General features: G+C 36.0%; 20 protein-coding genes and 5 pseudogenes across 25 annotated transcripts; 11 read left to right on the forward strand and 14 right to left on the reverse strand.

Moving 5' to 3' along the window:
- Positions 1-5,411: 5,411 nt before the first annotated feature.
- Positions 5,412-6,396, forward strand: LOC143539794 (GEM-like protein 7). Its single transcript, XM_077033008.1, has 3 exons — positions 5,412-5,642; positions 5,737-6,011; positions 6,099-6,396. Exons 1-3 carry the CDS (start codon positions 5,477-5,479, stop codon positions 6,282-6,284), a joined length of 627 nt encoding a protein of 208 aa, XP_076889123.1. The 5' UTR covers positions 5,412-5,476; the 3' UTR covers positions 6,285-6,396.
- A 7,678-nt stretch (positions 6,397-14,074) lies between these two features.
- On the reverse strand, positions 14,075-15,763 carry LOC143541176 (uncharacterized). The gene has a single exon (XM_077034066.1). It carries the CDS (start codon positions 15,761-15,763, stop codon positions 14,075-14,077), a length of 1,689 nt encoding a protein of 562 aa, XP_076890181.1.
- Positions 15,764-17,344: 1,581 nt separating this feature from the next.
- On the reverse strand, positions 17,345-18,597 carry LOC143542338 (GEM-like protein 7; annotated as a pseudogene). Its single transcript, XR_013136884.1, has 3 exons — positions 18,091-18,597; positions 17,729-18,002; positions 17,345-17,640 (listed from the first exon to the last, which is right to left on the reverse strand). The product of XR_013136884.1 is annotated as a GEM-like protein 7 (transcript).
- Positions 18,598-21,022: 2,425 nt separating this feature from the next.
- LOC143542347 (putative GEM-like protein 8) lies at positions 21,023-22,476 on the reverse strand (annotated as a pseudogene). The gene is made up of 3 exons (XR_013136885.1): positions 21,789-22,476; positions 21,426-21,700; positions 21,023-21,331 (listed from the first exon to the last, which is right to left on the reverse strand). The product of XR_013136885.1 is annotated as a putative GEM-like protein 8 (transcript).
- A 10,462-nt stretch (positions 22,477-32,938) lies between these two features.
- Positions 32,939-33,777, reverse strand: LOC143542327 (putative GEM-like protein 8). Its single transcript, XM_077034942.1, has 3 exons — positions 33,587-33,777; positions 33,229-33,503; positions 32,939-33,147 (listed from the first exon to the last, which is right to left on the reverse strand). The coding sequence occupies exons 1-3, from the start codon at positions 33,744-33,746 to the stop codon at positions 32,965-32,967; spliced, it is 618 nt and encodes a 205-aa protein (XP_076891057.1). The 5' UTR covers positions 33,747-33,777; the 3' UTR covers positions 32,939-32,964.
- A 3,372-nt stretch (positions 33,778-37,149) lies between these two features.
- On the reverse strand, positions 37,150-38,470 carry LOC143542316 (GEM-like protein 7). Its single transcript, XM_077034935.1, has 3 exons — positions 37,798-38,470; positions 37,430-37,704; positions 37,150-37,337 (listed from the first exon to the last, which is right to left on the reverse strand). The coding sequence occupies exons 1-3, from the start codon at positions 37,952-37,954 to the stop codon at positions 37,152-37,154; spliced, it is 618 nt and encodes a 205-aa protein (XP_076891050.1). The 5' UTR covers positions 37,955-38,470; the 3' UTR covers positions 37,150-37,151.
- A 1,167-nt stretch (positions 38,471-39,637) lies between these two features.
- LOC143542186 (uncharacterized) lies at positions 39,638-46,697 on the reverse strand. 2 transcript variants are annotated; one of them, XM_077034842.1, is made up of 4 exons: positions 46,322-46,697; positions 40,172-41,022; positions 40,028-40,056; positions 39,638-39,858 (listed from the first exon to the last, which is right to left on the reverse strand). In XM_077034842.1, exons 1-4 carry the CDS (start codon positions 46,677-46,679, stop codon positions 39,828-39,830), a joined length of 1,269 nt encoding a protein of 422 aa, XP_076890957.1. In that variant the 5' UTR covers positions 46,680-46,697; the 3' UTR covers positions 39,638-39,827. The 2 variants fall into 2 exon arrangements, with proteins under 2 accessions (XP_076890957.1, XP_076890951.1); XM_077034836.1 differs by having other exon boundaries at positions 39,638-39,861.
- A 28,942-nt stretch (positions 46,698-75,639) lies between these two features.
- Positions 75,640-80,996, reverse strand: LOC143541187 (wee1-like protein kinase; annotated as a pseudogene).
- A 936-nt stretch (positions 80,997-81,932) lies between these two features.
- LOC143539804 (uncharacterized) lies at positions 81,933-86,325 on the reverse strand (annotated as a pseudogene). The gene is made up of 5 exons (XR_013136498.1): positions 86,248-86,325; positions 82,977-83,856; positions 82,792-82,897; positions 82,545-82,715; positions 81,933-82,476 (listed from the first exon to the last, which is right to left on the reverse strand). The product of XR_013136498.1 is annotated as an uncharacterized LOC143539804 (transcript).
- A 1,131-nt stretch (positions 86,326-87,456) lies between these two features.
- Positions 87,457-100,534, reverse strand: LOC143542204 (guanine nucleotide exchange factor SPIKE 1-like). Its single transcript, XM_077034849.1, has 30 exons — positions 100,300-100,534; positions 97,952-98,036; positions 97,629-97,791; positions 97,379-97,467; positions 97,178-97,290; positions 97,022-97,077; positions 96,837-96,934; positions 96,605-96,742; positions 96,202-96,513; positions 95,443-95,676; positions 95,062-95,229; positions 94,736-94,971; positions 94,558-94,627; positions 94,318-94,479; positions 93,164-93,271; positions 92,975-93,012; positions 92,747-92,891; positions 92,534-92,660; positions 92,255-92,448; positions 92,013-92,143; positions 91,862-91,937; positions 91,659-91,769; positions 91,336-91,503; positions 91,057-91,200; positions 90,168-90,341; positions 89,732-90,079; positions 89,319-89,651; positions 89,051-89,236; positions 87,995-88,969; positions 87,457-87,900 (listed from the first exon to the last, which is right to left on the reverse strand). The coding sequence occupies exons 2-30, from the start codon at positions 98,024-98,026 to the stop codon at positions 87,646-87,648; spliced, it is 5,427 nt and encodes a 1,808-aa protein (XP_076890964.1). The 5' UTR covers positions 98,027-98,036; positions 100,300-100,534; the 3' UTR covers positions 87,457-87,645.
- Positions 100,535-103,115: 2,581 nt separating this feature from the next.
- Positions 103,116-107,725, reverse strand: LOC143542306 (uncharacterized). Its single transcript, XM_077034923.1, has 11 exons — positions 107,634-107,725; positions 104,911-104,993; positions 104,758-104,833; positions 104,628-104,695; positions 104,455-104,545; positions 104,195-104,307; positions 103,993-104,076; positions 103,778-103,924; positions 103,590-103,698; positions 103,383-103,502; positions 103,116-103,278 (listed from the first exon to the last, which is right to left on the reverse strand). The coding sequence occupies exons 1-11, from the start codon at positions 107,719-107,721 to the stop codon at positions 103,205-103,207; spliced, it is 1,053 nt and encodes a 350-aa protein (XP_076891038.1). The 5' UTR covers positions 107,722-107,725; the 3' UTR covers positions 103,116-103,204.
- Positions 107,726-124,111: 16,386 nt separating this feature from the next.
- On the forward strand, positions 124,112-128,958 carry LOC143541206 (uncharacterized). Its single transcript, XM_077034090.1, has 7 exons — positions 124,112-125,203; positions 125,259-126,196; positions 126,233-126,679; positions 126,780-128,121; positions 128,198-128,431; positions 128,504-128,608; positions 128,698-128,958. Exons 1-7 carry the CDS (start codon positions 124,112-124,114, stop codon positions 128,956-128,958), a joined length of 4,419 nt encoding a protein of 1,472 aa, XP_076890205.1.
- Positions 128,959-142,621: 13,663 nt separating this feature from the next.
- On the forward strand, positions 142,622-143,638 carry LOC143541216 (uncharacterized). The gene is made up of 5 exons (XM_077034099.1): positions 142,622-142,807; positions 142,888-142,919; positions 143,032-143,113; positions 143,201-143,429; positions 143,510-143,638. The coding sequence occupies exons 1-5, from the start codon at positions 142,785-142,787 to the stop codon at positions 143,636-143,638; spliced, it is 495 nt and encodes a 164-aa protein (XP_076890214.1). The 5' UTR covers positions 142,622-142,784.
- A 4-nt stretch (positions 143,639-143,642) lies between these two features.
- Positions 143,643-144,649, forward strand: LOC143542234 (uncharacterized). Its single transcript, XM_077034872.1, has 3 exons — positions 143,643-143,691; positions 143,770-144,062; positions 144,164-144,649. The coding sequence occupies exons 1-3, from the start codon at positions 143,686-143,688 to the stop codon at positions 144,480-144,482; spliced, it is 618 nt and encodes a 205-aa protein (XP_076890987.1). The 5' UTR covers positions 143,643-143,685; the 3' UTR covers positions 144,483-144,649.
- An 87-nt stretch (positions 144,650-144,736) lies between these two features.
- Positions 144,737-147,853, reverse strand: LOC143542216 (putative receptor-like protein kinase At2g42960). Of its 2 annotated transcripts, none has more exons than XM_077034855.1 (8): positions 147,720-147,853; positions 146,466-147,150; positions 146,278-146,382; positions 146,060-146,182; positions 145,792-145,962; positions 145,560-145,689; positions 145,221-145,427; positions 144,737-145,120 (listed from the first exon to the last, which is right to left on the reverse strand). In XM_077034855.1, exons 2-8 carry the CDS (start codon positions 147,092-147,094, stop codon positions 145,022-145,024), a joined length of 1,464 nt encoding a protein of 487 aa, XP_076890970.1. In that variant the 5' UTR covers positions 147,095-147,150; positions 147,720-147,853; the 3' UTR covers positions 144,737-145,021. The 2 variants fall into 2 exon arrangements, with proteins under 2 accessions (XP_076890970.1, XP_076890978.1); XM_077034863.1 differs by lacking the exon at positions 147,720-147,853 and adding an exon at positions 147,435-147,477.
- Positions 147,854-148,273: 420 nt separating this feature from the next.
- LOC143541227 (cysteine-rich receptor-like protein kinase 26) lies at positions 148,274-162,082 on the forward strand (annotated as a pseudogene).
- Positions 162,083-163,714: 1,632 nt separating this feature from the next.
- Positions 163,715-164,335, forward strand: LOC143541239 (cysteine-rich repeat secretory protein 38-like). The gene has a single exon (XM_077034118.1). It carries the CDS (start codon positions 163,715-163,717, stop codon positions 164,333-164,335), a length of 621 nt encoding a protein of 206 aa, XP_076890233.1.
- A 5,104-nt stretch (positions 164,336-169,439) lies between these two features.
- Positions 169,440-172,670, forward strand: LOC143541248 (cysteine-rich receptor-like protein kinase 44). The gene is made up of 6 exons (XM_077034128.1): positions 169,440-169,740; positions 170,619-170,777; positions 170,869-170,993; positions 171,060-171,270; positions 172,015-172,252; positions 172,373-172,670. The coding sequence occupies exons 1-6, from the start codon at positions 169,440-169,442 to the stop codon at positions 172,599-172,601; spliced, it is 1,263 nt and encodes a 420-aa protein (XP_076890243.1). The 3' UTR covers positions 172,602-172,670.
- A 2,543-nt stretch (positions 172,671-175,213) lies between these two features.
- LOC143542244 (oxygen-evolving enhancer protein 2, chloroplastic) lies at positions 175,214-177,540 on the forward strand. Its single transcript, XM_077034881.1, has 4 exons — positions 175,214-175,528; positions 176,556-176,785; positions 176,871-176,921; positions 177,130-177,540. Exons 1-4 carry the CDS (start codon positions 175,270-175,272, stop codon positions 177,388-177,390), a joined length of 801 nt encoding a protein of 266 aa, XP_076890996.1. The 5' UTR covers positions 175,214-175,269; the 3' UTR covers positions 177,391-177,540.
- A 1,954-nt stretch (positions 177,541-179,494) lies between these two features.
- LOC143539814 (uncharacterized) lies at positions 179,495-182,438 on the forward strand. Its single transcript, XM_077033022.1, has 7 exons — positions 179,495-179,963; positions 180,862-180,960; positions 181,121-181,298; positions 181,391-181,488; positions 181,564-181,625; positions 181,813-182,121; positions 182,403-182,438. The coding sequence occupies exons 1-6, from the start codon at positions 179,520-179,522 to the stop codon at positions 181,940-181,942; spliced, it is 1,011 nt and encodes a 336-aa protein (XP_076889137.1). The 5' UTR covers positions 179,495-179,519; the 3' UTR covers positions 181,943-182,121; positions 182,403-182,438.
- Positions 182,439-185,135: 2,697 nt separating this feature from the next.
- LOC143539825 (uncharacterized) lies at positions 185,136-188,191 on the forward strand. Its single transcript, XM_077033030.1, has 6 exons — positions 185,136-185,745; positions 187,071-187,173; positions 187,250-187,315; positions 187,394-187,567; positions 187,683-187,779; positions 187,882-188,191. The coding sequence occupies exons 1-6, from the start codon at positions 185,154-185,156 to the stop codon at positions 188,005-188,007; spliced, it is 1,158 nt and encodes a 385-aa protein (XP_076889145.1). The 5' UTR covers positions 185,136-185,153; the 3' UTR covers positions 188,008-188,191.
- A 1,413-nt stretch (positions 188,192-189,604) lies between these two features.
- On the reverse strand, positions 189,605-201,308 carry LOC143542254 (protein PAT1 homolog 2-like). The gene is made up of 5 exons (XM_077034890.1): positions 201,094-201,308; positions 200,518-200,663; positions 200,357-200,413; positions 200,192-200,270; positions 189,605-191,897 (listed from the first exon to the last, which is right to left on the reverse strand). The coding sequence occupies exons 1-5, from the start codon at positions 201,146-201,148 to the stop codon at positions 189,997-189,999; spliced, it is 2,238 nt and encodes a 745-aa protein (XP_076891005.1). The 5' UTR covers positions 201,149-201,308; the 3' UTR covers positions 189,605-189,996.
- A 3,436-nt stretch (positions 201,309-204,744) lies between these two features.
- On the reverse strand, positions 204,745-206,566 carry LOC143542265 (aspartyl protease family protein 2-like). The gene has a single exon (XM_077034900.1). The coding sequence runs from the start codon at positions 206,536-206,538 to the stop codon at positions 204,967-204,969; it is 1,572 nt and encodes a 523-aa protein (XP_076891015.1). The 5' UTR covers positions 206,539-206,566; the 3' UTR covers positions 204,745-204,966.
- A 1,404-nt stretch (positions 206,567-207,970) lies between these two features.
- Positions 207,971-208,811, reverse strand: LOC143541258 (uncharacterized). Its single transcript, XM_077034137.1, has 2 exons — positions 208,607-208,811; positions 207,971-208,104 (listed from the first exon to the last, which is right to left on the reverse strand). Exons 1-2 carry the CDS (start codon positions 208,809-208,811, stop codon positions 207,971-207,973), a joined length of 339 nt encoding a protein of 112 aa, XP_076890252.1.
- A 38,800-nt stretch (positions 208,812-247,611) lies between these two features.
- On the forward strand, positions 247,612-252,635 carry LOC143542276 (ATP-dependent Clp protease proteolytic subunit 2, mitochondrial-like). The gene is made up of 3 exons (XM_077034907.1): positions 247,612-247,960; positions 251,706-252,132; positions 252,225-252,635. The coding sequence occupies exons 1-2, from the start codon at positions 247,657-247,659 to the stop codon at positions 252,122-252,124; spliced, it is 723 nt and encodes a 240-aa protein (XP_076891022.1). The 5' UTR covers positions 247,612-247,656; the 3' UTR covers positions 252,125-252,132; positions 252,225-252,635.
- The last annotated feature ends 35,723 nt before the right edge of the window (positions 252,636-288,358 follow it).

The raw sequence follows: 288,358 nt of genomic DNA on the forward strand, positions 1-288,358 counted from the left end.
TCGAGTGGCTGAAGCTGAAGCAGCTACTTTCGAAGTAACAGAAAGAAAAGAAACGACTGGAGTGGGAGAGTTAGAGTCTAACCCTAGTTCGCTAAGGGTAACTAGCGAATTAGAAGTAATTCGCTAAGCTGATTCGTCTGTGGGAATGTAACGAATTAGCTTCAGTTCGTTAAGGGAAAAGATAGCGAATCACCCTTGATTCGCTATAGTTAAAAGATAACGAATTAGCCCCAATTCGTTATAGTCATTCGTTAAAGGAGATAACGAATCAGAAGGTCCAGTTTGCTACCTGGACTGGTTCGCTATATGGACTGGTTCGTTAGAGGGTCCAGTTCGTTACCATGACCAGTTCGCTAGGATAATCCAATTCGCTATGAACCAGTAACGAATTAGAAGTTTAACTGAATGACAGAATGGTCCCTGGACTTAGAAAAGAATAATTTAATTACAAAGAAGCCTTTGGACTTTTAAGTGGCAAATTAATTAATGATTTAAAATGCTAATGGAAAATGTGATAAGACAGTTAATAGAAATAAAATTTTTCCAAGCTGACCAGGTCAGCTCAACCCCAGCCAGGGGCTCTGCCCCTTGGACCCTGCTAGGGGCTGCCGCCCCTAGAACCCCGCTGCCAGGGGCGCTGCCCCCGGACCCCCGTTCGTCGAGGGTAATAATTAAACTAGAAAGACGATATGTGTAGTGATAGTTATTGATACGTATAATTATTATACAGTTAGTCGCGCACATCTAAAGAAGGGGATAACCGTAAACGGTGAACGCAACCGCCTTGAGGTGAGTTTCTAGCCCCACTTCCTTGTTATGTTTTCGGGGCTGTGTGCATACTCGATGTGATAGTTAATACACTTACCTTAAGTGGTAAGTGTATGCCTTGTATGAATTATGTATGATGATTGCTTGACGGTGTGTGAACGATCTTTGGATATTGCATGTACCTTCAGGTGGTAGTTAAAGATATGATTGATAAGTATGATGAAAGATATGATGTATGCATAATGTATGTATGTTATGTTGATGGTACGTGAACGCTCATCGGAGATTGCACGTATTGTCAAAGAAAGTATGTATGAACAGGTACGGTACAGTTGCAGGAAACAAAGGGACCAGACCCTAATAATATCTGTGATGGTAGGGACCAGACCCTAATAATATCTGTGATGTTGGGGACCAGACCCTTTATAATATCTGTGATGTTAGGGACCAGACCCTTATAATATCTGTGAGGTTATAGAGCGGAATGCTCTTTAAATAGGATGGATAGTTACGTATGAAAAGTAAGTATGAATAATGTACACCCCTTCGGGCACGTGTGCAAGTATGTGAACAGATTGTATGTTGTATGATTAACTAGAACTCACTCAGCGTAGCTGACTTTTAGTATGCACGCAGGTGAGTAGAATAAGGCAACTTGCTTGAGGGGAAGCACATGGCATGGAATTGAAGACACTGACATCTCAATGAAGTGTTATGTTATGATGATTAAAAGACAATGTTTTATGTTTTAAATAATTTGAATGCCCGTTAAAACAACAAAGTATGGTTTTGTAAGATGATGGTTTGAATGTTTTAATATTCCGCGAATGTTTTTATTAACTCTGATATTATGAACTGTGTTTATGAGTAAATCCAACGTCCAAATGTGAGGCACCGGTATGTTGGGTCAATTGTTGTTTGGCCCAAGTGTAAGGCCCAACACAAGAATTAGGTTTTATTATATTTAGTCATGTCTTGGCTAACAAGTTAGGGTTAGTCTATATAAACCGAGTTATGGTTAGACATTAGAGATTGTGGGTTTGGTGTAACCGAGTTAGGGTTCATCAAGAGTCAAACCGAGTTAGGGTTTGAGGGTTTGTAATCAGTTTTTAGAGTGATATTTTCTGATTAATATAAACGAGAGTTATTCGTTTAGTTTGTGTGTTGATTATCGATACGGGACTTGAATTGGTATCAGAGCCAAGTTCAAGAAATCGATAATTGGTCGGGGTGACCGGTGGCTTGAGGAGAAGCTATCATTCACGTATATCGGAACCGAGTAGGGTTTCCGGATCCGTGGTGTCGGTTCTGAAAAGTTGTCCGGGATTGATTGGTTTGTATCTGTTCCAACGTAGTGGAGCAAGAGTGTTTGACACCGTCAATGGCAGGTGACAAAGAAGATCCGATAATCCAACCCACAGCGAGTGGGGGGATATCGTTGCATGTTCCAAAGCTGAATGGAACTAATTACATCACATGGGCGATTGTGGTGGAGGCGATCTTGGATGATCAAGAGTTATGGAAAGTTGTTCAACCGAATGAGGGTGCGGTTATTGATGCGAAGAAAAATAAAACGACAAGGTCGTTTTTGTTCCAAGTTATGGAAGGTAATATTCTTCTTCAGGTTTCTCAATACAAGAATGCTCGAGAAATATGGGCGGCTTTGAAGGCACAGTTTGTTGGGGCCGAGCGAGTTCAAAAGGCTCGACTACTGACGTTGAAAAGTGAATTTGAGAAACTCAAGATGGTGGAAGACGAGACTGTTGATCAGTTTGCGGGAAAAATAACCAGTATTGTTTCAAAGGCAACGGGTCTTGGTCACGTATTCGAGCAAGATGTATTGGTGAAAAAGTTACTTGACACGGTTCCAGACAAATACTTCAACTTGGTAGCCTCAGTCGAGCAAACAGTTGATCTTGATAGTATGAGGTTTGAAGATGCTGTTGGAAGACTTAAGGCGTTTGAGGAACGTCTACGAGGGAGAGAACGCGCTTCAAATTCACAAGGTCAGTTACTTTTCAATCGCTCGGAAGGTAATTACAAAGGCAAGTCGTATGATCAGTTCGGTAGCCGAGGTAAGGGTTGGCCGAGTTCACAGGGTCGTGGAAAAGGCCGGGAAACCAGAGGTCAAGACCGAGAGGATGAGGATCAAGATGGTTGTGAAAACCGAGATGGTCAACATCGTGGGTCAAGGTATACGGGTCAAAGAAAGGATCATCAATGGAGAAGAAAGGATATGTCACAGGTTCAGTGTTTCCGTTGTGATGAGTTCGGTCACTTTGCGTCTTCGTGTCTGGAATGTATGAAGAAAAAGGAAGAATCTAATTTGAACAAAATTGATGATTTTGATCCAAGTTTATTTATGATAAAAGGTGATTAGAAAACGGTTTTTCTGAATGAAGATGGTGTGATTTCAAAGCGTTTCGAAACCGAGCCGATGGAGAAAGATGTTTGGTATCTCGACAACGGAGCATCTAATCACATGACGGGTAATAAATCGTATTTCTATGAATTGAATGAACGAGTCACCGGAACGGTGAAGTTCGGAGATGAATCTTGTATTGATATTCGGGGAAAAGGGTCGGTCTTAATTGAAGGAAAAACGGGGGAGCAACGTTTGTTGACCGATGTCTACTACATTCCGAGCCTACAGTGCAATATCATAAGTCTTGGTCAAGCAACGGAAGGTGGATGCGAGATTCACATGAAGCATGATTTGCTAACCATGAAAGATGATACAAGTAAGCTTTTGATGAAGGTGACAAGGACCAAGAATCGATTGTACAAGATTAGTCTCAAGATAACAAGTCTCGATAAACGAGCTATCATTGGAATGAAGAATTTTGCAGGTAGGGATCTTCAAAGTATTGGACTGAAAGAAGGCAAGCCGATTATGAGTCAGATTCCAATCAAAGATCCAAGTTCCAAAATTCAAAGCCCAAAGAAGAGTGTTCAAGAAACTAAACGTGTGGTCAAGAAAGTGATTCAAGCCCAAGGGAAGGCGTCTAATGATCAAACGAAGCAAGTGTGTCTTCTAGCCAAGTGGAGCCGAAAGATCATTACAAGAGATCATGAAAATCCTGGGGAGAATCAAGAGAACGATGACAAACGTGAAGTTGAAGACCTGCCAATTTCGAGTCGGAAATTAGGGGGTGAGTCAGGTGACTCGGGTACAACAATTGAGGGGGTGATTATTGGGTCAATTGTTGTTTGGCCCAAGTGTAAGGCCCAACATAAGAATTAGGTTTTATTATATTTAGTAATGTATTGACTAACAAGTTAGGGTTAGTCTATATAAACCGAGTTATGGTTAGAAATTAGAGATTGTGGGTTTGGTGTAACCGAGTTAGGGTTCATCAAGAGTCAAACCGAGTTAGGGTTTGAGGGTTTGTAATCAGTTTTTAGAGTGATATTTTCTGATTAATATAAACGAGAGTTATTCGTTTAGTTTGTGTGTTGATTATCGATACGGGGCTTGACGGTAACGGGGCCTTACAAAAGGGGTATTACTCTCAACCCTAAGGTTGTGTTGTGGGTTCTACTCTCTTTTGAGGCATGTTTAATCATATTTTTAAACAAAAGTTTTTTACACAACCCAGTTATTACCAAGTAACCCATATAAAAATTAATTGTTTAAACCTAACAAAATACTCCTTTTACTTAAGGCCAAAACAAAAATTTCGCCTTCAGCCCAAAATTTTTTTTGCTTTCTCGGAGCCGGCCCTGACTGTGGTTAACCTCCACCTATACAATTTAAATAATAACTTACATACCTGTATTAATAAAAACCTACCTACATAAATTGGAAGTGGCTCAATGGTAGAGCACTCACTTTACTAGTGAGATGTAGGGGGTTCAAACATCACTATCACCAATTTATATGAGAGATATGAGGGATGAACCTGGCTTGCCAGGATTCGAGTCCTGATCTCACCTAGTTTTACCGGCTCCTCGCTGTCGTGCCATTTGGCGGGCGTGGGGGTCGGGTTTTATCCGGTGAATCCCTCAATAGGTGGACCGCTAGGGGCTCCGTCCTTCCGGACTAGTAGCCGGATCGGGCTACTTTTAGCCAATGAGGGCCGCGTACGAAGTACCCGGCGTTACTTAGTTGGTCGTTAAAACAAATTAATTTATGAAACATAAAACAATCTCCACATGCAAAAATGGAAAGTGAAAGCACACATTACATCATGATGTGTGTCATGTCTCATTTCTTTTGATCACCTTGTCATGCATGGCCTATCTGGGATTCCTCAAACAGTAGAAAAAGTTTCTAAAGATAATATGAAAACGTGTAATAGAAATCAAAAGATAATAATATTAAAGGGTCCCTAATACTTTACAGCTCAACATGATTAATAAATAAAAAAAAGCTCACCAATCTGATCATCCACCACTTCTACGCAAGGTTCCTTAGCCTGGTCACCTAATATTATTATCATTATGAGTTCATTACCAAACCTATTAAAGCTGGACCGTTAATGTTTCATCTCATGTCAATTCATAGACAGAATTTGTGTTATCTTACTTTATTCTGTGTGTCATGTCTAACCACTAGTAATCATGCATGAGACTTTGATGACTCATACAGCTTAAAGTTTTTATGTTTGACAATCTTTATATGACTCTCTCTCTCTATATATATATCATTATCATTCAATACACATTATAGGAACAACTCAATTAGCATTTAGCAATCTGTCAAAACATGGATCCCAGATGCTTAAAACATGTTACTGGAATTCCGATCACATCGTCGAAGGGGCTACTGTTGTCTAAACCATATCAACCTCATTACGCTCTTTCTACCGCAGCTTCCAAGATCAATGGGTTAGAAAGGGAAAATAGTTTTGCAGTCTGGATTAAAAATTATGGTAATTAGTCATACAAAAGTTACATATAGGCTATATAGCTAGTGTTTTTTAACATATATATATCTGATGTTGTTATTATTTTTGTGATATGCAGTGAGTCTAGGACCTAAACTGATAGAAATCATGAAACTTAAGTTGAGTTATGGTGCAAAAATCATTCAATTTGGAAGTCAAGATAAAATATTCAGGAAAAACTTTAGTACCAAAGACAAAGAGAAAGTGTTGCAGGCTTCTCAATGTTACTTATATACTACAGCAGGTGCAATTGCAGGATTTCTTTTTGTGTCTACAGAAAGGGTTGCATTCTGCAGTCAAAAGCCCATCAAAACATATTCCACAACAGGCAAACTGCTAAAGTTCCAATACAAGGTAAGGGGCTTGAAAAGTTGAAAATATATATCCTTATTTAGCGCGTGCGCGTGTGAGATATGCTAATTGATCTAATTTAATGTGTAGGTTTCAATCCCGTTAGAAAAGATTGATGGAGTAAATAAGAGTCGGAACATGAAGAGACCATCGAATAACTACATGGAGTTAGTGACGGTGGATGACTTCAACTTCTGGTTTATGGGGTTTATAAATTATAAGAAAACATTGAGAAACCTTCATCATGCAATCACTCATGTCTGCGTAAACAGTTGATGATGAATGTTGCTCATTTGGTCAGATGTTAAGGTGTTATTTAAATGTAAAAAGTCTTATAAAAGCCATAACTTATGTTTTTTTCTTGGAAAGAATTGAGATTACATTGATTACGGACTACAAGAGGATCTACAACACTAGATAGCTGTTCCAATACCGAGTCGATATGAACACAAATGATAACACGCACACAATTTACTAGATAGTTTCCAATATTATTAATCAGGAAAATATAACTCAAGAAACATCGATTACAATTCTCATACGTACATAATCCTAGACTTGATCAAGTATTTATAACGCTAATGCAACTTAGCTAACAAGTAATTTCATTAACCATAGCTTAGTTATTAAGAAAACCGCTTAAGCCCACAACCAACTACTACCGGCCCACCCCCTTGTGTACCGATTCAAGAATTTTGACAACAATCACCCCCTAATATATGAATCAAATTTGGTGGGTGTTCAACTCCAAGCTTGCAACTTTGTCTTGGTTCTCTTTAGGCTCTTCTTGATCTCTTGTAGTATACTTTGGGCTCTACTTAGCTTGAATAAACACATGCTTCTTGCGATCATTACACGTCCTTCCTTGGGCTTGAATCCCTTGCTTGACCTCTCCTGAATGAATTCTTGAACATTCTTCTTTGGACTTTAAATTTTGGATTTAATAGTTGAACTTGGATCTTTGAGCCGATTCTGGCTCGCACTTGGCTTATTTTTGTCAATCTAACTCTATGTAGATCCCAACCTGCAAAATTCTTAATTCCAATCATGATTGCTTGTGGATCGGGACTTGCTATCTTGAAGCTAATATAGTACATTTGGCTCTTGGTCTTTACCACCTTCATCATAAGCTTACCTACATCATAATGAATGGTGTGTTTCATGTAAATGACGCATCCATCTTCCGTTGCTTGACCAAAACTTATGATGTTGCTTTGTAGATTTAGCATGTAGTAAACGTTGGTCATTGTGTTATCCCCCCGTTTTTCTTCAAGTAAAGACCCCTTTCCTCACATGTCAATACAAGTTCCAGCTCCGAACTTCTCCGTTCCCATGATCAGTTCATTAAGTTCAAAGAAATACTTTTAATTACTTGTTATTTGCAATTCGATGCTCCGTTGTCAAGATACCAAATTCCTTTTTCCATTGACTCGGTTTCGAAACGTTTTGGAATCACCCATTCTTCATTAAGTAAAACAATTTCCTAATCTCATCTCATCATGACTAATCCACGTGATCATCTGTTTATGCTAAGTTAGCTTATTCTTGTTTCTTCATACGTTCCAGTCACATCAACACAAAGTGACTGAATTTATCACAACGATGACATTGAATCTGTGATATATCCTTCTTTCCCCTTCGGTGTCCATTGGTTCTCCTTTGAGGCTTTGACCCATGATCTTGACCAACTCGGTTTTGACCTCCAACTTTGTCCCAACCTCACCCCTTGTACACATTACAATAGTACTATCTACTTTTAGAAAAGGGCTTGTTTTTAGTAAAAATTAGGTTACCTTAGTTATCATCATTAGTTTCTTTATCCGTTATTCGTGTTCTTTTAGATACCCCAAACATCTTCAAACCCAATAATTTTAGACACGGCAAATCCACCTTGTGTGACTGAACAAGGAGATAAAAGATTGGAGTGACCAAAGGGCTTATAGCCCAACGATATCAAGTTGCAAAAATAAGTTGTTCCCAAAGGTGAGGGTTCAACTCTCATATAGGCAAAGAGTGTTAAAAGGAATAGGGTTACGCGTCTCATATCTACCATTAGACTAAAAATAAAAGACATTTTCGAACATACAAACTTAGCTTTTGATTTTTTTCCCCTCTAACAAATTAAGCCCAATAACCACACACATTTACCCATTTCTCTTCATCCAATATCCATGCCTTTTCTTCTCTTTTTCTTTATTTAGTTTTTTAAACACTTTAAAATTCAAATTACTTTATTATTCTGTAATTAGCTATATTTCTTAAGTTTGTTAATGCACCACTTTAGATTAGCTATTAACTTTATCGATCAACTTTCATGCATGATACAAATTGAAATCACCTTAAAAGACTCGTATTAAGTTACAAACCAAATAAAAAGCACTAGATTTGCATTTAAAAACATAGAATATTTTGGTAACATGACAATAAACATTTTTAACAGACGTACAAGCAAACATCGATAAATTTTGATCAGTTGAAAAAAGTGTTCGGGTTTCTCATCAATGTGATACTCACTTTCATTAATATATACACCTTTCATCTTGCGCTCTCGATGTGTATCTCCAAGATACAACAGCAAGTATCAATAACATGACCGGATTATATATGTAGGCGAACAAAATAGTGTCTTTACTGTAGCTATCAATATTATTAGCCGAAGACACAATTTTGATGTAACTTATAAATTGTGTGCGTTGAACTACTTTACCTTCACAATATAGACATTAAATGACATATTGTTCTTTAATATCCAAAAAGCAATAAAGATAAAATGATCAACACTTTCGGTTGATATCAAAAGTTGGAATAGAAAACAATATCAAGAGCTAAGGAAGATAATATATAAAATGGATTCTTTGTGACACATAGGGAGCAAATCTTACATGATGTGTATCATGTCTTTTCAAAAGGGGTGGCGGCGCAACTTGTTGCCCGCTTACCTGCCTCTTTATTGTAATTGGATCATTTTCTCTTTTATTTTTACAAATCATGACATGGCAATATGGGATTCTATGAACAGTTGAAAAGGTTTCATAAGATCTAATGACATGTAAAGCTTCCTTTACCACTAGTTGAGAGTCCAATCTGATTAATCAAGATATCATCACTTTTATTTCAGGTTCCTTAGCTTGGTTAGCTCATTTCCATGTACTATCATAGTCCCATCTAGCGCTTTAGTTAATTCGATTGACCTTGTATGTGACTTGAACCTATACCTTGAAGTCCATTGTTCATGAGTTTTGATATCTAGAAATTGATAAAGATGGCATACGTTAACGAGTTTTTGCTGGACGAGTCATCTATGTGTCATCTTTAGTGGAGGTTTGAACGCTGGGGCATAAAGTAAAGCCTGATTGAATTGATTAACTTGCCTACATTAGTTTACAGGTTAGCACAATTGAGAAGGTTAGTATTTTACTTTTGTACTTGGCCACTTTTCCATTAGTTATAAATATTGGTCCAATGGTCCTTCAGATAAGGTCTATAAATTTGAATATTTTTAAGTCATGCTGTCTATATATTCCTTTCATAGCTGGTTGTGGGTAGAATTAGGATAAAAGCATATTGTAATCGACATGGAAACAAATCACATGCAATGACATGGGCAAAAAAAAAAAAAAAAAAAAAACAAAAATGAAAGTGGTGGCACCCTTTATATCTCTTCATCAGATTTTCACGTGTACACAATATTTCCCCAAATTATTAGTTGGTTTCAAAAGAGAACGAGTTTGAGATATCTATTTCGACGCTGAGCAGAAATGAAACTTTGCTGAGTTCTACATATATGTATTTACCTATAGACTAAACTATTAAACTGCAAGTTTTTGACACCCTCTTATGACATTTTTAGATTTTCCTAAAATGTAGAAGAACCAACTTCCTTAAGAAAAAAGTTTTGGTAAAATAATAGTCTTATAATGTAACAGAACCCAGTTTCTTTTACCATGGAAACGAACTCTTATTACCCCTGATGATACATTGATACTGACACGCGTGTAGTAGTGTCCAATATGATTGTAGTTTGCACACTACTGCCAGAGTGCCAGGTGGTCGGTGCCACTTGGAACTCCCACTTGATATTGAATTCATGGAGGTTTCTAGGTACTTTACACCTCCTAGCTTGTGAATTCTCATTTTGTTTACAAGTAAATCCAGCTTACCTAAATAATATGATAACACTAAAATCACCATACAAATAGCACATGGTGATTTTCAAATAGGCCTAGAAGTGATAAAGTAAAGCATCGGGTTCTGCCAAAGAAATCGTTCCTGTTACATTTTGTTTTCAAGTCCTGAATCGGTAGTACAAGAAACATGAATTGGCCAAATCTTCACAATAACCTAAAAATATAACTCAGAAAAATTGATTGCAATGTTAAACCATGACTTGGTGTGTGTGTGGTTGCATATATATATATATATATAGACTAACTTATAGGCTCGTTAGACTATGATTATAGCAAGAAACTAGGACTCCTTATAACCAACTTGCTTGGACTCCAAGTACTTGACACCAGCTTGTGGTAAAAGTAATTGCTAATTAATATAAACTAGTAAAATTACCCGCGCAATGCAGCGGGCTCAAAGATGACTTCTTTTAAGAGATTAAGATACCATACATATATAATTTGCTGTCTCCATTATCTAATTGCTTTTCTCCTTTACATGCTTAAAAGTAAAAGTAACAAAAAAAATAGTTAGAAACAACACAAACTTAGTGAAAGGACACTTTTCTTGTGTCACTTACTAACCGCACAATTATTAATACATAAAAGACCACTCCATGTATCAGTCTGGACATGATAATCCTTTGGTGGGTGTCCCAAATCCCAATCCAAATCTTAGTGAAAAACAACCTGCATAAACACCATATAAATAAAGTTACCCAAATACATAGCATTAATTAGTCAAGAAGAAACATCAAAGTTACCCAAATCAAGCTCTGTGATCAACTATTGATGCAAAAACAAATCAACAAAAACCCCCCAATTGATGATTACACAGGAATAGCATACAACTAACCAAGAGGAGCTGTATACTAACCGATTGAGAAGCAAAGTCAAGAAAACGACTTCGGAAAAAGCAAAAAAGCTAACATGAATATTGTATATAGTAAGAAATAATGTTAGATCGTATAACATAAATATTGCTCTTCCTCATGATTAAAGAAACTGTGGCAAATCTTTTAACAACTTAAGATGACGACTTAATTGATAAAGTTAGTGTCTGAATGTGGGCCTAAGTAATTAATTGAATCTAGTCGACAATAATCGTAGGAAAAATCTTCAATTAAAAAAATTGATTCAAAAAACCTGAACATTACCTTAACCACCGTGGAATCCAAATGTTAGGGTTAGAGAAGACTTTAGGAGAAGAAGACTAATAATAATTTCTGGATGGTTCATTCATACGTAAGGTTAGGGTTATATAGTCCCATAACCATAAATAGTTCCATACATAAAAGGAAATAACAATCAATTCAAATATTAAATAAAAATAATAATACGAAACGTATCAAGACTCTCTCCTTAGCCACTTTTGCCCTCAAGAAGTGGGTCCAAGTCTGGAAAACACAGCTTAAGATCTTCTAAGAACTCCCATGTTGCATCTTGGGTTGCCTGACCGTGCCAATGTACCAACACTTTCATAGCAGCCCTGTGACCCCTCTTAACCAATTTTCGATCCAACACCGCCTGCGGTTTTAGTATGAAATGAGCATCCGTCGGAAAGGGAATAATTTTAGTAGGCGGCCCAACCGGTCCTTTGAGCAACGAGACATGGAAGACCGGATGGATGTGTGATTCCTCTGGCAAGTCTAACTTATACGCGACCTGACCCACCTTTTCGATGATTAAAAATGGCCCAAAATATTTCGGAGTAAGCTTCGAGTGTTTGTGAACCTGTAACGAGTTTTGCATATATGGCTGAAGCTTAAGGTAGACCCACGAACCTGGTTCAAAACTCCTTTCCGAACGGTGTTTATCCGCTTGCTGTTTCATGCGGTTTTGAGCTTTCACGAGTGATTGCTTCAACACCTTCAGTGCACCTTCTCGATCCTTCATCATTTCATCAACATCTTTATTCACCACATCCTTAGGAATATAAGGGATGTGCAAGGGAAGGCGGTCCTGTAAAGAGCCTCAAATGGAGATCGCTCCAAAGAAGAATGGAATGTGGTATTATACCACCATTCAGCTAACGCCACCCACTTGACCCATGTGTGCGGCCTTTCCATTACCATACACCGTAAGTACCCCTCCAAACACCGATTCACTACATCCGTTTGGCCGTCGATTTGAGGGTGGTAAGCCGTAGACAAGTTAGCTTCCACTCCTTGAAGGTGTAAGAACTCGGTCCAAAAAGAGCTTAGAAACCCCGGGTCCCGGTCCGAGATGATCGAATTTGGGCACCCATGCAGCTTATATACGTTGTCTAAAAAAACTTGAGCGACATCCTTAGCAGAAAACGGATGTCCCAAAGTCATAAAGTGACCATATTTTGTGAGCCGATCGACCACTACAAAGATGGTATCCTTTCCTTTAACCTTCGGTAGCCCACCAATAAAATCCATTGATATATCAGAAAAAACCATATCCGGAATCGGTAACGGTTGTAGCAACCCCGGTGATGCTACGTTTTCGTGTTTGGCACGCATACACACATCGCACTCCCTCAATACCCGTCGCACCACCTTTGTGATTCCCTTCCAATAAAACAAACCTTTAACCCGCTGGGTAGTAGCTCGAACCCCCGAATGACCCAAATAGGAGATTCGTGACATAGTTTCACTATCTCTTCACGTAACTTTAGGACGTTACCTACCACAATGCAATTTTCCTTAGATAACCATTTCCCATTCCAAGTAAATTTGGTTACCCCACCTCCTGTAGTAACTTCCCTCACAATATGTTGTACATCTATGTCAGCTTGTTGGCTTTCCACCACCTTTTGCAAGAGTAAAGGTTCAACTTGTGAAACTGCTGTAACAAATAGGTCTACTCCCGTCACTCGGGATAGGGCATCCGCAGCCAAGTTTTCCCTCCCTTTCTTATATTCAATACAATAATCATACCCCATTAACTTGGCGAGCCACTTATGTTGCAACGGAGTAGTCAATTTTTGCGCTAGGAGGTTCTTGAGGCTACATCGATCGGTGCGGATAAGGAAGGGACCTGTGATAACGTAATAGTGCCACTGCTTAACTGCCATCATGATTGCCAACAACTCTTTTTCATAGACCGAAAGTGCATTTTGCCTTGGTGATAAAGCTCGGCTCAAAAAAGAAACCGGGTGGCGTTCTTGCATTAACACCGCCCCCACTCCTCCCGGAGAAGCATCCGTCTCGATCACGAATTGTTTGGTTGGGTCTGGTAATGCTAAAACCGGGGCCGAAGAGAGTGCCCTCTTGAGTCGCTCAAATGCAGCTCAAATGCATCTTGGGCCTCGGGACTCCACCCAAATGCGTCCTTTTTCAACAGATCCGTTAGAGGTTTTGCAATCATTCCAAAGGACCGAATAAACCGTAGGTAGTACTCGGTCAGCCCCAAAAACCCCGTAGCTGTTTAATTGTTTTAGAACTTGGCCACTGTTGTACCACTTCGACCTTTCCCGGGTCTGTCTTCACCCCTTCTTTTGAAATAATATGGCCCAAATACTCCACTGCCCAGCCCCCAAACACGCATTTAGATTCTTTAGCAAACAACTTGTTCTCTTGCATTATGGAAAGGACTCGTTCCAAGTGTTGAATGTGATCTTGTCGAGTGCGACTGTATACGAGAATGTCATCAAAAAATACCAATACTCCTTTCCTCAACATAGGTTTAAAAACATGGTTCATGAGAGCTTGAAAGGTAGCCAACGCATTGGTGAGCCCAAACGGCATGACAAGGAACTCGTAGTGACCCTCGTGGGTTCGGAACGCCGTTTTATGCACATCTTCGGTCGCCATTCGGACTTGGTGGTAACCGGATCTTAAGTCCAGTTTAGAGAAAAAATATGCACCGCCCAATTCATCCAAGAGTTCCTCAATCAACGGAATCGGAAACTTATCTTTTAACGTTGCTTCATTAAGACGCCGGTAATCCATACACATCCGCCGGTAATCCATACACATCCGCGAACGAACTTTGGCTATTTCGGATGATACCTGATTCTAGCAATTCCCGGGTGGTTTTTTCTATTACATCTTTTTGCACGGCCGGGTAACGATAGGGTCTTTGGCTGATGGGTTTCGTTCCCTCCTTTAGCACAATTTTATGATCAAAAGGCCGCTCTGGCAGAAGACCCGAAGGTACCTGAAAAACACCCTGAAACTGCGCGATTAGTGACTTCCATGATAGCGAGTCATGTGGTTTATCTGGAATATCAACCACTCTAGATTGGTAATTATTTCCTGCTTCCGTGTTAGATAAGTGCAAACTAAACAATTGCACGTCCCCCTCCTTCAAGTGTTTGTTCACATACTCCACCATTTTCTCAACTGAGAATAAGTTGTTTTGGAGACCTTTAAGCTCATATTGTTTTCCCTTTATTGCGAATTTCATTGTCATCCTCTGGAAATTCCACAGGATGTCATGCAAGGGTAGGAGCCATTGCACTCCCAATATCATGTCGTAACTCTCAAGCGGTAATAAAAGTACGTCCGTTTTGAACCAATTACCTTGCATATTCCACTGGAAATCGTGACATGCCTCGGTACTTGTGAGTCTTTTACCATCAGCAACACCCACATTGAGTGGTGTTATTGGCTGTATATCACACTGCAATTTCTTTGCTACTTTAATCTTAAGGAAATTGTGGGTTGACCCGGAATCAACGAGTATGTGAAGTTGCCAATTACCTACGGATCCGAGGACTCGCATGGTTGAATACGATGGAATACCTGTCAATGCATGAATTGATATCTGGGGATCTTCCTCCTCGTCTTCAATCACCCCTTCTGGCCCCTCCCCATCATCTTCCTCCGCTTCAATGATGTACAACTGTTTGCGAGGGCGTGCACACGTGTGGCCCAGTACAAATTTCTCCGTGCACCAAAAACATTCGCCCTTCGCGCGCTTTTGTTCCAACTCCTTACTTGTAAGGTGACGGGGACCGTTCACCGGTTTCGTCGCTAGGCCGGCTGGTCGGTTGGGTGTGGGTAAAAGTGGTAGTTTGGTGGCATTGGTGGGTGGTGTGATACGCGAATTGTTGTTGATCTTCGTGTTTCCTGCATTCCACTTTCCTTTATTAAGTTGTTCCTCCAAATTTTCGTTGTTTAATGCTTGGGTCTTAGCCAACCTATATGCCTCATGCAACGTGCGTGGTTTAAACATCTTAACCGGTCCCTCAATTTCTGTTTTTAGAGCCTTAAGATAGAGACTCACGGCTTGTGTTTCACTCAACGTAACCTTGTTCAATAATGAATCAAAAGCAGTGTTGAGATCCTGTAACGAACCCGTTTGATTGAGGGAAGCTATTTCTTCCAATGGATCCTCAAACAAGGCGGAGGAAAAACGAGCTGAAATAGATCTTACATAATCGTCCCATGGAACTTCAGAGACAGTAGCATTCCGTGTTTTCAGGAAGGCCCTGTGCCATTGGAGTGCATCCCCCTCTAAGTGGACAGCCGCACACCTGAGTTTAGTCTCATCCGGAGTTTCATCCAACGCGAAAAAGTGCTCGCAACGGTAGACCCAACCCTCCACGTCTTCACCTGAGAACTTAGGAAATTCGACCTTTCCGATTCGCAAGGGCTTGGCACCCCGTGATTCCATTCCACCACCCGGAAACGACGAACTGAATGTAGACCCGCCGCCACTTGACTGCCCGAGTTATCCCGTACCGCCTTTAAGATTTCCTCTTGTTGTTTGGATGATTGTTCCTGTTGCTTCATTAGGGCTGATAAGGTCACTTGGATGTCGGTGATTGCTTTCTCATGAGTCTTGAGAGTGTTGTCAATATCTTGGTTGCGTGTGTTTGTCATGATAGTGAGGTATTCCGACAGGAGATCGGAACGGCTCTGATACCCTTGTTAGGGTTAGAGAAAACTTTAGGAGAAGAAGACTAATAATAATTTCTGGATGGTTCATTCATACGTAAGGTTAGGGTTATATAGTCCCATAACCATAAATAGTTCCATACATAAAAGGAAATAACAATCAATTCAAATATTAAATAAAAATAATAAATACGAAACGTATCACCAAAACTCGAGTTGTCCATCACTTGAGGGATGCCAGTAAAGCCATTTACAGCCGACCAAACCCTAACCTGAAATACCATCCTCCCCTTTGAATCAGAGGAGAACATACAATCGACTAAAATTAAAGATAAAAAGGAGGTTAAAAGTATACGAAATCGCATAGGGACACTGGATTTTTCAGATCACATATTTGATGTGTGGTTGGGTGAAGGAAGGTCAATGCGTGAAAGAACGGGTTTGCTGACGAAGTCTCCACGCCATCAAACCATGGAAAGCGTCGTTTCCGTCGAGCACCGCCGCCGCTATCATCGCCATCGATTGCAATGAAAGTGAATAGCAAGGTCCATAATAATATCAAACAAAAAAGTAAAAAAAGCAAGGTGCAGGAAATTGAAGGGTTGTTTATGTGAATGAACTAAATTATGGTAACTGTCAATGTTGGAAGTCGTGTGAGGATGCAACGTGTAAAATGATAAGTGGATGATGTTATGAATAGTTAAATTTTGTGTGATAACCGCAATCTGTCTTTTAATATATATATAATAACCAACAATTGTTATAGTCTAACTAAAACATGTAGTTAACCAACTATGACCGACTTGTCAACTTTGGTTCTTTCACATTCACCGATTTGTGAATACGGTACCTATTACCAACTTTGATAAGGTGACGTGGTGAAAACAGATGAAAAGATCAAACATAGAAAAAGATTTGCTTCAGTACAACAACAATGGTTAAACAGTGGGATGAGTGGTTGACTGATGATGCGTATGCATTGTTGATATTTAAGCCTTCAATGGTATACACCACTTGTTTGTTGGAGCTGTTGGGAATTCCTTAGTTGATTGTGGCTAGAAGCATGGAGCGGCTAGGACACTTGATTGCTTGGTGTGCAAGTAATTAATCAATAAACAATAATAATTAATTAGTTTGTGGATAATTATCTTAGAATCCTAATCGAGTTATCTAGGATATGTGTTAGATAATTATTGTGGAATTAGTTAATTAAGTCCTAGTTACAGTAAAACGTTTACAATTAAGTTTGCTATATATACCTTGTTTTGGGTAGGAGTAGCCTAATAAAGTTTTATTTAGACTCATATTTCATGATTAATAAACGAGTTTGGGTGTTAGCCAAATACGAGTATACCAATTCTTAACGTGAGGAGCTTGAATTCACAAGTCATAATGGTTTCTTGATCCCACTATGACATATTCTTGTATAGATGAAAATTTACATGGATTTGACTAGTACTAATATACCACACTAATTTACATATTGTGACTGATTCTCTGAAGCAGAAATCTTAAAGTTTTCTTAAAATTAGGAAATCCCAAAAACCAGAAGCTGAAATCGTCCACTGTCACAAGCTCGGCATACTTGCTCGATGGCCTCTTCGTGTTCACACTCTCTCCTACTCCTTTAATCTTTTCTAACGGGATCGACACCTACACATTTAACAGTTGTGCATTCAACACACTATTGTAGAGAAGAAAAAAAAGATATGCAAATATGCATTAAACACCATTGATTTACCTTGTATTGGAACTTTAGCACCTCTCCTGCTGCAGTATATGTTTTGAAAGACTTATCACTACAGAATCCAACCCTTTCTGCACTGATGAAGAGGACACCTGAAATTGCACCAGCTGTAGTGTATATGGAACATCGGGTCGCATGCAACAAATCTCAGTGTCTCGGGTACTGAAATTTTTACCCAAGATTCTTCCTGGACGGCCGAGTGGTAGGATTTTGGCACCATATCTCAACTTCTGCCTCACAGTTTCTAGTAGTTTGTGTCCTAATCTCCCTGCAGTTCAAAAATAAACACGATATTGAATTGAAAGATGATATAGCTAGAACAGTTTAATCATTAATGTATCCAAGTGAACACTTACCATGACTTTGATTGGAGATTGCAAGACTATCTTTTGTTTCCATGCTATTGATTTTTGAAGAAGATGAAAGAGTGTAAAGGGTTTGACAAGATTTAGACAAAAGTAGTCCCCTTGATACAATAGGGGCAGCCATCGCCCTGCTCGAGAGTCCGTTATCCATATTTTGATCTTCGATCGTTGAATCTGGCTGTGCTTAATCTTGAACTTGTTGGCTAATGTCATCTGAATCATGATATATATATACAAGGTGATAAAGTTGTCATAAACTACCAACTTGCAGTTGGATGAGCCATCTATGTGTCATGCTTGTTGGTGGTTAGCATGTGAGAGCTTGAAAAGCCTGATTAATTGGGTTGAATATATATTCACCCCTTTTGACTTGTGAGCTCAATTTGTAATACCGGTACCTTATTTCGTTTAATCAGACTGACATGTAAAGTTGTCAAAATAATTTAGGTTTTAATTCTAGAATCCTAGTTCATGGTTATAAATTATTTACATGGGATCCTCTTGAGGTTTAGCACACAAAATATACCATGTATGCCATGTCATGATGATTCTGCATATACCCTTTTGGTCCTATAAAGAAAAGGAGAAGATAAAAACAATATCAAAATTTTAATGGTCTAAAAAAAGGTGTACTATTGGACCACAATAAGAATTAATACAGATGATTTCATGTAACAATGTACTAAATTTTTTAGGGAGCAAGTCTAACATCATGATGTGTATCATATATGTCTCTCTCATTTTTATCTTTTCAAATCATGACATGTGGCAATATGGGATTCTATGAACAGTTGAAAAAGTTTCATAAGATTTGATGACTTGTAAAGCTTCCTTTACCACTAGTTTAGAGCCCAATCTGATTAATCAAGATAAAGCCAACATCATTACTTTTCTTTCAGGTTCCTTAGCCTGGTTAGCTAGCTTCCATTTGAGTTGTTGCCATGTAGACTATTAAAGTCCGGTATAGTGCCTTAATTAATTTGATCGACCTCGTATGTCACTTGAGACCAGCTACGTATTTGTTGTATAAATGGTAAACCTTGTGTGAAGGAACTCATACCTTGATATCCAAAGGTTGATAAAGATGGCATAAGTTAACGAGTTTTGGACGAGTCATCTATGTGTCATCATTTGGTGGTCGGTTTGAATGTTGGGATATCAAGAAAAGCCTGATATGATTAACTTGCCTGCATATTTTGACTGGTTAGCAGGCTGGCTCAACGTATTTGGAGGCCTAGAACTAACTAAAATGTTAAGTTACGATCAAAGAATTATGAAATATGATGATATGCAGCGATAATGGACATGAAGCTTTCCAGCTTAGCTTGGGGTCCATTAGCGAGTTACGATTTCTAAAAAAAAAACTGACTTTCAAATATCCATAATACATAACCCCTATTTTAGACAGAGGTAAACTAAAGCCTTGGTCTGATTTAGCTTACCCAAGAGCCGGCCCTGCTGGTTGGCACAATTGAGAAGGTTGGTATTTTACTTTTGTTCTTGGCCACTTTTCCTTTAGTTATATCTATTGGTCCAATGGTCCATCAGATAAGGTCTATACATTTGAATTTTAAGTCATGCTGACTACATAAATATGCCTTTGATAGTTGGTAGTGGGTAGAATTAGGATAAAAGCATATTGTAATCGACATGGGAACAAGTCACATGCAGATGACATGGGCAAAAAAGCAAACAGAAGTGGAAGTGGTGACACCCTTTATTTTTCTTCATCAGATTCACGTGTACACAATTTTCCCAAACTTTTTAACTATAATTCGACGCCAAGCGAACAAATTATACTTTGCTGAGTTCTATATATAACTAACTATAAAATAAACTAAAAAAATGCAATAGTGTATGAAGTTATCTATAATATAACCATACTAATACTGAAGTAGTGTGCAAATTAGATAGCCTTTTTATCTTAGCGTTCTTAGTTAACTTATGTACACGATGCATGCGGCATGTCATTAGTTTAGAAGTTTTAGATTTCATCTATAACAGGGTATTCATTTCTAAATAAGAAGTATTTTGCGTATCACGAAATCAATAATTAAAAGGATAAGACAAAAAGTTAAAGAACGGGTAGTTATGATATAAGAATTTGTAAGTATAAATTAGATCAAAGTGTTTCCTTTATATAGGTGTCGAGTCGAAACAAAGTTTTGATAAAAGGTTGCAACCGTCTAGAGGCAGCTATAGCTGTTAAGCGGTTGTCTTTGGTATGATCAGAAACTAAGACACTCAGAAAGTGGACTTTGGTAGCAGACATAGCAACAAGCGAAGTTCCCTGGCTTCTACCGACCTTCAGCTTCACTACCGAAGTTCAAAGTCACTTCCGAACTTTTAAGTCACTGCCGAATGACAATATCTTTTCAAACAACTTTTTGCAACCATCACGTCCATGCTAAGGCGCTATCCCTTAGAACCCAGTATAATATTAGTACCAAAGCCACAATAGTCGTGGGACAAGTTTGTAGTCTACATGACCTTCTGGCTTGTACCAATATATATTGTGAATTCTCATTTGGTCATACAAGTAAGTCCCGATTAACTAGACCTAGAAGTGCATAAATTAAGTTTTAAGTATCGAGATAGACCAAAGTAATTGCTCCTGTTACATTTTGTTCTATTGATCAGGCGAAGTGGTGAAAACAGATGAAAAGATCAAATACAGAAATATATTTGTTTTTTTTTTTCGAACGGTGACTTTCACAGTTAAGCTAGCACTGCGCGACCAAGTCGTGCCCCACCACCCCACTCATGCCAGCTATGTTGACATGATCGGGATCCACGCTGGCGTCCAAGTTTGGCTTGGCGTTCCCGGTAAAACCCAGTTTGCTCACCCCGCCCGAAGGCACGACAGGTTTTTAATGCTCTGGAAAAATCCGGTTGGAATCATGTTGATGTTTAAACTTTCAATGGTATACACTAATGGTTTATTGAAGCTTGAATTCATAAATCATGATAATGGTTTCTTCCTACCATAAAACACATATTCTTGTATAGATTAAAATTTACATGGGTTTGACTAGTACTAATAATCTACATTAATTTACATATTGTGACCGATTCTCTGTAGGAGAAATCTTAAAGTTTTCTTATAATTTGGAAATCCCAAAAACCAGAAGCTGAAATCATCCACGGTCACAAGCTCGGCATACTTGTTCGATGGCCTCTTTGTGTTCACGCTCTCTCCTACTCCTTTAATCTTTTCTAATGGGATAGACACCTACACATTTAACAATTATGCAATCAACACACAATTTAAAAAAAGAAAAAGAAAAAGGATATAAGCAAATATGCATCAAAGCCATTTATATTACCTTATATTGGAACTTTAACAACTCTCCTGCTGCAGAATATGTTTTAAAAGACTTATTACTACAGAATCCAACCCTTTCGGTAGTGATGAAGAGGACTCATGCGATTGCACCAGCTGTAGTGTATAGGGAGCATCGGGTCGCATGAACCAACTTCTCAGCGTCCGGGGTGCTGAAATTTTTTCCCAAGATTCTCTTTTCACGTCCGAGTGGTAGGATTTTGGCACCGTAGCTCAACTTCTGCCTCACAATTTCTAGTAGTTTGGGTCCTAACTTCACTGCAGTTAAAAGTTAAACAAACTGTTAAATTGAAAGAATGAAATAGAACAAGTTTAATCATTACTATGATTAGAGATAAATATTTACCAATACGGTTATCTTTTGTTTCTGTGCCATTAAATTTGGAAGAAGATGGAAGAGTGTAAAGGGTTTGACAAGATTTAGACAAAAGTAGCCCCCTTGATGCAATCGGTAAAGCCATCGCCCTGCTCGAGAGTCTGCTATCCATATTTTGATCTTCGATCGTTGTTATCTTGCTGAGTTGCTGTACTTAATGTTGAAGTTGTTGGTTAATGTCATCTGGATCATGCTATTTATAAGGTGATAAAGATGTCACAAAATACCAACTTGTAGTTGGATGAGTCATCTATGTGTCAATACTTGGTGGTTAGCATGTGAGATCTTGAAAAGCCTGATTGAATTAAATGTATTCACCCCTTTTGACTCAGTAGCTCAATTTTGAATATTGGTACTTTATTTTGCTAAATCAGACTGACATGTAAAGTTGTAGAAATTTAGACTTTAATTCTAGAATCCTAGTTCATGGTTATAGATTGTTTACATGGGATCCTTAATTTTGATGTTTTTTCTTCTTTTAGCACACAAAATATACCATGTATGCAATGTCATGAGTGTAGCACAAAAACAGCATATGTCATGCATGATGATTCTGCATATACCCTTTTGTCCCATAAAGAAAAAGAGAGGATAAAAAACAATATCAAAATTTTAATGGTCTAAAAAAGGTGTAATATTGGACCACAATAAGAATTAATACTAATACAGATGTTCTCATGTAAGATAAGGTTTGTATATTTAATTTTCATTGTCATGCTGACTATTCCATTCATAGATATACATCCATCAGCTGGCCGGTATGCTGAAGTTGTATAAAGTTAGCATAATATTGTAATCGACATGGAAACATGTCACATGCAGATGACATAGGAAAAAAAGCAAACAGAAATGTAAGTGGTGACAGACTTTTATTTTTCTTCATCGGATTCACGTGTACATGACTATATTTCCTCAAAATATAACTATAAAACCCTGTTTAGTAAGAAACTGAATTCTATACATAACCAAACATACTGTAGGTCCCGAAACCGGATCAAACAACACAACAAACTAAGTACTAGTCGTTCTTGGATCAACCTCACAACTAGTTGGCGGAAACAACTAGTTGGACCGAGATCTCGGATCTTGTGTGTGTTTAAAGGGAGCCGAAACTTGAAGGTGGGGTGAAGGGTTAGAGAGAGTTTTGGTTACTTGGAGAGAATACTTGGATGGAATGAAAATGCAAAGGCTGGTTTGGTGCATTCCATACACCCACTATATATAGTGAGTATGTTATACACCTTCTCATTAATAAAAGCCCAATGGACTTCAAGTACAAGAGGCCTCGGGCCCAATACATATAGACGTAAACGAACAAAAACGTAAACTAATATGAGTTACAAATACGAAAGACTTAATCACAAAACCGGGCCTTACAATCTCCCTCTAGTCTTTTGTATTGCCTTATATCCTTCTCACCACTCGCATTCGGACTCGTAATCAAATACACCATCTGGATCTTCTTCAAAATGTTGCTTTTCAACAAGTAAATAGACAAAATTGTTGAATTCTCCAACGATGGCGTCCGTGTAGTCATGACGGACATCTTCGACTGTACATAGTCGCGACTCAACTAGCTTCCTGAGGTCGGGGAGTCCAAATCCAGTCAATTTGTGCTCATCAAAGAACGTGAGCTCGTGACTGCGAGTGCAATGCATGATGACGTCACGAATTTGTTGTCGAATTCCCATGCAATGAAGTTGTGAAGAAACTTCGACCTCGTTCACATGCTTCCCATCCTGCTCACGCTGTAGAATTTGGTTCCTTTTCTTGAGTTTCTTCAAGTAGGTGCAACAACATGAGTGACAACATGTTTATAAACGGCTGGCTCAACATTCTCCCTAACTGGTGTGTCGGGATCGGGAGAATAATTGATGCCATCATCACTTTCATCATTATTTTCATCCACGGCTTTCTTGAACAGAAGGAATGGTTCCTGCAAAAGAACAAACATTTAGTAAAGAGGCGAGCTCAGCCTCCACCGCAGCCTCTGATTCCCTCGTTTTCTCAGCCTCCTTTGACGGCTTAGCATCAACCATCTTATCTCCGGTAGACTCACCGCTACCAATTTCACTACCACCACCATCACCACGAGTATCATCATAGCTATCATACTCATATTCGTCATCTCTCTTCTGACTCATCATCGTCTCAATCTAAGCATTTTTCAAGATATATTTTATCGGGTCAATACTTAACAAACAATGCAATGAGGACCTTGTTGTAAACAAAAACCCATTTTGACAAAATACTTAAAAATTTAAATAAAAATTTTTTAAAATAAAATAAAATAAAATAAATTAAAATTTTAAAATGAATTTAAAGTAAAATAAAATTTTAAAGGATTAAATTAAAATAAAACAGAAAATGAAACTTTTTAGACAAAAATGAAATTTATACAAAATTTAAAAGAAGTTTTAAAATAATTACAAAGATGAAAACAAAAGTAAAATAACTTAAGAAGTAAGAATAAAATAAGATAAAATCAAATAAGTTAGAAGTAAAGATAAAATTTAAAAATCAAGTTAAAATAAAAGTTGAAAGTAAAAAAATTAAAATCAAATGTTAAATGAAATAAGATAAAATAAAATTAAAATAAATACAAGTTAAACTAATTTTAACATGTAAAATAAAATAAAATAAAAACTTAAAAATGAACTAAAATTTAAAAACAAAATAAGAAGAAAATTAATATTATATTAGATATATTAATTAATTTACAAAATTTCATTGATACTTGTTTTTGGTGAGAAAGATCACAACATGGAATCATATTGTCTATAGCGTCCTAGATCACACTTCTATTTGGATATTATTATGCCAAGAACCCAAAGTCGATTGTAGATATGCTAGTCCACTATAAACTTAACAAGTATTTTGAATTCACATAGATACGTTAAGGTATAGTTAGGCACAATACTTGTGTGGTCCCCTGTTAATTCAACATGTTACATACTCCATCATACCTCGGGCATACTTTGTGTTCATCAGTATCACCCCGAATTGACTCCGACCCCCTAATGATTGATCAAAACATTTTGAGCTTCATAGACTTTTTGCAAACTTTTCTTTCAAACAATATGTAAAGGTTGAACCATGGACTTACTAGTCTTGTTGACTTATGCCTTCATATAAAGTGTTTAGGACTTACTTGTTTGCCCCACGTTACGTGGTTCTAATATACCCCTTTTTGTTTGATAAAATTATAAACATTTTTGTTGTTGTTTTTGAATGCTTTTTGAGTATTTTGCATTTTTTCTATTTTTTCAATAATTTTTGATATTTTTTTAATATTAGAAGGTAAAGCAAGAAATAATTTTCATTGTGACCAATCACTAACGGGCTCGTGTACGACTGACTATTAGGATTTTTGCCTTCATAAATAGACTTAACTGGAGTCGGCAACCTCTTCATAAGAGTGTAACCACTAGTATAGGTAGATATTTAAGTTTATATCATTATAATACTTACTCATTTGTTAAGCCTATCTACACATCAAGCGATGATCTTGTTGGCTTTTGATATACTCTTTTCATGTGCTAGGTTCACCTAAGACAATTTTATATCATTTTCCAAAGGTCGGATCAATTTATCAAAATTTAATGATATTTTAATATTATCCGACTCCCTCTAAACAGGAGCTCCCTCTAAACGAGTGAATATACTTTTAAGACTTTTTCAGATTTTCTTAAAATAAAATAATTATATAAAATATTTTTGGAAAGTCAAGTGACTTAATTTTTGTTTTTCTTAACAAAGGTAAAATCTTTTTGGTGAGTTAAAGTTAACTCATTTTGGAAAGTCAAGTGACTTAATTTTTGTTTTTCTTAACAAATGTAAAATCTTTTTGATGAGTTAAAGTTAACTCATTTTCTCCCTCTAAAATTGAGACATATTCGAAAAATATTTACAATTTTATATACAAAAAGATAAAAGAAATATGAAATAAAATGAAATGAAAATTAAAAACAAAATAAAAATAAAACAAACGTTTCAAATTTTAAAATTTAAAAAATAATTTTGAAAATAAAAGCTTAAAATTTAAAATAAAAGAAACTTTTAAGCTAAATTAGAAAGGAAACTAAATTAAAAAGAACTTAGATAAAATAAACTTTTAAGAAACAAATAAAAATAAAATTAAAATGACTTTAAAATAAAAATAAAGAAAGATAAAACAAAAAAATAAAACTTAGTTTTGTATAAAAGAGATCATGCCAAGTAACTCAACGAGAAACAAAAATCTGGCACGATCAAGGCTTTAGTAAACAGGTCTGCATAGTTGTCATCAGTATCGACCCGTTCTATTGTGACAAGCTTTCAGTTCAAATTTGAGAGACGCTAAGCAAGTTGTGGTTCAGGGGTTCCACCAGATTGACGTCGTCAAACGTCAGAACTCCATTTAACACTCTACCCTGTTTAGTGAAAATTTCCCCCATATCTCCAGCAAAAGAAACGTATCCGCCATCAAACAGTTTAATGTCAAACAACAAGGATTCGTCTCTGTCATGTGTCGAGTACAGCCACTATCCAAATACCAAATACCAAATACTATTTACATAACGTCTTGGCTGACCCTGCACATTAGCAGTTTAATTAGATACAAGTTTAGTTGTCTCGGGAGGGTCAACCACAAGGTTGTCAAATGTCATTTTCTCATCTTTATTATGAAGTTATAGGATGTGTCAGAATCGGATGAGCAATCTCTAGGACTCCATGCACTTGCAGGTTTCCTGTTTTGAAAAGATTTTCGAGACTGTCTTCTCCTTGGTTTCAAAACGAAATCCTCGGATTTTCAATCTTTGGATTTCCTCTCTACTTTCTTTTTAATGAATCCTTAGACTTTTCAGTCTTCGAATTCCTTTTTGCTCTCTCCTTTTTGGTTATCCAAAAAGGAGGTTTATCATTCATTTTATTTTTGGATCTCACATCCATTTCGCTGGCAGAACTGTCGGGTTGGTCATTTCTTCTTCTTGAGCTTGGTTTAGCTCTTGAACGGAATTGATTAAACATACTGTTTGTTTCTCTTTTCATCTTATGCCAGCTCTTGCAATGTCTTGCAAGGTGAGAGGGGTTACCACACACAAAACAAAGTTTTCTTCTATCTTCCCTATAGAAACCGTCAGAATGATAATACATGGGTTGAGTCGAATAAGGAGATGGTTGTACGGGAACAAACAAGCTGTAAGATCTATGACCCCGATCATCAAAAACATTTGTATAGAAAGAGTTAACATAATCTTGTGGATAGTAACCATAGTAGCTATTATCAAATTGATTGTATAGTTGAGGTTGATAATATTGATTTGTGGATTGATATAAATTGTTTCCATGAGGTGGCAGATATTTACCGGATGTACTTGCCTTTTCCTTTTCAAAACGATTTTCATTAATTTTAGTCTCCTCAACTTTATAATCTTTTGACGAGCAGCTGGGTAGGTTAGTATTCACGGAAACCGTTTCATGCACAGTTCTATCAACAATGGTTTCATCAAAAATAGTTTCACATTCACTATCAGAAATGGAAACATCATTTTAATTTTCAAGAGTCGTGCCAACATGAACACTCTCATCAAATACATCATTGTTCAAAATGTTTTTGGAATCAATATTATTACAGACAGGGTTGACAATAGATGAATCAAAAAGTAAGTTTTTATCTCCACAACCCTTGTTTGTTTCCACACACCCCTTTTCTTCTACACAACCCGCTAAAGAAGATGAATCACTATTAGGATTAACTGAAGAATTAGCTGAAGTAACAGTCTTGGGAGCAGCAGGAACAAATGTCTTTGATAAGGGCACATGACCAATACCATAGACCATTTCTTCCTCAGGAGGAGAATTAAAATCAAAGTGAGGAAGGCTAGTATAGTTATTATTAAATGGTGGAGGTACAGCAGAACTATCATAGCCTAAACCAGTCTTTAATCGTAATTCCATTTGTGACCCAATTAGTTTGTTCAGCTTTTCGGTGGCTAACTCAAAGTTTTCTATGGCAATCTTCTTTTGGGTTAACTCAATTTCTAATTTAACAATTTTAGCGTTTAGTTCAACTACTTGATTTTCATGACGTTTTGCTAAATTTCTAGCAATTGAAACTTGTTCCCTAAGATCAGCCATATCATTACCATGAGTGTTAATTCTAATAGTGTAAATCTTTGCAGCCTTTTTAAGATCATCATTTTGAACTCTAATGCTATCAATTTGTTCAAGAATTTTAGCATTATGGTTTCTATAGTGAAGAACTTTATCAATACATTCTTGAGAGCAGAGTTTGTGTACCTCGGGAATGAGAGAGGCAGGTGTGGGAATTCCGTCGGTGGAGCTTGACGAGGTGTTTGCTTGACTACTTCCACTTGCAGCACACTCGGGGATGATAGGACTTGCTTGACTCCTCACACCCGCATCACTTGTCTCAGCTTTATTTTCTTTTGACTGATTGTATATTCGAAGGTTGGCATCCATCGATTTAAAAGACTTGATGGTAGAAGCCAACTCTAAGAGTGTTAAGGTATCCAGGTTCGTCGTTCTCTTGATGATAATCACACTGGTGTTCCATGCGTAAGGCAGTGAATCCAACAACTTCATGTTGATCTCAGACAACTTAGTTGTGATACCGGCACATCTTAATTTAGTAACGAGTGACTCAAATCTGTTGATGAGAGAGGCAACCGATTCTCCTTGAGTATGTTTAAACATGTTGAATTCATCTTTTAACATGTTCTTTTGGCATTCTCTCATATTGAGACTCCTTTCAAGCTTAGAATTGCAAGACATTTTTTTAATGGAAGACTAAGTAAAAAAATAAAAAAGTTTTTTTTTGGTCAACTGGTCAAAGTCAACGGTCAACAGGGTCAAAGTCAACGGTCAACAGGTCAAAAGTCAACGGTCAACAAGTCAAAGTCAACAGTAAACGGGTCAAAAGTCAACAGTCAACGGGTCAACCCTTTTCTCAAAGATCAAACACTCCTGAAACAAAAACTGTTTGAAAAACACAAGTCCAATGTATTCAAATGACCAATGTATTCAAATGACCAATTGTATTCAAATGAATAAATGTATTCAAATAACAATTGTATTCAAATGAACAATTGTATTCAAATGAAAAATTGTATTCAATTGACAATGGTATTCAAATAACAATTGTATTCAAATGAACAATTGTATTCAAATGATGCAGGATTTGAATACAATTTTCTTATGAACAATTGTATTTGAACAATTTTATTCAACTAACAATTGTATTCAAATGGACAATTGTATTCAAATGATGAAGGATTTGAATACAATTTACTTAGATCAATTGTATTCAAATAATGAAGGATTTGAATACAATTTATTTGGATCAATGTATTCAAATAATGAAGGATTTGAATACAATTTACTTAGAACTCGGAAGCTTAGATTTGAATACAATTTACTTAGACCAATTGTATTTAAATAATGAAGGATTTGAATACAAGAACTTGTAAACTTGGATTTGAATACAATTTACTTAGACCAATTGTATTCAAATAATGAAGGATTTGAATACAATTTACTTAGAACTCGTAAGCTTGGATTTGAATACAATTTACTTAGAGCAATTGTACTCAAATAACAATTGTATTCAAATAAACAATTTTATTCAAATGATAAAGGATTTGAATACAATTTACTTGAATACATTGTATTCAAGTGACAAAAGAATTCTAAGTGAAAGTATTAGAATTCCTCTTTTAGAATGTCACCAACTCACTTTCTTATCACCTTTCTCAAACCAACCCAAATACATACATAACACTACAAACACAATTATTTTGAGATTCACACACCAAAACCAACCACTTTAATAACTTTAAACCATCTTGTTGAACATGAACAACTTAAATATTTTAAGAACTTCAAGAATACAAGAACCCAAAACACACTTATTTTCTCAAAAAATCCGTCTTTTCACACACAAGACCAAAATCCAAGGTTGTGACACAAGATCTACAACTAGTAGAGCTTGAAAGCTCTGATACCAATTGTAGGTCCCAAAACGACCACCGAACGGATTTTGCACTTGATAAACGTGTCGAGACGGGTGCGGTAAATTAAACGACCGAACAAATAATATAAAGATAATATTGAACGACTCCGTAATCAGTAATAATATAAGATTCATAACATTAATCTAACCGATCCCACCCAAGGTGAGATCCCCTTGGGTGGTTGTTTACATCTTACAAACACACACTAAAATAGAAATACAAGTCCCTATTTATAGCATAATACAAGTAAACTACAAGATCTCTCACCGTTGAAGCTAAATGTGTGTATCGAAGCTCTCGTTTGGTGTCCAGTTTTCTCGTCGGCTTTAATTATTTTCTTGACCATAATATAATTAACGGTTTTCGTAATTTGATATCGCAAGCCACACTTTTTGGCCTTACAATCACCCCCTTGGCTTGTGATATCAAAACATCGTCGAACCGTGTCTTGCATCTTCACGAATCAACCCGATAAAGCTGAAGCCTCTTCAATCACCCCCCTAAAGGTATGATCCACCTAATTTATTCATTAAGGACTTATCGCTTCTTTATCCATCTTGGATATTCAAGCACTATAGGTTCAGAAGAACTACCGGGGATCACGATCAAATTAACAAAGCTTGTTTCTTTAAGTCCATATTCGTATCCAATTTGTTCAAAGTTCACCAACTTCTCGAACGTCTTGAAAATAGTATAGAAATAACATGCTTTGAACATGGTCCAACAATGACGAAAACCCGAACAAAATTGACTCTCTATATCTTGGTCAACCCCGAACGACAATTATTCCGTGACAAAAAAATTCAGCAGCCAAAGAAAATGGACTAGCTTGTTTCTTGATTAGTTTGGGCAGCCCATTGTATTAACAGCCCAACACAAAGATATTGCCCAGTTGCAGCCCAAGCCAAACCCATTTCTCATGATATGTTAGATTAGGGCACAAAACCAAAAACATATTTTGGTGATGAAAGAAATCTGCCATCAGCAGCCAGCCGCCACCCAACCACTGGCGCCGGAAAACCGATTCCGGCGACCGGCCGCCGGATTTTGTTTTTTTTTAAAACCATCAAACCATAACTTCCTTCATGTTCGCGCCATGTTCACCACCAGATCCGGTCACCACCGCCGTTCACAACCAACAATAACCACCATTTACTGCCGCCCTCATCAGCCACAGCCGGAAAGACGGGTTCTGGCCGCTGCCGCCGTCTTCCATCATCATACACCACCCGGCTGCGGCCATGTTCCGTTTTCCACGGCCACCTTCTACGCCCCACCACCGGTCACCACTCCATCATCATCAATCTGCCAACAATTATTACGTCCGCCGGAAAAACATTCATTGCCGGAAAAACGAATTCCGGCACAACCAAATATCAACTGAAAACACAAACACTCTTCGCCGGAAAATCGTTCCAGATCTGCACCTACTGTAACCCGAGGCTTGCCGGAATTTTGACGGGCGACTGAACGGTCCCGAAACGCCCAGATCGGGCACATGTAGATCCTGAACATCCGGATTTACAAGGAGAATGCTTCAAACACACTTATTTCCCACTTTATTTTCAAGATCTTCAAACTTTATTTTCAAAACATCAACGGGTTTTAACGTCTCGGTTCGGGTAATAGCGGAAATAGAACCCGAATATCAAGAGCAAAGTTGAATTAGATTCGACCCGCTCTGATACCAATTGTAGGTCCCGAAACCAGATCAAACAACACAATAAACTAAGTACTAGTTATTCTTGAATCAACCTCACAACTAGTTGGCGGAAACAACTAGTTGGACCGAGATCTCGGATCTTGTGTGTGTATAAAGGGAGCCGAAACTTGAAGGTGGGGTGAAGGGTTAGAGAGAGTTTTGGTTATTTGGAGAGAATACTTGGATGGAATGAAAATGCAAAGGTTGGTTTGGTGTATTCCATACACCCACTATATATAGTGAGTATGTTATACACATTCTCGTTAATAAAAGCCCAATGGACTTCAAGTACAAGAGGCCTTGGGCCCAATACATATAGACGTAAACAAACAAAAACGTAAACTAATATGAGTTACAAATATGAAACTTAATCACAAAACCGGGCCTTACACATACCAAAAGTATATATTAGTTTTTCGCATGCTCTATTAAATTTTAGATTTTTCTAAGATGTAAAGAACCAACTTGCTTAGGAAAAGAGTGATCTTGGAGTTTTAGTATAATATTAAATGTAACAAACGCCCTGAAATATTTGAAAGTATATAGCGTACGGTTTTCGGGTTCTATTACCCCATTATGGCATCCATTAAATTTGTAAGACCTTAAAAATACCATGCTGTTAACCAACTCCGACTCTAATATTTACAATTGCTTTGCAGATATTTTTTCTCCAGGTATTTGTGTATTTACAATTGTTATTCAAAAGGGGGTTGCGGCGCAACTTGTTGCTCATTTATCTGCCACTTTATTTTAATCGTTTTGAATTTAATGGTAAAAATTACAACATATATATCTTGATTAATTCCTAGTACTTGTATTACCAGTTTTGTTAATATATATTCTTGTGCATATATCTCCAAACATTAGTATTGTGGCAAGTATATTTGATCTTATAGAGTTATGATGATTGATAATTGTTCTTTATGTTTATCAGGTTATCAAACCAGTAACTATTAGATCATATCACTAATTTAACCAACTAATTTATCCGTGCATAGTAGTGTGTAAATTAGATAGCTTTCTTATCTTAAAAGCGTTCCTAGTTAATTTACGGGTTGTAGTAAATGAGATTTTTTTAAATTTTATTTTGGTTTAGATAAATAAAAATATTATAAATCCCATAAATTATACTCGTAATAAAATATAATGTTTACATGATCAAGACAGAATATACATAATCCAAGAAGTAAGAGCTAAATATTTTTCATATTATCACTTCCTGTTATACATATTTGTTCTACTCAATTAAAAGATTTGCTTCAGTAAGAGGATGACTAATGATGTGCATGTCATGTTGATGTTTAAATGTTCAATGGTCCACAACAACGGATTGTACGTCGATCAAGTTTGAATTCATATACAACATATTGTTGTAGAATATTAATAATTTACAATACAGAACTGAGTGCTAATGCTCTACATTAACTGGTTAAGCAGTTGTGACCGACTCGACTCTCTGAAGGAGAAATCTTAAAGTTTTCTTATAATTAGGAAATCCCAAAAACCAGAAGCTGAAATCGTCCACTGTCACAAGCTCGGCATACTTGTTCGATGGCCTCTTCGTGTTCACCCTCTCTTCTACTCCTTCAATCTTTCCTAATGGAATCGACACCTATACGGACAGTTATACAGTCAAGACACTAAAAAAATGATATAAGCATATATGCAAATACATCAAAGTCTATCAATTTACTTTATATTGGAACTTGAACACCTCTCCTGCTGCAGAATATGTCTTGATAGATCTATCACTACAAAATCCAACCCTTTCGGTAGTGATGAAAAGGACGCCCGCAATTGGGCCAGCTGTAGTGTATATAGAACATCGGGTGGCATGAAACAACTTCTCAGTGTCCCGGATACTGAAACTTTTAGTGAAGATTCTTCCTTCACGGCCGAGTGGTAAGATTTTGGCACCATAACTCAACTTGTGCTTCAAAATTTCTAACAGTTTGGGTCTTAAGCTAACTGTAGTTAAAAGATAAAAATGTTAAACTGAAAGAGTAAATAGAACAGTTTTGATCATTAATGTATCCAAGTGAAACACTTACCATGATGTTGATTGGAGACTGCACGGCTGTCTTTTGTTTCGATGCCATTGATCATGGAAGAAGATGGAAGACTGTAAAGTGTTTGACGAGATTTAGACGAAAGTAGTCCCCTTGATATAATCCGGGAGGCCATGGCGCTGGTAGAGAGTCTGTTATCCATATTTTGAACTCGGGTCGTTGTGATCTGGTTGTGCTTATTAATGGCTAATGCTGAGTTGCTGGATTAAGTCTTCTGAATCATGGTATTTATAAGGTGATAAAGATGCCATAAACTACCAACTTGCAGTTGGATGAGTCATCTGTGTGTCATGTTTGTTGCAAGTGGTTAGCAAGTGAGATCCCTTTTGACTTGTAAGCTCAGTTTAGAATATTGGTATCTTATTTTGCTTAATCAGTGTGACATGTGAAGTTGTAGAAACTTATAGATTGTTTACATGGGATCTTTTTGAGGTTTTTTTCTCCTTTGTAGCACATAAAACATACCATGTGTATGCCATGTCAATTGTCATGAGTGCAAACAGCACATGGCATGCATGTTGATTCTGCATATACTCTTTGCTTTCCAATATTACAAAAGGATATGATAAAAAATGATATCAAAAGTTTAATTGTCTGAAAAAAGTGTACCATTGGCCCACAATTAGAACTAATTAATCCAGCCGATTTCATGTAATATGTCCTCAGTTTCTTCTTGAAATTGGACCCATATGGGTTGTGCAATATATAGAACTGAATATTTCAGTACGTCCATCCAACCTAAGGGACTATATATATGGAGTTCAAGAACAACATGTGCATTGTGAAAGTATAAAAGTATGGAATTCAATGACATGTCTGAAACAATTAAAAACAAATCCATTTCTAAGAACTTTAAGATTTTAGTAGAAGCAGCCAGTGCTGGATTACCCCTAAACACCCTGCAATAACTATGGATTAAAATTCTTTGCAAGCTCTTCTATCTATTGATAATTCATAATTCAACATCTCGTTTTTCCTTTTGGGATTCTGAAATATAAAAATTCTTCGTCCTGCTTGCGGTGCGCGCATATAATGTATATATGTGTGAACCCTCGGGTGGGCAAAAGTGAAATTGCACTAATTTTGACGTTATTTTACTAATCTCGTGAAAATAACGTTAAAAGTGACGGAAGGTTGATCAGGCATCATGTGGTGGCGCTGATAGCCGAAAGACAAGGGAACAAGCACTAATCGGCGGTGTCCCGATGGTTGAGTGTTATGTGCCTTATGTCCAAGGCTTGATGCAAAACTACTATCGAGTCGGGGGTCTCACCGGAAGCAGTCTCTCAATTCCTAAAGGGTAGAGGTAAGGCTGTCTACATCTTACCCTCCTCAGACCATACCATAACTTTGCTATTGGTTGGATATACTGAATACGATGATGATGATGATGATGATGATGATGATGATGATGAAATATCAAAATTCTTTTCAAGCTCTTCTAATTGTTCCCAGTGGATTCAAAATTATAATGTCACGCTTTAGTTGATATATGTATACTGGTTTCAAAAATATGTACCACTACTTAATTATAGCATAAACATTCTTTTCGGAAGGCATTGATCAATTGGCTAGGTATATGCCTAGATTATGGGGGAACCCGGGTTCAAGACCTGGTGATCTTCCTACTAAAGCACCTCCACCTTTATGAAACTAAAACTTGAACTAATCTAAACCAATTTGTGCACGGTCGTTTTCAGTTTAGATCTGATTTAGTTGAATATGAACTAAATACATATTTGATCTATCTGACAGTGGTATCTTTTTTTCTTTATGTAGCATCATAGCTCATAGTTTTGTTGGTTTTACCGGACCTATTCAAAAGTCGGTGAATATTGACGAACCAAAATTGACAAGTTGGCTAAGTATCCAAATTTTACTTAGAACAACTATTTTATTTTATTTTATTTTTTTACTTTTGGCTTTGAAAATACTCCGATTTCAGCAACTAATTTCATTTATGATCCACCTCCTCTTCCTTCCGGTAAGTTATACTGCTTATAAATTGTTTAATACTGTAAACGAACCGAACAAACACAAACTAGATATGTTCGTGTTTGTTAGTCTAATTTTAACCAAAAAACAAATGATAGTATAGATGAGCACGAACATAAACGTTTAGACTTATTTGAACATAGATGAACGAACATAACCAAGCAAACACCAATTAAATGTAAACGTCGGTATGTTGGGTTTTAAAATGTAATAAAATTAGATTAAATTGTAACAGGCCTTTATGTTTAAAATGATTATATAGACGAACCTAAATAAACAAAACTGAACTAATTTATCTTTTATCTTTTTCACAACCCAGACATTGCTTGTAGCTTAGTGGCATTAAGGTGTGTGTATATAGACACGTACAAACTAGTTCGGATTGAAAACCGGTTTGGGTTGGTCAAGGCAAGGTCAGAACCGATATGGAGGCAACAAGGTTCAGCCCGATCAAACTGGTTTGATTCTGTTTGAAACCAGCTTGGGACAAAAAAAACCTTGTAAAAAAACCTTGAAACCAGTTTGTGAGTAAGTCGATGACTCATGGAAATCAGTCAAGCAAGTAAGAATATGCCACTTTTGTTTGAATCCAACCTACTTGTTCAACCCAAATAAAATATCTAGCAATAGTACTATTAACCAACTTATTTAATAACAAAGAACTGTAACTATTTGAACCAAGAAGAAAGGTAAATAAAACACCTTTTTTACTTTTCCTTCTTGAACTCCACGTGGACCAATGAAAAACAAACAAGATCAAATCTCTTTTCCTTATATTTTAAACGCAAGTGACGAAGAAACAAACAAAACCCTTTTTTCCTTTATTAAATCCTTGGTGCTCCACCGATTTCTAACTTGAAATAAAACCACATCCGTCAATCGTCAACAACCGCAAATTAACACCAAATCGTCCAGTCACCAAAACTATTTCGATCCAACTTGACCGTTTTTTTATCGATTTCTTGAACTTGGCTCTGATACCGATTCAAGTCCCAGATCATTAATCAAACACCAACTAAAACGAATAACTCTCGTTTATATTAATCAGAAAATATAACTCTAAAAACTGATTACAATTCACTCAAACCCTAACTCGGTTTGACTCTTGATGAACCCTAATTCAGTTACACCAACCTCACCTTCTCTAATGTCTAAACATAACTCGGTTTATATAGATTAACCTAACTTGCTAGCCAAGACATTACCAAATATAATAAAATTAATTCTTGGGTTGGGCCTTACACTTGGCCCAAACAACAATTGACCCAACAAAGTTGGCTAAGTATCCAAGTTTTACTTAGAACAACTATTTTTTATTTTTTATTTTTACCTTTGGCTTTGTAAATATGTAGCACCCAATGTGCTTCATGCATGTATCATGAAATGTAATTCTTGTCATAAGTCATAACTAGCTCATCCTGTTGTAACAGATGATAGATCAAATATAGAAAAAATATTACTCAAGTACAAGGATGCCTGATGATGCTTCTACACAACAAATTGTTGTACAAATTTAAATATACAATATAGAGTTGACAACTAAAGTTCTACATCAACTGCTTAAGCAGTTGTGACCGACTCTCTGCAGGAGAAATCTTAATGTCTTCTTATAATTAGGAAATCCCAAAAACCAGAAGCTGAAATCATCCACGGTCACAAGCTCCGCATACTTGTTAGATGGCCTCTTCGTGTTAACTCTCTCTGTTACTCCTTTAATCTTTCCTAACGGAATCGACACCTACACAAACAGTTATGCAGTCAAAATACTATTTCAAAAAAATAATTTAAGCAGATATGTAAAATGTAAATACATTACATTATATTATTTACCTTATATTGGAACTTTAACACCTCGCCTGCTGCAGAATATGTCTTGACAGACCTATCACTACAAAATCCAACCCTTTCGGAAGTGATGAAGAGGACGCCTGAGATTGCGCCAGCTGTAGTATATATGGAACATCGAGTCGCATGCAACAACTTCTCAGAGTCTCGGGTACTGAAATTTTTACCGAAGATTCTTCTTTCCCGGCCGAGTGGTAGGATTTTGGCACCGTATCTCAACTTCTGTCTTACAATTTCTAGAAGTTTGTGTCCTAATCTCCCTACGGTTCAAAGTTAAACACACTGTTAATTTGAAATAGTGATCAAATAGAACAGTTTTATTATTATTATCGTATTCAGAGTGAAATACTTACCATGATTTTGTATAGAGACTGAAAGATTATCTTTTCTTTCCATGCCATTGATTTTGGAAGATGAAAGAGTGCAAAGGGTTTGACAAGATTTAGACAAAACCAATCCCCTTGATACAATCGTGACGGTCGTGGCGCTGGTTGAGAGTCTACTATCCATATTGTGACCTCGGATCGTTGTGGTCTGGTTGTTCTTGATGCTGAAGTTGATGGATTATGTCTTCTGGATCATGATATTTATAAGGTGATAAAGATGTCATAAACTACCAACTTGCAGTTGGATGAGTCACCTGTGTGTCATGCTTGTTTCAGGTGGTTTGCATGTGAGAGTTTGAAAAGCTTGATTGAATTGAATATATTAATTCACCCCTTTTGACTTTGCTTAATCAGACTGACATGTAAAGTACTAAAGTTGTGGTAACTTAAGTTTGTTATCCTATTAAGCTATAGTCCTAGGTTCATGTTCATGGTTATAAAATGTTTATATGGGATCTTTTTGAGGTTTTCTTCTACTTTGTAGCACACAAAACATACCATGTGTATGCCATGTAATGACTACTGAGTACAGTTACACCACATGTCATGCATGATGTTATATATCCTTTTTCTGCCAAATATAACAAAAGAAAAGAAGAGGATAAAGAACAATATCAATGTTTAATGGTCTGAAAAAAGGTGTAGTATGCAAAGAGTAGATCATGTTACATTTTCATGTTGTTCCACCCTCTTTCAAGGGGTAACTGTACATTCAAATTATCATTTTAAATAAAAGAGTAAAATTGACCATAATAAACAAGTCAAGATTATCATTTTTTGTAACAGAATCAAATTATAACCGGGTCAATTTAGTAAATTACCATTTTTGTATAGGGGTGAAATTACTGTTTTTGTGGATTAGTCAATATTACCCCTTTACTCTTAGTAAATGTGTAAGGTTATCATTTTTAGTAAACAAGCCAAGAGTTCAAAGATATCATTTTTAGTAAGCGAGTCAAGGTTTACCAACTTCAATAAGGCTGGTTGTGAAAATGATAGTTAAAGCGCTATGTCATTGTCGCGCAAACAGTGAGGCTTTAACTTTACCTACCCAGTAACTCACACGCGGTGGTTTAACTAGACACTGAATAAAAGAAAAAAACAAAAAGAAAAAGTGTGCTTGGCTATTTAGGGGCGGCCCCTCCATTTTCTTGTTACAGCCCAATTACCATTCTAACTAAAGTGCAAAAAATCCGGGCCATAAGCCTCGGCGTGGTGTTCTATATTAAAGTTAAACAAAATATTAGTTGTATTATAAACGTTAAGGGTCTGTTTGTTATTAGTTTAAAGTATGTTTAGGTTAATAGTGTCATTGTAAATATATTAGGGGTCAGTCATGTAATTATGATGAAACGGTTGCGTCGCTTGGTAGGGTTTATATACCCACACCATCGACCAATTTGTTGTATCAGACAAAATCGTTATTCAATATATTATTCAGTTTGTATATCAATCTTGTTCTTATTCATATTTAGATATTCAATTGATCTGTTTGATCACTAATATTTACCAACATTCTAAGGCCGGGCCACATCACATTTGGCGCCCCACAAGTGGCCTAAACGAGTTAGAATGAGCTACTTTAATAAACGGGTCAAAATCATCATTTTTAGTAAATTGAGTCGAAAACACCATTTTTAGTGAAGGGGTAAAAAATTCTAACTTTACTAAACAGGTCAAAGTTTCTAGTGTACATTTTGGTTTAAGTTTCAATTTTATTGTTTCAGCAATTACATTTTCATTTTGTTTCAGGACTTGTCGCATTCGTGTAGAGCTCTCTTTCATTATCAAGAAAAGGTAAAAGTTATTACATACATTAAACTACCGGACCACCAGACGAGTATACTACTAGTTATTTAAATGTTTGAGAAAAACAGACCGAAATTGTCCAAAAACAACCACCAACACCAATTTTAACCAACATTCAAAACCGCTCAATCCGATCTATTTTTTGACCTGTTATCCAACCCGTACAATATTCGACACATTCGGAAAATCTAATGTCTGTACATGAAGAAACCTGCTAACCTGCTGTTGATGAAAGTTATAGAATAAGACACTTAACAAAACAAAACAAGTATTACATTCTCTTGAAAGAGCAAAGCATTACAACTATAGTTACGATGTTCCGTCCGCGCCACCAAAATAATTATTTACAAACAAGAATCTTTTGAAAAAAATCTAAGAAATAACACACCTGTTGTCGTTTTGATCTTGAATCCGAATCTGAAACCAAAAATAAACAACCGAAAGAAATTTAAACAACAAATTATAAAGAATCATAATCACTATACTATGCAGAAATTAGCACACAAAACATAGCACATTAGCATGCATTCACCTTACAAGATTCAGGAAACTTCAATCCAGCTTCATCACAACCGGCTTTCGTAACACGAGGGCAAGACCGCACATCAAGTTGTTCTAACGACCTACACGCCTTTGAAACCATGCTTATTCCCAACACGGTAATCTTCGGACAATTAGAAATATTCAAAACCTTCAAACCCAAACCGATCCCCTTGTTCACATTCCCTAATCCCTGAAACGCAGCATCCGTCACCTCCTCACAGCATCCAATATCAAGAACCTCTAAACAAGTGCATTTCGAAAGTATGGAGTTCAACGAAATGTCCGAAACATTTAAACAAAAATCCATTTTTAAAATCTTAAGGTTCAGAGTAGAAGCAGCCAGTGATCTTATCGAGTTGCTGGATAAATCCCAACACCCTGCGATAATTAACGTTTCAAGATTTTTACAAAAGTGGGCCACAGTGAATATGGATTTGTCTCCAAGTTTATAACAGTCCAGTAACTTTAATGTCTTTAGAGAAGTTGAGTAGGCTTCTGCAATGGTGGAGATTCCTAAATCGCCAACGTTACGACACCTATTTACATCTAGATGCTTTATGCGTTTACAACCGTTGACTAAAGCAGTGAGCCCAGTGTCTGTGATGTTGCTGCAACCATGCAAACATAGTTCTTCTAACTTATGACAGTTTCTGGAGAGAGATTCTAGAAGTTTGTCGGTAACGAGGCGGCAACCTTGAAGAAGTAAGATCTTTAGGTCATGGCAGCCCTCTGTGATAGCCGATAGTCCCTTATCAGTTAGCTTCCGACAGAATGAAACATCTAATGACTGTAGAGAAGTAAGACCGGACCCAACGGCGGACATTCCAGCATTGGTAATACCTACAAAACCATGATTTCTATCATTTGTCAATAAACTAATTAACAACTGTTTTATAAATCCACAACTAGCAATAGCCCTTTTTCCTTATGTTTACCGGTATTTTCTAAGGCGTTAAGTTTTAATTCATAGTGTTAGGATCTCGGTTAAGAAAACACACACAATCAAACTGCAAAAGGTTAAACGAATGCAAGACGCTAAGACATAAGGATTTTTGTGGTCCGGTTTAAGTTGACCTACGTCCACGGCCGCAACCAGGAATTTATTATTGCTTTATGCTCTAAACACTCGTGATGAGTAATTAGGGTATGCGTAGTGGGCGGTAAAACAAGGCGACAAAGGGGCAATTTTGGACCCCCCCCCCCCCCCCCCGCGGGGCTACAAAAGGGGCGAAATGTGTGTGTGTGGGGGGGGCGACAAATTCTTGTCTGGCTTATGTTATATATATATATATAATGGGCTACAACACCACAACACCCCTAAAACAAAAACTCACAATTTGCTGGCTGGCGACACATGACGCAAGTCACTCATTTTGTAGCCCCTCCCCTACACATATCCTTTGAAGTACAAGGAGACAATAAATAAAGATAGTGTAAGAAACTCGATTATAACTTTACATGCACATACCTATTTTTAGTAATAATTGATTAAACTATTCTAGCAAGTAGCAACTAAAAACAAAGTTTCATGAAATCTTATCACCTGTCCATACCCCATAGGACAAGTTGCCTTACTAATAATTTTTTAGTATAAATCTTCAAATAGATAGACTAGCGTTTCTAGCTTAGAGACAAGAAAACATAAACCGCCCATAATAAAATATATCGAGTCAGTCCAAAAACCTCTCATCTCTTCAATCTCATTAAATCCAATAAAACACGTCTCCCCAAACCCGAGGCCCTTGCCTCCACAACCCCAACACACAGGGCCGGCCATTAGGTAGGGCAGGGTGGTCGACGGATGGCGGCGTTGCCGGGGAGCTAGTGCGCTTAGTGTTGCGTTACTTGTTTGATTAAAAATAAAAGAAAAAAATAAAAAATATATATATTTAAAAAAAACAATAATTTTTTTTATTTCGTTTTGTTTAAGTTGGTATTACGTGTGGTATTCTTGTCTTTGCTTGTGCAGAAACTTATTATCGTGTTGGCAGCGCACGTGTAGTTCGGTTATGAGTTATTACAGTAATCAAAGTCCACCAGGTAGCCCATTGTACCCACCATTCTCACAAAAACAACAATTTTCAAACTTTGACCTGCCACATCCCCAAACCCAAAACCAATATGAATATGATGAGTTTGATGAGATTGTGCCTTCAGTGCCACCATTTAATCAAAGAGATCAGAATCGGGTCAAGTTCGGTCTGCAAAGGTATAATGGTGATCAACAAAATGATTATGGAGGACATCACGGTCAAGATGAGTATATGGATGGAGTGCCTAGGGCGAATCATAGAGCCCCAGTTAAAGGAGTTGCCAGTCATTTTGTGCCTTTTGTGCCTATAATACCAACAAACGCCTCACTGTTCGAGCCACCACATCAGAATGCAAGATCTTTTGAGACACCAATTCAGAATTGCTATGAAGGAAGTCAAAGCAACTTGCATAATCAAGGGATTAGGCAAACGGGTCAGCATGGGTCGGATGATAACTCCATCAATGAAAAATTGGATACAATTATTGAGTTAATGATGGATATTCAAAAAGGCAACGGATCAGAGATAAGGAAATCAAGGCATTGTCACAGCAGGTTGGACAGTTAACTGAAGAAGTGGCAGTCATCAGAAGAGATCAAGGTAAGCTTTGTAGTGATACTCATATATGTCCAGCTCACAAATCATCTACCACAACGAGTGTCCACATAAATGAGGTAAGTACTCGTCCTCTTTCTGAAATTTATATTGTTGAAACTCATTCACTACAATGTGTTGAGGGTGGAGTGAATGATATAACCGTGTCTAAGGGTGATAGTGAACATGATCAGGAAGTTAAAAGTTTTACAAAGTCTGAAAGTGATTCAAATAACATATTTTCTGAAATTAGTAATTTGAATGTGAAAGTTCCATTTCCAATGGCTTTACTTGCACCAAAAAATTTAAGTAAACGGGAACAACCTAAGAGTGAAAAGTGGGAAAATTTTGAAAAAGCGAAAATAAATAAACCGTTGCTTGAACAAATTATAGCGAGTCCTGATCATGTTGAGTGTTTAGAAGAGTTAAGTACCCACAAGCGACGTCACAAGTTTCCTAAACAACTTGATTTAACTGCTAGTGTGAACGCCGTTTTGATGGGTACCCTTCCCCCGAAACTTCAAGATCCAGGAACACCTATTATTTCAATACAAATAGGTGATTTTAAATTAGACGGGGATTTGTTGGATCTTGGAGCTTGTGTAAGTATTTTACCGGGGAGTTTATATGATCAGTATGATTTTGGGCCATTACAAAAAGTTAAAACAACAGTGGTGTTGGCTGATCAAACTCTTAAGTGTCCTAGGGGGGTTGTAAAGGATGTGATTGTAAAAGTTGGTGAATTATATTATCCTGTGGATTTCCTCGTGCTTGATTGTGTAAAGAATACACAACCGACTGTTATCATGGTAGACCGTTTTTAGCTACAACAAAGGCTATTATTAATTGTGTCGAGGGAACGATTAGAACGATGTTTTGGGGGAGTTCGACGGCACAGGAGGCGACAAAAGAGAGTAGCCCTTGGCTGTTTTGGCTGTGCACACTAATCGAGACGAAGAAGGTTATTGTTACATCCCAAGATAATAAAACAATCATCGTGACGCAAGGCTAATCTCATGGTAACTTTCTTCGGGTGAACGGTTCATTTGGGTTTAACACTTTTCTTAAGTTTATTCATGTTTGGATTTGTTCTTGACATTGACAACGTTGTATGAACAATATTGATGTGTTGGTTTATTTAAACTATTTACATGTGTTAGTAATCCTTACTTTACAACTTGTTTTGGTTTATGACAAAACCTAGTTGCTTGTTAGGTGACATAGAGTAGGTCGATTCACACTAACGAATAGGGTAATTGAATTATAAAAGATCCGATGACAAATATCTATTTTTGATTACCACCTAAATTAACCGACTTTCCAACTCCATGACCATGTGGTGTCCAGTTAATGAAACGAGTTTTATGTGAAACCTAGAACCTGAAACCTGGAGGAGGTTGCTTTTTACTTAAATTGTTTTTAAAATCAAACTTATAATTTTCGCTTGACATCTTTTGTCTATCTTAGTTAGTTAATTTTATATTAAAAATCAAACAAACTTTTTAATACTGACCACACACTCCTCGTGGATACGATACCTTACTTACTCTAACTATTTAGTTTAATTGGGTTTTTGCATGACTCGAACGCCGGTCATCAACGGACTCGGCCCGATCACTCGGCAGGCCCGAAAAATTAAAAAAATTATATATATTTTAGAAAATTTGTATTTAAACGTTAACATCACCCGTGACCAGCAAGAAATAATTGAGAAATGAAAAGTTGAACAAAGCATTATGAAAAAAAATTCCCGATGGTTGGAGACTTTATGAACTGGTTCTCTCTATTTTTTTAGAAGGATGAAGTAATATATGTCTTTCACTTTATTATTTATTAATATGAAGTGGGCTTTTAGCCACTCAAGGCCTATAACCTATGATTTACTACACACACTGTTTCATATCAATAAATTATTTAATTTTTTACATAGGTCAAACTATTTATTTTACTTTTCTTGTTATAAACTGAGTAAGTTATATATCCTTTGATTTTTGCTCGAAAGTTTATTTATTTATTAGGTTCTTTTGTTTCATGTTTGATTTTATTAACTTTATTTGAATTTTTTTTAAACTACCTTATTAATAATCTTTTTTTGAACGATTAAATTTTTACATTTTATGGTGTTTAAACCTATAACCTCTTATTCACACCTTAACGATCTTACTATCCCACTAAAATAGAAATAAATAATTAAAAAAGCAATATACATGATTAATAAATAATTTTTAGTATATATGTTAGATTTATTAAATATATTTGAATTTTTATAGTTTTATTTCTATCCTTTTAACAAAACATACGACTTAAGGGGTTTTTTTTTTGTTAATTAGGGGCATATTATTGGGGATATTACTATAAAAACAATTCAAGCTGAGCCTTTGTTGAAAATATTAAGATCATTAGCTAACGATATGTCGCTATAGATTGAGTTACAGTATAAAAAAAACGTTTATGTTATGACCCTCTAATTGAAATGTTCTGGTTTCGTGACCGACAATAATTACTTTAATTGTTTAATGTTTATTGTTTTGTTAAGTTTTTATAATTACTTTAATAGTAAATAACTAATAAAGATTATCAAGAATTGATTGAGAGTTTTGCTTAAAAAAAATGTTAGGAGAGCGTCATGCCTCGTTTAAGTATTTAAATTACATTATTTTGCTACAATATCAATGTTTTGTTATTGAAATCATAATTATCATCGTATCATTAAATTTTAATAAATGAGATATCAAATTTATATTTTACTTAAAAGCCCATATTTATATCCACCTTCGGCCCAAATTTTTATATTGATTTTCGGAGACGACCATACCAACACATAGCATCACACCTTAAAGGATCTTAGGGCTGTCGGGTTAGTGGAGTGTTGAGTTGGGCTCGGTTTAGTGAAGATAAGGCGACACGCTTAATGGAAATCGGTAGGAAAGTTTTAGGCCAGTCCTAAACCTTTTATTTAGGCTTATTTATCTTGTCTTGTGCACTAAGTTATTGACCCTAATGTATCATGTATAATGATCTTGTAGACTTGTACTTTGTTATTCCTCTTGAGTGAGACAAAGCCATAAAAGAATTACCCTAGTTTTGCAACCCGTATATGTAGGTAGGCCATCTCCGAGATTTCAAGTGTCAAAGACGAGTATAAAAAAGTTGACCTTATATGAATATTACCAGATATTTTGTCTCAATTAAATATAAACTAATTACCAGGGAATTTTCTCAGATTTCGAGCGCCCAAAACGAGTATAAAAAAATTAACTTCCCAGACTAATTGCTAGCTAAATTACCAGGCCATATTTTCAGAGGATTTTTGGACCCAATTAAATATATAAAGACTAATTGCTAAATACTCGTGTTCATTTATTACTTTCGTGAGTTGGTTTCGGATTTGTGTGTGTTATACCAAACAAGGGCCAAGACATAATCTTGAAATAAAGACTCCACAATATGACTTGAGTTACTTCAACATTAAGAAACAATATCAAAGCCTTATATATAGAAACTAATAATACCTTTGCAATTTTCCAGTTTAAGTACCCGCAAAGCCGTAAAGTCGGTACCAACAACAGCTAGATCCGCATCAGTAACTCCAAGATAAAACGAACGAGACGCCGACTGCGAAAGATCAAGATCGAAAATTCGAGGAAACCGTTGAGCCATTTTACGAAGTATATGCGGTCCAGCACGAACACAAAGCTTCCTCCGCTCTGTACTCTGAATAAACAACCATCTCTTGCACACAAGACCGAACACATCTTTGTCTTTGTGGGTGTCGAGTTTAACCAACACTGATAAAAGCTCATCGTCTCGTAATCTGTCGTTGATGCAAATTTTGTGGTCTAGTAATTGTTGTTGTTGTTTTGGTTCCATAATAATAATAATAATAATAATAATAATAATAATAATATTGTGAAGTTGTTTGTGGGAAGTGAATACAGGACATAAAGAAGGAAGTTTGGATTTGGATCATGCGCCGATAGATACTGACAACGATTGAGGAATAAGGATACCACGTGTGATGTACTTTTGTAATGTTGTCAACAGTACAGGTCTTTGTTAACTTTAGTAATTATACACCTAGGACAAGGTATTGTCTCATAAATAATAATAATAATAATAATAATAATAATGATTATAATAATAATAATAAAATTAATAATAAATTATACTTTCAACTATGTGATTTGATTATGATAATAGTAAGGTTTAGATTTTAAATATTATAGGTTGGGTAATATGATTTTAATTAGATCAGTCTTTTAACATTTTCTTAAAATAATAAAAATAATAAAATGGGTACTAAGGTTTAAAAGTTACATATATTGATACTAAGGTTTTATTTTTATAATAATATTAGGTACTAACTTTAGCTTCCGTTAAAAGCTAACTGAATTTGGGTCAACTTGATGTCGTAACGCTCAGGGTTATTGTCATTACACCAATAAATTATCTGGTATATTTGTGTTTAGGAATTTTTTAGAATTTCGCGTTCTAATTAGTATGACAGCTATTGATTATTCGTGCGTTACGCGACAAATTCGGTAGGTAAAACTCACGTGCTGCAGTTGTGAGTCGACGTGTATGTATTGACTATGCTCATTACGAAAGCGAAAACTAAACCTAAAAAAATTCATCATACTAGGATACTTAAAAAAATTTATCAACGCTCTTATAGCGTATTTCTTTTAAATTACCATATTTAAAAAAAATATTTATTCAACCCGTAAAACCTGGCATTGTGTTACAACAGCAAGTTGACGCATATTCGGTGGGTATTGGTTACGTTAGTAAAGGTACTTTAATAAAACCCAAAATATAAATTTGTTGAATTAACATTTAAAAAATTAACATACAAAAAAAATTTAAAACGATGTTTATTCGGTCGGTAAAAATCGAGTGCTGGAAACCTTGGCATTGGTAAACCTGAGAGTTACGATGACGAGTTGATGCAAATTCCGATAAATTTTAACGGAAGTTAAACTTAGTACCTAACATTGTTACAAAACTAAAACCTTAATATTCATACCTGTAACTTTTAAACCTTAGTACCCAATTTTGTTGTTTTAGGAAAACGTCAATGAATATCTTCGTAATTGTGTTTTCTAATTATATAACAATTTTAGAAGCTACGTTAAATATTTTTATAGTTTAATAACTCAATAATTTAAAGAAATGAGAATTTTCCTATATATCTAATCTAACTATCTATATAGTTGATTACCATAAAATCTTACATGTCACTCTCTCCACCCATTCTTAAACAACCAGATTATTTTATTCCTAAACTAGGTTATAAACCCGTGTATTACACGGGTTAGAAAATTAAATCTCATTGATTATCTAATTATATGATTTTGGTTATTTAAGTTTCAATAATCATATATAAAAAACACATCAAAACTCTTGAAAAATCACAAGAGCTGAAAAATGTAAACAAGCTGCTTCTAAGTATTTTGCTAGTTTCAACATATAAATAGTTAGATTAGATATATAGTAAACAAACCGCTCTTGAAAACTCTTGTTGTGTTAGTTTCAACATATTTTGCTACAGAACTAACAACTGTAACAGTTTAAATAGGTAAAAAAAATTAACAAATGATTTCAATAGAGGGTTTAATGATATTATATTATTAACCATCCATAACTAACAAAAAACTCGTGTGACTTACTTCATGTTTTTTTTTTTCTAATTCATGTTTTTCAGGTTATAAAATTAAAAGGAAGGGAAACTGCATATTTGGTAATATTGGCAAAGAAAGCGTAATACTAATAAAGTTATAGGCATTTTAACACATTTTTTTTGTATGTTTCAAACATGTCATCTTACTAAACTTTTAAATTTTAGATGATCTTGACACATTTTACTCAACTCCAACATACAAGAAACTAAACAGTTTTAGTGAGTTTTATATATGTGTGTTAAAAGTAAAAACAAAAAGTGTAAAGAAAACATGTTTTGATTAAACGTAATATATATATATATATATATATATATATGGTTTGGATCAAATACAAATGAAATTAACGTGCTAAACGTGAGAATCAAGTAGAGTAATTATGTAATTACTCTATGGTAATTACTCTATTATGTAATTACATAATTACTCTACTTGTATATATAAGTACTCTACTTGATTCTCACGTTTAGCACGTTAATTTCATTTGTACGTTAACATTCCCATATATATATATATATATATATATATATATATAGGGGATGGTTCTTGAGAGAAATGATTTTATATTGAGAAATGCGAGAAGTGGATCTTGGCCATTGATCATGTATAATCAATGGCCTATAAAAAAATGGCACTATTGTAATTAGTAGAACCTAATTAATACATGTTTATAATTGAAAAGGGTATTTGTGTCTTTGATGTGTTGAGCAGATTAAATGTATATATAACCGGTTTCCCTTTTTCATGCCCTGTTATTAAAAAGTTATGGTTATCATTACACACATTCAATATCATATCAATGTATTTACGTATTGATTAGAATTAATTTTTTTAATATTCATACATGACATGTTAAGTAGATAAATAATTGTGGCTGTTGGTATGAATAATTCTAGGCACAACAAAGACTATGAACTAATAGGATAGTGTATTATTTAATAATATTTATTTATTCATGTAAATGTAATAGTTTTAACAAAATAAAAGTTTTTATTTTATCTATGTAATTAAAAACAATGTTGTGTAGGCATATTTAATATGTTTCTCCAAATACATATATATTGTGTATGTTATTAAAAGTTTGTGTAGGTATATGTCAATTCGGTTATTCAAATGCGTATAACCTGTGTAGTTACTTAAAAGTTTGTGTTTGTATATCTTAATCTCCTTTTCCAAGTACATACAATTTGTGTAGGCTTTAAGAAAAAGACACAGATATATGTAGGTTGTGTAGTGAGCTGTATTGTGTAGGGATACGCTGGTTGTGTAGGGACATATAATTTAATAATCGAAAAACATCGAAATTCCCAAATACATATAAATCGTGTTGGTTGTTATAAATCTTGTGTAGGTATATATCAATCTGGTTATCCAAATGCATATAACATGTGTAAGCATTTAAGAGTCTGTGTATGTATATATTAATCTTATTCTCCATGTAGATATATTTCAATTGTGTAGTGACATATTAAACACATCTAGCATGTTGGTTGTGTTTGCGTATGATTGTGTAGATATATGTTGGTTGTGTAGGGAGATGTAATATAATAACCGCCAAAATCGTATTGTGTGTATAAAAAAGATGTAATTTAATAATGTGTTGCATATAAACTGTGTAGGTTATTAAAAGTTTGTGTAGGAAATGTGTTTTCCTAGGTTATATGTACACAAGTGTAAGTTATGTAGTTCCTACACGGCTACATATATACATATAACCTACACAAAAATATATAAACTACAATTGAATTTTTGCATAAAGGATATATATATATATATATATATATATATAACTTTCACAAATATATTTTGTTGTTTAATAAACTTGCTTGATGTGTAGTGTGTGTGTGTATATATATATATATTTTATGTGTAGGACATTTCATTAATTCAAAATTTTGTGTTCTTGTGTTGTATATAATTTTGAATTTGTAGTACTTTATATTCGTTACTGGGTGTCATAATATGTGAAAGTGTAATTATATATAAGCATCATCATCAATTGTCGTTGTCTCAAAAAGAAAATTTATATTATTATTTGAAAGAAACTCTTGTTTGAAACCCCCTCCAATTACTAGTTACCAAATTTATACATTTGTGGAGATTACAAACATACCCTTCTATATAAATTAAAGATAAAATTAAAAGAAAATTATGATTGGTTAAAATGACTTTTCGCACTTCTCGCAATAAGAAACACTTCTGAAATGAACCAAATCCTATATATATAGGGGTGGGTTATAATAAAAAGAAATAGTTTCCTATGAAGACTAAAAATAAATCATAGCCATTGGATCATATCAATCAATGGTTGAGATTTAAAATTACCAAAAAACCATCATAGTTTCCTATAATTACTCTTTAACCATTATAACCGACATAGTTTCCTAGAATTATTCTTTCACCATAGGTTTTAATGTCAAATGTCAAAATTCTATTGGTTCTTACCATTCCTAGGAAACAACTTCTTTTTATTTGAACCCTTATATATATATATATACACACACACATATATATAGGGGTGGGTTATTGTACAATAACCAATTATCATACATTAGGTACCCGAGCTTTATAAACGTCGATTTAATGTTTACGCGGTGGCAAAATCGTAAATAACCTAAATCTAATTCTACGATCTAATTCATCAATTGATTCATCGGGCGTCCATCCATATCAATATAATTAAATCGTCGATCCATATCAAACTAATCTACAAATTGACATCAAACTAGATTGAGTTATCTAAACCTAAAAATGTTTGTTACCTGCGAATAAACTTCTAACACAATCGGTCAATTTTTTTTAGAATTAAACAAACAATTGTTGTTTGTTCTTCAATTTTTCACCTAATCATAATAATTTGAGCCTTCAATTTTACAATTGCAACTTATTTTGGATGTTAAACAAAATTGAAGACACTGTACATTTAAACGTTCTGATAAAAACGAACACCTTTAAACGTTCAACCACGTTCAATACCACAACCTTAGAAGTTCCAACAAAAAGGTTTAGAAGTTCTAACAAAAGGTTTAGAAGTTCAAGCTAAATTCACCCTTTAAACGTTCAGTCAAAATAACTTAAAAGTTTAGGCAAAAAAACTTTAAACGTTCAAGCCAACTTCCCATCTTTAAACGTTCAGCCACGTTCAGGCTTAAAACTTTTAACGTTCAGTTAAAACCCATCACTCAAAACTCAAAATTGATCAATTGAAACTTCAAATTGATGATTAATTATACCAATTACAAAGTTTAATTGATCAATTAGTTCAACAATTTCAGTTGCAATTGGTAAATTTTATCAACTGACCTGTGTGACAGATTTCCATCTTTAAACGTTCAGCCACGTTCAGGCTTAAAACTTTAAACGTTCTGTTAAAACCCATCACTCAAAACTCAAAATTGATCAATTGAAACTTCAAATTGATGATTAATTGGACCAATTACAAAGTTTAATTGATCAATTAGTTCAACAATTGCAGTTTCAATTGATCAACTGACCTGTGTGACGGAGGAAGATGGTGTACGGTGGAGAGAATCATTAGATGGTGGAAGGTGGACAGAATCGTTGGATGGTGGTGGATTGCTGAACGATCATGGTGAAGGTGGACAAAATCGATGGGAGCAGCGGTGGACGAAAACCGGCTCGCCGTTGTTGTTGCTCGCTACTCTGATCGGAGAACCCTAGATCGCTAATTGTAATCTAACGTTCTATAGCCTCGTGTATGTAATGTACAATAATCAATTTTTGTATTTTATCCTTTATCTATATATATATATGGGTGTGATCTAGAGAGAACTCCTTTTAAAAAGAGAACTAGAGAACTCCTCTTTACACTATTGATTTTAACTAATCAAGGGTTAAAACACAAGGAATGGAAAAACAAAAAAACGGTGAGTGGTTTTAGTGAATGAAGGGTAAAATTGGGATTAAGAAAAAAGACTATCAGATAGCGTCTCATTTGTTTTCCCTCTTCTCCTTCCTCTACAACATGAACAAAGATCTAAGGTTTTCAAAAATCGAACAATCGGTTGTAAAATCAAGCACGAATCAGAAGAACATAAGCAGGTAAACTATCATAACGGCCTATTCTCCTTACTCGCTCTGCAATGGTCTCCGGACGAACAAAGATCTAGGGTTTTAAAAAATCGTGCAATAGGTTATATAATTAAGCTCAATCAGAAGAATATTAGCAGGTAAATGAGCATAATGTATATTTCACATATTATTAATATTGATTAGGTGTATTTAGCAGTGACTCTGTTTTTTATGCATATTTTTTTTAGTTATATTACACATATGTAGTATTAAACATCATGTAATGCATCTAAAAAATTGCAATGAGAATGTTAGTCCATTTGTGTAGTTATAATACACGTATGCAATAAATATAAGGATTTATGTCCATTTGTGATGATAATAAAAGGAGATGTGTATGTTACCCTATATTAACATTTAGAATAGTATACAAGAATGATGTATGTTACTGCAATTTTTAGTTATATCATACAATTGTACTGTTCAACATCATGTAATGCATCTGAAAAATGTGATGAGAATGTTAGATCATTTGTGTAGTGTTGATGCATTACCTATATGCAATGATGTTATAATCCGCGTATATGCAACATTGATGCATTACATATATGCAATAATGATGTATTACATTTATGTAATGCATAAATGATGTATTTTACTGCATATTTTAGTTGTATTGCAGAAATGTAGCGGTGAAAGTAGTAGTGTTAATGTAAATGTTATTTTCTAATGCATTACTTTTGTTTAAAATAGAAAAATGTCATCTTCACATATTGTGATGTGCTTTCTATGAGGCACATGGAACATTTAAAGGATAAGAATGAAGTTTTTTTATTGTAGTTCCATCAATGTCGATATTTTCTAATGCATTACTTTCGTGAGTATTTTGCTTCAGATGCTGGCATATGAGAACAACTGGTTAACAGAAGATGCAAGAAAAAACATTAATGGAAGATCGGGGCTAGTCCAAATGGTGTCTTTTAGTAGTTTGATCTTGTTATTGTACGTGTATGATGTGATTTGTGTATCATTTGTTAGACACATGATTTGATTTTGAATATGAATGTTAATAATATATTTATGTGGTGGTTTATGTATGAAATTTGTAGCCGAATGTTACGGTTAAAACTCGTATTCATGTGTGTACAAATGTACGTAATACATATATGTAATACAAACATACATATAATGTTAAACGAATCATGTGTATTAGAAGTGCACGTACATAGTGTTTAAAATGCAAGTAAAACAACCAACAAACACATACAATATAAACATAGAACACATTTATGCAATACGAACATAATGTCTAAAGCATTAATACTCGATGAATCATTCTAGTACAAATACTGAAACAAAAAAATGTAGTCCACGCCGACAAATCAACCACGTCTACTTCTCGTTTAAATCGTCATGTTAATATGCTTTCTCCAACACTTGATTTCTATGTATGTTTATCAAAAAGAGTTATTTGTAAGGTACTTATAATTAACTAATTAATTAATATGTATCATATTTTTACTGCAAAGAGGAAAGAAGCTTACAAATGTTCACATCCTAAGTGGCAGCTTACTTAAGTTGGTCTCCAAGCATTGTAAAATGGCATCATCAGCGACCACTATGGCATGAAAACGAAAGAAACATGGAAGTTAAATCAAGCCCATAGACAATACTTTGGAGGTTAAGAAACAGGATGAAGAATAAAAGGCATTACTTAAATCACCTAGAACAAGAGCACCAGCTCGAACTATATTCTGGCCCGCGAGTTGAAAACTAACATTACTGGTTGACGGTCTCTCCTTAGGTGGTCAAAAATAACCTGCCATGAAAAAACCGATTAGTCAACAAACTAAAATCATTTCCAACAGATATGTAGCAGCCAAACAAATTTGTAGCGGCCCCAATCAGTACCTGATTCAACGAACCACTTTAAGGCATAAATTTAAACTACAAACACAATTTAGATAGTGGAAATAAACCATAAGAAATGCAAGGTAACCGATTGTAATAACATTTTAGTGTAATATAGGTTAGTGAATAGAATATCACATCTTATCTGCACAATTGTGGTACAAACAACCAAGGTGTGGATATTAAAATTGCAAAATTCTAGAAATACCACTGTTTGTTAACAATTTGCAGTTGCCACTTAAACCATACTAGATTTCGCTATCTAGTAACACCTTTTAAGCAAACTCACAACTAATATGTTGACATGTAACATTCAAAACAAGAATGCATAATCTGATCTGATCATACACTTAGAACCAAACAGGTGATAGAATGAAAATTTTGAGATACCCTTCGTTTCATGAATAATAAAGAGAATGTGTGCAGACAAACGTAATATTGAACTAATTTCATACTAACAGGGGTAATTATCCCTTATTACAGATTTCAAACTAACAAAAAAAACTAATTCCAAACTGACAGGCGACAAACTAATTGTAAACTAATTCCATTATTCCAACAAATAGTAGTGAAACCTTCAAACATATGTAATTCTAAAACAAATGGTAATTAAAAGCCCGTAAGAAAACTACTTTATATATTGATATTAATAGAAGACAAAGGCAACTACAGAGAGCTCAGGTCAATATCATGGCTAGCAAACAATGCTATCAAAACATAGAAAATATAATATCTAAAAGTTAAAATTATTCAAAAACATTTTTTGTATATAACATAATATGCAATAATAACAATATTACATACATGCAATACTCGATATTACATATATGCAATACTAAATACTCGGTATGAGACATATGCAATACTCATTATTACACATATTTTGTTATATCTAAAAGTTAAAATTATTCAAAAACATTTTTTGTATATAACATAATATGCAATAATAACAGTATTACATACATGTAATACTCGATATTACATATATGCAATACTAAATACTCGGTATGAGACATATGCAATACTCATTATTACACATATAAAAAATGGAATACTGCATATCATGATATTTCTCTTACTATTACATATATGTAATACTGTTAGTATTACTATTACATATATGTATTACGCAATTTTTATCCATTTGTAATACTATACATCTAATAATGTATTGACATATGAGTAATCAGTTAAACCATCAAATCAATACATGAATCAAACAAATTAGGGGTTTTCCTTGTGTAGTGGCGTTTTTTTATCAGAAATCACCTAATTTGGGCCGATTTTGACCGATAATCACCCAATTATGGTGGTTTTTGACCTAGAAACCCCAAATTTTATAATTACAGAGTCATTATTACTTGTAGAATGTGCACATGGAGTAATATATAATCAGTATAATAGGAAAATGAAGAAAATTAGTAAAAAACACTCATGATTAAGGAAGATAAAAGTTTGAATTCCAAAATACCTTAAGATGTAGTGTTTAATTGCTAAAATCAACGATTAAGAGACGATTAACGACTGTATATGCACAACTACGCATGAACAGTGGATTGATATCCAATGTATTTGATGATTTAGGGTCCTAATCTTCAAGTTGTAACGACTCATGATCTGTAGGCGTACCGATTCACAATTTTTAGAACTTTTGGGAGAGTTTATCGCATAGAGGAAGGTCGTACTGGAGAATGACGTACACGAAAAGCCAAGATGTATTTGGGGGTATTTTACAGAACTAACCCTATACTTAATAGTTCTCTATTTCTATCCTTAATAATTAGTTCTCTCTTGATCCTTTCCTATATATATATATAGGATTGAGTTCATTCGAGAAGTGTTTTTAGTGCGAGAAGACATTTAAACCAATCAAAAAATTTCTTTTTATTTATTCTTTAAAATATGTACAAGGGTATATTGGTAACATCTCCAAGCATTTTATTTGATAACTATTAAATGATGGAAGTTTCAAATCATATTATTTTTTCATTTGTTTATAATTCAATTAAATAAATGTTATTGTCAAGAATGTCTAATTCGGTTATCATTCAATTCAAACCAAGATCCCAATTATTTGAAAATTTATATTATTTTCTCCAAAATCAGGTTTATTTAATCGAGAAGGTTAAATTAAAACAACTCATTGTTCGTATTGCACTGACAAGTGATGACTTTTATTATCAAGACATTTGATTTTAAAATATGTAAAACCATAAACACATACTCAACATATATGTATAAAATCAAGGAAGGATTATAAGTAATAATGTTTAAACAATCGTTTAACCATCAAAATAATGCTATATGGATTTTATAATCATTAAATAAAAAACGAATAATATTAAAAAAAAACTAAAACGATTGATAATTTTCACCGTGGAATGTGAATAACTATTAATCAATTTCATTGCCCTTCCATGTTCGTATCTTTGCTTTTTTAACCAAAGCCAAGCCTCTACTTCCTTTGAAATCGTTTAATGCCAAATGTCTCGAACTCTATACAAAACAAAATTTAAAGAAATCAAAACATAATAAATAATAAAATTGAAAACATTCACATCTAAGTCATGTAGTATTAAAAATAATGTATACTTACCCAAGCCAAAGACACAATCAACAATAACATAACTAATATACACATTTTAATAATATAACCTTACATACAACAATTTCAAATAGAGTAAAAATCAATCATATCGACATTATTATTATTATTATTAAATATTGCATTGGCATCAATTGTTGCTACCTACATACAATAGTATTTACCCTACAAAAACAATAATATTAAGTTACATAAATAGTTGCACTATATTTATTCATACACTGCGTAATTTATACATTCTCTACAAAGTCTACATGATTAGTACATTATCCAATAACATGCCTACACAAATTGCAAATAAAACCTACACAGTCTACCTACACGACATAGACAACTTGCAAATGAACCTTACACAACCTACACAAAACATAAGTATACTCAAGTTAACACATACACAATTTTAAGATAAACCATACATAGCATAGACAATTTGCAAATAAACCTTACACCACCTACACATAACATAATGTATACTCAAATTAACACCTACACAATTTATAAATCAACCCTACACAGCATACTTTGCAGATAAACTACACAACCTACAGATAACATAAAGTATACTCAAATTAACACCTATACAATTTGCAGATAAACCCTACACGGCTTACCTACACAATATACATAATTAGAAAACCTTACACAACCTACACATAACATAATGTATACTTAAGTTAACACCTACACAGTCTACACAATTTGCATATAAAACATACACAACCTACTTACGCAGCATACACAATTTGTAGATAAACCTTACACAGCCTACACATAACAGAATGTATACTCAAATTAACACATACAAAACCTACACAATTTGTATATAAACCCTACACATATAAACATACGTACCATTATAACCAATAATTGTTTACTATTTAGATAATCTTACACATGTTGAACATATACACAGTGGTCATTACACTAACCGAATAGCAGTGTATAGCTTTATACTAAAAAATATCTTAAACAATTTTTCATAAAAATAATTATCAAAATTAAAATCAAAGAAATCAGTAAATGATTACATTTAGTAGTGTAGTTTTAGATGAAAAACTAGGAATTTTCCCAAACTATTTTTATTTATAAAAGTCGTAGTTTTCCCCTAACTCAATATATGTATCAACGAATTTCATGTTCAAATCACGAATATAGTATATTGATTCCTACCAACCGAGTTGTATTGTGTTAATACAAAAAAATAAAAAATATATATATACGATACTAACCTTAGTATATATAACCAACCAGAGTGTATTGAAGATAGAGATTATGAAAATCGATCGGTGGATTAGAGATTGAAGATTGTTGAATTTCATTATGGGCGTAAAAAGAAGGAACTTCTATGGAAAATTATAACGACGGTGGGTGTAGATTATAATGATTAGGGCATGAGAAAGGGAAACTGATGCTAGTAATGTACGTTAGAACTAATTAGCCCTACATTCAAAAGACTATTGTACCTTTTTTTCTCAAACAAGCATGTTATCATAGTCTTCTTAATTACAACCATGCCACTATTAATCCATACCATTGATTGCATATAATCAAAGGTCTAGATTTATTTCTCGCACTTCTCGCTGTAATATCACTTCTCGCATGAACCATTCCCTATATATATATATATATATATATATATATATATATATATAGGGAATGGTTCAAGAGAGAAGTCAAGTTATTGCGAGAAGTGTGAGAAATGAATTATGACCATTAATTAAATTGATCAAGGGCCTACATTAGTTATGGCAGATTCGTAAATATTAGTAACTAGTTTTAATGACTTTTAATTAAAAAGGTTAGTCTTGTAATTTTGTTGTTATGTTAAATTAAGAAACATGAGTGACCATATTATGTTTATGTTTGGCATGTACGTTATTGCCTTTTTAATAACAAAACTTGTCTTGTCCACCAACTTATATAATTGAAAAAACATGAGTGACCATAAATAAATAACTTTTTAATTTTTAATACAGATTCATAAATTCTTCCTACACGACATCAAGTTGTTCCTACATCTCTGCAATTACTTCCGTCTCATTTATAAATTGTTCCTACACGACTTCAAGTTTTTCCTACACTTCTTCAAATTCTTCCTACACATCTGTACATTTTTCCTACATACTGTAATTACTTCCTACTCATTTATAAATTGTTCCTACATGACTTCAAGTTTTTCCTACACTTTTTCAAATTCTTCCTACACATCTGTTCATTTTTCCTACAACTGTGATTTATTCCCGCACAACTTCTATTTCTTCATATACAGCTACAATATTATGATACTATGATTTTATATAATAATATAATATTCAACGATGTGGATTGAATTGCAAGACATCGATATTATGATACTATGGTTTCACCTTAATGTATGGATTGCGGGATCTATTATTTAAATTTCATATAATAATAAAATATAAATTATTTAAACAAACAAATATAAATTTCTAAAACAAATATAAGATATTAAATATTAATATAGCTAGGGTGAATAATTTAGAAATGTTAGTTCATTTAGTTGCAATAAAATAATAAAAAATTAATTCATGTTTATATGAAACTTTGAGTCAATCATGAAACTTGTGTCAGTTGAAGAAACTGGTTGTATGCATCACAGTATCACAAGGCAATTAAGTAACTGCCATAAACATAATATAGTCAATCAAGAAACAGTTAATATAAAATCTCATGAATAAGACACCTTAGTCGACCAATGAATATTTCCTTATAAAAAACTTATTGGATGTTACCATCCTACCCCTCCATTTAAATAAAAAGAAAAAAGAATATGAAATTTCTTATTGGCTGGATCCACTTCTCGCATTTCTCGCAATAAATCGATTTCTCTCATGAACTTAAACATATATATATATATATATTTGATGAGTTTATATTATAAGTAGAAGGTTCAAAATTTGTCTCACACGAGACCTAAATTTTTTTATTTTTCTTGGAGACGTGTGTAGGTCCAACTTTGTTTGGTTCTCTAATTTCATAACTAGCAACCATCAACCACCGTCAATTGTCAGAATAAAATAAGTCAGCACTTTTCCCGCTTTCCAGTAAACCGTCAACCTACACCAATATCTTCTCCATGCAAAACACTTGTACTACAATATCAAAACTGCATGCATGTATCTTATCCAAAACTACATGCATATGTTTAAGTCTCAAGGGTGGATCAATGCATCATCCTGCTTCCTCTCCATGTGCTTCCCATGCAAATACATTTATAAACAAGACAAAACAGGCACATATATATTAATCCACTTGTTTCATTCTTCATCACATGTGTTTCCCATGCAAACTCACTTCTTGTAGTATAAATCAGCCTCCTAAGCTTCACCACTTGCAACCGTCAACCACCACCAAGTATTATTACAACAGTGACAGCCTTGACAACAAGAACAACATCAGGTGGATCCGTGACAGCCTTGACAACAAGAACAACGTTACGTCCATCAACAACAGGCAAAACTGATGAAGTTAATTAGAAGACAAGTCCTAAAGTGTAGGAGAAGATTGGCTTGCTTCAAGTGTTTGTTTTAGTCTTTGTTTGGTTGGTTGTTTTAAGTGTGGATGAAATAAAGGTAGTGGTGGGATGCCACACTACATGTTCTTAGTTATTTCATTTTTGTTTGTGTTTGTAGTCATAAGTAGGATTAATGTTTGTTTTGAGAAATAATATCATAAAATTGTTCTGCTACTTCTCTCTAAATTTCATACTTTTTTTCTTTTTTTCTTGAATACCCATCACCGATCCACAGTAGCTAGTAAACGGTGCTAATCTATGTGTTGGGAAATTAATTTTCAAACTAGAGTTTCGACCCTCTGCGTTGCGAGATGCTGTAAAACCATAACTGAAAATGAAAGTATAATTCATAGTTTACGATTGCTTGTTTCACATTGCTTGCACAAAATTTCTATGTAGCTTAGCTTAATTGTATAGAGCATAATACAGAAAGTAAACTTACAAAATTCAACTTTAACCGGACAACTTTAAATTCCACATGACTACTTGTAGTTATTATTATTAAAATACATATTTATTCAAACTGGTAAAACTATACAGCTACAAAATATAAATAATAAATATTAGCTTAAAAATATATAATTATTATTATTAAAATAAAAAAAGAAAGAAAAACATTACCTGATACACATGGGGCTTGTCCACCAAACATTGTAAGTAAGTCCATCCATCGTGAGGCTCAACATAAGCTTGTCCACCCAACATTGCAAGCAATATCGAATTGAAAATTTTACTTTAGTTCTATGTTATCTATATAGGATTAAAATTGTTACCATGTCATCTTTAATCTTATAAATAGTAGGTTCGTGAAGAAACACTAATCGGCCCCGGGCAGATTACGGATAATCTGGGGGTTAAATAGATGTTTCCTACGAGGGGTTAGATCCGGCAAAGATGGTTCTTCTGATAACCTGCAAAACAGACACCGTGAGCTCGTCACTGAGAAGGGGGGGTTCCTCCTTGTGACCACCCTCCGGCGTGAGAATCAGACTAGATTGCTCTTGAATATAAGTATATATTAAGAGATTGCTAGAGCAGATATCAGGTATAAGATATAAGATACAAGATAAGATTAGATGATCATACCATTTGGGGTATTTATAGCCGAAGGTAGGTTTCCAAGAAGGTATAGCCGGCTGAATAGTATTCCTGTTCTACCAACTGTGGCCTACGCACGTGCCATGCTGGTAGTTGGTGGGTAGGCAGCGGCTGACAGTGGCCAGGCCTGCTGTGTACCATTCCTTTTCCACCAACTACAGGCTATGCACGTGGTATGACAGGAGTTGGTGAGTAGGTAGCGGCTAATAGTGACATACAGTACAAGAGCATGCTGCTCGCCATACTGTTGTCAATGAGCTGTCGTATCTTTGGTCAGATCTTTTGCCCATACCTCGTCAGGTACAGTACAAAAGATTTTCCAGTATCGTACGGACTGGCTCATTTGGGCGGGAGTATTCCCGGCTTGCTCATTCCTTCTTCAGGTGACTACTGAATTATTATGAGAGTTAAGCCTTGTGCGTGTAGCCTTGCTGCGCGGGTAGCCTTCCCTGATGGCTGGTATCCGTAACTGCGGGAACAGGCGGAGTACTTGGAAACCATTGGGAGGCGTTTCCTGCGGGAACAGCTAGCGTACTGCGCGTAAGGACGTCACGTCTCTGAGCATGGTGGGTCCTGCGGATCCAGTTGGTCTCTGCGCAGGCGGGTTCAACCGCGCAGACGTCCGTTAAGGAGTCTTGCGGGTTCAACTGCGCAGACGTCCCTTTTTCAAGGTGAGTCTTGCGGGTCCAACTGGGCTCTGCTGGGACCTACCTCTTCAGTTCGTCATTCTTGCCAACTTTGTTCTGTCTAACATTCACAGCCTGTAAGCATCAAATATTGAGAATATATTTTACTTAGTTTACAATGAAGTAGAATACGTAAAATGGAACTTAAATATTAGTATATTATAATTATAATAATACCTTTAAATGGCCTCTTTCATGGAAGATCCGTTTATTAAGCTCACAACTTGACAGGAACAATATTTGTACACCCAAATGCAAACTCGTTGCTAAAGATAGATAAAAAGCCTAAAATCCTGACTCAAGCTTGCATTATTTCAAGCCTTCAATATACAAAACAAAAACCAAAATATCCTCGTTCACAAACATAACTATCATATTTCCAAACCAATCCGAGTCAAAGACTAAAAAGTACATTGAACATCATCATGGCCATAAGCATCATCACATACCATAAACGAATATTAAATTGTCAACTTAAAGGCTCAGGCTCAGGTCGGATCATGGCTGCAACATACACTGCCACGTCTAAAACCGAGCTTCATTGATGGTGAATCGTAATCAAGAACACGTATAACACGAGCAATCAAATTAAGCCCCAATATCATTGATGTTTACAGGTGAAAACCCCTCACTAAACCAATGATCAACTCTACTCTCAATCTCACAACATAAACCTTATATCTACTATCAAGTTAGTTTAGTATAATTAGTAGTGCTTGGGTTTGCTTATTTGTTTAAGTCTTAAGTGTTTAATAAATAATCTGATAAATTTATATTATTTCTTTGTATTTTAGTCTTAAGTGTAATTCTATTATAAACCTTCACTTTCACAACCATCGTAGCGTTTTAGTGTCCTCCTATGGAACCACCATCGTACGTCACCACTAGCATTTTTAACCATGGGCGTTTATATGACCAAATTTCAGTAACATGTCTATAAATTTTAATCAACATATTTATATAAGTGTATTTATGTGAAAATATAATTAAAATGAGTAGGTTCACTACTAGAAAATGGGTATTTTTGCTACAAATATTTTCTACAATTTTCCCATAACTCAAATTTTCCTACAAATTTTCCACAACTTTTCACCAAAAATCAAAAGTATAAAAAGTCTTAAAATTTTACACAAGTTTCCTACAACGTAGCCGCGTAAAGCAGTGTTGTCACAATTTTGTCGAAAACATAAATCCATTTTGTAGGTGTTTATTTTTGCTCATATTTGCTAAGACTTTTACCCACTCTTTTTAAAGGTATGATTTGCATATATAACTTGTGATTGACAGTATTTGTTGTTTGTTTACAGTATTTGTGTATCGTATACAACTCCAACATTCTTTAAAATTTTAATTATAAGAGCCCATTTTGTTATGTATATGTGTTAATATGTGAAGAATATCTTTTGGTTCATATGTGTTAATTATGCATCTTTTGACAAATTTTAGCTTCAAAAGGTTCAAGTGGAGCTAAAGAAAGAACAAGAGTCCTGACAAAACATAGGAACCCGTTATGAACAATTTGAATATGAACGGGTTGTACATAAACAAGAGTATGCTCAACAATTAGATTGGCCATAAAACAGATGGAAGAAATAATGTCCGCGGATAAGTAAAACAACTTTCATTATGTATTAATACATGTTAAATTTTAACTATTTAGATATGGCAAGTGTTGTGTAGTTTTGTAAAAAAATGTGTGTTCTTTTAGGATTTTTTTTTATTTTTATTTCATATTGTATATAGTATTTTTTGGTAATTTTTAGAAATTTTCTGCATTTTTGTGCGGTAAATATATACTTTTTTTTAAATCTTTTTTTAGCAATTGTCGCAATTTTGTCATAAATGTTTTCAAGCTTTTGTAGCAAGTTTGTGACAAATTATATAGTTTATCAAAATTATTATTAATGTTTTGTGGCAAGTTTGTCAGAGTTTTTGCTGAGGTTTTGTGGCAACATTGTCGAAAACTTTATTAAGGTTTTTTAGCAAATGGCTATTTTTGTGGCAAGTTTGTAGCAAGCATTATTTACATTTGTGGCAAGTTTGTAGTAATTTTTTAAAGGTTTTGTGGCAAGTTTGCAGCAAGTTTTATTAACATTTTGTGGCAATTTTGTCTGAAATTAAATTTTAGTATTTGTCATTACTGAATAGTTAATTTTGTTAATGTCATTATTATTACTAATAATTTAAACAAAACAATGACAAATTTGTCGTTAGCTTGTAGGAAACACTATTGTGGCAAAATTGTGGCACCATTAGCAATAATGTAAGGCCCCGAACCCGGTAGCCCTACTTTAGCGTCGGATTTACTCATAAACACAGTTCTTACAAATCAGAGTTCATTAAAACTTTCGCGGAATATAAAAACTTTCATGAAACGTTACAGCAATCCAAAACTTGCCTTAATTAAACATTCTTGTCTTTCAAAATAAACGTCAATTACATTAAAACATCTTGAGTCTTCAGATGCCAGTCTCCTATTCGCCCACCATGTGCCCGCTCAAGCTAGTTGTCTCAATTTAATCACCTGCGTGCATACTAAAAGTCAGCTACGCTGAGTGAGTTCTAGTTAATCGGACGCCATACAATACATACACATACATACATATCCGAAGATACATATCCATACCTAACTAGTTACCCTTCTGTTCTACATACATACTTACTACCATACATACATACATATCTACAATCACTAACCTCAGTCTACCGAGAGTACGTTCATAGTCCGCCGTCTATACCTGTACTCAAGGTCGTGAACACGTAAAAGGTCCACAGTCCTTACCTATGTTCACCATTTATGGTACGTGCAAGGTCCGCAGTCCTTCCCTATACCATCCTACATCCACAACACGTACAAGGTCCACAGTCCTTCCCTATGTTGCAACCTAAACCATAGCACGTACGAGGTCCGCAGTCCTCCCCTATGCTACCATAATACAAATACAGCACGTATAAGGTCCACAGTCCTTTCCTATGCCATCCTACATCCACAACACGTACAAGGTCCACAGTCCTTCTCTATGTTGCAACCTAAACCATAGCACGTACGAGGTCCGCAGTCCTCCCCTATGCTACCACAATACAAATACAGCACGTATAAGGTCCACAGTCCTTTCCTATGCTAATGCCTATCTATAATACGTATAAGGTCCGCAGTCCTTAACTACGTTGTCGTCTATTATCTGTAACACGTATAAGGCCCACCGTCCCTATCTACGTTTACATCTATCATCTACTTTACGTATAAGGCCCGCAGTCCTTAACTACGTTGTCGTCTATTATCTGTAACACGTATAAGGCCCACCGTCCCTATCTACGTTTACATCTATCATCTACATTACGTATAAGGCCCGCAGTCCTTAACTACGCCATCACCAGCCGAGTCTATGTCCGACAAAAGCTAGAGGGATTTGCCATCCTAATTTACTATGTCGAACGTAGAACTCACATACCATTCGTGTACCTGTATACACATACTTCACATATATAATAATTACATTATAGCATAAGAACACTCTAGGCGTTCTTTACATCATTCATTTAACAACCATACCCCTTGTCGATACGTGCAATATCCGAAGATTGTTCACGCCCCGACAAGTATTCATTTGTAATGTTCATACATCTTCGATATATAATATTCGTACCTTTATTTTTAACCTGACAGTACGCGCAATATCCGAAGATCGTTCGCGTACCGACAAGCAATCATTCATATCCATCACATATATCACATATGGCATACACTTATCACTTAGGATAAATGTATTAACAACACATCGAGTATGCACACAGCCCCGAAAACATAACAAGGAATGGGGCTAGAAACTCACCTGAATCCTGTTACGCTCTCCGTTAATCGTTATTCCCTTCTTGAGCTGTGCACGGCTAACTGTATAATATTTACATGTATTAATTAACTACTACTACTCATGTTGTATTTCTATCTTTATACAACCCACAACGAACGGGGGTCCGGGGGCAGCGCCCCTGGCAGCGGGGTCTAGGGGCGGCAGCCCCTAGCAGGGTCCAGGGGCAGAGCCCCTGGCTGGGGTCGAGCTGCCAGGTCAGCTTGGAAAAATTTTATTTACATTAACTGTCTTAACACATTTTCCATTAGGTTTTTAATTTATTTTCTAATCGAACTTGACTTTTAGGCGAAGTTAAACCTTAGGCGAACTTAGCTTTAGGCGAAGTTAAACCTTAGGCGAACTTAGCTTTAGGCGAAGTTGTCATCAGGCGAACTTAGCTTTAGGCGAAGTTGTCATCAGGCGAACTTAGCTTTTAGCCGAAGTTATCATCAGGCGAACTTAGCTTTTAGGCGAAGTTGTCATCAGGCGAACTTAGCTTTTAGGCGAAGTTGTCATCAGGCAAACTTAGCTTTGCAGGCGAAGTTCATCAGGCGAACTTAGCTTGCAGGCGAAGTTGTCGGCTGCAGCTACTGTTCGTCCTTAATCATCTTCGTTTCTTAACCAAATAACTCGATTTAGGTATCCACGGAATCGTCTGACCAGCGCCTACAAACCCCAACCATCAAATCGGCCTAACATCGATGTTTAAGGGGTGCGATTTAGGCATATAGGTTACGGGTTCTTTTATCAATCGATTAACCCATCAAATCATATCCATTTTCAGTAAGTTTAGCTTTGTAGGATTCGTTTTTACCATACAAACACCGATCTATCATTTCTATACTAATCCAAACCTAAACGAACATGTTCTCGATATAAACGTACCGTAAATGAGTCGAACTACGAACACGAGCTGGTCTTGTTGCTTTGGTTCGTCACGACGATCTAGCACCAACGAGCTCGGGTCCTCGCCTTTGGATCTTGGTTCGGGTTGTGTGTGTTTTGGAGTGTGTAGAGATTAGGATGGATAAATGGATGGAATGGAAAGGATTGGGGTTTAAGAGGGTATTTATGCTCCCTTAAGCCCATGGACCGAAGGCCCATATTTCCTTTTGGTCCATATCTAATCCCATCTAATTATCCTACTAAGTCTTCATATTTTGCTATTATTATTATCGTTCCACTAACTCGTTTATTTCACCCGACAAAATAATATAATAAATATTACTTTAGAAATTTCGGGATGTTACAAATAACTAATATTTGTCGTAAATCAGCAGCAAAAATTGTAGCAAAATTGCCAGAAACTAGATTTGCCACGGCTTTTTTTCTCTCAAAACATGTTTTGTCGAAAAATTGTGGCAATGGGCTGTTTGCCACAATTTTGCTACAAAAACTGCTGTGGCAAATTAACATGTTTTCTAGTAGTGAATATGTTGACCCTGCAACAAGATGCATGCTAAAACAAATAGCACGTATATTCATGCATGCAACTATTTCTTTTTTTGCGTCACGAGCAACAATCAACCTCTACACATGCTCACCATATGCAAATCATTAATAAATTTAATCACCACAATTTAAACGAAGCTCATATAAAATAATATATAACTTAAGATAACATAATTATTATCCAAATTAATATAAGTGAACAGATAATTAAGATTAGTAGGTATGTTGTTCACCCAACAAGGTACTTGTATGCCAAAACAAAAATGCGGTACCTATATCCAAATCCATTTCTTGTACTATAAAGCAACCTACTAAGAGCACCCACAAGCATTAAGATTAGTAGGTATGTTGTCCACCCAACAAGGTACTTGTATGCCAAAACAAAAATGTGGTACCTATATCCCATTTCTTGTACTATAAAGCAACCTACTAAGAGCACCCACAAGTAGGGGTGTTCATCGGGTCAACCCGATCGGGTTTCGGGTTAATCGGGTCGGGTTAGTCGGGTTTTTCTTAAAAAATATCTAACCCGAAACCCGACCCTATTAAGGTTCGGGTTAGTCGGGTTCGGGTTAGTCGGGTCAGGTAGTCGGGTTAATCGGGTTGACCATGTTACTTTATAAATTAAAGTTGATTTTTAGGTTTGTAACTCGTGGATTGCAAAATTTCTCATTCCACTCAATTTTTAATTTATTTCACAAGTAATTATCTTATAATTACATACATATAGGCATGTAAATGAACCGAACGGACAAGAACAAAGGCACGCGTGTGTTTGTTCGTTTAACTTTAAACGAATATGATCACGAACACTTAATCAAACAAATATTTGTGTTCATGTTCTTTTGTTAAAAAATGAGCATGCTCGTGTTTTTTTATGATTGTTCATTTACAATCTAAACGAACAGTTCACGAACATAAATGAACACAATTAAACAAAGATAAACGAAGTTGAAGAAACATGTACATACATTAACAAACGCAAACATACACAAACGAACATTAATGAACGCATTTAAATGAACACAAATATAAACATATTATGGTGATATAATTTCTAAATGCAAATAATATTAAATTATTTTCTATTAATATGTGAACGAAGAGGAAAGAACGTAAACAAACTTAAATGAATGATCATAACCGAGTGTTCACGAACATAGATGAACGAGTGAAACATTTGTTCATGTTCGTTCATTTATTTTAAAATAACTTCTAGTCTAACGGTTCATGAACAAGTAGAAGGATAATTAACTCCTCTATAAAACTTTCAGTATTAAATTTTTAGTGCTTATTTATTCATTATTGTATTTGAGGTAAAGTATCATCACTAATCGGGTTATTCGGGTTAACCCGAAACCCGATTATTTTCCAATAATAAACCCGAAACCCGACCCTATTAACAATTCGGGTTATTCGGGTCAACCCGAATAACCCGATTAATACTTTTTAACCCTATTTAACTCGACCTTAATTAGCTTATTCGGGTTCGGGTCAGGTCGGGCTAGTCGGGTTCGGGTATTTTGGACACCCCTACCCACAAGCTATGTTTGTGGGTGTCATCTGGCTTAGGTGGCACAACAGAGATGAGGAGGCGAAGGACGGGACGTGTTGTGTACGTAAACTGGTTCTACGGTGGGGGTTTATTGATGCAAATGTTTGGGCGGACACAATGGTGGGGGCCACCTTCTCCCTCCCTCAGCACGCGCACGCGCACGCGCACACATATATATATATAAACTTACACGACTAACATAACTTTATTTACTTTTCAACTAGATACCCTCACGAGTCACGACTGTATATCTGGATTAAATTTTCAGTTTTAACTACAACTTCAGGAATTTAGCATTTTGATTAATTTAATTTAAATTTACCATTCATAAACTTAGCATTAGTCCAGTTCATTTATTAAATGTTAATCATTAAACTTTTCAGTTTTTAAGAATATAACTCACACACCTTTTAATAATTATACTCCTAAATTATTCTTAAACTTTTATATATATATATATATATATATATATATATATATATATATATTACATTCAATGGACTCGAAAACTAACCGAATATGAAAAAGTAAATTAGCCTTATCAGACATTGTCAACATCCTTGGGTTGTTACTCAAATAATTAGCAACGTGATTTGTAAGATTTTTTGAATGTAGGTTTTAAAAGGAGAAGATGAAGCGATGTAACTTGTTAGAAACTTAAATGATCTAATAATTACTTTTGAGGGAAGCTGAAGAGACATGACACTCTTATAAATTACTGGTTTCTCTATTTGTAAACACAAGCAATCATGCCTTCTGGTCCTAAAAAGAGACGAGCCGCAGCAAAGAAGATAAATGACACATTTAGCAAAACTTTAACGAACCCTGCAGGTGAATCATGTTGATTAAGGTTTTTCATTTTTGGCTAACTGATTCAACATACATTTTGTTGCTTGTATTCAGAAGATCTAGTAATAATATTCTTACTAGAGGTGTAATGAATAAAAGTATTCAAATGATGAATCAAAAAATAATATCTATAACATATAATATATAAACAAACTCGGATTGTAAAAGGAAAAGTGGTTTGCATGATCATCTACTAGTAATGGTTATTTAATTATCGTTTGAATCTTTTTTCACATGTATCTTAGAAGTTAGTGATGTTTCTAATCTTTTGTCAGCGATAACGGTTAAGCCGGTTGAGTCAGTTTCTAAGGAGAATCTCGACATACCGACTAAGGAAGACGATAGTTTTTTGAAGGAGCCACTGAAAAGTGACACTAAAGACCCGTCAACATCCGTAGACGTGTCTTGATCAAAATGAGAAGGTTCGACAAAAAAATATGACGATGTTGATGGAACAGCTGCTCCTTAATTCTAACGAAATAAGTTGTACCGCTGAAAAACAGTTGACTTTTTCCATTAAACTGAGTCAACTTTTGGAAGAGCTTAAAGGTCGCAAGGGTATGTGAAGATGATCTCAGGAGCCACTTAAAAATGGATCAACTTTTATATTATGTCAAAAGAATAATCTTCTAAAGTCTATTCCATGTTTGTTTGCATGAGTTGCCGTTATCATTTTCAAATTAAATAACACTGATTTATCTTTTTTCTGATCATCATCTATATATAGTAATGCATTTGGATAATGATTTTGTATTTTTTGGTTTTGTATGTTTATTATAGACTATTGCTTGATGTTATATACCCACTCCAAAATTCAAATCGGTATCCCAGTAAATCCATTTAAGTCTTTTCTCTTATTGTTCCATTCAAATCCAAATTGTAACAAGACAAGAACTCAGTAGAAGGTGACATGGAGGAGGCCTCTTGGACAACTAAATTAGTGATATAAATAATTGACGTGTGTCAATAATGAATCCAAGGAAGAATAGTATAAATATAATATTACACAATTTCTCTATGCACTTGCAAGTCATATGGTAATTCCCCCCATCATTTTTAAACTTTTTCATTTGATATTCTTTTTAAAATATAATTCACTATAAAAACAAGCGTTTTTTTATCTTTAATATGTGTTTGATTTTTTTGTATATAAATAAAAAACAATTTACATCATTGTGTCTTTTTTCGTCAATGTGATTTTCTGTTTGTCAATGTATTTTTTCACCATTGTATCTTTCAACTGATCATTATGTTTTTTTTCATACTAATGACACCGTTGTGTAATAATATGTAAATATGATAAAAAAACGCAACAAAATATCTAAACATAAAACACAATGATGAATACATATTATACAATAACCTGAAACGTAAAACACAATATCTAATACATATAACACAATGGCTTGAAACGTAAGACATAATGGTACATAAATATAACATAATGACCTGAAACGTAAAATACAATAGAATTTACATATTACACAATGACTTGAACGTAATACACAATAAACATAATTTTATTTTTCTCAACTTAAGATGTTACACAATGACTTGAATGTAATACACAATGAACATAATACTATTTTTCACAACTTAAGTGAATGTTGAGCACAATGACCAAAACACAATGATAAGTAGAAAGACAACTGTTCAGCATAAAGACACAATGACGAACAAAAAGACACAATGATGTGATCTTTGTTTTAATTTGTATCTTTAATATGAGTACCAACTAAAAAACACAATGACCAAAATCTATAACACAATGCATTAAAAAACACAACGGACAACCAAATAATACAATATAAAACCACTAGATTTAATATATATATATATATATATATATATATATGCGTGTGTGCGCACGCACGGTTTAGTGAGGCTAATACCCGTGATTCGGGTCAAATGCATGAGAAACATCTATTTACAAATAAAACAATATGATGACTTAAGAGAATGTAGGGAGTAACCAGAACGTTTTTAAATGTTTCGTTTATATATATTCAAGATTATTCATAACAACCAGTTGTGTCGGTTATTTTTAGGTGGTTTTTTTTTGGTAAAACTAAATAACTCGCAAGGGGGGACTGCGAGTTTAACCAAAAATTATAAACTCGCAATGGGGGGGGCAGCGAGTTTAAAAAGAATCTGACAAAAGTTTTAAACTCGCACGGGGGGCGAGGTTTGAATGCTTTTTATTCCCTCCATAGTTTATATATCAAATCATTCTCCACGTTGGTGTTGAATGAATATAGGTCCGGTTAAGAAAAACATAGTCAGTGGCAGAGCCATATAGTTCCCACCGGGTTCCGTCGTCGTTTTGATTTTATATATAACATATTGTATGGAATTAACGAGTGAAACTAGTATCATTTTAAAAAGATATTCGAACACATTAATTATTAAAAAAAATAGTAATCAATATTTTTTTATAAAATCTAAAAAGTTTTAAAATAACTATAAAATTACTAATAAACATTACAAATGAACCAGTAATACCTCATATATGGATTATAAATAAAACCTAAAATTATTCATAAATGGACCAATAATAACCAGTTAACATTCTATCTGACCGACCCATCCGGGTCCGAAAATTTGGCGTCAGAAAAAATAGAGCACCAAAAAATCCTAAACCCATAGGAAAAAAAATTCTAGCTCCGACAGTAGGTGTAGTGATATATTAGAAACATGCTACGGATTTTGGTGTGCTTATAAATAATAAAAGAGGAAACCAAAGATGTTATTTTTATTTTTGTAAAAGTTACACATAAAAGCTTTTGGAGAACCCGTGACCACATCTTGTTTTTTTTTCCAATAATATCATCATGAGAATCCTTGTTGAGAAAGATCTAATATATCAAGCATATGCAGGGATAAAAACATGGGTAAAATTTGATGTATTCAAACCTTGCTGCCCCCTTGCGAGTTTAAATTTTTTTTCAGATTCTCTTTAAACTCATTGCCCCCCATCTCTTGGCCAAATTTTATCAAATAATAATCATGTTTTTAGACGCCTCTTCATGAAAATTGTGTCATTTTCAAACATTCAAATAGCTCACCACGCTACAAACAGAATGGCTCCCACCCTCTCTTTTTTTGGCCAAACTTAACATTGAATCATCAAGCCAAACGCCCATACCATAAGATCCGTGGTAGAGAGAGGACCCCTTGAACCCCCCCCCCCCCCCCCTCAACACACACACCAAAAAAAATCTGGTCATGCATGAGGGGACCATCTTGAGCACTCTCGTTCTCACACTTCACCCACCTGACTGTTGCCTAACGGTCTGATTTTATAAGAAATTAATTAATTTAATATATATATATATATATATACTAGTCTATATGCCCGTGTGATACACGGGTTGAAAGGTGGATTATTATCGGCAAATACACAAAAGGTTAGAACGTTGTCATGCATTTCTAAAGGTACGACTATTATCAGCCAATACACAAAAGGTTGGAATGTTGTCATGGATTTCTAAATGTTTGATTATTTCTAAAGGTATGATTATTATCAGCCAATACACAAATAATTATTATCGACAATACTAACGGTGGGATTATTTATTCCAATTTGCCTCAAAATGAAAGAAGACCAAAAATTTGGGGCCGAAGTGGTCAAAATAACTATTGATAAGTAGTTATAAAATACAACCTATTGATAAATGTTATAAGCTATTACTAACTAAAAGGTATTAAAAATTATAAATGTACACACATATGAGTTTAAATACAATTCTTAAACTTTGCCAATCTAACAAATTCAACCATACCAAAGTAACCAAACTGATAGAACTAAAAAGAGTGTCAATCTAACAAATTTAAGCAATTAACAGTAAGAAAACCTCAAAAGTTTAATACATTATTTAAAACACATATTTCTGGGTTGTTTAGGCCAAGGCTGGCCAGTATGGAAGAAGAGCTTTAAAAAACCATGTTTGATTCAGCTTCAATTAAATATGTTCAAACACAGATAAGACAAAATTATTAGTGACCTTTCACACACACACATATATTTGTTCAAAAGAAGCCAAAACTTCTTATAAAATCTTAGTGCAAAAGAGAAAATAACCGGCAAATACGAATGTCATGTTCGGTACATGTGTATGATATCCAAGTGACACAAATCGTTTTTAATAAGGTTTCGGGTAAAATTTTTGGGTTCGTGTTAGCTGGACCTACCAACCCACGGACACGAGTACACAAACCGTTAAACAACATTTTTTATAAAGTAGAAAAAAAAAAAGAAATCCATGTGATACCTTGGTGCCGGCTGTGCTTTAGGAACCGTAATACCTCTTACGCAGCTATTGAACACCTCGAATCGCCCGAAATAAATTGGTCCCGAAACTGGGCCTGTGGTGAAAGTAATACTCTTTTAACACTTATCAAACTTGAATATATATATATATATATAAAAACAAAGCAGCTTGTCAAAGTATACACATATGTTAACATGTCTGCCAGAAAAATGTGTAATTTGACTTTTGGGGTCAAACAATATATTTTCCATCTTCAAAATTGACATGAAGATATAAAAAATTCTAAGAAAAAATGTCACATTCATGGAAACATTGATAACAAATATATTAAAAACGACCGTGCCGAAGCCTCCGCCTTTTTACAGAATCCGGTGACCTAATTTTCTTATAATAAAGCTCACTTTCCTAGTACATTTTGAATTTGAGAGGATTGTAAAAGTGATGGAGGTTTCAAATAACGAAACTTTCTTGACAAGATTGTAAAAGTGGGCCCTGCATCACACATGATCTCTAAAAGTGTCAAAACCTATCCTCTTTTATTATACAGTGAGACTAAATTATAACCCGTGTGTACTGGGTACGGAACATTTTGAAATTAAGAATATTTTTCTATAATTAAATACAAATTATATCTTTAACAATGTTTCATTTACAATTACATACTAATTTCATTTGAGTAGAGAGACATGTCTCTTATATTTCTGAACAACCATTCAAATTCTACAAACTAATTTCACTATACTCATTCAAGATCACCTGAAAGTAGTAGTTATTTACAACACATGTATGTTAAAGTAGTAGTTATTTCTCGTGTATCATAAGAGATGTTAATAAAATAAATACAACAATATGGATATGGTTGTTTGTATTTATAAAAAGATTTCACATGATTAAAATAGATTTAAATTATTATTTTGAAAGTTTTTTTTTTTCTGATAAGAGGTTAATAGTGAAACTGAGTTTTTTATTTGGGTTTAAACCTATTGACTTTTATGCTCATATTTCAATCCAAACACATCAAACAACTAAAATCATTTTCAATCTCAATCCATCATTCCAAAACTCATTAAACGATAACCCTATAGGATTCAAAAAAAAGTTGCAAAGAAGGTAACAATGCTAATAATGCAATGACCAGAGCACAAAATTTATTTTTACAAAGAAAGGGGGGAAGTATAAGCACTGTTATAATACATAATGTGGTGCAAATAAGTTTTACGGCTTTTGTACTTCGTGTTCTCCAATGCAGAAATTGAGTTTATTTGGTTTTAACGGTTCTGTGAGGCTGCTGAAAATTGAGTTGCCTACTAATTCTTAAGCAAACGGACACCAAGAGAATCCACGTCATACATTGCCTGCAACAACATATTGATGAATAGATGGTTAATAAAAATATACCATCAACAATAAAACATACAAATAATAGCCACTTTTACATATAAATCCATAAATTAGTAGTACCTTAAGTATATTCTAAAACTGCACCGTGTGACCAGGAAAAAAAGGAAGTTTTCCTTCTCTAAGATTTTGAAAACAGGGTCCAGAATCTGGCAATATTAAACCCCTTATTATTTCATAAACAGTAGCTCCAAGAGAGAAGATATCAACTGTCTAAGTTGTTAGGATCGACAACACCTGTTTAACACGAATTGCGGAATACACACGAACAACTGAACACTCGGACCACACACACTCTCTCTCTCTGCCACTCAAGAACACAAGGTGAACACAAAGATTTAACGTGGTTCGGTCGCTACACTGCAACCTACGTCCACCGGGTAACTAGGAGATTTTATTACTTGTGGTGATGCTACAAGATTTACAAATACAAAGATATCTTATATAGAGATTGAGAAAAAACAAGAACCATGGAACATGCCGTAAACCATCGAACGAGGCTTGAATTTAGAGGAGTCACAAATGTGTTTGTTCTCTGCTGCCTACTTTCTGCCACAATCTTTAACAAATCTCAAAGTGGCTTCATACTCAACAATCTCCCACTTGAAGCCACGGAACAATCTTCACCTGTGCTTCAACTGTGTATCCGTATTTCGGTAAGAAACTTCTGATCTTAGTACCTTCCTAGTTACCCCGACCTTCTCTTCAATTAACCTGAAAGCCCGTTGAAGCTCTCACTGAGCTTCAACCCATCAATCATGACTGAAACTGTCATTGACCCATTTTCTGTCCCTATCGGCTCCCACTGGCACGAACTGCCCGATCCTGGAACATCCTGAGAATAAACACTCTCCGAATAAAGCAGATAATCAACTGGAGAGACTTTGACAGCTAGAATACTGGTTCTCTTAACCCACTGTCGTCTGGTAACTCTGACTGAAGCACATCCCGTGCTCCCACTGCCACGAATGCCTCTGACTGGTTTCCCTGAACCTTTCCTAGCACGTTCAACCTGAATCTGACCTGTGACTCTGGGTTTGCCATCTGCAAAGCAAACCTTTTTCTGCCCACGAGATTCCGTGAACCGGATCTTGGTATTCTTCTGAAATGGGACGGTTACTCCCTCAGACGGTAAACTGACCATATACAACGAACCTCGTTTCTTTCCTCGAGCTACGACTAGATTTTCCTTTAGAACCTTCCACTGCCCGTTCCTGAACTTAACCTCGTGCCCCTGTTCATCCAATTGTCCAACAAAAATCAACTGTTTCTTCAGACTTGGAATTACCCGAACATCCTTCAAAGTCAATGAACCGACTGGAGTCTTCAGATCTAAGTCACCCATGCTCGTCACCTCAAGAACCTCATTGTTCGCTAGTCTTACCTTACCAAAATCACCTTCTTTCAGATTTCGCAGTGCTTCACTGCTGTGGGTAGCGTGAAATGAAGCACTCGAATCCATAACCCAGGAATCTACACTGCTCTCCACACTACAGATCAAAACATCGTCATCTAAGTGGTCTACTGCAGCGTTAACTTCTTTCTTCTCATTTGGACATTGATTCCTAAAATGCCCAGCCTCTTTACAGTTCCAACAGGTCACATCATTTCGAGTCCTCGACTGACTCCTTTTCCTGTTCCCGCTCCCACTACCTCTGTTATTTCTTCTTCCTCTGCCAACATGCAATAGTCCACTAGAAGACTCACCTGAATTTCCGCCTGATGTCTTCACCCAGAATGAGATCCCGAATCCCATCAAAAGTGAACTTGCTGGTGGAACTAGTAATCGCTGTAACAGTTCCCGACCAGCAATCAGACAAGGATGATAACAGTAGTAGAGCCTGAACCTCATCCTCAAATTTTATACCAACTGACCCAAGTCTGGACAAAATCGAGTTCATATTGTTGATGTGTACAGTTACTGAACTTCCTTCTTTTAACCTTGTGTTAATTAACTCACGAATCAAGAAAACTTTATTTGCTGCCGAAGGCTTCTCGTACATATTAGAAAGCGCATCCATAATCCCACGCGCCGTGGTCTCCTTCAGAATGTTGAACTCAACATCCTTCGTCAGCGATAATATAATAACTGCCTTGGCCTTTTTATCCAAAGTTTTCCATTCGTCTTCTACCACCTTCTCTGGTCTATCACCCAAGACCACGTCCAAATCCTTTTGAACGAGCAAATCCTCCATTTGCATTTTCCACCAACCAAAATCTTTACCATCAAACTTCTTAATCCGAAGTTTACTGCTTTCTGTCATTTATCAAACTTGAGGGGTCTCTTGCGTCAAATGACTAAATTGGTGGACTTGACCGGCTCGTTCTTTGCAAACAAAATATATGAATTTTATCCAAATAAGTGTTTGCTGTCTAAAGTGCTAGACCCACTTAAAAGTTGAACAATCTGGATAAAACTTGATGGTCAATAAAATAATATTGTTCTTCCTTATCTTTTCCTAGAGTGGCGTGAATCTCAAGAAAAATAATACAGGCCCTTCTTTTCTTCTATGTCAAACGCCACTAGCAGAAACAAAAGGAAAAAATTGGGATTGAATAATACGATGCTACTGTATCGTGAAACCCTAATCACGACAACGGGATCGCAACCTGCAATCCTCCTAAGCGGCGGCGGCGGTGAACAGCGGCGTCGGAACGAGCGGCAGCGGCGGCGGTTCTGGTCGGAACCCTGGTTCCGGTTTCACAGGTTCGTATCTTCTCTGTGCCTAACCACCAAAGCTCTGATACCAGTTGTTAGGATCGACAACACCTGTTGAACACGAATTGCGGAATACACACGAACAACTGAACACTCGGACCACACACACTCTCTCTCTCTGCCACTCAAGAACACAAGGTGAACACAAAGATTTAACGTGGTTCGGTCGCTACACTGCAACCTACGTCCACCGGGTAACTAGGAGATTTTATTACTTGTGGTGATGCTACAAGATTTACAAATACAAAGATATCTTATATAGAGATTGAGAAAAAACAAGAATCATGGAACATGCCCTAAACCATGGAACGAGGCTTGAATTTAGAGGAGTCACAAATGTGTTTGTTCTCTCCTGCCTACTTTTTGTCACAATCTTTGACAAATCTCAAAGTGGCTTCACACTCAACATAAGTGATCGTAGCTGTCATTCAAGATTTCTTCTGGCATGTATCTTGCATCACCTTAATCGATTGGTAAACTCCCATCAATAAGACCTGCACAACCAAAATCACCAAGCTTGTAAACATCATTATTCACATATATATTTTCACGTTTCACATCTAAGTGAACTATCCCTTTTTCGTGTATAAATTGCAATGCCTTGGCGATCTATAACCAACACCATAATTGTTATAATTGACCTTAGGGACTTTATGTAATAAAACTTAACATACGAGTGGTATAAACTATAAAGCATATTAAATTGATGCATTGTTTCCAGCAACTTCACCCTCTGGACATATTTTAGAGGAATAGTTGATAAGTATATTGCGATCACAGAGTTTCATTTGAATATACAATTGCTCATTTTTAAACAGGGAAGTATTATATCCAACAATGTTTTAATGATATCCTGTAATTCATTTTAGACTTATTTTTTTCGCTATAAAAGTAAATTAAGAAAATGAACAACTATCTAAATGTTTTTAAAGTACTTACCTAATGCAGCTTAAGCTTGAACTTCTATTAAAGCTTTTTGTCTGTAAAACCGCCCCATATTAGCAATATAAAAAGAGTGTGTGATGTACAGACTATATGCATACATACACCAGCATTGATGAATATAGCTATATTGAAGAAACCTAGTCCTAGAGTAAGAAAAATGAAATTCCTTTTGGTTTCGTTATATAATTTTCTGGTACTCCATTTGACAATATACATGCAACCATCAATTCTCTTCAAGACTTTGAATACACGACTGAAGTTTCTGGTACCAATTTTCTGGAAGGGGAAAAATAGTTTTAAAAACTATAGGTGCCATGCTTTAGAAAGATAGTAAGAAGATGGAAATATCCTTTTTAACTCTATTTCATGAAAATCATTGTTCGATAGCGAAAATTACCCATCCTAACCCATACCCATCAGGACCCAAACCCATCCTGTCCCATCATCCAATCCAATCCAACCCATTCATATTGCCACCTCTATACATATATCCACACGTATATATATGTGTTCTTATAATCAAGCATCTTTAATGTAGGGGTTGTTAATACAAGGTGAAGGCATTACATGACAACGTAATGCTACAGCAAACTGGGAAACATAACCCTGCTTGTTGATGTTAGGTTCAGTTATTGCTTGGTTATCAGTTTCAGTTTCTTTTGGTATATTATCATTTATCTCCTAGTTCCAAAAGTGTTGCTGCAATTTAAAAACAGTTAGGATAATAAATCACAAGAATAAAAGAATTTATAAGATTGAGAAAAGTAGAAAAAACAAGTGAACAATGCACACATTCCTAGCATAATAATGTAATATTACATATGCAGCAATGATAAAAACTCAAGAAAAGACAGTTAAAACTTGAAGAAATACATATGAGAATTCCTGAGCTATTTATTAAAATTGCTAATATAACTAACTAACCCTCTCTTTGCCTTTTGCTTCTAACATACTTCATCTTTTCTTGTGATTTTGGACATGGCAATTCATCCAGCTAAATGAAATGGAAAAACAAAAAAAAAATTGCAAAATAAAAAACTCTGAACTTAAATGGCTTGTATGCAACCTCTGTAAGAAAGTGAGGTTTTAAACTAATCACCCAAATCTCTTTGAATAAACTTGCACGATTATTGCTTTCTAGATCTGATTTTTATACTCTGTTTAGGCTTCATTTTAGATTATTCAATCATTTTTCAGAAATTAATATTGTATATTAAGTTCATTTATACATTCAGTTAGAAAATGTCTAGACCCACTACAATTAAGTCTAGTTTTATTATATTATCTAGGCCTCACGGATTGATGTTCATGCTTAATTTTAATTGGTGTTCACTCGGTTATATTTTCTCATATATGTTCAGATATGTGAGTGAACAGTTCGTTTATAGCATTAAAAAAGGGTCAGCATCAAAAAACCTAAATTATGATTAAAAGATGAAATTTTACTTTATAGTTAAAAAAACCATTATGAATATGGTCTGGTCAGCAGTGCTCTATTAACATTAACGCATTCGCGAGAAGGAAGTGATTAGCATGAGAGAATCAAATAAATTTGGGTTATAAACTTACTTTGGAATGCAGGATTCCATTGGAGCAACCCATGCATGGCAGCAGCAACCAAAGGATTAATTTTGTGAATGCCCAATTTACCCATTAATAATTCGATTAACAGCCGGTCCGTCTTCTTTGTTTTCTTCAATATAACTGACGCAACGGTGATGGAGGTGTGAGATCGATTTAGGGTTCTGATTGTGAAGAATAGGGATTATACTGATATTGAAAATTGGAAACGTGAATGATGAAGGTGGAAAACGGCAGGTATGGTATGGTGGTTGAGTCATTGAGATTACCGGAGGTGAGAAAACAAAAACCTCCTTCACCAACTGCTTGTAACTTCTCCTAAATTGCCGTTCTGGATTCTGGTGAATACAGGTGTCATGATAATAGGAAGTGAAAAATAAAGGGGTAGGGTTGTCGTTCGTGTGAACGACAGGTGTCTCGTAAAAGCCTGTTTTATTATAATAGTAGATGAGATATTGTATTAAATAAAAAAAATCGAAAATGGAGAATGGTTTGAGCCTTTGAGGGGTGATGTTGAATTATTGGGGGAAATTGACGTGACGAGGGAGGGAATTGGTGTTGAGGGGGTACCCCTTAGCCTAATGAACTACGATTCCCGGTTATAGGAAGGAATTTAATTATCATGTAACTAAATTTTTTATAAAACTACAAATTTACATGGTTTTAATAATCTAGTCTTAGATTTGCCATGCTGAGATGTTAACTCATTTAACACGCTTAGTTAATATCTTATACGTGTCATAAACGGGTTGAACCAGTTTACTGGTTCCCAGCATGTCAACCCATTGTACAGGTTCCCAACATGTCAATAATGTATCGACCCGCTAAACTTATGACCCCAAACCCGTTTTAACTTAAACTCTAACCCGTTTACGCTTACTTGCTTAATGTTGAAATGCGATACAAGATATCAAGTATCGGCATTGCATCATACATTGCAATAAAACATGGTTTGGTCCAAGTTCCAACTACTTTATTGGTCTTGTCTGAATATGTATCAGTGTTTGTACATTTTGCATGATACCAGACCGTAATAACATCAGAATTCCATATATTTTGAGTAACCAAATAACATAAAGAATTTGATGAGAAGAAGGCATGTCTTCAAAACATGAAACCTATCCCCCTTGTGTATATTCAACCCGAAAAAATTTAGTCAAACCGTCATCAATGTAAGAATGTAGAATAAAAGAATCAGTGTTGTTGTCAAACCGCCATATCTTTTATGCGATTTCAATCGCACCTGGAAGAATCAAACACGCAGTCGTTGAGAAACTGCGAGAGATGAGTAGTGTACAACTCAGGCTCATGTCTAAAATGGTCAACATGTGGTGTTGACTTAAAGTTGCACGACCTAACCACACGGCCCATTCTCTGCTGCACCTCTATAAAAGACTCCACAGATCCTGCGGGAATCACTTTATCTGCACTGCTATAAAAGTATAACTGTGGACAGCTCGGTTGTCCTGATTTTAGTTGTACTAGTACATTAGAAAGCCGCCTGAAAAAACAAACCGCTGTTATTTAATATTAATTTCTTAAATAATTTATAAGATTCAGTAGACTTACTTGTCAATTGCAGGCAGATTTAATACCACATGAAAGAACTTCTCCAACACCACCAGCAAAGCCGCTTACTGAAAATGTCGGTTTGGCAGCAATATCATCTTTATTTCTGTATCCTGTTGCTGCAATACTGTTTTTCTTTAAAAAAGCAGCAGAGAATCCCGAAGCCCAAACCTATATTGCGTGTTCACGGTTTATAACTATTGTTTCAAAATTATATAACTAAAGTTTATTTTGTATAAAATGTTACCTGTGGGTCTGAGGCTGCAACGGGTGCAGAATCCACAATACATCCCTTAATCCGTTCCATTAGAGTATGATCTTGACTCTGAAACTTCTCCAACATCGCTCCATATCTGAATCGAAACACGCGTTAAAAAACGAAAATAAAAGAAATTGGATAAAGGAAAATAATACAAGAAGAAAAGGGCTTACACTAGCCAACCCGTGTTGCTAAACGTGTGAAAAACCAAATTGTGTTTACACTCTTCTTCAAGCCATTCTGAAAGATGTGTCACGAGCGAATCTATATGTTGTTCAGTTTTCCCTCCAACTTGATAACTTAAGATCTCAGACATCGGGAACGTGAAGGTGATTACATGAAACCCTTTTGAAGTATACCAATCTGCATACTTTTTTAGATGCTTCTGTTTAGCACCTAACCATCCGAGCAAAACCACTACCATTTTGGATTTTTTAGATGAATCAATGGCATTAGACTGCGGTAAATGCCACACGTAAACAACATCTTTAGACGTTGCAGGCACACTAGAAGAATAATCAATCGGTCTGGGAGCTTTTGCCAGCTCAGCTGACTGATATACATTGAGAAAATGCTCTAAAGATGGAACATATCCTAAATTTTTCATTGGATGTTTAACATTGGGTATAGGTAGCACGGCTTTTGTTGCGAAAGATTCACAGGAACCAATATCAGATACCCATTTCGTTTCGCTTATCAAACTCGGTGTACATCCACTTGACTGTTCTGATGAATGACAAGTGTCCAATGGTTTAGACGGCCAGATTTGGTCACGAAGCTCAGTAGAAACAGAAGCTAATGCAACAGCAGAGGCTGCAACGACTGGTCTTTGAAAAATACCAGACAACGATCCCATAATCTTGGAATATCTGACACACAAATAACCAATTTTAAAATATAATAAAGTTAATTGCTTGATTAATACATTATACAACTTATTACCTGTAACGGATTTCTGTTGAAGTATATCTTTGGACTTTGGGCTGCCAATAAGCGTGCGTATTGACAGCCCACGTGAAGTCTTTATATATACACGGTCAGCCAAGTTTCGTCCTGCTTACAACAATATTATTAAGAAACGTTATATCAACAAAATTGTGGCACTAAGTCTGATAGCATTTGCATATAAATATAACTTAAACTAGGGGCGCGCATAAATCCAAAAAAAAATCGAAACCGAAAAAAAACAAGCTTAATAACATAATTGAATGCTTGAAACAAAACCAAAGGTTTGTTTTATGTTTCCATGAAAACCATTCGATTTGGTTTCGGTTTTGCATGTAACTAAGACTGAAAACCCCAAACTGAACCTAACATATTGTTTTTTTAGGAATGAGCTTTTTTCCCCGAATACCGATACCGCACCGGTCCCGTACCGACCGATTGTAAGTGGTACCGGTATCGGTGTTCGTTTTTCTTAAATTCGGTATCAGTAAAAGGCGGCATTGGTACCGGTACTTTGCAGTAAAAATCGGTATTGGTACCGAATTTATATAATTATAGATTATTAGGGATCCTAATTCAATTTTCTAAATATATAACAGATCGTGTTTACCTATTTATGCTAATTTGATGGTAATTTTATATTGCAATCGTAATTAATTAATTACCAATTTAACTTTCCTGCTTTTTCTTGAAAACCGACAAACCTAATCCTCAATTCTTCCTTTAATATTTCAAAACACCATCTCTAGCAGAGAACAATATGAATTCAGAAGGTATGAAACTATGGTAAAAAAAGTTCAATAAATCAATGGTAGTCAATAATATGTAATAATTTGAAGTTATGCCCAATTAAACGCTAGTTTGGACTAATAAAAGGTAAAACGTTAAAGTGGTAAATTACCGAAATACCAGTATGGTACCAGTACCGAACCGATATATTCGGTACGGCATTCGGTATCTATTTTTCCTCAAATTAGGTATCGGTACCGATCTCATCCCTAGTTTTTCTTGTTTAAGTAACTTATAATAGTTTAATATTTAATACATAGTTTAACCCTTTAACCGAAATATCTCAGCCCAAATGTATAGTAATCAACTGACGGGTGCCCGCGTGACGCAGCGGGAAACACATACATTAGTAATCATGTGATAGATTTATGGGTGTGTATTGTTTATTTAAAATCGTGAAACCGTTTGTTGGTATATTTGGATTAATCATTCTTATTTAAACTCAAATTGTTATCAAAGTACAAACCAAATCGGAACCAAATCGTTGATAATGATTCGATTTGGTTGGTTTCAATTTTCAACGTTTGGGTTTCAGTTTTCGACGACAAAATACAATTACTAATGATTTGGCTCACGGTTTAATTCAAAACGATCAAAATTGGACCACAAAAAATGTCATTTTTATAACTCAAATTAAAGAGAATAAAACGCTCATTTTTATAGTGCAATTTAAAAATATATATATATATTACATACGAAAAAGTTATGACCATTGAAAATCGTGGGGGAAGTTGGGTTAAAAGTGAAATTAAAAAGAGTAAATAAGCAAAAGATAGAGGTTAAATTTGTAATTGTTCTCTAAAATTACAAAAACTTGAATAAAGTTGAGAGACTAAGATTGTAACTATCATAGAGAAAGATGTAAAACATGTGATATTTAAGTATTCAATTACCACTTTGTCCTTCTTTATAGTTGTACCATGTGCTTAAGCAATTGTAAATTCCTTAAAATCTACCGTCTTAATTTGCCCTAGTTTGGTGTATTATATTTATATATAGTAATCAATTAAATCATTAACAACAAAAACAGTAGGCCCAAATTCATTATTTTTGGCCAAATTTTTTTCCAGCCAATATAAACGAGAAAACCAAAACCAAACTATTTTCAAAAACCCCCCATTTCGATTTTTGGTTCGGTTTTAGGCAGAAACAAACGAAAACGAGAAAACCGAACCACATAGGGGCCTAATTCTTTTTATGGTCCAATTGCATTTGCTTCACACATAATAATAATACAATTGTAAAGTGAAATTATTGGCCCACTGCCCATCCCTATCAATAATACCCAAAATATGTTAACTCACAAATTAGGTTACCATTTTTTAAAAAATTAAAACTTTACGCCAAAATTTGCTTGTCGTGTTCATCTGAATAACAACATAATATTATTATACCTACCTATTTATGTTATAACCCTTTTCCCTAAATTTTAAACTTAAAACAATATTCAAAAGTCACGCATTAATGTTTGACGCGTGAAAGCAAAATATGAACAAATCCAAAAAGCTTTAAACACGCGTTACAAAACGTGATAACACCGACAAGCAATGTAGGTTTTGAATCCACCGATTCCGGTTAATTTGCAGATTAATGAATATTATTATTATTATTATTATTATTCACATACATTTATATTTATAAAAACCCTAAATTGGTATAAAAATGAATGAATAAAAGAGAAGGCGTAAATTGAATGAGAATATTAATTACCTTTGGAATGAAGGAGTCCGGCGTTGAGAGGAAAAGGAAAAGAAAGTTGAAGCCGTTGCCGGAATCGTTGGAGACCAAAGAAACCAGGAACAGGAATATTATTATTATTTTCATTCTTAGTCTTATATAGGATGCCCATTCACAACCTATAATTTTATTTATTTATTTATTTATTTTTATATATTTGTTAAATTTAGTTAAAACCTTGTTTCCAAGGAATGTATTTTTGGTAGCGTTTTTAATTTTATTTTTTTTCCTAAAATGTTTTTTAATAGAATTTGTATCATGTTACAAATGTCACATGTCTCGAAAAAGGAAATATATTAAATACACATTTGTACACGATAAAATCTCACTTATAACGAATTATCGATAAACTATGTGGATAGTGTGGTGTAAATACATGTTAAGATGTAAATATATATTATTCGTATAAAGTAGAGAGTCTGCTCCCGTTTAAACCCTTGTTTTTAAAAAAATGGCATGTCAACTGTAAAAGTATAATATTCATATGAAATAAAAGTATGGCATAAGGAATCAAAACTATAAGTGTACTCAATTGCTAGCAACAAACAAGTGACGTGATGGAAAAAACATAGTAGTAACAAGTAAAAAGCAAATACACGTGAATAACGGAGTAAAAGTCTTTAAATCTTTTAAAGTACATACATGCTCCCCTAAAAAATCTATGCATCAAGACCACGTTTAAACAAAACTAAAGTTAAGGCAACCAAAAGTGTAGAAAAAGCATATATTATTTTCCGTTGGATATTTCTTGATTCATGTATTCTCTTTGAATATTTTTATGTTAGTTTGGTTAGTTAGTTATTTTGTTAATGTGGATAATGAAGATGGTATGATGGTGATCCTTTTTTTTGTTTGAACTGTTAACTTATATTAAAAAACAAAAACAAAATATTATGGTGATACTGATGGTGACAACTCTTATTTGGCTAATTTTAAATGTTTGTGTTTATGTTGTAATAAAAAGAATATGAAATTTTTCATTTTTACAAATAGATAATCACACATCATTTTCTTTATGAAAGTATATTTACGCTTCATATAATTGTGTTCAATAACTTAAAAATGTATATAATCCCTAGCATGTTTGGTTTGGGTAACATGTGGAATATCCAGTTCCTCGTGTATTGTAATAAAAAACAAAAGCCAAGCTAACACCTATTATAATACGATCGAAACCAGCAATAAAACCAAATATATTCTTCGGAAAACTAAACACACAAATGAGGCAAGCCAAGTTTGTAAGCGAAAAAATTATACAATTACAAAATATTCTATCTAACAAAATCCATGAAACCTAGAAATCACACATTATCATTTATCAATCATGATATACGAACAAACGAACTAAAAATGCTCACACATACAATACAATCAAAGCTCTGATAAAATTGCAGGGATGTAATGTGACAACTCAGCAGTAAGCGACTGAAAACCATTGACCAGTTGTGTGTGAAAATCTTGATCTTCCTCACCAATAAGCCTAAAATGCACTCGTATCGCACGCTTACAGACAGCCATGAATTCAAGTAAAGCAGCAATCAGTTGCTGCAATTCTTGTGACCTAAGTCGCGTTGCAGGCTCCCCTGATAAGAAAGCTGTGCACACACTAAGTACTCCACTGTTAACCTACACACACATAAATTAGTAGTTAATTAGCATTAGCTACAGGTGGCAATTTTGAATGGGTCAAGTAGGTTAGATGAGCTGAAAGTAGACTCACTTGAACTGCAACCGAACCCTGAAGTATCCTTTGTAAACTCTGGAGACGCGGAAGCTGATCACCATCCGAGCTACGTGGCTCTTCGAGTTCATTTCTTAATGCAGCAGTTCGGGTTTCAATCATACCAATAGCATTCTCCACAGGTGAAAACTCAAGTGATTCAGTTTTAATTACCAAAAGCCGGTTGACTAAAGCAGGAAATGAACCCTCTGTTTGAACCACGGTTCGTCTTTTCCATTGGTCTTCCAACCCACCTTGAGTTTTTCCATTTTTGGTAAAAGGAGTATCAAACAAGAACCGATCGAAAACACGGGCCTGAACCGAACCAGTAGAAAGAGAGAATATCCTCTCCCTTCTACTTCCAAGATCCTCATCTTCCATTACCGGATCAACGGCTGTGATTTGCAGATAGCAGACACCAGGTTGTAACTCTTCAGCTTTTACTTGTCGGGAGTCGGGAATTATATGTAACGTGTGATTACCGTCCTTTCTTAATTCATATATATGACTTAGTTTTTCCATTATGTCACCTAATCTTACATCACGAGGCTCTCGGTATACATATTCCTTTTTATCGAGTTTTCCAAACTTTTCACCGTAAAATCCAACACGATAATATGTGGCGTCTATGAATGGAATCGGGCTTGATTCTTGTTCCAAGATTGACTCATAAACGTTGGTTAGCATACTGTGGCATTTAGCTAGTAGTCCATAAGATCTTCTGCTTTTGTAAACTGGAATCACGAGTTCTAAAATGGACCCACAAAAATGATGTAACTCGGCTTGAGAGAACAGCTTATTTGTCAGCTGTAAATATTTTACAGCTGAATCAACGGTCAGTTTTGAAGCACCGTATCCTTCAACTTCTGCTGCTGAGGTTTCAGATGTGATCTCAGTGCTGACCATAGGACATATCTTGCGCAGTGCGGTTACATGACTATTGCTCCAGACTCCATCATTTCTGCTCACAAGAGCCTGCAAAAGAAAGATTTATACTAAATAACTTACTTAAAAAGATACGATATTAGCTTTTTTACTTTTTTGGGTGCTATTGACCTGCATTACAACACCAGCAACAGCAACAGCACACTGTGCAGCTTCAGCCCATGATTGCATCTCTTGATGTGCATCACATAAATGAAGTAACCACATTATATGAAGATCTGGCACTGGAGCAAACGCCATTGCAAGTTTATAAAAACTTTCTGCTGCAGCGTATCTATCTGTGTTCGTAAGTGATCCCTGCATAATCAACCAAGTAATAAGAAATGTATCTTGAATCGACTTGTTTGTAAGAAATAATGTTTAGAATCTTGAGAATTACCAAAAGTGCATGTTCCAGGCTGGCATTAAGAGCCAGAAGAAGACTATTGGATAAAAATTTGACTTCTGGCCATGACCAATGACTTTCTGTTGACCCTTCTGGAATGTCAACGAGTGTAGTTTCTGGAAGGCCGCATTCCTTTAATAAATTTTGACTTTTGCTTTCGTCGGCCATTTCTTCTAGTGATTTTCTAAGACGACGTGCTTCGCCACTCTCTTCAAGCGTTCCGTCTGACTTCATTTGAGTTACTTGGACATCTGACATAAGTTCTGATAATGTAATTGTAAGCATGGCCCTTAATCTTGCTGTTTGTGTAGAGTGAGAGAACGAGCTCTGCCAAAAGAAAGCATGAAATAAAGATTAAATAACAATTAATGATTAATAAAGTAACAAAACAAACAGTGTATGCATACCCTAACAAGGATCTGCAAACCAACCACAGCCCTTTTCCTGATATTTTCATTACGAAAAACAGCAAGTCTAAGAAGATGGAAAGCAATTTGCTTTAAGAAACGGTCATTTTCCCTTGCCATTAATGTTGACCCGTGAAGCTGAAACACACTGTTGAATACTGGAAATAGTGATTTCCAGAATGCCAATGATTGACTGCGTGAGAATATACTGGTAAATATGGATGTAATGCAATCCAATTTCCCATAATCGGTTGCGATATCATGTGATGCAGAAGCTTTAGAAAACTTCTCGGTTATTTCCAGGATTTGAAGACTGATAGCAGCACTAAGGTTTTCTTCCCAAAGTTCCTGAAACAAAATAATACCATTATTTATCACCTATAAATGACATAAGTTTTATCATAATTCCAGAATAAGTGAAGTTAAGATAACATACAAGTTTTTGCCTTAAAACTGGATGTAGAGATTCCCTGAGTGCTAGGCTTGAAGCTCCAATTCTAGAAGATTGTGCTTGAGCAAGAGCTTCTCTTAAGGAAAATGGTTGGCTAGGGGAGCTTAGCTGGGAGTTTGCCCTCTGCCATAAGTACCCATTCTCAGAGGCACCTTGCGGCTGAGTTAATGTCAACAATTAAAAACATAATAACCACAATGATCAATACTATATTACGACTATTTATTGCAACATTAAATCTCAATAACCAGATTTAAAGGTCAAAAAGTCCATATTTGATAAGTCAGTCTCATACGTGGCTACAATAAGAGTGATTACTTAAAGGTCAAATAAATTAACTGCTTTTGACAATTTAAAGGTCAAATACTCAAGTTTGATCATACTGTCTTATTAATTTTTGGGGATAATTTAAAGGTTAGTCTCATACATTTTATAAAAATGCTCGATTTGGAAATTTTACCTATTAATTTATGGGAATAATGCATGTAGAAGCCACCCAAGCATTCAACTTTTTTCATGAACTCCACCCAATAGATTAAAACTATTTCATAGGCCACCAAAGTATGTAATCTTGGTTTCATTTATACCAAATCAGGTCAAAAACATGCTCAAATATTGTAAAATGACAAAAAAAAAAAAAAAAAAAAAACTCCCAAGGCTTTTTACATCAAATTGCGCTTCTTGATGATTAAAAACAGGGGACTTGTCTCTTTCCATAACTTTTAAAAGCTTTTTCGCCGTTAGGCATGTTCTTGACTTAATTTGGTATATGTGGCCATGTGGGTGGCCATCACATACATTATTGATAAACGAGAATTTACCAAGCACTCAAAAAATGATTATACAAATATAAAAACAATATAACAATATATACCCGAACTTCCTGACGAGATGCCTCAGATAGATACTGATTAATGGCAGGAGAAAGCCTGTCGGAGTACTTGGGAGACATAGGTGCATCAGCAACTGGGCTCCTAGAACTGGCGCCTATAAGCATGCTATCAACACTTTTTTTGTGCTGCATTTGTGTGACAAAATTCCTTTAGAAAAGTAACAAACAACAAGACACAGTATAACATATCTCAAAAGTATAAATATCAATCAATAAAATACAACTATTCCCCTTAGATAAGTTTTGGTAGTGAAGACTAACCTCAAAAAGAACTAAGCAGTCCTCAAGTAGCTTGAAAAACAGTCTTGTACGAGCAACATTCTGCTGCCAAGCCTCATCCAAATTTCTTAATATTTGCAAAACTACAATCAACACTTCACGTTTTTCAACAGCGCTCAGATTATAAAATACTGGCATTTCATCAAGTATCTGCACATGAGAGGAAATAAAATTGCTTAATAAATCTTCACGACTTCACCTTATGCATCTCGCTTACACTTTAGCTTATGAAGCGACAAGACATTAATGACATATATGCACGCATGCTATTTAATTTGCCATAAAAAAAGAATTATATTAATTACCTGGCCCACAAGTGGAAAATATAATTGAGCAATATACAATTTATCCTCTGGCTTCTGGTAACGGGAATCAAATTCATGCTTGCATAAGAGGACTACCAAAATCCTAGCTGCCTAGAAACAGAAAAACGCAAAACAATGAGGGACAACACTGGTTTATTGGAAAGGATATGTTTATAAAAAGATTTGACTATTATTATACTCACTTTTGCTCGTTGAGATAAATCATCATGATCCCAAGTAAGAAAAAGTTCTTGAATTAACACAGATGAAAGGTAGTTCCTGTAATGGAAAGCAAATGTTATGTCCCATTGGAACAGAGATATTTTACAATATCAACAAAAATTATATATATACCGATCAGAAGGATCCCGTCCAGGCATTTCAACAAATAGATCATGATCACAGATTATTTGTAAAAAGGTAAGCTTGCAATCATGCAACACTGATTGACAAACACCAGAGAACTTATCCAAGTACAAGGATACCTGCAATGAGAAAACTCAATATATATACTTAATTGTTTAAATTGTAATAAACTTATAATATAACAACAGATACTTAAACTATGGCTAATTAAGATGTATGAAGGTACTAACCAATTCAAAAACTTGGCGAGGCTCAATGGTTGACAAAAGATCATAACAAAAGAAAGCCAAACTGCTGTTTAAACGTTTTGCTAAACTTAACCCTCGTTTACATCGTTCATGCACTTCTGTTAAAAGGCAGTCATATAATTGCATGATGCACCTAAATACACTCTCTTTCAACTGCATTGGTGGGATATCTTCACCTGCAGCACACATCAATGAGAGTATGTTTCAACTGATTATGGAGCCGATTTTCATATTAGCATTTTATTTTTTATAGAATATTACCAAGAGGCAGATTTTGATACATCAGTCGGGTCTGCTCTAGGGCCATTGACTTTACAATTAATTCAAGGAAAAACCAAGCCATGGACAATACATCATCATATACTGGTCCAACCCGGTAGCCTTTGGCCTGCAATGTAAATAGATACATATATAAATAAAAGATCCTTGGCTCCAAAAAACCCATGATAATCAATAAACAAACACGATATTTACCTTGCTACGAGCCAGACTTCCCCACACAGTTGACAAACCAGGATATACTGGAGCTTGTCGACCACCAAAATCATTAAAAGCATAATCCACATAGTTTACCAGAAAGATATTTCTTTCAGCTTCATCAACCGACTCTTGCTGTACTCTACAAAAAACAAGATATGCAGCATTTTAAGTTAATAAAAGACAAAACATCACAATCATGTAAGATAATTCAGAATTACATACCGTGTCAAAATATTAACCATTGCTCTGAAAGCAGCAACCTGTGAGAATACAAATAATAGACCTAGATCAAATACCGACGGTAAACATGATTTCACTCTGTTATGATGATTATATATGCAAAGGAGAAACCAAGAGCCAGAAATTGGTGATGAATTCATTAATATATTAGGAAAAAGTAAATTGGCTAACCTGAAGAGTTTCTCCACCATTGCCAATAAGATGGAGAAGCATATTTAATATTGGGTGAAGAAACTGCAGCAGAGCAGTTGAATCAACATTTTTCAAACTGTTGATTGCCTGAAAAAGAGTTACAAATTTACAATGGATGTTAGATTTTAAATAGTCAACTTACAATAGAATACTGCAACATACAAAATCTCATTTAGCATGCATACACATAGAAGAATTAACATTCTTTCAACACAAAACATGTTTTACTTTTTAACACAGCTTACTGTTGATTTTACTAAACATTATTTGATCAAGAAAACTAAAGAGTTGTATTAAGGTTACAAATTTTAATTGTACAATAACCACTATGGACTTACAGTAAAGTAAGTAACAGACATGATAACTTTACAGCTAACCATCTGACCAATTACGTTACCGACAGCTGAACTGGTAAGTAATGAAAACACTTAGAAGAGGAAAACTACTATAACTAACTCAACATCCAATATTTTCAACATTTACATGACAGTTCATGTTCCGAACATAAATCTACAGAGAAAGTTTCAAGCCCAAAGGGAACACAAATGTTCTGCATTTCATTTTTCACTTAATTTTATGTTGAAACACTGAATCAGCTTTTACTCTAATGATACCAATTGATGTCATTTTATCGTACATAAAAGTTAAGAATGAGAGCATAATTAATCAGATTGCTTGCACTTTTGTAGGTATTCCCTAGATTGAGGTATTCCCTAGATTGTTTTGATAGTAAACTGGTATATCCATAGAAGAAGAATTCTTTCTTCTGCGGTCTGAATGATGAAATAGATGTAATAATGAACAAAAAAATAATACATTTATATTGGACTAATAATCTAATAAAGGCCCTTGATTATACACACAGGATTAGAAGTGGCAGTTTCAACCGATTTACTTGTGACAGGGTCGATTTGGGCTATTCGCTTTTATCTCTTAGGCCCAACGAGTAAATCATATGAAAACAGCAGGTCAAATGAGTCAAATGCTGCCTAAGGTGTGCTTTTATTGCATAAATACAGATAAGTCAAGGTTTAAAACTCCTTGATGTAATATTACCTTATTTCAGTTGGTAGCAAGAACAGAAATACATAATTGATATATTATATTAAAAAATAAAAAAGAATAAAGACTACCTCAAGGAGTTCAGAACCCCAAGGTGGGCTTGTACGAAGAGTGTGTCTGTCATATTCAAGAAAAAAATCTCTAATGCGCTCGTTGATAGGGTACAATGATGAACAAAGTCGTAAACGTAAGCGGAAAACACTTTTCCCATCTTCCAAGTAATCCAGCCTCTCCTATAAAAGGTAGAGGATAAACTCTAAATAATAATGATAAAAAAATGTACAAAATATTACATACAGAAGGTAGTCTACCTTGCTACTGTCTTGAAGATAGTGTGGAACTAGCTCTTTCATGATTGGTAGAGTAATGTCAGATCTTAACCTAGGCAAAAAAGTAAGTATGGTCAAGTTGCCTTAAAGTTTTACAAGTAATAGGATAAATAATCTTGTTACTGTAATAACATAAAATTATAAACAACGAAACACGTACTGAGCATGTGTTGATAATGGAAGAGCTGCATATCCAATAACTACTGGTTTAGGAGCTTCCAACTTTGTTTGAAGGTCTATATGGAAAAAGGTGAACAGAAGGTGATGTTGTGGGGTCCAGATAGGAGGAAGTGAAACTTTCATTTCATCATGGTAGCAAGCCACTCTACTTCCAGGGGCAACTTGTGTGTGGGCCCATTTTTGTAGGGATGCACCTGGCTCCCTTGAATACATTGCCTGATTAAAGTAAACCAAATTTCAATTTTGTTTACAATATTTAAAGAAAAAATAGTTATAATTTGTAAAATATGCTAAAATACCACCAACCTCTAGTGGCTGTTTTCTGATATCAGCATCATCCTTTCTGAGTTCAGTTCTTATAAATAAATTCCTTTTTCGGCTTAAACTGACAGTCAATGGGTAGACATAAAGAAAATGGAAAAGCTGTAAAAAGGGCTCGTTTCTTATCATTGTGCGGAAGTCAAAAGCTTGAACCTGTAAACCCAAACAAAATTCAATTATAAACTCGTGTAGAACAAAAACGTTTGTGGTACAATAAACTAAAAACGCAGCATTAAAAATCGCCATGCGATGAAAGGTTCCTGTTAGTGAGTCTCGTAAAGTAAAGGACTGAATGGTACAGTGATAAACATAAAACAACATAACTGAATGAAATCGTGTTTACACAAAAAAATAAATCAAACTTACATCATTAATACTCCCATCTGCAGCTGATCCGTTTAAAGGCTGTTCTTTATGCCTATTTGAGTGAATATTTCTCCACTCACCGATGGTGGAATCAGTCAGTTGATCCCCATGGTCATGTTCATTGGTTATACTGCCATCTGAGGCATTGTCATATTCAGTGTTAGCAGCTTGAATCTTCTCTATTTCCAACCGTAACACACCTTTCACAGGCTTATGAACCTTCCGTTTGGGGTCCTGAAAAGAATCAGTTATGAAGATGTATTTTTATAAACCAAATTGTTGCACAGCACATTGGCCATATGTATCCTTAAAGTAATTTATAAAAACAATGTTTTACATAGTTCTGGATGTCCCGATCGCTAAACCCTCCAAGTAAATAATAAAAGAACATTGAAAATCATTCAAAATTAGAAGTTTACAAACAAAAACAATTTTAGAAACTATGCACGCTAATAACGGGGATTCACATTTTACTAATAACGGCAAGTAACAGTAAACTTGTAAGTTAATTGGTTTTCAGATGTCATCTCAGTGTCACGTCAGAAAACGTGAACATAGTCAACTACACACACGTCAACTACCACACGACCAGGTAATCAGGTCAGATTACCCTAAATCAAATTTGGAAAGTTTCTTACATCAATTAGAAAAATAAAGTATGTTGCCTCTCATTTCTGATCTGGAAATCCGTTTAATTTGCTCTAGTATCAAACATAAAAGTAAAAGTTTTTAATTTCACATAAATTATGTCAAGTGTACCTGAAGTGAATCTTCGGTATAGCTCTCTTTGACTTTATTTAGATTTGACACTTCAACCACAATAGAATTTCCACTTGAGTAACCCATTTGTCCATCTAATGAGACCTTTGAAATTGGCTCAGAAACACCCTCCTGCAAACTAGCTCCTGATAAACTATGAGCAAGTGGGCTGCTAGGGGAAGCAGAACCACCAGTAACTGAACTAATGTTGGTTTCAAATAATGGAATAACCGCCCAAGAAAACGACTCTCTGTAAGGCATCATCCTAGACCAAACTTGTAGTTTCTGCTTTTCTCTCTCAGTCAAATGAACCTATTTTATAATTGTAATATCAGTAGCAGTTTTAATTATGTTTATCAATCATAAGACATGGCTATTAATGTTGTTAATAGTTAATACATACCGGTTCTTTGCGTGAATAAACAGATGGAGTTACTCCACCTTCTTCAGTGGCACACTTTTCCAATTGTATAAGCAGGCAAACAGATGATGATGGGGCGTCTAAATGAAAAACTCCACGGGATTCAGATGAACTGCCAGCCTGGAAAGGTTGTTAAAACAATAGCAAATATTTCAGTTCTTGGTATGATTGTCAGCTATAAGCATATATAAACTAAAATGCTATTGGTGCTTACATCCTGCATTTCAGATGGAAGAATACGAAAAATGAAGTCCTCTGACAGCTTTTCTCTTTTATCTTTATTATACAACGATATGGTACCATAAAACGGCTCTGCAAGAGAGAATTTGCTGATATCAGATTTTACAATGAAATACAAATTGGAAGAATCGGTGATGAATATGATGGTTATGATCTCACCAACTAATCCAGCTTGAAATGTCAGGGAAAGAACTTTTACAGAAATCTTCAACCCACTACAGATATGAAATACAAATTAAGGAAAAGATAAACAAACAAACAACAGGAGGAATAATAAAACTTCAATTTGGGTACGTAATTAGAAAAATGTTAAACCTTGGAGACTGGGGCATATTAGATTCTGGAATTCTTTGTCCAAATATCATTGACCTCTCATTTTCCCAGTCAAATACAGGTTCATAAGCAGGCAGAGGGGATTCTCCAAAGTGCTGCATAAAAAATAAAAAATCAATCAGCAAAGTTATCCTAATTTCTAAATATGCATGCAGTTATAAATTAAAAAAATGGGAAAATAACCTCTGTAAGTTGTCGACCAGAGGTACTAGGTAGATCATCATCACTGTTGTCATCAATCTTATCTTGCCTAGCATTAGCAAGATGCATTTCTGCAGAGTTCAAAAGCAAGAATTAGGTAGACATGGATTATAAAAACAATATTTCCTTTGCATTACATATTATACTCTATTCATACGCTTTTTTAACAATTTTAAAACAAAAGTAATTTCAAGTTTAAATGAATAGTTTTTTTCATATTTTAATGCATTACCTGTTTCGATATCAGTATCAGGCCCTTCAAATATTTGGTTCTTAAAGGATATACTGCCAACACTTTCATAGTGCCCATACTTGTTTTCATCCTTTATCCAATCACTTTGGTAGCACTGAACAAGTTCATTTAGATGTGGCAACTGCTCTAGATTTTCATCAAGCTGCAAATAATCATGTTTTCTATGAATTTTTCCATTATGAAGTGCAGGGCTTTGTATGGCATGGTAACAAATTTTAATTGTTGAGCTTCACTTAGAAACACAAGTCACCTTAACATCCTTCAGTATGAATATATACACAAGATTCATAACCACATCTTACCAGTGAGTCAATATTCAAATTTGCAGCAACAGGCTGGCGAGGTTTTCTTCTAAAACAATGGCCATTAGAAGACATGTTCTCTGGCCTGAAATGAGAACATACTCACAAAAAAATATATATAGTTAAAAAAATCACACGGTTATTCTTATTTGTTATGATTTTGCACTGAAAAAAACAAAAATTTAATAAAACTTAGAAAAGCACAAAATTCCCATGACAAACTCCACATAATGGATGCATAACATGATAATGAAAGCAAAAAATTGTACAAGGGGAGAGAGGGGGTGCGTATCTCCATAACAGTTCTCTCACCAAAACAGAGTTTAAACACATAATTAGAAATTACTATTATATCAAATATAATGAGGAACTACATCTATATACAGTACTTCAAAGCCAAAACCTACCAAACAAAAACGCTATCTCACTTAAATTCTACCAATCGAGACATCATTATATAAGAAAACAGAAATGATTTCCTGCAAGATGCAGTTTCCATGTTTTTATTTCTTATATGTACTCTATTAATAACACCATAGCTGTAATCATACTTCATTTTCGGTATAGTTGGTCTAGAATTAAAGCCATAAGCATAGTTAGACTCAGTAGGCACCAACAATATCCATGAACACCATTTTAAACAAGTTCAAGAATCTGAGCATCTATTCTCCAGTGAATTGCACCTCATTCAATAAAACTATGAAAGTGATACATATATTCATCAATTTCAGAGTAATTCAACAAAGGTAACAAGTCGCTGTACTTAACTACTTATACATGTCTAAATCCTTCAGCCATCCAAAACCCTAAACCGCATAAAACATAATCTCAACTTAATCAACTACTTAGTGATCACCTAAACAACAAATTAGTTAACAAATCATCAATATCCCCAACCAAATTCACAGTAAACCTAATGAATCCATCCAGGTTAAAAAAAATCATTTAACCACAACAAGCAGCAGAAACTAGGTCAAGTATCAGTCTAACACCGTCAATTACATCACCATTTCAAGTTTTCAACCCCTTCCATTCAAATTCTTCCCTAAAAAACGCATAAAACCTAATCTCAACTTAATGCAACTACTTAATCATCACCTAAACAACAAATTAGTTAACAAATCATCAATATCCCCAATCAAATTAACACTAAACCTAACAAACCCATCCAGATTAGAAAAACATTCATTTAACCACAACAAGCAGAAACTCGGTCAAGTATCAGTCTAACACCGTCAATTACATCACCATTTCATGTTTTCAACCCCTTCCATTCAAATTCTTCCCTAAAAAACGCATAAAACCTTAATCTCAATTTAATGCAACTACTTAATTATCACATAAACAAAAAACTAGTTAACTAATCATCAATATCCCTAATCAAATTACACAATTCATCCAGAAAATTCACAGTAAACCTAACAAAGGCATCCAGATTAGAAAAAAATTCATTTAACCACAACAAGCAGCAGAAACTAGCTCAAATATCAGTCTAACACCGTCAATTACACCAAATACACACCAATTCCACCTCAGCATTCAAATTCTTCACAAATTAGGTAACAAGCAGTTGCACTAATACATATCTAAATCCATCAGCCATCTAAAACCCTAAAAACCGCACAAAACCTAATCTCAAGTCTCAACTTAAAAAACTAAAATGGTTGGATATTAACTGATAACAGTTACAATTGATTTTCAGTTTCAGTCTCAACTTAATGCAACTACTTATTCATCACCTAAACAACAAACTAGTTACCAAATCATCAATAGCTAGCCCCAATCAAATTCACCTCAAACCTAACGAATCCATCCAGATTAGACACATACAATTAACCACAACAAGCAGCGAAAACAAGGTCAAATATCAGTCAATTACACCCAATACACACCATTTCCACCCTCAGCATTCAAATTCTTCACAAATTAGGCAACAAGCAGATGTACTTATACATATCTAATTCCTTCAGCCATCCAAAACCCTAAAAACCACATAAAACCTAATCTCAACTCAATGCAACCACTAATCCATCACCTAAACAACAAATTACTTAACAAACCATCAATATCCCCAATCAAATTACAGTATTCATCCAACAAATTCACAGTAAACCTAACAAATCCATCCAGACTACAAACACATTCAATTAACCACAACAAGCAGCAAAAACTAGGTCAAGTATCAGTCAATTGCATCGAATACACACCATTTCATTCAAATTCATCACAAATTAGGGTTTCAACGTGACACTGGATCTGACTAGCTGAGCTTCATTCAATTAATGCTAAATGCAGCTATCGTATACTGTATTATGAATCATAAAGATATGAAAGTAGAGCTTACTAACCTGATAACAGGCACACAGCTTCTGCAAATCGAAGCGTGTGTTCCAAGTGTTCAGATCTAGAAAGCAGAAAGCAGTTGAAAGTGTATTATTAATTAATAAAAGGTAGTAAAATAGTATGAGCAAGAGGAGTAGAGATTAATGGCAGGTGGAAAGTAGACGGAGGGAGGATGCTTAAAGCTTCATCATGCCATGGTTGTCATTGAGAGTGGAGTTAGGTAACTAATGTGTATATCTAATCTGTTAATCTGTATCTATATGTATCTATCTATCTATCGTATTCACTTCACCTATTGTAGACTTGTTTGTTTGTTTCAGGTGTCAAAACGCTGTCGTCTTGGTCAGAATTGACTAATTGGGAACAAATATTTCCTTTCCTTTCATTTCTTTTGGATAAAAGTGGTGGTGCTTTTTATTTGTGGTTGTTGGATTAAAAAGATTAATATTATTATTAAATCATTAAATTAAGAAATATTGAATTTTAATATAACCATATGTTTTTGTAGTGGGCTGATAATAATCTTATATGATAATATTTTTGCTGCTAGTCTTAGCTTTTACACTGTTTTTCATCGTTGGACCTCCTTTAAGAAAACTTAACGGACTCCGTTAAGTTTTATCTGAATTTCAAACTGATGTTTTAGGGTTTTTGATCGGAAGCATGATACGAGTCGATTGATGTAAACTTAACTTGAAACGGTGCTCCAAACGATGATCGGTTTGATTAGTTGAAAAAGATGTATCACATAACTATCTTAATTGCTTGTTGGAGAATTTGGGAAGTGATAAACGAAAAGGTGTTTGATGAAAAAGTGGTTAAAGTGAAAGATATTATTGGAGATAAAAAAAACACTAAGTTTCCTATGATTCAAGAATAGGTCTAAGTATAGATCAATAGCTTGGTCGAATTGATGTAATTTTGTTTTCATGTTATTTGTTTTTGAGTAAAGTGTCATTTTCGTCATTGTGGTTTGGTATAATGCGAATTTAGTCTAAAAAGTTTATTTTTTGCATATTGACCCTCCACGTTTCTTATTTCTTGCCAATTACATCCAAATCACTAACTCCGTTGAATTTAATCGTTAAGTCAGGGGTAGACATGTCTTTTCACCATTTCTTTATTATAATACTTATTTTAGTTAACTGCGGTTTGTCCCTCTACTTTGTCCAAATCTGCAGTTTTAGTCCGGTAGTTTCAAATTTGCAATTTATTCCCTATGGTTTCATTTCACTTGCAATTAAACCCGAATTCCCTAATATTGTTAAGTCTGGTCATTAAACCCATCAGTATGCCCTTCACGTGAGGGGCAGTTTTGTTCCTTGTTTTCCCTTTTTTTCCCCAAATACACCACAGCCCGTCACATGAGGGGCTTGCGAATTAGGATTGTAGTTTATTTAGTAAGGGAAACGACAAAACCGGTCGTCATGTGAGAGTCGCAAATGGATTAACGACCAAAATTAACGAGGTTAGTAAATTCGGGTTTAGTTGCAAGTGAAATGAAACTACAAGTACGCAAATTGCAAACTCGAAACTATTGGACTAAAACCGCAGATTTGGACAAACCACAATGACGAAAATCGCAGTTCACTAAAATAAGTATTATAATAAAGAAATAGTGAAAATACATGTCTACCCCTGACTTAACAATTAAATTTAACGGAGTTAGTGATTTGGATGTAATTGGCAAGAACTGGGAAATGTGGAGGGTCCTTATGCAAAAAATAAACTTTTTGAACTAAATTCGCATTATTTGCTAAACCACAAGGACGAAAATAGTACTTTACTCTTTGTTTTTCTAGTGACCGCTCTCTGAGTTGTGGAGGTAGCTTATTTTGGTGTTTTGTTGGCGTTTTTTATTTATAAAAGTTTATAATCGGGGGGAGGGGGGAATAACAAACAACCCTTGTTCTTTAATATTGTATTTTTTTTTTCTTTTATAACTGCTCAAAGCAATTACTTCATTCAATATGCTTTTAACCAAACTTAAGATAATCACAAGTGATCTATAAAAGTACTTTTTATATAAGTGACAATGTTGAATATATGAATCATGAATGGTTTTGGTGTGAGTGGTTGAAGAAAATATATTAATACTAATCACATAGTAATGATGTAGATTGCTGAATATACGAATGATATGGTAAATTTGTGCTATAATTTATAAACCTTTTACCTGATCTCACAACTTCAACTAGAGTATTGATCAAGTTATACTTATTGCCGGTTTGAATTACCTCTTAATAATTTATGTGCAATTTTTATTTTTTAAGCATATGTGCAGGCATTAGAGTTCTCAAATGGTTAGGTTGGGACGCTTACGATCATGCAAAATGAGTTCAAGTTAAAACCATTTCAAAAACTTGTTAAAGAGGAGTCGGTGGTTCAGCTGACGTGCTAATTCCTTTTTAGTTTCATAAACCAAAATTACAAGAGAAAAATTGCATACACATGTAATAGTGTAGAAGATGGTTCAATACAAAACCATTTTAAGCATTGGTTATAGTATATTGCCCTACTATACAATTTTATGATTATAAAATATAACTTATTAATAGAAATAATAAGTTATAGCATTAGAACTAGTAAAAGCAAATATAGAACAGTCAACCATGCATGAACCTGCAAAACCAACACACATAGAAACATTGTGATTATGTTAGGTATAACTTTGACCAACATTACATAGAAATGCACAATATTAAGACCACAATTCCGTCACTCATGCATTATTTTCATCAATTTATGATGAATTTGACTTGACTTTTCTTATTAACTTAACCAGCATTACATAGAAAACATTATTTCGCATTGAAAAAAACTGTCGGTTTTGTTAAACCAACGTATATGTAAATTGTAAATTACATTTTCTGTGATATGGAACTTACTTCATCAAGTTTGTGACAAATTTTACCGCATTGAACGCCTAGTGTCAGGTTTTGTCACCGCTTCCAGGATTCTAAACATCCATCGGTCAAGCATTCCTGTCAAAATAATACCAAGAATAATAATTACTGTCTTAAAAAAATTTAACATTTTTTTTATTTTGGTTTATAAATAAAAACCTAGCAAAAGAATTAAGACAAACCTGTTAAAGCAAATGTACCACCTAACACTGCGCATAACCGAGTTATGAAGTGAAGAAAACTTCGTCGTTCTTCTCTGATGGTAACAGTAATTGGCGAAAGATCATATAAAAAGTAAACCGCTGAATCATATTAAAAAAAATATTACTTAGTACATACCTCACATAATTTTAGCATGAAGCAAGCAATAATATATTTAAGACACAAACCTGGCCATGTTCTGTCATATTCGTTCATCGGGGAAAAATACTCAGTAACTGAAAACTGATTGGTAGGTAAGACTTCTTTCGATAAGTATTTATACTCGGTTGGAACAATCTACAATAACCGTAAAAGAATAGAATGTTATGAGAGTTTACTTTCACAGTTTCACTTTTAACTGTCAAATGATTAAAACCTTTATGTAATATTTGAATGTTCCACTGGCAGTATGAAGAATTCGGTCAGTTCCATCAAGAGGATTATGAAGCCCGGGATACTTAGGGCCAAAAGATAAATCATGAATAGTATGACTGACATTAACATGTGTAGCTCCTTCAAAAATCTGCAAAAAAAAAGGTAAATAACTAAATAATGATTTGTAAAGTAGACGAAATGTCACGTTTTACTTACCATTTGTGCGATAAAAATGTTCAAACCGTGAACCGAAACATGAAAGTTTCCAGCAACTCTTTGAACATCCAACACACCATAAACCTAAATCAGTTAAGGATAAAACAATGACTATCCGATAATTATTCAAAATACCATGTTTTTACATTTTACCATAAGAATTTTTGTATCAATAATGATTATGAAAGTGTATATTACATACCCGACACCCTTCTCCATCAGTTAATGCTTGCTTGACAGTCTTAACCATATTTTCCGCCTTGTCATCGTATGCATCCTTAAGCGTTTGGTGTGGATCGTGATGCGTCTCGTTATCTGGTCAAACTAACATGTAAGAACCGAACCATGCGTATGCGCATCATATATATTCCACAAGCATATGCATATTATGATAATGATATTAAAAGCCATGAAATAAAATAAGTATCGCATATTCACAGTTAAACAAGCAGTAATAATTACCATGCCCGTGACTATGAGATGTATGCCCGCTTTCTACTAGATCAGATAGATACTCGGTCCCAATGATCACCCCGTCACTACTTAACCGAAGCTGCAGTAACTCTTATAACCGTTAAAGGAACAATAATGCATCAAAAACATGTTAAACTGTAACAACATAACATACTCCATACCTTCCATATATTAGTATCTAAATCCACTTCATGCTTGCCAGACATATCAATAGCATCTACACTTAAAACTGACCAAACAACGGAATTATAACTATTTGAAACGAAACATAATGACTGCATATTTGACTACCTGGACAGGGTAAAGATGGGAATGATATATTTATATGGATTGGTAGTGTTTCGCCTCGTTTCAGGTCAACGGACATCTGCCAACATGTTAATGTTTAAAATTCATAAAGCACATGCTCTAATGAATTCAAACTTGTGACGACAAAGTACAAACCTCGTGAACTTCGTATGTAGAAATGTAGTATGTTAACTCATGCAAGAATAATGTTGCCATTATGATCAAACCTATAATTGAAACTAGACCAAAAAAGAGGGTAAGAGATTAACAAATACTCCAGATAATGTACACTGTAGGGGCGTTCATAAAACCGAAAACATCAAACCGAAACAAAAACTGATGGATTGGTTTTATGTTTTTATAAAAACCGAACTTACGGTTCGATTATTATTTTGCATGTTATAAAAACCGAACCAAACTTATAAATTTTCATTTTTTTTTATTTTAAGTGATTTAAAAGAAATTAATAAATACTTTAGCTCAAATGTATAATAATCAGTTTAACATAGGGATGACGACGGGTACCGATCCCGATTCTCTTAAAAACTTGGTACAGGTACCGTAGACAAAAACTCGGTAAATACCAGTACCATTTGCTCATCCCTTTAACAAAATGATTTAGGCCCAAATCCATTATTTTGGGCCAAATTTCTTTTCGGCCCAAAATGTTCAAGCTTAAATGGCAAGACCAAAAAAAACCGAAAGGTTTTACCAAATTCAAAAACCAAAGTTTCAGTTTTTGGTTCGGCTCTAGCCCCAAACCGACCCAAACCAAACGATGCACACCCTTAGGGCAAGTGTAATGGGCGATATTTCAAGGCGAAAGGGGCGATTTTGTGATGGAACACCGCTCCCCCCCCCCCGGACACACGCACACACACACATATATATGTGTGTAACACCGCGTCTTTCACCCTGTAAGTTTAAAGCCTAAATATACTAACTTAGAAAGTATAGGGACCAAAAGTGTAAATTCTGAAAATCTTCTCCCACCGCGGTACGCGACGGGGTAACAATCAACCCATCGCGTAGCGAGATGGGCTTGCTGAGTCAGTGGACACGTGTCCAACAACGTGTCAACATGTGGCACAATATGACAGGCCACGTGTCACCACCGCATAAGGCGGCGTAATATTGTGGCGCCGCGGTACGCGACGGGTCCCAAGGAACCCATCGCGTACCGCGATGGGGTCCTGAATTCGCCTATAAAAGGGGGTGACGGGCATGAGCTCCATTCATCCCAAACACACCTTCATTTACACACACTTAGCCTCGAAAGGCGTGCCCCGTTGCCGTAACAAGCCGACGTGTTGTTTTCTCGTATTTCGTGCAAGAAACGAAGTTATAATCAAGTAGCAATCACTTAAGCGAGTAGATCAAGATCCTGCCTTTTTCTTATTATCAATCTAACCATCCGAATTAAGGTAGGAGTTATGTTTAAGTTATTTGAATTATAGTTTCGACTATCAATCGAGGCTATGGTCTTTAACCTTGATCGTATTTTACAAACAAACATTCACAATCATGTTTTCATAAACGTTACTTCATGATGAAGTAATACTAAACGAAAGATATATTTTGACGGGCATGTAGTAACTGGAAGGGGGATATCGCTAGTAGTAAGTTTATTGCCTAAGGAAAAGTAATTCGTATAAATCCGAATCAACCGAGGGACCCGTTTACTTACCTGGAGAAACTTACCAACGTGATAGAACCTATTAGGCCAAAGCATGCTATATCAAACGTCACATAAAACCAGTGTTTTCATTCACAATCAAAGATAAACGATTTCAATGTTAAGCTTACAATCATAGCTTAACATCATTCAAAACATTCATACAAACCTATTTATGTATAGGTTAATATCATTCACAATCAATCAATCGATCAGTCAAGGTTTTCAACACCGACGGTACAGGTGAATACGTCAACCTTTTCAATCAGTCAAAACACATTTATACTCAACGAGACGAACGGGTGTTTGTCTTAACGAGTCAATCAATGTCTATATGAGATCATGCAATCTCTAAAACGTTATAATACAAAGCAGAGAATAAAATAAACTCAGACCGAATACGCATGTGTCTGGATCCAAACATAACTGTTAAAGCTCAATCAATCAATCAATCAAAGGCAATGAAGCCGCGAGCTTAAACGGTCATGACCAGTTCTCAGTTTAGGGCCGTTTGGCTCGGGGAATACCGTTGTGTGTGTAGGGCAGTGGTACATATACCGGAAGTAGAAATGCTTTCGCTGAGATTGTCAAGAAAACTACATTTGTATTGTAATTGTCATTCAAAACGTTTTATTGAGTCATAAGTGTTCACCAGCATATAGCTGACGTATTTTTCCAACCCATTGCAGGTAATTAAGCATAAGTAGCATTAACAAGTATTGGAGTCTCAATGAAGATAGAAGCGCGTACAAGATGGCTCCGTTTTTTATAATTAAAAACCCTTGTAATATGAAACATATATTTTGTAAACTAATAATCGGGTGTTTAATTCCCGAGTAAATTTTCAATGTAAATTAATATTCAAACCTAAAGTCTTCCGCTTAAATCAACCCATAAACTCTGATATATTTACAAAACAGGTACCAACTTGTGGTCACACGCCTAGGCCCTAAGTCGGGGTGTGACAATGTGTGTGTGTATAAGGCTACAACACCACTACACCCCTAAAACAAAAACTCATCATTTGCTGACTGGGCGCCACATCGCTCAATTTTGTAGCCCTCCACTACACATAGTCGGCCTTGGCGAGTGATCAAGAGAATATTGTTCATGCAAATTTGACAACATTCTTTACAATTACACCTCTCACTAATACAAATTCATATACAGATCAAGAGAATATTATTGTAAAAAAAAAACATACCAACAGCACCAGATTGTGTTTTCTGTAACAAATGATCTTCTGCACGTGGGAACGCATCCAGATTCCTTATAACTTGTTTCACTCCCATAATGTATTTATTCTTTTACAAACTAAATCACCTGCATTTTTCAAAACAATTTATGAAACAATTTTTTTTATTTTTATTTAATTAAATTGAAAACAGAATGTATCAATTAAGTTTAAAGGGCGTTGCTATTATGGACGTAATCGTGACGTATAATTATTTATTTAATATTATTATTATAAATATAATCAAACCGTACAGTGATTCGTAAGAGGACGATGAGTTGTGAGATGCGTCATTGGTTTGGCTATAAAGTACAACCACCGTGGGTCGTGGGTCGGGTTAAAAGAGAGTTTACCATTTCATTAACGGGTAACGGGTATTGGATTTTAATAATTCGAACTTTCACTTGTTAGTCATGAAGAATTTGGCTCAAAGGGTTTTTCATTAAAAAGCAAATCGTATAATATAAAAAATGGAGGAATAAAAAAGCAAAGGTACATCAATATGGAAAACCCATTAAACTAGGAACTAATTGTGAATCTCGTGTTTTACGTGACGAAGAGTAAAAAAGGAAACAAAATCATGCAATCCAATACTCCCCCTCAAGATGGAGCATGTAAATTTCGCATGCCCATCTTGACGAGTAAAGGTTCAAGTTGTCGGGATCCCAAAGCTTTGGTGAAGAGGTCGGCTATCTGCATCTTCGTGCTAATGCAAAGGGGTTCTATTTCTTGAGATTCGACCCGTTTTTTGACGAAGTAACAGTCCATCTCTACATGATTTGTTCGCTCATGGAAAACCGGGTTATTCGCGATGTGTCGTGCCGCTTGGTTGTCGCAATAAAGTGGTGTCGGTCCAATTTGTTCAGCATCGAGACCCTTTAGGAGCCACCGCATCCATAAAATCTCACTAGTAGTGGTTGCCATGGCCCGGTATTCAGCTTCGGCTGAGGACCGAGAAACAACAGATTGTTTCTTGGATTTCCAAGAAACGGGAGCTCCCCCAATAGTAGAAGGTATCCTGTTCGTGATCTTCTTGTGAAGGGGCACCCTAACCCGTCGGCATCACAATACGTGACCAAGTTCCCCCCCCCCCCCCCCCCGTCTTTAGGAAAGAAAACCCCTTGCCCCGGTGTTGCCTTTAAATAACGTAGTACCCTCATGACGGCATCCAAATGGCTTTGGTGAGGGTCAGACACAAATTGGCTTAGGACGTTTACCGGGTACGTGATATCCGGTCTCGTGGCTTGGAGATAAAGCAACCTCCCTACTAACCGTCTATACATGTTGGCATCCACACGAACATCTTCATCATCAACTTTAAGTTTTAGATTTTGTTCCATCGGGAACAAGCTCGGTTTACACCCTAGCATCCCGCTATCTTCCAGAATGTCTAGAGTGTATTTTCGCTGGCTGAGTACTAACCCGTCTTTCGTTCGAGAAGCCTCGATTCCGAGAAAGTATTTAAGGGGGGCAAGGTCTTTAATGTTGAATCTCCTATCAAGATGGATTTTTGTCTCTTGTATTTTCTCTTTGTTGTTTCCTACTATGATAACATCATCGACGTATATGAGAGCACCAACAAACACATTCCCTCTCTTGTAAGTGAAAAGTGAGTGATCAGCAAAAGATTGTTTAAAACCAAGTTCGGGCAAAACTGATGTAAATTTTTGGTACCAATTTCTCGAAGCTTGCTTTAAACCATATAACGACTTCCTTAACCTACACACTTTCGTTCGTCCCCCTTTATCAAAACCCTGTGGGATTTTCATATAAACTTCTTCATGTAAGTCCCCATGCAAGAATGCATTATTCACATCTAGTTGATGAATAATCCACTCTTTCTTAACGGCAATAGCAAGTAGACTTCTAACTATGACCAATTTAGCCACTGGTGCAAACGTGTCATGATAATCGACACCTTCCATTTGTGTGAATCTGATGTGGTCTAAAGTATACATATTATTATATAAATATTTCCTACACTTTTAATATTTTTGAGCCAGTTTTATTTAATATTACTCATATTTTTCTCATATTTAAAGTTTAAAGTTTTCAAGAGACAACGAGTTAAATTGAAGTATTTTTCTAGACTCGAGAGAAATAAAAAAATTATACATATATATAATAGTTATATTATTGTTCACCGATTATGAACTTAAAAATTCACATTTTGAAAGTATGTATTGTTAAGTGAATTGGTGATTTGTAATTTTTTTTTATAATAAAATATAATATATATTCCAACGTATGTTTTAATATGTACAGTAACTTCTTGAAGATTTTGATGGTAATTGTTGGGCCCACAAGAATCTAAAGAAAATATGGTCAATTAAGCCCGCTTTATGGGTCAAGAAGCCGATTCTACCCTTGTTGGATTGAGGCCTTTTTGAATTAATTCTTTTTAGAGGAACCCTATTATTATATATTGTTAAAGACAAAACAACAAGGGGGATCTGCCCACTATTGGGGTTGGCGGCAATGTTGGGACAAAACAGAAAATAAGAAAAATAAAATTGAAGCTAGTTGGCGAGCACGTCTCAAATCTCACGGAAGGAATTAAAAAGCAGGCAAGAAGACAGGTGAATTAATTTAAGCTCACAGGCTAGTAGCTCAATCATATTTAATTCTTTTTACGATGAACCGCAATATATATTTTATGTTTGCTTCATTCGTAATTATGATTTGGTAAACTTTATACTGTCTGAGTTTGGATGAATACTTTTTAGACTCGTTTTATTTTTAGTCTTGGATTATTATTGATTGGTTCATGTTTTGGTAAAGTTTTTATTGTATTTGGTTGTGATGCATATGCGTATTTAGTATTAATTTATTATCAATTTTTGTTCCATATGCGTCTTTGTGAATGTCTTTCATGTATGGATGCATATTAGGTTGTTTACCGTGTGTTTACAACTAGTTTATGGTAATCAATAGGAGCGGTAATTGAAAGTTTAGAGATACCTTTTATTCTGTCACTTGAGAGACCGAGAGGTAATTAAGTGTCGTCTGTTTTGGTCTTTTGCGGGTTTGGGTAGTGATTGCACGGGAGTGAGTTACCCTAGATTCCTTTAGATTCTTACAGATCCGAATTATAACCGAATTTAATAAGAATACCTCTTTACGCCTTAGGGTGTTTTGTGATTAGAGAGACCGGGAGGTGATCCGAACCTTTAAACCGTTGAGTTTACATGATATTTAGGGTTCTTAGGTATTGTTGGTGAGACCGGGAGGTGATCTAGCGTACTTTAGTTATTCCTTATGTGTCATATTTTTAGAATACGGTACCAATCATAAATCCAATTACGAGAGTTTACGAGTTGACTAGTAGGATTCATTACCTAGGTAGTTGTTTGCCCTATTTGAGTTTTACCCCTATTTGTTCGTGTCTAGTTTTAGAGTAAGTTTTATTTACTTTATATTTAATAATTAAAAAACACAAAAATCAATTAAATCAATTTATTTAAGTAATTAGTCATAGTCTAGTTTAAGTGTCACCAGTGTCCTTTGGGTTCGATATCCGGACTTCATTAGGCTTTACTACAGTTGATAGGTACACTTGCCTGTCTAGTGGTCTAGCATTAGGATAGTCTAGATTTATAAATTTAAAACTAGAGTGTCTAAGTTAGGTTAGTATTTTTACAGACCGCGTTTTACACACCAGAATCCCTTCACCACAAGCCTTGCTTTGTACCTCTCTATTTCACCATTTGGTTTGTATTTTATCTTATTGAGCCATTTTGAGTCTGTGGTTCTTTTTCCATCCGGCAAATCTTCTATAGTCCAAGTGCCATTTCTTCAAGTGCGTTTATCTCCATTTGCATTGCATCCCTCCAATTTTGAACTTGCACGGCTTCCTTAAAATTTTTTGGCTCGTCATTGGAAGTGATGGCCACTAAAAAGGCTTTGTGTGAATCCGAAAATTTTTCATAAGAAACAAAATTCGATAAGGGATATACCGTTGAGGATTATTGATCGGAAGAAGGTAAAGCATGATCAATGGATGGAGGAAGGTTGACAATGAAATCGTTCAATCGCTTAGGCTGAGTTCTGACCCTTTGCAGTTTGTCTAATTGCGGCCCAACATTGCTTTCTTCTTCTTGTATAGAGTGCTCAGTTTGATTGGTTTGTTGTGGGTGACCATCAGGCCCATCATCTAGTGTAGCAGCCTCATTATCTTGGGCCCCATTTTCATTATCAAGTTGAATGTTACCTTCTAGATCTTTTAGGATAGGCCTATTTGTACACACATCCTCTGTGTTAGGACCATCTGTTTGGTTTGGTGTGGCTTTATCATTTCCCTCATAATACCAAGGTGGGAAATCAAAGAGCCTTTTATTTTCTTGTTTATCAATGGTGTCCAAGTTTCGATAGGGAAAATTGCTTTCCACAGATCTCACGTCTCTTGACACCACCATTTTGTTATGAACCACATCATATAATTTGTATCCCTTTGTCCCCGGTGGGTAGCCCAAAAACACACTGGGTTTCCCCCTCCATTCGAACTTGTCTCCTTTTGTGTCGGTGTTTCGAAAGTAGGCAAGGCACCCAAAAACTTTCATATGTTCATACTCAGGTTTTTGTTCAAAAGGAATCTCAAAAGGGGTTTTATTGTCAATAGTTTTTGATGGGAGACGGTTGATTATATAGGCAGCTGTCATGACGCATTTGCCCCAAAACCTTTTTGGCAAGTTTGCCTCAAATCTAAGGGCGCGTGCAGTCTCGAGTAGGTGCCTGTGCTTGCGTTCCACAATGCCATTTTGTTGTGGCGTGTGGGGGCAGGTAGTCTCAAGGATTATGCCTTGCTCGGCATAGAAATCATTCATCCGGTTTGAAACAAATTCTCCCCCGTTGTCGCATCGGATTCTTTTTATCATTTTTCCAAATTGCGTCTTGACCAGTTTGTGAAAATACATTAGGCGCTCGCCCGCCTCAGACTTGTGCTTTAGGAGAAAAACCCAAACGGATCGACTATAGTCGTCCACGATTGTCAAAAAATAGTTTGCCCCGGAGAACGAGGGCGTTATGTACCTTCCCCATATGTCGCAATGCAACAAATCAAAACACTCTTTACTTCTAATAGAACTTATTGGAAAAGGTAATCGAGTGTGTTTGGCCTTTGCACATGAATCACAGTTTATGGTTTTAAAAGAAGCATTCTCAACAAAATCAAAACAAGATAGCTTATCATTAGAAGTATGGCCTAACCTCTTGTGCCATACCTCCACTGAAGCCATCGTAGCTCTTCTTTTATTTTCCACCATCTCAATCCAATATAGGCCACGTTTGCACTTACCCATTCCAATTAATTCCCTTGAATGTAAGTCCTGCATGAAGCAAAATTTGGGAAGAAAGTCACCGAACATTGATGATCTTTTGATAAGCGACTTACGGATAAAAGATTGCACCTAAACTTTGGAACATGCAAAACTCCTTTAATAGTGGTTCCGTTGGGCAGATGACAATTTCCTTTACCTACGACAGGTATGGAATCACCATTTGGTATCATGACAGAAGGTTCATAAGTTGATACCATTTTGTTTTCAAGCCATTCGGCTCGACGTGTTATGTGTTCGGTACAACCGGAATCCATTATCCAGCCATTATCCTCTCTATCCTTACACGCCATGCTGGCTTCTGGAAGTGCCTCGTCCTTTGACGAGCTTTTCTTTGCAATCCAGTCTAAGAGAGTACAATATTGTTCAGAATTCAAACCTGATATAGGGATTGATTTTGGGTCGATATCACCGTATACGGAAGCGTGAATGCAGCATGAAGAGTTGGTGTCAGCACAGCTTTCTTCGATCTTCTTTATGGATGATCGTTCATCTCCCATGACTGCCAATCAGAGTGGGATGGTCGGTTCTAGGGTTTTTTTTTGTCGAGCGGTTTAGAGACCCGCTCTGATACCATGAAGAATTTGGCTCAGAGGGTTTTTCATTAAAAAGCAAATCGTATAATACAAAAAATGGAGGAATAAAAAAGCAAAAGTACATCAATATGGAAAACCCATTAAACTGGGAACTAATTGTGGATCTCGTGTTTTACGTGACGTAGAGTAAAAAAGGAAACAAAATCATGCAATCCAATAAGTCAGAATTCCAACTCGGGAAATGAATATGGATAGTCTTTTGATGACGTGAAAATACGTATGTAATTGTCGGGGGGAAATGCGTTCACGATTGAGATTAATGTCGGACAATAAGTGAAAGTTGAAATTGTTTAACTTCAATAACCCGATTGTTAAGTCTTTTAAATTTATCCTAAAATTTATGTTTGAGTTTTATTAATTTTTTCTTACGTCCATGCTTGATGTATTGAGATACCGTTTTTAAAATTTTGAAGGTATGAACAACGCTGTGGCATAATCTTTTTTTTTAGATACAGAGATGGAGATTTATATGAAAATGAAAAAGTATAAGAAAATCTCAAGAAATTTGGAAACGAAGACTCTGATCATGGCGTGAGCCGCACAAGGCTCAAATCCAAAAGGGGCCCATATTTACACAACAGCAGTTGATAATTCAGATAAAAAAACATATATAAGGCCTGACCCAAAGAAGTTGAAACTAATAAAATAAGTTCATATAAAACCGATGGAGATCCGATTCATAAAGAAAATCAAATCTCAAAATTGTCCATGTAGTCACACGTTATATTGAAGTTTGTTTCATTTTATATGTTTTATTTTAGTTTCTTTGTTTTAAATTTCATCCACGTTTAATTCCTTTATTGTATTAGTTAACTTAATGGGAGTTATGGGTAGTTTATTATTTGAAATGGAAACAAGATTTTTTTTTTCTTATTATCCTTTGAAATCGAAGCAAACTTTGATTTCGTGAAAGACCGATTACCATGTATTGTTTTGAAGGATGAACTTATTTGATTATGTTTATCTACTTAAATTAAAGGTTTAAGTGTTTAACAATACCTCTTAATCGGCCTTGTGTGTAACTATTTACAACATATCATTATGCTCTTACAATTATTTAAGTTCACCTGGAGTTAGTGAAAAATCATTTCATGCACTAATAACAGATATTCCAACAAACCATGTGTCTTTTGTATGTTTTGCATAGATAGATGGTACTAACATGTCAACTTTACCGATCATGTGTGAGACACATGATAGAGTTGCACTTTAAATCCACATTATGGAATTTCTAAAAAGCTTTTAATGAAAGGTAATAATTAAAAGACCAAATATATATATGGCTTTAGCATAGAACATGGATGGTCTTTGTAGCATCTGAACGATGATGTCTTATGAGATAAAACAAACATGTGTGGTTCTTAAATACGAGTTGGACTCCTTTATTCACTTTTTACTATTTACTATTACTATTTTATATAAAAATGAATTGTTACACATGGCATGATAAATTGATACCGATCTATTATAATACTTTACTCTAAAATTTATGATAAATAAAGTTTAATTATTACAACTTACCAAAGTTTTATGTGTTTAGCCTCTAGACTAGTCAAAAACACTACAAAAGTTGAGCAAACCATGATTTAGAATCAAAAGGGGTTGTTAAATACAAGTGGTCAACTAGGAGCTTAATTAAACTCATTAAAAATACAACTAAAACATGTTTTGTTCTATACTTTTGATATAATATTCAGTCTTAGAGACTGGATTGGACACAGAAGCAAAACAGGGGTTCCTCCCCATAGAAATATAAAGACCAAAATATTTTTTTTAAAGTGTATGATGTTTTGGACTTTTGGTGTTAACGGTTATATTGCATCTAGCTAGCCCCAGTGTAACTAGACTCGTAAACAAGTTGAGTTGAGACATGTTGGGTTTGGAATCGAAAAACACCGCCCTCTTTAGTCAAACCCATCAACCATCTCAACATGTTTTTTGCTTTAGCATTGAAGTGGAATCCCTAGTATTTTGCTCGGGGTATTCTTTAACGTTCTCTTGGTATGTCTATACGATATCCTTTTAAGACTGACAACTCCACAAGACAAAGAGATGAAACCACAAGCAAAACCATGCACGGCACACAAAGTTTCGGTTTGGATTCAACGATTTTTGAAATATTAGCTAGCCTTGTTACATGGCATGCATAGGCACATCCAATTTGTATTTGAGTAATTTTACATCGATCCTCTTATTTCATATGCTAACAAAGATGCAAGATAATAAAGAAATTATAAATATTAAGTATTTTGGCTTTATGAAAGATTATATGTTTTTATTTATTTTATTGAAAGATCAATATATATATTAAGAAAAAATAGAAAAAAATAACTCATAAGAAGGAAAAAGCCCGAAAATACAAGGAAAATAAAATTAAAACAACAAATGCCTTATAAATGAAAATTTACACAATTTCTTCTATTCCAAACCCGATCTTTTGCTCCTGTGATAAACCCATAAGAATGAAGCGGCTTTAATGTCATTCACCAATTTTGTAGTTGAAAAAGGTTTGTTGTTGAAAATCATATCGTTCTTGAACTGTTCTCCAAATTATCCAACAAGTTACTATCGAGATTGCTTGAATCACCTCGCATTCTTATTAATTATTTATGCTTATTTGGATACTCCAATAACCCACCATGAACTCTTTAACCATGCATGAATGATATATACCAAACCCATTTTACATCCCAACAATTAACCATAAGATGTAATGAAGATAATAAGTTAGTTTTCTTCTAACATTGCACAATAAAGGAAGGTAGATCGGAAAGCATATAGGACTATATGTCTCTTTCGGTCAAGACATTATCCCGTCACCTTTATCATACTCGAATTTTAGGACGGTTTGGTCGGTCAGTTGGTTTGGCCCACTTTTTTGTCTTGAAAGGCTTATATCACCTCAATGCCAAATTTGCCCTTGTAAAGTCTTCAAAATTATTTCATTGTACTTTCTCCTAAAACGTGAATATGGTAAAACCGTCTTTTAAGAAAAAACCAAGCTCCATTTTAGCTACTCTAGTGTAAATCTTTTGATGACTTTAATTAACTATAATTTTAATTTTTAGGCAAGGATAGATCCTTTAATCTTTGTATATAACTAGTAGAGCTGTGCACAAAACCGAAAAGACCGAAAAAACTAAAAAAATTGAACTGAAAAAACCAAACCGAATTAGAAATCGGCGGTTCGGTTTTAAACTTTAGAAAAAACCAAAGTATTGGTTTTGGTTTGGTTTTGTATTTTGTAAAGAGCTGAAAAAACCGAACCGAACCGAAATAACAAAAATTGAAATAACCATAATATCTTAACCGTAACCATTAAGTCAAAATTTGTCAATGACTATTTGTTTAGTTTTAACATATGGTTAATAACACATATATTAGTTTTTGCATATGGTTAATAACTAATAATATTGGTACTTTTAGTTTTGATTTTAAAATTTGATTTTAAATGTATCTTTTATTAGCTTTTAATATTTTAGGTCCAAATATTCAAAATTCTATTAATTATTAGTTTAAAGAAAAAAATGTCATGCCCAGTTACAATATCTTTGGTCAAGTTTTTTTTTGCCCAAAAAGTTTTGGCTTGATAAGCAAAATCGAAAAAACTGCATCCAAAACCGAACCGAACCCAAAAAACCATAAACCGAAAAAACCGAAACACGACGGTTTTGTAAAATTTTCCAGAAATTTTACCCTTCGGATATTATAGTTTAACTTCTAATAAAGCATATTATAGTTATTATAGTTTTTGTATAGGTGAAATGACCTATATATGTAAGGATACCTCTTAAATACCATTTGAAGGCTCTATAGCTTACAACACGTTCTGCACGTCCACTTAAATTCATTGCATTATTAAAATGATCACAAATATAGTAACCACAACCAACATCATTTACACAGGTCATAGTCATACTACTTTGATTTGGCCAAGGCCTCCTTCTCATGTTTGCCATATGAGTGAGAAAAATGTGATTTTGTTTTCTTTAACCGACTCAACATGATTCACATGAGATGATCCTACTCTTAAGTAATAGATACATAATTAAATGACTAACTATTGAAATCGATTATGTTGAAACATGGGTGACAATTTACAACATAAGCGAACGTGATATGAAAATAATAAGGCTTTGGATTGTCTTAATTTATCCGCTTAATCGGGATGTTTAACTTGTTTCTTTAAACATACCCATCAACTCATTTTTTTAAAACATTTACAACTTGAAGACAACTCATTTTCACCATGCCAGCCCACTGATTCGTTTAGATAAATGATTTAAATGAGTTATGTGCATATAACATGACTTTAAGTATGTCCAAATTACGATATTTTGATATAAAAAATGATACTTGTGGTACTCGTATTCATGGTTGCAAAAGTCGCTAAGCGGCCGACTGGGGGGTTGGGAGTACTCGGACATGGTAAATATAAGGAAAATTAGTTTTTGGATATTATATATATGTCGAATATCACAAATTTACTAATATTTATAACAAAATAGTTAAAGATTAATATAAATAAGAGAAATACACTTTTAAATAATAAATTATTCTAAAAATTGTTAGTCATTAAGTTAAAAAATGATATTTATTCTTTAATTTTAAGGAAATACGAGTTATGTTTTATTTTTTTAAGTCAAAGTCGGCTCAAGTTCACCGACTAGTCGCGATTATGACTAAGGTTGACCACCTTTAGTCAATTCTTAGTAACTAGACGGAATTAAAGAAACTCGCATCGACAACATATCTTGTAGCGAATACTCGGGGAATACTCGGTCTTGGAAACCTACTTTTACAACATCGCTCGTGTTCAACAATCCAACCCGTCAAGTCAAAATCTGTAAACCGTCAATCCAACACGATTTACACCAGAATGGTTGGTGAGATGAGAAAGTGTATTATTGTAAAATCATGACCAATCTAGGGGCAAATGTGTAAAGTCAAGGAGTCATAGTGGTGGAAAGGACACCATTTCCTATTTGTTAAATGTCCTGATTGGCTGGCTATGACTGTAGTAGGACCCACCTCGAGTCACCACACCTCATTCCATTTAAAGTCTAAAACCATTGCTACTAATACCATAATAATATACACCCTGATTCTCTTCGTCACACCCTCTCTTTGTGTTGCTAAAGGAACAAAACAGGACAAAGCTTCAATAAAAGGTGACACAAACGTTCAACCGATATAAGGTTAGTCCATTCATGATTCATCAACTGTTATTTCCGAGACTATCTTTGTGAATCCAGCTTTTGATTACTTAGAATTTCGAATATATTCATTGATTTTGGCATCCAGAAGTTCGAATTCGAAGTTTGAATATTCGAATAAAACTTAGGTAAGGCCCTTAATTGTTGTATTAAGTTTAGAATTTATGTATGATGCCTTTACTGCTCGATTTTATAGTTGATCTTAAGAGTACAGATCATTTGCTAGTAATTTTTGTAGATATATTAAGATCGATCATTGATGTTCTCGGGTTATGTTCATGATTTGATTGTATCCTTTTGAATCACGAACACAATAACATTGAGTTATTATGATAAGGAGGATTTAAAATGACACAATTGATTGATTTGAAATCAATGTTATTAGTTATTAGTTATGTAGTTTCTCCATGGTATCACGTAATTTATGATTATTAATTATTTGCTATTACACGTTATCAGTGAGAAACTGCATAACAACTAGTAGAATTACATAATTACCCTAAAAACTTTTAACCTGTGGATCGGCATTCGGTTCAACTACTTTATTGAGAGACAGTTTTAGGTATAGATCATAGTTAAATGTGAAACTTGAAGAAGTTGATGATAGTAGATACTAGTAATAATAAAAATAATGACTAGCCCGAAAAACACTCTTTAGTTCCACCCATGTTACTTGTGGACAAAGACATTGTACCATCTTTTTTCACCTATATATTATTGTTGATTAATTATTTAGCACATTTATGTTATTATAATATTAGATTTAGCATATTTCTTTAAATATAATTTTTTGCTATAAATAGCTTACAAAAAAACCAATGGGAGTGGAAGACTCTTGTTTTTCAATTTAAATCAGTCACGTTATTATGTATTTTAAATGATAAAATCTCACTTTCTATATCACTTTCTTTAGTCGTGTCTTGAAGTTACTAAACATCAGTTACGTTTTAATTTTTTACTTTCTGAACGGCACTTACGTTTTAATTATTACTTTATATAAATCTACAATCAAAATTATATAAAAAAAAAGTTGAACATTTAATTTATGTTACTAAAAGCATGGATACCGACGTTATTAAAGTTGATTGAATTTATTTTTGTGACATGTGCTGACTAAAGTGGCTAAAGCACTTTAAATTATTTGAAAAAAATTTCTACCGACTCTTTAGTGGAAAATTGTATCCTCCTTTTATTAATATTAATATTTATTTTAGTTATAAATTATAATTATCTGTAATTTGGTATACTTTAATTTATTATTCAATATAAGTACTTGTATGTATATTTTTTCTAACATTTCAAGTCATGCTTAAAGAAATTTTACAGAAAAATTAGGTACTTTAATTTTTTTCAAGTAAATTTGAATAATTTATTTGTTGTAATTTACCTTCTGATTTAATGACATGGAAACAATGGTTTTAATTAAGACTTCAAATTCCTATGGTCTCAAATTCAAAACCTAACTCAAGAAGTTTTCCCATAGTTATGAGTTTCCTTCTTAAATGTGTTATTGGGTAAGCAGACATGAAACATTAAAAACTTAAAATCAGTATGAATTGTTAACATTTTAATAACTTAGTTGGGTAAATATGTATCTAGGTAGTTTCAAACACCGTTAAATGTTAGAAAAAAAATGTTACTCCACTTGTTGATGGATAATTGTAAGTTTGTGTCTCGGCATTTTCTACGCAAGCATATCTTTCTCGTCTGCCGATGATTTCGCCACTTATCTGTTAATCATTTTATCAACCAATGAGCGTTGACTCCTGTTCCACATACAAATTACAATGATGTTTTTCTTTCAAGATTTACATCCAATACTTTTAAGACATGCACTTGCATCATTTTCGCTCTCAAAAGAAGATACAAAAAATTTATTTATTTGAATCTGAGAAAGAATATAATATGAGATGAATGAAATACAAAAGAAAATGACAATTTTCACAACCTGGACATACCATTACTTTAAATTTAGGTGTATGATATATCTTTTACTATAAGAAAAATACTAAATGCATCCTTTAGGCTATAATTATGTAGCCATGATCATCATAAAGTGACTTGTTTTTTTAAGTGTTTGGTGACCGGTGGTTAAAATACAACAACTTAAATATAAACAGATAATAACTCTCTTAAGTAGAGGTGCACAAATCGGGTTTTTTCTAATACCCGGGTTCGGGTATGGAACCGGTTTCGGGTATGACCGGGTATTAGAAAATCGGGTATTGAGAGAAATCGGGTAGGGTTCGGGTAGGGTATTGAGGAGAAAAACTCAACCCTATGTACCCGGGTAGGGTATGATCGGGTTCGGGTATTGGAACCGGTACGACCGGGTATTAATACCCGGTTTTGAATTTGTAATTTATTTTATACATTTTTTAATTTTTTTAAAATTTAAATTTGCTTTGTGATTTATAAAAATAATTAAACTATATTAAAAAACCATAAATCCACTTAATTACAAATTATTTACTTAGTAATATGCATTTTTCAAAAACTTAAACATAAAAGTTGTGAAGTAAACATAAAAATATACTATAAAAACTCATGTATTATTTTGGGTATTAGAAAATTGGTATCGGGTATAATCGGGTATCGGGTATAGGGTATGACCGGGTCCGGGTATTTACGGGTATAAATCGGGTACGGTTCCGGGTACGGGTATTGACCTCAAAATGCATACCCTATCCATACCCTACGGGTAGGGTCGGTTCCGGTTTCGGGTATAGAATACCCGGGTATAAAAAAAACCGGTTTCGGGTATTTTTTCGGGTACCGTTCTGGGTACGGGTTTTTTGTGCACCTCTACTCTTAAGCACTTGTAAATACTAACTTAACATCTATATTTATCAATTGTTTGTTTTTTGTAAGTGTAATTAATCAATTAATCACAAAAGGTTTTATGAATAAATTGTTGAACATTTACATGTTATCAACGTTCCTGATCTCCTCATCCTGTGCTTTAATAAATTTTTATCTTGATCTGTATAAGCTTTTTTTCTCTTGCATTTTTGTACGTGAAATTCGGTCCCTATCATCCGTCCAGCATGTGCTCAGATCACCCTTAAGTATTCACAAATTTCATTTCGAGTTAGACCCACTTTAACATCTTTTTTTTCAAGTATATTCGTGTATCTACTTTATTGTTAAGTATTAAGTCTAAGTATTTGACAAAAGGGCGGGTCAGGTTATGCAATAATGGTTTTGGGTTGAAACAACCATTTTAAAGAAAGTTCAATTGGGTTCCATGCAAAACTTTTTTTTTTAAAATAAGTTCGGTTTAAAATATGTCATTTTATAAAAGGTATCAAATTACTTCAATATCCAAGAAATAAAAACTATATTGTAAGTTCAAATTATAAATAAATTGAGTTTAGTTGGTTGACCCATTGGGCCAAACATTATTTATCTTTTGGTTCCATTTTTATTATAATAAATTTTATTTTATTATCTTTTCTATTGTTGGAGAAAAAAGGAAACATGTGAAATTTCTGAAATACAAGTAACACAATTTTCACAACCTTATTCTAACATTTTTTTCAAGTCAAGCTAGGCAGGATTACTAATATTTTTTGTCTAAAATGTATATATACACAAAGAAATGTCTATTTTTTTACAATTAAAGAAAAAAAGTTGTTAGTGCTATAATATAAATAGCCGGATTAACTTTATATGGGATCAGTTTAATAAATTGCCATAAATGAAAAATTAAACACACATATAACAGAGGCTGCAATTACTTCATTGTAACTTAATTTTTTTTTACTTAAATGACTCCCTCCAGATTGTGTTTCTTTTCATTGACTAACTTGTCACTTTATGCTTTCAGAGCCTTTATAACAAACCTTAATATTCAACATTTAGCCTGCCATGGAAGAGGAAACTATAGCAAGTTCAGAAGTACCAGTCACAAAGGTTATAGAGGTTAGTTGTTCACACTAAATTCTTTATATAGTTTGTGAGTTATACAGAAAATGAAACAAAACAAAATGGAAAATTATAATCCAAGCTGAATTTGGAAAATACTAAGGGAAAATGATCAAAAACGTCCATTTTGACCATGATAATTCTTAAAATGTTCATTCAAATCCCACCGGTTCCATTATGTTCAGCCCAAAAAACCAATTGGGCCGCCTAGTTATTCTACCCCAATGATTGAGCGCCACATGTCAAGAATGTTTTCCGTCGGCCGCCTTTTTTTCCTAACCGCCAAACAAAAATGTTCCCCGGGCTGGGTGGATTTTATAGGCGTCAGGTGGTTTTTTTCTAGGCGGCTACTAGGTTTTATAAATCCAGGCTACTAGATTAGTTTAGGTGCCACCTGGTTTTCAAATTCAAATCCTTTATAATTTTTTTACTATAAAATTGTTTATAATATCATATTTGATTTTCTTTTCCATAAAATATGATATTGTTAAAAAAATCCTTATTATTAAAAGATCTTACAACGATCTTACAACGTAAGTTATGAAAATTGTTTGGTTAATTTTTTTATATACGTAAGTTTACATATAGCATCAGATTTTTTATAACATGACAAAAAAATTCTTAAAGGGTTTGAATTTGAAAAACCAAGCGGCGCCTAGATTAATCTAGTAGTGTCTAGATTTATAAAATCTAGTAGCCGCCCAGAAAAAACCACCTGACTTGTAGACAAACCAACCGACGCCTAGAAAAATTGACCCGACGCCGGGAACGTTTTTGTCGGGCGGTCAAAAAAGGAGGCGGCCGATGGGAAACATTTTTGACATGTGGCTCTCGGTCATTGGGGTAGAATAACTAGGTAGCCCGGTTGGTTTTGAGCTGGATTTAATGAAACCGGTGGGATTTAGGAGGATATTTTGAGTATTATGATGGTCAAAATGGACATTTTAGTCATTTTCCCAAATACTAATACTAAGGGACTATATATAGATACAGTTTGAAGGATGTGGAAATATGTTTTGATTCATTATAGAAGTTTGTTGAGTTGTTACTTGTTATGCAGTTTGTATGTGTATTGCACTATTGCGCGTTTTAAAAAAATCTGGATAAGTATAGGTTTATAAAATTGGAATATCAGACAGAACGGGCCGGGTTGACCCGATATACTTTCTGTCAAATAAAACTAAAATTTTCACATATGATCCATGTAACAAATATGATTACAAAAACTATATAATTTCACTGGTAATCATTTTTTTCTTTTAAGTATACATTTGTCTGACCTGTTAGAGATAAAGCATAACCTGAATTGACCCATTCGGGTCAAATTCCGTATAAGCTTATCGTGATTTATGTGCTCGTTTTAATAGGAAACTACCATGGATATAACTAAGGATGCCAAGAAGGAAGTCGACAAAGAAGTGCCGTTAGATGAAGAGTTTGTAAAAGTAGAAAAGGAAACTAATGACGTACCCAACGGTGGGCCCCACGCATCGCCAGCATTGCACGTCGAATATAACAAGCAACCTATCACTGAAAAAAGCAGAGAAGTCCTTGAGGCGAATGAAAAGGCGAACGAGCTCGAGCTTGAACTAGAAAAAATAGCCACACAACTCAAGCATTCAGAGTCTGAGAATGCTGAACTCAAGAACCAAGTTTCACTTGCAAATCAAAAACTCGAGCAACATGAAAAGAAACACGAAGATCATGAAATTAATTATAAGAAGTTTCAAGATCTTCTTAAGGAAAGTGAAGAGATATATAGCTCACAGATTACTACTTTGCAAGAAGAATTACAAGCTCAAGAGTCAAACCAAAAGGATCTGGTCAAAGTAAAGGAATTATTTGAAGCTCTAAACATCGAGTTTGAAAGTTCAAGAAAACGGATAAATGATTTAGAGAAAGAACTCGATCTTTCTGTAAGTGAAGCTAGAAAGTTTGAAGAGCTGCATAAACAAAGCGGATCACTTGCTGAATCAGAAACGAACAAAGCACTGGAGTTTGAAAGATTGCTTCAATCGGCACAAGCTAGTGCAAAAGAGATGGAAGATCAGATGGCGTTAGTCCAAGAAGAACTCAAGAGTTTGCATGAAAAACTTGCTGATCATGAAAAGGTTGAAGAAGCATTTAAGAAGACAACGGCTGACTTATCTGCGGTCCAAGAAGAATTGGAGGCTTCAAAGTCACAAGTTTCGGAAATCCAGCAAAAGTACGATTCGCACGAGGCGAAAATAAGTGAACTGGTTGAAGAGTTGAATCTGAAGAAAGCTTCTGAATCATCAATCAAAGAAGAGCTTCAAGCGAAAGAATCGGAACTCGAAGAAGTCAAACTGAAGCTTCATGAGATTCAAGAAGAACTAGTTGAGACAAGAAAGGAAAAAGAAGATGTTGCCGCAATTTTGGTCAAATCGAAAGGTGAAATAGCGGAAAAGGAGGACCGTATCAACCAGCTTTCGAGTGATTACCCTTTTGTCTAAATCTCAGACAAAACATGAAGAACTGGAAAACGAGTCAAAACTACTAAAGGCCGATTTTGAAGAATCAAAATCCAAAATGGAAAAAGAACTTGAAGAAGAAAAGAACCATTTGAACCAGCAAATGCAAGACTCCATAGACAAGATAACTCAGCTGGAATCGGAGTTGACTCAATTATCGACACGCAATACCGAGCTTGAATCGGAACTCAAAACTGTTCTTGAAAAGTCAACTGATCATGAAGAACGAGCTAACACGAGCCAACAACGCAGCCTTGAACTAGAAAATATAGTTCAGAGTTTGAATTCGAAAGCCGAGAATGCAGATAAAAAGGTAAGTGATTTAGAGTTGGTTCTAGAAGCCGAGAAGAACAGAATCCAGGAGCTTGAAGAACAAATAAGCACACTGGAGAAGAAATGCAGTGACACGGAAGAAAGTTCTAGAAATCATTCTCAAAAAGCGTCTGAACTCGAAGCAGAAATTGAAGCGTTGAAATCAAAAGCAACGGTTCTCGAAGGTGCACTGGAAACCGCCACTAAGAAAGAGCAAGAATTGACTGAATCTTTGGATTTAGCAACAACCGAGAAAAAGAAGATAGAAGACATCTCAAAAAAGTCATCAGAGATAATTGTGGAAGCCGAAAACATTATAGAAGTATTACGAAACGAACTAAAAGATTCTCAGCAGAAGCTGGAAACTGTCACGAGTGATCTAGAAGCTTCGGGAATCAGAGAAACAGAAGTCATAAACAAGCTTAAGTTAGCTGAAGAACAACTAGATGAAGCAAGGGCGAAGCATTTAGAATATGAAACACTACACGAAACCCGTACTAAAGATTTTGATCTAAAGTTACAAGAATCAGTAGCAAGTTTCACTAGCAGAGACACCGAGGCCAAATTGCTGCTCGAGAAATCAACAACTCTCGAGACACAGTTAGCAGAAGTAACTGAAAAAACTGTTTCGCTAAAAGACGAAGTAGATCAGCTTTTGCTGATATGAACTAATTTAGAAAGCGAGAATGAAAGTCTCAAAAAAGAGACGGAAGATCAGATGGCTTTACTCCGAGAAGAACTCAAGGGGTTGCATGAAAAAATTGCTGATTATGAAAAGGTTGAAGAAGCATTCAAGAAGACTACGGTTGACTTATCTGCAGTCCAAGAAGAACTGGAGGCTGCAAAATCACAAGTTTTGGAAATCCAGCAAAAATACGATTCACAAGTGGCTAAAGTAAGCGAATTGACTGAAGAATTGAATCTGAAAATCGCTTCGGAATCATCAACGAAAGAAGATCTTCAGGCGAAAGAATCCGAACTGGAAGAAGTCAAACTGAAGCTTCACGCGATTCAAGAAGAGCTAACTGAAGCACGAAAGGAAAAAGAAGATCTTGATGCAAATTTGGTTAAATTAAAAAGCGAGTTAGCACAAAACGAGGATCGTTTCGGTCCGGTGTCAAGTGATTACGACATCCTTCTGTCTGAATCTCAGAAATTTCAGGCGGAACATAAACAACTGGAACATGAGTCAAGTTTACTAAAGGCTGAATTAGAAGAATCAAAATCACTGGTGGTGAAGTTGGAAGAAGAACTTGCACAATGTTCGGTTATCCGAGCTTACATCAACCATAGCCACACTTGAAGAAGAAAAAGAACTTGTAAACCAGCAACTGCAAGACTCCTTAGACAAGGTAACTCAGCTGGAATCTGAGTTAACTCAAACATCCTCGCGCATTGCAGACCTCGAATCGGAGCTAAAAACTGTTCTTGAAAAGTCAACTGATCATGAAGAACGAGCCAACATGAGCCATCAACGCAGCATTGAACTTGAAGATATAATTCAGAATTTGAATTCGGAAGCTGAAAATGCAAGTAAAAAGGTGAGTGATCTGGAGTCGGTTCTAGAAGCCGAGAAGTACAGAATCCAGGAGCTTGAAGAGCAAATAAGCGCACTGGAAAAGAAATGCAGCGACACAGAAGACAGTTCTAGAAACCATTCTCAAAAAGCATCTGAACTCGAAGCAGAAATCGAAGCTCTGAAATCAAAAGCAACGGCTCTCGAAGGCGCACTTGAAACCACCACTAAAATGGAGCAAGAATTGACTGAATCTTTGGATTTAGCAACAACCGAGAAAAAGAAGTTAGAAGACATCTCAAACAAATCATCAGAGATGCTTGTGGAAGCCGAAAACATTATCGAAGTATTAAGAAACGAACTGCACGTCTCTCAGCAGAAGCTGGAAACAGTTGCGAGTGATCTAGAAGCTTCGGGAATCAGAGAAACAGAAGTCATGAACAAGCTTAAGTTAGCCGAGGAACAACTAGATGAAGCAAGAGCAAAGCATTTAAAATTTGAAACACTACACGAAACCCGTACCCGAGACTTTGATCTAAAATTACAAGAATCAGTAGCAAGTTTCACTAGCAGAGACACCGAGGCCAAATCATTACTTGAAAAGTCAACGTCTCTCGAGAAACAGTTAGCCGAAGCAACTGAAAAAACTGTTTCGTTAAAGGACGAATTAGATCAGCTTTTGCTGATACAAGCTAATTTAGAAAGTGAGAATGAACGCCTCAATATAAAGGTTAATGAACTTGAAAGCGAAAAGGAATCTGCGTGTCGAACGGTTGATTCACATGAGAAAACAATTGCCAGTTTAACCGTACAGCATACTAGAGCTGCTGAGCTGGCTGACAGCCACAAGCGTGAACTAGAACAAGCTTTGTTGAAACTAAGCGGTCTAAAAAGTGTAGTGGAAGATATGCAAAGCAAGTCCAGTCAGCTTGACGAAACGAATTTGAAACTTACTCAAGAACTTGCTGCTTATGAGTCTAAACTGAATGATCTGCAGACCAGTTTGACGGCAGCTTTGACCGAAAAAGAAAAGTTTTCGTCTGAAGAACAAAGGCTGCAGTCTCAGGTAAAACCATTTTGTGCATTTTTTTAAGTTAATTTTTCATTAACTGTTTTAAAAAAAATAATTTTTTGATTCACAGATATCGTCACTGATCGAAGAGAACAACATGCTTAACGAAACACTTGAAAATGCTAAAAAGGAGTTTCAGACGATCATAAACACACTTGAAGGGAACGTTAAAGAACACACATCTAACGAGACATGTCTAAAATCCGAGCTGGAAAATCTAAAGGCGGAGATTGAAGAGAAGGCTGCATTAAAGACCAGTCTAAAGAATCTTGAAGAAAAACTAGCAGCAGCCCAAAACACCATTGTCAATACGATATTACAAACACAATAAAAATGATAGTCTTATGTAAATGATTTGTGATATATATTAAAACAGAAAGAGACATATTCACAAAAGGAGTTGGAGCTAGAAGCTGCATTAAAGGACATTGAAGCAAAGAAAGAATCACTTTTGCATTTGGAAAAACAAGTCAAAGAACAGGTAATACTTTATATCTGTAATTGTAATAATTACATCACATATGATATATTAATATTCCATCTTATGTTTTTTTTACATTGTAATTGTAGGTTATTGAGGATAACTCAAGTGAGGTAAAATCAAGGGACATAGGATCAACACAGACAACGCCATCAACAACAACGTCAAAGCGCAAAAGCAAGAAAAACGTAGAATCCTCACCCACACCCGTACATGCACCTGCACCCGCGTCCTCATCAAACACACAAAACCAAGCCCCTGAGGGCTCAATTGTCACAAGCATTAAGTTCATAATGGGAGTAGCATTGGTATCAGCGATCATCGGTATAGTTCTTGGTAAACGATATTAAGTTCTATTTTCGATCTCTATTTGGTGGATGCATGGGGAGGAGTTCATGTGTTATTTAATTTTGGTGTTTATGTAAGGCCTTGATTTGAGCATAATTTTTGAGAACATGTGTTTTTTTTGGTCAATAACTGTGATTAATAAGAAGTCAAATGGCAGTGCATCTTGATGATGATTTGTATAAAGGTTGTGGAATATGAGAATTTAAATGGCAGTATAAGTTTTTGAGCATACCTTTGGCTTAATAAAGTTACACATTTAGAATTTTTTTTAAATATAATAAAAAATGGTTTTCATGTTATAATGTTATAATCATATAATGTACTTGGTAATAAGAGTTTGCCCACTTTACATCGGTGCATCAATGAGTAATGTGTTATGATGCATGTAATGGTGCGTCAAAACATGAGTAATGTGTTTTGATGCATGCAATGATGCGTCAAAACCAATATATGGTTTGTCTAAGCTTTGTGTACGTGTTGTATTTGATACATAAGTTTTATACCGAAGCATGAAAATTGATATTCGTATAGCCTATTATAACATTGCGTCTAACTATTACGATAATTTGTCTAATTTTTTAGGTATGATTCACCACCGTAATTAGTTTGACACACATGTAAATAACGGCACGTCTAATTCATTATAAAGGTGATTTCCAACTTCAAAAATTTTGATTTGCTATTATAAAGAGTTTTTATGTACCATTGTAAAACTATGCGTACAACTTATTACAATATCTTGTCCAGCGTTAAATGTTATATTTGTTGTTGGGATGGGTTTTTATGCGCATATTTTATAATGGAAAATCCCCAAAATGTTCATTTTACTTTCAAAGTTCAAATGAATGTCCATTTGACCAAAAGATTCCTCAATTGTCCACCTTAAATTCATTGGATCCTACAGTTAAAACGTCTCAGACGCATGTAATGTACAACCAAGTAGCCACATGTAAAAAAGTTGTGGGGTACAAAACTTTTGTTAGATTCAACGAACTTTTGTGAGTGCCGACGTATTTGTTGTGAGTTTTGGCAGAATTTAGTTCCGATTGAATTGTGAGTCCCAAAGGAATTTTTGTAACAATTCCCATGAAAATTTTGCGAGATCAAACGCAATCTTTTGTGAGTTATGACGAATTTTGGATGACATTTAAGGATTTTTATAGTTAAATGACATTCTCTTGATTTCCTTTTGTAAAATGGATATTTTGGTGAACTTTTCTCTTTTTATGTCATGTTAAATCCATTATAACTTTCAAAGTTTCATTTACATATTCATGGTCCCATAAAACTTTATTTATAGCTGGATTCCATATGATATACCGTTCATAAAGGTTTTGAATTTAGAGTTGCATTAACGCATTCATCGAATGATCATGCTTGGGAGCTTCCCAAACAATGGAGCACAATGATATTGTATCATGGAACACCATATTATCGATTTCTTTTTAAGTGTACATGTGTATTTAACACGTTTACAAGCTTAAAAACCAGTCATATAACGTTCTTAATCTCGTTTGAAATGTGTGGGCACATTCTTTAGTAAGAGTCACATAGGTCAACACTTTTATGATTACATGATGAACTTCACACTATATATTTATTTGTATTCGTTTTAAAAACTTACAAAACATAGAATGATCGATGGGTATACCGTATAGCTTGAGTTTTGTCGCCATAGACATGCAATTCACTCATAAATTTGATGTCTTTTAACTTATGTTACTTTTATTATAATAATGTTTTCAAACATCTTTTAAATATAAGGAGAAAATATATATTTGAGAATAATATTATATACTTCGTATTTGTTAAAAGGTAAGTTGGAAAGGTATCTTCAAATTTAACCACCAAAATACTAGTAAAAAGAAAGTTGCAAAGTTCGACATAGGCCACCAAATTATTAAAAAGGCAGTCGAAAAGTTTGAAACCTTAAATTCTAGCCATCAAAGTTTAAAAAGACAAGTTGAAAAGTTACCTGTTTCTCAAACTTTAGCCATCAAAGTTTCACACTGTTACACTTTTGAAACACTTTTAGCATTTCAACTTTGGTTACAAAACTCTTTTTGACGGTACTGTAACAAACGGAACCGATATCGACCGAGTTACCATCGTGTCGCTATGCAACGCACCGGTTTAAAGCATCTAGAGAGAGAGAGAGCGCTTGGATCCTTTCAAGCTTCCGACGAGGTAACCGACTTAGGCATTAGAATTCCTTTGCGAATCAAGTTCGTGGCGTTGCAACGCGACAGGTCTTTAAAACTCGTACTTTACTTAACTTCGAAAAAAATAAAATTTTATTTTTAAACTATATATCTAAATAAATCAGTAAATCAACAAAGTCAACTCAGACTTGTTTCGAAGCAAAGAACATAACATGTATCACAACTCATGATCAATCGATTGTCTTTCACTTCTAAACCTTAAACTGACAAGAGTGTGTGTGTTCACCATGGCTACCAATGGGGCTAATGCTTCTTCTACAGAGGCCAGTCTGGATAAGATCAAACGACAATTGGCATCCGGGTCGGGTCGACACCTCTTGCAGGGTCCTCTTCTCAAGCGATCTGAAACGGTACTTCATAATAATAATAATAATAATAATAATAATATTAATCATCCATTGTCTCTACATACTTACTGTTTGTTTACTTTCAATTCAATTTGAGTATATCAAGTTTAAGGGCTTTTAGTTCACAGTCAGAATGTAATTAGAAATGAAACCCTAGTTGGTAAAAACCTGAATCCCCAAATATTGGATAAAAGGTTTAATTTTTTTTTATATAAACTAGCCATACTAACAATCAAGAAAACCGAATTAGTTTACGAGTTTAAGATGGATAATATCATAGGGGTGGGATCATCAGAGAACGAGAGAACTTCGTAGTACGTATATGCAGTATGATCAATACACACACACACACCACATATATGCAGTATATAGTATTACATATATGTGGATGAATCGAGGGGGGTGGGGTCTAAGTAGTTAATGCGGAAAAATATTTGATATCAGTCAAATATTGATATTTGAGTTATTGGTTATCTTGGTGGGATATCGGTAATTTTAATATCATGTAAAGTTATATATATATATATATATATATATATATATCTATATATAGGTTTAAGTTCAAGAAAGAAATGAAATTACTGCGAGAAATGAATATGAGCCACTAGTTTTATTTTAGGTTTTTAAAGTTTAAATATAAATGAAAAAGATATAAATGCAACAATAAATGCACATTCTCTCTCCAATTAATACACCTAATATAACCATAATTAATCTCTCTCTAATTAATATATCTACATAATTTAACTAAAATAATTAAAAAGATAAAAACACTAATTTAGTTTTCATAAATAATAAAAAAAAATGTCATACATATGTGTCCATTAAATATAAACAATAAATATACAACCTACAAAATTATATAACTTACACTTGTTTTGAGCAATAAAAACGTACAATATACAAAAAAGCATACTACTTACATATTAAATTCGACATCAACAATTATATAAACTACACAAATATACACATATCCTATACGTGTGTAGGTTATATGTTTTTCGTGTGTAGGTTATGTTTTCTTATTCTTAGAACAAGTGTGGGTTATATGTTATTGTGTAGGTTGTATATTTCACATTTAATGCAAACATGCAATATATGTTTTTGTATTATTCATCACAATGTAACTACGTATTGATGGATATTGATAATTTGAATTGGAAGAAATTGGTTTTTAGATAGAAAATTTTTTTAATGTATGAATAAATTGTATTTGTGTAGGATAAAGTTTTCATGTGTAGGTTATATGTTTTCGTCTGCGTGTGTATTTTATTGACGATGAATTTTGTGTGTATGTTATGTGTTTTCTTATTCTTAGAACAAGTGTAGGCTATATATTTTTGTGTATGTTGTATATTTTTTTTTGATATTTAATGCTAACACATGTAAAATAGTTTTTTATATTATTTATCACAATGTAACTACGTGTTGATGGATTATTTATATATTGAGTTGGAAGAAATTTGGATAGAAAGAAATTTTAACATATGAATAAATTGTACTTGTGTAGGATAAAATATTGGATAGAAAATAAATGAATTCTTAATATTTTTCAATTATAGAAATTTGATTAGTTATATTAATTTAATAAATATATTAATTGAAGAGAGAGATGCATTTATAGTTTCTTAATTAATCTTGAAGCTTTTAAACCCTAAAATAAAACTAGTGGCCCATATTCATTTCTCGCATTTCTTGCAGTAATTTCATTTCTCTCTTGAACCATCCCCTATATATATATAGATAGGATGAGCAAGGTTAAAATAAGAAGACAACAATTCATAAAAAGTGTAGGAAGTGATTTGGACCATTGGATGTGATATGACACATATGGGTAAGATGGTCAAAAACCAAAAACTATAATTATGGAATTAAAATTCAAATTAATTGTGATTCCTATTTGTATGTTTTATCTAATCACAATATCTTAATTGATAGTATCATGATCATATTTTTTTTAAAAAAAAGCGTTCCATTCTCAACACATCAGGAGAGCCGAATTATAGGTGTTATTGAATTAAATTACTACTTTGTTATGTTTTTTTAAGTTGCATTTATAATTCTATGAATTTTTCAATTTGACTTATTCGTTGTATGCATTAAACTAATTCTTTTATTATAGGTTTTAATTTTGATTTAAATTTATTATGTTTTATTTTTTCTAAGACAAATGTTTTTAACACACTGGTAATATTCATAGAGTTGTTAGAAGTTTCTATTTTTTTCACAGGTTTTTTTAGGTTTCGTTTGGGATTAGTTGTATTGCTCGCTCAATGTATCGACCAAATATAATACATAAGTGTACATATTTATAAATAAAATAACTGGATGTATGCCTTTTGCAAATCAACCAAATTTGTGTATAACAAACAAAAGTCCAAAATTAAAATAACCATACCATACACGTTCAACTAGATTATATATCATAATCCAAGATTTTGTTCATCAACCAAAAACAAGAATACCAAACATCCATAAAGCTTACTAATATTTCAAACCAACAAACACATGATAAAACCATAGTCTTTGACAAGTTCCCATCACTTTAGAATAGACAACCGGATGAACCGAGTTAACTTTAGCTCGTATCACTTCTTCATGATTTAACACTTTAGCCCATGCCATCAGCACTGAAACTTGTACCCGTTATCTGTTCAGGATGCAAACTTTACATTATAACACTTCTGATTATCATAATCCCTTCTTCTGTGCTGAACAAAATATCATAGCATTATTCAGAATTCCATCAATGAATTATATGTCATGATATTGAATAGTTACGCCATAAATGAATATAAATTTATGATAAAAGATTTTGCTTACCAATAATTCTTGTACGCCGCGAAAACGAAATTAGACTAACACAAATCAAATTTGCAAAAAGGAACTCAGGTTAACATTTTAATGTCAAACATATTACCTTTTTATCACCTTTTAAATCTTCAGTCAAATTATCTGAACCTTCCCAGATGTCACATAATAATACATTCTGTTTAACCTGTATCAACAAGTTAAACACACTATACCTAATAAAACAACATTAACCATAAACATTACATTATAATGTTTACTTGCAGCATTAAGTCACCATTTACTAAAACACAATACCAACCTTTAAACCTACAGTGTACCATAGATAATATATAAAGCTTTAATTAATATATATTACCATCAACACACATAATATAATTATCTATACTAACAACCAATGACGAACACATATCATAAATCCGATGGAAATTTGAATTCATAGAATTCAACCAGCTCAACTTTCAAGACTTTATACCATAATTATATGAAACACACTATATTTACTTATACAAAAATAAATTCATTTTATTTGAATCTATTCAACAAAAAACCAACACTAAGAATTAAGACAAAAAAAACTTAATATTTTTTTAACCTCACTAGAATCAGATATTTTAAACACGCCAATATATTTGGTGTGTTTATGGTCATAGCCAACACTAAGAAAAACAACAAATATACGAGAAGACTTTTGGTGTGTTTCTGTCACAACTACACAAAACACACTGTAAAACCATTAAACAATAAAACCGATAAAACCAATAATATAATGAAACTCTAGAAATTGGGGGTTTCAACAAAAAAACAATTGGGGGTTTCAACAACCCAAAACACACTGTCACCCCTATGTCATCGAAGAATATGGAGAAGAAAAAACACTACTAACATCATTAAACAATAAAACTGATAATATGCTGAAACCCTAGAAATTAGGTGTTTCAACTACAAACGCTTAAATCACTTAAAACACACCTGGATTCTTCGTTAAAACGGCTCGTGCCTTCAGTGGAGTGTTCTTCTCCATGATTCTTCAACTGCAACGTTAATTAAACACACCCAGTTAGAATCAGATGTGAGTCGACAACAAAAAAAACCCACCCGATGCTTACACAAACACACACCACACCAGACGATTTAAAGGATTGAATGAGGAAAAAATCATTCTAACCTTCGTCTGCTTTACTAATCACGACGGTGGAGAGAATCAATTGACGGTGGTTACAAAGTGTTTACAATGTTCAAGATTCGTTTATGGGTTTGAATAATAAAAGAAGATTTTATTGTTGAGTGTATTTTGGAAAATCCATAAATGATTGCATAAAAATAGGAGCTTCCATAATTATTAAGTACCTAACATGACTAAAATACCCTTTAACACACTAATTTAAGCCTTTAAAATTAAACACTCCATAATTTATTTCATCTTCTCATCTTGACCATTGATTACCAAGATCTAACCACCCAGATTTCTTCTTATACTTTTTAGACACACTCATCTCTTTACAATAACCCCTCCCTATATAGGATTAGTATCATTACAGAACTCTTAAATTATTTAAGAACTTGAAGGAACCCTTGTAAATTAACGTTTTTTATAAATTTTTTTGTATGTTACTGTTATTTGAGTGTAGTTTTTTCACTTTTTATATCTATAATTACGATTACAATTATGAAAATTAGTTTTTGCACATATCTAAACTTTTTTCTGCATAATGTAAATTTGTTATTACATAAATTTTACACATATGTAAACTTGTGATTTATATATGTAATAACAAATTTATATATAAAATATGGTAAAACTAGTCTTAAACAATGTTAATATATAAAAAAAGTTAAAAAAATGTTTGTTTCTTATGAGTTCCTAGAAGTTCTTAACTTTTTTGGAGTTCTCAAATGATACTTGTAAAGAAATGGTTGTAGTGAAAGTAATGTTTATTACTTGAAGGTGTGTTGAATACATAAGCAACTACATCTATATATACACAACTAAACCCTAGCTAACAGCCCATAAAAGGCCCATGGGCTTTAACCAACAATATGGGCTAAAACCCTAACTAAAATACAATTAACACTCCTCAAGTTGGAGCATAGATGTTAATCATGCCCAACTTGTTACAAATAAAATCTATCTGAGCTTTCCGGAGCGGTTTAGTTAGAATGTCTGCTAGCTGGAAATTTGTCTTCACATGAACTGGTTGAATGGAAGGAGGTTCAATTTGTGTGCCTACTACCCGATCTCTGATAAGGTGGCAGTCGACCTCAATATGTTTTGTCCTCTCATGAAATACTTGATTCTTGGCTATGTGAATAGCTGACTGATTATCACAGTATAACCTCATCAAGTCATTAGAAACAACCCCGAGCTCTCTGAGAAGACGACGAACCCATGTCATCTCTGATGTTACATCTGCCATGGCTCTATACTCCGATTCGTCACTTGACCGGGAAACCGTGTGTTGCTTCTTACTCTTCCATGATACAAGGTTTCCTTCAACAAACACACAATATCCGGTGGTAGATCGTCGAGAAATTGGATAACCTGCCCAATCTGCATCTGAGAACCCTGATATCCGACCATCTCCTTCTTCCGTGAAGGCACCTACACGACAATGACCCTGATCTGAGTATAATATACCCAAGCCAGGTGAGGTCTTAAGATATCTTAAGACACGAAGGGCAGCATCCCAGTGACCGGTGTATGGTGTAGCCATAAATTGGCTCAGAACACTGACAGTAAAGGAGATATCCGGTCGTGTGACGGTTAAATAATTAAGTTTACCAACTAGCCGTCTGTATCGCTCAGGATCTTTCATTGGATCTCCTTCTTTTGGGAGGAGTTTCTTTGTAGGAAGCATTGGGGTATCAACATGTTTACAACCCAGTAAGCCACATTCAGTTAACATATCAAGAACATACTTTCGTTGGGAGAGAAGTATTCCTTGTGGAGAGCGGGATACTTCTATGCCAAGGAAATACCTCAATCGACCTAAGTCGCTGACCTGAAACTGAGACTGAAGAAACTGCTTGAGTTCGGAAATCCCGACCTCGTCATCACCTGTGATTATAATATCATCCACATAAACAACTACGATAATCCTCTTCCCTTTCTGGTGTCTAAAGAAGACAGAGTGATCGTAGGCACTCCGAGTCATCCCAAACTGTCCCATGACACTAGAGAATCGACCAAACCATGCCCTGGGAGACTGTTTAAGACCATATAGAGAACGACGTAGTCTACAAACTTTCGAGGCCTCCTCCTCAACGACGAACCCTGGGGGCTGCTTCATATATACCTCCTCCTCAAGAACACCATTAAGAAAGGCGTTCTTGACATCAAGCTGGTGGAGCGGCCAATGATTAATGGCAGCAAGAGCGATGCAAATACGGACAGATGGCATTTTAGCAACCGGAGAGAAAGTTTCATCGTAATCAATGCCATATGCCTGAGAATACCCTTTTGCAACCAACCGAGCCTTTAAGCGGTGTAGGGAGCCATCCGGGTGTAGTTTAACTGTAAACACCCAACGACAACCAACAATACGCTTCCCTTTAGGAAGTGTTTCAAGATCCCATGTATGATTGGACTTTAGAGCCCCAATTTCATCTTCCATAGCCTGTCTCCATCCTGGGTGAGCGAGAGCGCTCGTCACATTTTTGGGAATCGGGTAGGAATCAAGGGTAGTGGTGTACGCATGAGATTCAGGAATAGGTGGGTGTAAGCAACATAGTCCTGAATTGGGTAACGAGTACATGTCCGGGGTTCCTTGCGAAAGGAAATAGGTATATCGGGAAGTGGGGCACCAGGAGGATCATAAACAGGTGTGTCAGAGGTTGGTGGATCGGGTAAGGATGTAGTAGTGAGAGGTGTGGATTGCTCAGATGTAGGCGGAGTATCGGATGGTATTTCGGGGTCGTGGCCAGGGTGTGATTCAAGAGTCGCTGATGTTTGATCCCTACCTCGCCTAGCATATGTGAAAAGCAGTGGCGGAGATTCTGTCGGTGGGTCAGAATCAGAGGAGATTGGATCGGTAGAAGGAACTGACACAGGAATGGTGGGGATGAAGGGAGATGTGGGTATATCGAGGTCAGGAAATGGGTCAAAAACAGGAGTGGAACACTAAGGAAAGTAAGGACAGGGCTCATTAAAAGTGACATCGGCACTAGTAAAGTATCGGTGAAGAGAAGGGCTATAGCACCGATACCCTTTTTGAACCCGTGAGTAACCAACAAAGATACAACGAAGGGCTCGGGGATCAAGTTTGATTGTTTCCGGACGATGGTCATGAACATAGGCAACGCAACCAAAGACTTTAGGTGCGAGAGGAAAAGGAGTACCAGTGGGACATAGTACAGAAAACGGTGTTTTACCGTGAAGAACGGGTGTGGGCATACGGTTAATCAGATATGCAGCTGTGAGAACGGCATCTCCCCAAAAACGATGAGGGACACGTGATTGGATCATGAGTGTGCGAGCAACATCCAATAGGTGACGATTTTTGCGTTCGGACACACCATTTTGTTGAGATGTATATGCACATGATGATTCATGAATAATACCGTTGTTTTTCAAGTACGAAGAAAAGTCGATGGAAAAATATTCCTTAGCATTATCGGATCGGAAAGTTTTAATGGTGGTGTTAAATTGGTTTTGAACATAAGCATTAAATTCTTGAAATATGGAAAAAATTTCACTACGAGATTTCATCAAATAAATCCAAGTAGTGCGAGAATAGTCATCAATAAAGCTAACAAAATATTCAAAACCCAAAGTAGATTTGGTAGGGCATGGCCCCCATACATCAGAATGCAAAAGTTCAAAACAAAAACTGACTCGATTAGACACTCTAGGGGGATAGGGACGTCTGGTATGTTTACCAAGTTGACACGACTCACAATGAAAATTAAAAGACGAAAGTGGTAAATCTGGACGCATTTGCCTCATAACCGCTGTAGAGGGATGACCTAACTGACAGTGGTCCTCCTTGACTGAGGCAGTTGCTGTAGAACATGTAGGACTTGACAGGAAGATTAAGCGGTAGAGGCCTCCAGATTCAAAACCTGTGCCAATCAGACGGTTCGTGCCTAGTTCCTGAAAGATACAGTGAGTAGGATAAAATTTAGCAGAGCAATTGTGTTGTTTAGTAAGTTGGCTTACCGAACAAAGGTTATCGGAAAATTTAGGAACATATAGAATAGACGAGAGGTTTAAGTTGGATGAGGTGTTAATGGATCCAACCCCCAGTACAGGACAGGAAGACCCATCAGCCAGTCGAACAGGTTGGTGGGAGATTTTATTAAGGTTGGACAGAATACCCGAGTTCCCAGTCATGTGATGAGTGGCACCCGAATCAATAATCCAAGATGAAGAAGGGCTAGGAAGCGTACCTGAATCGGCTGTATTGGCACATGGGGCAGGAACAGGAGCAGGAGTCTGAGAGGCTAGAAGCTGCTGGAGACGACAATAGTCTTCTTCGCTAACTGTGTAGGAGGGAGTGGCGGTTGGACCTGAAGTCTCACCAGCGGCAGCCAAACGAGCTTTGGGACGAGGAGGTGGCTGACTTCCAGGAGGGCGGTTCGGGCAGTCCCATTTCGTATGACCTGGTTCCTTGCAATAGTGACAAACAAGACCACCGCCCCGTCCAATACCCTTTTTGTGGGTCATATGAGTACCTCGACCAGTACCCCGACCAGTAGATGTATACATAGCCGATGTATCAGTAGGAGATAGAGTTGCACCAGGACCATACATTTCCCGCAACAGGTGAAAGGTTGATGCAACTGAAGATGTGGCAGCGGAGTTGCTCAACAGTAGGGGTTGGGCGCTTGAATACTTGGGCGAGATTCCGGCAATGAAGGTCATGACATCCATCTTGGCGTTTCGCTCCTCCTGAATCTTCAAATCAGTAGTGGGTGGAAACATAGTGCGAAGCTCATCTCGGAGTTTGCAGAATCGTGTGAAATAGTCGGTAAATGTAGAATCACCTTGCTCGGCCCAACCATAGGCTTGAACCACAGAATAAGCATGAGAGATAGACTCCTTAGCCGAAAAGGATGAAGAGAGGTGATCCCACATTTCCTTTACGGTGGAAAAGTTTTGAGCAATAGTAAGGATTTGTGTATCCATAGCATTCCATAGGGCCATTAAGATTCCGCTATCATCAATTTTCCATTCTTTGGTAATTGGGTCCGGGGGTGGTTTAGTGAGATGATCGTCTCTGTCCATACTTTCAAGACCCTTTTGGACAAAGAGACTCCACGAACCCCAATTTTTTGAGTCAAGTTTGACCGGAATGCGAAGAACAGCTGAATAATTAATAATACCTGGAGCAATCTGAAGCCTTTTTATCAGCCATTGGATCTGAAAGTTTCTTATTCGAACGAATACACACGCGAACTGAGACAGAAAACTAAAAGGTCCCGAATTGAAAAACTAACAACACAGGGTGGTGCGGAAGCAAAAATTAAGTAACCTGAAAAAAGGACGGCGGCCGGAGGGCGGTGCACGCGCCGTCACGTGGCGGCGCGTGGAGGGCAGTGGCGGCGCGTGGGGGCGCGTGCGGCGGCGGATCGGCGTCGGAATTTTAGGGTTTGCTGATCGGAGGTTGGTGGTGACAGTGAGAGAGGCGGTGACGGCGGAATATGTCTCGAAAAAAGATTTCGAGATCTGGACAGGAGGTTCGGTTTCGGTTTCAGATCTAGGGCCGGCTGGTTCGGTTCAGATTAAGTGGCGGCTAGGGTTTGGATCGAGAGCCGTAGCTCTGATACTAGTGAAAGTAATGTTTATTACTTGAAGGTGTGTTGAATACATAAGCAACTACATCTATATATACACAACTAAACCCTAGCTAACAGCCCATAAAAGGCCCATGGGCTTTAACCAACAATATGGGCTAAAACCCTAACTAAAATACAATTAACAATACTAACCCTATAAAAGGGTTCAAATTAAAAGAAGTTGTTTCCTAGGAATGGTAAGAACCAGTAGAATTTTGACATTTGGCATTAAAACCTTTGGTAAAAGAACAATTATAAGAAACTATGTCGGTTATTATGGTGAAAGAGTAATTGTAGGAAACTATGACGGTTTTTTGCAATTTTAAATCTCAACCATTGATTGTTATGATCCAATGGCTATGATTTATTCCTAGTCTTCCTAGGAAACTAATTGTTTTTAGGATAACCCTCCCCAATATATATATATACTCATCCTATATATATATATATAAACGAAAACCCAAAAATCCTGGGTGTCATGATGTGGTCGCTCCCCCCGTTTTTGAAGTCACCAGATTGACTTGATTTTTAAATGGAGGTTTCTCATGCATTTGACCCGAATTCACGGGTATGAGTCTTATCAAACCCATATATTTTTTAAACGGGTTATAACATCTCATTAAATTAAATACTAATCTCACCAAATATTTTATATAATAATCCTATAAAGTAGGGATATACTAAAAGTTAATATATGATTTATTTAAAAATATATATATTGTTTATAATTAAAAAACCAATTTGTAGTAAAAAAATAAACGGGTCTTTGGTCTCATTAAACCCATATAGCTTTTAAAGCGGGTTATAACATCTCATTTATTTGTGAAATAATTTATCATCAAACCATAAGTACATTATTAACTTTCATATAATAAAAAAGATAAAAATTCAAAAAATAAATAAATATTAGAAACAAATAATATAAAACAACCCCCGTAATACGGGAGATAAAAACTAGTATATATATATATATATAGCAATTTAACACTAATAATTCAGTATACTCTCCTACCATTAACAAATTAACCTTTTGCAACTTGCAAAACACTAACAATTGTAGCAAGTAGGAACTGATTAAGACTTAAAACGGAAATACCGGTGATATATCGGTCAATATCGCTGATATATCGGTGACATAAACTGCATAGGGTGGGGTTGTTACCTGGTTGTTGGGGTTTCCACGTATGGACGGATTTTTAGTCGGCCAGAAGCACCGAATAAATGGGGACGGTTGAAATCCCGTCAAAGGTAGACTTGGAAAAAACGCTCTTAGAAAACATATATGCAGTGTTTGTATATACTACTACATATATTCAATATGCCAATATATGCTACATGTATGCAGTATATACTACATAGTTCTTTCACGAATCGTGATTCTGTTCCTAATATCATAAACAACAGACTATTATTCAACTGTTTATTCTGACATTTAGCTTCAACTGTTGTATTGTAATAGCTAAGGAAATGGAACGAAAGATGGAAAATGGAATACAAGTAAGATGCTATGCACCAATTGTATTTTATTATTATTGTTTTTTCCAGTGTAAGAATTGGGCATTATTCAAGCGAGTCTATTTTTGTGTTCTAACGGTTATAAATATCTGCAGGATCAGGAGAAATGACCCGAATGTCAAAGGAACGATTGTGTTTGATTCCAATAGCACGATCATGACATCGCCTTTTAACTTCCAGTAAGATCACTAAGCATCACTGTAACATGTTTGATATCCGATGATTTCTAATCTAACTATATGCATTTTTATATTTTCAGCGGACTGCCGAAGTATAATAACTGTACTATCTGTATCCACATAATTATCTTTTGGATTTGCATATTGTCACTTATTTATCTTTTTTTTTTTTAAATAACGAACACGAGAACCATTGTGTTTATGCCCCTAACTTGATTGATTAGATATCGCAACGCCACAGAAGAAAGAATATTTCCTCTGTGCAGAAACTCCAGGTGCAGCTAGAGCCTGGGTGGCAACGTTGCAGTGAGTCATTTATTGGTTTCTGCATTTTTAAAATTATGAATATTTAGGTTGCTGATATATGTTTTTGTCCTGTACACAAAACAACAGTGCGACACAGTTGGTATTAAGGGCTCATAAAGAGGCGGTGAACTCTTTAGCTGGAAACAGTAATGCAACATTAGGAACAGTTTCTGCTGTTGTTACTGCTGCAAATTCAACCGCTCTAGAAGCTTCCAAAGAAATTGAAGCAGCAATGCAGATTTCAAGGAGAAATGCTTTAGGATCAGAAATGAACAAAACACCCGACGCCCCATTTGATGATTTAACGATCATGAAGGTATGTAACATCTTATTAGTACCAAAAAGATATATAATTTGGTAAAAGAAAATATGATCAGTAGTGTGATATTATTATAGGAAACATTAAGAGTAAAAGACGAAGAGCTGCAAAATTTAGCTAGAGATATTCGTGCTCGGGATTCAACAATAAAAGAGATAGCAGAAAAGTTAACCGAGACAGCTGATGCAGCAGAGGGTGCTGCATAGTTGACCGCCTTAACAAAGAGTTGGAAAAACAAGCAGTGACTTTCAGTATGATGGTTTGTATCTATATTATATTATATAAAAATATAAATGTGATGGTTTTTTCAAATGCTATAAATGGTTTGGTTTTATAGCTAAGAGATTATGAAGAAAAGGTGACGGCTTTAAGTAAAGAAAAAGAGCAACTTATGCAGCAACGGGACTCATCTCATCAAGAAGCACTTTTATGGCGATCTGAGCTGGCAAAAGCTCGAGAACGTGTAGTTATTCTAGAAGGAGCGGTTGTTAGGGCTGAGGAGAAAGTTAGGGTTAAGGATGCTGAAGCTGAAGCTGCAATAAAGGAAGCAACAGAGAAAGAAACCGCTGCACGAAAGGAAAATCAAGAGCTTTTAGCATATATTCATATTTTACAATTACAACTTCAAAGGTATGATTAACTAATTAGTCACATCTTAGCTATTTTTTAAAAAAAACTTATAGCCTCGTGATAGCTGCTAATGTGGACAGGTTTGATTAATATGTTAACAGGCAAGAGGAAAATACTTGCTCTGCTGGTGACACTCAGCCTCTAACCAAGCGCGTGCATCCATCTGAAGAAAATGTGGATAAAGCTTGCCTTAGTGATTCTACCAACATTCCGTCTGCAGATCAAACAGGAACTCGTGCAGTTAACGATGGTGAATGGAATGATATTGAGGCAACAGAAGCAAGAATAGCTGACGTTCGGGAAGCTGATGTTAGGGAAATTGCACCCGATACTGAAGGAAGTAGTTTGGATATTCCCGTCTTTTTACAGCCAAACGAAACACAGCAAGAACAAACAAGTGGTTCCTACCATCAGCCTTAAATATTGTACGCGTTAACGAGAAAAAAATGTTTTGTTGTTACTGAGGAAACTTGTTTTGGTTACAGAGTGAATTATGATTTATGCAGCCAGTTGTGTGAGTTTTTATAATTGCTGGCTTTGATAATGTTTTATGTAGCATGGTGGTTGACCCTTTTGTCTTGACTATTTTTTTTGTTCAAAACATGAATTATGGTACTAACAGTAACATGTTTTATGACTGAATTTGGAACATCATGTTGTATGATAGCACATAAACAGAAACATTTGTCTATTAAATAGGCCACACATAAACAATAAGATTTGTCTATTAAACATGACTAATACCGACACTAAAGGTTGAAGAATACGAGAGCCAAAAACATCACTGATCAAGATTATTAACACAAAAAAGAAGGAAAAAAAAGAAAGAAAGAAAGAAACAGTGTCCCTTGTTCTGTCTTGTTTGGTAATTTACAACATTCAAGATTTTGATTTTACTGACACCTCCGCCTTAGAATGATTTCGACCCGTTAACAGTCATTGTTAATTCTGTTCAACAGTCAGATTTCTGATTTGACAGCCGGTTGTTCTATGTCAACAGAAGCGCTGATGGATTCGCTGTCCATGCTGGCAGTGTGGCTCCTCCTGTTCCTTCGTTCCTGATTCAGAAGTTAAAACATGATAAACTGACAATTTAAGTTTATTCTGCTGACATCCATAAAATGAATTAATATTAAGGTGTAAATCTGGAAATAGTACCTCGCGATATGGAAACTCTGTATCGAGCATTCGGACAACCTGACTCATTTTAGGGCGTTTCTCGGAGACGGGATCAACACATCTAAGTGCCACCAGAAGTGCACGTTTTAGAGCATGTGTTGACGGTTTTAGGTCAAGATTTGGGTCAACAACTTCCTCCGCTCTTCTACTTCCCACCATCGTTTTCAGCCACTCGACAAGATTCACCTGCCATAAGTTCAACAAACAATGAAACATTATCACTATTTTACATTGAGCAGACAATTCTGATAATAATCAATGGGTAAAACAAAAACCAAAAAAAAAAAAAAAAAATAGATAGCTTGTGTCGCTTAGTACCTCATTAGCAACACGGTTGTAATCCACTGGATCTCTTCCAGTTACTGCTTCTAGAAGGAGCACACCGAAACTATAAATATCACTCTTTTCATTCAACATGCCAGTGTTAGCATACTCTGGGGCCACATACCTAAAACATGACAACATAACTTTTTAACAATATCCAACAACTCTATTTCTAGCTAAATTTACATAGAATGATATAAGCACGTGACAAGAATTGAAACCGTACCCGAATGTCCCCATAACTCTAGTATTTATGTGACTTTCTCCCGAATCCAAAAGCTTGGCCAATCCAAAATCAGAAAGCTTGCCATTAAAGTCATGGTCGATTAAAATATTGCTAGATTTTATATCTCGATGCACAACCTTTGGTTCTATAGCCTCATGCAAGTATGCAAGCCTGCAAAATTTAATGTAGATATCGTAATTGAAGAGCCAAAGAAAAATCTTTTCAACGCAAATTACAATAAAACAAATCAAATAAATGATTCACTTACGCTTTTGCTATACCAAGAAGGACTTTCATGCGTGCTTCCCATGTAAGCACACCGCTTTCCCGAGTGTCTCCATGAAGCCATTGTTCCAAGTTTCCATTGTCCACATATTCATACACAAGCATCCTAAATTATTAAAAAAAAACATGAATTATTAGTCGATAGCGGAGTGACAATTTTGACTTGTTTACTAAATGTACAAAATAGAGATAGAAATGAACCTATGGGTTCCTTCTATGCAATATCCAAGAAGACGAACAAGATTCTTGTGCCGAACATGCCCTATAGCCTCGACTTCAACTCTAAATTCTTTCTCTGCCTGCCCTCTATGCATAATACCAAAAAATAATATTATAAGATGATAATAAAACCTCAATATTAACAAAACAAAAACAAAAACTAAACTCACAAATTATTAAGTAACTTCTTCACTGCTACGACAGTTCCATTAATCAATGTACCCCTATATACCACCCCATATCCACCCTCCCCAACCACATTTTCACTCGAGAATCTACCCGTCGCTTGCTCGAGGTCTCTTAAAGTAAACCAGTGGCCCCACCCTAAATGTGATGTTTCCGGCAACCCAACAAAAGGAGACGCCATTGCGCCACGAGACCCCGAATTTTGCTTCCAGAAGCCTCCAGAAGTTCCTTCTTCCCCTGATTGGGACTTCCCCCTTTCGTACATCGAACTGCTTTGACTCACATTATCAGCATCACATGATTTACTCACTCCAAGTTGAAATATCATCTTATTTCCGCTCGACTCATTATTATTAGTTGCTGATGGATGTTCATAATAACCGTGTGGGCCCGACCCTCCGACGCTATCAACTCTGATATCTTTCGGAACATTCGGTATTTGAGAAAGAGGGTATTTAGTTCTTCTTCTGGATTTCTTTCGACATGTGACCCACATTGATAATATACATATAAACAGACAGATAAACACACCAACACAAAAACAAATCACCACCCATAGTTTAAGACCCATAAATGAAGTACCCTTCGATAATCCGGTATCTAATCTTGACATTACGAGCGATAACCGTAATAAAGTTATCTACTTTATAGCTTCTGCTAGCCCATATCCTACATATTCCACATAAAAACACAAAATTAACTTAAGGGTGTGAAAAAAAAAACATTTCATCTGTTTTTGCTATGAAATTATGCAATAAATCCAAAATTAACATCAAGAACCATAAATAGGCTTTTAATTACTAAACCCTGATTTAAAGTTCAGTGCTTTACAATAAAAAAAAAACTAACTTTAGATGCAATAAAATCCTTAACTCTAGTTGAACACATTCAAGAAAATTAACAAATGTGATGAAAGACTAACTTTAGATGCAATTAAATCAAAACCCACTTACAATTCAATGAGAATCAAAAGACCCATATGAGAATTTGCTATACAATTATGCAATCAAGTCAAAATTCACATCAAGAATCATAAACAAGCTTCTAATTACTAAACCCTGATATAAATTTCAGTGCTTTACAACAAAAAAATGCAAAATTGAATGAATTTAAAAACAATATGACATAAATTACATTAATGCAATTAAATCTTTTAACTCTTGTTGAACACATTCAAGAAAATTAACAAATGTGATGAAAGACTAACTATAGATTCAATTAAATCAAAACCCACTTACAATTCAATGAGAATTGAAAAACCCAGATGGGAATTTGCTTAATTTGACAAGAATCAATTAGGGTTACTGAGAGCAATGGAGGAGTAGAGGCAACGCCACCGAAAGATGAAATCTGAAGCAAAAAAGAGAGGTGAGTTTGAGAAAATATAGATGCAAAATATCTAGGCAAAATGAGTCATCACATTCATATTTTACTTTTTGTTAGCTTCTTATTTTACTTTTTGTTTTTATAAAGTATTAATGGTGGTTGGCATTTATGATTTATTAATTTTGTTTTGATGTTTTAATAATATTGTGAATAATAATAATAATGGTGGAAATGATGATATTGTTTTTTTGGTTATATACTTAAATTGGTTTAATTTTTTATTTTATTGTATCTTTAGTTAATGATTTATGTTAGTTGTGGAGCATTTGGTTTTCTTTCATTTTAAGTTTGTGGGTTATTATCATATTTTTACTTTTTGTGGGTCAAGAAAGTGCTAATTAAGTATGGTTTGTGTAATGAGTATTTTGATTGAAAATGTGTGATTAAAAAGGTGTTTTATAAGATGATGGCATTTGTATGGTCATGCACTCATGCCAAAGATGGTGGTCAAAGTAACAAAGAAAGTAAGAAAAAGTAAGAGTGTGTAAGAAAAACATTAAAGATAAGTTTTGTTATAATATAGAAACAGAAAACACGGCATGTTGTTTAATTTTTAGGATTATTGGATTTAAATAATCTCACCTTTAATTGGTTGGTCAATAATAATCCCACCTAAGGTATTTCTCACTGACAATCCCACCTTTTCAAGGTTTTTTGTTTTATAATCCCCTGTTAAAAATAAATAACGGGGTTAAGTTTTTGCTGATGTGGCTAGTGACTTGGCTTTTTCATTATCCTACGTGGCTTTTACCTTTTTTAATATTAATAATATTAATAATAATATTACTATTCTCAAGCCCTAAATTCATTCTCAATCTGTATAAATTCACCATTAACTCATCAATTTGGTGTGCATTCAGTCTTCATATAGGTTCAATTGCATCAATTTTGAGGATTTATTGTGTAAATGCTTATTATAGGTGGTCTAGGATTTACCTCTGAGGTGTTGCTGGTAGTGGTGGTGATCGGGCTTGTTTTTATCCGGCGAAAATGGCGGCAGTCGGTGGCGAGGAGTAAGGAGGTTAAGAGGCTTTTGGTTTCGGTTGCAGAGGAGTCAGCTAGGGTTGAGTTTGAGGCCAATGAAGAGTATTAATATTATTATTACACCGTAATTGACACTGCGGATGATGCATCTTCGGCTAGGGCTTCGGACGCTACTCCGACTCCGATTTCTATTCCTATTCCTATTCCAACTCCAGCTTACTCATCAGTTCCGTTGAGCTCATCGTTAAAAGCACAGTACCCTCTGATTGACGCGACACCGCCGGAGGAGTGTGGATTGTAGTGGTAGTTACGGTGGTGATTGTCCGGCGGTGATGGTTGGTGGTGATGGTGATGAGTCATGTTAGTGGTGACGGTGAAGGAATGAGTGGGATGGTGTGGAGTGATTCAATCGATATTACACGTAAGTAATTAGAGAGGGGAAAAAAAAGGTAAAAGCCATGTAGGATAATGAAAAAGCCAAGTCAGTAGCCACATTTGCAAAAACTTAACCCGTTAATTATTTTTAACGAGGATCATAAAACAAAAAACCTTGGAAATGTGGCGGGAAATACCGGAGGTGGGATTATTATTGGCCAACCCATTAAAGGTGGGGTTATTTAAATCGAATAATCCTAATTTTTATACATGCAATTTGAAAAGAATTATTATAGTATAATTAACTCCAAAATACTTTTATTGCAGTGTTAATACTTTTTAAACCATCGTTGCAAAACCGTCATCGTCATCACCGGCCACCTCTATAAATAATCTTTGACAAATGACACCAACACTCATTGGTGGTTGTTATTCGATAAGCTTGCTGATGGAACATATGTGTATATTGCTCATGTACAAGTATTTCGTCTCTTTGTACAATCTACAAAATTAATTAAGGGATGTTAAGGATGCGAAAGACAATCATTTCCATGGTTTAAGGATATGATTTGGGGAAAATGATGTCACGCTGACGTGAAAAGATGTCTTGAGCTCTAGTAATGTTATCGAGGGTTAATTACATGTCGGAACAAGTTGATTTAGAGTGGTCTTTTTCATTCTTTACTTTTTTTGGATGGCTTATTCTAATCTACTTCACACCTCATCTAATATTTTATACTACGAGATTTAAACCATTCAACATCTAAGATAATGATCATGTATTAGTCTATTACACACCCGGACGCATTACACCAAATCTTCTTGGTGAGAGCCTGAGAGGTAGTAGTTGAAAAAGCGGATTTGGTTAAATGAAACATTATAAAAATACGATAAATTAAATAAAAATGATGAAAGAAAGAAAGAAACAAATGTTGCATCAAGACCTGGTAAACGGAATTTTTTAACCTGCATACATTTGGCAGTATCACAACATATCTTGAAAAATTTGAGGATTTAGTATATGTATTGAAGCTTAATATGTATTGACATCAATGTTAAGTTTTTTATACTTTCATATAAAAATAATACATACAATGCTATTTTAAAACACCTTCATAAGTTTACGTTTCATCCTAAATGCTTAATATTACCAATATATCTCCCCACAAAAAAAACATATCCATGTTCATACCCATTGGAAAACTCTTCTTATGGATCTCTTAGTTTTATATACTTGATCAGTACCGTCACCTTAGCTCAACCCGATTTTATAAGCTACTTTTGTGCAAACAATGATAATTACACCAAAAACAGTACATACAAAAGAAACCTTGACACGGCCTTGTCCAGTCTCCTCACCTCCAACTCCGGCTTGGGTTTCTTCAACCACTCAAGTGGCATGGTCACCTCAGCCGCCCAACATAGATCTGGATTTGTGCATGAGTTGTTTAAATGACTCGATCATTAAGTTGCGAGATGTTTGTCCTAACCAAAAGGAAGCGGTAGGATACTATGATAATTGTTTGTTGAAATACTTTACCACCACGTCTGTTTTGGGGAACATGGATCAAATGGATAGTTATGGGATTATTGTGAACACACAAAGTGTACCGGATAGGTTTGGGTTCATTGTGACTCTCGGGCCATTAATGAACAAGCTGATAGAAGATGCGGCTGGTGGCGGGTCGTTATTGAAGTTTGCTGAGGGGAACACGACTGGACCGACTTTTCTGACGATTTATGGGCTTGTGCAGTGTACTCCTGACTTATCGGAGATGCAGTGCAGGAATTGCTTGGAAAATGCATACACTCGGTATGGGACACGAAATTATTTTGGGAGAATTCAAGGAACAATTTTTCTACCAACGTGTAGATATAGTTATGGTCTTAATCCGTATTTTAACGGGAGCCTCCCCGAACCGCCGGTTTCATCACCACCAGGTACTAATGGTATTTTACAACTAATTTTGTGACCCTCTATATATCTCTGTCGTATAGACAATGAAAATGTTCTATAAAATCGATTTTAAGTTATACTATTTGTTAATAACTTTATATATATATATATATATATATATATATATATATATATAGTAAAGATACTAAGAGAATCATTTGTAAATTGAGAACTTTGAGAACCATTTTGGACCACTAAAATCATCTTTAAAAAAATATTTAAAAAAATCATAAAACAAAAAATAACAAAAATTTTAAAAAAATAAAAAAAACCAAAATTCTTATATTTCATTCCGGTTTCATTAAAAAAATAAAAAAATATACAAAAAAAATAAAAAAAAACGTTGTATTATACACATATGTATAATTTTATATAATATTTAGTTACGTAATATACATATATGTACATTATCATTTATCTTAAATTATACATATGTGTAAAAAAACATGTAAATATACATATATGTATATATTATACATATGTGTATATAATTTAGCTAAACCGAGATTTTTTTTTATGAAACCGGGATGATAAAATAAGAATTTTGGTTTTTATACTTTTGATTTTTGTGTTTTTTTTTATTTTATGATTTTTTTTATTTTTGAGTTTTTTGTGGTCCAAAATGGTTCTCATAGTTCTCAATTTCAAAAAGGTTCTCTCATGATCCTCATCTTCTATATATATATATATATATAGAGAAAGAGAGAGAGGAGATAGATGATAAAAAAAATTAAGAGAAAAAACAATATGCTTGAGGGTCATTCAATAATTGTTTTGGATAGGGTATTTATAAATAGAAAAGACTATTTGTTGTGGTATTAAAGTGAACTAGTGTTATTCAAACAACTGTTAGGTGCGCGATAGAAATTCAATTGGTATTAATTTGGTTTGTTATGGTATCGGTATGATACCAACATCTACCTATACTAATAAACAGAAATAATGAAGATGACGTGTCATCATAACATTCAATCTAGGTTTTAATTTTCTTATGTTTTATAATCTCTACTCTTCTTAAAACATGCTATCCATGGGTTATGAATTTAATTAGCATGACTCATTAGTTGTAATCCATATAAAAATCCATTTAATGTAATTTAAATTACACTAACTTTTACCAACTCATTACAGCTAATTTTACTGTTAGATATAGAAAGTTTCACCATGATTATTTATAAAACATATAAACTATTAACAAACTATTGAATATCTATAATAGTTTAAAATTAAATATTTAATTATTAAATTAGTTAAATAATGATTTACGAATCATTATCATATAATTATTAGTGACCTATGTTTAAATAGATATTTAATTTTGTGTGTACTTTAAATTTCGTTGAATAAATAAAATATCTTTAATCTTATAATTTGTAAAACACTATTTGAGGTTACACGTATCAAGTTGTCAAGGGATGATATGTGGACATCCGTTATCATAGACTTTATGACATTACTATTAAATCAATTTTGTTAAGCATATCAAGGTTGTCAAGTATGATAGGATATTTTTGGATGATTATGAAATCTTAAATAAAACATTGAGATTTGAGTTTATTATGATTGTCAATGATTGATTTGTGAATGTTGTTTTGAGATTTTAAATACAACATGAAGATATTAAGTAATTGATGTATGTTTTGTGAGTTTAAATGTTTAATTAATAATCTATTTAGAAGGGGTAATTTGTGTTATGTTTGAATCAAATGTATCACCTTTTATAAACCATTAGAGATGGTGAGTTTGTTACCACCAAACAATTATAGAGATTAGAGTCTTTACCTAACATGTTGTAATTGTGACTTTTCATGTTTAATCAGGTTTGTGACTTTATATAGAATATTATGGCATAAGGTTTGCATATTATGTTAGGTAAAGGGATTTTGGATGTTTGTACAGCGTAAAAAGAAAGAACTTCCGGTGTATTTTCTACTGAATAAGTCAATGAATTCGGTCAATCTGGCCAACTTAAAAAAATGAATTTGGTTGTAGTCAAAATGGGTTTACGTTGAAACTGACAACCTTTTGGTTTTGATAAAAAACGGTTCAAGTCAAAATATGTTTAGGCCGAGTGGTGAGCAACCTTTAATCGAAGTTATCAATAACATGTCAAATGTTTTATACAAAGAAGTATTTGTAATGCATTTTTAACATAATCATGTTTTTTGATTTACCCTTATTAGTCATAAAGAAATTATTTGTTTTAAATAATTCATTGTATTAATTAACATATTAACAAATTCCGTGTAATCCACGAGTTCAAAAGCTAGTATATAAAAACCAAAAGAGAAAACTTAAAACAAACAATGTCGCCTCCTAAAAAGGAATAAAAACATGGACAAGGGATACAAGGTCCATCTTGTGGGCTCTTTACATTATAATCTCTTTTTTCATCTATCTCTATCATTTAAATAAATATTCTATTTCTCTAAATCTTGCTTTACCTACCAAAGTACCATATCTCATTTTCCGTCTATACGTTTATCACACTTAGACTATGCGCATTGTGTGCTAACTAAAAAAATGTCAGTTAAAATGTCATGTAACTATCATATATGCAATAGCTAGGGCTTTATCTAGCCCAATCTTAACTAACGCATTGTGCTTTAACTAATATTCAAATATAAAATAAAATAAAAAATATATGTATATGTGTGTTTGGTGGAGAAAAGTGAACCCCACCCACCCAAAGTACGAGAAAGCATTAAGGGGATGGCACCGATGAGCAGGGCAGACCTATGTTAAGGGTAAGGGGGGCGGCCGCCCACCTTAAATTTTTTTAGTGTTATATAAGAAAATCCTAATCGCCCCCCTTAAAATTAGTGTTAAATTCCGATGTTGCCCATCCAAAAAAATAATTCCTAGGTCCGCCTTTGCCGATGAGGCTAACACCCTTTGGTGGTGGTGGTGATTTGGTTTGGCAGATGCATGGGCGTTAAAATAAATGTGGAGAGCAAGGAAACCACCCACAATGCATAGTCTTACAAATACTTATTATAATATTATTTTTTATTTTATTAGATACAACATATATAGAGATGATGAATAGTGAATATTCAGTTAAAGAATCCTTATTCATAATCAAAAACCTCAAAATTAATTTTGAGTTGGAGATGAATATCTTGATGAAGATCCAAAATAAAGGACTTCTTTAAATTTTAATGATGAAGTTGGTGATAGAGATAGTGATCCTATTGTTGATTAGTTATTTTCTTCATTATTTATTTTTAATTATTTGTACATACACATTTGTAGAATCATGTCAAAGATGGTCAGTAACAAAGAAATTAAAGAAAGAAAAAGTAAGGGTAAAGGGTGTGTAAGGAAAACACTAAAGATATAAGTTTAAATAAGTTTTATTAAAATACTTTTATAAAAAACAGAAAACTCGGTATGCTGTTTTATAACGTGTTCTTTATGAACTCGCAAAGTAATTTCATCGTAATATTTTTAATAATTTTCTTATAACCCGTTGCATACCCGGTCACCAATCACCATCACCAGCCACCTTTGCTAATCATCTTTGACACCAACATACACCCATTGGTTGTAATCCAACATCGGCATTCACTACCTGATGTACAAGCTATTTCATCTCATTACACAATTAACAAAATTAAGCGATGTTAAGGATGTGAAAGACCACCATTTCTATGAATTAACGATGGTTTGGAGAAAAATGATGTCGTGCTGACGTGAAACATGTCTTGAGTCTTGTTAATGTATAGAAGGCTTCTAATCTATTTATAATTAAATCTACCTAATATGTATACTATAGGATTTCAACCCTCGAAATTTAACGGAGGGATAACCTATTACACACCTAGATGCATTGAGTCAAATGTCGATTGGTGAGTGGAACTCAAGGGGTGGATTCAGTATTGAGTCAGGGGGAGCGTACCTCCCTCAAATTCGTATTTTCTTCTATAAACTTCTACTATATTAGGTTCAAAAAACCCAAGTGCCCCATCCGTGTTTTTTAGTGCCCCAAACTCACATTTCCGAGCCAACTTTTCGAAAGTAAGTGTAGTTTTTCTTTCACAAAATAACAATTAAGCTCAATTAGATTATTTAATTGTCTAACAACTTCATCAATTAGCTATTAATATAGTGATATATTTTATTAGTTTAATCGGACCATATAAAAATTAGACCAAATATGATAGTATTCAGTGTATCATTTTTTTATAATTCTACACCATTTAACATTAAATTTTTTTATTTATACATAAGAGCGCTTTGTGCCGTAGCAATTATGCAAAGAATTTTATCAGCTGTAATTTGTATTTTGTATTGTATTTTGGGGAAATTTATTGCTTACATTTCTATACATAGTTTTTTGTAATGTAATTTCATTTGACCTGACTCATTTTGGTTTGGCCCGTTTTAGTTTGACTTGACACGTTCTATGTTGACCGTTTTTTGCACCCACTGACAGAATTTTCTGGATCCGCCACTGAGTAATTGGAAAAGCGGATGTGGTAGGATAAAAAAAAAGTTAAAAAATGATTAAAAATTTAGAAACAAATGTTGCAAGTAGCATCAAGACCTGGTAAACAGAATTTCGATGACGTGCATATAATTGGAAGTAACGACGATATAGTATTTGTTTTGAAGTTTAATGTTAACATCAATGTTAGTTCTCTATACTTCAAATGTAAATATATAATACATACATACAATGCTGATTTAAAACACCTCTTAACTTCTAAATTCATTACATATCTCCAAAACAAATCATGGGAAAACAACTCCTATGGATATTCATATATCTGATCAGCAGACTAACCATAGCTCAACCCGATTTTATAAGTTACTTCTGTTCAGACAATAATACCTACACCATGAACAGTACCTACAAAAGAAATCTAGACTCCACCTTATCTAGTCTCCCAGTCTCCAACTCCGGCTCGGTTTCTTTAACCTCTCCATCGGCCAAGGGAACGATACGGTCAACTCTGCCGCCCTTTGCCGAGGCGACATAGAGCCGGATGTGTGCATGAGTTGTTTAAATGACTCGATCATTAAGTTGCCAGAAGTCTGTCCTAACCAAAAAGAAGCGGTCGAATACCATGATAATTGTTTGTTGAAATACTCCACAACTTCTGTTTTGGGGAACATGAACATGGATCAAATTAATAAGTATTTTATTTTTGTGTACCCGCAAAGCGCGCTGGATAGGTTTGGGTTTGTTATGGCTCTTGGAACATTAATGGACAAGCTGATTGATGGTGCGTCTGATGGTGGTTCGTTATTGAAGTTTACCACTGGGAACACGACTGGACCAAGTTTTTTGAGGATTTATGGGCTTGCGCAGTGTACTCCAGACTTATCGTGGACACAATGTAGGGATTGCTTGGGAAATGCATACGGGCAGTATACGACGCGTAATCTTATTGGGAGAATTGGAGGGACAATTTTTTTACCATCGTGTAGATATAGTTATGGTCTTAATCGATATTTTAACGCCAGCCTTCCTGAACCACCAGGTACAGAGTGTATGAGCTTCGCTATCTCTGTCAGATATAATAAAAAGGACACCGTCATTAGAAATAAAAAAACACGTAATATAAATACAACTGTCTTTACAAATTAAAAAAAATACCTATAGTTGTTTCCTTTGAGTTTTCATCTTTTGAAATCGTTGCATTACATCTTCGACAGAAACTGGTTGGACAACTCCCTTTCTATGTAACAAATGCATGACTCGTTCATGTATCCAACACCCTTCCTATTACGCAAATCTATTTTCACATTTTCATATTGAAGAAAAACATGTTTCAACACTTGTTGCTGCAACCGACAAAACTAATGATAACTTTATTAGACGATAGACCAATGGATAATTAATGTGTAATGTTGCTTTCACCATCCTTTTGGCAATATCACTTACCCATTCAAGTTGGTAAACCGCTTATCTTTTTTCACATTAGTAATGCAGTGGCCTAGTTCATATATAAGCTTGTCTTTTTCTTCAAAATCAAATCACACGAATATATTTTGGCCAACTAAAAGCAATATTCTATTATTCCCGAATGATAGATCACATGATTAATGAAGAAACATGGAATGGATCCGGGTCGGATCCATGTCCAAGTTCCCCGGTCTTTGAGATGAACGAACCAACGACTTCGTCTTCTTCTCCGGTTGCTCGAGATCTGCCATAAAAAAGTGGGGGAGTGAAGGTGACTACTAAGAGTTTCCTCTTGTTTACAGACACAAAAATATGTTGGGAGCCAAGGGTCCAAGAGAAGGTCCCTCAAATGAATGATGAAGGCTCCTTATATAGGAACTTCATGGCTACCATCATGAACCCTAATCTTTATTAGGCTATGCCCGGTTAGGGGTTACCTCCACAAACCCCCTACCCAATGGGTCTAATTAGTAGACAATAATAATGTAATAAACATAATACACTATGTAATAAACAAAAGGTCGTACAGGGTTTGACGTACCCTACACCTACAGGTCTCACTATCGAAAATACCTTAAGTTCGTGATCCGACACTTTAGGCTAACAAGGAACTAATTAACTAAGACTTAATAGCTTGATTTACAAGATAACCTAATTAGCATGGCAATTCTATGTGATCTCATATCAATTCCTATGCAAAATTAAGCAACAACATAAACCAACTCCTACCAAGGCTACCATCATGATCCAGCCAGAGATGTACTATTAATTGATTCAACATAATTTTATGATAACAAATCATATGAAATACCTTTTTTTTTCACCTTCAAGAAACCCGAATCAATACATGTATAATTCCAATAAACCCCTCACACAAAACGCATACAAAGAAGGCGAACCACACCAAAAAAAGGCAACATGCCAAACATCTTATTAGAACCAACACGAGACACGTGCTCCACCGTATACTACAAGATTTTAACACCCCCCCCCCCCCCCCCAACAACAACACACACACATACATATTAATTTGATAAATTAATCACTATACATTAAAATACAAAAATAAATTAAACAGAAACTGATAAACAAAGAAGAAACAAATGTGGCAATGTAGTATCAAGACCTTGTAAACGGAATCTCGATGACGTGTAGACATTTGGCAGTAACACAAGAAATCTTGAAAAGTATGCGATTTAGTATTTGTATTGAAGTATAATGTTAACATCAATGTTACTACTTTTTAAGGTTTATATATAAAAATAATACATAGGATGCTGACTTAAAACACCTTCCATAATAAGTTTATTAATCCTTTCATCCTAAATGCTTAATTCATAATTACCACTACAACAAAACATGTCCATGTTGATATCGTTATGCATATGTTTTAGTTTTATATATCTAACGAATACCGTTACCTTAGCTGATCAACCCGATTCTATAAGCTACTTTTGTTCAACCCACGATAATTACACTAAAAACAGTACATACAAAAGAAACCTCGACTTAACCTTGTCCAATCTCCACACCACCAACTCTGGCTTGGGCTACTTCAGCCTCCGCACCACTGGCAAAGCGGACGAAGATACCGTCAACTCAGACGCCCTTTGCCGAGGCGATATAGAACCGGATGTGTGCACGAGTTGTTTAAATGACTTGATCATTAAGTTGCGAGAACTTTGTCCTAACCAAAAGGAAGCGGTGGGATACTATGATAATTGTTTGTTGACTTACGCCAACCAGGTTTTTGGGAACATGGATCCAGTTGATAGTTATCTCCGGATTATTGTGAACACGCAAACTGCACCGGATAGGGACGAGTTTGTTGTGACTGTCAAAACGTTAATCGACAAACTGATAGACGATGCGGCTGCTGGGAGCTCGTTTCTGAAGTTTGCTAAGGGGAACACGACTGGACCTGGACCGACGATTTATGGGCTTGTGCAGTGTAATCCAGACTTATCAACGATACGGTGCGAAAATTGCTTGGAAAATGCATACAGTCTCTATGCATCACGAAATTTTATTGGGAGAATTGGAGGGACAACTTTTTTACCAGAGTGTAGATATAGTTATGGTCTTAATCAATATTTTAACGCCAGCCTTCCCGAACACCAGTTTCATCGCCACCGGGTTCATCACCATCAGTTGCATCACCAGTAGGTACTAAATGCATTTTACATCTACTTTTGTGAGCATCTCTATCTCTGTTGGGTAGCAATAACTGGATTTAGCTATAACTAGTGATTTACAACGTAATTAAAATCGGGCGTTGTAGTGACGAATCAATGTGAATTCGGTCGCTATTAGCTACATTTGTTACGGTACCAGAACTAAACCTGCACAGTAAATTCGTCAATATAACATATTTAAAATAAAAAATCCAAAAAAAAGCATCGGTATTTGTATAGGTATTATAAAAACTTAATATATTTAATTGGTCGGTAAAACCTACATGTTACGACAGTGAGTCATAGTGAATTTGGCCAGTATCGGTTACGTTCGTTACGGTATAAACAACGTTAGTCAAACCAGAGAGTTGAGACCCAATATATAAATTTGTCTAATTAACATATAGGAAGAGTAACATTTATTCAGTTGGTAAAGCATGACAATGGTAAACCCAAGCGCTGGTGTTCCCAAGCGTTCGGTTACGTTCGTTACGGTATAAACAACGTTGGTCAAACCAGAGCGTTAAGACCCAAAAAAATAAATTTGTCTAATTAAGATATCAGAAGTAACATTTATTCGGTTGATAAAACATAACAATGGTAAACCCAAGCGTTGAGGCGGTAGGTAACGGAACAAAAACAAAAACAAAAAAACAAGAAAACTATAAAAATCGAGGTGGACCAATGAGGCAGCGTCAGTCGGTAAGATTAATAAAATTAACAAGGAAGAGTACTTTTTCCTTTTTTTGCAGGTAAAAGTTCAAAGAAGAAACGAACCATGACCATACCGGTCATTGTTGCGATACTTAGTTTCATTATCATTGCTTTCATTTGTATCTTCATAACATTAACAATGAGGAAGAAGAAAAAGCAAATTCCTCTTGCAGATTTTGAAAGTAAGATTGATCCATGGCATGAATTATGAGTTGCATCGATAGAGTTATCCAATTTTTTAAAACTATACTAACTCTCTCCCTCTCTCTAGTAGCTGAAATTATGGAGATCGGGAACATTGAGTCTTTAAAATACAACTTTAGTACCGTGAGAGTTGCAACAAATGACTTCTCTGAAGACAATAAGCTCGGACAAGGTGGATTTGGAGTGGTTTACAAGGTATAAACAAACTATATTGTTAGTTATGTACCAAACAAAATGTTGATTTTAATTTAGTGATATATGCTATATATGATCATATGGTGTATAGGGTAAGCTTGGTGACGGGCGTGAAATAGCAGTAAAGAGGCTATCTAGTGGTTCTATGCAAGGTGGCATAGAGTTCAAGAATGAGGTGTTGTTGGTCGCAAAACTTCAACATCGTAATTTGGTCAGACTACTTGGTTTTAGCTTAGAAGGAAGTGAGCGACTTCTTATTTACGAGTTCTTGCCAAATAGAAGTCTTGATAAATTTATATTTGGTATGTTCTTAACAGCTAGCAAGCATCTTTTTCAACACATGTTGCATCCCAAGATATACATAAGAACTATAAATTTGTTAGTTTACACTTCACATTTGGTACATATAGAAATCTTATTATTACATCACAAGTAGTTCGTGTCGCAAAAGCAAACTGAAGTTAGTGACACCTTTGGGGTTGCAACTGATGTTCTGTTGTATTGATCGTAGAAGCTAATACAGTAATACATACTTGTTTTGGCGCATACAAATGCAAAGAAGCTAATACATGCTTGTGAATGGTGTTGTAGATCCAATTAAACGTACTCTTCTTAATTGGCAAAAGAGATTCACAATCATCAAAGGCATTGCAAAGGGGCTTCTATACCTTCATGAAGACTCACGCCTAAGTATAATTCACCGTGATATGAAAGCTAGTAATATTTTACTAGATACAGAAATGAATCCCAAAATTGCAGATTTTGGGATGGCAAGATCGTTTAATCCTAAGGTAACTCAAGGCGGCACAAATCGAATTGTTGGAACCTAGTAAGTATGTTCTTCCTTTATTGATATTAAGTTTAGACATGAAACTTTACTTGGATTATTGTCTTCCTTGTATAGTGCATGTTTCTTACATTTTGTGCTTTCAATATATTATCTAGTGGCTATATGGCACCAGAATATGCCATGCATGGCAAGTTCTCAGTAAAATCTGATGTGTTCAGCTTCGGGGTTTTGATACTGGAGATGGTAACGGGTCTAAAGAACCAGTGCTTTTATAATGGAGAGAGCATTGAACACCTTCTTAGCTTTGTATCTATACTAATACTAATATTATAAACTCTACAATATACACAAACTTCATATTATTTTGGGTTAAGTTTAAAACGTGTGGTTTATTCCCATGATCTCTAAACAAGACGAGTACATTTTCAGAACTTAATTAATTAACCAGTAAACTTATTTATAAGAAGTTTGACCAAGGCGTTAACATTTAAAAAAAAGAGTTTTATGTTTGTGAATAAAAACAAAACTTTTATTAATTACATTATGAAAAAATAAAACTGATCAAAATCTCTTTTGGGCATGGAAAAGTTGGCAGAACGAAACAACATCGAATATAATAGATTCTACATTAAAGATGGAGTTGGATTCATTAAGAGAAATCACAAGAAGTATCCACATTGGATTATTTATGTGTTCAAGAAAACGTTGGTAGCAGGCCAACCATGTCATCGGTTGTCGATATGTTTAATAGCCCCTCTCTCCTACTTCCGGCACCATCACATCCTGCATTTTTCAGCATTGATACTAAAATACCCCGTTTTGAATGCAGTCCATCCAAGTTTTCTATAAATGATGTATCGATATCAGAATTAGTTCCTAGAAAGAATTTAAAGAATTATTGTACTTGAATATTCTTCATGTTTTGGAAACTTGATATCTAATGTTCTGTACCGATGTTTCCATCCTACATCGAACTTGTCTTGTTAGGAACTTGACCAGTGCCATCTTGTCGTGGCATCTTAGTTAACGAAAAATTTGGCTAATATACGATTGTCTTATTAACAGGCAGTATATCCTCAACGAAACAATGCAATTAATATAGATCACATGATTAACACTCTAATACAAAACACTAGTGGGCTTAACCCCTAATGGTTTTATAACCCAAAAATGGCAATCTCTATGACAACACCCCCCCCCCCCCCCAAAGCTTGAACAACATTCAAACTACTGCGAAACTCATGGAATTAAAGATGAAGACAAGTCGGCAACCCCCTTGATGAGGATGTCAGTTGAATGCATGGAAATTGATGCAACATTAAGAACGCAAATCTCCCCATAGCCGCTTTTTTCCCCAAGCCAATGGGCGAACGGGTTGAAACTTAATCATGTTTTTTTGTTCTAGAAAAATCTCTAATAATATATATAAAATTTCATAAAGTTCGATCTTGCAATCAGAGGGTCAACAGACCCTCTTGGCTCCGCCCAACCTTCTGTTTTAATTCAAAGCTATAGATTATTATTGTAATAATAATTTTGTTGTAAAAAAAATTGACGTCAATACAATATAACATAAATTATACTAATGCAAGTACATTAGAACAACAACTCAGTACACTTTCTAATCTACATCTAAATTACACATTGTTTGTACACAGGCAGGACTTTCGAAAGGTACGTAAAGGCCTATCCAACTCTTGTTCTGGTTGATAATTTAGTCTAATAATTTATTATAGGTTTCAAGAGAATGTATTAAAGCATAATAAATGTATCACAACATAGATTACTAGTCTAGAGTATGATGCTCATTGCTCACTAACTTATAATACGGTACATGTTTTGTAGGTGGTCGTGTATTCGTGATCACCGTATGAGTTACCCGACAAGCAAGGATACGCATCAAATACGTTTACGTTTTAGTTAATAAATATTATGTTACATCTCAAACTTGTAGAGTTGGCGATGGTGTCCAACTTTTACGTAAGCAATACAATTCCAACCTTCTGTTTTATTAAATAAAAAACGATAAAGAAATAAAGATTAATTAAATGTCACATCAAGACCAAGTAAACGGTATTTCAATGACGCGATAAGATTTGGCAGTAACAACAAATTTTGTGACATTTTATGATTTAATATATGTATTGAAGTTTAATGTTAACATTAACGTTAATTTTTGTACCAACAAATTAAAATAATAAAAATAATGCTGATTTAAAACTTTAATATTCCTTACACCTTAAATGCTTAATAACAGTTCCAAGTACCTGCAACAACAAAACATGTTCATGTTCATGTTCATGTTCATGTTCATGTTCATGTTCATGTTCGTAGAAAAACTCTTCTTATTATGGATCTTTCTTGGTTTTCTAAATTTAATCAATACCGTCACCTTAGCTCAACCCGATTTTATGCTCTATATTTGTACAAACAATGATAATTTCACCGCGGGCAGCACGTACGAAAAAAATCTGGACTCCACCTTGTCCACTCTCCACACCACCAACTCCGGTTTAGGTTTCTTTAACCTCTCAAACGGTATGGTCAACTCTGCTGCCCTTTGCCGAGGCGACATAGAGCCAGGTTTGTGCATGAACTGTCTAAATGACTCGATCGTTAAGTTGAGAGAAGTTTGTCCTAACCAAAAGGAGGCAATAGGGACCTATGATAATTGTTTGTTGAAATACTCCACCAGGTCTCTTTTGGGAAATCCTAAAATTATGGATTATCATTATGTTCTTTTCAATATATACAATTCTACAGATAGTGTGCGGTTCATTGGGGCTGTTGCGGCACTGATAAACGACTTGAAAGCCGATGCAGCTTCTGGTGGTTTGTTACTCAAGTTTGCCACTGGGAACACGACTGGTCCGGATTTTAAAAAGATTGATGGGCTTGTGCAGTGTAGTCCGGACTTAACAGAGATTCAGTGTAGGGATTGCTTGGAATATGCAAACTACCTCTATGTGCGAGACGGGCATAGTGAGAGCCTCGGAGGGACAATTATTCTACCAACGTGTAGATATAGTTATGGTCTTGATCCGTTTTTTAACGTTAATATCTCTGAATCATCGGTTCCATCATCATCATCATCACCATCACCGTCACTACGAGGTACAAATGTGACATGTCTAGATAGAAACATTTTTAACCGTAAATAAATATATTTTCAAAATGCCAAATTGATAAAAGAACGATCCTCTTTAACATAAAGCATTTAAAAAGAATACAATTCCAAGTTTATTTACTTATTATTTTGTAACTTTTTATTTGAATGTTTATAATATATAAATCATAATATACCATATGACCAAACTTATATGCGTTACGTAGTAACTATACCAATTATATAATCAATACATGTAGACCTATAAACGAACTGAACGTTCGGTGAAGTGTTAAACGAACGAACGAACAGTTAGTGTTACGACATGAACAAAAAGTTTGTGTTCGTTTAATTAAACGAACGAACATGAACGTTCGTTTATTTATGTTCGTTTCTGTCTGTTTATTTATGTATTAATAAAAAATAAGTAAATATTATTTGGATAAGTCATCTACATAAAGTTTTATACTGATTTGTGTTCATTTAAGTATTTTCATTTATGTTCGTTTATGTTTGTGTTCATACATGTTCATTTATCTTTGTTTAGTTATATTTGTTTAGGTTTTAAACAAACGAACATAAACGAACACAAATGATCATTTTTTAGATAAACGAACATGAACATAACTATTTATTCGATTAAGTGTTCGTGTTCATTTAAAGTTAAATGATCAACGAACTCTGCCGATTTTATTTGTGTCAATTTGTGTTTGTGAACACATTAACTTCATTAATGAACGAATACGAACATAAAATCTCGTTTGGTAAGTGTTCGTGAACACATTATTTCTTTAACGAACGAACAAGAAAAAGGCCTTGTCCGTGTTCATTCGGTTCGTTTACATCTCTACATGCATGTACAGAACTACATATAAACAAGCCAAATAAAGAAATACATAAACAAACTAGCTAGTTTGATGATTTATGTATGTCTCGTGAACCGTATCGTATGTTTCCAGCCAACCAAACCGGCCGGCTTCCTTGGATTTGAACGTTGATTTTGACAATTTATAATCACCACATGAATGCAAAATCTAGTCCTTATAAGTGACCGTCGTCTGTAAGCTAGAAGAAATATTCTTTCTTTTGGCGATGTCAATAAAGTTGACAAAAAATAAAGAAAATAAAGCACCGGATAAAAGTTAAGGAGCTAAAGTTAAAAAATAAAATAAAAATGTTTGGCATATAAGAGCATTCATAATGGGTGAGGAGGGTTTGGAATGTAAGTGAGACCTTTCACCTTTATGACAACGGCAAGGAGATGGCCGGATTGGATTTATTATTATTATTATTATTATTATTATTATTATTATTTAAGGCTTAGTATCTACCGTGAAAACCCAAGTTCGATCCTCACTTATGTCATTTATATATTCAAAAAGCAAATCCAACGAAAATAAAAAGAGACATTAGCATTTCTTAGGCTATGTCTAAAATGAGACGACTTGCGACATATGATGCTCAGTTAGCAAATTGTGGGTTTTTGTTCTAGGGGTGTAATGATTTTCTAGCTATATACACGCACACACACACACACATCACACATAACAATAAAATATTATTATTTTCTAGATGTTTATGGCGACAACCCCCCCCCCCCCCCTCCTTGTCACCCCACTTATCAACGCGGGGGGGGGGGGGGGGGGGGGGACACTCCATTTATCGCCCAATTTTGGGCAAATTATAGCCCCATTAAGCTCACTCTTAGGACAAATTCTAAATAAGTGTTAGTTCTCCGATAACATCTAGCACAATTATTTGTGTTACGTGATGGTGATAGGAACCGATTCGAGATGGTTAATCTCCTTAGCCTTTTGTAGTAGGCAAACACTCCTAAGAATTAGATGAGAAAGATAGAGACACTCTTTTGGAGCACCATTTTTAATAGTTCATTCCTGCTAAAAACAAATACAAAGTAACTATAAATAACCATACAAACCACCTACCCACTACTTGCTAATACGACTCTAAATAAACTAACCACTATGAATACTAAACTACCCACTACTAAATCATAGACCAATTACTAATTAACTTAAATAAACTAATTAATAAATACTAATAATTATATTAATATTAATACATGCACATGCACGTATCAATACTCCCACCCTCAAAAACATCCTTGTTCTCAAGGACGATACCAATATGCCTGTCCCACGGCGGGCGCCATTCGACTCTCCCAACGGATTTGGTGCGGTCTTAATACGTCGCCATGGTGGCCTCCATGCATGCCTTCCGGTTGCATTTGGTCCTTTGTTGAATAATGGCAAGGCCCAATTGGTGTGTTTGTAAGAGTTGGTGGTTGGTGTGGGTGCGGGTTTAGGTTTAGCCTTCGGTTTCGGTTTAGTGTTGGTAGTAGTGGAAGAGGGTTGTTTTGATGTCGGTTTGGGGTTTGGTTTGTGGTGCTGATAGGTTCTTTTTTTGGTTTTTGATGGGTGAATATGGTGTAGGAAAGGTTTTGGAGCAAACGGTTTCGATGGCGGTGTAGAAGATGGTAGTGGCGGTTCATGGCGTAATAGTGGTGGGCGAGCAATTAGTGGTGGTGGAGGCCCTAAACCTAGTTGGGCATTAAGAAGCACGAGTTGTTGTTGGTTCTTCTCGAGAATGATCCACAAGTCGTCAATCAATGACATGATGTGAGAGGCCATGGTTGAAGGTGAGTAAGCCAATGAAAGCACCAAATGATAGGAACCGATTCGAGATGGTTAATCTCCCTAGCCTTTTGTAGTATGCAAACACTCCCAAGAATTAGATGAGAAAAATAGAGACACTCTTTTGGAGCACCATTTTTAATATTTCATTCATGCTAAAAACAAATACAAAGTAACTATAAATAGCCATACAAACCACCTACTCACTACTTGCTAATATGACTCTAAATAAACTAACCACTATGAATACTAAACTATCCACTACTAAATCATAGACCAATTACTAATTAACTTAAATAAACTAATTAATATATACTAATAATTATATTAATATTAATACATGCACATGCACGTATCAGATGGGATAATTGGTGTTGTATCTAATCCAACACGTGCGAGCACACTATTATTATTGTGCATAATACAATGGGGAAAGTGAATACGGGGTTGTCACACATGCAAGCTTACATGCGAAACTCTTCAAAACTACGTCGTTTTGATCAAATACACTTAAATATTAAATTTTATAAAAATGTTTCCTAAGTTACCTCATCTTTGTGCCTCATATTCAAACGTACACATATATTCACCAAGACGAAGTCACCTCGTAATCTGGCTTATGTAATTAACATGTGAATTGAAGCACATATGTTTATGTTATAACTTCACATTATTAAATAATTGGCTCTGTGTATAGCCAAAACCAAAAATTGAACTAGAGTTATGAAATGATGTACTCACCGTCGCAAATATATAAATGTGAATCTCATTTGATTTTATTAATTAATATTATAATTATATGCATGGAGAGTTGTTGAAGCAGATTATCTAATAAAAATATGAAACCTCTAGTAGATGGTAGATGGTTAATTGGCCAATTGCGATGAATTTGCAGGGAAAGATATGAAACTGGGTGAAGGTTTGAACGAAGAAGACGAGATAATTTAGGAAACTATATCAGTTAGTTTAGGTAACTTTTTTTTGAAATTTAATCTTTAATTGCTTTTAATTAAAACGACGTAGTTTTGATGTTCATTTCGACAAAACGACATAGTTTTAGAGAGTTTCACATGTAAGCTTGCATGTGTGACAGCCTCCTATTCACTTTCCCCTGATACAATTTATATCATTAAAGGTGGATTAAGGTACAAAGGGGTGTTTGCACGATTTCCGACTCTAGTATTAGTGGATAGATCAAAATAATAAAATTTAAATACGGTTCAATTATTTTTAAAGATAAGATAAAACTAAAATAAATTAACCTCTAATGTATTATGGTCATTAATACACGTGTGATTCATTATAACTTATTAATATGATTAAATGAAGTGAATTGAATTGAATGTAGAGTTATTGACTTGGCTTAAGTGTGATATCACTTCCTTCATGAATTAAAGATCGTTAAAGATAAGATGGATTAAATGTTAACCAAGTTTAAAATTCTTTACACTCACACACAATAATTTAATTATTGTTTTTATATTAAATTGAGGGAGGCTAATTAAGGTTAAGCTAATATTTTGGGTAAGATGGAGTAATAAAAAGGATAAACTATGTGATGTGACGCCTACATTGAGTTAATGGACATGAATGTATACCTTATGACATAAAAGATTATTTTACCCCTTTAAAAAATTATATTTTCTTAAACCAAATGCATTAAATATTGTATCATATAAATAAAGAGGTTGTAAGATTCTTAAGATTACAAAACTTTAAACATATTATTCTCAAATAATTTTTCATATATAAGTATAGATATAGACATGTTATCACATATGTTGTGTATATTACTATCCTTCTCATATGCAATTTGTCCGTTACATGAATCGGATTCTCAACCTGTCTTTCATCCTTATGTTTATAATTACATTAAGACAGAATTACAAATTTTGTCCTTTAAAAAAAGCCAAATTACGGTTCGTGTCCTTTTCTTAGTTTATTTGCAGGCGGTATCCTTTAAACATTTTTTTCCTACACGTTATGTCCTTTACGCTAACTGGGTTAGAAAAACTCAGTTAAATACCCTCACGTGAGAAGCATGTGAGGGCATTTTTGTCTTTTCGTCTGTACCTGCAACTTTATCTTCTTCTTCTTCTTCATTTTGCAGATCTCAATCACACAATTCTATAATATACATCACTGCACACTATTATAACATGTCACTCATTTCAAAAATCAGAAATTAAAACCCTAAAAAAGAGGTGTTTTGTGATAGAACCCTAATTCCAAACGAATCAGAATTGAGGACGATGGTGGATGAGGGTGGTAATGAACTTGAAAAAAAGAGAGGCATCACTTGAACCATCATTATAATTATCGAATCGATTTAGCATCTCCTTTGCCCCGGTTCCAACTGCTTTTGAATAACTCATCCTTTTTCAGATCACAAGAACCAAACGAATCAGAATTGAGGACAGTGGTGGATGAGGGTGGTCGTGGTGGTTGGAGATGGGAGGTTGACGGCGGCGATGGGGAGTGGGAGGAGGACGGTGGCGGTTGGAGATGGGTGGTTGGAGATGGGAGGTTGACGGCGGCGGTGGGGAGTGGGAGGAGAACGATGGCGGTTGGAGATGGGTGGTTGGAGATGGGTGGTTGACGACGGCGGTGGGGAGTGGGAGGAGGACGGTGGCGGTTGGATATTGGTGGTTGACAGCGGCGGCGGGGAGTGGGAGGAGGAGGACGGTGGCGGTGGGGAGTGGGAGGAGGAGGACGGCGGCGGTTGGTGTTTGTGAGGGTTTCAAGGGATTTGGGAGTGATGATGATTGGTGGGTTGAACGGAATGGAATGGAGTGGAGTGGTTGTGGTATATGCTGATGGTGTGGTGATGGTGGTGGCTTAAAGAGAGAAAGATGTTATAAATTTGCAGGTACAGACGAAAAGACAAAAATGCCCACACATGCTTCTCACGTGAGGGTATTTAACTGAGTTTTTCTAACCTAGTTAGTGTAAAGGACATAACGTGTAGGAAAAAAATGTTTAAAGGATACCGCCTGCAAAGAAACTAAGAAAACGACACGAACCGTAATTTGACTGTTTTTAAAGGAAAAATTTGTAATTCTGTCTTACATTAAAAAATACTACATTTCTTTCTCATGTTTAATTAAATAATATTTTTTATATATTTATCATTACACTCATTTACTCACAACCAATTTCAACAAATAATAAATAATATAAGGACGAATTTTTTTTTCCAAATTTACAAAAAATCACTAACTATTCCCTCTTCTTCATTTACAACCACTTTAAACCTATCATATAATTTACAAAGCCCCTCACCGAATTTTAAGAGATGGGTTAGAAATGCTCTAAGACCGGTCGCTAAAGGTCTTCTAGGGTAGGTTAGACTAAAAAAATAAAAGTATACATGTCAAATGGCAAAAGAAATTATCTTTTAATTTTTTTAACTATGATTAAACTTGTTTATAATATAAACTATATCTCGTTTACATATTTGTTGATTAAAAATATTCAAAAAAAATCTAGATTTTTTGTTTATGTTTGAATTTTAGTCATCGTTGGTCACTTGGGTAAATTTTAATTTAAACGTAAGCATGAATACTAGCTGAATACTAGCTAGTGTTATTAGGGAATTATTTATTTTGATCATCAATATTTTCTAAGACATCTTTGTACATCTTAAAATAAAATCATAATTTGTAATATTCTCTCTTTCTGTAGGTAAAAGTTCAGGTGAAAGTTCAAACACTGCACAAACTATAACAATAGTAATTGTTATTGTCATAGTTAGTGTCATCATAATTATTGCTTCAGTATGCATCTTCTTAAAATTAATGAGAAGGAGGAAGAAGAAGCAAATGCCATCGGCAAATACCGAAAGTAAGATCGATCCAGTTGACGTCTATCAAGTTATGCCATTTTATAAAACTACTCTTAACTTTCTCCCTCTCCATCTCCCTTTCTTTATTAGATGAAACTATGGAGATTGACAACATTGAAGCTTTGAAATACAACTTTAGTATTGTAAAAGCAGCAACAAACGACTTTTCTGAAGACAATAAGCTCGGGCAAGGTGGATTTGGAACAGTTTACAAGGTATAAATTTATTTTATCAGTTATGTGGAAAAAGATACTGTGTTACTTAATTGGATATTGATATAGGGTAAGCTTGGAGATGGACGTGAAATAGCAGTAAAGAGGCTTTCTAGGGATTCTAGGCAGGGTGATATTGAATTCAAGAATGAGGTTTTGTTGGTTGCGAAGCTTCAACATCGTAATTTGGTCAAACTTCTTGGTTTTAGCTTAGAAGGAAGTGAAAGACTTCTCATTTACGAGTTAATGCAAAATGAGAGTCTTGACAAATTTATGTTTGGTAAGTTCTTAACAAAAGAACATGTTTTTGACCGTGCATGTTGCATTCCAAAATACGTATAAACAACTGGTATCGATTCGTGTAAAATGGTCTCTCCTAATTAGGTTAGGTTGAGGGTCCAATCTCATGGTAGGCATTGGTTTAGATTTAGGCGTAGGATTAGTATGTTTGTGTTAGCCGGTAAAAAAAAAACTAGACGTAGATGTTATTGGAAGTAATTTCGGACTCCAATTCATAAGTTGGTAAACTTGAAGGACCAATATTGACAAGTAGGTCATAGTGGTTATGTTTCCTAATTACGTTATGTTTTCTAATTGTAATTATAATTGGTAATGGTTTGGCTAGCAAATTAGGGTTAGTCTATATAAACCAAGTTATGTTAGACATTATATATTGTGATGTGTGAGGTGCAACCGATTTAGGGTTCATCTAGAAAAACACACGAGATGTAACCGAGTTAAGGTTCATCTAGATGTAACCGAGTTAGGGTTCATCAAGACTCAGGAGTCAAACCGAGTTAGATTTGAGAGCGTGTGATCAGTTTTTGAGTAATATTTTCTGATTAATATAAACGAGAGTTAGTCGTTTAATTCGTGTTTGATTATCGATCCGAGACTTTAGATGCAATATTTATTGGTTTAAATAGTTAACAACACCTTTCGGAAGAAAGAAAAAACATGTTATTTTTGTTGTATTGACTATTGACACTAATACACACTTCTCGAATCTCGATGGTGGTTGTAGATCCAATTAAACGTACATTTCTTAACTGGCAAAAGCGATTCATGATCATCAAAGGCATTGCGAAGGGACTTCTCTACCTTCATGAAGACTCTCGTTTAATGATTGTTCACCGTGATATGAAAGCTAGTAATGTTTTATTGGATGCAGAAATGAATCCTAAAATTGCAGATTTTGGCATGGCTAGATTGTTTAATCCCGAGGAAACTCAAGGCGACACAAGTCGAATTGTTGGAACCCAGTAAGTATATACACTTCCTTCATATTAAGTTTATAAGCTCAACTTCAAATTAAGTTCTTCTATTCACTTATAGTGCATGCTTTTTTACATTTTTATTGTTCCCTGTATTTTCTCGTGCAGTGGCTATATGGCACCAGAATATTCTAGGCATGGTCATTTCTCAGTAAAGTCAGACGTGTTTAGCTTCGGGGTGTTGCTATTGGAGATGGTAACAGGTCAAAAGAACCAATGTTTTCTTAATGGAGAGAGCTTGGAACACCTTCTTAGCTTTGTAAGTATCCACCCTACCACTATAAATTCTAAAAAACACATGCACCAACTTAATCATATTATTTTGGGTCGTATCTAACAAATCCCATATACATCTACTAAAAACATGGTTTCGTAAGTGATATTAAGTTGTGTAAGAAAAATGTATCTTCTCATGTGGTTAAGTGCAAAAAAAAAAAGCCTATTATGCTTTCCCAATAGTTAGTCCTTAATGTTTAAATGTGTGGCCTATTCCCGTTATTTTTTGAACGTGGCTGATACATTTTAAAAACTTACTTAGTCGATAAACTTAACCAAAAAATATGTTTTATGAATGACTTAATTAACCACTTAAAAAAAGTTTGATATACTTGTGCATATCTTTGACTAGTGTTCCAAATCACAAAAATAGTTTGAAAGAATCATTTGAATGAAATACTGGAGATCATCATTTTCTTTTAACCATATTCTGAAAAACAAAAATGAAAACCCCTTTTAGGCATGGAAAAGCTGGCGGAATGGAACATCAACGAATATAATAGACCCCACATTGAAGAGAGAATCGGATTCAATAAACGACATCACGAGAAGTATACACATTGGGTTATTATGTGTTCAAGAAAATGTTAATGACAGGCCTACGATGTCATCGATTGTTCACATGTTTAATAGCCCATCCCTCTCACTTCCAGTACCATCAGAGCCTGCATTTTTCAGCATCGGTCCTGAAGTCAACATGGAGTAGTCATTCAGGAAAACCTAGAAAATAAAGATCGCCTCATTCTCTTTAAACAAATTTTCTACATCAGAATTACTTGATATGTAAGTTTAATTAAAGATATAATGTGCTTGATATGTTCATGCTTTTCAAAACTTGATATCTCGTGTTTCCTAACAATATTTTTTTGGCTGGGTTAATCTCTTTTGACATCTCAACTAGAACGATATTATACCGCAACAAGCATGAATTTGTATAGAGGTCATAACCATCTCAACAGATTATTTAACGAATTTTTTTAACCAAATATGAGTGTCTTATTCAAGAACTTAATACTTGTGACCTCACATATAGTCATATAATGAACTATGTTTCGTTACCTATGTCAACTATGTTCCAGTCATGTTTTGGTCTAAGTTTCGTTGTCTATGGTTTTATTTGGCCGGCCCTTTGGTTTATGTTTAATAATTCAATATGTGGATTGTACGTGGATGTCGTTAGTTTTGTCATGGTTTATCTTTTTATTTACATATTTGCTGTTCTAATATACATTTATGATCGATTGGTTATTTTTTTAAGTTAATTATTATATTGAAGTTAGTGGTGAAAATAAAAACAGTGATGAGTGATGTATGTGATCTTTGGTTACGGCGATGTTGATGTTGTTAATTGTGTGTTTTGAAAGTTGAGTAACTTAATTAATATATTAAAAGTTGAGTTTGAAATATAATTATGCTTAGTGTAGTGTGCTTAGTATATTTTATCAAGTGTAATAAAAACGTATAACCAGTACGTGTTGTTTGATTTTGACAATAACCCCAATAAGGATATACAAAATAGCGTGACGCATGTGATGCCGATGACAGTAATGTAATTAGTAGTAATGATAACCTATAAGTCATCCATGACAATAATTAGATACAAATATATTGATGTTCGTATCTGAGAAAAAAAAATGTATGCTAAAATTACGCTTTACATATATAATCAAAATCATCAAACATTCTGAAAACAAAAGAGCAAACACATGACATAAACACACAAAAGAGTTGTCATGAACGAAAAATACTTATACCTTCCAAAATACATTACCCTTTCACCCATTATTAAAACTACACACGGCTACTGTTTTTAATAAAATCATATCTATAATCAGTATGAACGGTTGATATAATGTTTCAGACATGCTCACTTGAGTATTAGAGGTTGGCTAATTCAAATCTATTAAAAAAACCATTTGCATTCTTGATTATTCATAGTAATTAACAATATTAGTTTCTTAAATGTTCAGTAATTTTTTCTTTTTTTAATTTTTAACCCACTTAATAAAAAAGAACGTTTACATCGAAATTAAAAGAAAATGGACATCAAACTGATCTTATATTTGGTAATATAAATTTTTTTTTGAACGACGACTTTTGTGTATTTAGGCTATTATACTCTTTAAATTTGAAGAGTTCCAATGCCCCAATCTGGCCAAACTATTTTGTCTTAACCGGGTCCACACTTGCTTCAGAGTTTGGCTTGAGTGTCCTCTCTGGAAACCATATCGCCGACTACCACTTGACATTCGTTGTGCCACCACAAGAGTTACACTCTCTGACGTTACACACGGTGAGACGAAAACCCGGGTGAGCTAAGGGTTTGAACTGATAGCCTTTGCACAAGGTCTAACTCACCAATATTCACCCAAATATAACACGAACTTGAGCCTTCACTAGATAACCCAATCCTCCTATGAATAAATGTTTTTGAACGGACAAATATGATGAAACCATGATGATGGACCATTAAGTGAAACTTATTTGATAACGGGTCGAACCCGGAAAACCAAGTAGTGATACTCATGGTGACATGGAGTTTGAGATCATCCATATGTCCAGGTGTCATCCAAATCATCCATGCAACCCTTATCCAAAACCCTACCAATCTCATCTTCCTCATCTCATTCCCACCAATCCTTTCTCTTAATTATTATTTCATTTCATTTCTTTTCTTATTTCTTCCTCACACTCGATCACTTCATCATTTCCAACCACAACACTCAGCAATGGCTGCTGCTGCTTCTTGTTTCCATGCACTCTCAACCCCAGCAAGATCATATTCTTCATCACAGTCATCACCTTCACCTCGCTTGCAGGCTACAGTCAAGCCCAGCCAACTCATCATCCGCTCACAGAAACGTGAAGATGCTGCTGTTGTAACTGCTGATGCTTCAGTCTCTAGACGTTTAGCTCTCACTGTTCTCATTGGTGCAGCTGCTGTTGGCTCCAAGGTTGCTCCAGCTGATGCTGCTTATGGTGAAGCAGGTATAAGTAGATTATTATTATTATTATTATAAAAGGCTAACTTTTATAAAACCATACGTTCTAAGTAACGGGTTTTTAAGTCACTCTACACAACTTAGGGGGTGTTCGGCAATGGCGAAGGTTGCTTAGGGGTTGGGTGGCCTCGCCCTCTGTTTTTTTACGCTGCAGTCTAAATTTACTCATTTTCGGCCGAAAATTTTTACACGTAGTGTAAAATATTGCCGTTTTCGGCCGAAATTTTTATACGTAGTGTAAATCTAGCCGTTTTCGGTCGAAAATTTGAGCCCGGACACGTTTTGTATACGTTTTGAGTCCGGCCTCCAGGTGTTTTAGTCCAAGCTTCGCCACTGGTGTTCGGGATTCCTTATTTTCACCTCATGTAACTTATATTTGGGATAAATTATACGTTACAATATTGTAACTTATCTACTTATCCCCTCAGATAATAAGCAAACCAAATGCTTTTTTTAACTCTTTAACAGTTAAAAGTTATACGTTAGCTAAAATAAGCAATCCCAAATACCACCCTTAAACTTACATTACAATTACTAGAAGAAAACTATAAAAAAAGGCATGAGTGTTTGGGATTCTTATTTTCACCAACTTATAACTTATTAACTTTTTGAAAAGTAATAAGGTGTTTGGGATTGCTTTTGACGTGAGAGAGAAAAGTTAATAAGTTTGAGAAAATATTGATCCTTTTATATATAACACAAACCGAACTACATCTGGATAATGGGTAAGCGAGCAACAAGTTGCGCCGCTATCCCCTTTTGAATCGCAAAGCCTATTCTACTAAATATAAATCCTTGGTTCCTCGGGCTCTGCGAGTCACTGTGGACCACCTTCTGCACCCGCTCCAAGAAGCGAACTTATGTTTTGGAACTTATTGAAAAGTTATAAGGAGGTAAAATAAGGAATCCCAAACACCTCCGAACACTATTGAATCAAAAAGAGTGCCATTGAAACTCTATTTGATGATGATATAAACTGAGTTTTAAAAGGGGATTTAATTGTGTGATGTTAGCGAATGTGTTCGGGAAGCAAAAGTCGACTGAGTTCTCGCAATACGCTGGTCCGGGATTCAAGTTATCGATTCCCGCGAAGTGGAACCCTAGCAAGGAGGTTGAGTTCCCCGGTCAAGTGCTTAGATATGAAGACAACTTTGACACCACAAGCAATCTCGCCGTCACGGTGACACCTACTGACAAGAAATCCATCACTGACTATGGTGCCCCAGAGGAATTCCTCTCCAAGGTAACAATAATATTACTTCTGTCAGATACGTAAATAACACATGAAAGATAGTGTACAAAGTTACATTTTAATGTATGTTTTTTAGGTTGATTACTTGCTTGGGAAGCAAGCTTACTTTGGAAAAACCGTATCCGAGGTAGTAATAACTTTTTACCTCTATAATTAAAGTTACAAGACTAACATCTAACATGCCAAACTGGTAACCTTTTTGGTGGCATAAAACGAGTGTGAGTGTGGTTAAGTTAACCCATCATCACTTTTATATTTATTTATTTTTTTAATTTTTTTCTTTAATATATAAGTATTATCAATTTACTTACATTTATTATACAATGTGTGTTTAGGGAGGATTTGAGCAAGATGCGGTCGCAACTGCGAATATCTTGGAGGTTTCAACCCCTGTGGTGGATGGAAAACAATACTACTTTTTGTCGGTGTTAACAAGGACGGCTGACGGAGATGAGGGTGGCAAACACCAACTGATCAATGCCACGGTGTCGGATGGAAAACTTTACATTTGCAAGGCGCAAGCGGGTGACAAAAGATGGTTTAAAGGAGCAAGGAAATACGTCGAGGGCTCTACATCTTCTTTCAGTGTAGCTTAAGAATGAGCTTTGTAATTATTAATCGCCACGCCTAAGTGTATGGCGTTTCTTTTTTCGATCATCCGCTCATCTAGACGTTTGTATTTATTCTATCAAGTGATTTGTGGATAATTTGTCTAAAAGCTAATCAATAAGGCCCTTTTGCATTTAGTTCATATATCACTTTGATTCAAATATTGATCGATGTTATAGAACCGATCATAGATAAAAATAAAATTAAAAAGACCGTTATTATTCACCTCAATCTAGTTAGAGCAACCACCAAGAATTAATGTATTATGGTCAATTCAAGTTTAAAGAATAAACGAACATAATTAAAATCTGATCTTTGGATTGATTGGTTTGGTTAGTTAACATAGAACACACCTTAAGTAATGATCACACCTGGGTTTAGATATGGTCGTAGCATGTATAGTATGACTTCACTACATAGACATAGTTATGTACAATGTATAAAATTACATATAATTATCAGACTAAAAAATCTAACATATTGCTATTTAACGTTTCGAGATTGATAAGAACAATATGTTTGCTACTTATTAAATTTTGGGGGCATAATAATAAATTAAGACTATTTTCACAAGCAAAATAAAATTCTCGATCTGACTCTTAGGTCATGTATAAGCGTATATATAATTTATAGACCACAGACCCTATCGTCAAACAATTCAATAACCAAACTCCCACATATAATTTGCTACTTATTAAATTTTGTGGGCCTAAAGAAATAGCGGGCACAAATAAAGCTCTATTGCTTTATATCCGTCGTTGCATATGTTAAGATGAAATTATGAGTGAATGATGATGTTAAGTTGGGTACAGAGTGGGGCAAAAACCTGGAACAGGGACCGACTTGAAACCGGACACGGTCGTACTCAACTCGCGGGTACGAACTGGGTTTCGGTTCCTCTGAAAAATCGTACCCGAACCCGACATTACCAAAACCCTAAAAACCCGGTTTTTCCTGTCAAAACCTGGTCAAATACCCGACCATATCAGAAACTGGTTCCAAGATGACCCGGTTCTTGACTTTTGTTGACCATACCCTGAAACTGGTTCGCGAAAAACCTTATTTTCCGGGTATTACCGGTTACAAATCCGGTATTCCGGGGTACGAATCGAGTTCAGATCCGAGTACGAGTTTTACTACTGAAGTGCATGCATTATCCATCCGTACTCTACAGGTAGTGTCGGGTACGGGTTCGTTTTTCTTTTTCCACCTCTATCATATCCCCAAAATAAAGAAAAAGTCCTAAAATTTTCACAGGGCCCATATAATTAGCTTATCCAGGAGACCACAAAGAAAGAAAAGCCCAAAAGGCAGTGTGTTATTTGTAAGTAAAGCCCAGACCAGACCATAAAACTCAGCTCAGTACTAGAGGTGCACAAAAAACCCGTACCCGGAAGAAAAAAATACCCGGAACCGGTTATTCTATACACGGGTATTCTATACCCGAAACCGGAACCGACCCTACCCGTAGGGTATGGATAGGGTATGCTTTTTGAGCTCAATACCCGTGCCGGAACCGTACCCGATTTATACCCGTAAATACCCGGACCCGGTCAAACCTTATACCCGATACCCGGTTATACCCAATACCCGATACCAATATTCTAATACCCGAAATACTACATGAGTTTTTATAGTATATTTTTATGTCTAATTCACAACTTTTATATTTAAGTTTTTGTAAAATTCATATCACTAAGTAAGTAATTTGTAATTAAGTGGATTTACGGTTTTTGTAATATAGTTTAATTATTTTTATAAGTTTCAAAGCAAATTTAAATTTTAAACAAATTTAAAAATGAATAAATAATTTACAAATTCAAAACCGGGTATTAGTACCCGGTTCTCATTCCCGAACCCGATTATACCCTACCCGGGTACATAGGGTTGAGTTTTTCTCGTCAATACCCTACCCGAACCTACCCGATTTCTCTCGATACCCGGTTTTTCAAAACCCGATCATACCCGAAACCGGTTTCATACCCGAACCCGGTATTAGAAAAACCCTGTTTGTGCACCTCTACTCAGTACCACCGTATCCAACCGTCGCCACCGGAAATATCCACACACTCCGGCACAGGAACTAGAAGAAGAAGATATAATAATAATAATCCAAATGTCTATTAGCTGTGGATATCAGTCCTTCTTTTGTACTTCTACCAACCGTCATCCACAATTACTATCACTCACTTCCACCAACTTCTTACGCCCTCAATTGAATCTAAACACCTTCAACATAAGATTAATTTCATCCACAGCCACTGCAGCAGTTAAAAACAATACAAACCCTAACGAATCAAATAATAATACTAATAATAAGGATGATGACATGGAGGAAGTGGAAGTGGAAGAGGATTTGCCATGGATACAGGAAAAGGCTTTGGATATTGTTGAATTCAGTGGCTCTGTTACACAAGCACTTCCCGGTCCACGAGTCGGTCAATCGTCGTTTCCGTGGGTTCTGGCTGTTCCTGTGGCTTATGTTGGAGTGTCTTTTGTTATTGCATTTGTTAAAACTGTTCGCAAGTTCACTTCGCCTAAACACGCTCGCCGTAGGCTGGTCAGTTGTTTTCGTGTTAATGTTTGTATTGATTACATTGGTGTATTCAATAGCTGACTGTTGGGACTTGTTTTGCCTTTTAGTTATTTAGGCCATCCGTAGTGGGGGGGGGGATGCAGTTGTTGCCGGATGCTCTTGTTGTTTTATTATTATTATATGTTTGTGTGTGTGTAATATGTATATATATGTATTGGGCTACCACACCACTAAAACAAAGACCACTCCTTTGCTGACTGGGCGACACATGGCACGAAACGCCCCATTTTGTAGCCCCTCTACTACACATAGCCTTAGTTTAATTGCCTAGAAACTTACTAAATGTTATGTTATTAAACGAGTGCAAACACTTGGCGATAAGGGTGGTTCGGTTGATCTCGAAGGGGTGATTTGTCGGAGATCTTGAGTCTAGGGATGGATTAATGGTTAAGATCATAGTTGTCAAAGGTGAGCCCTTGGGCCTAGGTGCACGGCGCTTAATAAGCAAGGGCCCGAGATAGGCAATACACATCGTATGCAGGTCGCCGGATCGCCTGGATGGCAACAAGGCGTTTATTCTGCACCTTGCTCAAGGGCCCAGGCGCGCGTCTGAAGGGCTTTTGAGTGACAACTGACAACATAGGTTAAAATAGTTTATTATTTTAAAGTTTGATAGAATTAGAATTAGAGTTTGATTGTGTTTCCTAATTCCTAGTTATCTTGTTACAAGGCTTATTAGGGTTATTAGTTTCATTGTATCAAGCATGTTTTCTATCTTGCATTCGTTTGTCGATTAACAAAGAAAAGAGTCACTTTTGTGTTGGAAGCAAGAGCGGGGTGTTTGTATTTGTGTTTGGTTCGGGCAGATATCACTTGTTTAGCAGATACATTATAAAATGATTGACTAATGCTGACATTTCAGGTGAGTAAAAATGCAGAGTTGTGCAGATCAATAGATGAGTTACTTGACAAAGAGAAAAATGAAATACATCAACAAGTTCTGAAGGAATTGATGCAAAAGGTTATTTACGTTAAACTTTTCTTTTTAAGGGAAACTTTTTTATTATGAGTTTTGTCTTGGCCATGTGTGTATATATTTCTGCATACAAAACTGGAAGGACCCTTTTACATTTTTCCATCAAGGATGGTTTTTTATGATACTTTTGTAACTCTGTATGCAGACGGGCTTCAGTATGGTGGAGATATTGCGTAAATATATCCGATATGCCTTGAATGAAAAGCCGTTCGACCCGAAACTTGTTGCATCATTAATTCAGCTCCGGAAAGCAACAATGTTGGATGATTCTGAAGTTGCTGAAATGCTAAACGAAATTTCAAGGCGCATTGTTAAGGATTTTGGTACAAAATCTGCTAATTTTTTATGCAAACACGATTAGTTAAAGTTAAATGCATGCTAGTTTCCAAGAATCATGCTTTTTTTCATGTTGCAGGTCCAGTTGTGATGAACACGTCGGGATATTCTGAAAAGGGCTTGAGGAGAAAGCTTGCTGTCCAAGCTCTTTTTGGAAAGATTTTATATCTTTCAGAGGTAATAAAACTATTAAAAATGATATTTTATATCGATTTTGTGTATTGTATTATTCACTTCACGTTATGTTATCAGCTGCCCGAGTTCTGTGCGAGAGACAGCTCCTTGGTAGTGAAAGAAATATTTGGTGTTGCAGAGTAAGCATTAATCTTTCTAGAGTAAATTAATTTCTTTAAACCCGTTAGTTATAACTTATAAAACACAACCTAAAATGACCCATTTATAAGCAAATGGGTCAAAAACTCAAAACGGGCCGCCTCTGTGGTTGCAGAACTAGCAATTGCTCAAACATTGTTTAACTGATTTTGTTTTGAAATTTGACAGTGAGGATGTTGAAAGGCTTCGTTTGCATACGGTTGCAGAAGCAGGTGATATGGATTCACTAGAAAAGATGGTTGTTGGTGTCGATGCAGACGAAGATGAAGATTTAGACGATTCAGGTGAAGACTCTTAGTTAGGGCCTTCATAGATTTTGGTCCTCCAGGCTTTTGTAAGACTGTTGAGCATCGAGAGAAAGAATTATAATGTCTTTTTTTATGTAAATTTAAAAGTTATATTCAAATTTTTGGCCTTTGAATTAATATTATAGTTTTACAAATCAGATACAAGGTTTTTTATTCTGGTCCTAAAGTGGTAAATAAAAATCAAAAGTGTAAAATTAGAACAAGATTTGAAAGTTTAAAAGTTCTGTATTTGCTAGTATTTTAACCGATTAATATCGTTAAAGGACCGGTTCATTTTACCCGACCAGTTTTTAAATTTCAAATTGGATTGAACCGTATATATTGAGTTGTCTGAAGCTGTGGTACTTGGTTTGGTTTGAATGGTGTAATTGTTTTGTCACTTTATAGATGTTGGAACAGGAGTCGAGGGACCTACGAATCAGCGTAGAAGGATGTCACGTGATGAGAGAGCAGATGAGAGAGCCTTTAGACCTAAACTTGCTAAGATGCACAACGCCGTTGGTCCCGCTAAGGACTAAATGAGAGTGAGTACAATGTACGTGAGAGTAATAAATGAGAAGTGAATGAATGTTAACCCGATTATTGAAGGGTAATTATTAATATTTATAGTTGAGATGTGATTGGGATCAACATTTAATGGTTTCATCGTTCATATGTAGTTATGATACAAGTCATGGTCAATCTGGTTTGATAAATGATACCGAGTGTGGGTTGTATGTAACATTATAACGGTTGTGTCATAGTCGTAAGTGTCATATGTATATCAGATGATTGATCGTTCACTACTATCCGTCAATGTTGTGGTTCTAGATGGATGGTTAGACCATCTACAACAAATGTAATTGGCCTTTCATATGGATGTGTGATCTGCCCGGGATGTCCGGCCAGATGTATTATCAAGCTTGGCTCTATTACGGATATGTGGTCCGTCTAGATCCGACACTCGTCATCAATTCACAAAACTATTTTTTAAGATGGAATTTATTATTATATTAAAACGACAAACACATTAATTTCAAGTTAAGGAATATAGATGTTTTTTGGTGAACGATTTAATATTAGAAACATGTCACGTAAAGCAATACCAAAAATTAAAAATAAACAAGAATGATTTATTTATATTTTAGCAAACATAGCAAATCAAAATCATATATTTTAAATTACAAAAAAAGCATTATTAGGTTTTTTTTAATGGCACACGATCCCACATATAAAACCACCATTTTGTAGTCATGTCTAAAGTCGACTCCTCGATCGTAGTGAGACCATATCCCTGAATACGTGGAAACCGGATGGAATCCGTACACTCTCACCCCTCTATCGGATTCGAACCTGGGATTAAACCCCTGATTCGTCTCTTCACCCAGATGCCCTTCAAACCCGCTCAAATAGGAATCAAACTTGGTCTCCAGTGGCAGAGCCACTTTGTCTTCACCGGAATTGGCTGAACCCGAACCATTTTTGTTTTTATATATAACTTATAATATCGAATTAACAAGCAAATTCATTCTTTTTCAGTGAGCAAACCCGTATTGTTTTAAAAAAAATATTCGAACCCAATGATTATGAAAATTTATTTAAAAAATTTTATTAATAAATTTTTTTATATAAAATATAATAAGCTTTAAAAAAACAACTATAAACCCAAATATGGATTAAAAAAGCCTTAAATTATTCATAAAATGAGTCAACAAGCCCAACCTAATTGAAATTCTTAAACGTAATACATAAAACAATAACAATGGTCATCGCCTTAGCGACGGATCAATTTTGTTTCTATCTACCAAACGACCATCACCTTTGCAAGTTCTCCTCAAGGCTTAACCATCGCCGGCGACCGTCTATTGTTTGTTGAAACAAGCATAGGGATGGCAATAAAACCCGAACCCGATGGGAAAACCCGAAACCCGACATAAATGGGACGGGTAATACCCGACCCATTAGGGTTTGGGACGGGGGGTTTGGGATTAGTTTTAAAATTTTTCGCGGGTTTGGGATTTCTAATATACCCGATTACCCAACCCGATTACCCGATAACATAAACCCATTTACCCGATTATATACCCGATGTACCCGATATAGCTTATTATATCATATATATACTATATTCCAAATATATTATTTGTCGGAACTTGTTTATGTCAATTATTTGAGACATTTTATCTTTACAATAACCATCTTTGTAATCAATTAGTTATATTTTGTGAAAACCCGGTAGAAACCTAGCGGGTTTTGAGCCGGCTATACCCGACGGGTATTTTATCAAAACTCGATAAGAAACCCGAAACCCGATGGGAAAACCCGAAACCCGATGGGTAATTACCCGATTAAAACCCGACGGGTTTGGGATGGACTTTTATAACCGGGTATGGGTTTGGGAATACCTAAACCCGACCCATTGCCATCCCTAAACAAGCATTTGTTCTACGTATCGCAACAAGTGTTAAGAGTTGTTTTTCTTCATTAAAGCAAGTGAAGACGGATTTACATAATCGGATGTGTTACGATTATATAAATTATGCTTGCAATTATTATATTAAAAAGAAGTTCTTTTTGAATTTCGCGATTGAAAATGTTATAGGAACAACTATAATCTTTTTATTTATTTCTTAATATGACTTTGTATATCGTTGAATGTTGACGATGCATTTTTATTATAATTATCTGACCAAATAACCGACCTGACCCATCCGGGCTTGAAAACTTTGACTCTGAAAAAACTTGAACACTGAATAATCCCGGACTCATAGGAAAATATTCATAGCTCCGCCGCTACTAGTCTCCACTTCGAGAGGAGACATTATTAGTAGGCCCAAGTTGAGCTAGGATGGTTCCTTACTCAAACTAAAAATTAAACGAGATAACTCAGGTAGACTTGAGCTCGATTTTAAAGACAACAGGCCAAGCTTAGTTTATTTTGACTGACAAAAATGAGTCTCGACTCATTTCAAATTAAATTTGTTAACCATAAGCTTTTTAAACAGTGCTGAATTATTAGGTTGACATCCAATCCAACACAATAATAAATTATATAAACATATAATATAATATGAAATCACGGAAACAGATCTACCACAGTTTTAACTTTTAACTCAAAATCTTGATTCTTCATCTCCAATCTAAGATCTTCAACCCATTAATTCGCCACCGTCACCGCCGCCGTCACCACCACCACCACCACCACCACCACCGTTCGATGAGATGGGCAAGCTCTCAATCATCATCTACATCACAGTAGCCTTACTCTTACTGTTTCTCATATCCCACTCCCCAGATAATTCAACTCACCGGAACACCCACCGCCGCCACCGCCGCCTCAAACTCCGGTCCAATTTCACCACCGACCACCACGTCTCCTTCGACCCATTAGTCGCAGACATTGAACGCAAACGTGAAGACAAGTTATGGGAAAAAACCCACTTCTTTAATCATAATAATAATAATAATAATAATAATAATAATAATAATGTTGAACCGGAGGATGATGATGCACCGGGAATGGAGGGGCAACCGGAATGGGAGGACTTTATAGACGCGGAGGATTATTTGAATGATGAGCATAAGTTTAATATTACGCATAGGTTGGTGTTATTGTTTCCGAATATCGATATCGATCCGGCTGATGGGTTTGTGACTGAGCATGAGTTGACTGAGTGGAACCTCGGGCAGTCGCAGAAGGAGGTCTTGCATCGGAGTCAACGCGAGATGGAGTTGCACGATAAGAACCGTGACGGGTTGGTTTCGTTCCAGGAGTACCAGCCGCCCTCGTGGGTTCGTGATTCGGGTAATGTGGGTTGTGAGCTAATTCAATGATGTTGGTTTAATGATGTTTATAGTGCCTTTTAATGTGAGTTAGTTTTAGCTTCCAGTTGAGAAAACTTTATTGAATGCATAGTAGTAGTTAAAGGCGTTAGGCGCTTGAAAACCGAGGGCCGAGATTAGCAAGACGCACACTACAAAGAAGACACTCTTAGCTATTTTAGGCAGGTTTTGGGCGCTGTTTCAAACCTGTTTTTACCGGTTATTTGCGGAATTTGTGTTCGTTCTCCTTGATGGATGCAAGGCATTATTGCGGCTAGGCAAGCGCCTTTGACTACTTGCGTTTAACTATATTAAGGCGTAAGGTTAAGGGTAGATTTTTTTGGGTAAAAACTTTATGATCAAACATAGTTATAGGACTAGAGCAACTCCAATGCCATGTTTAGTTATGATTCGGAATTCTGAGGTGATGCTCAGTTTAAAGCATATTCACAAAACTAAATGAAAGCAAACATGATAAGTGGGCCCATTGTTATTAATTTTTATTTTTTAATTTTAATTTTGAAACCAATTTCAACCTCCACTTTAATTATCTTTCTTTTTGAATAAAAGAATAATTTTTTTTGTTTGTTTTTACTTTCACGGTAAAAAGATTATTTGTTTCTAAGCTTACATACCAAAGGTAAACAACTTAAATGAGAGTTTTTGGGTAAAAAGCTTTATGATCGAACATAGTTATAGGACTTATAGCATTCCATTCTGAACAATAATCGTGCCATTTGTCACCTTTTGCATTTGTAAAGGGTTTAGCATCATATACTTGTGCATGATGGACTGTAGGTTTCACGTTTTGTATTTTAATCACCTAGATAGCATTCTGAATCGTGTATGAGAAACGTGGTTGATGTATTTTGTATGTACACAAAACCAATAACCGTATAAGACAGAAACATGTTAGGGGCTTCGTCTTCTAACAACCTTAAGAGGTTTTCTAGTATCAAAGTCATAATAGCATTGAAAGACTGTGTACTCCACAACTCCTAACTTGCGTCAACGTTTTTATTATTTCTCATTTGATCTATGAGTAAATCATGATTACCCAAAATAGCTTGATTGCACTATCAACATAGACTTGAGTCCTCATTTACATACCATTTTATTTAGAGAAAATAAGAAAGAAGTGCGCACTAAAATCTGAAAATGTGGGAACTTACGCAATACGACCAAGATTAATGTATGTGTGATACCCTCTTTCTGTTTCTTATAATGACTTGTAGTGAATAATAAAGTTAGTTTCTGTATGAATTTTTTTTATTTGGATAACCGACATACAACTCAATCTGGCTATATGGTGACCAGATAATAGTTCGTTTGGGTATGACATGGGTTGGTGGAAAGAGGAGCATTTCAAGGCATCTGATGCTGACGGGGATGGTTTTCTCAACATAACCGAGTTCAATGAGTAAGCTATATTCTCTCTAGAAATTATACGCGTATGCAGCTTCTTTTTATATTAATTTGTTTGTTTTTATATCCAGTTTTCAGCACCCTGCAGACACTAAAAATCCAAAACTGCTTCGGTGGCTGTGCAAGGAGGAAGTAAGGTAACACTTTCAACATTTTTTATAGGTTTTTTTTTTTTTTGCCAGAACGGTTTTATTTATTTTCTTGAGTCCGTGCAGGGAAAGAGATACGGACAGAGATGGTAAGATAAATTTCAAAGAGTTCTTCCATGGACTATTTGACCTGGTAAGAAACTACGACGAGGAATCTCATAATTCCTCACATGAATCTTCCGATTCATTGGACTCCCCGGCAAGAAAGTTTTTTGCGCAGCTCGACAAAGACGGTGATGGGTAAATCTAAAACTTATAAAAACATAAACTTTTTATGATTTGGGAGTCCCCGGAGAGCTTTACATATCGAACATGTCATGCGTGGTTTTGACGAGCCTATGTTTTCCTGGTGCAGATACTTGTCTGATGTGGAACTGCTGCCTATCATTGGGAAGCTGCATCCATCAGAGCGTTATTATGCTAAACAGCAGGCGGATTATATTATATCACAGGTAATCATGTATAAGATTAATGTGAATTTTGTTTATTTACGAGTGGTTTAAAAAATTGGATCCCAAATTTCCAAATGTTGAATTCCACATTTTATATTGCAGGCTGATACCGATAAAGATGGGCGGTTATCATTGGCGGAAATGATTGATAGTCCGTATGTATTTTATAGTGCTATCTTTAATGAGGATGAAGATGAAGATTATGAATACCATGATGAGTTCCGTTAATCTCCGAGTTTAGGTGAAGACCACGATTTATTTGATGTATGGATAATTATGTTTGCGGCATAGTTTTAGTGTTTGTCGATGCTCATCTGTAATAGCAAGGTTCTAAAGCAAATTTGTCATTTTTCCTAATTTAGACTTCAGTTTCTGAACCATAGTTGGGATATCAATATAGCAATCATTTTTTACTTAATTTTTTTTCCTTGTTTTATTAATGAATGATTTAGGTATTTGATCAATAGACACTAGTCACTACACTGCCATCCCAGACAATGAACCATACTCCTAAAATCAGTGTTGCAAAAATCCCGACTAGGAACCGATTAATCGGGCCGATTAATCGTTAGTCCCCACTTCACTGATTAATTTTAAGCTAGTTGGCCAATTAAACAGTTAACGGTCAAATCCGGCCAAAATCGACGAATTTCGATGAGATTCCGACCAAAATCAGTGGTTTCCGGCGAGATTACGACCCAAATCAACTATTTTTGGCGAGATTCTAGCAAAAACTAGCGGTTTCCAGCAAGATTCCAGCCAATTTCCGGCCAAAATATGTTTGTGTGTGTATAAAACTGAAAAATGTCCGATCCGATTAATCCCGATTAATCTCGACTAATCCCGATTAATTGTTAGTCCCCACACCGCCGTCTGACCACAGACTAGGGATTTTTGCAACACTGCCTAAAATCCCTTATCACACCACAATGTGGAATGTATTGGAGCGGTAATTCCTACAAGTAAGAAAATAACATGTTTTAAGTCGGTTAAAATGACTCATTTATTAAACAAATCAACCCGAACATGACCCTTTTACTAACTGGTTAGCCAAAATACGACATGTTCAATAAAATGGTGAACCCAAACATGGCCAGTTAAATATGTGAATAACATGTTACCTGCTTAAGAACTTTAAATAGTTCGTACTTATATTTTAAAGCTGACAATTATTAAAATACGAAAGTTAAATATTTTTGTTTTTTTTTTGTTTCTCTCTTAACTCTTCATTTTCAACCGTTTTAATTTGTTAGTTTTAAATACTGATTCTCCGATAATGTTCATTCGGCTCTTGTAATCCCTAGCTAGATATATATAACCAACCAAGTTTGTCAGGGGTGGCTCAAAGGGAAGCGAAATAAAGCAAAGACTTTAGGCCCCCACTTCTCTAAGGCCCTCAATTCTAAAAAGTAACAAATTATATGTAAGTTAATAAGGGTTTTGAGTTTGTTAAACAATACGGTGTGTGGTCTATAATTACACATACACATAGATGACAAAACAGTCACGTGATTAAAACCAATTTTTCTTACGGAAAAGACCTCAATTTTATTATGCGTTTTAGGCATGCAAAAAGATTGAGACGGCCTTGAAGTTTGTTGATTTGGGAATCAGCATGTACACATTTACAATATGGCATTTGACCTCGAGTTTTTGGTTGATTAAATTGTTACCGAGTCTCTAGAAATTACTTGACGTTTTAGCAAATGAACATTAAATGGCACAACCGAAAACAAGACATGAACACGAGTATGTTTTAAGTGTGTCCTACACAAATAAACATGCGGTTCGGGTTCAGCCTCACCTATTCAACCAGCCAACCTGAAATCTTTCAGCCCGTCAACCCAACATGATTGAAACTGATAGTGGTACCTGCATATAGCTCTGATGACCAGAGTAAAGGTCAGTAAACCAGACATATGACAGATAATAACAATAAGGCTATCAAAATGAAATCTTTATGAATTTTAATAGTAACTTTGAGCAAGTGTTTATAACATGTTAGTCATAAGATACACTTAACCGATACGAATAATACGCGCTACGCGTATCAAAGATGTGGCAAATCAACAATCACACAATTTAGTAAAAAGTTCCAAGAGTAAATATTATATGGTTCAGATGTAAGAAACCAGGAGGACCACAAAAACATGCCTCCACTTTCGACTCCCACCGGAGGTCAACCTATTAAGTTAAAACTGCTTCAAATATACCAAGTCAACGTACAACGCTTTCTATAACATCTGCCGAAAGACTCGAGGTTGCCTTGACCGCTGTTCCCTCTGTAATCAACCCAGAAACATTCATTGACCGTTTCGAGAAGTCAACCAACACTTTCCTCTGATTACTATCCGTGTGTGGAAGACTAGCACGCAGAAGCTCAACCGGCATTTCCCCACTAATAGCTCGAGCCGCCTCTGAAACAACAGCTTCTGAGCTCGGTGGGGTCCACGTACACATAGCTTGCACTAAACTATCGTATTTGTTTAAGCAGTATTTCGTAAGAAGCCCAAAAAACGCATCAAACGAAGCTTGCCAAAGCTTTGGGTTTTGCAACCGAGGGTCGGTTGAAACTTGAGGGTTAGTTAACAATTGGGTGGCCCGATCCAAAACCGCTTTGAGAATAACCGAAGCCCCATCACCACACGGGCTCCCGAGCGGCCGAAGTGGCGGCTGCTCTGAAGAACACATAACTGCTGCTAGACAAGCACTCAGAGAATTAAGATCCATCGACCCGATACACGCGGTAACCATTTTGACCAGGAACGTGACAGTCAAAGAAGCTTCGTCGTCAGATGGAAGACCACCAAACAGAAACCTTAAATGACGGAAAATTGTCATGCATACGATCCGTGCCAGCTCACTGTTCGGTGAGAGAAGTTGAAGATATTTTGAAACGAGTTTCCGGCCCTTGGGAAGAGACGTTAATCGTAAAAAGACGATATCGTCCTCAGGAGTCAACCCGACCGAGTTTGACTTTTTCCCAAGAGGGTCAACGAGCTGAAGTGACGTGGCCAATCCTTCTAGAAGAATCTGTCTTCTTTGCCTCATTTGAACACCGTTATCTTGAGTAAACTGCAACGCACGGTCAATGTCATCTACTTCAAGAAGCAGACAAAGCCCGTCCTCAATTGTAATTCGGGCTGCAAACATCGGTTCTCGCTCTAATGATCTCTCAGATCCCTTCTCATTAGTGCCAGCTGGCGGGTTAACTTCTAGAAGCGGCTGGGGCCTACGGATGCACGGAAGTGAAACCCTTCCATCAGCATCGATATTAAAACTATTTATAGTTTCCGTACTGTTACGTGAGGACTTGGAAGATGAATCTTTCTGAGCGGGACAGAAACGCGTTTTTGATTTTGAATCACAAGATTTTTTAAAAACACGAGCTTGATGATAATAATCGTCTATATACGGGTCGTTGCTATGAGTCTGTTGCACTTTAATAACGGATTCAATCTCTTCAGCATTCATATATTTGGAACTAAATTGTACCCGAAATTTCTCATTTTTCTTATTAGTACCATCGGATCCTTGTCGGGAAAGACGTCCCCCGGGCCTACCACCTTTTTGAGTCGGTTTCGTTTTCAGTTTAGTCAAGTGTAGTGGAAGGGACGAAATCGGGCACAGCGGGAGTGGTGAAAACGGACCAACCGAGTAATGATGTGGCGACATAAGGTGTAATGGTAGCGACCCGTTATGAAGCAGTTTCTGCTGAACAGCATTGCTAAGCATATGACTGGTCCAGGTGTTTTGTGGCTGAGAATAACCGGAAAGGCCGAGCGGGATTAGGTGGGACCCACTTCCGTTATAACCAAGGGATCCATGAAGCGCCCCACTTAACTGCATGTTATTGATGGTGGGAGAAAGATTCGGAAGATATGAATGCTGATGTGGCAAGGAGATATTAGAAGGGAATGACGAGTTAGGTATCAGAGCGGGTTCGTTAATGAACTGATGTTCTTGTGGGCATGATGAAGCTCGGTACAATGACTTTGGATCTGTCAGATGAGGTTGTGATGACCATCTTCGGTTTTGGTAGGTCTCGGCATCGGAGATGTGTTGATCCAACCAATCAGTTAACTCTCTTTCTTGAAGCCGTTCCGAAGCAGCTGAACCTGTAATCAGATCAGTTAAACTACAAAAATAATGCAAATAATAATTTTTTAAATATATATATATATATATATGATTCGTTATGTACTCACTTTTGTTGGAATTACGTATGCCCGAGACACATAATTATACTAATGTGGCTAACTGTGTTTGATCCAAGTCGGGTCATACCCAATAACAAGCTAGACGACACCAAATGTATTCTTTTAATGATTTGATCATTTAAATGAATACCGAACACTACGTGTTTAGAAAATTGGTTTTCTAAACAAACACACTTGAGGATTTAAATAAATTATCTGGATAATTTGTTTATATAAATTAATTATTTAATTGGTTAAATAATTACATAAATGTATGTGCATTTTATAAAAATGAGTTTTATAAAATAAGAGATGGAGATATTTAAATGTTAAAACAAAAAAAAAAAAAAAAAAAAAACAAAACCGGCCACCCCATGTGGGTGGATGGTTTGTCCATTTATTATTTTGTCCTTTTGTGTTGACATCTCCTTTATACATCTCCAATCACAACACATGCAAAGCATCACTCCTCTCTCCATTTTGAATTCAAGTTTTGAATCAAAAACTCTCTCCTTCCCTCTCCTAAAAAACTCACGGCCAACCTTGGCATTTTGGGAGAGCTTGGTGAGCTTGTTTTGGTGTTCAAGAATCCTAGCAAATAACTTGGTGTTGTTGCAAAAGGCTTGGGGTATCACTCTCTTGAGGTTTTCTTCTTTGGAGGCTTGCCTTTCATTCATCATCCCCTTCAACAACCTACATCTTCCTATAAGGTATAAGGAGGTACATTTACATTTTGTGAGCATATTGTTCTTGTAATATTGATCCTTGTTCATTGGGTTTTAGTTTTAACATAATGGTATGTTCTTTAACAAGTATTAAGATATAAGCTTCCGTTGCGTTTTCTAGTTAAATATGGTTAACTTGACTTTGATAAACTTGTTTAAAACCCAACAATGGCATCAAGAGCCGGTTACAAGGACTTATGCTCCTTGCATGTTCATAGATTTCGGTTTTTTCATGGGTGAAAAGGGGTCCGAAATTTTGGTGGATTTTACCCCTCTTGGTTTTGTAAGATCTTGACATGCATGCAAAGATCTTAGGAAACCATTACTAACATTTGGATGTTGAAAATATCAAAATTGCAAAATTTTGGGGGGGGGGGGGGGTTGAGCCGTAGCCTCCTTTGGGGGGGGGGGCTGCCTTTTTTTTGATGTATTTAGGCATTGGTTGCTTAGGTTGCATGCTTAGAACATTTGGTATGTTTGGATGTGTCATAACCGAAACCGAGACCTTGGATGTGTTGATTGTTGTTATGTGTATGTTGGTTATATTTATTATTCAATATGGTTGTAATAATTCATATTTTAGGCTTGTGTAATTTATTTATTCATAAGTTGGTATGTAATAAATAGATTAGTTGCATTTTCTTTGTTTTAGAAAAATATGTATTAGGATACATTTTGTAAAAATTGAAGATGCAAGAATTGGTGGATTTGGGCCTTGGACCAAATTTTGGGCTTGTTGGGCCTCACCGGCCCATCATGGGATTCAAGCCCATTAAGCCCATAAATTTCACTCTTGGGCCCAAGAAGACTTTTGGAAGTTTGGAGCCCATTTACAAGCCCAACAAGAACACAACAACTTGGAAAGGATACTTGAAGCATTTGGATGCAAGGTCAAGTGGGAGTCAACATTCCATCCTTGTGTCATGTTTTGTCCCTTAGGTGAGACTTATGACCTATACTTGTTTCGGCTAACAAGTATGGTCAAACTTAGCGGTTCTCGGTTATGACTATATTTTGCATGTATGCTTGGTTGTTTGTTTTACTTTATGTAATGTGTGGTTGATAGATATTAGGATATCCAAACCGTCACATAGGAACGACAACTAGCATAAAACGGGTTCTAATATATATTTGGTAATATCGCGTCAATTAGTTAATAAAATGGGTTTATTAAAACTAAGCGATTACTCACATATAATAAAATTGGTTTTATTATAACTAGAACCTTGAAAATTGGTTTTCAAAATCGCCATATTACTAAATGCATGTTAGGATATGGCATAATGTTTTTCAAACTAGAATATTGGAAAACTTAAAAATCCCTTTTTCATAATTACCAAGGAAACAAGTCTAACACCATCCTTTTGTAAGACACTTAACGTATTAGGAAACTTTAAATGGGATAAAGGTCACCTAACCATTTTAGAGCAAACTAATATACTTAAGGTAATATTAACATAATTGTGGGATAAAGGTCACCTAACCACTTGTATGTTAATCTTACATGTTTATACAAGTAGGACGACTTGAATTGGAAACCATGTGATAAAGGTCACCTAAGCATGGGGTCCAATGGTGTTGATGGGATAAACATGCCAACACGAAATAAGGATTTCGAATGGTCCCATACCTCTAGAAGTTGCAAAGGGTTGCAATTGTCAAGGTTGACTACCTTGTTAAATCAAATAACGGGATAAAGGTCACCTAACCGAAATTTGATTTATCATTGGATTCTAGAATTTAATTATTATTTTAAAATTTGGAATAAAAGGGTATTAATAAATAAATTGTTTATAATACTAAAATAAAACTTTGTTAAATTTTGTAGATGGCCGCTAACAATGCAAACACCTCTACCCATAACACCCGTAACCTATCCTTAAGAACCATCCTTGAAAAGGATCGTCTAAACCATAATAACTTTATGGATTGGTATCGCAACTTGAGAATAGTTCTCAAACAAGAAGAGATATCATATGTCTTAGACGATCCCATTCCCGACGAGCCTAACGTGGAAGATGAGGAGGCTTATTACGATTGGGTTAAGTACACCAAAGATTCGGTGCAAGCCTCTTGCCTCATGTTGGGAACTATGATTCCCGAAATCCAAAAGGATTTCGAGCATCATGGGGCATACGACATGATAACTCAATTGAAGGAAATGTTCCTTCAACAAGCTAGAGCGGAACGTTTCGAAACGGTTCGAGCGTTTCATGCATGTCGTATGGAGGAAACCCAAAGCGTCTCATCTTATGTCCTAAAGATGAAAAGCTACATTGAAAAGCTTCGTAGGTTGAATTGTCCCGTCTCTAATGAGTTGGCTACGGATTTGATCCTCAACTCTTTGACCAAAAGGTTTGAAACCTTTGTCATGAACTATAACATGAACGGGTGGGACAAAAGCATTGGTGAGCTTCACGCAATGCTAAGAACGGCCGAAGCGGGAATGGGTAAAAGGGTTTTACCCGTTCTAACAATCAATGAAGGCAAAAGGGGACATAACTCCAACCCCAAAGCAAGTGTTGCTAAGGGCAAGGGCCACGTCCAAGGAAAGGGAAAGAGGAAAGCCATCACGCCCTACAAACCGAAGGAAAAGAAGCAAAAGGTTGCGACGCAAGATCCATGCTTTGAGTGTGGAGAGATAGGTCATTGGAAAAGAAATTGTCCGACCTATCTCAAAGCGTTAAAAGATAAGAGGGATGCGGAGCAAACCTCAGGTATTATCTTTACTATATATGTTGAACTAAATGTTATTTCTTCAAATACATGGGTACTTGATACCGGATGTGGAACTCACATTTGCAATTTGTTGCAGGGGTTCAAAAGAAGTAAGCAACTCAACAAAGGGGACATTAGTCTCTTTATGGGCAATGGAGCAAGAGTTGAAGTCCAAGCTCAAGGAGACTACATGTTAAAGCTTCCAAGTGGTTTGGAAGTAATTTTGAAAAATGTTTTGTATGCTCCTAAGTTAAGGAGAAACATTATTTCCGTGTCCCTTTTAAAACAATGTGGCTTTGATCTTAAGTTTATTGATTATGATATTCATGTTTTGATGAATGGCATATTTTATTTTAAAGCTATACCCATGAATGGTATATATGAAATAGATCAAAGTGGTATGTCACATAGTAGTTCAATGTATAATGTCAACACCAAGAAACTCAAGAAGGACTTGGGTGATCCCTATCTTTGGCATTGTCGCCTTGGACATATAAGCAAGAATCGCATGCAAACTCTTCGCAAGAGTGGTATTCTAGAAACCAATGAGTTTGATTCATTTGATGTATGTGAATCTTGTTTACAAGGCAAAATGACAAAGCAACCCTTTAATAAAACTTTTGAAAGGTCAAAAGAATTATTGGGTATCATACATTCGGATGTATGTGGTCCTTTTAGACCAATGACTAGGAATGGTGAAAGATACTTCATTACCTTTATTGACGATTATAGTCGATATGGTTATGTGTACTTAATGAAACACAAAGATGAAGCTTTTGAAATGTTCAAAGACTTCAAAGCTGAAGTAGAAAGACAACTCAAAACCACAATCAAAGTACTTCGTAGTGATAGAGGAGGTGAATACCTAAGTAGTGTTTTTCAAGATCATCTTAAGAGTTGTGGAATTATTTCACAACTTACTCCACCTGGAACACCACAACATAATGGTGTGTCTGAAAGGAGAAATCGTACCCTATTAGATATGGTTCGATCGATGATGGCTAGAAGCACTTTACCTCTATCATTTTGGGGCTATGCTTTACTTTCCGCTGTTCGCATATTGAATATGGCTCCAACCAAGAAAGTGGAGAAGACACCTTTTGAAGTATGGCATGGAAAGGCTCCATCGCTATCATTCTTAAAAGTTTGGGGTTGTGAAGCTTATGTAAAGCAATACACCCCAAACAAATTAGAAGTCCGATCCACTAAGTGTATCTTTATAGGTTATCCTAAAGATGATTTAGGATATTACTTTTACGATCCTAGTGAGCAAAATGTTATTATTGCTCGAAAGGGTAAGTTCTTGGAAACTAAGTTCCTTGAGGAAGGAACTAATAGTAGAACAGTGAAATTTGATGAGGATCAAGAATCACAAGATGATACACAATTGGTTGATACTAGCACTCAACAAGAGGTTGTTGAAAGTGATCAAGTGGTTGATCAAAACACACAAAACGTTCGCAGATCTGGTAGAATTAGCAATCCACCTGAAAAATATGGATTTTTTGTAGAAGGTTGCTACGTGGTAGATTCGGATGAACCAACCACATACCGTGATGCAATGTCCAAGAATGATTGTGACAAATGGCTTGAAGCCATGAACGTTGAGATGCAATCCATGTATGACAACCAAGTTTGGGAATTGGTTGAACCACCACTCAACTCCAAAGCTGTTGGAAGTAAGTGGGTTTTCAAAAGAAAAACGGATATGCATGGAAACTTGGATACTTATAAAGCAAGACTTGTAGCTAAAGGTTTCACTCAAACTCAAGGGGTTGATTATGATGAAACTTTTTCGCCTGTGGCAATGCTAAAGTCTATTAGGATATTATTTGCCATAGCCGCACATTATGATTATGAAATTTGGCAAATGGATGTCAAGACCGCTTTCCTAAATGGATATCTTGAGGAAGATGTCTATATGGTTCAGCCTGAGGGTTTTGTCGATCCGAAACATCCTAAAAAGGTATGCAAGTTAAAGAAATCAATCTATGGATTGAAACAAGCATCTAGAACTTGGAATCATCGTTTTGATGAAGAAATCAAAAATTTTGGGTTCATCAAGAACGCTGATGAGGCTTGTGTGTATAAAAAGGCTAGTGGGAGTATAATTACCTTCTTAGTATTGTATGTCGATGACATTCTACTATTTGGAAATGACATTCCAACCATGGAAAGCGTTAAGGCTTGGCTTGGAAGTAGATTTTCCATCAAGGATCTTGGTGAAGCTGCCTATATTTTGGGAATAAAGATCTATAGGGATAGGTCAAGGCGCTTGATAGGTTTGAACCAAAGTACATACATTGATAAAATCTTGAAAAGGTTCAAGATGGAAAACTCCAAGAAAGGTTTTGTACCTATTCAAAGAGGGACCATATTGAGTTCAGCTCAATGTCCAAGCTCAAAGGGTGAGCAAGACATGATGAAACAAATCCCATATGCTTCTGCTATAGGATCCATCATGTATGCGATGATATGTACTAGACCGGATGTGTCATGCGCTTTGAGCATGACAAGCAGATACCAACAGAATCCAGGAGACAGTCATTGGATGGCTGTTAAGAACATATTGAAATACCTTAGGAGGACTAAGGATATGTTTCTGATATATGGATCTGGTGAGGAGGAACTCGCTATAAAAGGTTACACGGATGCGAGCTTCCAAACTGATCGAGATGATTCTCGATCACAGTCTGGGTATGTGTTCACTCTTAATGGAGGAGCTGTCTCTTGGAAGAGCTCAAAACAGGAAGTGGTAGCATTGTCCACTACAGAATCAGAATACATCGCCGCTTCATTAGCAGCTCAGGAAGCTGCATGGTTGAAGAAATTCATTACTGATCTAGGGGTGGTCTCTTCCATTCAAGACCCCCTAGAAATCTTTTGTGACAACGAGGGTGCGATTGCACAAATCAAGGAACCTCGTTCACACCAAAAGACAAGGCACATAGAGCGGAGATTCAACTACATAAGGGATGAAGTTGAAAAGGGAAAGATATGTATTCGCAAAGTTGGAACTGATCAAAATCTTGCGGATCCATTCACGAAGCTCCTAGAAAGACCGAAACATGAGCGTCATGCGAGTGGCTTAGGACTTCGATATTCTAGTAATTGGATTTGATCTATTTTGTATTTACGTTTAAAAGACTTTTGTAATTTAACTTTTATATGATTATGGAATCTTGAGTTAAATTCTAATTTTGCATGTTTAATCCATGAATAAGTTATCTTATTCTAAAAGTCCGTAGTCGATCACATTTGTGGGAACAAATATGAAGCAAGACTATTATGAACTAGGATTGGTGGATATTCATAAGGAATGAATATGGAGCATAGGTTTGCTGCCAAGGTTCATAGATATTTGTGGGATACAAATATTGGACTGACCCGCTCTCAATATTACTACATGGAGTCGATTGACTTGATCATTAGTAATTTTGAGTAAAGGAGAATTTCATATTATCCTAAGACCTGAGATGTATATTGGGTCTTGATTTTCACCAAGTATTACACTTTGACTCTCCCCTTCGCTATTCGTAAAAGATGGTACATAAGGATGAGCTCAGGTGGAGTATAAAGTGATAGTGAGAGGCGTATACAGTCAAGACGGAATTTGTTCCTCTTATGTGTTGAGAGTTTAGATGTCTAAGGCCTGATAAAGTTGAATTGTAAAGAGAATGATCACCTATGTCTCTTAGATTCAACATGACATCTAGTAACAAAGGGATATAATGATAGATTCACCTAAATCATATCAAGTAAGGGACTTGAAGGGATGATGTTATTGAATGGCACTTCGTCAAACACATTAGGGGTGGTGAACTGTTGTTAGGCGGTATTCACCACTTGCATTAATTTTCTATGTATCTCGTGCAAGTGGGAGATTGTTGGAATTACGTATGCCCGAGACACATAATTATACTAATGTGGCTAACTGTGTTTGATCCAAGTCGGGTCATACCCAATAACAAGCTAGACGACACCAAATGTATTCTTTTAATGATTTGATCATTTAAATGAATACCGAACACTACGTGTTTAGAAAATTGGTTTTCTAAACAAACACACTTGAGGATTTAAATAAATTATCTGGATAATTTGTTTATATAAATTAATTATTTAATTGGTTAAATAATTACATAAATGTATGTGCATTTTATAAAAATGAGTTTTATAAAATAAGAGATGGAGATATTTAAATGTTAAAACAAAAAAAAAAAAAAAAAAAAAAAACAAAACCGGCCACCCCATGTGGGTGGATGGTTTGTCCATTTATTATTTTGTCCTTTTGTGTTGACATCTCCTTTATACATCTCCAATCACAACACATGCAAAGCATCACTCCTCTCTCCATTTTGAATTCAAGTTTTGAATCAAAAACTCTCTCCTTCCCTCTCCTAAAAAACTCACGGCCAACCTTGGCATTTTGGGAGAGCTTGGTGAGCTTGTTTTGGTGTTCAAGAATCCTAGCAAATAACTTGGTGTTGTTGCAAAAGGCTTGGGGTATCACTCTCTTGAGGTTTTCTTCTTTGGAGGCTTGCCTTTCATTCATCATCCCCTTCAACAACCTACATCTTCCTATAAGGTATAAGGAGGTACATTTACATTTTGTGAGCATATTGTTCTTGTAATATTGATCCTTGTTCATTGGGTTTTAGTTTTAACATAATGGTATGTTCTTTAACAAGTATTAAGATATAAGCTTCCGTTGCGTTTTCTAGTTAAATATGGTTAACTTGACTTTGATAAACTTGTTTAAAACCCAACAACTTTCCCTTGAAATGGATCCAGATCCGGATCTGTCACCGATAACTCCAGGATGCCTCGGTCCACTAACTGATCTGTTTAACTACAAAACAGAATTTGCGGTTGAATGAACGTTTTCATCGCAAGCAAAATATATCAGCTTAAAGATAAAACAAAAAGAAAGCTAACCTTTGAAAATATAGTTGACAGATCATCTAAATCCGATACCAAACCAACCCCTGACTCCTAAATAAACAGGAAACCAGTGTAAGCGAAAGCAAATTGTAAAACGAACATATAAAAATGGTTATAACAACCATTTATTACGCGCATAACGGGCAAACACACACCTCTTCTCTATGAAACAAACGGTATTCATCATCACCGGGCCCGTTTAGAGTATTATCATCCTCAACTTCCAAACACCCAAAATCGGCTTTACCTAAACTATCTTGACCGAAAAAAGCATACTGTGATGCATCAAAAAGTTTCCCATCTGCATTACAATTATATATAATTATATAAATCAGCTTCACAAAATAAAATAATGAAACAATTCTTGAAATAATAATAATAATAATCTGATTATAATCACAATAAAACAGTTGCTAAAAAAAGCCATTCCCAAAATAAAAAATGAACAAAATAATAATCATTTCATTTACATATGAACTGCATATAATTATAATAAAAATAAAAACACAAATATCAAGATTCAAGATTTATATACTTCAAATAAACCAAAACATTAATAACTAAAAACCCAACTCAATTAACACCCAAAACTCAACACCCACAAAGTGTTCTTCAAGATCTAATCCAATTACACTTGAATTAAACAATAACAAGCAATGTAATTATTATTATTATTATTATTATTATTATTATTATTATTATTAATCTAAGTGTAAAGATTGAAGCTTTACCTGATAAAGAAGCAGCAATGATGGTGGTTAAGTCTCTGCTACCAGATCTTGCCATAATATTAATACCCACCAATTAGAAATTGGGAAATTAGGGTTTTGAATGAATTAGATCGGAGCATGAGAGATTGATTGATTGATTGATTGCGTCTGGAGTTGACCATCTTCGACTATAAGGAAGCAGCATGTTACTTTCCGTTAATTAATAATAATATTATTACAATTTGTTGGATCTAAAGTATGTATGGACATGAATGAATTTATGGTTAGGAAAATATGAAATGATAATAAATGAATTTATATAAATGGTTAAGATTAAGACGTATGTTATGTTAGTCTCTAAAGCATTAAAGAATGTTATTTAAGTGCATTAAGTAAATTTTTATACTCTTTGGATAAAAGTTTAAAGCTTCACATCTTTGAATCTAATACGGGTCTGAAAATTCTATCTTCAAATATGTAACACCTATTACACGATTTACATCACTAGTCCAACTAGAGTCTAGATATCGTTGGGTTAAATGTTGTTTGGTTTGAATGAAAATTAATAAAACAAAATTGTAGACGTCATCCTTAATAAAAAAAAAACTAAGTACTATGATCGTGACTTTCATAAGTACTTTTTAAATATGTTTAAATACTATAAACCAATCAAACATGCCATTTTTTGTTGTAAAAGTTTATATTATGTAAAGTATTTTTCAAATAGTTAAGAGTCATCGATACATTCAAAATGAAGGTAACGTTTTTTTTTATATTTTATAATGGGGCTTCGTCTCCTTATTCGATCAAGTTGTAGGTCTTGAAGGTGAAATGGGCCATGGGTGAACAATTGCCTAATAAATAGGAAAAGAATGTTAAAAGGGGGCCTAGATATATTGCGGAGAGCGCTCTTTGATGCCATGTAGTCATTATTCGATATTAGGATAACTCTCACAGTCTTATTCAATTAGATAATATCAACCGACTACTTGTGAGTATGAGCCATGTATACAAACATGTACGGATATTTTTGTAAAACATGATACCGGTTAGTATATGCAAATATATGGATATGGTAGATTTATTCATATAAAGAGATTTTATGTTGGAGCATGAACAATTGAACATGAGTCTAGTTAAAATTTGACTTTGACCTTAAGGATTGTATATGCCGTGAGGAAATCCTAGGTCATGTCCTCCATGATGAAGTGTTGAGCGATGTGAGAGATCTTAATTCAAATTTATTATACTTTTCAATAGTTCGAAATGAATTACCCATTCTCGCAAGTTTGTTCGGAATTTTGAAGATCTCGACAATGATGGAGGCATACAAAGGTGTATCGGCTATGATTTCATCAACTATGTGACTAACTCCGAATATGAATAATTGACAAGGACGTCTGCGACATGACTACAATACTTAGCCATGTGTTTATTCAAAGTGGACGCATAAGGAGGGCACATAGGTAAGCTATTTATTGTGTGTTAATGACTAATATTACCAAATATGTTTTTCAACATTACTTGCATGGAATTTAGAAAATGACATTTAGAGTGTTGTGACGTGTTGGTCCAACAAATATCGTGAAAGAAGCATCATCCTTTTGTTTGACAAACGGCTTTCATATGACTTGAGATAGTTATAAGTTACCGTATATGAAATTGTAATGTAATTATACTTTAATATAATACATGAACATTTCTTATACGTATAATAAATGTTAAATATAAAATAAATCAATGCACTTAGGTTGTTTGCATCACCATATATGACATACAATTCTAAAAGCTAGTTTCTGTAAGAATTATATGTGTTCATGTATATGTTTTTTATTATGTTAAATATATTATAATTTGAATCATGTCGAACTAAAGTATTGTATTAATACAAGTGATACGTTAATGAAATGATAAAACATATATTAATCAAACCTTTATATTTAGAGAAACAAGATCAAATACATTTTATTCTTAACATGAAAACGGTGAGAACCAATTTGCTGTTATTATTAGGTTTATTTTTATAGGTGTTTGCTGTTATTTTTTATTCGTATTTGCTAATTTTCCATTATGAGACGTTATAACTATTTGTTAATTTATATTTTGTTGTTATTATTAGATGTTTTCTTTTGTTGTTATAAGTATTTGTTGGTACTTGCTGTTATTATTTTGTTATTGATTTTGATTCTTTTGTTGTAATTGTTAGGTTCTTTTCTTTGTTATTATAAATCATTGTTTATGTTGATTGGTATTGTATCTTACGTTCTCATTTTTTTATAAATTGTTATTATTTCTTACGTTCTCATGTTAAGATTAAAATGTACATGAATACAAACTAAAAGAATCAAGTTTGTCGGTATGAATAATGGAAATAAACCTAATGCTTTTAACTTTAACGTGTGTAAAAGGTACACTATCTTTTTAGAAGTATTTCCAATTTGACTTGTTCATTAACACCTGTTATATCGTTCAAAAAACGTAATACTTAGTACAGTAACTGATACGTGTATGCATACACTATTATAATTAATGACATTTAGTGATTTAACTTCTAAAACATTTATAACGAAATTGTTTTTGTTTTTTTTTTCAACAAAAACTTAGTCAACAAAGTTAAGAAATTTACAAAACCTAAGACGAACCTGGAAAAACATGTTTGACCTTCGATTATGGAGTATATGAGAATGAGTCAAAGAGGGAATAATTCTGATTAATGGAATAGAAAATATATAATTGTCTTGGATTCGGTCATTGATTAAAATATGATCAAGACATAACACACTTCCATTTAATTTGTAATGATCTAGCGTTTCTTAATCCTATGTATAGCGGTTCTTCTAAAAAGAGTAAACACCCGTAACAGCGTTAGAAAGCGTCATAAAATTACACGCCTGTCATATGACTAGATAATTGTATGACTAGAAATGTAAAACTTTGACAGTAAAGACAGATAGATTAGGCGGACCTTGAATTGGGATGTTGTTTGAGTTAGACATGTGGTTGTTAAAGGATTGAACACACAATAATACGGATATATAGTCTACACTAATTTTAGAATCAGCCATTTAAAAAGTTATATTTGCAACTGATTTTATTAAGAATAACTACATATTTAACAATTTAAATTCTCATGTTTATACTAGCCGTCTACACTAACATGATACAACACAGATCAGATATCCATGTGTATTTGGTTCATATATGAAAAGCAAATGTTCATATGTGAAAAAACATATGAATACGAATGTGTGAAAAATGAAAGGTGTGCGCATAAGCAACGTATTTACCTCATGTTTAGATTAATGATCGATTGGAAACTCCAAGCCGGAATAGCTGCCCGAATGCTTAATGCAACAATGCAGTGTCAAAGGCGACGTTAGTCCAATTTCCTAAACTTATAGAACCGTGGGGACTGTCGAAATGTTTCTTCTGTTTACATTTATTCGGTGTTTATGATGATGTTTAATCGTTTATAACTCATATCAATATACTAAATAAAAAGGATTGGGAGTTTTATAAATTGTGTGACCTAAGTTAAGTGCGCAAATAAACTACTAGTAATGGTTTCCAGCCGACAACCAACAACCAATACAACTATTGACTATGTCATGACCAAAAGTTTATATTTTAAAAGAAACCAAGTTAAAATATAACGTTTGATAACAAGCTATAAGAATCTAATCATGTCAAGAAACTACAACATAAATATAATAACTTCATATTATTGATGGATAACCAAAACAAATATATATCATCGACCAATTGTTAATTCTATGCTCGGCCATTCTTGATTTATAGACCGAAAAAATTAAAAAACGAATGTAAAATAAATAATAAAGCTTCGTTCACTACTTTGTTTACACCGGCACCACCCCTTCCCGATAATTGTCTAACTTAAACATCGGCGCACCTTGTTGGTGCAAACCCGAGCCTAGACTTCTTCGTGTCATACATGATATGAAAGTTTTGTTGTTGATAGTTACCAATTATCGACAAAGCGGACCGTGGTGTCCCCAAAATCGCCAAACACACAATCTCTTCGGGCTCAAGCTTGATAAAGTAATTCTCGACCGGGAAATTCCACACCGCACTATCGTTAAACACGATCCCAAACGATGGCAAGTCGTTTTTGTAATTGGGGATACCCGAAACATTGTAACAAGGTTCAAGAATTGGGAAATCATCGACCAATGGGAATCGTTTCACTTTCTCCATAAACGATTTCTTGATAATATTGTAAGCAGGGTCCGCAAAGTAACTTAACGTCGTACCCGAATCAATTATGGTCCCACCATAACCATCGGTCGATAAATCCCACGTCTTTTCGGGTATGTCAAGGGTTTCCCCACCCACAATCACCGATTTAATATGAACGTAATAGAAAACATCAACGGGCGCTTCCTGGCCCCCAATCAACGAAGTGAAATTCAAATCCGGCTGCTTCAAAAGATTCGCATCCTCCCCGAATATCAACTTACTACTAACACTCGAATTACTATTTCGATCAACCAAACAATAAGAAAACGAATGCCCGTATAACGACTGAAGCTGCGAAGCAAATGATAACGGGCCACGGCCCAACCCGAGCAACCCGGCCGCCCCATGAAACAACCCGCGGTTCCAATGCCCGCAACCAAACATAACATTCTCAACTTTCACTTCCTCTTGTCTATACCCATCAATGTTACTAGTTAAATTAACCGTAAACGTCTCGGTCGCGAAATCGCCCGTCGTGTTCGAACTATCCCCGTACCAATAAAAATACGGGCACGAATCCGAATCCGAACCCGACCCGGGTTCGGATCCGGATCCAGGTTCACATTTTCGGGTCGGGTCGGGTGACGAAACAAGGCTGCACCGGGGATCGTGGCAGCTAATGTTTCGATAAGACGACGATTGGGCCGGGTCGTAATGCGACCCGGTTTGTTCGAAACAATCGAAACACGGTGTACATTGGATCCAATTCAAGTCACTTCCGGTGTCCAATATTAACGAGTAATGTTTCGCCGGAGTACCGAGAAACACGTCCATGAAATACTCGCCGGAGCCGAGTGTCACGCCGGACTTCAACGTGCCCATGAGTTTTCCGGCGAACGTTGGTTCTGTCTCGCCGGAAGTTAGTTTTCTGGCGTGCCGGAGTTCAGTTTTCCGGTGGGTTTTTTGTTTGTGAAGCGTGTGGATTCTGGTCAAATCGTTGACTGCTGAGTCGAGTAACGAGTCTTTAACGACGGGTTGACCGTTGGACCGGTGTTTTAGTTGGAGTTTGACGGAGGGTTTTGTCTCCGGCGAGGTGAAGTGGCAGTCGGAAGATGACGTCATGCCGGGGAGTTGGATTCCGGCGAGAAGAGAAGAAGCGTTTTGAGCTCCGGTAGCAGAAGCTAGAAGGAAGAAGATAAGAAGGAAAATAACCATTGGTTTGATGAGAGTCAAATGATATGATTTAAGGTTTGAGGAAAACAAGAACATAAGAAGAGAGGTTTTATGGGTTAAGGTTAAGGTTAAGGTTAAGGTTAAGGTTAAGGATATGATGTTTTTTTTGGTTAGGTTGAATAATAATAATAATAATAATAATAATAATAATATTATGATGTGGGATGAAGAAATCAATAAGGGATTGGTTTGGTGAAGGTGGGAACAATGGTTTGACTCAACCTCCTAAAAAGAGTTGAAGACTACAAGCAGAGAATTCAAGCTTTTTTAAACGTTTAAATATTATATAATAATATAATTTAATTTAATAACTTGCATGGGTAAAAGTTCCTCTCGGGGTAATCTATAATATATATAAACGAAAACACAAAAATCCTACGTGTCGTGATCTAGTCGCCCCCCCTTTTTTTGAAGTCACCAGATTTGCTTGATTTTTAAATGGAGGCTTCTCATGCATTTGACCCGAATTAATGGGTATGGGTCTTATCAAACCCAGATTTTTCTTAAACGAGTTATAACATGTCATTAAATTAAAATTATTCTCACTAAATTATTGATGTAAAAATCCTATAAAATAGGATATACTATAATATCTTATTTATTTTTAAAAAGATATATATTATTTAAATTAAAAAACCAATTTTATAGTAAAATAAATAAACGGGTCTTGGGTCTCATCAAACCATAAGTATATTATAAACTTTCATAAATATTATTTATAATTAAAAACCCAATTTTATAGTAAAAAAAATAAACGGGTCTTGGGTCTCATCAAAACCATATAGCTTTTAAACCGGGTTATAACATCTCATTTATTTGTAAAACAATTTATCATCAAACCATAAGTATATTATTAACTTTCATATAATAAAAAAATATAAATTCAAAAAATAAATAAATATTAGAACAAACAATATAAAACAACCCCCGTGATACGGGGGATAAAAACTAGTATTAAATATTGTGAAAATAATTTTTTTTTAAATTTACAGAGGTTTTTTTAAGTAATGGTAAGGCTAAGGGTAATGGGGCTTGATTGAGCCCCAGGTGAGCCAAGCAAAATCTGACACGTAGACGATGACATGGCCATGGATCAAGCCCCTCAACCAAGCCCCAGAGGGTGTAGTGGTCCAGGTGATCAGGGGCTTGATCCAGTTATTTATTTATTTAATTATTTTAAATAATACATTAAATAATAATATAAAACATTACGTTGATACTAGTCTAATACAAGATCATCGGGTCTTCTATCCCACAAATGCTCGACCAACTCATGTCGAACGTTGCCATGTAACTCACGGCTCTTGATGTTATTTATGTTGGCGAGTCGTTGTTCATTGGTGATCGTCGATTCTTGTCTTGGAATATCACCTTGGTAGTTTTGACAAATAGCTTTACCCTCGTCTTCTAGTATCATGTTATGTAGGATTATACACGTGATGACGACTTCCGTTATCTTCTCCATTGTTCAAAATCTTATTGGATTCGCCAACATTGCCCATCTTTTCTTTATGACTCCAAACGCCCTTTCAATATCTTTCCTTGCCGATTCTTGTTTCTTCGTGAAGTACTTTCGTTTGTCAGAAACTGGAGACGTGTAAGCTTGAACAATTATCCCCCATTCGTTGTAAATACCATCAACGAGGTAGTACCCGTACTTGAAATGTTCCCCATTTGCAAAAAAAAGCTTGAGGGGGTTCAACCCCGTCGATAAGGTCATCGATTATCGGTGACTGATCGATAACATTGAGGTCATCATTAGACCTGGCAACCCCAAATAACGCATGCCAAATCCAAAGATCCTGTGACGCCGCCGCCTCAAGTACAATAGTAGGGCCGGGGTGATCACCTCGATGGAATTGACCTCGCCAAGCAGTGGGACACATAGCCCAACCAACATGCATACAATCAAGGCTACCGAGCATCCCGGGGAAACCATGATTTTCACCGTGCACCTCGTATATGCGTTGGATATCATACATTGTTGGTCTACGTAAGTATCTCCGCTTGTATAGCGATATGACCCCTAAATATAATTATTAAATTTACATAAGTTATGTAAATATTTGAAAAATATATAAACAAACGTAAAAAAAATATATACCTCTACAAAAGTGGTTAAGCGCATCGCGTCCGGTCTTTTTAACCATTTGTAGATACTCGTCCAACATGTCCGATCCAACACCATACACTAGTTGCCGAAGAGCGGCGGTAATTTTTTGAGTAGTCGTGAACCCGGGCTTACCTCTAGCGTCATCCCTTTGTTGAAAATACTCAAAGTGCTCCGGCAAGTCATTTGCTAGACGCATGAATAATCGTCTAGTCATTCGAAAACGGGTTCTAAAATTATCCTCACCATATGTGGGATTGGGACTAAAATAGTGACGTATCAAAGTTTCGTTAGCGGTCTTTCGATCACGAATACGCGGTTGGCGGAACAATGGGACTCGGGGGCGATTTTGATCTCTCAAAAAGCTTACCGTTGTTTGAACCGCTTGACAAATGAGTAGGTCTTCTTCGGTAGAATAGGAAGACGAAGACGATGACGACGATGCCATTTATAAATATATAAATAGAAGTTTTGATAGAGAGAATGTATGATTTGAGTTTTTATAGAAAGTGTGGATTTGTATTTATAGGTAAAAAAAATGACAAAATGGCAAAACAGGTCCTTTATGTTTTCATGGTTTTTCAATAGTCATCCTTTAGAAACCTTAACGGCGGAAATCATATTCTGTGTTTCCAAAATGTTGCACGTTACGTCCTTTTCCACTAACCCAGTTAGATTTTTTCGTTAACTCTCATCACATGAGATGCACGTGAGGGTAAAAACGTAATTTCCTCTCCCATATCATTTCCCCCCTTTTATAACACACCCCGACTTTTCATTCTCATTTTTAATCCTTCATCTTCTTCACCTCTTTGTCTTCTCCGACGTTCATCTTCCACGATCATCATCATCATCATCGATCATCTGTTCCATCTAAAAATGACCTGGGAAATACGCGAAACTGGGGAAGATTATGATGTTGACCTAATATACGGTAATGACTTACTGAAATTACGATTTTTTTTCTTTGATAATTAGGTTTTTTTTGGGCATTTTACTTACAAATTTATGGTATTTTGCAGCTGGTTATCCAAATATTTTTGGCTTAAAGATCCATCACGGTGGTCGATTGACTAGTCCTCCAAATCGCACATATGTGGGAGGTACTTTTAATTTCGTGGACCTGATTGACATTGACAGGTTCTCCATTCACGAAGTTAGTGAAATGATGAATGTGTTAGGGTATTCCACTGTTGATATTATCTTATATCAATTTTTACATCCTGAGAAAGGATTAGATGATGGTCTTGAAGACCTGTGTAGTGACCAAGATGTGCTGAGGTTAGCTACACATGTGGAACATCATAAGCTCATTAATGTATATACTCAACATGGGGTTAAAGATATTAAAGAGTTTTGGTCTTCACCTAAGCCAAAAAAAGGCATATCATTGTCTATTGAAGAAATTGATGAGCCTGGACCTTATGTTATTGTCCCTGTTATGCAGTCAAGTGGTGCTGGGAAGTCTATTGATTTTGGGCAGTCAAGTGGTGTTGGGAGGTCAATTGATTTTGGGCAGTCAAGTGGTGTTGGGAGTTCAATTGATTTTGGGCAGTCAAGTGGTGTTGGATTAGAGGTGGATGTTGAGTTAAAGGGTGATGAGGTGGATGTTGGGTTAAAGGGTGATGATGTAGATGTTGGGCAACAGATTGATAATGGACTAGATGTTGATAGGCTAGATGTTGATTGTAGGGTAGAAGGTGATAGTGGACTAGATGTTGATGTAGATGTAGATGTTGGGCAACAAGTTTTTGGGCCAGAGGGTGAATGTGGGCTAGATGTTGATATTGGGCCAGAGGTTGATGTTAGTGCAGATGTTGGGCTAGATGTTGGGCCAGAGGGTGAACGTGGGCTAGATGGTGAGGATGAGGATGTTGTGCTACAGAGTGAGGTTGATAGTGATATTGAGGGTGGGGTTGAGACTGATAGTGAGGGTGAAGATGATAGTGATGATAGTGATGATAGTGACTTTAAAGGTAATTTATGTGAGGATGATAGTGATAGTGATAGTGACTGTGACTTCAATGTGAAAACAAAGGTTGTGGATAAGGGTGAGAATGATAGTGATAGTGATTTTAGAGGTGATGAGTGCAAAATTACTGATGATCCTGAAGTTGATATGAGGGAGTACACTAATAATGTTGACTTAAAAGTGAAAGATAAGAACCCTGACCCTAAAAATACAAATATACAAGATGAAATTATAGACAATGACAAAATACCTAGTGGGTCAGAATCTGATGAGAATGAGACTGGTATTAGAAAACACCACTTGCATACTGTTAGAAGGGCAAATGCAAATAAGGATAAGGAATCTAGAGTGAACTTTTTCATAGGGCAAGAGTTTGGGACCAAGCAAAAAGTGAAGTTGTTGGTTAAAAGACATTCAGTTGAAAGTAGGAGGAAGCTATTTTTTGCAAAGGATGATAAAGTCAAATTAAGGGTACAATGTGGTGGTAATTTACCAGATTTTGATATTGATGATCATGGAGTGCATATTGACAGTCAACTAAAAGCCAAAGGACATGCTGGTAAAACAAAGAGAAGTGAAGGGGGTTCTTTAGAAAAAGGGAAACAAAAGTTTGTGGTAGGTAAGACTAAGGGCCCTATTAATGTTGGTGGTAGGGGGAAAAAGACAGACCCAGACAAATTTCAATGTCCCTGGTCAATGTTAGTTTCGAAACCAAAAGGTGTTGAATCTTGGGTGTTGAGAAGATTAAATAATGAGCATAAATGCCTTCAAACAATGAAAGTTAGTGCTTGCACATCCACCTTTTTATCTTATCAACTACTAGATCAAGTTCACTCCAACCCTGAAATACCTGTCAAGTCTGTGCAAGAGCAATTTCAAAGACAATATGAACTAGGAATTTCCAGATTAAAAGCATACAGGGCTAGGGCTAAAGCCAAGAAAATGGTGCAAGGGGATTACACAACACAGTATGGTATGCTTAGGGATTATGTGCTTGAATTAAAAAAACAAAATCCAGGTACCACTGTAAAAATTTAGGTTGAGGAGGGCACAGACACAAATCTACCAACTAGAAGGTTCAAAAAGATCTATGTTTGTTTTAGTGCTTTAAAGCAAGGGTTTAAGGCAATAGGGAGGGATCTACTGGGTCTAGATGGTGCATTCATGAAAGGACCATTCCCAGGTCAAATTTTATCTGCAGTTGGAGTTGACCCAAATAATGGAATCTACCCAGTTTCTTTTGCAGTTGTAAAGACAGAAAATCTCAGCTCTTGGACTTGGTTCCTAGAAAACTTAGGAGATGATTTGGATTTGGGTCCAAACTCATGTTTCACTTTCATGAGTGATAGGCAAAAGGTATGTTATTAATTTTGTGTTTGTTTTTAAGTTATAACTTTCTTGTACACTGCACTATATCTGGATTTAAGTTGTAACTTTCTTGAACAGGGCCTTCTTCCTGCTATTGAAAATTTGTTTCCATGTGCTGAGCACAGATTTTGTGTTAGGCATATTCATGAGAACTTTAAAGCAACTTATAGAGGGAAGTTGTACAAAGATATGTTATATAAGTGTGCTCATGCAACAACAATTCCTGAATTTGAGACAGCAATGGATGAGTTGAAAGCATTCAACCCGGATGCCCACTTGTGGTTGTCCAACATTCATCCTAAACACTGGTCTAAGTCACACTTCTCATGTATGCACTTTATCTCTTTAATGTGTCAACTCTCATCTTTAGCTTTATGTCATGTGTCAACTGTCATCTTTAATGTGTCAACTACTTTGATTTGTTCATAGGGAGGGCAGTGTCTGATATGTTGATTAACAACATGTGTGAAGTTTTTAATGGTAAGATTGTGGAAGGCAGAGACATGCCTATCATATCAGCACTTGAATACATAAGGGAATACTTAATGAGAAGGATAGTGAATGTTTTAGAGGTTATAGACAAGAGTGAAGGGTTGCTTAAACCCACTGCCACCACTGCGTTGCAAAAAATCAGGACAAATGCAGCACATTATACTGTTCAGTGGAATGGGGGGAGATCTATATCAGGTTAGTGGCAGACCACGTAAGCAAAGATTTGTTGACTTGGTTAAGAGGACATGTACATGCAGAAGGTGGGAGCTGACAGGTACACAATTGTCTATTGTATTTCATTATGTAGTTAGTTGGGTAGTTGGGTAGTGTTTGAACTATGTTATATATGCAATCCAGGTATTCCTTGTGAACATGTGGTGGCAGCAATTTGGAACAAGGCTCTTAATGGTGGAAGGGTTGGTGCAGTGGAAAGCTGGGTTAATCCAGTGCATAGAATGGACACATGGAGACAAGTTTATTCTTTCAAGATCAATCCAATCAATGGCAGGCCCTTATGGCCAAGGTCTCAAGTGCCTACAGCTCTTACTCCTCCCAAACATAACAAACAAGTTGGTAGACCAAAGAAGGCTAGGAAGAGATCAGCATTTGAGTTAGAGGACTTGACTCAAGGTGGTAAGTTGTCAAAGAAATAAACCAAAGGAGCTTGTTCAAAGTGTGGCAATACAGGACACAACATAAGGACATGCAAGCAGGCAAGGTGATTGGTCTTCTGGAAGATTGGGCATGATGTAAGGGTGATTTGTCTTTTGGAATATGTTTTAGTTTATGTATGTGTTAATGTATGTTTGAATGTTGATAATTTGGTGTTTTGAACTTGGATTAATGACTTTAGGATGATAATTTGGTGTTTTGAATTTGGATATGTAATGACTGGTTGAAGATGTAATGACTTTATTTGAATGGTTTATGTAATGACTTTGGTAGTCTCTTTATTTTATTTTATGTAATCCCTTTCTAGTGAATGTCTTTGACTAATTGAGGTAACGACTTTGGTTCATGTTTTTTGACTTTATATTGCATTCACATTGTGGTTATTGCATTCAACATGTCTAGTGCAGTCCCATTTTGGTTATATTTAGTCAACATATGTCTAGTGCAGTCAAAATGTGTCTAGTGCAGTCAAAGTGGTTATTTGCAGTCAAAATGTGTCTAGTGAAGTCAAAATGTGTCTAGTGCATTGCAAATGTGTAGTCAAAAATAACAATTGGAACCTGATTAACAACCAATACAACCTTAAAAGGGCAATAAACCTTAAAAAACTTACATTAGGATGGTGTCATTAGTCAACAACAACAACAATCAACAATAAAAGACAACACAAACACCTTATTAACCTAAACAAAAGTTACATTCATCTAGAACAAAAATACATAGATTATGAAACATATCCAACTAGCAATCAACATCCTTTTCATTTTGCTTGCTTTGTATCCCAGATTCTTGTTTGCTTCCTCAAGCTTGTTCTTAGCTTCTTCAAGACAATTATTAGCTTCCTCAAGACTGTTCTTAGCTCTGAGAAGACCAGGTATGATGTCCATGCACCTTTGACACTTTTTATAGTCAAACCATCCAATAAATTTGCAATTTGAACCCTAATTTCAAGCAAAAACATATAATTACTCGTGTTAAGCACATTCACAGAACCCTAATTCAAGAAGAGAAATAGAAAATTGTACCTGGACAAGGCATGAGTAGAACCGACGACCTGGATTTTTATCCGTCCAAGAGGTTTTAATCACGGCTTCTTTACCACACTCACAGAGCACCATCATTCACGGCTCGTAATTCCCCCAATTTCCCCCAATTTGATAACGGCTGGTAACCCTAATTTCTAATCGAAGGAGGGAAAAGTCGGGGTGTGTTATAAAAGGGGGGAAATGATCTGGGAGAGGAAATTACGTTTTTACCCTCACGTGCATCTCATGTGATGAGAGTTAACGAAAAAATCTAACTGGGTTAGTGGAAAAGGACGTAACGTGCAACATTTTGGAAACACAGAATATGATTTCCGCCATTAAGGTTTCTAAAGGACGACTATTGAAAAACCATGAAAACATAAAGGACCTGTTTTGCCATTTTGTCAAAAAAAATTAAATATTTATGACTGGCCAACGATAAGGTTGACCAGTCAACTCACCTCCAACGGCTATCTTGCCCCGCGGTCACAGCCACGCCGGCCGGCCGCTCCCACGCTCACCGGAGGGGTGTAGCGGTGTTCGCGAGCCACGTAGGCGGCCGCGCCCACCGCTCACCCCCCCACTACCCTCAGTCTAATAATATTACCGTAATATACTAAATTACTAAAACCTAGGTTGTACACAGTTCGCCAGTTCGGTTTGGTTCGGTTTTGTTTTGGTTAATTTGGTTATTGGTTAATTTTAATTCAGTTTTGATTTTCATCGGTTTTTTGTTCGGTTATTACTTATGGAAGAAGAAAGTTTAAATACAGTAACTTAGTAAGAGGTTATGTCTTAAGTTGTAGGAAATGAAATATTAGATGTTAGTTGTTACTAAACTAATTTAAATCTTAAAATTGATTTTGAAATAACTAGTCCTTTAAAGTAGATATGAGCTCGCATCGATACCGGTACCAAAAATCTTTTAAAAATGAGTACGGTACTGAAAATGCTTGATACGACACCGGTATCGAAGGCAAAAATTCGGTAAAATAACGGCACTGTACTGTTCGTAATACCTCAAAAAGTTAGTACCGAATTGATGCATGTTCAGTATAGATACCCGGTACCAATGGTCATCCTTACTTGAGAGAAACAAAATCGAAAAATTACAATTTTTTTTAATTAATTATTTGTTTCACCAAATAAAAGTGATTTCCCAAAAAGAAGTATAACAATCTGAGTTTTTAATTAAATCAATCTAATGATTAAGATTAACACGATGTCAATTTGATAATTATTTGTACGCTAATAATGGATGAGATGGGTAAATTGGGCATTTGCCTTTTGTGTTGATTGTTGAAAGATCAAAATTTTAAGATAATGACTTGTTTCTCTTTTATCTAGTTTTCTTAAATATGAAACTCTACATATGTGCGTTCGTATGCACTTGGACAAAAAGAATAACCACATTTAGAAGAACAAATTTCTAAACATCTTGAAATGTATATGCTGTATAGTTAATTTGTATGTCTGACATAACAGTAACAAGATGTGTAAAATGGTATTAATTTGTCATTTTCGTATAATTGAGGATTCGAGTCCGTTAATAAACAATAGCGTAAATTTATAAGTAGGATTAATGTATATATGTGTACTAGTCGTTTATATTCTATAGTTAGTTTATATAATAAATCACATAAATGTTAAATAGATCTTATAATTCTTAACATATTATTAGTTTTAAAATCTTTAAGTAATAATTTGATTTAAAGTTTTATACCTTAAAAATTAAAATTGCAACAAAGATTACAATCAGTAATAATTTACCCTTTTCTTTCATGACAAAGCTCATATATTATGTACGCCAATTGGCAAAAGACAACCCACCTACGATCGCATGCAGTGTTAGTGACCTGGCCCGCCATCATTTCCAGGGGAAACCTATCGCCTGAATGTCCATTGTAATAAATTTATGGCTCGTGTATGATGTTTTATTCACTAACAATACTCAATCCCACGACCTCCAATAAAAAAAGCCATGAAACTATCATTCGACCAGTTGACGTTTGGTTTTTAAAAGTTCTTTAATTAATCTTCCGTTTAATCTTTGAAGAATTATAATTCTTATCAAAAAGTTTAATTTGTGGTAAGCTTTTAATATACATTCTTTTTCTTCCTCTCTTGCTACTATTTTAGTTTTAATTTTGTTAAAATATATTCTTACATATTACGATTTTTTTTAATAGCAATAAACGGTTTTAACATAAAATGCAAAAAGTTAGATAAACTCATGCAGAAATGAGCACTTCCTTTTCACATGTCAAATATATAAATACCTTGTATATCACGAGACACATATAGTATAACACGCCGTTGAAATATATAAAAAAATTATTGCATAACACGCTTATTTCACTCTTCTTTCATTTGTGTGTATATGTGTGTTCGAAAGGTAAATTAATTTTAAACTTTTTAATGAATAATAATATGGTTATTATGTTAGAAAAATGTATTATTAAACTTATGAAAATTATATACACATTTCTAAAAATTTCAAATTGCAATCCTGAGTTTAGAATATCTCAGATCACCTACAGATTCGTCATGTATACGTTATATTGCTCACGCATGTATACATAGCCTGCTATAAGGGAGGGCCGGGTGGACGACGGACCCCAGCCCGACACCCCGATAGCTAGGCCGGATTGTTTTTTTCTCTAAAATGATATATATTTTTATGAAAAACAATATATATATATATAATGTTTAAACTTAGTTGCACACCCATTAGCTCGGTTTAGTGGTAATAGGGTATGACTTTCAACCCAAAGGTTATGGGTTCTAACCTCACTTGAGACATTTTAATCATATTTTTATAAAAAAAATGTTTTTACACAACCAAATCATAAGGTCCAAAAAATTAAGACTCATTTAAAAGTTAAATTGTTTAAACTCAACAAAAACCCCTTTTTATTTAGACCCAATAAAATTTCGCATTCAGCCCAAACATTATTAACCGCTCTCGGAGCAGGGCCTGCATGTATAGGTTATATTATTCATACATGCATAAGTTATATTAATAGTGAATGATCAAGCTAATTCTATCATCTGATCACTAAATCACTTGAACCATTTATATCACTTGAGTTTTTGTAATTAATTTTATAAATAAAACTAATTAAAAAACAACATCGTTTACACCCGAAAAATTACCTATGACACTCAAATATAAAGTAATAATCATTTTCATTATATACATTAAAATAAATTCAAATAAGTTATAAGTGAAATAGCACAACCAATTTAATACTACATGTGAATGTTCATGTTTAAATTGTCAATGCGAACAACTAGATCATATCGTAATCGAAAATGTGAAAATTATTTAATGGTTATGTTGGTTATATATAATGGAAATATTTTTTTTTATTTATCCATCGGACAAATAGCCGTTAATCAACGTTCAACTCGGTCATAATAGTTACCATGAAAATCACCATTTTTCCTTTGATACATGAGGTATGCCATGATCACAAATTCACAATTTAATCACAGTATAGTCCATCATGAGTGTACAAATGCCTATTCTAATTACAACAACATACACAAGCAACACAGCGGTTTAAATAAATTGTTTGCTAAATTACAAGCAACTACCGAATAAAAATGTCTTATTTTCAATGTCAAAAGGGTAATATCGTCTTTTGCAGTTAGATGAATAATAAGTTTGACCAAGACTTTTCTGGCTCCGGTCTGTATTCCACAGGACCAACACGCGGTTCTGTGGCCAAGCTTCTTTATTTTGACTCGCTCAATATATATTAATTAATTAAATTAAATTAAATTCCACTAAAATATTCAATTTCTACCTAATTTTGTGACTCATATCCTTTAGTTTTATACAAGCAAGCAGCCTTCGTAATTGAATATAAAGTGTCAATAACGACCCATTAGAATAAATAAATATATTAGGGGATGACTGGCTAAAGTAAATTTTTTTTATATTTGTAATATATACTAATACTAATTCTAATACCAAGTGTAAATGGAATTTAGAGTCTGTTAACTTGACACCGTAATTTTAGAAAACTTATATAAGATTAAGAACATTACACGATTGTATAGTTCTAAGCTTGATTATATAAATTTTGTAGAAACTTGGATGTCACGTTATTATTTTTTTCTAAAATTAAAAAACTAACGGTCTAAAAATAGTTAGTCTTAGTAAGAAAAAATAATAACGCATGCAATGCAATGCGGGAATGTAGCGTGGCCAAATCTAAGGTTTTTATTTAATTTTATTTATTCTATTGGTGTCACTAAAGATATCAATGGGATAATCCTCTCGTTAGTGAGAGTAGTCTTTTTTATTTTCACGATATATACAAAAATGCCACCAACGTTCTTTCTATCCATCCGTAACTAAGTGAGATCAATGACTTAGAAACACTTCACGCTATTTTTGAGTTAGCTACAGGAACCGCGCTACGCTTTTGTGTGATCTAACCAAAGATAAGAATCGTAATTTGCCACATATGTTTTGCTTTTGATTTTTATTTTCGTACTCACTTATAAAAAAACAAACTTCTCAAGTCAATGAACGTGTTTGTTAAAACACACATTAGATTTTCACAATCATCCACATTTCAAAAGCTTGTTCGTTACTCTAAACTTTAGTCTCACCTTGAAAGGTACAACTTAAGTGTTCAAGTTTTGCATACAATTTTTACATACTTATATTTTTTTCATTAAAAATTAATATAAAATACCACAATTCCACAAAGATCAGTATATCGTATTAATTGTAACTATTAATCTATAATTATAATATTTTTATCATTATTAAGTACATAATGAAACCTAGGAAGCTCGGTTTGCAATTATTTAACTCAACTTTTTATAAGTTTTATCACTTGCGAATACAGGAGTTTTAGTCCGTTGATGCCAAAAAAGTTCAACAGAGAATGGGTCAAATAAAACAAAAACGGGTCCGTCAAACCAAAACAGGCCGGGTCAAAAAAATTACATTAAATAAACTACGTATTGAAATGTAAACATACATTTACAATTGACATACATGATTAAATAAACTACGTATTAGATCAAACATGTACGTGATTAAATAAACTACATATAGAAATGTAAACATACGAAAACAACAATCACCAAACATACAAAAACAACAATTGACATTTACGTGATTTTATCGTGTTTTCCCGTCATTTTGACGTGGGAAAAAAGTATATGAAAGGAAATGGAGAAAAAACAAAAAAAATATTAATTTAACAACGTTGATTTATAACATTTTAGCATACTTTTATTTAATGAACATGATTAATTTCAAATTAATAATATTATTATGGGTTTCACGTACGGTATTCAAAACCCTAAATAACTTTCGGTTGTTTGTTTTTAAGAAATTGCATGAGAAGGGGTGTACCGTTTGTTTTTCTTTAAACAATTTCCAAGGTTTCCGTTTTTAGTATTATTTCTAGTTGGAGTTGTTTTTAATATTCTTTGACAACTAGACCTAATTTGTTTCTAATTAATTAGAAACAAATTATGACTTATAATTTATATGATTTTTAGACGTATATATTTTAAGCTAAATACGCGTACGATTGATGGTAATATATAAAAACTTTAAAACTGCATACAGAGGTAATAGACGACGCACACTTAATTATACGAGTTAATTACACTAAAACCTATCCAACTCCATACCGATTGTAGTTGTATGCAATGAACTAATCAAATGAACTCGTTGTTAATTAGCCCTTAATATAATGCACAAGATGGTTATAAACCCACTTATAAAATTTAAATCTTCATTATAAGAAATTATGATCAAACTTGTTTAAACTTAGGAAGATAAGAAACAAACGTAAGGATGGTGAATCTCCATACGTTTCTTTCTATCGTAAGATATGTACACGTATAAAAGTGGTTAATCAATGAAGACAGTCAGATGAATACGAGGTCAGATCAAGCTAGACTTGAAACATCTTTTTTAACAACGTTTGGAACTACACTCAATGCCTGAGTTTGAAAAAAAAAGTAACAATAATAATATTTTATTTTTGAACAGCTAAACATTTTCATTATGTCTCAAGTGAGACTAAAAGCTATAACATTTTTGTTAAAGACTACACAAATTTGTCACTAGACCAAACTGGTGATTGTAATAATTTATTTTAATATACAACACCTCTACTTACTCGATGAATAATCATACCAAAAGTTTATAATGATGAGACACCATGCTATAGTAAAGTAAAAAACAAAATGGGGCTACCATGCATTTAATATCGTAACACAAACTTGCGGATCAGATCATAAGTGTCTTAGGCACCTATAGTGGGCGACCTTTCTGGGCAAAATGTGGGCAAATCGGGCAACAACACCCCCCCCCCCCCCCCCCGAAATGTGGGGCGATAATATGGTGGGTGGTGGGAACTATTTGTCGGGCGATTTTTTGTGAAAGTAATAATTAATTATTATTACTATTATATATGTTTGTGTGTGGTGTATATATATATATATATATATATATATTAGCCTAAAACATCATTACACCCCAAAAACAAATGTCTATCATTTGCTGACTGAGCGTCACGTATCGCAATTCGCCCAGTTTGTAGTCATTCCACTACACATAGCCTTATATAAGTAGTTTTAAATTTATAATTTCAGCTTATATATACTTAAGCTGATTTCAAACTCGCGGATCACTTCATATCTCAACCGGTTTCCGGATTAGTTTTCTCATTCCGGTTTAGATGTGCCTCTACTCTTAAGTCTTAAGTAGGGGTGTTCACGGTCCGGTTTTCATATTTTTTTTGTCAAATAGACAATTGAACCGTTAGTGATTTTTGATTCTTGTAAACCAAAACCAAACCGTTGAACTCTTAAACTGAACCGAACCAAACCAAGCCAGTAATTACGGTTTGGTTTCACGGTTTGGGCATGTTGGGTTGTGACTTGTGAATAATCTGCGAAAGTTTAACGTATTTAAATACAATTCGTCTAGTCACATTTAAACACGAGTTGTCCAAAAAAATGAACATACACTAAGATGACTAGCCAAATACATAAGATAACTGTAAAAAATAATTAGCGAACTTAGCATCCAAAATTCCAAATACATCCAAATAAAGGTTTCATAGTTTCAGAGTTTGTTTGTGCTTTTTGGATTTGGGCTTAGCCCATTTTTATTTAGTATTCAGTTAATATGTATATTATCAATTACCACTTTCACAAGTATTGATACATATAATGTAAAACTAGACGGGTGCCCACGCGATGCAGCGGGTAACACTAAATTGTAATAATCACGTAACAATTATAGATGTTTATGGTTAGTTTGAAACCTTGAAATCGTTTAAATTACTAATCACCGGTTTGGTTTCATGATTGGTTTTTTCCTTTTTTTGGTAATGGGGTTTCTAATTTTTTAAACCATAGCAAATAGTTAGTTTGCAGTTTACACCCAAAACCGACCATATAAAAATCTGACCGGAGTGGTAAATTTGTAATTAAAGCTCCGTCAGTGAAACTAAACTGTTAGTAACGATTCAGATTAATTTTTCAACTGTGTGTTTTGGTCTTCAACGCCAACAAAATGTTACTGGTGGTTTGGCTCACGATTTAACTTAAAAACCGTCAAAACCGAATTAAGAAACACACATATAGGTTACATCATAAATTTTCTAATTAAAAAAAAATATATAACAATATCTTACTTAAATTACAGACAATAGAATACTCATTTTTATGGTGCATTTTTTGAAAAAAATTATTAACGTACGAAAAAGTTATGGCCGTTTAAAATCGTTGGTGGGAAGTTGGTTTAAAATTGAAATTATAAGGAATATATGAGTAAAGATGATGGACCAAAGTTGAAACTATTTTATAAAATTACAAAACTTAAGTTAAGTAAAGGGGGAAATTTTGTAATTATTTATAAGCATATTTTGTAATAGACAACTTTGCCCTTATCTTAGATGCTTTATGAGATGAATCATATGCATTACAAGTTGTAAATTACTTAAAAAATTGGTGTCGTAATTAGCCCTTGTTTGGTGTATTATATATAGTAAAGATAAAGATATATATAATAAATCAAATATAATTAAATTATACGGTCCGATCCGGTTTTATACGGTTGGTTTTTTATACAAACCGTACCATTCGCTACGTTTTGATTTATGAAACCGACTGATCGAAACTTGAAATAGAAAACCAACATCGAAACCGAACCGATGGTCGGTTTAGGCGGTTTCACGATTACGAACTGAACCATGAACACCCGTAGTCTTAAGTATGTGGCCCGGGCCAGATCTAGTCCAACCATTTGAATCGTGGGCCGGTTGTGCCTTAATCTTATGAAACGGATGGTTACTCTTTATACGCTGGGGAAAAAAACTTCAAAGATAATATGACACTTACTTTTTATTGTTGAACAGAAACTATAGATAATGAAATGAACAGAATGATTTGAAAAATAAGTGGATATCAACTCAACATCTTGAGTTTTATCATTTTTGTAACTTAATATTTAAACGAGCGTAACTAGAGATAGAAGAACTTATAAACGAATATTCACGAAAGCAAACAAACGAATGGGGCATTGTTTGTTTAATTAACGTATCAAAATTTTTATTTATGAAATAAATAAATAAAAATGAAAATCACTCAAAAAAATCTTGTAACAACATGCCAAATGCTTGGCGTTCTAGTTAGGTTATGCGTAGTGGAGGGGCTATAATTGGGGGCGAATTGCGCCGTGTGGCGCCCAGTCAGCAAGAGGTAAGAATTTGTTTTTGGGGTGTAATGGTGTAGGGGCTACAAATAGTAATAATATATATATATGTATATAACACACACACTATTAATATAATAATAATATAATCATTCTCCTCCCCCGCGATAAATATCCCACGCCCTTGCCCATTTCGCCCAAATTTCACCCAGGGGGCGGTGTTCCACTCCAACATCGCCCAATTTCGCCCATATATTTCGCCCAGTACACATGGCCTTAAAGACTTATGAGGGTAGTGCATGAGTGGTAACGTCAAAACTAAAGATGTTAGGCTTTAAAGGGTGGTGTAATGTTAATCACATTATTACCCTCTAACAACATGTTGTGCGTGATGCGGTTTGGTGCTTTTTGACTGAAACCGAACCGAAAACTAAACTTTCGGTTTTATGAGTTTTTAAAACCGTTCGGTTTCGGTTTTCTCGGTTTTCGGTTTTTTGTTTTTGGATTTGGTTCGGTTTTGGATGCGGTTTTTTTGGTTTTGCTAATCGAGGCAAAACGTGTTGGGACAAAATAAACTTGACCCAAGATATTGAAATTGGGTATGATATTTGTTTTTTTTTATTTAAACTAATGATTAATAGAGTATTGAATGTTTGAACCTCAAATATTATTGAAAACTTATAAAAGATAGATTTAAAATCAAAACTAAAAGTAGCAGTATTATTATTTAGTAATCATATGTGGAAACAAAATATATTTGTTATTAAACATATGTTAAAGCTAAACAAATAGTTATCGGTAGATATTCTTTTAATGGTTATGGTTAAAATGTTATGGTTATTTTGATTTTTTTGTTATTTCGGTTTGGTTCGGTTTTTTCGGTTCCTAACAATATACAAAACCGAATCAAAACCAATTTTTGGTTTCTACTAAAGGTCAAAACCGAACCGCTAGTTTCTAATTCGGTTTGGTTTTTTCGGTTCGGTTTTTTGGTTTTTTCGGTTTCGATTCGGTTTTTTCGATTTTGTGTACACCCCTAAGTCATGTTCGAATCTTGCTTCAACAAGCTTGCTAGCGTAACCTCTAAAGGTCACCTGCCAAGCACAAGATGTCGATTTACTTGATCATGTTGGTTCACACAGTATTTTTGGGGTCTCGTTAATTTTCTGATGATGGGTTATCATGATTAGAAAAAGATCATCTATTGTTTATATTTCACTGAATCGGGCCGTCATATACCCAAGTGGCCCAGTGCCAAGACAAGTACAGAACCATATTGGGCTAAAGACATAGTTTTATTTATCAAAGAATATGTTTTCTTAGGCCCACTCGGCCACTCACTTCCTATTTAGGGTTGTTCACGAAACCGAGCGACGGCTTGCTCGTTGCTTGGCTCGTTTACAACTGAACCGAACCAAACGGCTGATATTCGAAGTTCGAACTGAGCCAAAGTCAAGTCGAGCGCTTTTCGATCGAACATCGAGCGATTTTTGAGCATTATTTATTTCTTTTACATGTTAAAGTTTTCAATATGAAACAAGTTTGAATGTTGTAAATAATATTTTGTAAACAAATTAGTAGTTTTTAGATAAACGTGTAAGGTTGTAAATTTTTATGAGAAAGAAGTTTGAAGTAAGATATAATGATCATGTAAACAAACTTCCAGTATTCTGAAAACTTAAAGCGAACAAATGTAACTATAAAATTGACGGAATAGAAAATTTTTCAAAGGGCAAAAAAATTGTACGCTTATATTTATTTGTGTTGTCTATATATTTATATATTTGTCCATATATGATTATATATATAATAAATTTAAAATATTCGACCCAAACCGAACAGAGCATGTCTTTGCTCGTTGCTTGGCTCGTATAAAAACCGAACCAAGCAGAGCGGCTCGTTTACAATCGAGCGAAAAAACAAACGAGCATTTTCCGAGTAATTTGCGAGCGAGTTCGAGCAACGGGCGATTTGGACGGCACTATTCCTAGTCCTCACCTAATACTTACCATTGTGCCATTTAGTTTTCTTAGGGAGTTAAATAAAAAGAAAATATGCAAGTTACTATGCAAATGGGTCAAAGGCCAAAAGGAGGATAAGTTGTTGAATGCTAATAAAAGATTTAACATCTTATATTTTGCTTGAGGCTTCTATGTGTGTGGGGTTTGGAAGGGTGTCGAGCCGACTTTGTCCTGGCGTGCGCAACTTGAGGTCACATGGCAGCAACTAGGGGTGAGCAAACCATAATTAACAGATAGCCGAACCGTCACCAAATCAAACTAACTGATAATCGAGATTAACCGACGCTTATGGTTAAGGTTATTTAGTTAACTGGTTAATCAATGGTTAAGAGTGTTCATAACCGCACGTTAACCAAGCCAAATAAAAAATAATAAAGACATGCTTACGTCAAGATGATTATATGTTTATATGCATTTATGTATATATATGTGGATTTGATATATCATATATGTGTCAATGTAGTAACGAAAAACTTTGAAAAAATATATATTGACCTTAATTCAGTTCTTATTTGATGTCACGGGTTCTTTTTCTCTGTTCATATACTTTAATCACATAAACTCTTAAATTTTAGGTTATGTTTCCTTTACTATCAAGTAATGGAAAAATAAAAGCAAGTAGTAATTTGGATGGAGTTGTTGACCAAATTTGTATGGTGATGCACTACGAAAAGGATTATTATTTGTTGTGAAATTTCAAAACGTGGAGAAGGTGAAAGCGTGTTGTTTAGTTTCAACAATTCTAATCATTGTTGTTTTAAGTATTTTTAAAACCATATCGTTAAATAAGCTACGAGGCCCCCCTCAATCACTTAGCACAAAGTATGTTTTGTTCATTAAAAAGTAATATTTGAATCATTTATGGAACCTGTTATCGTCAGAACTATAAGCATGCTGAATAGAGATGACGGGTGTCCTCGGTATTGATTCGCCACCGTTTGTTGTTATAAGATGATCCCTCCTCAGGACTATAAACGAACCAACGTTCAACGAACATGTCGTGAACTGTTCGGTGGGAAGTTCATTTATGTCTGTTCGTTTAATAAACGAAATAACATGAACAAAAAATTTCATTAGATAGTTACACAAATGAACGTGAATAGAGCCCTCGTTCATTCAACTGTGTTCGTGAACGTTCGATGATGTAATAATGTACGTTTGTTTATGTTCGTTTGTATATGTTATTCATGAAAGATTTTTTGTACATTTAGTTATTTTATATAAACATTGTGTATTCTTTAATTTATTACCCATAACACAAAATAGGAAATAATATTCTCACAATGTTTTTGCGTTGTTCAATTTTCCTTATTGATTAATACATCGATCTCAATCTCTAAGCTCCACTGATTTTATTTGTGCTTGTATGTGTTCGTGAACCGTTTGTGAATACATTCATTTATCTATTGAATGAACACGAGCATATAATCTCGTTCGGTAAGTATTGTTCGTTAACACATTATTTCTTTAACAAACGAACGTGAACAATGCCTTGTTTGTGTTCGTACGGTTCGTTTGCAACCTTATTCCTCCTTACGAACATTAACGTGGTATTATATTTTTTGAACAACCAATGAATAAAGCCCGAGTACCCGGGGTAACGAAGATCAATAGGCGACCATGTACAACCGTGATCGTAGACAATGTTGGGTAGTCCAAGCCCACCATCTTCTATTCCGTGGAAAACACGCCCCTCGAACGCCCACTAGCATTAAGGTAAAACTTAATTAGGATCGGATTCGAACTTTAAACCTTCTAGTCTCCACTCTCGAGTCAAAATCTTCACTTCTCCTCCAATAACAGTGAGATAAAGCACGTTAGCATTAAGGTAAAGTCCCATTAAATCGGATTTAAACTTGAAACTTTATTTACAGTCTCTCATCAAAAACTTTACTTCTCTTCCGACAATAGTTGAGAGGAAGCACATCCGCATTAATGTAGTATTATTAAAAGTGGATTAAATACTCGTTAAAGAAAGAAAAATGTTATTTATGAATTAAAATAACAAAGTATTTTCTCCATGGATTGTGCCTTGTGGAGTGTATTGAGATATATGCACGTATAATAAATATTTATTGTTAAAAACATTTGACCTAACCGGATCATTGGTGGCATGATAATTTGTTTATTTATTTCATTCCATGTGATTCATTATAATCAATTTAATATAATAATTAATTTTAATGTCACACATATATTTTTGTATAGAAATACTACCATTAAAACACAATATTTTAAAATTGTTATAAGAGGATGTTTAGAATTACTTATTTAACTCTAAAAGTGGTTTTTAAAAAAATATTTGTGTTAGCTTATTTATGTATTATGATCATAAAGGACTTTGTGGTCCTTTTAAAAAGTAATTGCAGAGTAAAGAGTGAAGGTAGACTGTTAATTTTATACTTCCTCCGTCCCATTATAAGTGTCATAGTTTGATTTTTCAAGTCTTTCTTGTTTAACTTTGACCGACAATATTTTTGTTTGTGTTATATAATACATGATGTAAAATATATGAATGGATTGGGTTTTAAATGTATTTTACATTGACATAATTTTCATTAAATATTATATGACACGAACAAAAATATTTACGGCCAAGATTACAAAAGAAAGACTTGAAAAGTCAAACTATGACACTTATAATGGGACGTATGGAGTATTTAAAATGCCAAAAACTATTATTAAATTATATTTATCTTTGGGATGAAGAAGGTATTTTAGAAGAAGACGAGGGTTACAATTGTTTTCACACAAGCGAAAATGCGATTAGTTTTGAGTTTCTGTCAAGCAAAATATAATCGTGGTTGTTCTACCTCCTATGGCTATTACTTGTCGGGCTTATCCCATAATATGGTTGGCAAAAAAAGTCTAATTTATTGTGTGAGTTTGGTTAGTTGCGAAGGGGCCTGACTAGATGATGAACACTCACTAACTATATCTTAAAATCCATGTTTATTTCATGTCTACTAATTTAATGATGTAGATAAACTGTTGTTCAAAGTCTCATTTGGTAGACATTATGATAAGACATAAAATCTAGAAGTGGATTAAAACATTAATGAGACAAAACATGTGGGGTCAGGTAACTGAGTGTATTGCAGGATGATTAATTAATCAAAAGTGTTACAAAATTACTATTATTTAGATAACATGACATTAACTAACTAATAAACTCATCAAACACGTGTACTGAAGGGGATTTAAGTTATAACAAACCTCAAAATAAAAATACAGATAGAAATACGACACGATAATACTAAATTTCATTTTAAAATAAAACAAAATAACCATAAGCAACTTTGCAAATTCTACAATACCTAAATGGAAAAATAATCACTTGAGAGCCCTAACTTGACAACAACAAAAATAATTCATGCACAAACTACAAAGTCCGACCTTCAAGCTTCTTCTTCAAAATAAAACCGTAGACATGGTTACCCAACTTCATAAACAGTTCGATACTTTCAAGTTTTAGCCACAAAAAAAACACTAGACTTGGTTACCTACATCATTCATGTCCTCTCTCTTCCACGTAAGCATTATATTAGTTTGTCCCTAACCATCATTAAGTGTAATTCATCACTCAACCGTTTTACTATTTTGAAACTAAATTAACTAAACTCTTTTAAATAAAATAACATAATACTAAATAAAAAAAATATTATGTGAGTTCAATTAGTTTCGAAAGTGTTAAAGCAAATACCGTAGGATAATACAACTCCGATGATACCTACTTTATTAGGGAATTCAAAGTAGACTAGATAGAGAAGATGATGAGAGATTGTAGAGAGAGCACACAATTAAATGTGTACCATGATATTATTGAATTATTTGAGCATTGTTACAAAATATGGTCTATACTTATAGAGACAATACATCTACATATCGTAATATTATTCCTAGTGGTCCCTAGGCATGTACAAGAGTTGTTATTTTCCAGCGGTCAACCTTTATTCGCCGTACGATCTTGTTTCTTGTCTTTATCAGATAGATGTTTCTCTAGTTTCTTCAATAACAATGCTTTATTATGGGTGTATATGTTATTTCTGGGGCGTTACCCCTACAGAAGGAACGGTTCGTGATTGGATGATAGGGTACCTCACTACCTAACTATATATTAAAATCCATATTTATTTCATTTATAACAAATTTAATGTTGTAAATAAATTGTTGTACAAAGTCTCATTTGGTACACATTATGATCATACATAATATCTAGAAGAAGATAACAACATTAATGAGACAAAAATGACGGGTCCAGTAAAGCAGTAACTAGTAGCCTAGTTGTGGGGTGTTTAAGGGGACGACAAAGGTGATGTGACCGGACCTTAACGCGTGCTACACTGTGCTAGATCATAAAGGATGGAGTGTTATGGTGAGTTAGCTAACACGGTAACGAAGCCTTTATAAAAAAAATAAAAATAAAAAATGGTGGGGCTTCTCCAAATGACCTCACATTGTTTTCTTTTTTGTTTTTTTTTCCTTTCAAGATGTCCAGCTAAGCCGTAACGTGCAAGTTAACGGGTGGGTTAGTTACTTCTCACTATCTACGTGGCAGTGACGTGATACTTTAACTAACTAACAAACCTTTCTCCACAACAACCGACCTTAGGGTGGGAGGTGTGTTCTACAAAGTACGTACCTTAAGATTTAACCATTAAAATTTGGTCACCTCAAGCTCACCGTTAACTACCTTAAACTAAAATTTTAGCGCTTTCACATGCCATCAACTCTCTCTCTCTCCACTTTTAATCAGGTTAATTATAATACCCGATTTTCAATCTTAAAACCACTACCTTAAGTGTATCCGGCACTATCCGCCACTGAACAAGTCTCCTACAAGAATGCCCAAATGGTACCCCTCCCACCCTTATAACATATTTGTAAACTTGTTTGATGGACCACTATCAAGGAGTGTAGTGAAAGAAGTATGTTTTCTTGGCTTCATTTTGAGCTTCAAATAACAATCATTTATCCACTTCCTGTGTCTTGGTATAATCAACCCGCAACATCATATAAAAAAGGTTTAGAAAGGTATATTCCAACAACATTTATATCCTGGTAATTAATAATAGTTATTAAATCTTAAGGACGTGATTAGGATTTTACTTGCATAAAGTTTGTTGTGTTGACTAGTTAGTATTGATATAATGAGACACTAAAAGTTGTATCAAATGCCTTTTAATTCATGGCTTAAATTTTAAGAATTATAATACAACTAGACTTAATACATTTCAATATGAAAAATGGTGAACTTTATCTTATGGTCTTCGTGACATCGGAGAACTTGTAAAAAAATGGTTGAGATAAAACATCATATTAAATATGAACTGGTCTATCGACTACTTAGTGGGTTTGGTGTTGCGTGATGCAATAACTACAATTAAAATTCTCTCTTTCTACGGTGAAGTTTATCAAACATGTTCACACAACAAGATGTAAGAAATTAGTTCTCACATATTCACTTTGTTTTATGTTATGTTATGTGCATCAAATGCTTAAGCCTAAAAGTGAAGTAATTTCAAAACGGTTAATTCAAGATATGTGATCTTGATTGTTCTCAATTGTTGCAATTATCAACTACTAGATCGATTGAGAAAAATAAGCAATTGATATACATTAGTGAGCATAAAACACAGAGCCGACTAAGAGGGGTGGCAGGGTAGTCGACGGCCATAGGCCCGACACCCCGCTAGGCCCGGATTTTTTTTTCTTTAAAAATTATATATATTTTTATGAAAAAATATATGTATAACTAATGTTTCAAAACAATTACATAACCACTAGCTTGGTCTAGTGGCAAAGAGGTATGACATCTAATCAAAAGGTTGTGGGTTCTGATCTTATTTGAGACATTTTTAAGTTTATTTTTATACAAAAGTTTTTTACATAACTCAAATATAACCAAGTAAGCTCATTTAAAATTAAATTGTTTAAACCCAATAAAATGTTCTTTTCACTTAAGGCCTAAATTTTTTTTCGCCTTTGGCCCAAAACAAATTTCACCATCTCGGAGCCGACCCTGATAAGACAATTCTATTACAACCTCACAAATAATATGTTCTACTTTCATCAATGCATAGACAATCTATATCTTGTGGAATCATATGAGATATTGATTCCACTCACTGAACGAGTGAACGGCTAAAGATCAAACCCGCATAGTGTAATGAGATTACCATAGTTCTACATAGTTATAAGACCACGAATCCCGGTTTAAGACCTCTTGTAGTCTTGTTCAAGTGTCCTGGTATGTAACCCATACCTTGCAAACATGAAGGTACAGTTTGTGCGTATAATTTGGAAAATAAATAATAATGAATGGTTAAACTTTATCGAATTAAATCAAATATATAGAGCAGCCAAGACAACAAAGTACAAATATTAAAACTATTGTGTACAAACCTCAATCTGAACCAGTCATAATGGAGCCAAACAAACCTCAATCCACTTAAAACTATTGTGTACAAACCTCAATATGAACAATCACATAGTCACGTGCTTAAACTTTCAAATTACCAAATATCATCAAAAGACAATTTATTCATATCCATAGTCACATGCTTAAACTTTCAAATTGACATTTTGAGGTTAGACCATGTGAAGTGGTTTAACTAAAAATTGAAAAATACACTGTTATATTTCGTAGTTTAACTAAAAATTGAAAAATAAACTGTTATATTATTGTCACGTAGGTATGGTGGCACCCATTAATTTTTCACTCAAATTCATAATTAGTTAAGTGAAAACACAAGTATTATTTTATCTTATAATTTTTTAAACATGAGTATTATTATGTGTTTGGTTGAATTTGGTTCTGACCCCACACTTTTTACCCGTAAGCCCATTAAAGCAGTGGTGCACAAAGGGGGCTCTTTTACCTTTGGCTTCAAATAAATTTGTATTTAACGACCGATAAATATAAAATGTCTATTTACTTTGTACGGGGTGATCCAATGGCAAAATGTCATCACAACTGGTCTAATCCAGTCGTACGGAGTCTTTAAGCACCTCCAAGATGCATGGAAAACTCACACGCTCAAAAGCCCACTGGTGAGAAAACCCAAACACCCTCAGGATCGAATTGTAGATCACAAGGATCTCAGTCTTCCTTCATTGAGCCGCCCATGTCCCCATCAAAGTGTTATGAGTCGGGATTGAATTTACGTCTCTATTAAGAAATCCATGTTTCCTATCATTACACTGCAGACTATATGCTTCCATCTTGTTTTAATTAGAGGAAATTCCCAAAATAAGTGTTTATGAAAACGTTTTTCAGATTTAGGTGTTATTTGCAAGAAATTCCCAAAATAGGTATTATAATCTGCTGACGAGTAGTTTGTATAACAAGTTAAAACTTGACACGTGTCTTTATACTAATCATAACAAGCAGATTTACTAACCATTTACTCGTCACGACTAAATAAGTTTTATGCCTCATAATCAACGCACGAGTAATTCACAAGTTCTTTACGAGGACGTATGAATTACTCGTGGGCGTTGATTACGAGGTATGAAACTTATTTAGTCGTGACGAGTAAATGGTTAGTGAATCTGCTCGTTACGGTTAATTTAAGGGCACGTGGCAAGTTTTAACTGGTTTTACAAACTACTCGTGTGTAATCATAAACTACTCGTCACGACTAGTTTATAATACCTATTTTAGGAATTTTTTGCAAATGATACCTCATCATCATCATCATCGTACTCAGTATATCCCACCAATAGCAATGCTATGGTAGGGTCTGAGGAGGGTAAGATGTAGACAGCCTTACCTCTATCCCATAGGGATAGAGAGGCTGCTTCCGGTGAGACCCCCGGCTCGATAATAGTTTTGCATCAAGCCTTGGACATAAGGCACATAGCACTCAATCATCGGGACACCGGCTGATCGGTGCATGTGCCCTTGTCTTTCGGCTATCAACGCCACCACATGATGCCTGATTAACCTTCCGCCACTTTTAACGTTATTTTCACGAGATTAGTAAAATAACGTCAAAATTAGTGCAATTTTATTTTTGCCCACCCGAGGGTTCACACATATATACATTATATGCGCCCACCGCAAGCAGGGCGAATTGCAAATGATACCTAAAACCTGAAAAATGTATTCATAAACGTTTATTTTGAGAATTTTTCCTCTAGCCATAAGCGGTAAGCCCATAAATGAATAGTAAAAGGCAAAAGTAAATCTCAATTTTCTCAAAAATCCGCCGGTTAACTATGAAGATAATGAAGTGTAGGTTCTAGAAGCTTATGTAATTTAGTTTCGTCAAACTCGTCCTGCTCAGTTTATTTGGAAAACAACAAAACACAAACAAACAAAAATATTCACAGCCAAACCCAATGTTTTGGCAAAGTTAACTATTTAAAAATAATCAGCAATACTTATCCTAATTCAACAACTTTACTCAATATAAACTTTTATTTATCTTAAATACATACCAAACCAGTTTTGCTGTGTCTTTTTATGTGTCCTAAAGATCAGGTACAATATTGCAAATATAATTAATTTTTTAAGAATAAGAAATATATAACTCCATTCATAGTAGTGACAAGTGAGACCGTTTATTTTTGTAACTCCTCGCTCAAAAAATAATAAATATATATTCAAACTAAAGAATTACTTTGTTAATGACATGTATTATGCGGATATGACTTCTCCCCACAAAGACAATCACACAAGTACAAATGGAATAAAAGTAAGCAAAAGATCGCGGAGAAATTGAAGAAATCAGGTCCCATTTTTCAATCCAAAATACGTTTAAACAATATAGTTTAAACCAATTAAAACGAAAGAATTTATTATCTAAGGTATACCATCAAATCAAGGATATTAGTATTTTTAATTTAATTATAATATTATTATTTGTAATATTCTTTTCCTTAAAGTTGGTACATAATTTATTTTTAACAAAATGTATAAGTATAAGCTAGTTGTAACCGTATAATTTTTTTTGAACGACCAACAAACTATATATATATAACCACCATAATAAACTAGCAAGGAGCTAGATACAAAATACAACAAACTTTAAACCATTAACAAAATCAACCGCCAATGCCCACCCATTACACCCTTACAAATTATTGAAGTTAAACACGTTCCACCTTTCCCACGTTAATCCCGACCACTTTGCCCGATGTTTTACCCACAAGAAACTCAACGCCTTGACCTCCCCTATCGTACTTCTTATGCATGCCGGTTTCCTTTCAAAGATCAACGAGTTTCTTGTTTTCCAAATGCACCAAATTGTTGTTAAGCATACCGCGTGAAACGCCTCCGCCATTCGTTTCGGTAACCGGGAGTATTTATGTAACCCTACATTTAAGCTGTTACATTGCAACAATACATGAGTAATTACAAAAAACTATTTATCACTTTGTAGAGAGTGGTATATATGGCGTGTTCATTGCAAGTAATTACAAAAAATACATGAGAAGCATATAACAATTATGTTTAGTGTTGATCATATATATAATTAAAAAAATGAGATAAACAATTCAATAATTGGCTTATTATCACCATTTAAATAAGAAATACAGTATAATATGTATTTATGCCGGTTTCAAAGCTTGTTATCCATTACACTACAACCGTATATTATTATATTTGTAAGAACATAGTTTTTGAACTTCTTATTTTGCTTAATAAAACTATTGTTAAAAAACAGTTGTCTAAAAAAATATACCGTGTATTAGACAGACAAGTTTTAAGGAAGATACGAATCGACTTGTTATACAAGCAAACAAGTCACCTCTTAAGTCCTTGACAAATAAATTCTACTTGATACACGATAAAAAAAACAAAATAAACTTATAATATTGAACCTAACGTATATAAAAACAATTTCATGTTAGAAGCTACCATCATTCATTGATCATTGATCATTAACATTAACAACCCAAAATTCAACTCAACTCAGCATGCCATATCAGACTACGAACAATCTCCATGTCACCACTAGTATCCAACCTCTTTGATCCACATCAATGACTAACAACAACGAACCACCGTCCACGTCATCCCGGAATAGCATCTTTTTAACTTGTTTCGGATATTCCGGCGAGAAAATGCAAGTAATAGATAAAGTCAACTCGGACAGCCGCCGCCGTCGATGGCTGTCCGAGTGGAGCTTCAGTTGCAAGAAATCCGAAGTCAAATCAGTTCACGTTGACTTTAAACCCACCCACCGGAAATCTAAATCATTAAATGAAACAAAACATGTTTTGGTAAAAACATCCGAGGAACAAAAGGTTCCAAAACATGTTCCAACAACATCCGAGGAACAAAAAACATGTCGGAAAAGTTGGACAAATGTCGTCAAAGGTCAAAAGAGTCAAAACGGATCATTTCGCAGCCGCCGGAAAGATACAAAACCGGCTGCCACGTCAGCAAAACCGGGTGCCACGTCAGCTAGACCGGCAGGCGGTCTTGAACCACCGGAAACAAAGGCTGTGACGGTCACTAATATGAAAGCGTTGACTCAGTCAAAGTCTGTTCCGGTTGTTAAACGGCATAAGCCTACAAAACATGCTGAGCACAGAGACAAAACGACGTCATCGGGTGGGGAGTTAGACTCAATAATGGGTATGTTAATATTATTAGTGATAATGATAATAATGATGTTATGGGGTAAGGTGTGTGCTATATTTTGTACTTGTGCATGGTTTTTTATTGCGCCACGTGTGATGGCCGGCGGCGGCGGTGGGTATACTACGGCGGAGAAGTCGCCGGAGTTGGTGGATAAAATTAATATGGAGTCGGTGGAGTACAAGAAGAAGGTGGTGTTGGAAGGGCTACTTCAAAGGAACCATCGGAATAATGTTGTTGGTCGATTGTAGGTGATTATAATTTACATGTTATGATCCTTTTTTGTTTTTTTTTTAAGTTTATTTTGGGGTTTTCATAAGGTTAAAGGAGATGGTAAATATTTTTGAACTTTTGTGTTAAAAATGATTTTGAAAATCATAATGAAAATGTGATGAAATTTGTAGAGGATATTTGATTTTACATTTAATTTAACTCATTAGAACTCTACCTTTACTATAATTTGATGCTTACTAGTATTAATTTTTTATGACTGTTGAAGTCGTGTTTGTGATGGGAGGATACGGTCTTCTACGAATTGCTAAAGCTTTTATCTTCCTCGTGTTATGGGTGCTTTAAGTACATTATTCATATCTTATTTTCTATCACATTACTTGCTATCGATGAGTTTTTACATAATCATGGTAATCCTAAGAAGACTTGGTACCATATTTTATTAGAACATGAACCAAACAAAATTTTTATTGTTTTGAACAAAAATAAATTGTATATAGTTTTATTCGAGTTACCTTAATTTAGACGAGTCGGTTTGGGTTCCCTTAAATTAGACATTGAGTTAAATGAGCAACTACTATAATACATGTTGTCCAAATGAGTTAGCATCACTCATGAACATTGTTTGTCTCCACTACCAATATGTTCTCGTTGTCACTAACATAGCTGCATGGTGTCGTTGTGATTCCACCGCCATTAGCGTGACACTGCTGCTACCATCACCACAATCGTTGCCTTCGTCCTCGCCGCCATCATTTCGTGTTACCAGAACCAAATTGACCATTCGTTAATCCATTACCAACAAAGCGTTTCCATATTTTCCATACCTTTGCATCAAATCACTAATTTACCCAACTCTAAGGTGTTTGGGATTCCTTATTTTTACCTCCTTATAACTTATTAACTTTTGTAAGTTAAAAGGGTGTTTGGGTAATGTGACTTTTTAAGGTTTTAAAGAAGGAAAAATAAGTTTTAATAAGTTAGAAGAGAGTGACTTATCAAAGACTACTTATATAAGTCAAAAGCAAATATGTACATAAGAAATTCCAAACATGTCATGCATTCATGGCTAAATCAACATCATGGAGGTTTGAGAACTCTATCAACATAAAATATGCATTGACAGGTCATTATTAATCCAAATGAACAAAGATTTCAAGATTTCATATATTGAAATCTTACAAGACTAGAAAGTTAGGTTAAAATTGCTTACCAAATGTTTCTATTCTCTAAGAGATAAGAGATGACTATTAAGGTTCTTCCACCTAATACGATAATTCTTATTTGTCGAAATCACTAATCCACCGATTATTTTCCAATTATCGCACGCAATACCTTTATTCTTTGTAACACGAGTAAAAGATACGTCTCTCACCCAAATCTACAGGAGTTTAAGATTTTATTTAGTCTATACCTTTTGAAAATATCGGGCCCTCATGAATCGTTACGCAATATTTTCACCTCAAGTTAACTTAGATTATGTACTTTAGGTAAATATCTCAGTTTGGTGACATAAAACGTTTATGTGTGTCCAAGTTACCTTCTACCTAAACTAACCGAATTCTTTGACTTTTGTTTGATAGATAACATTTATGTGTGTCCAAATCACCTTTTAGATGTTCAAGTCTAGTTCTGTAAGGCCCCGGACCCGGTAGCCCTACTTTAGCGTCGGATTTACTCATAAACACAGTCCTTCAAATCAGAGTTTATTAAAACTTTTCGCGGAATATAAAACATCAATCATTTGTTACAAAACATTAAATCTTTTCTTTGATACCATAACACAGAACTTTATATTTAAAACATCTTTACTTCTTTCTTCAGATGCCAGCCGTTCAATCCATGCCATGCGTCATCCTCTTGCTAGCTCTGTAATCGGCTCACCTGCGTGCATACTAAAAGTCAGCTACGCTGAGTGAGTTCTAGTTAATCAGGTATCATACAATTTATTCCCATATATTACTTCCCGTATCCGAAGACACATATTACTACCTTAACCTTGTATAAATATCCATAGGAGGATCGTCACGTAATATTTATTAAAAGAATCATTACCATTACCCTACCATATATAATTTCCATAGGAGGAACACTATACTATCCATAGAAGGAACACTTTACTATCCATAAAAGGAACACTATACCTTCCATAAAAGAAACACTATACCTTCCATAAAAGAAACACTATACCTTCCATAAAAGGAACACTATACTTTATCATTTAATATCCATGTAAGGAGCTAGTCACTTCCCTTGACGATACGTGCAATATCCGAAGATCGTTCACGTACCGTCAAGCAATCAATCGTATCGATCACATATACCATACACGGCATACACATAAAATTATATCCTTTCGTTCATACTTTCTTACTTTCTTTTGTATTATCTTACTTTCATATCTTACGTTATAAAGAGCATTACGCCCTACATTCCTCGAGTGTTACTAGGGCTCGGTACCCTCTTCGTAACCATACAACCATACGTTGTCATTTCTTTCTTCTATTATCTCTATCATGTTCATACACATAAACATACATAACATACTTACCTTATTCTTAGCGCTGCAACCTGACAGTACGTGCAATATCCGAAGATCGTTCACGTACCATCAAGCAATCATTCATATATTTCACATTATCCATATAAGGCATACATTTATCTCTTAGGATAAGTGTATTAACAAACATATTGAGTATGCACACAACCCCGAAAACGTAACACATAAATGGGGCTAGAAACTCACCTGAATTCTGCTTCTTTTTCTGATAGGTGTAAATCCCTTCTCTATCTGAGCTCGGCTGACTGAACAAGTTACACGTATCAATACTCGTCTGATCTAATCTGGTGGCCTAGTATTAGCTTACTTAACTTATCGCTTTTTAATTTATTTTCTAATCAAACTTAGCTCTAGGCGAAGTTAACCTTAGGCGAACTTAGCTGTAGGCGAAGTTACCAGCTAGGCGAACTTAGCTTTACAGCGAAGTTGCCATCAGGCGAACTTGGCTTCAGGCGAAGTTGTCATCAGGCGAACTTGGCTTCAGGCGAAGTTACCAGTTAGGCGAACTTAACTTTACAGCGAAGTTGCCATTAGGCGAACTTAGCTTGCAGGCGAAGTTCATCAGGCGAACTTAGCTTGCAGGTGAAGTTCATCGCGTTGAAGGCGAAGTTGCCCAAATGCAGGCGAAGTTACCCAGACAGCCGCTGTTCGGTTTCTTTCCAGCATTTTGAGCGTTTTTAACGCCCTTGCTATGGTTCAATATCACCCACTACGCTTCCCGACCATTTTTGGTCGCTTATACACTAAAAAGCTTGGATCTTTAAACCTCAAAGATCAAGAATCATACCTTTTTGAGCTTGTTTGGAATCTCGTTTAACTTGCTAGCACACTAATCGCTCTCTCTCGGTCCTGCCCGATTCTTCCTTTGGCTCGGTCGTTCGGCGGTATGTGTGCGGTGTGTGTGTGTGTGTTTGGAGTGTTAGGGAGTTTGGTGAAAATGAAAGATATTTTGGGTTTAGGGGATATTTATACCCCTGAAATCCCATGGACCTAAGGCCCATTCTCATTTAACCCATCTCCATTAATCCAAGTCCATAACCCACGTCCATTACCCGACACTAGCCCGACCCATACCAACCTCTATTCTTTTATTTATTTCCTGATAACCCGAGTAACTTTCCCTCTATTATTAAGTAATATAATTAATATTATTTTGGAATTTTCGGGATGTTACAAGTCTTCCCTCCTTAAAGAGGTTTCGTCCCCGGAACCTAACTTATTCCCTATAAAAGGAAAACTTCTTATATTTACACGCTTTATTGAATCGCCTTCGTTTTCTGAGTTACCCTTCTTACTTCCGACTTTGCAGTCATCGAATGGTGGTCATGTGTATTAGCTATTTAAGGTAGCTTGTCCATGAGGCCCTCAATGTACCAAGTCTCGTTTCGATCTTTAAGAGGCTTTGTCTTATATCATATTAATGCTAAAGCCTAAGTCGACACTCTATCACAACACGTCAATTTATCATGACTAACATGCATTCAGACAATTCGTACCATAATTAATAAACACCAGTCTAAATTTCAACATAAATCAACACGCATCGAGTCATCAATAAGTTACACATAGATTTAATACTTATGGCTAGCATCTAGCCTTCTTGAATGGCTTCTCTAAGCATACAGAGGAATCTGTTAAACCTCAAGCACTCTTCTCTCCTTCATGTCCTCCCTTTGGCTTATTGCAATCCCTTGCTAGGTGCCCACGTCCTCCACAGTTGTGACACCTATGGTAATCATTACATTCCCAAGAGGAATGTCCTGCTCTTCCACACCTGTAGCAAACACCTAATCCCTTTCTGCACTCTCCGGGGTGTCTCTTCCCACATTTTTCACAAGCAGTGAACCCCTCTTGCCTTGCCTTCTTTTTGCGTGGATCCACCTCACTGGCTTCCTCTGGTTCTGGGGTTGGGTTCTTTTTCTTCGGTTCCATCTTCTCCCCTTCACAGTTGGCAAGGTCCTCATAAATCATCTCAGCCAATTCCACGGCCGAGTCAAATGTTGCGGGCTTACTAGACTTAACCAAAGTGAGAACATTCCGTGGAAGTCCCCTTACGTAACACTTGATCCTTTTAGCTTCGGTGTTCACCATGTCAGGTACCAACCTAGACATGCGGTTGAATTCAGTAGTATACTCCCGTTGTGTCATCTCTCCCGCTTTCAAATTCAGAAACTTCATCTCCACTCTTTCAACTTCTGTATCAGTGCAGAACCTCTTCATCACCATGTCCTTTAGGTCATTCCAACTCATCGCCTTGATCTCTTCACGGGTTTTCCTCTGCTCCACACTCTCCCACCAATACATAGCCTCATCTTCAAAAGATTGAGTGGCATAACCGACAGCTTGGTCAGGACGGCACTCGCTAATGCGGATAACCTTATCCATGGCGGTTATCCACTGAAGAGTAGCGATTGCGTCTCCTAAACCAGTCAGCTTAGGCGGGTCACAACCTTTGAAGGACTTATAGTTGCAACCGCCTCGGCCCCTCCTCCTATCATCATCTTTCACAGACCTTACCTCACTTGAGTCACCCCTTTCCCTCTCGTCATCCTTTCTATTGTTACCACCTGCCCCTTCAACAGTTCGTTCACGGCTTCCAGCAGATCCTTCGGGATTCAGGTTCTTCACAGCAGCAACTACAGCTTGAACAATGGCTGCTTGAACTGCAGGGCTAAGTTGAACTTCTTCGTTGTTGTTCTGGTCTCCTCCTGCGGCGCTCCCTTCATCTTCGGTGGGGGAGGCTTCTTCTACCGAGGGTTGCCGGACAAGACGAGGCCTGCCACAACGTCCAGTGCGACCCCCAGTTCCCACAACTTCTCCAGCTCCAGCCATCAGTATTCTTAAAGGGACAACACAAACATCATCACTCAAGGAACTATTTAGTACAAGGATAGCAAGGCTAACAGGTAATAACAGTGGCCAGCTGTGACTAGCTGATCACGTTGCTTTCCGTGTCCTATTCGCTTCCCTTTATGAGTCTATTTGTGCTGGTTCTACTTAAGCAGTTAGTCAAATCAAACAATCAATTACTTCTATCCTTATCGTTCACGTATCTTTTCTTTCTCATTAACATATATCATTTAATCATACAATTTACCTTTACTGATCTTGCTTGAGCGACACATGGCATTCTTGAACTAGCATCTTCTTTCTTTTCTTGCTTAAATCCCATTCTCTGTTCGAGTCTAAGCATGTAGGATGCTTAAATCTCTCGAACTTATGCTCTGATACCAACTTGTAAGGCCCCGGACCCAGTAGCCCTACTTTAGCGTCGGATTTACTCATAAACACAGTCCTTCAAATCAGAGTTTATTAAAACTTTTCGCGGAATATAAAACATCAATCATTTGTTACAAAACATTAAATCTATTCTTTGATACCATAATACAGAACTTTATATTTAAAACATCTTTACTTCTTTCTTCAGATGCCAGCCGTTCAATCCATGCCATGCGTCATCCTCTTGCTAGCTCTGTAATCGGCTCACCTGCGTGCATACTAAAAGTCAGCTACGCTGAGTGAGTTCTAGTTAATCAGGTATCATACAATTTATTCCCATATATTACTTCCCGTATCCGAAGACACATATTACTACCTTAACCTTGTATAAATATCCATAGGAGGATCGTCACGTAATATTTATTAAAAGAATCATTACCATTACCCTACCATATATAATTTCCATAGGAGGAACACTATACTATCCATAAAAGGAACACTATACCTTCCATAAAAGGAACACTATACCTTCCATAAAAGGAACACTATACTTTATTATTTAATATCCATGTAAGGAGCTAGTCACTTCCCTTGACGATACGTGCAATATCCGAAGATCGTTCACGTACCGTCAAGCAATCAATCTTATCGATCACATATACCATACACGGCATACACATAAAATTATATCCTTTCGTTCATACTTTCTTACCTTCTTTTGTATTATCTTACTTTCATATCTTACATTATAAAGAGCATTACGCCCTACATTCCTCGAGTTTTACTAGGGCTCGGTACCCTCTTCGTAGCCATACAACCATACGTTGTCATTTCTTTCTTCTATTATCTCTATCATGTTCATACACATAAACATACATAACATACTTACCTTATTCTTAGCGCTGCAATCTGACAGTACGTGCAATATCCGAAGATCGTTCACGTACCATCAAGCAATCATTCATATATTTCACATTATCCATATAAGGCATACATTTATCTCTTAGGATAAGTGTATTAACAAACATATTGAGTATGCACACAGCCCCGAAAACGTAACACATAAATGGGGCTAGAAACTCACCTGAATTCTGCTTCTTTTTCTGATAGCTGTAAATCCCTTCTCTATCTGAGCTCGGCTGACTGAACAAGTTACACGTATCAATACTCATCTGATCTAATCTGGTGGCCTAGTATTAGCTTACTTAACTTATCGCTTTTTAATTTATTTTCTAATCAAACTTAGCTCTAGGCGAAGTTAACCTTAGGCGAACTTAGCTGTAGGCGAAGTTACCAGCTAGGCGAACTTAGCTTTACAGCGAAGTTGCCATCAGACGAACTTGGCTTCAGGCGAAGTTGTCATCAGGCGAACTTGGCCTCAGGCGAAGTTACCAGTTAGGCGAACTTAACTTTACAGCGAAGTTGCCATTAGGCGAACTTAGCTTGCAGGCGAAGTTCATCAGGCGAACTTAGCTTGCAGGCGAAGTTCATCGCGTTGAAGGCGAAGTTGCCCAGATGCAGGCGAAGTTACCCAGACAGCCGCTGTTCGGTTTCTTTCCAGCATTTTGAGCGTTTTTAACGCCCTTGCTATGGTTCAATATCACCCACTACGCTTCCCGACCATTTTTGGTCGCTTATACACTAAAAAGCTTGGATCTTTAAACCTCAAAGATCAAGAATCATACCTTTTTGAGCTTGTTTGGAATCTCGTTTAACTTGCTAGCACACTAATCGCTCTCTCTCGGTCCTGCCCGATTCTTCCTTTGGCTCGGTCGGCCGGCGGTATGTGTGCGGTGTGTGTGTGTGTGTTTGGAGTGTTAGGGAGTTTGGTGAAAATGAAAGATATTTTGGGTTTAGGGGATATTTATACCCCTGAAATCCCATGGACCTAAGGCCCATTCTCATTTAACCCATCTTCATTAATCCAAGTCCATAACCCACGTCCATTATCCGACACTAGCCCGACCCATACCAACCTCTATTCTTTTATTTATTTCCTGATAACCCAAGTAACTTTCCCTCTATTATTAAGTAATATAATTAATATTATTTTGGAATTTTCGGGATGTTACAAATTCACATATAAGTCCATTTTTGAAAGTCTAAAAAGGATCAACACTCTTTGATAGAAAGGTAGTTTTGTGCATAAATACATGGGTTTGATGAAAACTTTGGATATAATTTATTTGAAAACACTTGTTTATTGGCACAAAAGATTTCATATCCAACATTTTACAAATTCAAATGAATTGTATGAAACTTTAACCACGACCATGAGTCCATGACTACTTTAACAAAATGTTCTAGATATAATTCAAATCTTTGGATAAGTGTTAATGTGTTATACGCTTAAAAAAAAGGATTATTGGATTTAAATAATCATACCTTTAAGGCTTTAATGTGTTGGTCAATAATAATCTCAACTCAGTTATTTTCCTCTAGTATTCCCACCTTTTTCATATTTTTTGTTTTATGATCCCCTGTTATAAAAAATTAACGGGGTTAAGTTTTTGCTGATGTGGCTAATGACTTGGCATTTTTATTTTCCTACATGGCTTTTACCTATATTTTTATTTTCCTAAATGACTTTTACCCACTTTCCCATTTCATCAAACCCTAGCCCAACTCGAATCCTCCAACCAGGACTCCAAATCCCTCCACAACCCGGACGCCTTGAAATCCAACTGACGCTTATTGTAGCTGAAATTTTAGTAATTAATCAGAGAGGGAAGGATTTAGCTGGTGAAGGATTTTCTTGTCTCGGTCTTCATGGTGGCTTTCTTGAGATCGACGTAGCTGGTGAAGGATTTAGTCAACAGGTCGTTTATGGTGTGATTGGAATTGGAATCTGAATGTGGGTTTGATTGATGAAGGAGAAAGAAAGATTGAAATTGGAAAGTGGATAAAAGCCATGTAGGAAAATAAAAATATAGGTAAAAGCCATGTAGGAAAATAAAAATGCCAAGTCATTAGCCACATCAGCAAAAACTTAACTCCGTTAATTTTTTTTAACGGGGGATCATAAAACAAAAAACATGGAAAATGTGAGACTGCCAGAGAGAAATAACTGAGGTGAGATTATTATTGGCCAACGCATTAAAGGTGAGATTATTTAAATCCAATAATCCTAAAAAAAACTATAAAAAATATTGCTTCTTTTTTTTTCCCCCTAAACTGTGGTAGATCCTCAACTACAAACATCCTCGAATGCAACATGTCAATTTGTAGTTTGGTATGTTGTTGCAATGCCTTTTGGATTTCATACTTTAACTCATCTTCACATCTTATGCCGGCTTTTTCAAAATTACGGACCAGTTACATCTTGACAATCTACTTCCAACATTCTTGCACGACACATCTATAATAACTTAGGATTTTGAATCCGGGATTGCAAACCCAACTATCATATTTCTAAGAGACAAAAAAAACAATACCTTTTTTTCATCTTTTTAAATATGTAGCAATTTTGTAAGGAATAGTTAAAATTATAGCAACACCTGACCTAAAAGAAAACTAAGTACGAGTGATCATGTTCTTTCCTTGACCTGAGACCAGGTCAAAATCCTCAGCAAACGTGATTTCGTATTGTATACCACTATTCCTACTTGCTAGCTAGTTTAATGATACGATGATTTGAGAATCGACATTTATTAATTCTTATATGAAAACTTAAGATAGGTGTTTTGTAAGTTCACGTTGATTTGTAATCGGTCAACCTTCAAAAAGAAAATCATAAATGTAAGATACACTCCACATTATTAGTTTATAAAGTAAGTGTTATTTTATATTCCTCGTTTCTAAACTCAATAATGCTTAAACAGGCCATGAATTAAATAACTTGTTACTTGACTACTTCTATATCCACTAAAGGATGTGTTTAAATAAGAGAATAAACTAATACCACATGTATTTAATATTTTCATTTAAAAATCCTTTACAGTACATATCGATCCTTATTCATTTCTTGCTATGCATTTATTATTTTTGTATTTAAAAGAAAGAAATGCTTAAAGATTTGTTATAGAGTTTCATGTTAAGAGTATTAGAACTAAACATCAATGGTTGTGTTGCACGTGATGGTGGATTCAAATCCTAAAGGATTGACGACGACAAAAAAATATATGAATTCAGAGATTCGATGACCGTGTGCCTCAATCACCCCCTTTCATTCTCAAGTTGGTCAAAATGAAGGTGAATGGTTAAACACATATATACGTACCGTGTAAAAAGAGCAACATTAACATAAACGTTCATCATTGATATTTTTTGGTTAATCGTATTAAAAAAATGTTGTTCAAAATAAATAATTCTATCCAACTTTTTTTTTTTTAATTTAGTGTTCCTAAGAAAGTTTAGTGGTTTGTTTTACATAATAATCTTTTTTTATAAGAAATAAAGTTTGTATATACGTTTTTAACAGACTATGGTTTGTTTATTATATACGTAAATAGTTTATTTTTGTCAATAATGAAACATAAAATACTAGACAATGACATAGACACTCACGTAAACATAACTGTTCAAATAGGTGATGATAAATTTTGGAAACCAGCAAGATTAATTTGAACCCAAACTCAATCAAATCTCATATGATGAACATGATGAATTCAATTAGTTTCACACATACTCAAATCATGTTACTTAAAAAGCTTATATAATGTGATTCACATGAAATATTTGACAAGAAAATCATACGTAAAGAATCTGAACAACATCATAGTTTTGTTATCTATACAACGTATAAGAATCATAAAACTTATAATTAGGGTTTCTCTTTAAACGCGATTGTAAACGAGAATAAAATGAACAAGTTACCTTGACATGACCCGCGCTCTAACTCAAATTACACTCAAGTCCTTTGTTTTTATCCAAGCATCCGTTTAGTCCATTCCAATACATCAGGCCGTAAAAATAAATTATTCATATTACACAAAAAAAAAATGTGTTGATTTACACAAACTTTTGCAAACAAATCCACAAGTTGTTGCTCAAAATTAGTTTTATGTGTTTAAATCATGCCTTGATTTTCCCTAAAAAAATATAAATATTTGATTTCAAATGATTTGTTAATAATGTAATACCGGATTAACTGAATAAAAATAACTGCATTATGATCACCATACAACTTACGTGGTAGATTATCAACCTTAAGTTCAATAAAAAGTTTTAAGAATTAAAATCAATTCACATGCAACAATACACATACTGATATTCAACTTCAACTAAATATCTGAAATCGTTGTTTACTTTTCACGTATATCAAATATCTGAATATTGTAGTTATAATAGACAAACGCCAACTCCAATTAGAATTAAATAACCGATTACTCAAGACCATCTTTTTTGGTTCAATTTTAGAATACCTTTGCGAGGTGAGCATTTTAAATACCTCAACAAGCAAAGTGCAACTCGTATATATGAGTTCATAGGATAATGCATGAACTGACCTACACAATGAACAACATAAACAAATAACATAACCAGTCAATCTCAGATAAATCAGTTTACCTATTAACTTCGGATACTCACAGCTCTACAACCAAGTATTCCTAATACAAAATAATAAATCTAAGTAGTACTTTATACGGGTACATTAGATCACGTAGCAATCCAACCCCTCCCCCAACCCCCACGTAAATGTGTGAGCTAAGTTAAACTAAAGGTGTGTGTGGTGCGGTTTGGTGCAGTTTTGGACTAAAACTAATCCGAAAACCAAAACTTCGTTTTTGAATTTTTTGAAACCGTTCGATTTTGGTTTCTGCCATTTGAGCTTCAACATTTTAGGCCGAAATTTGTTTTGGCCAAAAATAATGAATTTAGGTATAGATAATTTTATTAATCGTGAACTAATAGACTGTTATACATTTAACCAAAAAATATTTGAGTTACATATTTATTAAATTCTTATACATTACTTAAAATAAAAAAAAAGAAAAAATTTTAGGAATTCAGTTTGGTTCAGATCGGTTTTTACGGTTTTTGTGATATGCAAAACCAAAACGAACCGGTTTTTTATAAAAACATAAAAATAAACTATCAATTTTTATTTTGGTTCAATATTCTGGGTTTTTCGGTTTCTTGCACACACATGCACAAAATAATCGATCCCCATTCACAAGTAATCACAACCCCTACAAAAAAACCCCAATTCCCCAATTCAATTCAATCAATCAATCAATCACAACAATGCCGAGTGTAATTACACGCAGTTTAAGCAAGCTATGGACCGGATTATCCAAAACCCCAATCATGTCAACCCAACGAAGCTCATACAGTTTGATTCCCATGGTGATTGAGCACTCGTCACGTGGCGAGAGAGCCTACGATATCTTCTCACGCCTCTTGAAAGAACGAATCATATGCATCAATGGACCCATTGCCGATGATACTGCACACGTTGTCGTTGCTCAGCTTCTGTTTCTTGAATCTGAAAACCCATCAAAGCCTATTAATCTTTACATCAATTCGCCTGGTGGAGCTGTTACTGCAGGTTCTTTATTTCACCTTTTTTTGTAATTGTTGATGTATAATGATTGGATTAATTGAATAGAGAAGATTTAGTTTTGGGTAATGAATTAGATGGGTAAAGATAGTGTGCACATAAGGTGTTTGATGAAATGCCTCAATGAAGAAATTGGTGAAATTTAAGAGTATATGATAGTAGATATATAATTGGGTATGTCGTAATAGGTTAATTAGATTTTCGAGTGATCTGAACAGACTGTTTCTGAACTGAAAACCCATCAAAGCCTATTAATTTGTGTATCCATTCGCCTGGTGGAGCTGTTACTGCAGGTTAAAGTTGTTTACTTTATGCGTAGTATAGATTGTGTTTAGGTTTGGGTGATGGAATAGAATGGTAAGATTGTGATTTAGATGGGTAAAGATAGTGTGCACGTAAGGTGTTTGATGAAATGTCTCAGTGAAGAAATTGGTGAAGTTTGAGAATATATGATAGTAGATATATAATTGGGTATGTCGTAATAGGTTAGTTAGATTTTTGAGTGATTTGAACAGACTGTTTTTAAACTGAAAACCCATCAAAGCTTATTAATTTGTACATCAATTCGCCTGGTGGAGCTGTTACTGCAGGTTATTTGTTCTACCTTTGTTGTAGTTGTTGATGTATGGTGTTTAAAGTTATGCTCTTGATGCGTAATAATGATTGGATTAGTTGAATAGATAAGTTTTAGTTTTGGGTAATGATATAGAATGGTAAAAGAGGTGCACATAAGGTGTTTGATTAAATGCCTCAGTGAAGAAACTTGTAAAATTTGAGAAGAATGGATAGTAGAAATGTATTTGGGTATGCTATGATAGGTTATTTAAATGTTGGGACTTGGGAGTGATTTGAACAGACTATTTGTGAATTGGGATTAAAAGCTTTCAGAATTTTGTTAACATATGGGTAGGGCTGTAAACGAACCGAATGAATTGGTTTGTTAAGGAAATAATGTGTTCAAGAATGGTTCGTGAACGCTTGCCAAACAAGATTTTATATTTGTGTTCATTCATTAAGGAAATGAATGTGTTCACGAACAGTTCATGAACACAAACGAACAAGAATGAAATCAGTGGAGCCTAGAGATTGATATCAATGTATTCATCAATGCGAATGATGATAAAGGAAACGCGAACAATGCAAAAACGATGTGAGAATGTGATTTCTTATATTATGTTAGAGGTAATAAATTAATGAATAAAAAATGTTTAGATAAAATAAATAAATGTACAATTAAACTTTCATGAACAACGTATACAAATGAACATGAACGAACGTTCGTGAACACATTACTGAATGTTCACGAACATAACTTAATGAACGGGGGCTCTGTTCATGTTCGTTTGTTTAACTAATCGAACAAATTTCTTGTTTATGTTCGTTCATTTATTGAACGAATGAACATAAATGAACTTCCCGCCGAATGGTTCACGAACTGTTTGTTGAACTTTTGGTTCGTTTACAGTCCTACATATGGGTAAATGATAGTTAGATAATAATTGAAGATATAATATGCTATCCAAACATTAGAAACTGGCTACTGTTAGTCTGCCACTTCAGGTTGCAATAGTTAAATCATCCAAAGCATCATTGGTATCCCATTAGGGCTTAGGGTGTTTTAGATTAATGTTTAAATGCAACTTTTTTTAAATGGCACTCATTTGATACGAGAAGTAGTTGATTATTATATCGTAATAGGGATATGGATGTTGGAGTGATTTGAACAGACTATCTGTGAATCGGGAGTGAAAGGTTTTCAGATTTTGTTGACAAGCAGGTGAATATTATACAGATAATTGAAGATATTTGTTATTCAAACATTAGAAACTGACTACTGTTAGTCTGCTACTTCAGGTTTCAATAGTTGGATCATCTATTTTAAAATGAAAGCCACCTAATAGTCTTATACTTTACTATTGATGTCTTCTTAGGGTTTAGGGTGTTTTATATTGATGTTTAAATGAATATTGATGTAGTTTAACTGAAAAATGATAAAACTTTGCAACTTTTTAATGACACTCATTTCATATGGGAAGTTGACGATCATCATTTTTTGGGCGGAAGTTATAGAGTATTACTTGAGCATCCACCGGAAGCATACACAATCGAGAATTTACGAAAGAGAGATAAAAATGTGGGCATGCGGCTTAAAATGTTTAAAAAGGAAAGAATTGAAACTTCATGAAGTAAAGCTTAGATCTTTTGACTCATTTTTCATATATCACCTGAGTTTGTTATAAAAGTTGCAATTTATATTGAGATAAGGATGATAGGAGAGGTTGAAAGTGATTGGAGAAATGTGTTTTATCTCAATTTTGACTCATTGATCATACATTTCTTAATCTGTGTTATATCAAATCCAATTCTGTAAAAATTTCTTTAGTTGCATGCTCATAAAATTGTGGCGATTTAGTTACATTACTTATGGCTCTTTATACATAAATATTCTTTTTTATATTCCTGTTGTCACGAAATAATTGTTGTCAATAACATTTACCCATCTTCTTGTACTAATAAGCAAAATGATTTTTCAACAATACAAACAAGGTTACACTATGTTTTTGTATCCAATTGCTTATGTGCTTGATACAAACTGAAACACTGTTCTACACCCGTTTCCTAAAACGAAGATCATTTAAATCAATTATCATGTTTTTTACTTGATCAAATGGGCGTTTCATACGGTGTTTTTAGCAAATTCGATTAATAATATGTTGCTATAATGTCTACATTAAGTTATTATCATGGTATGGCAATAAAAGTATTTGAATTATTTTGGAGAGTATGCTGATTGTGTGTTCAATGAACTCCACATGAACACAATGACAGGTCTACTTGCTTTTTATGTTTTGCCTAAAAAATCATTAATAAATAATAATGAAATAGAGGGAAGTATTATTATCTTTAATATTAAATGATTTGTTAGACTACTAAAGTTAAAATGCGTCTCTAGTATATGGGATGGAGGGTGACTGTTTTTTTTAAATCAATGATATACCGACAGCCTACTCCTGAAGTTTAGGGAGGGCAAGGGCAATAATGTAAATAGTGAATTTACTTGGGATTTATGTGCCACTACTTACAGAAATATTTTGTTTAACTGCTCAGTAGGAATGGACCCGAATAGTTAGCATAGTTTAGGCTACATAGTTTAGGCAGCAGCACAAGTTTGAAGCTTACAACGAACCGTTAGCATGCCCTTGTGACTTGTTTGTATGATGTCATTGTGACTTGTTTGTATGAATTATCACACGCATAGTTTCATTAGCATTTCTTTGCCCATCTTATTAACTCACAAATATTCAAGAAACGAAAAGCTTTCCACATGGTGTCATTTGTGCAGTTATGATCATGTGCTATCATTTATGCTAATGAGCTACATGTATCTTATCTGTTAGAATCTGTTTTATAAGATACCATCAAGATCTTGTGCCACTTTAGCATGTGGCCGTGTGCATGTGTCATATTTGTTTGTGTTATGTGATTACCATAATTATCTACATCATATATCTCTTAGGCAGTGTATTTTTCATATCTTTGAATAATAGCTAACATTCGGTTATTTTCCTCTTTAAATCGAGTTCTAAACATGTTTGTATATGAGATATGGTTTTGATAGGGGTGGGCAAGTTTGGGTTATGCTTTATCTCTTAGGGGCCAAACGGTTTAAATAAAACACCATAAGTTGTTTTATTCAAAGTTAACTTTTGTTGAACTAAATTACTTTTTGTAGGTCTTGCAATATATGATACAATGCAGTACATACGCTCTCCAGTTAACACCATATGTATGGGTCAAGCCGCTTCTATGGGTTCTCTCCTATTGGCTGCTGGTGCCAAAGGGGAAAGGCGAGCTCTTCCTAATGCCACTATCATGATTCATCAACCCTCGGGTGGATACAGCGGGCAGGCTAAAGATATATCTATTCATACAAAGCAAATGGTTCGTGTTTGGGATTCACTAAATGCAATATATGCAAAGCATACTGGTCAGAGTATTGATGTAATTGAAAAGAATATGGATCGAGATAATTTTATGACCCCCGAAGAAGCTAAGGAGTTTGGGATCATCGATGAAGTTATGAATGAGAGACCGTTAACTTTGGTGACTGATGCTGTTGGAGGTGATGGAAAGGGGAAAGTCTCGGAGTAGAATTTAATGTAAGAATTGCATCTCTACCCTTCTTCCGTGCGTGCTGATTTTTTATAATCATATTAAAATATAGCTCTTTTTGATCTGCAATTCGGTGCAGGTATTTGGGAGCAAACCTTGACTTTGAGTGCAGATTCAATTAGGGGACAAAAGTCAATCCTATGTCAACTTTTGACACTTTGGTCATTTTTAACTAACTCATGCTTTTTCACTTGCCATTCTCAGTAAGTTATATTTTTCAGATGATCTCTTGAGTTTCTTGGAGATTTTATGATATTATTTTTATCTGCTTTTAAGCTATAATGAACTTTGATGAGATCTTTAAACATGCTGATTACAATTTCGTTCACGAGTCACATCATACTGACATAATCATTAATCAAATAAGACCGAAATTGTTTATGTAAAGAACATGTAGTTCTTTTTTGTGAATACGTCATACAGAGTCTGCAATTCGTCATTGAATTAAGACTAGGTGATATATTTATATAGGGGTTGAACCAATATAAAGTCTCAGTTGACGGTCAATTGTCGGTTATAACTGCTTTATAATTATCATTTTGCATAAACATCGTCGGCAATAACTTTTTTGCTATCGATGACTGTTCCATGATTGATACCGTGCTTCAGTAGTAACTCTGCCACCACAAAACTCCATTCCTATTGATCTTCATTAATTGTGTTGTGGTTTATCAAACTTTCTTCAAGTTCTTTCAACAAAGATGCTATTATAAAAGAACACCAGTAAATCAAGCACTACATCTAAACAAACAGAAAACGATCTAACAAACACGAACGCTACAAAATCTGTTACATTTTAGAATCAAATAGCGAACAAGTATGCTTGTAGTTTAAATGAGACATGCTAATATATATTTTAGTATTTAAAATCTTAATTTTTTTTCAAGTAAAAGAAAATTAGCAAAAGACATTTAATATCTTTATTTAATTTTGGTCGTATATTTTGGAGTTATGGTGACGGGCTTGTCATGGGCCGTCTAAACTTGTGTGGCCCAGTATACAGAATTCAGATTTCTTATGGCGATGTAGTGGCGGTGTGGCGGTTGTGTTGGTTTTATGGTATTCGCCGGAAGTTGCAGGTAGTCGGAAAAAATGATGTTGCTGGAAAAGCTTGAAGAGGAATGGTGGAAAGTTCGTGGGTTTCGACGGGTTTGGGTGCAAACTTGGTCTTCTACGGATTTAAAAAACGACGAGTTTGGTTCAAAAGTTGTCTGAGCCAATGGATTTGGTTCAAAAGTTATCGGCCAACGGATTCGGTTCAAAACTCGTCTCCTCATACGGTTTGGATGACATTTATGAAATCTAAAAAATGGTCGTTTGGAGACTCTATCTGAAGAGGTAGGTCCCAGCAAAGCCCAGTTGGACCCACAAGACTCACCTAAAAGAGGGACGTCTGCGCAGAAACCAACTGGATCCGCAGGACCAACCATGCTCAGAGATGTGACGTCCTTACGCGCAGTACGCAAGCTGGTCCCGCAGGAAATGCCTCCCGATGGTGAAGGACTCCGCCTGTTCCCGCAGCCTCGGATACAAGCCATCAGGGAAGGCCACCCGCGCAGCAAGGCTACACGCACAAGGCACTTAGCTCTCAATCACTCAGTGTCACCTGAAGGAATGAGCAAAGCCGGGAACAATCCCGCACAAGGGCGGGAGGGGGAATACTCCCGCCCAAATAAGCCAGTCCGTACGATACAGGAAGATCTTCTGTACTGTACCTGACGAGGTATGGGAAAAAGATCTGACTAAAAGATACGACAGCTTATTGACAACAGTATGGCGAGCAGCATGCTCCTGCACTGTATGTCACTATTAGCCGCTACCTACTCACCAACTACTGCCATACCACGTGCGTAGCCGTCAGTTGGTGGAACAGGAATAGTATACAGCAGGCCTGATCGCTGTCAGCCGCTACCTACCCACCAACTACCAGCAGGGCACGTGCGTAGGCTACTGTTGGTGGAACAGGAACACTGTTGCAGCCGGCCATACCTCTTTGGAAACCTACCTTCGGCTATAAATACCACAAATGGTATGACCATCTCATCTTATCATATCTTACTACATTATCATCATAGATACCTGATATCTGCTCTAGCAATCTCTTAATATACTTTTATATTTAAAGAGCAATCTAGTCTGATTCTCACGCCGGAGGGTGGTCACAAGGAGGAACCCCCCCTTCTCAGTGACGAGCTCACGGTGTCTGTTTTGCAGGTTATCAGAAGAACCATCTTCCAAGGGTCCAACCCCTCGTGGGAAACATCTCTCCAACCCCCAGGTTACCAGTAATCTGTCCGGGGTCCGGTTAGTGTTTCTTCATTGGCGCCATCCGTGCATAAAGCTAGAACTTTATCTCTCCAGTTTTTTCAAACTTTCTACAAAAGATGGTTAGAGAAATGCCGGTAACCACAACCCCAGCTACTGGGGTGAACACCGGTAACACAGTTTTTACAAACACTACCCCGGTTACCCAATCCGGGGCAAGTGAAGTAAATTTTACGAACACTACCCCAGTTACTCAGGCTGGGGCAAGTGCAGTAAATGATCGCCTACTGGGATCTACTGATACCCAGGTTGAGAAACGAAGACTCCCCCGCCAAACTCTCGATGAAGTCAAGGCATGGGCGGAGGCACGACAAAAGGAATTCCATGCTAAGTTGGACGAACGCCTGCGTTCCGTCCAACAGGCTGACGAATTCGAAGATTACTTGGATGACTCGGAGGAATCCGACTCCGACGCGAACCCTCGCCATAGGGCAAAAGGGAAGCGTAAGGAAATGGAATCCCAACCGAAAAGGCATTTTGGACAAGCCTTCAAACCAAAAAGCACAGGTGGAAGTCCACGAGACTTCTCCAAAACGTTCAGACCAAACATTGCAAATGCAGGAACGTCCAAGTTTGCAAGGGACATTGCCGAAGCAATCGCCCCAAAGAGTGCCAAACAAATGCCTAACATAGGCACATATGACGGTATATCTGATCCAGACGATCATTTGAACAGGTTCATAGCGGGGGCAACCGTCAGCAATTGGACGGAACCCACCTGGTGCTACATGTTCCAAATGACGCTTGTTGGGGCTGCTAGAGCTTGGTTTGATCGTCTAATGGTCAACCACATCTACGACTGGGAAGATTTCCAGCAGAAGTTTAGCCAACACTTCAGCCAGCAACGGAAGTATACCGAGGAGCAATGGACAATCCTCAAATGCATACGAGAAGAAGATGAATCTCTGCCAAACTTCATCACTCGCTTCAACTCAAAGAAGCTAAGTTTGGGCAATATCAGCGAAGATCTTGTTCGCGCTGCCTTCATCCAGGGCGCGCATGACCCAGAGCTCATCCGCACCCTAACGGGTAAGGATGGCATGCCATCCACATGGGATGCCATCATGACAGCAGCAAAACGCTATGCGGAAACGGAGAAGCAACTGGGTAGAGATCTCCCCCAGAGCACAAACCTCTACACTCAGAAAACGAGAGAAGACAACGTCCTCACCGCCCGATTAAATAAAAAGCGGAAGCTAGGCATTTGGCAGTCAAGGGTAAACTTTGACACCTCATCCGGCTTGCAACATCGATTGGGCGGAAGGGATAATGTACATCCGCACCGGAACTCCAGATGGACGCCACTCACCAAGAGCGTCACTGAGATATTCGCTACTGAAGAGCTCCCGTGGCCAAAGCCTCCAATAATCCGACATCGTCACGATGCTGATCGGAGCAAATACTGTGACTTTCACAAGACAAAAGGCCACAACACTGAAGAATGCACAGACGTAAAAGATATGGTTGAAGCATTTGTCAGAGATGGGACGCTCGCGCACCTCATGGCGCAATAAAAGCTGAGCAGGCGGGTGCGTGTAGAACCCCAGCTGGGGAAAACACGAATCAAAATTCCAGCTTCAATATCGAGACTACATGCTGCGTAAAGAACGAGATCCCGAACCAGGTGCGTATCGGCTCGATGGCACTCCCATCCCAACATCATGGAAGGGAGCTCATTTACACAATTTGCATGTAAATCAATTCCAATTTGTAAAGAAAAGGCCAAGAGCCACTTCTAATGGAAATGATTCTCTTTAAGAACATCGAAGCTGATGATTTTACATTTATACTTTTCTGAACACTAATATGCCGGTTTTCACCGCATAATTACGTGAAGTCATTGCATGGGAAGGCGGTCCTACTCGCACGAACCCAATAACGTGACAAACCTTCACGCAGGTCAGTTGAAGGGGAAAAAGTTCAGCACCCATTAAATGAAAGTGCCGGTCTATCCGCATGAATCATTAAAGGAAACTGAACAAAAACCTATCAATAACCGCGCGTCGAACGGTTAAACTATGCAACACTGGTGACGGCACACATTACGTGAAGTCGTTGCGTGGGAAGGCGGTCCTACCCGCACGAACCCAATAACGTGGCAAACCTTCACGCAGGTCAGTTGAAGGGGAAGAGTTCAATTATCCCATTAAATGAAAGTGCCGGTCTATCCGCATGAATCATTAAAGGAAACTGAACACTAACCTATTGACAACCGCGCGTCGAACGGTTCAAAACAATTCTCAAAAAGGATGAGGAAAACCTACACGCAGGTCAGATAAGGGTAAAGTTTTGCCATCCTACTAAGTGCAAGTGACGGTTCTACCCGCACAATCACGAAAGAGGAAGCAAAACTTCACACCTATTATCAACCACGTTCAAAGGTTAACTTATCCTCAAAGGATGAGGAAAACCTACACGCAGGTCAGATAAGGGTAAAGTTTTGCCATCCTACAGAGTGCAAGTGACGGTTCTACCCGCACAATCACGAAAGAGGAAGCAAAACTTCACACCTATTATCAACCACGTTCAAAGGTTAACTTATCCTCAAAGGATGAGGAAAACCTACACGCAGGTCAGATAAGGGTAAAGTTTTGCCATCCTACAGAGTGCAAGTGACGGTTCTACCCGCACAATCACGAAAGAGGAAGCAAAACTTCACACCTATTATCAACCACGTTCAAAGGTTAACTTATCCTCAAAGGATGAGGAAAACCTACACGCAAGTCAGATAAGGGTAAAGTTTTGCCATCCTACTAAGTGCAAGTGACGGTTCTACCCGCACAATCACGAAAGAGGAAGCAAAACTTCACACCTATTATCAACCACGTTCAAAGGTTAACTTATCCTCAAAAGATGAGGAAAACCTACACGCAGGTCAGATGAAGGTTAAAGTTTAGCCATCCTACTAAGTGCAAGTGACGGTTCTATCCGCACAATCACGAAAGAGGAAGCAAAACTTTAACCCATTATCAGCCACGTTCAACAGGTTAACTTATTCTAAACACTTGGAAAATTGCTAATTTAAACTAAGTATGCAAGTCATAAGTTTATAAAGCAAGGAACCCAAAGAAGGAAATAACAATCTTATACGCAAAAAGATTTATATTTCACAAATGAATTATTACAAGAATGGCCGGGTAACTACCCGCCTACGAAAAGAAAAATAAATACATTACAAGGCTATCCTAGCAATGGGAAGGGATCTTCGGGATCAAGCCTCAGGGCCGCCTCCACTTGGACCCGCTCCATCAGAACGGGCCGGTTCGAGGAAAGCTTTAAGGATAGCTAACCCATCATCAGCAGCAGCTACTTGGTTCACCTTCTCCACCACTGGATGCGGGAAGGCAGCATATTGGTTTACTGCTTGGTCATATATGGCTTCAGTGTCAACATTGTACAAAGGGAAGTTGGAAGGCGGGAAGCCTTTCTCAACGAACCCTAGACCAAGCAGGAAGCCAGCCCGTTCCCCATCCTCGTGAGAAGCGTTGAGGGCTGCGCTCATCGCATCGTCGTAGGATGTCTCTGAGAAGACACGATGCACAACCTACAAAGAAAATACAAGTGTCAAACACCTTTTCTATGAACAAAGGAAAGCGTGAAGACGTAAAGCTAAAATACCTGAGGCAACACTTCTCGAAGAAGCCATTCCTTGGCAACCAGGGCTTGGGTGCAGGCGCGTTCGGCTTCGCTTTTATTGAGGTTGGCAAGTTGCACTTCCTTCGCAGCAGCCTCTTCAACGCCCTTAAGCTTCCGCTCTGTGTGGTCAAGCACGCCCCTCTGGTCCAGGATCTCTTGGAGCTTCTTGGCATCTTCCATGGCCAAGGCATCATGAGCACGTTGGAGAGCCTCTAGTTGGGCCTTGAGCTCCTCGTTCTCCATGCGTAAAGGCTCAGCAACGGCTTCAGCCTTGGTAGCCCTCTCAGTCGCGTTCCTCGCAGTCTCCTTAGCCAGCCGGAGCTGTTCGTTAACAGCTTGGGCAGCCTTGGAGCGGGCCTCGAGTCGCGCTTGAACTTCAACCTCGAGGGCCTTGAAGGCCTTCTCCTTCTCCGCAGCAGCTGCGGCCAACCGTTGGTTCTCCTCCCGAAGAGCCCGCGCCTGAGATACGTCCTTTGCGCGAGCTGCTTTCAACTTGTCGTTTTCACGACAAAGCAGCTCGACGCGCGGCTGCATCCGGGCTTGGAGAACCCGAAGCTCATTGGTTAGCCTACCCTCCTGGTAGCTAGCCATGGCTTCCCCCAACGCACCATGGGGAGCAGCGTGGCGAGCCCATTCCACGCACTCCACAGGGGTGCGAAGGGTTGTTCCTCGGCGTATGTTCCATCGCGGAACATACACTTCATTGGAATCCGACACTGCAAAAAACAAAAAAGCAGTTAGGAAAAGATGATAAAAATAAAAGTAAAAAATGGCCAAAGGAACCCTACGCACCTGTAGGGTCTATAACAGGCCGATAGCCGCCGAACCCATCACCTGAACCCAAAGGAAACCCATCCAAAAGGTCAGGCAGATGGGAAGGTGGCAAGGATTGGCGAGTACTCCCATGCGTACCTGATGAGCCGGCCGTCGGTGCCGGTGGCGGGGGCATGGTGGCAGCCGCCGCAGTCGCTGCCGCAGAATCCGCAGCAATCGTAACCGCCGGCTCGGTGAAGGACGACGTAAAAATCGCACTCACGGCCGGCGGTGGCATAAACTCGGCTGGAACAGTCGGCTCAGAGTGAGCAACTGAACCAGCGGGACCAGGCGCAGGCGCCTGGGTCGACGCCTCAGGTAGGCTGACCAAGCCTACCGTCATCGGCGGAGAGATACTACTCGGCACTTCACCCTGGAATGCGTCAACATCCACGCCTGCACAAGAAGATAAGTGTTAATAAATTTATGAAGTATGATAAATCTACAAAAATAATGTTTGTACTTACGGGTTTTCTTGAGCCTGAACGTACGGAGGGGCGGGGACAAGCCCGATGGGGCCGGTCTCTTGACGCCGGTCACCGTCGTCGTCATTGGTTCTCCGGAGGTAACAGTCGTAGCCTCCGGAGCAGTGGTCTTCTCACCACCGGGGTTCCCCGCCACCTCTTCACTATCTGACTCGGTGTCAGATAGAAGCACCGGATCAGCCGTGGAGGCCACCTTCTCCTTTCCTTTCCCTCCGGCAGCCTTCTTCTTCCGCACCAGCGGAGGACCATCTGCGGATTCCTCAGAAGAAGACAGGATGTAAGGAAATCCAGCAGCAGGTACAGCATTGAGGGGTTGAGGATAGAATATCGCCTTACCTGGCCGCCTCTGGCTCAGGATCTCTTGGCCCGGCGGATAGACCTCCACAAACCGATCCGCCGTCTGCTCCAGGATGGGCAACTCATTCTCGTCTAAAGCACGAGTGCCCACCCGCACGGGACCGTCAGCTTCCCGCGGGTACAGGAGCGACTCCAAGTCATTCCCCTCTGAAAGAAAAGAAACAGTTAGAAGACAAACTAATATCAGCAAGAAAGACAAGACATACCATAAGGAATAGAGTTCAAACCGTATTCGAGAAGGATGGGAAACCGGGACGCATTCTTCCATACCCGGCTCATCCCCAGCATCACCATCCCGGACTCCGCAAACCGGTAAACCGGAGATTGGACCCGGGATATCTTCGCGAACCACTCCGCCTCCTGGTAGCTGGAAGCGTGAAGGCTCGGAAGCGCTTGCCCCTTCTTAAACTTCATGGCAATGGGAATGGCGCGGGCAGAGATGTAGAAGAACTCCCGCTTCCACGATCGGAGACTGCGCTCGGTCACGCAGATCTTCAAACCCTTAATACGGGTTGTCAGGGTGTACCACCCCTGGACGCACCTCCAAGTATAGAAGGTCATCAGGCGGTCCACATAGGGCTCAATACCCAGAATCCGGCACACCCACTCGAAGTGCCGGACCTTGGCAATCGCCATCGGATGCACCTCGGTCAGGTGCACACCGTGCCTCTCCAGGACACGGTACATAAACTTTGTCAGTGGGAACCTAAGGTTCCCATACACAAAGAATGCAGCATATACCCCGATCTTGCCACTGGGGGCATCGTACACAGTCTGGTGGGATTCAGGAAACTCAGGCTCAAGAGACTCAAGCATGAACTTCCTGACGATGTACTGGTACTGATCGACAGGTAGAGCACACTGGCACTCGCCAGCAGTACTCCTATCATCGGCTACAGCTTCAGCATCATGAGAAGACATTTTGCAGAAAGAAGAAAGTGATTTCGGGAAAATGCTTGCCTGAAAAGGGGAGTATTTGCCGGAAATCACTAAGAAGAAGAAGAAGAAAGGTGAAAGTGTGGATTACAAAGAGGCCTCTCCCCCTTTATATACTAATCGCAATTAATGCGGTGAATTTAATGCGGAGGAGAGAGAAATCGAAGGTGCAATGAAACTATGACACGTGGCAAAAAGCAGGCTGGCAACAGCTGTTGACAGGACGTGTGCCAGTAATTTCGCGGCCACGCGCCCGAAAAATCGCGCCCACGCGCCTGAAAGAGCGTCTGGAATGACCATATAACGTCACGTCACCATAACTTCCTGCACGTCCTGACACAGTCAGAAGAAACCGTCGCACGACGTTTCAGAGGTTTGGACTGTTCCTACCTTTCCACCAACCTTTCGAATTTCAAAATTCAAAATTTAAAAATATTAAAAAGTAAGCGGGAAAATACCCCTTACCTTGGCAAACAAGTAACCGTAAGACGGATGCGGGTACAGTGTAAAGGCAAAACCCTTCACATACCTAGCACCCGCAGGGAATTGAAGCCAAGAAAACCTTGGCAAACAAGTAACCGTAAGACGGATGCGGGTACAGTGTAAAGGCAAAACCCTTCACATACCTAGCACCCGCAGGGAATTGAAGCCAAGAAAACCTTGGCGAACAAGTAACCATAAGACGGATGCGGGTACAGTGTTAAGGCAAAACCCTTCACATACCTAGCACCCGCAGGGAATTGAAGCCAAGTACCTCGGCAACCAAGTAACTATAAGACAGGTGCGGGTACAGTGTAAAGGCAAAACCCTTCACATACCTAGCACCCGCAGGGAATTGACGCCAGGAATACCTTGGAAGTAAAGTAACCGTAAGACGAGCGCAGGTACAGTGTTAAGGCAAAACCCTTCACATACCTAGCGCTCCGCTGGGAATTGAAACCAAGAAGGATCTTCTGGGCAATGCTTGCGGAAACGGAAATAACATCCCCGCATAGCGGGAACGTCGAGAACTACGTTGTTTGAAGCTCCAGGATGGAATTGGTGGTTTTAACATAATTGATCACTATGTTCAAAACTACCAAAACCTCACGGAGAATCCACACAAGTAGGACTCAACGCTCCTGACTTGCGAGGAGATTACAACCTATCCGCATCATACCCAAAGACCAAGCAGGAAACTCGGGCATTTCTGCAAGTGACAAGGACTTCCGCGGGAAGAATCCCCATGGAAAACCTTAGAAAAACCCTTTTCAAAACCCTCTGCTTAAGTCCAAAAGTTCACCTCACTTTATTAAACACTCATGAGAAGAACATTGGACTGGGGGGACTTGAAGAGGTAGGTCCCAGCAAAGCCCAGTTGGACCCACAAGACTCACCTAAAATAGGGACGTCTGCGCAGAAACCAACTGGATCCGCAGGACCAACCATGCTCAGAGATGTGACGTCCTTACTCGCAGTACGCAAGCTGGTCCCGCAGGAAATGCCTCCCGATGGTGAAGGACTCCGCCTGTTCCCGCAGCCTCGGATACAAGCCATCAGGGAAGGCCACCCGCGCAGCAAGGCTACACGCACAAGGCACTTAGCTCTCAATCACTCAGTGTCACCTGAAGGAATGAGCAAAGCCGGGAACAATCCCGCACAAGGGCGGGAGGGGGAATACTCCCGCCCAAATAAGCCAGTCCGTACGATACAGGAAGATCTTCTGTACTGTACCTGACGAGGTATGGGAAAAAGATCTGACTAAAAGATACGACAGCTTATTGACAACAGTATGGCGAGCAGCATGCTCCTGCACTGTATGTCACTATTAGCCGCTGCCTACTCACCAACTACTGCCATACCACGTGCGTAGCCGTCAGTTGGTGGAACATGAATAGTATACAGCAGGCCTGATCGCTGTCAGCCGCTACCTACCCACCAACTACCAGCAGGGCACGTGCGTAGGCTACTGTTGGTGGAACAGGAACACTGTTGCAGCCGGCCATACCTCTTTGGAAACCTACCTTCGGCTATAAATACCACAAATGGTATGACCATCTCATCTTATCATATCTTACTACATTATCATCATAGATACCTGATATCTGCTCTAGCAATCTCTTAATATACTTTTATATTTAAAGAGCAATCTAGTCTGATTCTCACGCCGGAGGGTGGTCACAAGGAGGAACCCCCCCCCCCCCCTTCTCAGTGACGAGCTCACGGTGTCTGTTTTGCAGGTTATCAGAAGAACCATCTTCCAAGGGTCCAACCCCTCGTGGGAAACATCTCTCCAACCCCCAGGTTACCAGTAATCTGTCCGGGGTCCGGTTAGTGTTTCTTCACTATCCTCAAATGAATTATTCTGGGAATTTTCCCTTTTCAAATCGTGTCTCAAATCTAGGTGCATACTGGTTACTTAATGCTATTGGGTTTTAGATATACCTGTAAGTCCAGTGGCGGATTCAGAAAATATAGCCAGTGGGTACAAAAAAAAGTTCAACCTAGAACTCGTCAATTTAAACTAAAACAAGTCAAACAAAAATGGGTCGGGTCGAACCGAAACGGGTTGAGTAAAAAATATACATTAAACAAACTACGTGTAAAAATGTAAACAATAAATTTCATTAAAGATAAACAAAATACATATTATAATTGACCTCTACGTGATTTCATATTTTGAAAACGGTCAATTATAGTTTCATTCGTAACACTTAAAATTGATTCTTTTTCAACATTACAAATTACACAAGCGTTCAAAAAATCTCCACCAATTCGATTACGTAAATTTGTCTTTATGATCTTCATTGCCGAAAAACATCTCTCAACCATTGCGGTTGCAATTGGCAAAACTAATGTTAGATTTATTAATCGATAAACCAAATGAAAAGAGATATGTTTCCTTGTTTCCACCATAACTCTAGCAAGATCCGCAATACCTTTCTAATTAACAAATCCTTCATCTTTTCACACACTAAGTTGAGATGCAAGAACAATTTTGTCCCCATTATCAAAATCATATGGATAAAACTCACACAATCTCATTAACTTTGATGCAACAAACTTAGAAAATGAATCATATGGATTGAAAGCCAACATGTTTTGAAGTAAATTAGTGTTAATCTCATTATAGCGATCACCAAATTCTTGAATTTCTATATCGACAACACTGTTGAAACAATCAAAATTATAATAATGTTGATTGGTAATTGTGTACCTTTGTCTTTTGGGTCTATAAAGAGTGTCATCGACAACATGTGAAGCTGTCATCACCCTAAGTTGTTTGCCTCCCACTAATTCCAAATTTTCAATTAAAGTGGTTGAGCAATTAACTAATATGGGCTTAATTGTTATTGTTCATAACAAAATTAAAATTGGGCTTAAAAATTTTGGCATAAAATTTTAAAAGTTAAGTTTGGGACGCTGAAAAAATTTCTGAATGGGTCACTCAAATTTTGTTTGACGGGTCACTTGGGAGTTGGGTCTTTAGACCTAATATATTACAAATTTGTAAAGAAAACTATGGACTTGAGTGGGTGCAAACACCTCCTGACCGAACACTGGATCCGCCTATGCCTGTAACCCGTTTATCATCTTTATGTGATTAAAAATTATATATTCAGATGTCCTTTTACCTCAAACCTTATATTAAGACACCTAAAAAACTGTACTACAATATTAAATACACTTCTAATAGTTCTATTAGCTGTAGCACATTGCTTGTTTTTTACTTACTGAAAGACTATATTGTGTATTCGGTAAGTGAACAAGCGAGTATCACTTACTCATACGTATCTGAAACCCGTAAACATTTCTAAAAGGCGCCAGATACGCAGTCTTGTACTTAACACTTGTCTTATTACCTGTCTTGAATGTTTAGTTACAAAATTTTCTTTGGGTTCGGGTTTCGCTCCAATTATAAAATTTTCAAATGACGTAATGACCTTGTTCTTGTTCCAATTCATGGAAAGGGACATTTTGTTAACAAACAATTATTTTGGTACAAAGCATATATCATTGATATATAGTTTGCTAAATATAAGTTTGTGTGTGTTTTTTGTTTAACTGAGTGGTTTGCTAACGTGTTAAACCTTAAATTTTTAGATTTGACTGAAATTTAAAACAGGTCGAGTTAGGTTGATTAGGTACGTAAACACTTGCTTTATCTATGGTTTCATTTATATTTATACATTTTTTTAAATCCGGAGTAAAATTCAATTATTGAGTTAGGTTTGTTAAACCCACAAGCATTTATATAATGTTTGCAATTAAATGATACATTACATAATTATCTATATCTAATTAATATAAATGAGAACTTTGGAGTTACAAAATGTGCTACTTCTGTTTTTGTATATGTAGGAATGCTTTTATTGTTCAGCTTATTAATTGGTGTTGCCTGGATGGTTTTGTTGGAAATGGTAGATGTTTAGACCCGCTAGAGTATGCGTTTGATGGGTTTCATGTCAAATCATGAGCCAAGTAACGAGTTTTAGTGTCTAAACCTAAATCAAACCGTTTTATAGCGAGCCAAACTAAATCATTTATATTAGATACAAACGGCAAATGTTCTCTTTCAAAACCATTTGCGCAGTGCTTGATTTATTGTTAAACGTTTGGTTGTTTCGAGCTCTCACAAGAACTAAACCTTTGCTAAGAAGATGGTTTGCACTGTGTTCTTTATTGCCCGATGTGGCTGACTCAAAGTAATGTTTCTTTAACCGTGGTGTAGTTGTCGGTAATTTACATTGTAATAATGTGCGACCAAACTTCCTCTACAAACATGCAAATAGCTAAGAGATGAATAGTAGATTCATGTACGACGCTACATTGGGAATTTAGATGGTAATAATATGCGCCTAAGCTTTTAGCTACAAACCTGCAAGTAGTTTCAGCTACAAATCTGCAAGTAACTAAGAGATTATCGGTAGATTCATGTATACCCAGTTACCCACTAGTTTGTTAAAAGTACTTATTGGAAATTTTATCAATCAATCAATCAATCAATCATACCCAGTAAAATCCCACCGACAGCAGAGCTATAGGTAGGGTCTGGGGAGGGTGGGATGTAGGCACACCGTACCTCTATCCAAAGGAATAAAGAGGTGGCTTCCAGAGAGACCCTCGGCTCTAAGAACATGTGTATGAAAAAAAAAAAAAAAAAAAAAAAAAAAAAAAAAAAAAAAGTTTAACAGTTATATAAAAAAAAACTACTACTAATTATAATAATATTAATAATAAGGTCGCAGTTTAACCGCAATATAAAAGCTAATAATAATAATAATAATAAAATATGTAAGGGAAATACCATTATGGTAAGTGACCTAAATAAGTTAAGTCTAAGCCCTAAGGTATTCAATTCTCTCTAGGAATCCTTAGCTTTAATCCTACTTCTCCACGAATTCCTATCCTCAACCATGTCCTCGGAGAGATTTAGGTCTATCAAATCATGCCTAATCCTCTCATCCCAAGTCAATTTCGGTCGTCCTCTACCCCTCCTCCCCTCTATAGTAATGCTTTCTACGGATCTAACAGGATTCGTCGTCTGTCTTCTCTTTACATGTCCAAACCATCTCAATCTCCACTCTCTTATCTTGTCAGCTATGTTCGCCACCCCTACTCTCTCGCGAAGCACAACGTTTCTTATTCTGTCTAGCCTTGTGTGCCCACACATCCAACGTAGCATTCTCATTTCTGCTACCTCCATCTTCCGCACTTGTGCCTTCTTGATGGCCCAACAATCTGTTCCATATAGCATTGCAGGTCTAACTGCCACCCTATAGAATTTTCCCTTCAGATTAGTTGGAAATTTTAGATATATCTTTTTCTTGTTTGGTTAACTTTAATATGATATCATGTTTATAAAAACTATTATAAATTACACAGTATGATAAATTACATGAATATTTTCACTATAAAAAAGTTGAAATGACTACGATATGTAAAAAAGTTCCTTATGATATAAACCATTACCCTTACAATACGTGTATGTGTAAACATTTTTTCCGTTCTCGTTTTTACAAATTTTTTCTAGAAAATAAGCTTTCGTGATAAAGATGTTCTTGTCGAAGTAGTTAATGTACTTGTTACAAAAACACACAATTTCAACAAGTGATTTAATAAGCTAGAAATATTACTAAACAACACGTTGAGACGATAAGTTATTACCATATCAAGTAGAAAGAAATATTTATAAATCATTTTCTTTAACTTATGAATTCGTTTTTCGTTTGCTCTTTCTGAAATAAGTTATATTGTTAATCCACGAAATCATATATCGATACCTCAAAAATAACTAGGGTGACTTGAAAACGGAACAAATTCTTGGATTTATCTATAAAAGGGTAAAATGATTATCAAAATAGTAAATTTATTACCCGTATCTTTAATTGTCAATAAACAATTTTTTTATATAAATATTGGACATTTGTAAGGGTCATTTTTCATTATTTGGTATTGTTGTTTTTACATATAGATATGCTTATCAGATACAAATATTTTGCTGATTGTTTCACAACAATATAAAACACATGAATAGGTGTTTATGTTAAACAAGATTTAAGAATAATCAAGAAACTCGATCATTATGTTTATTTTTGAATGTTTTGGTTGGGTAAATATGCAATTAAACATGGTTTAGAGGAGGAGATATGCAATTGATCCATTATTTACCTATAGATTATCTTTCAAATCATTATACATATTCAGTAGGTACAAAGAGCCATTTGAAACAAATATACCAACCCTAAATCAATTTGGTACCGATATTCATCTTAGATTAATAAATGAAAATATATTTTATCGTTTATAAGTTATGCACAACTATTGTATTCCATGTTTTTTACTCCGATACCGTCGGGCTTTGCTTCTTATGCTCAAATGCAGAAAAAGTATGCTCAATAAGCTTGCCGCTAATATAAAAATCACATCAAATAGACACTCGGTTGATTTATATGTTTATTTTATGAAACATGGTTGTACTAAGATATCATTACAAAGCAATATTAACCAAAACTCAATCACACTTTTCTATTTGATATATCATATATCATCTGATATTATCTCATCTTCCCTAGCTATTTCTCTCAATATACACTTATATTCAGAGCAATCTAGTCTGATTCTCACGCCGGAGGGTGGTCACAAGGAGGAACCTCCCCTTCTCAGTGACGAGCTCACGGTGTCTGTTTTGCAGGTCATCAGAAGAATAACCATCTTTGCAGGACCTAACCCTCGTGGGAAACATCTACTTAACCCTAAGATTATCCGTAATCTGCCGGGGTCACTTAGTGTTTCTTCATTGGCGCCATCCGTGCATAAAAGCTAGAACTAATTCTTTTTCAGTTTTTTCAAAACCTCTGGAAAGATGGTTAAGGTTACTCCGATACCAAGGCCAACGAGTGACCAAGAAACTCCGGTAACCACAACCCCAGCTACTGGGGGGAACACTGGCGAGTACACAATTTTTACGAACACTACCCCGGTTACCCAAGCCGGGGCAAGTGCAGTAAACAATCCTTCACTGGGATTCACCGATACCCAGTTGGAGAGACAACAGACAAGGCTCCCCCGCCAAACACTTGATCAAGTTAAAGCGTGGGCGGAAGCACGTCAGAAGGAATTCCAAGCTGAGTTGGATGAACGCTTACGTTCACTCCAACAGGCTGACGAATTCGGAAGCACTCGACAACAGCTCAACATGAGCAATGAGTGCGAGTACTTGGACGATGATTGGGAGGAGTCCGACAGTGACGCAAACCCTTGTCATAGGGCGAAAGGGAAGCGCAAGGAAACGGACTTCCAACCGAGAAGGAATTTTGGAGAAACCTTCAAACCAAGGAACGCGGGGGGAAACCCACGTGACTTCTCCAAAACCTTTAGACCAACTGTTGCAAATGCGGGAACGTCCAAGTTTGCAAGGGACATTGCGGAAGCAATCGCCCCGAAGAGTGCCAAACAGATGTCCAACATCGGCACTTATGATGGTATATCCGACCTAGACGATCACTTGAACAGATTCATAGCGGGGGCAACCGTCAGCAACTGGACGGAACCCACGTGGTGTTATATGTTCCAGATGACGCTGGTTGGAGCGGCCAGGGCGTGGTTTGATCGTTTACCGGTCCACCACATCTATGATTGGGCGGACTTCCAACACAAGTTCAGCCAGCACTTCAGTCAACAGAGGAAATATACTGAAGAGCAGTGGACGATCCTCAACTACGTTAGAGAGGAGGATGAATCTTTACTAGACTTCATCACTCGCTTCAACTCGAAGAAGCTGAGTCTGGGCACCATAAGCGAAGATCTTGTTCGCGCCGCTTTCATCCAGGGCGCCGAATACCCAGAGCTTATCCGCACGTTGACGGGTAAAGACGGCATGCCATCCACATGGGATGCCATCATGACGGCGGCCAAGCGATTTGCCGAAACGGAGAAGCAACTGGGTAGGAACCTTCCCCAGAGTACAAACCTCTACACGCAGAGGACTAGAGAAAACAACGTCCGGACCGCCCGGCAAAACAAAAAGAGGAAGCTAGGTATTTGGCAGTTAAGGGTAAACTTTGACACCTCATCCAGCTCTCGCCCTCTAGTAGGCGGAAGGGATAACACGCACCCATCAAGCCGAAACCCCCGGTGGATGCCACTCACCAAAAGCGTCACGGAGATATTTGCCACCGAGAAACTCCCATGGCCAAAAGCTCCAATGATCCGGCAGCGACATAACGCGGATCAGAGCAAATCCTGTGACTTCCACTGGACAAAGGGTCACACCACTGAGGAGTGTACATCCTTGAAGGATATTGTTGAAACATTCGTCAATGATGGAAAACTTACACACCTTGTGGCATCAATCAAGAATGGAGGGAGGAATGATAACCGATACAAAGGCAACGGACGAAAGCCCGTTGACATCAGCATCCACATGGTTCATAGTAACGTCAGAGGAAGAAAAAGACGAACGACAGAACCATGCGCGTGGAAGGAAGCTGAAGTGCGCTTCCCGCGAGTGCCAGGAGGGCCCAACAAAGAAGGCCCTATAGTCATCAAAAGCCAGCTGGGGCACTACATCACTTCCCGCACCCTTGCTGATAACGGCGCCTCGTCAACGGTCATGTACAGGCAGTTATTCGACAAGCTAGACGACGAAGACAAAGAACGCCTGGAAACGGTCTACGCCTCGATGGAAGGGTTCAATGGCAGCACAAACACCCCCTAGGTATCCTATCTTTCCCCGTCACTCTCACGGACGGGAAACATTCCCGCACAGAAGACGTGGACTTCGTCGTAATGAGGAAGCCACACCACACATACGACATTCCCTTCGGGAGAGACGGGATGGCAAGATTCAACGCCGTGGTGTCTTCAGTCCACGGCATGATGGGGTGGCCAACAGCTGAGGGTGTAGCGATGATCACCGGTATTCCCCAGGTATGCATCGCATCTGTCTCATCTAAACCCAAACCAAAGATGGCCAAACCAACCATCACTGAACCAGAAGAATGGGCCTTCAATGGTAAATACCCTGACCAGGCTGTTACAATTGGTCCAACAATCACCGATCCTACACGCACCTTACTCAAACGCTTACTACAGAAAAACGCTGACATCTTCGCATGGACACCAGCTGACATGACTGGTGTACCTCGAAGTAAGGCAGAGCATAAGCTCAAGTGTGACCCGGCTTTTACGCCAGTCATACAAAAGCGCAGAGTAATGGGGGCGGAACAAGCTAACGCGTGTAGAACCCAAGTCAAGGAACTCCTTGACGCGGGCATCGTACGCGTTTGCAGATATCAAACATGGGTTGCAAATCCCGTCATGGTACCGAAATCTAACAAACAATGGCGCATGTGCATAGATTTCAAAGACCTAAACAAAGCATGCCCCAAAGATTGTTACCCGTTACCCGAAATTGACCTTAAGGTAGATTCGTTAGCACCGTTTCGCCTTAAATGCTTCCTTGATGCGTATAAGGGATACCATCAAATCCACATGGTCGTTGACGATCAGGACAAAACCGCATTTCGGACGCCCGATGGCACATTTTGTTATCAAATGATGCCATTCGGACTTAAGAATGCCGGGTCCACATACCAACGCCTGATGGACAAAGAGTTTCATGCCCAAATTGGGAGGAACTTGGAAGTCTACATGGATGACTTGGTCATCAAAAGCCCTGAGCCAGAAGCGATGTTGAAAGACATCGAAGAAACTTTCAACACGCTTAGAAAGATAAACATGAAGCTCAATCCGAGCAAGTGTTCCTTTGGGATGGAAGAAGGGAAGTTCTTAGGAGTCATTGTTACTAAAGATGGCTTCAGAGCGAACCCTGAAAAGGTCGAAGCCATTATCAAAATGGAATCACCTACTACCATCAAGCAAGCTCAGACACTGAATGGACGACTAGTCGCACTTAACCGCTTTTTGGCAAACCATGCGGATAGGTCGTTCCCATTCGTGTCAACATTGAGAAACTGTTTAAAGAAAACGCACTTCCGCTGGACACCAGAAGCGGAAGCAGCTTTTCAGGAAATTCGGTCACGCTTGATCGTACTCCCAACGCTCACAGACCAAAAGCGGGGGAGGAATTAATCCTATACATTTCCGCCACAGATAGAGCAACCGGGGCAGTCCTTCTAGTAGAGCGAAAAGGCATCCAGATGCCCATCTACTATGTTAGCCGAGTCTTAACAGACGTAGAAACCCGGTACTCTACTTCGGAAAAATTAGTCTTAGCTCTTGTACAGGCTTCACGCAGGCTAAGACGATATTTCCAAGGTCACCCAATCACCATTCTCACCAATTTCAAACTTGCAAACGTTCTAGGCAAACCCGAGTTGTCAGGACGTCTAGCCAAATGGGCAATAGAAATGGGAGAATACGCGATAAAGTACAAACCAAGACCAGCCATAAAAGGCCAGGTCTTGGTCGACTTTATTGCAGAAGTCCTCGCTTCGCGGGAGAAAGAGTGCCAGGAGGAGGCTCAACCCTCTCTAGCACAGGACATTGATGATGTCTGGGGACTCTACACTGATGGAGCAGCCAATAACGAGGGTTCAGGCGCAGGGTTGAAACTAACCAACCCAGCAGGCCAAGAATACACTTACGCTATTCGACTGGATTTTCCAAGTACGAATAACGAAGCGGAGTACGAAGCATTCTTGGCCGGGTTGAGAATTGCGCGTAAGATGGGAGTGAAAAACTTGGAAGCCCACGTGGATTCCATGTTAGTAGCCAACCAAATAAACGGGACGTACACGGCCGTAAACGACACAATGGCCCTGTACCTCGCACAAGCAAAAACCCTTATGCGCGATTTTAACGATTGTAAAGTCATACACGTCAAGCGAAGCGAAAACAAATCTGCGGATGCGTTAAGCAAGCTTGCATCGCTAGCCTTCACCCACTTGGGAAACGACATCCGGATTGAACTCCTTGGAGCACCATCAGTCCCGCACAAGGAAATCTGTGTCATTCAAACCGGCACAGAAACGTGGATGACACCAATAATAAATTACCTTACGGTGGGTATATTACCAGAGTCAAAAACACAGGCAAGAAAGATACGCTGTAAAGCACTGAACTATCAACTCGTTGATGACATACTTTACAGACGTAATTTTCTTGGCCCACTCCTAAAATGCGTGGACAACCAAGATGCTGATTACCTCCTAAGGGAAGTACACGAAGGCATCTGCGGGGTACACGCAGGTCCACGCGCTGTTGTAGCCAAGCTAAACAACGCGGGATACTTTTGGCCGGGGATGCATACGGATGCGCTGGCATATATCAGAAAGTGTAGGTCTTGCTAGCTCTACGCACCCAACACGCATCGCCCGAAGAATGAACTTGTCCCAGTCACTTCTTCATGGCAATTCAGAAGTGGGCTATCGACGTGACAGGCCCATTTCCCACAGCAGCAGGGAACGTTCAGTTTCTAGTGGTAGCTATCGATTACTTCACCAAGTGGATAGAAGCAAAACCCTTAGCTCAAACAACCGCCAAACATATCAAAAAGTTTATTTGGGAATTCATTATTTGTCGTTTTGGACTTCCACAGAACTTGGTGAGCGATAACGACACCAACTTTGCTGACAATAAGCTACAGAAGTGGCTGGAAGAACTTCAAATCACCCACACCTTTACCTCAGTGGCACACCCGCAGGGTAATGGTGAGGTAGAAAGAGCAAATAAGAGCATCGTCGACGGCATAAAGAAAAGACTCTTGGAGCATAGATCTGGCTGGGTGGATGAAGTTCCACACGTCCTTTGGGCAAACAGAACGCTGAAAAAGGCAAGTACGGGAGAAACCCCGTTCAGCCTTACTTATGGCACTGAAGCCATGGTCCCGGTCGAAATTGGTCTACCCTCACCAAGGGTCTTGACTCAGCCAGAAGACAATGATGCAGAAAGACGGTTAGACCTTATGCTAACCGAAGAACGCAGAGACTTAGCCGCAGCGCGTGAAGAGAACTACAAGCGACAAATGCAAAAGTACTACAACACGCGGGTAAAACTCTGCAACTTCAATGTCGGAGACTACATACTGCGTAACAACGAGGCTTCGAACCAAGAGCGAACAGGAAAGCTGGCCCCGGTCTGGGAAGGGCCATACATTATCAAAGAAGTTTTGGGAAAGGGCACATACCGGCTCGAAAGGCTCGATGGCACCCCCATCCCAAGAACATGGAATGGAGATCAATTACGCAAATGTTACATGTAGATCAATTCCAAACTTGTAAAGAAAAGGCCTAGAGCCACTTCTGATGGAAATGATTCTCCCTTATCACATTGTGTTGATAGCCTTACCTTTATACTTATGAACTTTCCACACTGATATGCCGGTATTCACCGCATAAATAAGTGTGCAAAGAAGTAAGTCGTTGCGTGTGGAAGGCGACAAAACCCGCATAAACATAAAAACGGCAAAAATTTCTAAGGAAAAGATGAGAAAAACCTTCACGCAGGTCAGATATAGGTAAAGTTTGGCCATCCTAAGTGAAAGTGACGGTTTTACCCGCACAATCATGATAGAGGAAGCAAAACTTTAACTTATTATCTACCACATTGAAAGGTTAACCCATCCAAAGTACTTAGGAAATTGCTAAGTTAAACTAGAATATGCATGAGCAAAACATATAAGGTTTACAAGGCAAGGCATTAACAAAAGATTTATATTCCATAAAAATTCAAGTATTACAAGAATGGCTGGGCACATACCCGCATACAAGAATATAAATCTATACAAAAATAAAAATCTATTCCAACGGTGGAAAGGGATCTAAAGGATCAAGCTTCAGGACCACTCCCACTTGAACCCGCACCATCAGTTGACTGTGGCGGTTCAAGGAAAGCCTTGAGAATAGCTAGCCCATCATCAGCAGCAGCAATCTCGTTCACCTTCTCCTCCACCGGATGCGGGAAGGCAGCATACTGGTTCACTGCTTGGTCATAAGCAGCTTTAGTATCCACGTCATATAGAGGGAAGTTGGAAGGCGGGATGCCCTTCTCAACAAACCCTAGACCAAGCAGGAAGCTAGCCTTTTCCCCATCCTCATGAGAAGCGTTGAGGGCTGCGCTCATGGCATCGTCATAAGATGTGTTCGTGAGAACCCGATGCACAACCTACAAAACAGAAATATATCAAAAACTCTTCTAAGGAAAAGCGTAAAGAAATTATGAAGCTGCTCATACCTGCGACAACGCTTCTCGAAGAAGCCATTCATTGGTGACCAGAGCCTCCTAGAGGGCAGCTTGAGCTTCATCACGGGTGCGTTCGGCTTCGTTTTTAGTAAGGTTGGCAAGCAACACATCTTTAGCTGCAGCCTCTTCAACGCCCTTCAGCTTACGCTCAGTGTGGTCAAGCATGCCCCTCTGGTCCAAGATCTCTTGGAACTTCTTGGCGTCTTCCATGGCCAAGGCATCATGAGCCTGCTGGAGCTTCTCTAATTTGGCTTTAAGTTCTTCAACTTCAGTGCGTAGAGGCTCAGCAACAGCTTCAGCCTTGGTGGCCCTCTCAGTTGCGTTCCGTGCAGTTTCCTTAGCCAACCGAAGCTGTTCGTTAACAGCTTGGGTAGCCTTGGAACGGGCCTCGAGCCGGGCCTGAACTTCAACCTCGAGGGCCTTGAAGGCCTTCTCCTTTTCCGCAGCAATGGCGGCAAGCCTCTTATTCTCCTCCCGGATAGCCCGCGCCTGAGCCACTTCCAGGCTACGATCCGTCTTTAACTTGTCGTTTTCACGACAAAGCAATTCGACGCGCGGCTGCATCCGGGCAAGGAGAATCCGAAGCTCATTCGTCAGCCTACCCTCCTGGTAGCTAGACATGGCTTCCCCCAGCGCACCACTTGGGGCGCCGTGGCGTGCCCACTCGACACAATCCGCAGCAGTCCGGAGGGTCGTTCCTCGGCGGATACTCCACCGAGGAGTGTACACCTCGTTGGAATCACGAACTGCAATAAAAAAAACAGTTAAAAAAAAAGATGATGATAAAAGGGATAAGGCCAAAATATCCCCACGCACCTTTAGGGTCGACAACAGGTCGATAGGCACCAAATCCATCACCTGAACCTAAAGGATATCCATCCAAAAGGTCAAGGAGATGGGAAGGAGGCAAAGATGGGCTAGAAGCCCTAACCCTGAACGTAACTGAGGGACCGGCCGTAGTCGCCGGCGCCGGAGGAGGCATTGTAGAGGCCCCTGCGGTAGAAACCAACGGAGGTGAACTCACTGGAGGTGAACTCACAACCGTGGCCGTCGCTGCGGAAGAACCCGCATGAATAACCACCGCCGGCTCAGTGAAGGATTCCGTGAAGATGGCACTGACAGCCGGCGGAGATGATGTTACAGTTGGAACAGTTGCCTCAACGGGATGAGCAACTGAACCAATGCTGCAAACAGGCGCAGCCGCCTGGGTCATCGCCTCGGGTAGGTTGACCAAACCTACCGTCATTGGTCCAGAGATGCTCCTTCCCGCTCCACTCTGGAATGCGGTTGCATCCACGCCTGCACGAAGACAAGATATATAAGTATGATGGCGGAAAGATATGCAGTTAAGCTGAATATAGTTTTTACTTACGAGTTTTCTTGAGCTTGAAGGTTCTGACAGGCGGGGACGAACCCGATGGAGCCGGCCTCTTCATGCCGGTCACCGTCGTCGTACTGGGCTGCCCAGAGGTGACAGCTATCTCAACCTCTGGTCTCACCATCACCAGGGTTCCCCACTGCCTCCTCGCTCTCGGTCTCCGAGTCAGACCGGTTCCCCTGATCGGCAGTGGAGGCAACCTTCGACTTGCCCTTCGCGCCAGCAGCCTTCTTCCTCACGAAGAAAGGACCATCTGCGGATTCCTCATCAGAAGATGACAAAATTAGAGGAATTCCAGTAGAGGTTTGAGCATGGAGAGGGCGGGGGTTAAAGAAACCCTTACCTGGCCGCGTGGCGCTCAGAATCTCGTGGCCTGGCGGGTAGACCTCCACAAACCGATCCGCCGTTTGCTCCAGGATGGGCAACTCGTTCTCATCAAGAGCACGAGTACCCAGCGGAGCGGGACCACCGCTCTCACGCGGTTGCAGAAGCGACTGCAAGTTGTTTCCCTCTGAAAATAAAAAGAAAGAAATGGTTAGAACAAAAACCCTAAATTAGCAAATAATATGAAGCATACAGTAAGGGATAGAGTTCAAACCGTATTCGAGGACGATGGGAATCTGTGGCGCCTCTGCCCCAGCACCTTTCCACACCCGGCTCATACCGAGCATCACCATCCCAGACTCCGCAAATCGGTAAACCGGAGTCTGGATCCGGGAGATCTTGGTAAACCATTCCGCCTCCTGGTAGTTGGAGGCGTGAAGGTTGGGGAGTGCTCTCCCGTTCTTGAATGTCATTGCAATAGGGACGACACGGGCAGAGATATAGAAGAACTCCCGCTTCCAAGACCGAAGACTGCGCTCGGTAGCACAGATCTTCAAACCCTTGATCCGAGTGAACAAGGTGTACCAGCCTTGGATGCACCTCCAAGAGTAGAAGGTCATCAGGCGGTCGACGCGGGGCTCCACACCCAGAATGAGGCACACCCATTCAAAATGGCGGATCTTGGCGATCGCCATTGGGTGTACCTCCGTCAAGTGTACACCGTGTTTCTCCAAAACACGGTACACAAACTTCGTCAATGGGAACCTGAGATTCCCAAAGATGAAGAATGCAGCATACACCCCTATCTTGCCCTTGGGGGCATCGTACACCGTCTAGTGAGGCTCAGGAAACTCAGGCTCGAAAGGCTCGAGCATGAACTTCTTGACGATGTACTGATAAAGGTCGACGGAAAGAGCACACTGGCACTCGCCAGCAGTACTCTTATCGTCCTTGTCAGAAGTGGACGTTGGGTTCTCGATATACACGTCGGACTCTTCGGCGGTGACTTCTGGATCGTGAAGGGAAGACATGTTGGGGATGGAAAGAAGAACGATTTCAGGAGAATGCTCGACAAAAGTTAGAGTATTCGCCGGAAATCGCTTAGAAGAAGAAGGAAGTGAAAGTGTGAGTTGAGATGCATCCCCTCCTCCCTTTATATACTCATCGCAATGAATGCGATGAATTTAATGCGGAGGAGAGAGGAAAGCGCAGGAGCAATGAGAAGATGACACGTGGAAAGCAAGCTGGCAACAGCTGTCGACAGGACGCGTGCCGTAAAATTCGCGCCCACGCGCCCGAAAACTCGCGCCCACGCGCCTAAAAAAGCTTCTGGAATGACCATATAATGTCACGTCGCCATAACTTCCTGCATGTCCTGAAACTGTCAGAAGAAACCGTCGGAAGACGCTAACGTCCCTTCAACAGTTTGGTTTGTTCTTATCCTTTCACCAACTCTTCGAATTTCAAAAAGATTCAAAAAGACTCAAAAATAAGAGGGAATATACCCCCTTACCTTGGGAAGTAAAAAACCATAAGACAAGTGCGGGTACAGTGTCAAGGTGAAACCCTTCACATACTTAGCACTTGCAGGGAATTGAAGCCAAGAAGGATCTTATGGGCCGTGCTTGCGGAAAGGGAAATAACACCTCCGCATAGCGGGAACGTTAAGAACTAGCTTGTTTGAAACTTCAAGGCGGAATTGGTGGTTTAACATAACTGATCACTATGTCCAAAACTACCAAAACCTCGTGGAGAGCCTATACAAGTGAAACTCAACGCTCCCGACTTGCGGAGAGGTTAAACACCTACCCGCATCATAACCAAAGATCAGGCAGAAAAGTCGGGAATTTCTGCAAGTGACATTAAGAAAACCGCGGGAAGAATCCCCACGGAAAACCTTAAAAAACAAAAACCTCTTTCAAAACCCCTTGCTTAAAGTCCAAAAGTTCACCTCACTAATTCATGAGAAGAACAATGGACTGGGGGGGACTTGAAGAGGTAGCTCCCCGCAAAGCCCAGTTGGACCCGCAAGACACACCTTGATGGGGTACGTCTGCGCAAAGACCAACTGGTTCCGCAAGACCCACCATGCTCAGAGAGATGAAGACCTTACACGCAGTAAGCCAGCTGTTCCCGCAGGAAGCCTCCCTTGGTACAGTACCCTGCCTGTTCCCGCAGCTATGGGTACAAGCTGAGAAGGAAGGTTACCCGCACTAACAGTAAAGCTATACGCATAAGGCACTAACTCTTAATACTTCAGCAATGTCACCTGAAGAAGGAATGAGTAAGGCGGGAATATTACCGCCCAAAAGAGCCAGTCTGTATGCTTCTGGAAGATCTTTTGTACTATACCTGCCAAGGTATGGACAAAATAGACAAGATCTGACCAAAGCATCCCATGAACCAATCACAGGGTGACAGCTCACCGACAATAGTACGAGGAGGAGCGTGCTCTAGTACAAAATGTCACTATCAGCCGCTGCCTACCCACCAACCCTCATCGTGGCACGTACATAGCCTGTAGTTGGTGGAAAAGGAATAGTACACAGCCGGCCATGTCACTATCAGCCGCTGCCTACCCACCAACCACCAGCATGGCACATACGTAGCCCACAGTTGGTGGAAAAGGAATATTATACAGCTGGCTGTACCTGCTTGGAAACCTACATTCGGCTATAAATACTCCAACACCTTGGAACGGTAGGATCATCATATATCATCTGATATTATCTTATCTTCCCTAGCTATTTCTCTCAATATACACTTATATTCAGAGCAATCTAGTCTGATTCTCACGCCGGAGGGTGGTCACAAGGAGGAACCCCCCCCCCCTTCTCAGTGACGAGCTCACGGTGTCTGTTTTGCCGGTCATCAGAAGAATAACCATCTTTGCAGGACCTAACCCTCGTGGGAAACATCTACTTAACCCTAAGATTATCCGTAATCTGCCGGGGTCACTTAGTGTTTCTTCATAGGTATATATAAAATTAAATATCCTAAATATGATCTAAAGGATGCAATGAACACTAAGCAAATCAAGTGATCATCACTTGAGCCTAATATCGTTAACTAATAACACAATTCTATGAGTTTGCGTCTATGTTGATTTATTCATATTCAGTTCATTTGATTATAAAGATATATGTAGTATTTGATCATTATTTTGGATGGTTTAAATTTTAAATCATGTATAGACAAAAGCCCCCAAATTTCGACAAGTGCATTTTCATCCAAATTCACCTTACCCATTTGTGAGTTTGCTTTCATATTCTATCACAATCAATTGCACATTAACAAGTCCCACCAGAATATTCACCCGATTTGTATTACTTCTAAGTTATAATATTTTTTAATGAAAAAAATTCATAACTATCCAAAATAGGCTAAAGCATACGCACAAATAATGCTCCCTTTGCTAGAGTATTGATTATTTATTTCAGTTTCACAATAATACTGGGTTACAATGTGTATCTTCTTGTCTCCCGTTGTTTCCTTTTAAGTCACTCATATACACCTACGGAAATCTAGTTAGTTGGTAGGACAACGTGAAAGAAAACTAATTTTATTTGTCAGTTTCACGCTCAACACGCATTGCTGTTAATTAAGAAAATGTTATAGAGTCTACAAGTTAACAATATGCGTATGGTGTTCGTAAGCCCATGGTTGCTTAACGAAAATTACTTTCTTAAAATGAATAAGCCCACTTAAGATGTGGACTCATAGGTTCATTATTTTTACTACTTTTCATGTAATCAATGTTTTGCAGAAATCGGAAACATGAGTATTGCTCGCCTCTTTGCTATCCTTCAGCTGCCGGTAATTACGCTTTGCGTATATTTGATTGTATTTTTCCTAATTTACCTTATTAAAATTAGTTAGGGTTCTGATTTGATTCTGATTTGCCTTATTCAAATTTGTTAATCGTCATGCATTCATTTAATGATATTTTAATTAACCTATCTTATCTTCCTTTATGCTTCTTTTATCTTTGCCCTTTGATCTTGTTGATAAAATGTGTTTGGTGTTTGTTAATTGAAGTTGAGTATCATGTTAGGGTTACACTCTAAATGACTAACGACACTTATTGGTGTGTGTTTTCTTTATACTTTACAATACCAAAATCTGACTTATTTTTTTAATACGTACTATTTTTGGCTTAGTAGTTAATTTATAAATTGAAGTGAATATAAGAACATTAACCTTCATGGCTTCATATACACACATAAACAATATGTCAGTATCTAACTATAGAGACACTGATATGATAGTATGTGTTACATGTGGAAGAAGATGAGGTATCTAAAGACCAAACTAATGGCAACTTGTATTTTTTTCCCTATAATTTTAGTTAATTATGAGCATGTATGCAAGATATGTTGTGTGGAAGCTGATCCAGTTCAGCTTACTCTGACTTGGATGTTGATATTGCTTGAAACCTTATACAAAACCGTTAAAAAATACGTCAAAGCAGAGAATTAGTTAAAGGAACGAAAATAATGATATTCTCCTTGTTATACGTAGTTAGGCCACACATTGCATATCATATATAGCATGTTTGATTCGTTTAAATTCAAATACCCACAAAACATATAGTAAAGAAATAATCGTTTCGTGTGATGAAGACCTTACTAATATATTTATACGGCAACGCATGCGACTGTGTTGGGGTTTTGGGGAAAGTTCTTGGCAAAATAAAAGGTTTATTATTCTTCATAGTTACATCTAATAAAATGATGCCTTTTTGGTTATTATTGTATTCAAAACTTATGTAAATTTCAATCTTTCATTCATTATATTACAACAATAATATAATATAAATTGTGAAATTACAGGATTTGTAATAAAAAAGGACGATAACAAGGTTGGTTGCAGGAGTTGGAGTTGAGTCTTTGTAAGTCTTAAAAAGTGTGTTTACTTCGTTTTTTTTAAGACTAATGTTTGTTAATGCAGTAACTCGCAAATGTTTTGGACAACAAGGGAGGAGCGCGAAGCTTTACTTTCTTTTTGTAGCTAGATGCAGTTCTGCAAACGGGATCCAGAACAGATTTTCGGTCGGGTCAACAGTCAACTGGTTATTTCACCGCCGCAGAGCGGCTGGTCTAATTCTAGTATAATAACAATTTCAGGCGTCGATGGTGCATCTAGATATGCTTATCAGATACGAATATTTCTTCTTGTCTCCTATTGTTTCCTTTAAGTCGCTCTCATACACACCTACGAAAATCTAGTTAGTCGGTAGGAGAGCCTGAAAGAAAACTAACTTTATCTGTGAGTTTCACGCTCAACACGCATTGCTATTAATTAAGAAAATATTAAAGAGTCTACAAGTTAACAATATGCGTATGGTGTTGTACAACTAACACTACCCACCCATTCCATTCCATTCCATTCCATTCCATTCCATTCCAATAACATATTTTGTTTATATAATAACAATTTCAAGGGTCGGTGGTGCATCTAGGTTGTACCCTTTGGATTCTTCTTTGTACTCTGGTCTCTCTGTCAGTGCCTTTCTAGATTAACCGTAAATCTTAATCTTTATCAATAATCAAAGTCGTCTTGCTTTAATGTATTTCAGTCTACCATGCTTAAAGGATTTTCTAAGTTGTTCATTGACAATTAAAAATACGGGTAATAAATTTACTATTTTGATAATCATTTTACCCTTTTATAAATAAATCCAAGAATTTGTTCCGTTTTCAAGTCACCCAAGTTGTATTTTTAAGTATCGATATATGTTTTCGTGGAATAACAAAATAACTTGTTTCAAAAAGAGAAATCTAAAAACGAATTCATAAGTAAAAGAAAATGATTTGTAAATATTTCTTTCTACTTGATATGGTAATAACTTATACTCTCAACTCTCGACATGTTGTTTGGTAATATTTCTAGCTTATTAAATTACTTGTTGAATTTGTGTGTTTTTGTAACAAGTACATCAAGTACTCCGACAAGAACATCTTTATAACGAAAGCTTATTTGCTAGAAAATGGTTTTTAAAAACGAGAACGAAAAAAAATGTTTACACGTATTGTAAGGATAAGTGTTTATAACATAATGAACTTTTTTACATATTGTAAGTCGTTTCAACTTTTTTATAGTGAAAATATTCATGAAATTTATCATATATTATAATTTATTATAGTTTTTATAAACATGATATCATATTAAAGTTAAATCGGCAAGAAAAAGTTATACCTAAAAATCCCAAAAGATACTTTTAACAAACTAGCGGGTATACATGAATCTACCGATAACCTCTTAGCTATTTGCAGGTTTGTAGCTAAGACTACTTGCAGGTTTGAAGCTAAAAGCTTGTGCACATATTATTACCATCTAAATTCCCAATGTAGCGTCATACATGAATCTACAGATCATCGCTTAGCTATTTGCAAGTTTGTAGAGGAAACTTGGGCACAAATTATTACAATGTAAATTACCACCAACTACAACACGGTTAAAGAAGCATTACATTGAGTTAGCCACCGCGGGCAATAAAGAAGACAATGCAAACCATCTTCTTAGCAAAGGTTTAGTACTTGTGAGAGCTCAAAACAACCAATCATTTAACAATAAATCAAGCACTGCGCAAATGGTTTTGAAAGAGATCAAGGCGCATGCATATTTATGGTTGAAGAATCGAGCGAAATGTGGTAGTCTTAAATGGAAATCATGGTGTGATTTCAATTTTATTACACTTCAAACGTTATAGCTTATGAGTGAACATTTGGCGTTTGTATCTAATATAAATGATTTAGTGTGGCTCGCTATAAAACGATTTGATTTAGGTTTAGACACTAAAAACCGTTACTTGGCTCATGATTTGGCATGAAACCCGTCAAACACATACCCTAACGGGTCCAAACATTTACCATTACCAACAAAACCATCCGGGCAACACCGGCTAATAAGCTAAACAATAAAAGCATTCCTACATAGAGTCAAGTTATTCTACAAAAGGTAATAAAAATGAAAAGTGTGAGATGCCATAAATAATTGACATTTGTCAAGTGGGACCAAAAGAAAAAATAGTATAGAGATAATTGTATACATTTTCTCTTTTCACATGTTAATACCCCCATCATTTTAGAATGTCTATAACTTTTTCGTATGATATTTTTTTTAAAAAAAAATCATTATAATAACAAGCGTTTTTTTATTTTTAATATGAGTATGATTTTTGTTATATAAAATTTAAAACAAAAATTACGTCATTATGTCTTTTCACACTCCATTGTGTCTTTTCGCACACAATTGTGTCTTTTCGTTTATCATTGTGTCTTTTTTCGTCATTATGTCTTTTCGAACACTATTATGTCTTTTTTGGTCATTGTGTATTTTTTCGTTATTGTGTCTTTTCGCACGCCACTGTGTCTTTTCGCACATCATTGTCTTTTATCATTTTGTCTTTTTTCGTCATTGTATCTTTTCGCACACCCTTGTGTCTTTTCGCTTATCATTGTGTCTTTCAACTCATCATTATGTTTTTTTTAAATACTAATAACACCGTTGTGTAATAATAATATGTAAAAAGAATGATAAAATAACAACAAATTATCTAATTCATAAAACACAATGATTAATACTTGTTACACAATAACTTGAAACGTAAAACACAATGGTTATTACGTATAACAATGACCTAAAACGTAAGACACAATGGTGAATACGTATAAAACATTGACCTAAAACGTAAGACACAATGGTGAATATATATATAACACAATGACTTGAACGTAATATACAATGAACGTAATACTATTTTTCTCAAACTAATGAATTTGTCATATGTCAATTTGAATAAAAGACAATGAACGTATTACACAATGACTAAAAGTTAATGACGAACAAAACGATACAATGACGTAATCTTTGTTTTAATTTTTGTCTTTAATATGAGTACCAATTGAAAAATACAATGATCAAAATCTACAATACAATTCACATGAAAACTCAACTAAAAGACACAATGAACAATTAAAAAACCCATTAAGTTTTTTTTTATTTTAATATAACAATATGATACTCATATTAAAGATAAAAAACGCTTATTATTATGGTGAATTTTTTTAAAAAAATAATGTCGTATGAAAAAGTTATGGACATTTTAAAATGATTAAGGATTGACATGTGCCTTGTATGTGGAGATAGAAAGTCAACATGCCATTTCTATCAATTTTTATTTAATTAAATAATCTCAGTCATTCAAATCTAAGATCAATGGACTGAATTCATCCTCACTCTTCTTATTTTTGTTGTTCTTTGTATTTTAACTTTACACTCATACCTACATATACAAAAACATAAGACCATGTGTAGTCATAAAGCTCTACTACCAGGGGTTATGCGTCATGTGGCGCCCAGTCAGAGTTATGGTTTTGTACAAAAACAGGCTGTAGCCATAACTCTCCACATCCAGGGGTTATGCGCCACGTGGCGCCAAGTCACTTTTACACTTTTTGTTTTTTTGTTTTTTTTTTTAATAAGAATAATCAAATAACAATAATGTTTTATTAAATAAATATTACAAGAAAAAATAAAATAAAACTATTCGTCGTTGTCGTCGTCGTCGTCTTCGCCCTCTTCGTCGTCGTCCTCGTCCTCCTCATCGTCATTTTCATCGTCGTCGTTGTCTTCATCATCGTCTTCATTGTTGCCCTCGTTTTGATCATCGTTTTCACCAGGCAGAGGCCGATACATCCAAAGATGTTGGACCAAATCCTCCATTAGTGCGTTATGTATCTCTCTTGACCGCACGGAATCCGAGTTTTCGAGTCGTTGCTCCATACTTGCCAGAGTCCGTGGTGGATCCGGGTCCGGAATGAAGGTTGGACATATTGCTTTTCCCTCGTCCTCGATGATCATGTTATGCATTATGATACACGCATACATAGCACATCTCATTCTTTCTAAAGACCACAGACGACAAGGATTTTTAACATAATGCCATCGTTGTTGAAGAACACCAAAACACCTCTCGATATCCTTTCTCGCAGACTCTTGCACTTTCTTAAAATACTGTCTTTTTTCATCCATCGGGTCTCTGAATGTTTTAACAATTATCGCGAACTCTGGATATATTCCATCACCCAGATAGTACCCATGATCGTAGAAGTTATCGTTAGCCCAAAACGAAGCGACGGGAACAGTCCCAGATATGTAACTCTCCATCACAGGAGACTGCTCTAAGACGGTTATGTCATTGTTGGAACCGGGAACACCAAAGAACGCCGACCAAATCCAAAGGTCGTATGAAGCGATCGCTTGAAGGCTGACCGTTGGTCCCTTTTGGTCACTTCGTGTGAATTGACCTCGCCATGCAGTTGGACAATTAGCCCATTCCCAATGCATGCAATCTACACTTTCTATCATGCCGGAGAAACCATGTACCCTTGTATGTGCCTCGTAAAGACGTTGTAGATCGTTAACGTTGGGCTCTCTCAGATAATGTGGTCCATATAGTTTAAATATTCCAATATTTTACAAAATTTTTATAAAATAAATGATCACAGTAAACAAGTGATAAACTATTTAAAAAAAACAAAACGTACTGTAACAAAAATACTCCAAGGTGTCCCGAGTTGTTTTTTCGGCCATCTTTAAATACTCGTCGTTGATGTCGGTCGTGTTTCTGTAGGCGAGGACGCGCACGGCTGACGTAACCTTCTGAATAGCCGTGAATCCTAGCGTCCCTCGAGCGTCAGGCTTTTGCTTAAAGTAATCAAACTCACACTCCAAATCATTGGTGATGCGCATAAATAAATTTTTAGACATCCGAAAACGACGCCTAAAGGTCTTCGGGTTCTTGTTTCTCGGCGTGTCGCATAAGTAATCCGCCATCAACCGGTTGTTGGCTTCGGCACGATCTCGTTCGATATATGCTCTTGTTGGAACAGGGGGTGGAGAGCTAATCGCACCCGTAACGGAACTCATATACTGTGTCGCGAGCATAATCGCACTCGTAACCGCCCGTTCCTCCTCCACGTCCTCGACTTGTTGGTCGGGCCCGAAAAACTGTTTATATATAGATCGGAGGATCCATATATAGTGAATTTGGTGTAAAGGAATTTTTATAGAGTTGAAAGAGAATTTTTATAAATTTAATGAGGTTTGATTGAGGATGAAATGGTTTAATATATAGGAAATAATTTTATTTTTTAATTCTCCAACGGTCAAAAAAGCAACGGTCAACTTTGGATTTGGTGCCATTCTCAGTGTTTTATATACAACGCGAGCAAAATTGAAATCAACATAACGCAGGGGGGGTGTACCCCCGCGTTTTGCGCCATAACGCTGGTGGCAAAGCCACCACTACGGGTGGTCTAAGTAGCACACTTTGTGACACTAAAGTTCACATTTATACTAAGTATATATAGATAATTAGATAATGTATCATTCAATTACAAACATTATAGGAAAAATAAATGCTTGTGGGTTTAACAAATCTAACTCAATAATTCGATTTTTACTCCCGATTAAGAAAAAAGTGTAAATATAAATAAAATCATTGATAAAGCAAGCGTTTACGTACCTAATCAACCTGTTTTAAATTTTAGCCAAATTTAAAAATTTAAAGGTTTAACACGCTAGCAAACACTCAGTTAAACAAAAAAAAACACACATAAACTTATATTTAGCAAACTATATATCAATGAAATATGCTTTGTACCAAAATAATTGTTTGTTAACAAAATGTCCCTTTCCATGAATTGGAACGAGAACAAGGTCATTACGTCATTTGAAAATTTTATAATTGGAGCGAAACCCGAACTCAAAAGAAAATTTTGTAGCTAAACATTTAAGACAGGTAATAAGACGGGTGTTAAGTACAAGACTGTGTATCTGGCGCCTTTTAGAAATGTTTACCATCTAAATTCCCAATGTAGCGTCGTACATTAATCTACAGATCATCTCTTAGCTATTTGCAGGTTTGTATAAGAAGCTTGGGCACATCTACCTATCTACCTATACTATTAAAACAATAGAGTTTAAGTTAATATGACTTATATTTAGCAAACTATATATCAATGAAATATGCTTTGTACCAAAATAATTGTTTAACAAAATGTCCCTTTCCATGAATTGGAACGAGAACAAGGTCATTACGTCATTTGAAAGTTCTATAATTGGAGCGAAACCCGAACTCAAAAGAAAATTTTGTAGCTAAACATTCAAGACATGTAATAAGACGGGTGTTAAGTACAAGACTGTGTATCTGGAGCCTTTTAGAAATGTTTACCATCTAAATTCCCAATGTATCGTCGTACATTAATCTACAGATCATCTCTTAGCTATTTGTAGGTTTGTAGAGGAAGCTTGGGCACATCTACCTATACTATTAAAACAATAGAGTTTTAAGTTAATATGGCTTATATTTAGCAAACTATATATCAATGAAATATGCTTTGTACCAAAATAATTGTTTAACAAAATGTCCCTTTCCATGAATTGGAACGAGAACAAGGTCATTACGTCATTTGAAAATTCTATAATTGGAGCGAAACCCGAACTCAAAAGAAAATTTTGTAGCTAAACATTCAAGACAGGTAATAAGACGGGTGTTAAGTACAAGACTGTGTATCTGGCACCTTTTAGAAATGTTTAACATCAAAATTCCCAATGTAGTGTCGTACATTAATCTACAGATCATCTCTTAGCTATTTGCAGGTTTGTAGAGGAAGCTTGGGCACATCTACCTATACTATTAAAACAATAGAGTTTAAGTTAATATGGCTTATATTTAGCAAACTATATATCAATGGAATATGCTTTGTACCAAAATAATTGTTTAACAAAATGTCCCTTTCCATGAATTGGAACGAGAACAAGGTCATTACGTTATTTGAAAATTCTATAACTGGAGCGAAACCCGAACTCAAAAGAAAATTTTGTAGCTAAACATTCAAGACAGGTAATAAGACGGGTGTTAAGTACAAGACTGTGTATCTGGCGCCTTTTAGAAATGTTTACCATCTAAATTCCCAATGTAGCGTCTTACATTAATCTACAGATCATCTCTTAGCTATTTGCAGGTTTGTAGAGGAAGCTTGGGCACATCTACCTATCTACCTATACTATTAAAACAATAGAGTTTAAGTTAATATGGCTTCTTCCTATTGGTTTATACTCAACCTTTCCATTTTTATCTACCACTTCTATATTTTTCATGTGAATAAAATAATTATAAAATAAATTAAAATATTAGACAACTCATTTCTATTAAATGATTATTAATTTCTATTAATGAATTTATATTATTCTCCATTCAAATTA

The sequence above is a fragment of the Bidens hawaiensis genome, unplaced genomic scaffold, assembly GCF_021521415.1.
Source record: "Bidens hawaiensis isolate Kalapana, Puna unplaced genomic scaffold, B.hawaiensis_p1.1 tig00000820_1, whole genome shotgun sequence".
Taxonomy (NCBI): domain Eukaryota; kingdom Viridiplantae; phylum Streptophyta; class Magnoliopsida; order Asterales; family Asteraceae; genus Bidens; species Bidens hawaiensis.

Bases quoted from the DNA above. Each gene is read 5' to 3' on its own strand.
- LOC143541239 (XM_077034118.1), top strand. From the start codon at position 163,715: ATGGTCAACTCTGCTGCCCTTTGCCGAGGCGACATAGAGCCAGGTTTG.
- LOC143541206 (XM_077034090.1), top strand. From the start codon at position 124,112: ATGGATATAACTAAGGATGCCAAGAAGGAAGTCGACAAAGAAGTGCCG. The intron at 126,680-126,779 runs GTCTGAATCTCA...CTGGTGGTGAAG, and splicing joins AGTGATTACGACATCCTTCT to TTGGAAGAAGAACTTGCACA. The intron at 128,122-128,197 runs GTAAAACCATTT...TTTGATTCACAG, and splicing joins AACAAAGGCTGCAGTCTCAG to ATATCGTCACTGATCGAAGA.
- LOC143542265 (XM_077034900.1), bottom strand. From the start codon at position 206,538: ATGTTCTTGTTTTCCTCAAACCTTAAATCATATCATTTGACTCTCATC.
- LOC143541176 (XM_077034066.1), bottom strand. From the start codon at position 15,763: ATGGAATCACGGGGTGCCAAGCCCTTGCGAATCGGAAAGGTCGAATTT.
- LOC143539814 (XM_077033022.1), top strand. From the start codon at position 179,520: ATGTCTATTAGCTGTGGATATCAGTCCTTCTTTTGTACTTCTACCAAC. The intron at 179,964-180,861 runs GTCAGTTGTTTT...CTGACATTTCAG, and splicing joins AACACGCTCGCCGTAGGCTG to GTGAGTAAAAATGCAGAGTT. The intron at 181,299-181,390 runs GTACAAAATCTG...TTCATGTTGCAG, and splicing joins GCGCATTGTTAAGGATTTTG to GTCCAGTTGTGATGAACACG.
- LOC143539825 (XM_077033030.1), top strand. From the start codon at position 185,154: ATGGGCAAGCTCTCAATCATCATCTACATCACAGTAGCCTTACTCTTA. The intron at 187,568-187,682 runs GTAAATCTAAAA...TTCCTGGTGCAG, and splicing joins CTCGACAAAGACGGTGATGG to ATACTTGTCTGATGTGGAAC. The intron at 187,780-187,881 runs GTAATCATGTAT...TTTATATTGCAG, and splicing joins CGGATTATATTATATCACAG to GCTGATACCGATAAAGATGG.
- LOC143542276 (XM_077034907.1), top strand. From the start codon at position 247,657: ATGCCGAGTGTAATTACACGCAGTTTAAGCAAGCTATGGACCGGATTA. The intron at 247,961-251,705 runs GTTCTTTATTTC...TACTTTTTGTAG, and splicing joins TGGTGGAGCTGTTACTGCAG to GTCTTGCAATATATGATACA.
- LOC143542316 (XM_077034935.1), bottom strand. From the start codon at position 37,954: ATGGATAGTAGACTCTCAACCAGCGCCACGACCGTCACGATTGTATCA. The intron at 37,705-37,797 runs GTAAGTATTTCA...TTTGAACCGTAG, and splicing joins AGTCTCTATACAAAATCATG to GGAGATTAGGACACAAACTT. The intron at 37,338-37,429 runs GTAAATAATATA...CTGTTTGTGTAG, and splicing joins TGTTAAAGTTCCAATATAAG to GTGTCGATTCCGTTAGGAAA.
- LOC143541248 (XM_077034128.1), top strand. From the start codon at position 169,440: ATGGGTGGTTGGAGATGGGAGGTTGACGGCGGCGGTGGGGAGTGGGAG. The intron at 171,271-172,014 runs GTAAGTTCTTAA...TGGTGGTTGTAG, and splicing joins TCTTGACAAATTTATGTTTG to ATCCAATTAAACGTACATTT. The intron at 172,253-172,372 runs GTAAGTATATAC...TTTCTCGTGCAG, and splicing joins AGTCGAATTGTTGGAACCCA to TGGCTATATGGCACCAGAAT.
- LOC143542327 (XM_077034942.1), bottom strand. From the start codon at position 33,746: ATGGATAACAGACTCTCTACCAGCGCCATGGCCTCCCGGATTATATCA. The intron at 33,504-33,586 runs GTAAGTGTTTCA...TTTTAACTACAG, and splicing joins AGTCTCCAATCAACATCATG to TTAGCTTAAGACCCAAACTG. The intron at 33,148-33,228 runs GTAAATTGATAG...CTGTCCGTATAG, and splicing joins TGTTCAAGTTCCAATATAAA to GTGTCGATTCCATTAGGAAA.
- LOC143542306 (XM_077034923.1), bottom strand. From the start codon at position 107,721: ATGGGAGTGAAACAAGTTATAAGGAATCTGGATGCGTTCCCACGTGCA. The intron at 104,546-104,627 runs GTATGGAGTATG...GAGTTACTGCAG, and splicing joins TAGATACTAATATATGGAAG to CTTCGGTTAAGTAGTGACGG. The intron at 103,925-103,992 runs GTAAGTAAAACG...TTTTTTTTGCAG, and splicing joins ACATTTTTATCGCACAAATG to ATTTTTGAAGGAGCTACACA.
- LOC143542204 (XM_077034849.1), bottom strand. From the start codon at position 98,026: ATGTCTTCTAATGGCCATTGTTTTAGAAGAAAACCTCGCCAGCCTGTT. The intron at 94,972-95,061 runs GTTGGTGGTATT...TACTTTAATCAG, and splicing joins TCAGAAAACAGCCACTAGAG to GCAATGTATTCAAGGGAGCC. The intron at 93,013-93,163 runs GTTAGCCAATTT...GTATTCTCACAG, and splicing joins ATGGTGGAGAAACTCTTCAG to GTTGCTGCTTTCAGAGCAAT.
- LOC143542186 (XM_077034836.1), bottom strand. From the start codon at position 46,679: ATGGAACCAAAACAACAACAACAATTACTAGACCACAAAATTTGCATC. The intron at 40,057-40,171 runs GTGAATGCATGC...TTTTGGTTTCAG, and splicing joins AGTTTCCTGAATCTTGTAAG to ATTCGGATTCAAGATCAAAA. The intron at 39,862-40,027 runs GTGTGTTATTTC...TTTCATCAACAG, and splicing joins CAAGATCAAAACGACAACAG to CAGGTTAGCAGGTTTCTTCA.
- LOC143542254 (XM_077034890.1), bottom strand. From the start codon at position 201,148: ATGGCAAGATCTGGTAGCAGAGACTTAACCACCATCATTGCTGCTTCT. The intron at 200,271-200,356 runs GTTAGCTTTCTT...TCTGTTTTGTAG, and splicing joins TGTCAACTATATTTTCAAAG to TTAAACAGATCAGTTAGTGG. The intron at 191,898-200,191 runs GTTGTTGGGTTT...ATCTGATTACAG, and splicing joins TGGATCCATTTCAAGGGAAA to GTTCAGCTGCTTCGGAACGG.
- LOC143542234 (XM_077034872.1), top strand. The intron at 144,063-144,163 runs GTATGATTAACT...ATATGTTAACAG, and splicing joins TTACAATTACAACTTCAAAG to GCAAGAGGAAAATACTTGCT.
- LOC143542216 (XM_077034855.1), bottom strand. From the start codon at position 147,094: ATGTCAAGATTAGATACCGGATTATCGAAGGGTACTTCATTTATGGGT. The intron at 145,963-146,059 runs GTAAGTGAATCA...TAAATTTTGCAG, and splicing joins CTTCTTGGTATAGCAAAAGC to GCTTGCATACTTGCATGAGG. The intron at 145,121-145,220 runs GTACTATTTCCA...CTTCTGAATCAG, and splicing joins CAGAGTTTCCATATCGCGAG to GAACGAAGGAACAGGAGGAG.
- LOC143542244 (XM_077034881.1), top strand. From the start codon at position 175,270: ATGGCTGCTGCTGCTTCTTGTTTCCATGCACTCTCAACCCCAGCAAGA. The intron at 176,786-176,870 runs GTAACAATAATA...TATGTTTTTTAG, and splicing joins CAGAGGAATTCCTCTCCAAG to GTTGATTACTTGCTTGGGAA. The intron at 176,922-177,129 runs GTAGTAATAACT...ATGTGTGTTTAG, and splicing joins TTGGAAAAACCGTATCCGAG to GGAGGATTTGAGCAAGATGC.
- LOC143541258 (XM_077034137.1), bottom strand. From the start codon at position 208,811: ATGCGTCTAGCAAATGACTTGCCGGAGCACTTTGAGTATTTTCAACAA. The intron at 208,105-208,606 runs GTATATATTTTT...TAATTGTTCAAG, and splicing joins GCTTAACCACTTTTGTAGAG to CTTACACGTCTCCAGTTTCT.
- LOC143539794 (XM_077033008.1), top strand. From the start codon at position 5,477: ATGGATCCCAGATGCTTAAAACATGTTACTGGAATTCCGATCACATCG. The intron at 5,643-5,736 runs GTAATTAGTCAT...TGTGATATGCAG, and splicing joins AGTCTGGATTAAAAATTATG to TGAGTCTAGGACCTAAACTG. The intron at 6,012-6,098 runs GTAAGGGGCTTG...TTTAATGTGTAG, and splicing joins TGCTAAAGTTCCAATACAAG to GTTTCAATCCCGTTAGAAAA.
- LOC143541216 (XM_077034099.1), top strand. From the start codon at position 142,785: ATGACATCGCCTTTTAACTTCCA. The intron at 142,920-143,031 runs GTATCCACATAA...TTGATTGATTAG, and splicing joins GTATAATAACTGTACTATCT to ATATCGCAACGCCACAGAAG. The intron at 143,114-143,200 runs GTGAGTCATTTA...ACAAAACAACAG, and splicing joins GCCTGGGTGGCAACGTTGCA to TGCGACACAGTTGGTATTAA.